General features: G+C 40.5%; 1 protein-coding gene and 1 long non-coding RNA gene across 2 annotated transcripts; one reads left to right on the plus strand and one right to left on the minus strand.

The window, feature by feature from the left end:
* Nucleotides 1–17240: 17240 nt before the first annotated feature.
* LOC117529249 (ephrin-A5b-like) lies at nt 17241–175308 on the minus strand. Its single transcript, XM_034191984.1, has 5 exons — nt 174797–175308; nt 35181–35473; nt 23143–23208; nt 22951–23031; nt 17241–19969 (listed from the first exon to the last, which is right to left on the minus strand). Exons 1-5 carry the CDS (start codon nt 174919–174921, stop codon nt 19845–19847), a joined length of 690 nt encoding a protein of 229 aa, XP_034047875.1. The 5' UTR covers nt 174922–175308; the 3' UTR covers nt 17241–19844.
* On the plus strand, nt 102453–104077 carry LOC117529250. Its single transcript, XR_004565962.1, has 3 exons — nt 102453–102464; nt 102644–102648; nt 103991–104077. It is a non-coding gene; the product is annotated as an uncharacterized LOC117529250 (long non-coding RNA).
* Nucleotides 175309–288358: the final 113050 nt, after the last annotated feature.

A 288358-nucleotide genomic window follows, 5' to 3' on the forward strand; every position in this document is an offset into this window, starting at 1 on the left:
GATGAAGGTCAACCCCCGAATTGTCCTTAAAGGGTTAGCTTTGCAAAGGTCAAGGTAATTGGGAACAAAGGTCAGAAATTTAATTTTCACTGTGATGTCCACCAATCATGGCACACATTTGATGGTGGGTTCTGGAATTGCCCAGGCAAGATCAAATGTACCAAAGGTCAATCATTGGTTGAAGATTATTGGGGTAAAAGGTCAAAATGTAAATTTTTCACTCCAATTCGCACCAAAGTTGTTGCACATATGGAGGTGTTTAACTTCTAGAATTGCTCTAGAAAGTCAAATTTGCCAACAGTCAATCATAGGGGCTGAGGTCATGTTTGCCTGTCTTTTTTTTTCGACTGCTCCTTCCAGGTCCTTTTGCTGATTTCTAAAAATGTGGAATGTCAATGAAGGTTGACTGTGAAGTTGGTCTTAAACAATTCAGTTTGGCTCTAGTCAAAGTCAAAGAATTTGATTTTCAACCTGATTTGGACAAAATGTGACACACACTTGTTAGGCCTGTCCAGGTTGTACCCTAGCACTTGTCCAATGACTGGGTTAGACTCCACACCCCCGTGACCCTTAACAGGAATAAGCAGCTCAGAAAATGAATCAATGACATACAGTTTGGTGGATTCCAGAATTCCCTTGGCAAGGTGGGCCAAAGATCAATCATTTGGATAAAGGTCAAGGTCCCTGGGGTCAGATGTCACATTGCTGTAGCCCTTTACTGTCTTGATGCTCACATGTAGTATTACATAGTATTTATAAATCAGGTTCTGTGGTTGCGTATCGGAACAGAACTGGAACTGGTTTGCATCATGTGTCCTTCAGTTTGAATTCCTGACACAAATGTCATTCTGAAGAAAGCAACAATTCAGTGAAGATTAAATGATAAAAGAACTCTTTTGGCAGATGTAAAAACAGTACAGATGAGAAAAGAAATGACTGGATGACAAACATGCAAAGAAAATATAAAGAATAAGGCAAAGATTTCTACAAAGGGGACATCTGAGCACAAAATATTGTAAAACAAAATGTTACAAAATGGTGTTTTATTTAATTACTTTATTTTGGTTGTTTGTTTCCAATAAAAATGAAGCCACACAACACAAACTTCTTTTTGTTACATGATCTTATTCTACATGTGTATGTTTGTACACAAACACTGTTCAGATTAAAACATTTTTGGATCAGTATTTCATTTTTTTTATTTTAATATCTTTATTTATTTGAGACATTTGGCTCATTTCATTTCACCCTTAGTTTGAGCTAAATTCATGCTTTATTTCACTTTTTAGTTATCAGTATCAGGTTGAGTGGACAGAGACATCTGGACACAAATGCAGAACTCAAACTCGCAGCTTAGGCTCATTTACTGGTTGCTAAAGCAGGGTCCGGTACACAAAAAAGCAGTCGAACATCAACAAAAAATCAATAACATCAGGCGATAAGGCAAGGTCAAAAAACACAACATGGCAAGCAGGACAAGAAAAACACATGAACAGCGCTAGAAGTGATGGCATGGAGCACAACAATCTGGCAGAGAACTAGTGCAACCAGTGAAGCTTATATACACACTGGTGATGAGATACAGATTGGAACCAGGTGTGTGGAAAGCTCCAGAACAGGGTGTGGCCCAGACAGTGTGCACCGCCCACCACCAAACACTAAGAGAGACAGACAAGACAGATTAGGGAAAGACAAAGCCCAAGCAGGAAAAACCAGCAAGAGAAGTAACACACAGAAAAGCCAAATCAAACTAAACTAAGCAGAATAAAACAAAACACAACATGATACAAAAGTTCAGATCATGAAAATCAGTATTACAGTGTCTTAAAAAAAAAAAAAAAACGCTTTCCCCCCAGTCGTCTGAAATGGTCACAAAACCTCAGCCAGAAATCAAACATATTTTAAAAATAAATATATTACAAACTTAAGAATTGCCAAAATTTCACAAAGGTATTTAATTTTTAATTACATTTTTCATTTACAATTTTTAACCTTTTTTACCCATTATTTTAAGATCAACTTACAGCAGAGGTGGGATGAAGTCACTGTCAAGTCATTCTCAATTCATCAATCTCCAAGTCCCAAGTCAAGTCTCAAGTCAGCTTTCAAGCCATTGGTGGTCATTATGACTTGAGACTTGACTTGGGACTTGCTGATTCATGACTTGAGAGTCACTTGATGGTGACTTTGTCCCACTTCTGACTTACAGTATGTGTTGCACTTGTTTCATCATAATATTGTTAGTATATGAAAGACATTATTTCACACTAAACCATTCCCCAAAATCTAAATTTTTCAGCATAACTGCCTCTTATTTATATTTTTACAATACATTTTTCTTTCTGATCAGTTAATGTGTTGCAGAACTGAAATACTTCCTTAAAATCCTCATTTATCATGATATTTTTTCTTTCCCACCTTGACTTTCTTCTTTTCTTTCTGTAACCACATCACTGATTTGTTGTGCCACACTTAAAAATCACTTAGAAATCTCTGTGAGCAACACCTCATCGAGCTGCTTCCTGCTGTTAACCTTTACCAGGTGTTCCGTTTTACCACAGCTGAGCTGATGGAGGAAAGACAAATTCTGCTCTTTTACAAATTTAGAGCAAAGACAGCAGCAGCGGTACAGCTTAGCTAAAAAAATCCATAACAATTGTTCATTTTGTGACTAAATCATCAAATCATCAAATTTGGCACACATATTCTAAATGAACTAATACTTATTTTCAGATGTGGAGGGATCCTGGAGTTGACCTCTCATGACCTACAGGGGTTAATAAAGAATTACACAGGGGTCAAAATATTAAAACGTTCCAGTCATATTGAAAGGTACATCACATTATTTGTCTGATCATAACAATTCCAAAAAGGTATAGTTTAGACTATCCTTGATAAATGTTGTGTAGTTGGTTCTCTCCCTCAGCCCCAACCAGTCCTAGCAGAAGACTGCCCCTCCCTGAGCCTGGTTCTGGTGGAGGTTTCTTCCTGTTAAAAGGGAGTTTTTCCTTCCCACTGTCGCCAAGTGCTTGCTCACAGGGGGTCGTTTTGACCGTTGGGGTTTTTACGTAATTATTGTATGGCCTTGCCTTACAATATAAAGCGCCTTGGGGCAACTGTTTGTTGTGATTTGGCGCTATATAAATAAAATTGATTGAGGGCAAAAACAGCAAAAACGATGACAAAGGTCGATTTCAGTTTCAGTACAAGGGTCAAAAGATAAATGTTGTTCCAAGTTTGGTAAAAAGTGATGCAAATTATTATTTGAGTTAATAGGGTTTTAAAAAGGAATACTTTGCACCATCTGTCATGCTTAGTTATCATATTACAGTGTAACATGTCACATGCCATCAAATCCAGTGGACATCAACCATGTTTGACCTTTACTTTGGAGACCAAACATTCCACACAGACAATTCCATTTATTAATCCTACATTTTAGCTCAACCAATAATTTGCATCACTTTATTGCCAAAATTGGTGCAACTTTAACTTTTGAACCTTGTACAAACTGAAATTGACCTTTGTCATCGTTTTTGCTGTTTTTACGCTGTAACTCCACAACATTTAGTTAAGGATAGTCTAAACCATACCTTTTTGGAATCATTATGATCAGACAAATAATATGATATACCTTTCAATATGATTGGAACAGTTTAAAATTTTGACCCCTGTGTAATTCTTCATTGACCCTTGTAGGGCACGAGAGGTATATTTAGAATATGGGTGGTAAATTTCATGCTTTAGTCACAAAATGCACAATCATTTTGCTTATCTTCTGCACTACAAGGAAGCACAGTCTGAAAATGTCCTCTGATATGAAGACTTTGACCTTGCAGGTTCTGTTATACATTAAAAAAAGTTCTTTCCAGTTGACTGGTTTGTGCACTAAAGTGCTGTGATGAAGCCTAAAGGAAAAAAACCCTGTTGGAGTTCACATGTGTCCATGTGTAGCGTTTGTTTCTTTTTGTTTTGTTTTGAAATTCACGTACTTTCACATGAAAATCGACTTAAATGTCCTTTAAATGTTACATGTTTCGCTGACTCATCGCTGATTGCATTCTCCAGAGACGAAGTAAATAAGATTAATTGCTTGTTTGGTACTTGGAAACTTTATCCAGACGATTTTAGATAACCGTGTAGAACTTAAATCCGAAGTCTCTGCTGGTGCGACGCTGAGTCAGCTTGAAATAAAAGTAATATTTAGAACCCATTTTAGAAATCCTTGGAGAAGACAAGGAAGTGGAAGTGTCTGAGCGACTTCCTTCAAAATCAAATGTGAAGATAAGGAGAGAGCGGTTATCAGTGGGAAGTTCACTTTAAGTCATTCCTACAATCCACCTCTGTCAACACGCAGCAGAAACACGAGGGAGCCAAAATAATGTCGACAGCTCAGGAATGAAGGAGTTTACTCTGAAGCAAAATAATTCCAGTTGCATGACAGAAGGCAGGTTTTTTTTTTCCTTGAATGTCCATCAGAATTAGTCAGTTATAGAAAAATCGCATTTACCTCAACGGTCATATGAGCTCAAAAATAACTCAAACCATGTTTTTCCCAAACACATTCTTGTCTTTTATAGTTTATATTATGATACTTGATGGTTATGATGGTTGTCATCCATATTTGTTGTTCATGGTCAGACTATGAGAAGGGTGACCCTAGAATTCACCCTAAAGGGCTTGGTTTGACAAAGGTCAAGGTCTTTTGGGCACAAAGGTCATAATTTGGATTTTCGTTAACATTTTCGCCAATGTTGACAAACATACATAGGTGAGTTCCAGAGCTGCCCAGGTGAAAAGAAATTTACAAGAGGTCTATCACTGGGTTCAAGGTTTTGATGGTCTCGCAGCCTACTAGATCCCACATCTTTTGGCTGATTGTATCAAATGTGCTATGTGGATAAAGCTGGACCCTGCAATTACCCTAAAAGGGTAGTTTTCTGGCATTTCTATCAAACTTTGCATACATATGTACATGAGTTCTGGAATTACAGAGGTGAGGTCAAGGTTAATCATTGGGGTCAAAAGTCAAACAGGTCAGTTGTCCTACTTCCAAATACTTTGACATGTGGATGAAGGTTGACCCTGGAATCTTTAAAGGGTACATTTTGGCAAAGGTCAACCTCAGTGCATGCACAATGAAGGCGATGGGGGAAATCCATTTGCAGCCTCATCTTTGGAAAAGGCAAAACTGCAGGAGAGCTCAAAAGGGTCTTCTAGTCTTTGGAGGGTGGCGATTGGTGTGGTACTCAAAGGGTCTTTTAGTCTTTGCAAGATGGTGATCGGTGTGGCACTCAAAGGGTCTTCTAGTCTTTGGAGGGTGGCGATTGGTGTGATACTCAAAGGGTTTTGTAGCGTTTGGAGTGTGGCGATTGGTGTGGTACTCAAAGGGTCTTTTAGTCTTTGCAAGATGGTGATCTGTGTGGCACTCAAAGGGTCTTCGAGTCTTTGGAGGGTGGTGATTGGTGTGGTACTCAAAGGGTTTTGTAGCGTTTGGAGTGTGGCGATTGGTGTGGTACTCAAAGGGTCTTTTAGTCTTTGCAAGATGGTGATCGGTGTGGCACTCAAAGGGTCTTCGAGTCTTTAGTGCAGTACTTTATGGAGGTGATGGTTGTGGGACTTGAGACCAGATGATCCTCTGTTCAAACCCCAGACTGACCAGAAAATCACTAAGGACCCTTGGGCAAGATCCTTAATGGCCTTCCATGGCAGCACCCTGACATCAGTGTGTGAGTGTATCTATGTGAATGTGAGGCATCATTGTAAAGCACTTTGAGCTTCTGATTCAGATGGATAAGTGCTATATAAATGCAGTAAATTTACCATACTCAAAGGGTCTTTTATTCTTTGGAGGGTTGGTGGTGTGGTACTGATGGGTCATCCAGTGTTCCATCCACTGATCGCAGAGGTGGGCACCTGGAACATCCTTTCTCATAGCAAGGGTGACCATCATTCTCAAAATTAAAAAAAATCCCATTCTCATTTTCGACCCTTAATGTGACCCTAAGACACCTTTGGATCACTCACTCCTTCCGTGACATTCCTTGCATATAACACTCAGGCTTGATTATGAAAGTTTTTGTTTGTTTGTTTGTTTTGGCTAGGATTGTTCTTTAATACCACGTCCACACAATTTTTGGAAACCACTTACAGTGCATCTGAAAAGTATTCACAGCATTTCATTTTTTTCCACATTTTGTTATGTTACAGCCTTATTCTAAAATGGATGAAATTCCTTTTTTCCTAAAACTTCTACACACAATACCCCATAATGACAATGTAAAAAAGTTCTGCAAATTTATTAAAAATTTTAAAAACTAAGAAATCACGTGTACATAAGTTTTCACAGCTTTTGCCATGAAGCTCAAAATTGATTTCAGGTACATCCTGTTCCCACTGATCATCCTTGAGATGTTTCTCCAGGTTAGTTGGAGTCCACCTGGGGTAAATTCAGTTGATTGGACATGATTTAGAAAGGCACACACCTGTCTACAAATAAGGTCCCACAGTTGACAGTGCATGTCAGAGCACAAACCAAGCATGAAATCAAAGGAATTGTCTGTCGACCTTTCAGGCACAAATCAGAGAAAGGATACAGCAGGGGTGCCCAAGTTCAGTCCTCGATATCTACCTTACTGACACTCTTAGTTCTCTCCCTGTTTCAACACACCTGAATCCAGTGAAAGACTTGTTAGGCAGGTTTTTAATGAGCCTTTCATTGGATTTAGGTGTGTTGGAGCAGGGAGAGAACTAAGAGTGTCAGGAAGGTAGATCCAGAGGACCAAACTTGGGCACCCCTGGGATACAGAAACATTTCTGCTGCTTTGAAAGTCCAAATGTGCACAGTGGCCTCCATCATCCGTAAATGGAAGATGTTGAGGTCTAGGGAGGGTGGGGCGGCTGGTGGACTAGGGAGGAGGGTTGAGTTTATGGGGGGGTCCTTCTGGCTATGTTGAGGGAGTCTCGGGTGGGGGTCTGTTGTGTGTTGCCCGGCTCTGGACGTACTGGCTCAGCAGCAGCCCCTGCCTGGACTCGGGGCTTGGGTGTGCCAGCTCATCTGCCCTTAACACCCCCCCACGTGCCTCGTCTGTGGGACACCGATCCTAAACACAGGGCCAAGTCAACCTGTCATTGGCTACAGCAGAATAAAGTGAAGGTTCTGGAGTGGCCATCTCAGTCTCTTGACCTCAATATCATTGAGCCACTCTGGGGAGATCTCAAACGTGCAGTTCATGCAAGACAGCGCAGGAATTTACAGGAACTGGATGCTTTTTGCAAAGAAGAATGGGCAGCTTTACAATCAGAGAAAATAAAGAACCCAATTGTCACTTAGTCAGAGCTCCAGCATTCCTCTGTGGAGAGAGGAGAACCTTCAAGAAGGACAATCATCTCTACAGCAATCCACCAATCAGGCCTGTATGGTAGAGTGGCCAGACAGAAGCCACTCCTTAGTAAATGGCACATGGCAGCTGACCTGGAGTTTGTCAAAAGACACCTGAAGGACTGTCAGACTATGAGAAACAAAATTCTCTGGTCTGATGAGACAAAGACTGAACTCTATGGTGTGAATGCCAGGCGTCATGTTTGGTGGAAACCAGGCACCATGCCTACAGTGAAGCATGGTGGTGGCAGCATCATGCTGTGGGGATGTTTTACGATGCGATACGATATACTTTATTGTCCCCAAAGGGAAATTTGTCTTGGACTTCAAGTGCTTTGCAAACATTCCTGGCTAAAAATCAATAAATACAACAACAAACAGTATGTTTGTTGTACATACAAACAATATGTTTGTTGTTGTATTTGTTTTCATACGTTGTTGTATATGTTTTTAGCAGCAGGAACTGGGAGACTAGTCAGGATTGAGGGAAAGATGAATGCAGCAATGTACAGAGACATCCTGGATGGAAACCTGCTCCAGAGTGCTCTTGACCTCAGACTGGGGCAACGGTTCATCTTTCAGCAGGACGATGACCCTAAGTACACAGCCATGATATCAAAGGAGTGGCTTCAGGACAACTCTGTGAATGTCCTTGAGTGGCCCAGCCAGAGCCCAGACCTGAATATTATTGAACATCTCGGGAGAGATCTGAAAATGGCTGTGCTCCCCATCTGACCTGATGGAGCTTAAGAGGTGCTGCAAAGTAGAATGGACAAAACTTCCCAAAAATAGGTGCACCAAGTTTGCAACATCATATTCAAGAAGACTTGAGGCTGTAATTGCTGCCAAAGGTGCATCAACAAAGTATTGAGCAAAGGGTGTGAAGACTTATGTACGTGTGATTTCTTAGTTGTTATCTTTTTTAATAAGTTTGCAAAAATAAAAATAAAAATTTCATGTTGTCATTATGGGGTGTTGTGAATTGAATTTTGAGGAAAAGAATGTATTGACTCAATTTTGGAATAAGGCTATTACATAACAAAATGTGGAAAAAGTGAAGTGCTGTGAATACTTTCTGGATGCACTTTCAGTGAACATTCACAGTATTTCTTCAAGCAGTGGGAGTTCATTGGGAACATCCATTGTGAGGAACTCTCCAGAAATCAGCGTTTTGTAACGGTTTGCACACTTTGACTCAAACACTTCACATGTACCTTATTACCGCTGATAACACATGCTCTTTCATTTAGCCGAACAACTGTCGGTTCATGACCTTCTTCTGTTTGGGGACAGCATGGTCTAAGTGCAACGATAGGGTGTCTGAAACAGTCTGCAACAGATTGCTGAGCGTTTTTCAGACAAAAACCAGAGAAATTAAAGCAGACGGCAGAGAAACGAATGAAAAGATCATGTGAGACAGGGTTTTCTTGGCAGAGCTCCCTGCAGCGCTTCACATTCCTGCAAGATTAATTGAAGCCGTTTCTGTTTTTGTTCTTTCAGTCTGTGAATTACCTCCAGATTAGAGAGAAACGGCTGTTTGCACACTTCTCTCAGACTGAGGTGACGTGATTACACAGCCTAGATGACATCCACTGCTTGTTGTCTGGGGGCTCCCCCTTCACAAACTATTGCTCATCACACTGTGATTTGGGTTACATTTGTTTGCTTCCCTACTCCCGCCAGGTTCTTTGGCGGATTCCCACCAAATCTGACATGTGGATGAAGGCTTATTTCCACCAAACATGATACGTGGATGAAGGATGACCCTGGAATTTCTCTTAAAGGGATGGATTTAAAAAAAAAAAAAAAAAATCAGTCATTGGAATCAAAAGTCAAAATTTCAATTTTCCCCCCGATATCCATCAATTGTGGCACACATATATGAGTGGGTTGTGGGAACAAATTTGCCAAAGGACATTCATTAGTGTTAAGGTCATTGTGACAAAGGTCAACATTTAGGTTTTTCACTCCAGTTTGCGTAAACTTTGGCGCATGTATGACAGTGGAGACTGGAATTGACCAGCAATGCCAAATTTGCCAAATGTCAGTCCTTAGGGCCAAGGTCACGTGAGCCTGTTTCTTGATTTCTACCAAACCTTAGTCTGTCATGATCCACTTTCACATGTGTGTTCATGTGGGGTACAGGGACACAATTACACCTGGGTCCTGGTTTTTGTTTCTTTTTGGTTTTATTTCCTTGAGTGTGGTTGTTTTCATTGTTCCTCCGTGTTTTCCCTCCTTCAGGGTCGACTGTTTTGTGACTGTGTCCCTTTTCTCGAAGCATCCTCATGGTTTCTCTTTATGGTTTTGTTGTCATCTTGTCACTCCTGCATCATTCCCCTGTGTTAGTGTTTATTCATCTTCACAATCTCCAGTTATTGCATTGTTCTTTCCACAGTTCACCTCAGGACTCTGGAGTGCTGTGCTGGTGTTTTGTTTTTTTACTTTTGGCTTCATGTGCTCCACCGGCGTCCCGTCTTAGTTTTTATCTTAGTTTTAGATCTTTGTTTTAAAGTAGTTCCTTATTATTTTGGTACTTTGTTATGATCCATTGTTGTGGTTTCCACATGTCGTTACTTCTGGATTTAATTCTTCACTCTCCCGTGTTTTGGTGCTTCCACTGTTGAGCGGCTGTTCCTTTTCACATCCTTGGGCAGATCGTCATGTTTCTATCCTGTGTTCTTATCATTCTTCCTAGCGAGTATTACTCTGTTATTTCCAGTGTGCATATGTCCCAGAATTTCCTCGTTTGTACCGTTCCCAGGACGGTTTTGCTTCTATTGTTCCTGTACGTGTTTCTATGTGAACACTGAAGTGTTCCACTTACTTACATGTTTAGAACTTTGCTGTTGTAAAGACTGTTGCTATGTTTTTGGACTGTCCTTAACCACCTGCTGTGTTTATATAAAAGACAGACAGCCTGGCCAGCACTCTGCAGAGTTTATCCCGGACTTATGTTGGTTCTGATCCCTTGCAAGTCCTGTCCTCACTTTTGAGCTGCTTCTTGTTCAGCAATAAAGTGTTTAACATCATTCAATGTTGTCGTTCACTGCAAAGGGGTTCACCACTTGGTTTCATGACAATGTCAAAGAAGGTTGACCCCAAAATTGTCATTGACAGATTCATTTTAGAAAAGGTCAAAGTCGAGGAATTTGATCTTCAACCTGATCTGGACCAAATGTGACCCACACACTTCTGGAATTGACCTGCCAAGAGCAACTGGAGGTCAGTCATTTGGGTGAAGAGCAAGGTCATTAAGGTCAAATGTCAAATTGCTGGAGCTTTTTGTCTTCATGGGTATTATTACCTAGTTTGCATAAAAATCAATAACACAATTCACACGATTATTACAATGACAAAGAAATATTTATTAAATCATTTTTTTTGTTCTTTTAGTTAGTTATAGCTGCTTCAACATGTGTATTTACAAACAATGGCCTTTTTTTTACTGTTTTATTTAAAAAAAAAATCTAGTGAAGGAGTGAGGGTAAAAAAAAAAGAAAATTAAACAGAGATCAGATTAGCCTAACATGAGATCAGGAGAGGACTCATATAGGCACAAAGTACAATTACTACAATATTTAAACGTAAACAAACGTGGAATTTTGTGGCACATCAGTGTCTAGTTTTGGGGAGAGAAGACGTGTGGCTAAAATAAGAAAAACCTTCTCGATGCACTGTTGAAATGCACACGTCCTGGAGGACAGATGCTGCAAACAAGACACGTGGCGGCATTAGCTTCAGGCTACATACCAGATCAGGAAAAGAAGTCCTTAGAACTGTTCATGTGCCCTCTTAGGGTGACAATTTCTCAGAGAATGACATGTAATATCAACGGCAACAAACAAAGCCACCACATCTGCTAAAGTCAGCTCGTAGAGGTGTGCAGTTTTCTGTTCAGAGACAGTCGGCGGTAAAGACACCACTAAAAACCACAACTCACATTGGATATAAAGATATCAAAAGCAGGATAGAAGCCTGATTTAGTGTTGTGGCTCAAGAACTCCCCCCCCCCCCCCTTTTTTTTTTTTTTTTTTTTTTTTTTTTTTACTGTAATCTGAAAACCAAACCATGTTTGCATACGGTATCTTGGTGTAACAGATAGAGGGCGCAGTCTTCATCCCATTTTTCTCATTTCATACAAAAGAGTGAAATAAAGTAGTTATTTTTGTCGAACCTGCCATTTTTTTTAGCTGCTATTAATGTATGTCAGTCAAATCATCTTTCAAAGGAAGTGTGAGACAGACAGTGGCTAACACTGCTAGCTAAAAGTGTGTGTGGTAACAGGCTAATTGCTGGATATGCACAAAACTCATTGTTATTTTTATTATTCCCCACAGTGGAGCTGCTTGAAGTGATGGATTCATGGATATCAGTGGTAACTTACACCAAGGAGCTTATATGTTTGTCTTATAGCAGGATATTTTTCATACTTGGATTTTAGTGAGATTTGTTGGAGGATTAGGACTTTGGTCAAAAACACTGGAGTATATGTTGCACCTTTTTTCCTGTATGTGAAACTTACTTTTTAACACAGCGTTTCAAGAGGGGTGAGCTTAACAACAGTCAGGAACTTAGTGTAGCACATGTCCACACTTCAGCATGCGCTGTTACTTAACATAAGGACTTGAAATAATAAGCAAGCTGGATAAATAAATGTGTGAAAGACAACATATTGGATGCCATGTGATGCAGTTTGGACAGCAGAACATGTCAGATGGACACAGATGCAGAGGTGAACCATGGATTTTTAAAGGTAGTCCTCAGCTTTTGGTGTGTGCGTATACTACTTTTATATTCCAAAAATAAGCACGATGGACAAATAAATGTGCAATGGATGACATATTGGATGTTATTTGACAGAAGAATAGTGATTGCTGACCCACAGCGTAGGAAACACTACAGTAAAAAGGTGAGACAGTTACTTAAAGATAGATAAACAGAGGACGGGTAGTCCTTGGTGGAAGTATGTGCTTTGCAAAAGCTCTCTACTTTCTAATACAACTTAAATGTACAATGTTTAGCAGTTTCAAAATTAAATTGTTGCAGTCAGATTATTCTTTTCATTATAGTTATTCTCTTTGTTGGCCATTTTGTTGACTCTTACTGTCTAATTAGCTTTGTTTGGGCTCTTGAATCACTTGTGCCTTTTCACCTACATTTTATGGTCCCAAATTAAAGTTTGGTCCATGTATAAAAAGTTACAGTTACTGAGGCTTGTAACTCCTTCAGAATTGTTCTTGGTGGCTTCCCTCACCAGCCTCCTTCACGGACAGCCATTTAGGTCTTCCGTGTGACAGACTTGTAAAATCACAAAACCTTTTCAATGCCCAAATACACATTAACCTAGAAATACCCATTAACATCCAAGTGGAGAACCATTTGACCTTTCTTTTAACGACAACAGGTCAGATCAGTCATCGCATTACTGCACAAAACACTTTAATCCACCCGTTGATCTTATGCTCCCCTCACTCATCAATAAGATCCCAAGATAACAGCAAAACTCCCTCCGAGCTCAAAGGCAACAATCCACCACATTCGGACAGAATGCCACTGTCTTAGATTTGGAGGTGCTGATAGTCGTCCCAATTGCTTTTCTCTCTGTTGCAAACTGTTCAGGAACACCCTAGTCAAATTTTGAAGACTCCATTAGAACTAAATCACCTGCATGAATCAGTGATGTAAACCTGCGATTAAGACACTTTCCATCTGTCAGCTGCACCTTGCTAACTAGTGAGCAGATACAGTCCTGATGGAGTCCAACACTGAGACCGAATAACTCATAACAAAGTCCTGGATGGCCATCAACCATGCAGGCAACTGATCTATCATCTCTCAAAAGTAACCTTCTATCTGCTGCAGTCAGGTGAAACGTGGGCATTCCCTTGGCCTTCTCCAGTTGGTTCATGCACAGAAAAACAAGCCTCAATTCCAAAATCTTGCAGCTGACTCTTCCTCACAATGAAAGTGATAGTCATCTAAGGTTCCTTAAGTCACCAAGTCATTCCAGTGGCACCCAACAATCCTCTGAAGAAACTAGTATGAAACACATCCTGTCATTCTACCTTCTGTGAACACCCCAGGAGCAGTGTCTCCAAGTCAACAGAGTTTACTCCAAAGAATGGCTGGACTCACCCACAGGGACCCAATGAGGAGCTCAGATAACAATACGAAACTCCGGGTAGAACTGCTGCTCCTTCAAGGCATTAGCAGAGGTGGTCCACTAATCTTTGTAGGATGCCCCCTGGGCACATTCCATCAAAGGTTCTCAATCCTGATCATGTGGGAGTCGTGGCTTGTAAACTTTCCATCTGTCTTTGTTTTACCAAGAAATGATTAGTCAAGTTTTTTGACCGCCAGCTCTGGACTGTCTGCACAGTACCATGCTTGCGCAAATTTGCTCTTGGTAGTGTAGAGAGAGATGGATAAATTATGTGTAGATCAGGCTAGATGAAGAACAGGATTGAGAACCAGTGGTCCGTACAAGTCCAACTGGGATGAGACATGGAATAGACCCAGAAAATGTTGGAGGGATACATGGTATACCCCCATCTGGCCTGGTATCCTCTTACGATCTGCCAGAAGGAGATGGAGAATGTGGCTGAGATTCCTTGTTTGGTCTGGCGGAACCACAATGGGCCCCGGATAAATGGTGGAAAATAGAAGGAATTATGAGGAAAACATATAATACCTACATATTAATGATCAGAAAAGAACTGGTTCACCTCCAGTAAAAATCACTGTTAATTCAATTTGAAAAGAATGATGTGAAATCTGAGGGCATAAATTAAGATGGTTTGATTTTTCAACACCTTCAAACCTTACGTATTCACAACGCTTCACTTTTTCCGCATTTTATTTTATAGCCTTATTCCAAAATGGAGTAAATACATTTTCATTAGTTCAAAATTCTACTCACAACACCCGATCATGACAACATGATTTTTTTTTTTAATTTTTGCAAATGTATTAAAAATAAATAATAAAAAAACGACTAAGAAATCCCATGTACGCAAGTATTCACACTCTTTGCTCAATACTTTATTGATGCACCTTTGGCAGCAATTACAGCCTCAAGTCTTCTTGAATATGATGCCACAAGCTTGGTTCACCTATCTTTGGGCAGTTTTGTCCATTCCTCTTTGCAGCACCTCTCAAGCTCCATCAAGTTGGATGGGGAGCGTCGGTGCACAGACATTTTCAGATCTCTCCAGAGATGTTCAATCAGATTTAGGTCTGGGCTCTGGCTGGGCCACTCAAGGACATTACCAGAGTTGTCCTGAAGCCACTCCTTTGATATCTTGGCTGTGTACTTAGGGTCATTGTCCTGCTGAAAGATGTACAGTCATCCCAGTCTGAGGTCAAGAGCGCTCTGGAGCAGGTTTCCATCCAGGATGTCTCTGTACATTGCTGCATTCATCTTTCCCTCAATCCTAACTAGTCTCCCAGTTCCTGCTATTGAAAAACATCCCCACAGCATGATGCTGCCACCATCATGATTAACTGTAGGGATGGTGCCTGGTTTCCTCCAAACATGACGCCTGGCATTCACACCAAAGAGTTGAATCTTTGTCTCATCAGATCAGAGAGTTTTGTTTCTCATGGTCAGAGTCCTTCAGGTGCCTTTTGGCAAACTCCAGGTGGGCTGCCATGTGTCTTTTACTGAGGAGTGGCTTTTGTCTGGCCGCTCTACCATATAGGCCTGATTGGAGGATTGCTGCAGAGACGATTGTCCTTCTGGAAGGTTCTCCTGTCTCTACAGAGGAATGCTGGAGCTCTGACAGAGTGACCATGAGGTTCTTGGCCACCTCCCTGACTAAGGCCCTTCTCCCCCAGTTGCTCAGTTTAGAGGGATGGCCATCTCTAGGAAGAGTCCTGGTGGATCTGAATGTCATCTATTTACAGATGATGGAGGCCACTGTGCTCATTGGGACCTTCAAAGCAGCAGAAATGGTTCTGTACCATTCCCCAGATTTGTGCCTAGAGACAAAATCCTCTCAGAGGTCTACAGACAATTCATTTGACTTCATGCATGGTTTGTGCACTGACATACACTGTCAACTGTGGGACCTTATATGTAGACAAGTGTGTGTCTTTACAAATCATGTCCAATCAACTGAATGTATGCCAGGTGGACACCACTTAAGCTGTAGAAACATCGCGAGTATTATCAGTGAAAACAGGATGCACCCGAGCTAAATTTTGAGCTTCATGGTAAAGGCTGTGAAAACTTATGTAAATGTGATTTCTTCTATTTTTTTTATTAATTATTATTTTTAATAAATTTGCAAAAATCTCAAAAAAAATTGTCACATTGTCATTATGGGGTATTGTGTGTAGAATTTTGAGAAAAGAAAAGAATTTCATCAATTTTGGAATAACACTGTAACATGACAAAATGTTTAAAAAGTGAAGCGCTGTGAAAACTTTCTGGATGCACTGTACCTTTTAAGCAGGTGGTGTTTATCAGTTTAACTCCAGCAGTTTAAGACCAGCATTCTACACAGAATGACAGGTGGAAAGGATGTTCTAAAAAAAAGAAAAAAGAAAGAACATCATGAGCCTTGTTCTCAGCAGGAGCACCACAAAGCTTCACATCATGTTCTTCACTTTCTTTCATCAGGTTTCTTCACCCCAGGAGAACAAGACTCTGTCTCATGAACACCACGTTTTTCCTCCATATTTCTGTATGGCGGTTGATTATTCTTTCCAGAAATAACTGGCTGTTCAACACAGGATCCCCCCGTGTATCCTCTGAAAGAGGGGAACCAAATCACACTCAACACTGCCTCATGCTCTACTACTACTACTACTACTACTACTACTACTACTACCACCACTACCATGGCTACTACGGCCTTCTCTTAGCTGCTGGCTCATTGACACATCTTGGGCCATGCAACAGTGTGCCACCGTATTTGGAGAACAGATCATTGGAGTATATTTAATATTCAGTGACATCATCAGCTGATGTGCACATGCTGAGATCTGCCGTCTTGGAGGACAAAGATGTGTCTTGATAGCACAAAAATGTGTTTGAATCAGTTTTCCCCTCAGTCGGTCGATGCTGAATCCTGAGATGAACCATACCTAAAGCTGTGGACACATTATTGCAAAAAAGACTCATTTAATGCTCAACATTAAGTCTGGATTTGGACGCAGCCTTCTGTCTGCGTTCTGCGTTTACCTTGTCTGTATTTGTGTCCATATGTAGTGAAAGTTCAAGCAAGCACAACCCTATGCAAAATGATATGAAAAGGATCATTTATTAGGGCGGAATATTTTAACAAATTAAATTTTTCATTGTATAATTCGTGAAGTATTTAGTGGGCTCCGTCCACACTGCCGTATACGCTGTTGTGTTCTGCAGTAGAAACATTATGACTTCTGCAGTCATCGTCATGCACTCAAACTGACTAATTGGATTGGATTACCATCTAATAAATATATATAGTCCCAACTAAATTAAATTATCTTGCATGGATGTGCTTTATTTGAGTTGGGGCTACATATATTTATTCGATGGAAACCCTGCTCATAATTAAACTGAGTTCATCCAGTGAGTCATTTTTTTGAGTGTGTTTAATGTCAAAAACTTTCAAGACAGTCTGCAGTGCCCTCTGGTGGACGTTTTCCAAGTTAACGTAAAGGATGTATGATAGTATGTGTGCAGCGACGGTTAGTTAGACTGGTTGAAATGCATGGATAGTTTACGACTGTAAATGGAAGATAAATCAACCTAAAAAGACTTTAGTTTATACGTTGTGTGTTGCAAAGTTAGGGCACAAAAGTACACAATACGATTCATGGAGGTGCCCTACATCTAAAGATCAAATTAGCTGAATTATGCCTGAGGGAAGATTTAGAAGTGTTTATTTCTCGACAGCTTTTACAAAATATCTGAGAAACATTATATTTTTACAGAAGTACAGCTGTTTCAAAGCATTTTCCGCCATCTTGGATTATTTAGTTTGCACGAACAACCAGCTGATGTCATGGTGCCTGTCGCTCAGTATTTGCATAAAATAAACTTCTTGTCTATGGTGGCCCCACTTAGCTGGCAACAGAGCTACCGTTGTCAACGGCAAGTCGTTGTTTTGCCTCTGTCGCTTCCAGCTAATGTGACCGTAGCTTAAGACTGTTAGCTATGTTGATTCTTCCATATAGAGTCTTTCAGAGACCCAGAATTCAGAATATGTAATGTTGAAAACAGTTAACACAACTGTCAATAAAATGTAACAAAGAGAACTATTCCAAAGGGGCGTTGCATTATGGGTCAGTGAAAGACTCAATAAAAGGCAAAGTTTATTACTTGAAGAAAACATCATTGGAAATGATTTTTAATAGAATGTGTATGTAGAAATTGTTCAAAAACATACTGACTCCTATTATCTTCCTCATTCATTACTTATCTAGTCTACCTAGATTTGAAAGTATTTTCCATCAAATTGGAATCGTTGCCTTTGAATTGTATGTCAGAAAGTCGCAATTTGTATGAATTTTTCACTGCAGTTTATGGTTTGCAGTGTGCGATATATCGCTACATGTCTGTGTGCTACGTGGAATAACCAACACCTTTGTGTGTCTTCCAAGGTGACAGATTTGTGACATCACATGAATACAGTCTTTTATGGTCATAATCTGACACTTTAAAAATGGATTTTAAAAAACGGACAATTTTTTTTTTTTTTTTAGAAAAACTGTCATTGTTGGAAAACTTAAAAAAAAGTTGAAATTTCAAGAAAACAGACTACAGGAATAACGTTGTTATGTTTTAAAAAATAGGTTAGAAATACTTTCACTGCATTATTATAGTTTTTCACAGATAAAGAAATCCTGCATCTGCCATATAAACACTGTATATAATATTACAACATTTTTGTTGTAACACTATGGCTTGAAAATTACATCCATTTTTGATCATAAAACTTTTTGAAACAGTCTGATGTATTCACATATTTATGATATTTTCATCATAAAAAAATTTACACTATAACATTACAACTTTATTCACACAGTGTGAATTTTCCAGTAAAATTTCAACTTTTTTATTACAGTAAAATTATTTTTTTAAACTTTCTCCTCAATATTGTAGCTTCAGTTTTGCAACGCTGTATGATTTATCACAAAATATCAATTATTCTTAAAATATCAAAAGTTACTCTTAAAACCCACTTGCAGAACAATAATCCTTTCCTATTATTTAAAAAAAAACTTTTAGGCATGGACACATCCCTGAACTTCGTAGGAAATTCACCTCTATATATACATTAGGTGTAGTTGTGTTGACAGTGATTCACAAAAGCAATCGTGTAACAGTAAAACTACATGTGTGACATTTGCTAATGACAATTTGCAACACAAACATTCTACGATCTCTACATCCCGACAGCGCATCAGTCTTCTTGTTTTGTTTTGTTTTTTTAGTTTTTTTTATAAATCTGGACTTTGAAACCATTCGCTTAATTCAGCGATGGAACCAAACAATTACAAAAACTGCACTCTGTGTATGATTGTATCAAATAAACAGTGTGTCTGTTCTTAACTAACTAAATGTCTTTTAATACTTTTCTACTGTAATTTGAGACTAAATGTTACAGTAACAAGAAAAAAAGCACAAAACCTTCACAATAAATAGGAAAATAAATTTTGCCTGGCAAAATATCAACCATACTGACTTTGACGCTCAGCACAAATATTTTTCTGTACACTCATGTTGGCTGCTACAAATGAAAATATGTGATTCATAAAAAAAGACCAATAAATTGCTCCTGTCTAGACACTAAAGATGAGTGCTTCTTAACATTTTGTTTTGCAGTCTTCAATGACACATCTGAATTTTTCTTTTTTTTTTTTCTTTTTTTCTTTTTTTTTTTTTTGAGACGAAGCAGTCTCCACCCCCTTTTCGCAGAAACAATCTCCTAGTAACAGACATAAATTTACCCCATCTGGAAGATGTGGTGACATGACTGATCCCAGGTCTTCTTCAGATCGATGTGAGATGCGTTTTGTGTTAAACGTGGGGTTTACACGATGCTCCTGAACAGAAAAAGTCTGTAAACGTTGCATGCTCTTGCTGCGATTGAAGCTAAACAGAGTCCTGATTGTGTGTTGTGCACGTGTTTGTGTGCGCTGTATGTTTAAATGCATGTATGTACACGTCTTTAGCGCAAAGAAAGGTTTCTATCTGCATACTGCCGACCAGCAGTGAGACGTAGCTCCGACGTCTCACTCACTGGAAAGTCAAAAATCGCACCGGTTGGCATTTAAAAAAGTCTCAAAACAAAATAAAGGCTTCAGCGTGGAAGTCCTCTTCTCTCTCTTTTTGCCGAGAGACCTCGTCAGTTTTTATTTTTAATTAAAAAAGTGCTCCTTGAGGGAAGGGGTACCAGGTTACAGCGGCGTCCAGCGGTCCGATCGCGACAGTCCTTTCCTGCGGGGGAATTCCTTAGGCTCGATGCTATAAACACAAGGCGGCGACCAGGAGCAGGAGGGCGGAGCTTAGCAGGAGGACCGAAGACTGGCGCCATCCCACGGAGTTCACGTCACCTCGAGAAGGTTCGGCCGACTCGTGGCTGGTGTCGTCTGAAGAGAAAGTGATGAGAATTTAAAATAAATATGATATGAAGTTTACTTTTGTTGGAAAGTAAACATTCAACATGGTCACATTTATGAGCATCTGCATTAATGCTCTCTTGTGTGTCGCTGTTGCAGACCTAACAGTCCCCCCTAAAAATGGGTCTGCCCTGCCTCCACTGCGCTTGCGTCATTTCGGACCACAGCATCTCTTCTGAGACGGACTCTCTACACCCAAAGTGATCAAATGGATTAATGGGATTATTAACCATTAGATAAAGTAAAACCTCTTAAATCATTCTAAAGTCAGTTTTAAGCAGAAGCGAGGCTGTTTTAAGCAAAAACAAAGCGATAATCTGTGACACTTTGAAACGACTGAGGCGCGGTGAACACATCAGCTAGCAGCTCGTGTAGCTGTGGCGCTCTGATCGCTTCCTCTGTCTTATGATGAAATAATGCTGAATTTATATGGAAATGATTGTTGTACGAATGCTTCAGATATCTATTGTTGAGACAGATGATGACTGGAGTGCAGTTTGGAGCAGAAACGAGGTGATAATTATGCATCTGCAGTGAAGGCAGGGCGGACCAATTTTTAGGTGGGACCGTTCAATCGGTGACACCGCCTTGCTCCATGCAGATCCATGATCTGATACTTTCATTTGCGTTACACTTGCCGCTAAACATAGCTACATCATTAGCTTGATGACATTAGCTACTCTTGTTTAGAGGTGGGCAGATCGATCCTAATATCAATAATATAGGTACCAACGCTGGTATTGATATTGAATGATCCTCGTGTAAAAAGATCGATAATCAAGCTTTTTTTCTCTCCCACACTCACCGACTGCTGCGCACGCCGATTCATCAAAGTCTACTCTCTGTCTGTAAGAGCAGCGCTGCGCTGTGTCACACAACACAGCAGCGCACCCTTCCCCCTCTGGTGTTTTGTTGTTGCGTCGTCACGTGACTCAGCAGCGCCAGCCAATTTTGTTGTGGTGTGTTAATTTTGTTGTATTGTGGTTTGTCAGCCCTGTACCTCAGGAGATTTTGTTTTAGTTGTGTTGAGTGATTTTTTTTAAACAAAAATGTTGATTGTGATAATAAAGTATTTTGTTGTCATGTACAATGTTTGGCGAAATTCTATCCTAGGTCTTTTGGATCCTTTGGATCTATGAAGCTTAAATGTGAAAAAGTATCGGTATCAGCGATACTGGGCCTGTATTTACTTGGCATCGGATCAATACCAAAATTCCCGGTATCGCCCACCTCTACTCTTGTTTTGGATGTCAGACTATTTGTAGAATAATGTTGACAGTCGTGTTTGAAAGCTTACACCCCCCTGTGCAGGATGTTGTTTTGTACTTTGGTCTTGTCTGGAAATGAATCGCTGCTGCACACTTGTGGAAATTCTGACATGTTTGTGATTAGCTTTGCTGCGATGCAGAAACAGATGATTGTAATGTCTGTTTGTCTGTCTACAAATTTCTGTCCAATGTGGTGAATACACTCAGTTATTTTATAATAAATGAACTTTTCTATCTGTTTATGTAGTATATGTATCGCTACACTCTGTGTTCATTTTTTAAGAGTTAAAGCAATTCTTTTGATTATCTTCATGATAAATCATTTCAGTGCAATATTTTGAGTTTATTTAAGATACAAATATAATGGAAGGGTTTAACACAATGTCCCTTCCAGTCATCTACACTTGCAGCCATATTGCACTTTGATTATATCATATCGAGCTGTTTGACTACAATTCATACAAACTATTTGCATGTAAAAATCTATTTTTTTTTTTGCCATCTCCGACTTTTCATGTTTTCCATAGCTGAAAAAAGTCTATGGGGCAGAAAAAAACTTTAAATTAAAATAAAAAATAAAATAAAATAGAGTTTGACTCAAAGTTCCATTTCATCAAAATACATGGGCTTCTCATTTTTAAGTTCTCAGTTATAATTCTGAAAAGAGTTTTTAAATTACAGGTAGCCTGGGAGGTGAGTGAAAGACATCTGAACACAGTGTGCTGAGCATTCAGAGGTGTTCAGACCCAAATGAAATAGGAGCTGGCTTGCATCCATACGGTACTGTGCAAAGCTTATAGACATGTTGAAAACCTAAACAAAATATTTCATATTTGTATATGCATTAAGTACAACATGTACATAATTTCACATTTAAAAATATGTCACTTGTTTGAGGTGGATTGCTGAAACTTATAAGAAACTCTAGTTGCATTTAATCTTTTTATTATTCAGTGATCATCAGCAAATGCCTTTATGTCATCATGTACTGAGCAGTACACCAACACTGAAATCAGGTTTTTAATGGAAAATTAACCACTTCACAATTCTAAGTAAATCATTTATAATCATATATATCATTATAAAAGATTTATTTATAATTTTTATATATATATATATATATATATATATATATATATATATATATATATATATATATATATATATATATATATATATATATGAGTCTGTAAATTTAAAAAAAATTATGCTGACTAAAACAAAATTTATTTATTTTTTTAAGATCAGAATGCTTCGGAGCAAAAATCTTTTTCACAGTGCTGTATATTGAGGCCTAATTTGACTGAATTTTATCATTGTTGTCCTGGAATAGTTTTAAATAAGAATCAACTTAATTTAGCATCAGTCGTGCCACATGTCAGCCACAGATTGTTTCTATTTAATGCCGTTTGGTGAAGATAGTTTGGCAGCACTTCATAAAATAAGCCTCAAAAAAGTAATGTTCTTGCTGTCATTTGTCATATAATTTGGCAAGCATGAATGGAACTGAACCCACTCTTCATCAGTGTCACAGTGGACTAGATGTGTCCCTACTTGTCATGTGAAATTTTATCCCTTATTTCCAGACAAATTTAAACAAAACATTACTTTGTTGGCAGTTTGAATGATTATTGATTCAGAACAACGTGAAAATCCAAATACAAACTGAATATTCCCACAAACCTCTGGGTTCTAAGGAGTTGTGCATCCTCTCATCAAAATCGACGCCTTCCTGCGAACTTCCAGAGTTTTTCACACAGTTGTCTTCAAAGAAACAGAGGAAAGAGCAGATGTGAAGATTAAGTCAAACATCAGCGGTGCAGAAGAAAAGACGAGAATGTGGACGGAGCAAAGACACAACAGTCTGCCACTCACTGGGAGGCCTGACGAACACTTTGAGTCGGAGGCAGCTCCTCCTGCCCCGCTCGTCGGTGGTGGAGGCTGTGGAAACATCACGCACAATTAGCGACAAAACACTGCCAACACATGAGCAACATTTTCCTGTTTCTCCGCACCACACCGACCATTCTGGTTTACGACGATAATCAGCTTTTATTTTGCTCAATAATGAGGCTGTGATGATTCGGCTAAACACAGTGGCTTTTACAGCGCTGTTTACTGCTGCGTCAGGAACAAACACGTCCAAAAATCAAATAAACAGCAAACGGGCTTCGTTTTAGGACTTCAACACTTACCTGTGGCGACTGGAACACGTTTGAGCTTCTAAGGTTTTCATCCATTTTTGGAACCGCTTCAGTGCACGGAATAAATCCTGAAGCACTACATGAAATTGGAATTCTGGGAAAAGTACAATAATACTATGGGGAGGTTTTGGGTGCATTTAATGTGCTGAAAGTACAAGTAATAAAATGTTCCTTCAGCATGGTTTTTTTTTTTTTTTTTTTGGTTTCTCCCCTTTTTCACTTGGGGTCACCACAGCAGATCTGACACGGAATTTTGTGCCAGATGTCCTTCCTGAAGCAACACCACATTTCATGGAGAATGCACAATAAAAATCCCTATAATTATAATTAAATTTAAATGAGTAAAATCTTTAACCATTTACCTTAAAAACAAATGCTGTTGAGCTTCATACACACACACACACACACACACACACACACACACACACACACACACACACACACACACACACACACACACTATAAGCAACAAGTTCATTGTCATGTCCCACAGCACCCTGTACTCAAGGTTTTCGAAATGGAGCAATATCTCCACCTGGTGGACATCCAAATTTATTTGTTGTCTTTTTTTTTTCAGAAATTTGGTTTGACATCTACATGTTTAATTCTAATGCTCAAGATTTTTCTGATTGAAGTGGACTCTTCAACAAGGGAGGGACTATGACATACATCTAATTTTAACAACCTCAGAGCGGACGGACACCCCCCCCCCCAAACCCCAAGGGGTCTCAGATCCCAGGTTGGGAACCAGCAGTGTGGATACAAATAATGTAGAGGGGGTAGCTCAGTAGACTTGTGTTCAAATCTTAGTCCTACTCCCTGTATGTGTCTATGGCTACGACACTCCATCTGCAGCCCACCAACCTGTCAACGGGGCCGTCTGTTGATGGGAAAGTAACCTGTTTTGGACCGGCATCCCATCCGGGGGACGTTGTAGCCTCTTACCCACTTCATGTGGCCCTCACAGCCAATACAGGACTTACTTCTCCTTCACCAGTAATGATACACCGCCACTTACCCACCCAAGAAATACACCTGTGGCGCTGTCGCATCTCATCCCCACGCACTAGTGCTTCCACATTTGGTAACAAAACTCATACATCCACGTCTAATTTGGCCACAGGCGGTCTTTTCTGCAGATGTGCAGCATGCTGTCGTGCTCACCTCCAAAATCTCATTTCCTGTGTTTCTTTGATTATGAAAGAGAGAGATTACATTTTTTTTGTGTGTGTGCGTGGGTTGTTTTGAAGAGCCCCCCCCCCCCCCCAAAAAAACAATCTAATTAGTTTTTGAGCACAAAGTGGTGTCCAACTGTGACGAATGATTTCAAATTTTGTCTGTAATTTTTGGTAAGAATATGTTTGTTTAGTTGCTCTTTATCTCTGCACCGAAACAGACTTCCTCCTTGTGCACCTCGGTGATTTCCTGTTGCTCACCACGTTTCACCAACTGCTGACCATTGAGTACATGCACATATGCACCAGTGGTTTCTCAAGTATGTGCATGTGTGTACGGACGTGCCCATAGCTAATGTCCCTCCATGCGGACACGCCAGGATGATAAAAGTAAAGCACGTCAGTGTTTTCACCGTCGCAGACGACTCTTATTTCAAAAGGTACTATTATCAGCCGTAGTCTGAGAGAGAGGAGATATAAAAATCGTCTTGACGACTTTGCCGTGAGAGGAATATCGGAAGTGAAGCAGCAGAAGTGGAATTAATGATTGAGGAAAGGTGTCAGTCACGAAGCTTGTGTCTGTCAGCGAGTATCGAGTAACTCTGTGTCCTACGGTGGCACAAACAGCGGACGAGTCAGGTTCTTCCTCCACGTCTCGCTTTCCCTCTGCTGACTCTCACGCCGGTTATTAGCCGTCATAAAAAGTGAGCTGCTGCACTTAAAAAAAAAAAAAAAAACATGCTTATAAGACAAAGGAAAGAAAAGATCACATGAAGCTCAATACCGGAACATTTCACTACATCATGATGGAGGGTCTTCTACGTCTTTCTCTCCATTAGCAGGAAAATCTTTAAAATTATCTCACTTTGTGAAGATATTGGTTTATTGTAACAGGAATAGTTAATTACATTTTAATGATGATCCCAAATGATACATGAACATTTCCAAGTTATTGAACAAGTCTTCCATGTCAAAGAAAAAACAAACAAACAAAAAAACAAACAATATGGTTCTGTGTGGTAAATCTGTTTGAAGCAGGCTGTTCTCAAAAACTGAGTGGGTATGCAAGAAAGAACCCAGGTGAGGGAAGCCACCAAGACAACTCAGAAGGTGTTATAGGCTTCCATGGCTGCAACTGGACAAACTGGTAGTGCTGGTTTTGTCTGTCACATCACCTGTTACATAGTGTCATAGTGGAATGGCAAAGAGATTGATTTGCTTAAAAATAAAATGCAAAATTTCAGTTACAGTGTGCCAGAAGACACATGGGAGAATCAAGACTTGATTTAATCATCTTTTTTTTCTATGAAAATCCATCTCTGTGCTGCTCCACCATGAACAGACAGTAGTTGCAGTGGGTATAGTTTTCCCTTTCACAGCCATATCAGCCTTCATCCAAAGTTGTCTGCATGTCTTGGTGGCTTCCCTCACCTAGGTTTCTTCTTGCACAGTAACTCAGTTTTTGAGAACTGCCTACTTCATACAGATTTATCCTATAGTGATTGATATCAAACAAGTCCAAGACATATTCAATGACTTGGAAACATTCATGTATCCATCCCGTGAACTGTGTACAGAAAACTGTTGCAAAAGTGATGATTTGTATTGGCACTAATCTTGTTTGTCCAATTACTTCTTCTTGCAGCTATTATTTTGCCAGAGTAAACAGTAACAGCAAACAATGGACGATGTTTTTAACAACATTTGCACAAGATGTTCAACAATATTGCACATAACTTTGAATAACTGAATATCTCTGAATAACTGTTTAATTATGTATTCATCCTGTAGAAGGGAGAGGAGTTATACAGCCTGATTGTCCCATGTAGGAAAGACCTCCAGTGGCATTCTGTGATGCACCTCAGTGGTCTCAGCCTATGGCTGAAGGTGCTCTGACAGGATGCCAGTGTGGCATGCAGGGGGTGGGAGGTGTTGTCTCGGATACTGAGCAGTTTCCTCAACATCCTCCTCTCCGACACCTCCACCACCGACTCTAGCTCAACCCCCAGGACAGAGCCTGCTCTCCTGATGAGCTTGTTGACTCTGTTCATGTCAGCTGCCTTCAGCCTGCTACCCCAGCACGCTACAGCGTAGAAGATGATGCTGGAGACCACCAAGTGATTAAAAACATCTGCAATATATTTTTGCAGACTCTGAAAGATCTGAGTCTCCTGAGGAAGTACAGTTGGCTCTGGCCTTTGTTATACACAGCATGTCCACAATGTCCACCTCAGTTCCACTGATGATAACTGGGTTCGGACGGGTTTTCCATCTTCTGAAGTCCACCTTCAAACTCCTTCAATTAAAGCTGAAAGTCAACATTAGAAAGCACACGTTTCATTTCAGCTCCACTGTGGCAGTGTGAAGAAACCAAATTATTGCTAACAATGTTTTAATATGACTAGGAAACATGCAAAGAGCAAGTGATAGTATGTCTTGAGTGGGACGTCCTCAAAAACTCAGTTATTGTGCATGAAAGAGAGTCGTGAGGGAAGCCATCAAGAGAACTCTGAAGGAGTTACAAGCTTTAGTGGCTGTGACTGAAGAGACTTTGGCTGTTGCTCCTCCAGTAAAGACTTGAAGGTAAAGTGGAAAGCAACAGGACATTTTTAAAAAGAATGCATGAAATCTAGGCTCATGCTTGCTTTAATGTATATGAGGGATGGTGGTAAATGTTGACATGTCAAAGCTGTCAGTTGCCTTTAGACTCTGCCTGTTAATAAAATGTCCTGTAATCCTCTTCAGTTTCTCTCTCATCCTTAATCGCTCTGACAGTCACTCTCTCTCCAAACCATCATCCAACACACAAATTACACAGCAGTCTGTCTCTTTCTCTCGCGTCTGCTGCCGAGGTCAAAGTCTGGGTTTTCTATCCCCGAGTCACGCTTCACCATGACCGTGACGCCCGTGCAACATAAGACCCAGCATTAGTCAGCGCATCAGGCCCACCAACAGAATAACGGAAACCTCGCGGTCTCATGCACCAGACACGCATGACGTGTTGGTTCATGAACTGCGAGGCTGCCCGCGTTCGCAGCGGTAACACACAGACGCCATTGAGGCTTTGGCGGGAGTGTAAGGATGGGATGTGGGGAAGCAGGCGTTCTCACTCACATTCTGTGATGTCACCCGTCGGGTTTCTGAAGAGCGGCTTTGAAGCTTAAACGGCATGGCTCCAAATGTTGTCATCTTGGTAGTGCCTGACTCTGCCCAACTTCCTGGAATCTCATCTCTAAGTTAGCAAACATGCTAAAGCTAACAGGTTAATCTTGCTTTGGGTGTTTGATTAACACATCTTTAAATACTGAGAGGTAGTTTTCAGAACAAGTAGTTTAGATGGGAGAACTAAAAATTATGGCTGCCATATAGCCTCAGTAACTGTGGCACCAGTGGAGCTAATATTACCGAGATAGAGATAGCTACTAAGCACTGCTAACAGTACCAAAATACAAATTAATGCTAAAAATTTACTCAGTGGAAACACTAGAACCTCTTAGATGGTCTGTTAGTACAGTTAACTGAACAACAAGAAATACTATCTCAGAAGTGCTCAGAAAGGACAAACATTGTTGAGTCCACAGCAGCTAGCTGCCTGCTGCTAGTAGCAGCGGCCTCTGCTCACGGGACTCTGGGCTCACCAGCACACTCTAGCTGTCACTACCAAGGCCCTAATTATTCATGACTTAAATGTGCTCATCTCAGCTTAAACTGGTAAGTGAAACTGAAATTCACCCTGTAAACTTGTCACGAACAGGAAAACTAGCTGTTGTGACCAAAACCTTGTTTATTTATTTTACCAGGCTGTAAATATGTTTGTTTTCTGTTTTGGTTTGTTTTTTTTTAGCTGTAAAGTTGGACATTCTAACACAGGCAGTTACACAGAGTGACTCCCTTTTGGAGCCAGCCTCAAGAGGCTATTCACAGAAATGCAATATTCGCTACTTCCGTAATGGCTTCATTTTTCAGCACCTAAAGAAAATTCCAAAACATGCAGATGTCACCTGCTGGGTCTTTACTGTTTCCCTCTACTGAGGAAGGTTTTGCCAGTCAGTTGGACACAGATCCAGTAGTTAAAAACCTGCATTCAAATACAAGATGGGACCTTTTTTGGGGGGGGGAGCAGTAATTCAAACTGTATTGCACACAAGCAATATGTGCTAATAAATGGTGTGATTAGCTTCATACATTTTATAGCTTGACCGACACCAACATGCATAAATCCTACAAATGTGTCCATGGATTAACTAATCACATTTGGCTTTGCTGCCAAATTCAAATACCTTATTTATGTTGCCAATATGAGTGAATTAAGCCGCACATGCAGTCACAGTATCCCTGTACTGAAGTCATTTGTTTTACATGACTGCTAAACAATGACTTAATAGGTAAAAGGAAGTTAAACAAAACACTCTGGCACCAATACGTTCTTGGGTTTAGTGGCGGTAATTGACTCCTGCCAAATGCCCTGTCTCACCATTCACATTGGAGGACATTGATTTCAAAAGGATTTTGCCTTTGATGAATTAGACAGATCCTGATAAAAACCAACACCGGATCTAATGTTTTCTTTGTGATGGTCAGTTTATCTTTGCCTCAGCCGTGAGAACTTGAAGAAACTGGCGGGCACTGTGCCAACGGGGTTCATGTCATTATCGATGTAGATCTGCACTGGCAGTACGGAGCGGGACTTTGGCTTTTGAAGCACGAAGGCTTTACGGGGAGACAGTCATCTCTCTCACACTGGGAGAGCCAGACTCTCAACTGTCTCCTCTGAAAATTGGATTTCTATCCCCTGAGATTAGGATCAAGCTCCCCCTCTCCACTCACAGCTTTATTAGAAAAACATGCCGCCCTCCGAGGCCACGAGAAACTTGCAGCTTAGACCCCGTCGACATCTCTATGACCTTTGACTCTCCAGGACCGTCCCCGCTGCTGATCCCGCAAGGATGCGGCTTTCCTTTGGGAGTCTGTCTGCCTCCAGACAAGCAGGCCCATAGCCAACTGCAGGTGTGATATTTGACGTGCCACCCTACCCGCCTGGGGCGAATGACGATCACCACGCAGGAAGACAAAGGACTTTGTCTACTGTGAGAGACAATGAGATGTGCAGACATGAACCTCCGCCCCTTCAATGTGTCACTATCACAAACATATGCAGGGGAAATTTTACAAAGTAATGTCTGTTTAAGAACTTTTCTTATTTGGAAAGAAACAGTGGGAAAAGGCTCAGAGTGGTGAGAATGGACCCAGCAGTCTTTCTGGGTGGTTTGGTTCACATGGAGGACCCAAAGCAGCTCAAGAGTGTGGTGGATGTGGTGATGTGTGACACCAGCACACGGCCTCAGACCCAACCTAATCAGAATGTCAGTGGAAGTAGAAGAAAGTCCTAAACAGGTGTTGAAGCTCATCGGGCAGGTACTCATTCTGGGATTGTGAGGATATGACCTTTTCTGTTCGTCTTAGGCTGGGTGTGGCTGACCTGTTTTCCACTCACACATCAATCATCTACTCAAGTGCAGTTTAAAAGACCAGCTCATTTTTCCATTCTTCGCTAGTTTATTGACTTGCCTGCTGTGCCAGCTGCGGCCAGACTCTCCACCTGTTCTGCCCATGCCAAGCCTTCAGACCACGCCTGATACAATATGGACTGTTTGGACAGATCCCTAGTTTTTGGACCCTGACTCTTCTCTTTTGGTAAATAAAAACACTTATTTACCTAGTCAGTGTGTGGTTGTCTGCATTTTGAGTTCAATTCGGACATCTGCCTAACAAGGATATCATAGTGTAACGTCAATGGAAGTCTTTAGCTTCCCCAGAATTCCACCAAAATTAGAACACATTGATTCCTGTACAAACTGAAATTTGCAATGTGTCACAATCTTTCATTTTTACTGAACATCAGGGTCTATTGTACATATTAAAAATTACAGTAAAATGGTGGGGGTCTTGGTGGCTTCCCTCACTAGGTTCCTTTCTGCACAGTTACTCTTTTTTTTTTTTTAGAACTGCCTACTCCAGAAAGATTCACCACACAGTGCCATACTGTTTGTATTTCTTAAAGATTGATGTCAATTAAGTTGAGATATTCAGGGATTTGGAAATGTTGATGTATCCATCCCCTGATTTCTTTCAATTCAAATCAATTAATTTATATATATATATAGTGCCAGATCATAAAGTCGCCACAAGGTGCTTCATATGGGTAAGGTCTAACCTTACCAATGCCTTGAGCAAGCACATAGGCAGCACTGTTAAGGAAAAACTCCCTCTTGTGTGTGTGTGTTTTTTTTTTTTTTTTTTTTGAGGAAGAAACCTCAAGCAGACCAGACTCAGAGGGGTGACCCACTGTTTAGTCAATTCTAACAATAACAGAGAAATTGTTAGAACAAAACAAAATAAAAATGCAGAAAAGCCATCATAAAAAAGTGTTCAAAACAGATCCAATTAAAAAAAGAAAAACAAATTTCTTTAAAGATTGTAAAAGTGATGATTTGCATTCATAATAATCCTGAGATTTAGGAGGTATAATTCATAAAAAATGGCCACATTTCAAAGAAAAGAAAAACTGCTTTCATCATTTCACACCTTGAATTAAAGCTGAAAGTCTACACTATGTGCACATCTTCAATGTTTAATTTCAAGTCTTTTGTGGTGGTGCATAGGGGCAAAATTACCAACAAAAAAGTGTCAGTGTCCAAGTATTTATAGACCAAAATGTATAGCTTTTCTGGAATCTGGTGCACTTTTCAACATGATCATAGTGTTTAAAATTTTGATTCCTGTGTAAACCTCAGTTGACCGCAATTCAGCTCGACCTCCCAGCCTCTGTAGGTGGTGGCCATGGTGTGCCGAGTGTCATTTTCCCATCTTTGTTGATATCAATTTAGTTAAAACTGGCTGTGAGCCCATGGACTCAAAGTAAATACAGCTTCTTCTTCTTCTCTCTCTCTTGCATAAAGTGTACCTTTGTGACTTTTTAAAACTCAATCAAACTTCGAGATGGATTTCTACTCGGTTCGCTTGGTCTTCTTATTGGTACTGTCAACTTTACGCCTCTAAATTTTCAACACTGTGTCGTGATCGCATATATTTTCTGAAACTTATGTTCATATCCTTTTTATAGACAGGATGAATGTATGTTAAACACAAAACCAGAAAAATCTAACTACTTCATCACATTGTAACAAACATCTTGCCATAAATAACATTTTCTATAGTTTCACAGTTTATATATAGCCAAATCCCCCGACCCTACTAAATAATGTGTGTGAGGCTTTGGCCTGTTCCCACTGTTGTCTTTAGTCATTTTATCCATCGAGCTCAGATCCTGTGTTCTCTGAGGGGAAAAGAAGGTGTCCTCAGAGAACGAGGATCTGATGGATGAGTCATGAGTCTGAGTCAGTGTGAAAAGGTCCATATGGCTTGGAACTGCTCAAGGCCATATGGGCTCGTTCTCTTGGTGATCTATCATCATAATCTAGAAGAACAACAACTTTATACACTTCCATATCGTGCATATCAAACTGTACACTTCAGAACACAAGACAATGTGATTTTTTTGACTCCAGGTTATTAGATTTAGTTTCACAGCTGACAGCAAGCTGTCATTTTTGTCAAAAAGGAACATTTTACGCATCAATTGGGAAGCACACTGAAGACATCCATTAACAAGTCCATTTAAAGTCAATTTATGGAAACCACTTGCTTGGTTGTGTAGCTGCCAATTTCTAAACCTGACCACAAGAGTTGTAATATAAATGCCGTATGTCTTGATCAAGATTTTAAAACAAAAGGAAGAGGAAGATCATGCGCCAGTTTCCCATTTTTGTTTTAATTACGCAGTTTGAAAGCATTTCTGTGAGAGTAAGACAGGAAAACATCAAAAGTCCCTTTGATGGTTAACAAGCAGAAGAGGTGAGAAAGTGCAGAATTTATTCTATTTTTAAGTGACTTTGAAAATAGCTTTGTGAGACAATGTTTCCAAAAACTCTGGCATCATTCATTGTAAAAAAGGTTGCATGTCCTTATTAAGAATTTTTAATAAATTAATAATAAAAAAAATCCCCCTTTTGACCCCAAATCGTTCCACTTCTCAGATACAAATGCAAACAAGAAACAGCATTATTAGTATTATCATTTTCATTACTTATTTGTATATAAGTTTTACTCTTCTGAAATCATTTATAGCCATACCCTCTCATTAACTACTCTATCAAGTACAAAGGTGTACACATTGTTTACCATTTATGACTTATGGGTGTTTTTGAGCAATTTCTGGCCAACAAAAGTAAAGTATTATTACTCTGAAAAACATGGTGGTCACTTACTGAGCACCAATTGACAAATACCTTTAACAAACTGAACACAAAAGCAACACAAGCCGTGGCATATGCCCCTGACTGTATGTTGCTCAAGGGAACTCCCAGAGACCAACCCTCACAAATGTTTTAGGTTGATAGCTCAAAGATTTCTCAAGTTAGAAAAAAAAAAAAATCGAAAATCAAGATGGCCACCATAGTCACCTTGTTGGATGAGTGGCAATGCCCATTATTGAAAGGAACTGTCCTCTCATAACAGACCAACCCTCACCAACAATTTCAGGTTAGTAACCCAAAACTTTCTGGAGTTATTTGATGGAAATAAAATGTTAAGGGACACCCACGACACAAATGCAAGGTCCACAACATAATGCCCCCAACCTTTGGAGGTGGGAAGCATAAAAATTATTTGGCGTGAAGTTTAGATGTTCTCAGGTTCAACAATTATGATAAAAAAACACTAAAATATTTATGTGAAAAGAAGTTATACATTTTTCAAAATTGATATTTCAGGAATGCAAACCACCTCCTTTCACTGACATTTGTATTTTTTCTAAACATGTAACGCTGTCTCCGGAAAGATTAACAATTACTGAACAAACAAAAAATGTTTCATTTGGCAACATCGTTATTCCTGTTTTGGTACAAAAAGACATGGTGTCTGTTTTGTGCTAAAACAGATTTTTCCACATGCAAGTACACACACCGCACTCAACCAAACAGACATTAAAAAAAAAAACTTCACAGCTCTGGTGCCAGAGTTCTGGTGTCTGATCCACCAGTCAGCCGAGAGGTTGCAAAGGTCGTGTAAAAGCTGTTGGACAGTAAAGCTGTAGAGATCTTTGGTATGTGTGCTGAACTTCTTCAGCCGGTGGTGGTACTGTTCTCAAACAAATTTTACTTCCATTTGGGAGACAACATACTAGAACAAAAAGCTTGTTCACCTCTGGTGTGCCAGGCATTCAGTGCCAGCTGCTTGCTGCTCAGCAACTGGAGTTTTCTAATTTCACACCCAGGAAGTCAAGCATCGATTGCATCTCAGCTCTAAGAGAACTCAATGAATGCAAGCAAGAACATCAACGGTGGGTCTTCACAGCCAATGTTGATTTTTGAAAACAACTTGATTCAACTGACTGGGCTGCTTTATGGGGCATTCTGAGAATTGCAGGATCCCCAAAGCATTGCAGGACATTACAGTTGGCCTTTACACAAGCATCCATGATGAATTAAGATAGTAAGACTAAATAATACCCCTTTAATGCACCATACTTTGCTCCCAGATTATATATTGTGGAAATTGCAAAGTGGAACTGGACAGGAACTGGACAGACACCAACTTTAGAACACTGTTTTATTAGTGCAGCAGATAAATCCATTTTATCAGGAAAATACTTCAGTTAGACAAAGAAGCATGAATGTTTTTGCACATCTTCTCCTCAGGTTAAGTCTACAGATTTACTGGATAGCCACTCAAAATTTCAAGATGGCCACCAATCAAGTTTTTAGTCACACAGGTTATGTGCTTCTGGTCATGTTTATGAATTTTTGTTTATTTTTGGTAAAGATTTGATTTAGCATATATAAACAAAGATGGCAGTCAATATGGCAGCCAAAATCCTTTGTCGTTTCTCATATTTCAGTCGAAACAAAAAATAGGCTTTTTCATAAAAGTTTGTTAAATGTGAGAGTGTTCTATGTAAGTCATTGTAACACATACCTTTGTGGCTATTAATTCATATCTATGTACAATTTAGATGGTGGTGTTTGTGATATATTTAGTTTGAAGGAGTGAATGTCAGTGCATAACCAGGGGACACTGGTGACTTCATGGGGTTCTGTGTCAGCTAATCCTGCTTTACTAATACTTCACCTAGCTTTACTAACTCCAATATGGTAGAATAGTGCTAGTTTTAGTGTAGTTTAGCTTAGTTTAGTGTCCCAAATGCTGTCTAACAGCTCCATATCAGTTAGCTGGTAGAACGTATTTGGCAGATTTAGTTATTGTGTCGAAATTGGTACAATCGGTGGCCATCTTGAAAAATGGCAGCCATATTGGAATTTTGTGTGGCTATCCAAACTTTTCAAAAGAGCAACTGTACCAAATTTTATGATTCTTTGACAAACTGAAGTATTTTTCTGCTTATCTGTTGCACTATATAGATCATCAAGCTTGGGCCCAATATGAGGAAACATCTTTTGTCCTGTTGCATACTCACAGATATAGTAATATTCCCTGCCAGGACGAAACTCAAAGCCCAATGAGAAAGGGGTGAAGAGCTGAAATTTCTCGGAGAACTTCAGAGGTCCATTCGGTGACAGTGGCCTGTTGCATTCCCAGCGTTTGAAGCCCTTGGCGGTGTGGTCGCAAGAACTGTATCCATCATAGTTCACCATGTAGAGGACATAGCGCTCGGCTCGTTCGTCTGACACCGGGCCCACGTAGTGTGGACAGTAGACGTCAAGGTAGTCATTGATGCACACGTCAATGTGGTAATCACCCCGGTAAAACCTGGAAGAAGACAAGAGATACATGAAGATTTAAACAAGAAAAAGGAGAAAACATGGAGTTATTCTTCAAGAAAAATTTCTGCTCAGCATTTCCAACTCAAGAGAAACTACTACCAAATTTCAATGAAGTCATAAAGCCAACCTTTTTCTTTGTAAGTCCATAAATGTGTTTGTCAAAGTCCTGAGATTACAAAAAAATGAAAGGAAAAGCAGAACCACAACCTTTTAAACTCAACATTATGTCATCAGTGTGAATTTTTTTTTTTTTTTTTTTGGTTGGTTGGTTATAAAATGTGCAGTTTGTATGGCACAGATCTGACTTTACTGTGAGATTCATTTCTGAAATCATTCCTGTTTTAGTTTTTTCCACTTCTCCTGGTGGAAATATAAAAAGCAAGCTGTGTAAACATAATTAAAGTAAATGACTGGTTTAATGCAGTGAGCACCAAGAAGCCCTGATTCTCATAATCTGATTAAACCATCTTTATATTCCGCTCTGAGGACAGCTTATTGTGCGCACTCAGCAAAAACGCCATATGATTCATCTGTTTCTGAATAGGTGATTGCTCTGTGTTTATATGCAAGGATGTGGCTCCACACAAGATCATGTTTTTACTGATCTTGACCTTTTAAACGATTGATTTAGCTGATTAAAATATGCTGAGTATGTGTGCTGTCTGTGCCACATTCTGTGTTTATTCATTTGTGGACATTCAACATGTTGACTCTGCTGAAACAATATACGGCGTTGTGGCGAAACAGTGTGATAGTTTGCAACACGGGACTGAAAAAAGGATCACAATACTGAAGAAAAATTTTGAAAAAAAAGTTTGAAAAAGTGCAACTGATTTTTTTGACAATATAATTCTCTTTTACTTGTTACTTATTGACCTCCAATGATTCAGATGTTCAACACTTTCACCACATATAGATGCACTTATAATGGCCAAGTCCAGGAAGTCACTGAAAGCCTACATCTTAGATTTTATCAATGACAAGAACACTCCATTTCCAATGACTAATTATATCTACTACTATAAGCAACAGGTTGGTCATCGTCATTTGCCAAGGTTTTTGAAATGGAGCAATATCTCCACCTGGTGGACATTTACCATTAATGTAGGTACAATAAAATTTCGCCAACAGCTGTAAGCAAGTTACTTAAGCTTCTCCCTTGTTTCACTTGGGGTCGCTACAGCAGAACTGAGGTCTATCTGCATGTTGATTTGGCACAAATTTTATGTTGAATATCCTTCCTGGCATAACTCCATATTACATGGAGAATAGGCAAGTGCGGCCTTGAAATGGAAACCTTGTGCACTGGAAACAAGATCACTTAACTGCTTGGCCACCACCCCTGCCCAATTTTGCCAACATCTATAGTTATTAACAAAATATAAAGCAACCACAATTGACACCCCACACATCAAAATAATCCTTGTATCCGAATGCTAATGCCAGTTAATACATAATCCACTCCTGTTACTGTAGTACATACACAAATTAAGCAAGTGAATAGCAGGGACACAATTTGGATGCACTATGCCACTGCTATGTCCTTTCACCCTGATGTTTACAGATGACGTATGTGTACATACTAAAGAATGTCACGAAAATTTCTATTGGCAGATTTTTTTGAACAATGCCACGGCCCCTTAGACCTCGCCATCATTTTCATACGTTCCCCATTTTCTTTGAGTACTCCTGGGAAGTTCTTCTTCTTTGGTTACCAGGCTCCAGCTGCAACATTGTGGTAGCGTAGTGTAGTCTGTTTGAAGACAAGGGACATACCAGATCACCCAGATACCAATCAATGGCTATTAAATGCCTGCAAAGTACATGGATACCTCATAGATTATGATGTGCTGCATTTTACCTACTATACAGTACACTGGTATGCGTATTTAGATGCCACAGAACACCAAACCCCCACAGCATGCTCACCTACATTACATCATAGGCAACAAACTAGAGCGTGCACCCTCTTGAAAACAGCAAGCATAAATTGAGCTTTACATCTATGCTACTGGCCAAAATGCTCAAGAGCACTTCATGCAGTGTTTTAAGGTAGAAGGAAGTCTTTACTATGCTTGGTGGTCTATTCTTAAAAACAGCATGATTACCTCAAAGCTGGCTGATAATGAAGGAAACTGAAAGAGAGAAAGTGCAAATGAAGAAAATTTTACCACATGTACTCAGAAACTGAGATCCTTCCAGGATTTGGCTCTTCTGACTTTGCTTACAGGATCTCATCACGTCAGTCTCAATCACCCAAAGCCCTTGTGAGATTCAACTGACTCCACAACTCACCCGCCTCAGCAGAAAAACTAGTACGCTGTTCAATTCAAACCATCTATCAATGCACGTCCTGGGTTTTAATGACTTATGCGGGCGTTGAAATTGAAGTCCCCGGGTATTACGGAGCTAATCCCCTGGTTAGCATGTGCCTGTAGAAGCGTTATGGAGATCCCCCTGCAGAATGAGATTTTCTTTAGCCCAGTATGACAGGAGCCTCTCGTGGAATTTCTAAGTCTGGGAAAATGAGGCTGTTCTAAAACCTCGCAATGAAATTGTCTCAGAATTTTTCGGCTGTTGTTTACTGTAAAGTGAGAGGATAAGAAAAGCGGCGAGACATTCCTGAGGAGAGTGAATGGAAGCACATATTCCCACAGGCACCGTATAAGGTTGCATTTCTGAAGCTTCGAGCAGAGACAGATTAGGCCACGACAACCAGTCGGTCGTGTCTCGGTAGCTGCTAATGGCCCGAGGTTCAGTATCACTGACACAGTACGGATGTCTTCAATACTCCACCTCTGTTCATTGACACAGTGTGGGTTGTCAGAGGAGACCGAGCTGGTGCATGCGCCACACCGATGATCTGATACCAATGAACTCTGCAGGGCGCCATGGGGGTTTCGTCCTGACGGCTCGATTCCCCCCAGCTGCGGATCTGATGCGACGTCTGCCCCTGCTTCTCGCCAAGTGAATGGAAGGAACACTGAGCTGACTTGAGGCCAGGGAAACCAGAAAGTGGCTGAGAGAGGCGCAGCTGTTGTGGGACACACGTGCATGTTGGGACTTCAGGAGGTACGCGCTCGCTGCGTCCTGCTGGGGGTATCGGGTTGTTGTTCTACAGATTGTAATTGTGCTGCAGGATTAGTGGCCGTCCTACTGTGTGTGTGTGCGTGGGTGCATCTATGATATTTGGAGAGATATTTGAATCTTCCTTTGGGAAACCAAATTCAGATGTTTATTTTATCTTAGGTTTTCTCACATTTTCCACGATCAAAAATAAATCAGACAGTGTTGAAAATTGTTTTGATTTCTCAATCAGTAAATTAACTCACACTGCAAACAGGCTGCAGACAAACGTGATGACATTTAAATTGACATTTTACTGATATTCTGCTCACCTGAAGAGAAATTGCTTTATTTTTTATTTATTTGTTTTATTGAAATTCAGGTTTCATCCTTATGATTAAATCAAGCAAAATGTGTGCTAGTACACAATATGCAAGTCATAATGTGATATGAACACTGCTGAACTTTCCAGCAGGTGCCAGTGTTCAGTAGGTGGCACACAAGGCCATGGCATTGATTGATCTGGTCAATCAAAGTTAACAAGGGTCTAATCAATTCATCATTATCAGTTATATATATCAGAATCAGAATAAACGTTATTCATCAAGTATCTTCAAAGAATACAAGGAATTTGACTCTGGTTTGAACTGTGCAAGTCAAATGTGCAAGAAAAATCTGCAGGTGAAATGTGCAATAAAAATGTGTGCAAAGGAGAAACAGACCAACAGACTGAAGTTGTACATGAAGTATATGAATTAGTGAGTTTTATGTCAGGTTAAAGTGTTCATCAGTGTGATGGCCCGTGGAAAGAAACTATTCCTGTGTCTTGTTGTTTTGTATGCAGAGGTTGCAACAAGACTGAACCAGGAAACCATAAATAATGCAATTTTTACCTATTTCTTCATTGTTGCTTCAGTGTTTAGAATCAAGACACGACTATCTTAGTTCAGTCCTATATATGAAGTAAGTTCTATATAGGCCTCAAGGCCTGTTGGTGCCCACGCTTATCTCTGGATTCTGTAGCGTGAAGTTCATGAGCGACTCCCCCTGGATGCGACACTAGCCCAACACAACTGAGGTTTTAGTTTTGCATTTTGTTGTATATGAATTTGTTGTAATGTATTTGCCAACATAATGGGCATCATGTTTCTGTCCGTGGCTGCTAGTTTAACATGCTAGCTGACGCTGGCAAAAAGGCAAGTGTTGGGGTGGGGGGGCAGATCAATATATCCCTGTTCAGCAGGTGGTAGACAAACACAACCCTTTCTAGTTAGCCATAATCCATCCCGCATCCGTTAGCTATCCAGCAGGTGGCAGACACATCTATGGAATATTAGATTAGCAACAGAAAGCTACTTTTTCCATTGATCCGAAGCATCAATTGCTTTAAAAAAAACAAAAAAAAAACAAGTGTCACCCCTCCACTGCAAGTACAAAACTGCTGTTTTTAGCACACTAAATAATATATATATTTTTAATAAGTACATCATTATCACAAAAACATTTTTTTTATATTTAAATCAAACTATTATGTTTTTCAGTGAAGTAATACTTTGCTTTACAATCATTTTATTTCTGAAATTTAAATACTAATAATACATGGCCCCCTGTGGCATTATCAGCCATATTCGTATTTCTCCCGTCTGTAATTACAGTCTGGTCAAACAAGAAACCAAAGACTTTGTTTTCACTTGGACTTTTTTGCTCCTCCTGCCCCAGCTGAGCGTTTTGGCTTCAGGCACAGACACAGCATGGCCTCCTTTAGCCCCAGTTCCAGAGCTCCTCGCTGATATTATGACTAACAGGGGTCAACCGGCTCCACAGTATCACATCTTAGAAGCCCTGTGGGACACCCTGTTTTGTCCTCCTGTGCCTTTGTTAAGCCTTAAATTCTTTGCAAGTGTCAATAACTGTCAGTCAAAGATGATCCATGAGTAAGAACCCAGATTAATTTGGATTATCTTCAATTTCTAACTACAACCTTTTAAAGAGACAAGATTGTGAAAGTGTCAGTAAAATCTGGATTATGTTTTGGTTGGGGACAGAACTTCCTCCCGCTATCATTCTCTGGTATCCAATTGAGATTTATTACAACTACAGTTTGAAGAAGTATCTGATTGCGTTTTACTGTTCTCTGACCTTACTTATGTATGAAAATTTAAAGTATCTTTTCTAACTTTTAAATGATATGTATTATTAATGATGACTTTTTGAAGTTTTTATTGTATTTACAAAGTAGCACTATTTTTACATATTTAATATGTCCCTGATTTGTTTAATTACTGGTTTGGTTTTGAATTATGTTTGTACTATTAGCATTTATTATTAGTATTTGAATTTCAGAAAGAAAATTTTATTATAAAGCAAAGTATTACTTCATTTAAAAAACATAGTTTGATTTAAATCTAAAAAATGTTTTGTGGTAATATAAATGGTTGCATATTTATTCAGAAATATATTTTATAAAATGTAAAGCATAATGTGCACATGTAAGGAGGACAACCCTGGTATATACTCATAAATATTCCTCCATCGAATGCATAGTTAAAAAAAAAAAAATCAGCATTTGAAAGTGACATCTTGAATATATTGTATGCATTTTGAATATATTGAATGTATTAAAAAGAAAAAAATGACTTGAAATATAATTAGATTTAGATTACAGCTCAAGATTCTTTTGATTACCTACTAAACTGAAGATTAATCAACTGTTTTAATCATTTAATCATTTACTTGTTTATGGAAATTCAATCAGTCCATTAATGTTCAATTAAGCCTTTGTTGTCATTGTATACGGGATACAATAAAATTTCACGTATCCCTTGGTGCTACAAAAATTAATGTATAACAGTGTAAGGTACTATATACAAATATTTAAATTAAAGTATAGAATAAATAAAATCTCACCATAAAATCTCTAATTGTCATGTTCGTCTTAAAGTATATTTTAACTTGTGTTCATATGCCGGGGAACTGGTAAAAGCATTACTCTACCTGGGTTTAAAGATTGCTAGCCTTGTTTATACACCTGGTATTATTTAGGCTATGCCATTTCTATTTCCTATATTAAAATGGACCCTGGGGTGACAACCACCCCAGGCTATGTTATACCCCAAGGTATATGTTGGTGGTGGTATTAGACCGGCTTTAAATTCCAAGGCTGGACAGGACAGATATGGGCAAAAAATTGCAACGGCACAATGTAAAACACGATGAAAGACAATGAAATGAAATGAAGGTAGCAAACACGCTAACACATGATGTTCCTCCAGATGTTTGCCAGATGGAGGATATAAGGAGTTTTCTGAGGTGACAGAAATGAAATATTGGAAAGCTACAGAACTCTCTGAAAATGCAGATGTTTCAAAATGCCAAATAGATGACATGATCATTGTCTTCTGGATATTTTACTACTGATCTCCATCTCTGCTGCCCTGACTCAAAGCTCCAATGCCCCCCTCTGTGAGCTGGACTGAAGCGTGAGAAACCTTTCTACATTTACTGAGCTATAAACCGTAGGCAGCGTAAGCAGTCTTCAGTATCAGTGTTTCTTCATTTTCATTACTAACAGGATTTATTCATCTGTTTTTCTAAATGGCTTTGTTGTTATAGGCTATTTAGTGAATCATTAAGCTTTCACGGGGCTGATCAAGGCAATTTCGAGGGTTGTGTTTTCCTTCAGCATTGTTTTGAGCAGCAGGAGGCAGTGAAGCCTGAGAAAGGGTTTGGAGTTTTGATCGCAGGCAGCAGAAAGAATGTACAGACACTGTTAGAAATGTGTCATAATGAGCCATTAACAAATAAAAGCACCTGAATCCAAATCCATCTGTCTTTGGAATTAATTATCCCTTGACCGGCTCAATTACTTACAGCCAGTTAGAGTAGCTTATCGATGAATCAGTAACTGGAGCTGTTAACAAAACAAACTCCTATGGATAATCCTTGTTTTCATTGTACTGAAAGAGAAAGGAAGCCTTTCTTTAACCCCCCATTCTTTAGTTTGACATAACCTTTAGCAGTCAGAAAGGGCAAGACTAAAATAGAATTTATGTTATTAATTTAACTTAGGTTCAGTCACTAAGCTCACACTGGATCATAGCCGCAACACAAATATTTTAGCAGAACACATTGTTAAAAATAAAAAGCCTAATATTCATGTCTGATCCAGCTATATGCTAAATACCTAAGCTAACTACAGTGGTGACTCGCTGCATTGACTGTAGTTATGCTAGCTGCTATCTAGCTTAGGTTTAGGTACTACCTGGATGAAAATGTTTAATTGAAGAGAAACATTTTGTCCACTTGTCGTACATATGACTGAAAACTATGTGAAACTGTTTTGTAGCAGCTAACACTGAGGTACGGGAGAGTTTTGTAACATTTAAAGATGCAACATGGAAAGCTAATAGCTGCTTCCATTTTGGACACTGGGCAAGAGAGGAATTTAGAAGAAGGTAGAAAAAGACAAAGTGGAAGAAGGGAGAAGAAAAGGGGAAGATGTTCCAAATAAAGAACAGATCAGGAAAAAGGAAGAACATGAAAACAAGTAACTAAGACATAGAAAACAGAATGGAGGCACTGAAGAAGATGAAGAAGAAGAGAAAGAAGGAAAGAACAATGTTAAAGATAAGAGTGCTTGAGAGTACAATATCCCCTGCTGGCAAATTCTGCTTTGGTACATGTGCATGCTACATTCCAAAAACATTTCAAGGTATCTCATAACATTTCAAGGTATGCGATAGTTGATTTCAGAATGCAGACACCAAGTCATGAAACTGACAGTGTCTGGGTTTGTTAATCAAGGGCCATAACTCTGGTAAAATGGGCCAAACTCAAACAATATGATAATATGCGTATTACCATCCTATAACAAGGAATTATAGCAAGTTTCCCAAAATTCGTACTAAAAATGTGAGTTGATTTCAGAATGCAGGCACCCACTCATGAAACTCAAGTCTACGTTTGTTAATTAAGGGCCATAACTCTGGTACAATGGGCCAAACTCAAACGATATGATAATATGCATATTACCAACCTATAACAAGGACTTCAACCAAGTTTCACGAAATTCCTCCTAAAAATGTGAGAGGAGTTGATTTCAGAAACCTTATACTGTTTTTGGGACGGACGGAGAAGCAGACAGACAGACAGGTGGACAGAAATTGCCACGACATAATCCCCCATCGGGCCTTCGACCAGCAGGGAATAAAATAAGAAAAAAGTTCTAATACAAGATAAAGGCAGAAAATAGTAGTCGTAGGAAATAGGGGAGGACAGGATGGAAGATAGAAAACATATGGGAAGTAGAGAAGAGCAAGAAGAGGAATTATGAGAAAGAGAAAAGAAAGGAAGAGAAAAAAGAATAAAGGGACTGACCAAATAGGACATGAAGAAATAGAAGACAAAATAAGAGAACAAAGAGGAGGAAAGACATGAAAGGAGGAAATAACCAAAAGAAGAGGGAAGAAAGCAACGGAAGGTTGAAATGAGAAAAAAATTCATTAAGGAGTAAAACTGTGTTCACATTATTGCAGTTTACAGCAATCTTTAACATCCCAGAACTGTGTTGGCGGCACTGTACTTTCTTCTGCTTTGCACCCACTGCTAAACACTGTTCGTCGTGGCACTGGCTTAAATAAATTAATACCCTGCTAATTGATAAACTGAACAGCTGTAAAGTATTCAAGGAGGTTTGTGTTTAAATTTGGGTTCAACAGAAATTTAAACCTTTTTGGCACAATTTTGGAACTTCTGGCACGTTATTAGTGTTAACCTATCCCCCTTTGTGAGCGCATTCACCACCCTACTCTTCTCTAATTGATTGAGTGTATACGAAGGTCAGCGGTACAAAAATTTGAACTTTCAAGTTTAAAAAGGGGATAGGGGGCAATAGAGAAGAAGAGGCATGATGAAAAAAGAGAAAATGGAAAAGAGGAGACATATAGAGAAGAGATAAGGAAATAAAGGACACAGAATCAAGAGGAGAAAATGAGGGAAAAAAAAGAAAAAAATAAATAAGAGTAAATCACCATTTCATTGGTAAACATCCAATGAAATGCATGCAGACAATAAAAAAGGAGAAAAAGAATAAGAGGAGAAAAGAAGGGTCGAGTAATATAAGGAGATGATAGCAAGGAGGAAAATGGACAAGAGGATAAAAAGTAAAGGAATGGGAGAAGGGGTCAGAGTTCAACGGCACATTTTCCTAAGCAATTCTTCTGCACGGCTTGTGTGTGTCCCAGAGGGACATCACTGTGTTGCTTGGTACAGTTCTGCACAAGTTGGAAAAGGCCATTTTAACTCATGCAGATTTTAAACTGTCAAACTTTTCAGGAGCTCAGCCGGACTCTCGGCCACATTGTGCTTGTCTCCAGGCAGCGGTGTAACTCCACCTCCATTTTTCACCCTCAGCACAGAAAGACTTAATCTGGGATATTGAGAGTTGAGGACAGAGTGTACGCCAAGCCCATCCGGAGTTATATCGAGCTGCGGCGGGTCTACCCCAAGAATGATGGGCTGAGCGTGTGGGGTGCTGAGGTGGCAGGGAGTCCACAGAGTACCGTAAAAAACAAAACAAAAAAGGACTTAAGCTTGTCTCCCATTATCAATTTATCTGGGCTGTGACAAAGCCAAAAATTTAATCTTAATAATGTTTAGAATGTTTGAAGTTTAAAATGTAATCTGTTAGGGATGTAATCTTTTAAATAATGGTTAAAATTATGAGATAAGTCGGTGGCATGTGACAAAGTCATAGAAATGTAATCTGATAAATTATGTTGATTAATGATGCTTCATACTGCAAGATTGTATTGTAAAAAAGGGGCAGAATATATAAGACTTGTTCTTCCAATCTGCTCCTTTTCATTCAATGGTTTGTAATGTTTTATTTCTGCTTTTCTGTTTTGTTTTTTTTCCTCTTAAATGAATGAAATAAATATTAAATAAATAAATACAATTTTTGATTCTCAATTGGGGAATCAGATACTCAATCTGGTGCTGAAATCCGGTGCAATCGGTCAAACCAGGCTGTAGTACACTGTGAGCAATCAAGGAAAGTTTTAAACAAGCTTAAAATAACTGTTGCATCAGGATGAACAAAAACATGAATAATCTGATTTAACTGACACAGATCTGGGGTCTTCTTCTATAAGTAGGTGAAAGTGGACAGGTGGGTACACTGCGCAGTAATCGGGACCCATTGTTCTCGGAGAACAAGCTTCTTTTTGATCCATGCCTGCAACATAAAACCCACAAAAAGTATATTGTACTCTTCAACGGAGGACATTTTTTAGATTTTAACAGAGACATTTTAGCTACTTGGAAAAGTGTGAAGAAAACGTGGAAAGAATTTTGCACAAGTGCTGGCGCAGGCACTGTAAAAAGACAAATAAATTGCATAATGGGAATCGTGCATTTGGGTTTAATCTGCAATAATATGTTACAATATAATATGTATTGTATTTTCTGGAGTATAAGCCGCACCTATTAAAAAATGTCTCGAAGAGGAAAACCCAAATAAATGCCACACCAGAGTATAAGTTTTTTGTGTTATCGGCTCTTTAATTTGGGACTTTTGTGCATTATTGTACTTCACCTTTTATTATTGGCATTTATTCGGTTATTATTAGACTTTATTTGTTTCACGCTTTGATTGCTAGGAAAGTACTATACAAATAGTCATTATTATTATTAGAATTAATAATGAATGTGATTATTTTTTCTCTATATAAATCGTACCAGAGTACAAGTCGCAGGACCTCCCAAACTAATACAAAAACCACGACATACACTGGAAAGTTGTGTAATCATGTATAAAATAGTGGCAATAGTAGGAACTGTGATTCCATATTAATTCTGGCTAAGATTACATATTAATACAAAACTCAGCCAGGTGTGGGAACTGCTTAAAGAAGAGAAAAATACTCAAAAAACATTCAACAAAATAAGACAGGAAAATAAATAGAGGAGATGAAAATTAAAAAGGGCAGATCAAACAGGAAGGAAGAAAGAGAAATGAGAAGAGGAAACAATAGAACAGTGGGAGAGCAAATAAGAGATGTGAGGAGGCAGATCTCAAAGAAAGAAAAGAGAAACACAAACGCATGACAATCCTCTCTGAACAAATCAACAACCCTCCCACCCTCAGTGGTCATGTCAACACAGTCGCCTCTCTTGTTTTCTTTTAGTAATTCCTGATTACATCCTCTAGGGGGAACTCTTTACGGAACCACAAGACTGATGTGGCTGTGGTCATGTGACATGACCCTCTGAGGCCCTTGGTCCTGATGGCCTCAGGGTTGGGAGGTCCTGATCGCCCTCCCTCCACCTGTCCCATCATTCATAGGATGGCCGCTGGGAAGTTAAAGCCGTTATTACAAAGTTGGCTAATTATACGTACACATCTGACTGTGGAGCTACAAAGGCACACGCGTGTTTTTAAACACATAATGGGTCTGCCGGGGGGCTCGGTCCGACTGGGCGTTGACAGTGGAATGATGGGAAAAATGGAGCCTATAAAATACAGACAGTTCTGCTGTTTTGCCTTTTTTTTCCCTGCTGGGAACAAAACCGAGGGAGGTGAATAATTGGTGTCGGATTGGAAACACATTGCTGCTTGTGGGAAGGCACCTCAAAATAAAATACAGGGCTGCAGAGAGACAGAGAGGAAACAGAAATGGGAAGAATGACTGTGGCCAATCGCTAAGTAGTCGTTCATTACATCAGAAGCTCTACTGTGTGCCAGCCTGCGCCAGTCCACAGACGGTAAAATCTGTGGTCGAAATGCGAACAAATCTCAGATTCCCTTTCTTTTTTACCTGCATATGTTCAGAATTTCAATCAACATATCATCTACATAAAGTGAACACAAAACTAGACGATTTGGGGTGGCCAGGTATTCGTTTCTTTGACGATGATACCTTTATTTTTAGAAATTCTGTTAGCCAGAAGGCAGAGGAATTACAAAATCAGCCTGGATTCAGTTAAAACAATGAACCATAACCCTAAACCCAGCCTGTAACCCGTAGCCGTAACCCTAACTCTATACCACAGCCATAGTCCTGAAGCCTAGCCATAGTAGCCACACCCCTAAGTGCTAACATGGTTAAAAGTTTTAGAAAAAAAGTAGCTGTCATCCATTTTGAGGGGAAAAAAAGTCAATTTTGCCAATGAAAAAGGCTAAAATTGCAAAAAAACAAAACAAAAAAACAACAACAAACAACACCAATGAAATACATTAAAATAAATCAATCAAATTTTAAATGATGTTGATGTTTTTATAGGACACTAAATACTTTCTTTTATTGGGTGAGTGTTTGTGAGACTAGAAAACCTGAATCACTTCGGGCTTTGATAAAGTAAGATTTTAAACATTTTCTGGCATTTAATAGACAATTAATTGAAAATGTAAGTGACAAGAAGAAAACTAGAACAAAATTATAATAATTACAAAATACACTAAGAATAAGCCACAAGTATAACAGTCTTAAAAGCTCATTAAGTTTAAAACCTGTTGTAAGGTTTTTGCAAGTAACAATTATTGTTTTTCTTTCAAAAGCAAGTAATTTCATTTCAGGTCTTGTTGCAGATTGTTACATTACTGTCTGGAAAAAACAAAACAAAATTGGGTTTCTGGCCAATTTTGAATGTTGTCCAAAGTGAGCGTGCACAGTGATTCTTTGGTCTTACAGGGACAACAGTGTGGACAAGCTACACTGCAGGTTAATTACTGACAACACTGTTCTGGTGTCAACAAGGTCAAAGCAGCAGGAGCAGAATGGGGCTAATATCAGTCTGCATGTATGCAAGTGCGCGTGCACACACACACACATACACGGCATGGCGCTACCATTCAGTCAGTGTTAAACCCCATGTGGCCGACAGTCCAGGCCATAAACACCCTTTGCTGCAGAGCATTTTTTTCTAGTTGCCATGACAACAGTTTACACACACGCTCTTGCAACCACAAAATCGACACTTTTGCCAAATGCATCGTGTTCGTGTACACGCAGGCATGTGCACAAAGCCAAACAAGCAGACACAGCACGTCTGCGACTGCTTTTAATGTCACATAACTGCGGGGGGTCCAGACTGCATTCACTTAAAATTACCCAACCAAAAAAATTGGCCCATCAGCACCTGTCTGACAAGTGCACTGAGGTGACCACACAGTCTGCAGGAGCCCAATATTCATTGTTATATAATGGCTGAGTGGATCCTTGTCATTTGATTGGTGCTTTGTATATCATGTGACATCGATTATTAGTTCCATTTACTGTGTAAATTTGGTTACATTCCTTTTGTACCATTGCACGCTGCAAACCCCGCCCACACACACACACACACTGGTGGGTGCGGCATTTAGCTAAACATGGCAGAGTTTCTTTTGCTGATGGACGACGATTTGAACGCGCTAATTAACAGTGCTAATTCTTCTAACACACACACACACACACAAATCCACTACGCCATAAGCAATCTGGAGGCATGAAGAGCTGTTAGGATGAAAAGCTGGACAAATTTCTGACGCAATTTTTCGCAGGACTGAGGAAGTACACAAATTGTTATTTTGCTGCTGTTGTTTTTTGGAAGTATCACTGACTACATTATTAGAATTATTTTTGAACTATCTCACTGTTTTTTTGTGTTGGATTGTTGATTTCAAAGCAGCAGTGATGCACCAAAATGTAAGTCCCTTTTCTGTTATTTATAAATTAATATAATATCAAATGACAAGGATCTATTTTAGCCATTATATAATACAAATAAATGTTTTTACATTCTTTCAATGGTATGGATAGTTCATGAGGTGCAAGACAAATGACAAGGATCTATTTTAGCTGTTATATAAAACAAATAATGAACATTTTACATTCTTTCAATGGTATGGATAGTTCATGAGGTGTAAGACAAATGACAAGGATCTATTTTAGCTGTTATATAAAACAATAAACGTTTTTACATTCTTTCAGTGGTACGAATATTTCATGAGGTGTAAGACAAATGACAAGGATCGATTTTAGCTGTTATATAAAACTAATAATAAATGTTTTTACATTCTTTCATTGGTACAAATATTTCTTGAGGTGTAAGTGAAATGTGAATTGTTTCTGTGAATTGTTCTGTAATTTATGTCTGTAGAATGGCCCAAGCAGAGGGTCACCCCTTTAAGTCTGGTCTGCTTGAGGTTTCTTCCTCAGAGGGAGTTTTTCCTTACCACTGCTGCTCTGGGGGTTAGTAAGGTTAGACCTTACTTGTGTGAAGCGCCTTGAGGCAACTCTTTTGGTGCTATATAAATGAAATAAATTTAAACTGAATTGTAAGATGGAATGTTCCATCTTATACTGCATGAAATATTCGTACAATTGAACTCATAAATATTCATTATTTGTATATTACGTTTGACTACAGTACTGGACTCTCCAACAGAAACACAGCTTAGGGAGTCCATACAAACAGGAAAAGTGCTTCTGCTTTGTGAGACAAGCAGAAAGCAGTTACTTATTACTTTACAATGGTATTACCATATTAAATATTTTTGTGATAACTGAACTTTCAAAATATTTTCACTTCACCAAAGACATCCCGTCATCACCTCCAAGTTTCCATAATAACACACAGCAAGACGGGAAGCACCAGGATCCTAGACACTTGGCTGTTCATTCTCCTACAAAAGTATCGGCATCACCAGACACCTCTGTCCATCATTCTCTTCACTCCATAAGCTCTTTGGAGGTGCCTCTCAACCTCAAAGGCCAAGGACCCAGAGACATGAATGTCAGTGCTGAGATAAGTGAACGGCTTTTTGTGTTTGACACGTTCACCACATACAGATAGACTTCTGGTGGCTGAGTCCTGGACGTCAATGAAAGCCTAGATTGTAGTCTTGATCCAGGACAACTGCAAACTCAGTCAATCAGACTCATCATTTACTTTTATGATAACTGACAAATTGATTAATTAATTAATAATTTGAGGTCATGCAGGTAGTCTATTGTGGTTTTTCTTTCTTTTTTCTTTTTAAATTAGGGCTGGTTTTCGCTTTAAATGGATGTGGTGAACACAGGCACAAATGGGGTTACTAGGGGTGGCCACAGCTACTACGTGTGTGGGCGAATTGCTTCGTAGCATACCAGACAATTTTAACACAGCTGCATGACAAAAATACCCTTCCATCGACACTTGCAAAACAAAAAGGAGCAAATCAGTGTTAATATTCTTTTGTTATTTTCTACAAGAGTTTGAGAGCAAGTTTGTAGTCAATAGAACATTTTAAACATGACGTCAGAGGTGCTGCGTCACTTTCCTGTACATCTCTAATCGAAGAAAAGCACTGTGGCTGAACACAGAGCAGGTTGATGATATCAAATGACCTACTGCAATGATCACAAGAGAAGCTATGTTTGTGACATCTTCTGGAAGCAACAGGAATACGAGGTCTGTCAATAAAGTAACGGTCCTTTTTATTTTTTTCAAAAACTATATGGATTTCATTCATATGTTTTTACGTCAGACATGCTTGAACCCTCGTGCGCATGCGTGAGTTTTTCCACGCCTGTTGGCGACGTCATTCACCTGTGAGCACTCCTTGTGGGAGGAGTCGTCCAGCCCCTCGTCGGAATTCCTTTGTCTGAGAAGTTGCTGAGAGACTGGCGCTTGCTTTGATCAAAATTTTTTCTAAACCTGTGAGACACATCGAAGTGGACATGGTTCGAAAAATTAAGCTGGTTTTCGGTGAAAATTTTAACGGCTGATGAGAGATTTTGAGGTGATGCTGTCGCTTTAAGGACTTCCCACGGTGTGGGACGTCGCGCAGCGGTCCCAGGCGCCATCGTCAGCCTGTTTTAAACTGAAAACCTCCACATTTCAGGCTCTATTGATCCAGGACGTCGTGAGAGAACAGAGAAGTTTTAGAAAAAGTCAGTTTCAGCATTTTATCCGGATATTCCACTGTTAAAGGAGATTTTTTTTAATGAAAGACGTGCGGGCAGATTGCAGCGTCGGCTCGCAGCTGCCGCGACGCTCCGCCACAGGAAAAACACCTCCGTTGGAAGCCTTAAGGACAAGTTGGAACATGTCCAGCTGTTAAACAATTTCTCATATACTCACTCCACTGAAAGCCATCAAAAGCCGCCTGGATTTTACAAATGGTTATCAACACGGAGGTGTTTTTCCTGTGCCGCCGCACCGCGCTGGGTGCGTCCCGACGCGCGGCCCGTCCGCACGTCTTTCATTAAAAAAAATCTCCTTTAACAGTGGAATATCCGGATAAAATGCTGAAACCGACTTCTTCTGAAACTTCTCTGTTCTCTCACGACGTCCTGGATCAATAGAGCCTGAAATGTGGAGGTTTTCAGCTTGAAACAGGCTCACGACGGCGCCTGGGAGTGCTGCACGACTTCTCGCTTTGCATGCGCACGAGGGTTCAAGCATGTCTGACGTAAAAACATATGAATGAAATCCATATAGTTTTTTGAAAAAAATAAAAAGGACCTATACTTTATTGACAGCCCTCGTATATGCTGTAATTTTCTATGGCACATAGGAAATTGACATTTGACATAGGATTTTTTTTTTTTTAATTTGACTGCATTAGCTGATATACAAATAATGAATGTTTATGACTTCAATGGTAGAAATATTTCATGAGGTGAAAGCTGGAACACTCCGGAATGAAATATTTGTTCCATTGAAAGAATCTAAAAATGTTCATTATTTGTTTTATATAACGGCTAAAATAGATCCTTGTCTATTGTCTAAAAGGGACTTACATTTTGGTGTGTATCACTGGTGCTTTGACATCAGCAGTTCAACACGAACTTTAAACAGTAGTCAAAATTGTTGTCAGTCAACTTAGTAAAACAGTTAGAGATAGTTCAAAAATAATTCTGATGATGTAGTCCATGATACTTCCAAAACAAACAAACAAACAAACAAAAAAAGACTGTGTACTTTCTCAGTCCAGCGAAAAATCGCGTCAGAAATTTGTCCAGGTTTTCATCCTAACAGCTCTTCATGCCTCCAGACGGCTTATGATGTAGTGGATTTGTTTGTATGTGTGTGTGAGAAGAATTAACACCGTTAATTACCTCATTCAAATTGTCGTCCGTCAGCAAAACAAACTTTGCCATGTTTAGCTAAACAACGCCCCACTAGTGTGTACATGGGTGGGGTTCGCAGCGTGTAATGGTACAAAACGTATGGAACCAAATTTGCGCGTTAAATGGAACGAATAATCTATGTCATGTGACATACAAAGCACCAATCAAATGACAAGGATCCACTCAGCTGTTATATATTGTCAAATATTAAAGGTCAGAACAGGGCCAAAGGAATATGATCAGGACATCTGTAATAGAAAGTACGCTGCCCGATGCCTTTCCAGTATCAGAATACAGTATTGTTTTTACAGTAATTTTCAAGGACAAATATTCTGTTGTGTCAAGTTACCCATCTCCAAATGTAATAAACTTTAACCTTGACAAGAAAACATATTTTCACATGAAGCCTCACACAGAGCCTGATACAGACAGTGTAACTCCAGAGTGCCTGATCACCGCTGGATGCCTCTCGTCAGACGAGCTGCTCGCTGTTCTCGGCTGATATCGATCTGACACCTAAAACTCTGAGCTGAGGTCAGGGGTTACTGACAGCCCATTATTCAGCCTGAGAGTCAGTGTTTGGTCAGTGCCTGAGCCAGGTGACGGGCCGACCTCGTCGTCTTCCATCTTAGGAGCTGCTGAGGGATGTTAGGCGAAGTTAGAAAAGTGTGTTAAAAAAGACTCAATCTCCCATGAAGGGCTTCATGCTTCATTCACTGACATCGTTTCTTTGTGCAAAATGGATTTGCCCTCTCTGCCTGCACTGCTTGCATCTTATCTCGTGTTTGTTTATTTAAAAACATCACATGCTAAAATTTGCCTCTTCTACTTTCTTCTGCAGTAAAGAAGAAAATTCCAAAGTAAAGTGAGTATGAAACACCGTAAACATGACATGCTTATGACATGTAAATGAAATGTTACATGTCATCGCACCTTTTGCCGACTTACATTTTAAGGTGGAAACATGTTCAATTTAATGGCTCACTGTGCACGTTACTCGCCTACTTTCCAAACTTGTGCATAATTAAGGAATTAAAAAGAACATCAAAAAGGAGCCTGATCAGCTCTGATTCAGCCGTGACCTTCCACCTATGGATTACGAAATCACAGCTGCTATTCTGCACACTTGGAGCCACTTGGTGACATAATAGTGAAAAAAAAAAAAAAAAAAATCAGTCTTCCCCTTGAGACTGTTTGTGATCCCATGCTTTTCTGCTCCTATGTTTGAGGCAGGTATTGCATCTGTGGACTGGAGCATTTATGTAGATGGATCCTTGGCCTTTGAGATCAAGACACACCTGAAAAGAGCTTATTGAGTCATGAGACCCTGTTCAGAAGTGTTTGGTGATGCCAATACCTTTGCTGGACAGCAATGGTCCAAATCCTTTGGATTTTTGTGCTTCTGGTTTTACTGTATGGTTATGAGACTTGGATATTAACCACTGACGTAAGGTGATAACTGGCTGCCTTTGGTACTCTGTTGCTTTGGTGGATCCTTATTGGAATGACCTTGTGTCAAATGAACAGTTACTAATGGAGACTTGGATGAGGCGTACAACTTGCATTCTGAGGGAACATCAGTTGTGACATTTCTGTCATATTGCACATTTCTGTGGGCATGATCCACCACTCAGCATTGAGGACCCCAAAGGCCAATGGGACACCCAAGGATCACCTACTTGCTGCAAACAGGTGACAACTTTCAGCTGGTGGTAATGGACCGGCTGTTGCCATCCAGGAGTTATTGTGATTTCATAGTGTGGTGGATGTGGTGTTGCATGACACCAGTGCATCCTGTCCTGGTCTGAACCCAGAAGGTCTGTGCTTGCTATGTTATGATTTGGTTCTCATAAGTCAGAATTCTGACTGCCTTCCTCTCCGCATTTTAACTAGTGGCGGTCAAGCTCCAACCTCCAGACATAAAAAATAAGGCACACCTGGAAGAAGAAAAGTCATGTTTCTTGACTGACCGCTTGAGGCTGGTTCCAAAAGCGAGAAGAGAGTAAACATAAACATGTTTCCAGCCTGGTGCAAAAACAGATTTCATCTCTTTAGTTAGTCACCTCCCTCCTGACAACTGTAAGGGGGGGGATGGTGAAAATTTCCCTGTAACGCCAAAGTTTAAGACTTTTAAGCCATAACGTTAGGGATAATTAGGGGCATGGTCACTTTGAGTGACACATTCTGTGTGTCACTGACTGAACCAAGCTCAGAGCTTCAGTCGCACAAAGGTTGCTAGCTGCGGCTGCTAGTTGTTGTGGAGGACTGTGCCTGTTCTTTCTGATCATTTCATAACAAATATAGGCAATAATACAGCTTGCTGTGCTGTTAATTGTCCTAATAGATCATCTATGATGCCTTTGGTCCAGTATTTCCATCGAGTGAAATATTCATGTCATTTAATTTTGAAAGCTAACAACGTTGCACCTTTAGCAGCTATTGGTAGCTTAATGAGTTGATGACTGAGGAAATAGTCTGTCAAAATTTTTAAAAACCACACCCAAGCAAACTGTTCTGAAAGCCACTGCCCTGTCTCCAAAAATATGTTTTAATGAACCTTAACCCTCTGGGGTCCAAGGGCATTTTTTGGACAGTTCACTCGCCTGGCATAAATGTTTTATTATTGCTGTTAACAGCTCTCCGTGCATCCCACAATCAAGTTTTATGTCTCTTTTTTCAGGACAAACTGTGCTTTCATAATATATATGCTTTTGATGTGGTTTATAAGTGTAATAAAGGTTTACAATCAGAAATAAGAAAGGAAAAAGTAAAGCGAAAAATAATTTTCCACACATTTATTCAAAACACACAGCAAACTATAACAAACAACTGTTTTGCCACTTTATAAAGGTAATTTGAGGTCTTGTGTGAAAGACTGTACAACAAAAAGGTTCAAACAATAAACACAAATGCACATTTTGAACAATATATACAAAATAGTCTATGTGTTTTGTTTGTCCTCATCTCAAAGCAATTTCTGTTTGCTATTACACAAAGGTTACATCGCAAACTTGTACTTCCACTGTGTTTTGGAGTGTTCTATGCTGCTCCTAAAGCAGCTTTCATTCACACTTTGGCCCACTTTGGCTCCTTACAGTCTGAGGAGCTTTATGCCGAGAAAGCAACAGCGTTATCTAGTAACATTCACATGGAAACTAGTGGAGCAATCCTGATAGTTACACATTCTTTGTTTCAGCACGTGAGATTGTGATCAGAGGCTCTCCGTCTGCTTTCACTGATTGCTGTGCGTAATGGCGCAGGGAGCATTGGAGACAAATAGTATGTACTCATTGGAGCACCCAGGGGGCTATTCAAATGGGCCAGCTAGTAACATATCACTCCTGAAAACGATATTTGGCTTTTCTCGTGAGGTAAATCTGCCCTACGATTGGATTTTGGAAAACCATCCCTTACCAAAAAGTAGTATATGCAAGTATGTTTCAAGTATACTTCTAGTTTACTTTTTATATACTTATCAGTACTATTTTTTGGTAAGGGATGTGACGGTGAACCAATTCCGATTGGACACTCACATTGCGCACGTCATCACACAGCTTCTATGAGGAGTACAAAGATGGCCGATGGCTGGCTCGAAAGTCTGCGGAGTTAACTTTTCAGCAAAAAAAAAAAAAAAAGTAAGTTTCTATCTCATATCATTAAAAAGTTATTTATAATTTAGTAAAGCTTGGGCTTAGCCATCGTATACAACGGTGTTGGCCCCAGAGGGTTAAACCAAGGTTAGCCTGTTAGGTTATCTTGTATGATAACTCTGTGATAGGGTGTGATGGTGTTCATTCGTTCTGCCCAGGTCGTACAAGTTATCGCCCATGCTCCACCTCTTTTTTCCATTTCTGGATTAGCCAGGATGTAGGCTGAGTAACAACTGCCAAAATGGTGACACCCACTATGGCACTTTTTGAGCTTTTGGGTTCTCTTATTAAAAGCTACAGTTGATGCCACGCTGGGATTGCCTGGTATTTACAGAGTCAGTGCTAGCGGTGCTAATGACACGCACCATTATAATTTTGTTGCCGGACGCTGGTGCTCTGATTGCCCTTCTAGCCTGAAATGTGAGAAACAAGACATGAAATTATATCCCTCAAGGGAAACAAAGTGATTGGTGGTTATACATGACCAACTTCCTAACAGGCTTCTGCCTGGCACCAGTCAACAGTCCAAAGCCACATACTGCATTTGTCACTGCTAAATTATTGCTTGTGGCAGCGAGCAGAGTGTTTTGGGTCAGAGGTGTGAGTTTCTATATTAGTGGATGAAAATACGCTGCCGTTTCAGCTTAAGTGGGAGAAATTTATTTAGACTGGCCAAACAACTGTGGTGTGAGAAAACGTGATTCTGTCCAACACTGAATCGCTGTGGTTCTCCACAGACTCCACTCTGGTTAAACCACGCCCACTTTACAACATTAAATCTAATCATTCTTGACCTTATATCCCACACAATTATCCAGCTTCACTCAAAAATGCATTGCATCATGGAAAATAGTCTTCAGTGTCTGAGAGTCTGAGAGGGCTGTTATCTGGTCCTGAAGCCTTCTAAAGAGCGACAATGAAAATAAAAATATTCATCCACGAGTTGAACACATGTGAGCATGTCCCTCCCCTCACTCTTTCACTCACTCAAACAGATGTGAACTCGTCTCAGCAGTGGTGACTTGGACGTGAATGGCCCACCTGAAGTGTGTTTGACTAACGTGGCCCTGATCCCGGCTCGCCAGAGCCGAGGTTCTGACCTCTCACCTCCCTCCCCAGGGGCAATCCGAGCCCCCTGTGCTGCCCTATCGCTTTACTGCACCCCGGGGAGCCTCACGCGGCCCCGCCCACCTACCTCAGGCCCAACACACTCTGAACCCGCAACCAGGGAGGAGGGGACGGCGGTGAGAGAGGAGCCCGCAACGTCTGGACTCAATCACTCGCTCCATGACAAGCCTGCAAAGCGCGCGCTCTCTCTCTCTCACACACGTACACATTAAACACAGCAGCACTTATCCACCAGTGAGGTCTCACACACATCAAAGCTCGGCAGAGCCGACTTGAGTAATAGGCGTTCTGCGGGGAGAATGTAAAATGCTAAAAACTCATGCTCGGAAAATTTGTTGCGTTCAAGGTTCTGAGGAGAGATGGGGGAAAGCAGTGATGTGGCAGAGTGAAAGATGGCGTGGAAGGGAATAGTGAGACAAACGTGAAAGGAGAAAGCAGAATGATGTGAGAAAATTGCAAAGGACGTGAAGCAAAGAGAAGGAGTGTGGGAGCGAGAGAACATCACTGATTTAGATCTCCCATAGGTGCTGTTAAACAACCAGGAGGTCTGCGGCTGATTCGGCGGGCGTGAAGTTTATTTGTGCAGCCCCGGTGTCTCAATAGACTCACAACATCAACATTTCCTAACTGTTTACAAGAAAGCGTCTCCGAAATGTAAATTTTAAAATGATTGTCTGGTCACGATGAGTTGCACTAGTGAGGGCCAAACTTTGAAACAATATGAATGTTAATGGAAACGTGTTCCCGCCGGTTAACGTGCAGCCGTGAGCACGTGCGCCACTTTTCCGTGCAGAGTGCAATGTGAACATTTCAAAGGCTGTATCACAGATCTCGCCCCAGACGCAGATGTCCACTTCATTGCACTGAATTAAGAGATCAATTTTTTTTTTAAGCATGATAATGTTGCATCATTGTGACTCATGAACTATTAAGAATACGGTCAAAAACAACATTACGTTGAGCTTCATTAGCATCGTCATTAAAACGAAGATGCTAAAAAATGGTTGCATTTAAAAGGATGTGTTTCACATTCACACCCACAACTTTAGATCTTCTGAGGGAAGAAATAAGCATCAGTAGGATCAGTTTCAAGTTTTTGAAATGTGCAGTAGACTGTCTGCAAGTTCTGAAAAGCTCTGGTCAGGTCAGGGAGCATGCACCGCTGCATCCACATGATGGAACCACCCAGGGTCCTGGTTGGCAACCATCAAGACCGATGATGGGTCCATCCCCATCTCACGAAAATAGCAATCATTTGCTGCAGCCAGGTTATAGGGTTATAGGTGGGCATCCTCTTGGCCTTTTCCACTTGCTGGGAACCCGATGAGTGAGACCCATGTGCACATGTCTAGGGAAGGGTACCTAAACATCAAGCAGTCACCCTACAGAGACAGGAGCCTTGGTGGGCTTCGGTAGATTCTTCCTTTCTAAGGATGAGAATCCAAACGGCTTTTGACCATCCCCTTCATAACGCACACTGTCCTCCAGTGGACGACAACACAGTTACTCCCACAGAGAGCAAGAGATCTTCTTTTCTGGTGTCAAACTCTGTGGTGGTGCTTTAAACTCACTGGGGGACCTCTCCCACTACAAACTTAAGAGACATGAGGACCTCTTACAGTTCCAGATGTAGGTTAATGCCAAGCCCAAGATGTGATGAACCAAAGCCTCATAGCTTCAATCCATTTTTGTGTGTATGAGACCAGATCTCCTCCAATAATATCCCACATATAAATTTCATGATTGCGTATTGGAAATTTCAACATAAAGAATGAAATTTTAGTTATTAAAAAAAAAAAACAGTAAAAATAAACAGAATCTTCCTTTCATTCTTTGTTTGCTATTACTGATATTAACACTGTAATAAGAGTTACAGCTGAACAACTGTAAAAATAAACAAATATGTTATGACCAGCAAAAATCACATCATCAGGTTTGCCATAAAGCATGTATTTTAAATAGATAAGGATGCCCAGATGTGATCCATGTGCACTCCACAGTAGTTTCAGTTGACAAAATTTGCAGTGTGTGTGTGCGCAGGAGTGACACAAACAGAGCTGCTTTCGTGTCTATTTTAGCCGAGTCTCTTGTGCAGCTGCTCTCAAGCAAAGTGCTGCTGTGGCTGAAAATACTTACATTTCATGGTTTTGTTGCATCAGAGAATGAAGAGGAGCTGCTCTACAGATGTTATACCCAATACTGCACAACACCACACAAAATATTTTAGTAAATGATTCAAAGACGTTATGATGCATCCAATTTTTTAATGTAGTTACTGATCTGCCAAAAGCACAATATCTATAAAGCTTTACTAATTTTACTTTACAAATTGTTGTGACTACTACCAGTAATAATATTATATTAAAAAGCTATGTTAAAAAAAAAAAATCCAACTTTCTGCATGGGTTTGGGCGTGTTGTGCATATTCAAGGCCCCAAATGTCTTGTTTTCCAGTTTTTCTTGTTCTTTTTTATTATTTTCATCATCTCCTGGGGCCAACCCAACCAGACTAAAACATTCAAAATATTCGGAATTCTTGTTGTTTTTTTTATCCTGATTTAAAAAAAAAAAAAAAAAAAAAATCAATGAAAAGATGAACAGCACACTGAAACAAGTAAAACTTTAACAAACAAACAGAAAAACATATTTCTTACAACTACATTGAGTTATCTCAATTTATATTTATAATTTGTTTGAAAACTTCAAGCTGTACAGCCTTTGGATTTTTTTTTAAAGATTTAAGTCATAAAACAATTTTCTTTGCAACACTATAATTTTATTCCTTAGCATTTAAATAAAGGATTCCCAATATGATATTGCAAATATTATCAAAATTTGTGTCATCTAGAAACAATTTGCAATTCTGAGCGTGACATCAGCTGGCTGCTCGCTCAAGCAAAATAAATGGAAAACGCATTCAAAACAGGTAATTTCTGTATAAATCTAATACGGTTTTCATATATTTTGTGAAGGTTAGCGAGAAATAAACAATTCTAAATCTAAAAACACTGTTTTTATAACCAGATAAGACCTCTGTGGTGATTTACAAGACATCTTACGGATGTTAGCGTGCACTTCTCAGGAATACGCACCAAGCAAGTGGGTCAGGTCAAAGGTCATGTCAAAATCTTACGCATGTGCACACGCACTTCCTCCTGCAGTCTGGTTGCACGATGGCGATAGAAGGAAAAGACAATATTCGCTATGGAATTCCCCCAAGATAAATATGTTCTCTTCGTTAAAATGAGCTGTAATTTTGGAACGTTACAAAAATAAACCTACCGTATAATGCCTGGATTTCAGCAGAAACGAAATTTTGTCAGATTTGAGACATAAGAAAGGCTGTACTGCTTTAAGTCATTACTGTGATTTGAGAATAACTCAAATTTAGTTGTCGCAAATTACAGTAATTTTTCCAAAGTTGAGCCATGTTTCATGTTTTTCCAGTGTACCCTCTTTGTTGGGAGATAAAAAAAAAAGAAGCTTGTAAAGACGGACAATGAGAGAACCACTTAGTCTCCGTGGTTCTCCTCTTTACGTCCACGTCAGGCCCAGAAAAAACAGCACATGTAAAATTATGTATGGGCTAAACATAGAATCGCCCTCTGAGGGCCGTGCATGCCAACGCCGAGCCGTACCACCTGGCCTGCTCAATCTTACCCCCCCACCCGCTCTGTCCCCTTGACACAGAAAGTCTGTCAAAGTGTCGTCCATCAACCTGCAAACCGGAGACCATCTCAGATCTGTGCATACCGCCTTAACAGAAGCCCGGCTTGGATTCACACACGCCGCCTTTTGAATTGCCAAGCTCAGATTCTCTGGACTCCTCCTTAAGCGACTGTATTTCAACCTCACACCCGCTGGAACATTCCAGTGTCAGCGCTCACGGAGGCCTCATTCACATACTCAACGCCATGTCAGGCCTACAGTGAGTGAGGTAATAGTCTGTCTTTTGGGATGTCCAGTTGGCAAATTTCAATGCATATAAAATGGTTTCCCACAGCTACGGCACATAAATGAGCCTGTGAGCGGCTGCAACATTTCAAGCATGTTTGAGTACATACCTGCACCCACACATTCTGAGGCAGCAGGTGTGAAAAGTTCAGGACCCAGGTGCTGGTCTGACGTGAGATTTAGAAGAAAGAATGATAAACAGTAAAACTGGAGATTAATGCTGTATTGATACTTGATTTAATCTGTATCCTGATCATATCTGGTTGGAGTTGACTTTCTTCAATTAAATAGCGTAACATAAAACATTGAAAAATTACTGTGAGGAGTTCCTGGAATAATTATATATTGGAGAATAACTATATGAATATTTTGTAAGTTGCTCATTGCTTAAGAAATAATAATAATAAAATCCACAAGCACTGTAACAACTATACAGATATTTTTGGTTTTACGTTGTGAGGTTTTAAGATATACAAGACCACTTCAAAACAAAATTCGATTTGCTCACATTGTAACGGGGTGGAGACAGAAAACTCAAAGACATACTGTCTCTGAAACTCTGGGTGGAGTAAAAGTTTTGTAATAGGGAAAAGTTTTTATTTAAGTGTAACATATCCATATAACCTTTCAAAATTCATACATTTTGAAAGTCTTACAAAGAACCTAGTACATGAAAATGTTTAAATGTGTTAGAAGTTCAAAAATGATGTTATCTTTCATTTTTCCAGATGCATCATGAAGAGGAAAAAAACAAAACAAAAGACATCGCACTGGAGTATAAGTGTAATTTATTTTTGATATATATATTTCACAAAAATTCAAGAAAAAAAACATTTTGTAACAAATTTGAAAAAAACTATTCAGTCACATAACCTAAAGAATAGACTAAATGTCTTCAGTGTTTCTCATTTCTTCTGTAATGAAAACATACTGAACCTTGATTTTTGTGTCCCGTTACGCCCTTATTTTTTGACACAAAAGTGCAATTTATAATCCGGAAATTTATATTCCACCAAAAACAGATTTTTTTTTTCCAGTTTTATAAAAGCAACGAGTCATTTATCAAGTTAGAAAACCCATTTCAAGTCAACCTGATTACTCAAATCTAAAATTATTATACAAAAGATTATATACAACCTGATTTTACTACAAATGGTTATCATTTTAAAGATGAAAAGTACATACAACAGTATATTAATGAACAGCATTTAGCAGTGCGCTTTATTAATTTTCAGTGGTTTTGGAAGAGTAAATGATGTCAAACATTTGCTTGATACTACATACATAAGTGGTATAAAAATATGTGCGATAGCATCAGTGTTACTTTAAGGTATATAAAAATATCTTTAAAAATTCTGATCTTAAAAATGTTAATTCTTACTCAAAATCGAATAAAAAAAAATTGATTGCCATGCTTTTTTTTTTTTTTAAATGAAATATTGTGGAATAAACAGTTAAAAAAAGGCCTTAAAGCAAACCAAATGAAGTCGTCCTTAAGCCCCACCCACCACCACTGGGATTGGCCTCTTCAAATTTGTGATGCAACAAATAAATCTTGTCCGTGTTTGTGAGAAACTCAGCTTTCACACAAGTGTAAATAAACCTGCTCCTTTTTGTATTGTATCGTACCAAACTGTGAACGTACGCGACCGTGGATGTTGACAAAGAAACATCTCTGCCAATAAAACCATAGAAACACATTTTAGTTGTTCTTGAGATTTTCATGAAACGTAACAAATCAAAGTATTTTGAAACTGCATCCAAGTGGTTTGTCAGGATGTGAATCAAACGTGTGCACTTACTGAGCGCGAGACAGTGATGCTGATAACATTCGGAGGGAGACGCAGGGTGTTGCCAAACAAAACTGCCTTGATCAAATATATCAAACCACCTGCCCACTTGTCCGTGCACTTTGCTTGCAGAGCTCTTTTTAATTCCAGAACAACTCCCCAAGATCTCAAAGAACAAAGCGGAGCGGGCAAATAAAATATCGCCATCTGCTATCAAGCACCTGAGTTGTGTTAAACCAACCAAAGAAGGACTCGCTCGCTTTTGAACAAAATCACATCCGCATGAGGAAGCATCATGTGAACGTCTGCGTTTTATGTTTTGCAACACCTGACACGAATCCGGCCTCTATCTCCTGTTCTGTGAACCTCACAGCTGAGACTAGATCAGCTCTCACCCGGGCCGGCCTGCTCATTCTTTACCACGAGGAACATCGCCACGGCTGAATCTGGGCCGGTTGTGAAATGGCCAGATAGGAACCACATGTCAGCAGCTGCACGTCAGTTTGGAGAAGGATTTACTGTGTCTGTGTGATGATGGAGAGGGCCATAAATGAGAGGGAGATGCCCGTGATGGATCGACTCCAGTTCTCAAAAAAACATAAGATGGCTGTTTCTTCACCTCCAGGCAGATCTGTATCTTTTTTTTCTGACAACCTCTTTGTCAAAGTACGATACACCATGTGTAGAGAACTTCCTTTTTCTTCCCCATTTACTCTCATGTATGTGTCTGGGTTAAATTAAGCATTGCGTGGCGGTTGATTCCTCTACTCTGCCTGTCATTATCGGTGTGTTTTAGGTAGCAGACTGCAGTGATTAGCCCCAGCCGGTGAACCATGGACCACCTCATTTAACACACCGCTTGATGTAATTGTTATTGGAGAGGAGACACCAGCACGCTGCTCAGAGAGCAACACCACCTCTCTGTCACAGTCACTGCTTGGCCCCTTGTTTGTGAAATTCAGAAGAAGAAAGGAAGTGAAAATGAGAGAAATTGATGTTAGGCAGAGCGGGCAGAGCTGAAATAAAGAGTAGGTGAGAGAGAGAAAGAGAACAAGAAAGAGAAGAGGAGAGAGAAATGTATGAATGAAAGTTCAAATGACAGATGTTTGCTCCCATATTATATTTTGTATGACCTTGGTGGTCACCCAAGCTGTGGTTTCGAAATTAAAGAAAATCACAAAAAGCTCACGTCAGGTTACATGCAACTTCAGCCACACCTGCTCCTGATTTCCAATATGCGTGTGATAAGACTATTCCCTGCAACAAGCCCACACATGTCCGACAGCTGGAATATAAGCTACATGCAAATTCAGTCAAACCTGCTCCTAATTTCCATCATCCATCCAGCTTCCACCAACCATCCAGCAGGTGGCAGGCAAAATTATGGGACATGACGTGGGCAAAGCAAACTTGCTTTTTGGATTGTTTTGGCTCATCGCACTTAATAATATCTAAACAGTTTATATTCATTATTGGCTCCTAAAATTTTGTGAGTTAGATGATAGTATTTAACGGGGTGGTGATCAAGTGGTTAGTGTGTTTGGGTTCAGTGCAGAAGGTTCGCGGATCAACCCCCATCTTTGCCACATTTCTCCTTGTAATGTGGAGTTTTGTCAGGAAGGGGCATCCGGTGTAAAACTTGTGCCAAATCAACATGCAGATCCACCACTGATCTGCTGTGGTGACCCCAAGTGAAAACAAGGGAGCAGCTGAAGGGACTTACTTTTACCAGATGATAGCATTTATTGGTTTAGAGTTATGTTGTTAACAAACTGGATGGGATGGACTTACTCATTCACTCTCAGCATTTTCCAGGGTATATGCTGAAGGCTTTTCCAAAGCCTAAGAACAACTGAATGGTCAACCAATAAAAACTTGTGCAGTATGTAGACCTGGAGCTTTCAAAGATGGTATCAAGTACACATTTTCCTACTGCAAGCCAGCCATCTATAAGTAATATTTTTGGCAAATGCTGAAGTTTTTATTGATGGGGGGGATCCTAAATCTAGTGTGCCGCCACCTGACTTATGGTGCCATCTTGGGTTCAAAATAGCGTTCACTGTTAATCTATCTGCACGTAAATCCAGCTATTTTATTTATTAATTTGCTGAAAATTACAGGTTGTTGTGCATTTGGAGGCACAAATAGACACAACAAAGGCTTCAAGATGTACAGATTCTCTTCAGATGCGAACAGAAGAAAAAACTGGGAAAATAAAGTCAGCAGTGTTGGATGGAAGCCGACTTCATCATCAAAGTTTTGAGAGGTAAATTTATTGTTCAGTCCCATGTACAGTAAAACTCACCTAAACCATCATCGTATAAACCAGATATTTGCAGTCACTGGACAAAAAAGTCCCAATGTTTTTGTATTGTTTTCCATGTAATAAAAACTGTATATAACAGATTTTGTACAACGAATTCTTCGCTTACATCGGAAAAAAATGTCCTGTCCGATCGCAATGTGTTTCCATTAAAAACCCCAAGCAGTCTGGACGTGCACAGTAACAGAGGTACAAATTAAAGTTCAGCTCTGACACTCGCCGATTTCAGGAAAGTGGGATCAGAGTCATTTCCCCCCCGATCATTTATTTTTTTCCACACTGTGTTCAGACTGTGACCTGAAGCCTGATGTGCACCTGTTAAATCAGACACAGATGGCTGTGATTTGACACTTTTCTGCTTTTACTCCTTTTCTCCCATCATATTTGTGAATTGTGAATTTCTCCTCTGTGAGATCAATAAAGTTTATCTTATGTTATCTTATATTTTAATAGATTTTACAGTGTGCACACTGATTAAATATGGATCAGAAAAGTCCGCAACTTTACAGCACAAAGTCATAAAAGAGGAAAATGTACAGCTTAGCTGTGATTTGGAGGTGAAAATTGTAGAAAGAAAAGCTCGTTGAGGGTCACATTAGTCCAGAATAAAGCATAATCCAGAGACTGAGAACTTCAAAACTGTCACGCACATCATTGGATAACACGGAGTTACAGAGCAGCAGTTGCATAAATCAGGCTTTAAATGAATTAAATAAATCATCATCAATTGTAAATTTATGTACATTTGATAGCTTAACTATTTTTATATTTATTTTGATAGCACCTGTAGCTGGATGTGTTACTGTGTTACTGTGTGTGGTTAAATGATTTGTGCAGTTGTGCAGGATTTTATGAGCTGGATCACTTTACACAACTACAGTGTTTCAATATCATATTTGTATGATAATTTTGCCTTTTGTGCAATGTACGATCAATAATGTCAAATTTTCCATCATGTGCAATTATTTAATCATATATTAGCAATAGCTACTGACAGTTACAAGTATGCATATGGGATCCATATTTTACTGAATTTATTATCATGATGAGCATGATTATGGACTGACTTTTTTTTAACTCATGTCACATGACATCTTTTCAGCCAGTCATGTTTATTGTAGTGAAGCCACAAAAATGACGTTCTCCTCCTGCTTGTAGTCACAGCAATAATAAAAACAGCTCGTTTACTAATGTTGAAATTGATGAAAAAACTTTGTGCAGATACAGTATGTTGAAAGAAAGCTTCAGTTTGAATTCACATATCTCGGCGCATGACACTGAAATTAATAGAAATGAAATTCCATGGCCAAAATGCTGGTAAATCTTGAGGATTTACTTTATCAAGTCATCTTTTTGGTATATAAATCTGCAGTAGGGAAAGGCTGGGATGCTCAGGAAGACTGAGGAATATGTGGAAATGGCAGGAGCAGAAGCACGTTAAAGTGGAAGATTAAGGAAAAAATGTAAATAACATAAAAAAGCAGGACGTAGGGGAAGAAAAGAGACGAAAATGGATTGAAACACAATCACTCGATGTCACAGAGTGCAAGACTGGATAAATATCCTCCCCTCCAGTGAATGACAGGCATTCCTATCTCTCAACGACCCCACGGGGAGAAACGTATCAGTCGGGTCGAACTTTCTTCGTCTCTCCTCGTGCTCTTCCACTCCCACTCTTGACTGCCATCTTAACCCTTCATTGCTAATTGTTTTAAGACTTAACTTTGGTCTCTTTCTTTTTCTACCCTTGGCTGCTATTACTAACCTCACGCTCTCATTCTAAGTGGCATGTGACTGCCATTATCGCCTTGTGGAAAAAGCTGCGTCATCATGGGTGCCATCATTTTCATCCATAACCATTAGGAACGCTGTAAAAAGATACGACCACTCACGCAGTGTCTTCAAATAATGGACTCTAGACACGCTGTTGTACTGTAGCTACTCACAAGCATCAGCTACCATTACTTTTTACGACTTTGAGTACTTTGGCCTTTAATGTACATCCTTCCTGTCCTTCAGTGTTTGAACCCAGAGAGGGAGAGACGATTAGCAGTTGGAGAGGCCATCGCATTATCACAACAGCCACAGGTTCAATCTCAATACCAATTAGACGCGGAAGACACTGAATCAATGTTGACAATATCTGTTCCAGGGAGGGGCAGATATTCAATAATACTGTTTCTATTTTGATGTTCCCTCTTTCAAACCACACACGCCTGTGATGGCACTTAGCAATCAGCTAACTCGTGCTAGCTTGTTTTGCAACACATATCCATCCCCTGGATAATGATTCTAATGAAAACCAACAAAAAGGCATTTTGTTGTCTTTCTGCAAGCTTAATGCTGATGCTCACGTGTCAGATACAGAGTATGCTTTGACTGACAGGTTGGGCTGCCATGCTTGTTTTTTTAATAACTTTTACACAACATCAGAAAAACAATCAATTATCTTAATCATGGATTAATCTCTTTACATAATTTGTGTTCCAGCTAATCAAATATAATGATTCACTCCTTTTTTCTGTTTTCTATTTAATCGGAGTTTCATGACATTTTCCAAGATTAAACGAGCAAACAATCTGCAAAGATATGTGGCACAAGTCAATAATGCAAATATGAGTAATTTGCAGTAAGAACATGAAAAAAGACAGAAGTGCAGTGCAGCATAAGTTCTACTAGAGGGTTCAGAATTTTAGGTCGTCACTCAGAATCTGTTAATTAACATCAGCTTTAATCTCTAAATGAAGCGGGTGTTGCCATTAGTCATCAGCTCTCAACCAATAGAAACCATGCCCATTCCTTAAAACATCAATGCTCCCATCCACTTGTCACTGTTTGCAGATCACTGTCAAGACATCCCCTCCTCCACCCCACAGCCAGCATTTGGCCCCTGTCCTTGCCTAGGGGGAGGCTCTGCCCCTGTCATTTCATTTGCAGGATTTGTGATCATCTCAAGTCTACTCTTTGCCATGATGTGGGGCCAGCAGCAAATCTAATTCACCACTGATGATAACATTCTGTGCACTATCTTGTTAGATTAAAATGATCAACTTTAACTTGCTTTCTGAATCCTGGTAGAAATGACGAACAACTGTGAATGACACTCAGAAGTCAGAGAAAACCATAAAAACCTCAGGTGGTGACAAACGTTAATCTGTCTGTTGACTGATTCACATTCGGCTAAATCATCAAGTCCAATACTAACAACCAAAAGAACCCATGTAAAAGTGAAGGTTTAGGTAAACGGGCCAGAGTTTAAAATCACTCTGACAAAGCATCAGTCAGCGCACACAGAATACACACATGTGTAACACATTTCAGATGGTGTTTTGTTCTTGAATAGTTGGTGATATGGATACAGAGGCTTTCAGCAGCTCACACGGCACTCTTATATTCACATCCAGACAAGTGTTTGGAAATAAAAGGAAGTCGAGCAATCAAAGTGAACACCGAACCTACACACAAAAATGTATACTGTCAGTGACACTTTTTAACTCTGACTTATATGACAGGTCACCATTACACATCCTGGACTGTCACTCATATCATCTGTCTTATCTGATACATAGTCATAGTTTCACACAAACTGTTAGGAAATCTGGTGAAACCTGCTGTAGAGTGCTGACAAAGCAGCACGCAGCTCCCTTGTTCCTTGTGAAGTGTTGACTGTTCGTTCAAGTTGTGTAAAAAAAAAAAAAAAAAAAAAAAAAAAATGGATCAGATGTGATTCAATTTGTTCACAATATCACAGCATGTTTTTAGCATTACATGAGCGATAGCTAAGTCCAAGCATGCAAGCAGCAGTACTGCTCCTCTGCAGACATCAAGATTTCAAGTAACAACTGGAGACTTTCCCGAACCCTGAGCCAAGAATTTTGATCTGGACTATTCGGTCAAATACAGTACTCTGAAACATACTTCATGAGGCTGAGACAATGCATCATATAACACCCTGATCAGGTTAGCGGGGGGGGATCTAGGAACTGCTACCTCCCCAAATGACTAATAGTTCCTTGGTTGTATTATTAACCCACTACTTGAGCATCAACTTCAGTCTTTCTTCGTTTTATGTCATTCTCATGGGAAAACCAGTTCTGCAATGAGAGTAAAGATATCGACCAACACATTCAACCTGTCCAATTGCACCACCGGGTTACCACACTCGAGAAGAGGTCTCACTTTAACGCCTACGGGTCAGAGAGTGCACCTCTCTGCTGTCATTTGCTGCTGGCTGGGCCTAACCCTGAGGGTAACCAAACCCTGTCCCAAAGGCTGCTAATTCACCTCAACAAAGCCTCGATGCTGCTCTGTCAGCCTGAGCGATCATCCGTCAGGCAAAGCAAACCGCTCTGACCTGACCACTATACGTGCAGGTGGCCTTAGTGACTGCTCAGTGTGCATTATGAGGCTCAAGGAAAGCCGTTTGATAAACAGAGTGTCCATGCCCATGTTATTCATCCCTAGTGCGTGACGAGTCCTGACCTGTTACGGCTCGTATAACTCAACACCATCTGACACCATCTGCAGCCATCAGATGAAGACCGACTGATTCGGTCGCCTTTTCTCACAGCAGGTAAAAACTCAAATCCCCATAATCCGTTAAATGATTAGGCTCAGGGCAACAGTGACAGCATTATACACAAGAACAAAAGGCCACAAGGCTCGATGTGCCGTGTATTTAGTAAGAACAGAGGTGGGAACTACTTAGAATGATATTCACATTTATACTGCATCAACTGGATGATACGTCTTGCTGATTGGTAGGTAAATGGCCACAGATCTGCTATTTAAAAAAAAATCACTTATATGTTCATTTATAGCACTCAATAAAGCACACAACAATATATTTTATGACAAAAATACTTTGAAAGTTTCAACTGAAAGCATGAGGATTGACCGGAATGCGTTGGTGGCTCTAGGGCAGGCCTGATGGGGCAACAGCCCCACCCAAAAACAGGCAGTTTCTATTCAAAATTGGATGTTTTCTCAGTGCAATTCCTAAACCCCATCCTCACGTTCACAAATATGGATCCTGGAAACTCACAGTGACGAGTCAGCATGGGAAGATTATAGCTGCCCAGAAATGTGGCCAAGAATTGTGATTCCTAGTGTGGGTTGCAGCCCACCAGAGGACCGTGAATGAACTGCAGGTGGGCCATGAGACGTCATTCAAACAAACAAAAGCTGCTTTGTTTTTCAATATAGTAATAATGTTTAACGATCTGGGGGTCCCTGAACTTGCCCATGAGTTCTGTACCCCTGAGCGTTAAAATGAACTAAAATATTTGATTATTTTTAAAATGTAATCAGAAGTAATGAAACAAGGTCAGGTGGTTAAAGAGGTGGATCATCGGTTCAAATCCCCATCGGACCAGAAAAATCACTCAGGACCATTGGGCAACGTCCATATTCCCCAAGTGGCTCCATGTGTGTCGTGAGCGTCTGAATGGCGGCACAATGACAGTGTGTGCGTGTGTTGATCAAAGTTTTAATTAAAGGTTTGGGTGGGTCCCAGCTTTCTAAAGTTTGGAAATGACTGATTTGAGACAACTGTTTATACTGTGTGATGTGTAAAACCAACTAAAGTATGTCTGTATGACAACATTAAAGGCCCCATGGAAATGCAAGAGATGACCAAAGCCAGTTGGGTTAAAGTGGTTTTAAGGACAACAATTAACTGGTTTTAACCCATTTTTAAAGCTCTATATTCATATAGTGTAATGGTTTAAAAAGGGATTGAAACTGGCTGTTTCATATAAACTTTCATTGGATTCAATGAAATTTTAATAACATCTGAAAAACAAAAAAAAAGTTTGTTTTTGACATTTATTTTCCAAGATTAGTTTTGACAACAAGTTCATTAAATACACCACATTTTCATCCCTAATAAGTAATAATTAAAATAACTCTGGGGACGTGCGTAAGTAACAAAGCGACCACTGTGACATAAACAGGAAGCGATAAACAGGAAGAGATACACAACTTTGCCAAAGGCAAATAAACTGAAAACTAAGAAAGACTGCTTTCAGCTAAATGGTCGGAGCAGCTCTTGCATTTTTAATCCGTGCATGGACAGAAAGAAACATGCACACTGAGTGCTTGTTGCATTCCTGTGTGCCTTCTGGCTCTTGTCCCTCCACGCTCGTCGCCGGGCAGCTCAACGCCGTGCGCTGTGTGCAGGCCGGCCTGAAGAGGCTCTACAGGCCTGTTAGCATGCAGATGGTGTCGAGTGACAAAAGCTGGATCTGCCTGACGCAGATGGAGACCAGTGCCCGCTGCAGCCATGCAACTCAGAGGAGTTTGTTTTACATAATACTGTGCCAACATATCACAGGGAAAAACAAACGATTACCGTTTACCATCCAGGATTCAGATCTGATCTGTAACGGTTGTCTAACAAAGACTGAATCAGTTTGACTTCTAATGAAGAGCAACATGACGTGATTAAATTATGTGATAAAATTTACGTGTGTATTTAAATATAATTTCAAGGTATAGATAAAGCAGCATACACATGCAGGGGTGTTGTTTTCTGTTCTGTTTGCCCACATGTGTATCAAGGAAATAAATCGAAGTGTCTTGATTCAATTTGGTCCAACCCTGTTGGAATAATTGAGGGTTAGCCTAAGAGTTGGAGAAAAATGGGCTTGAAATCAAACTGACTCAGTGCTGATATACGAGGTCTATTAGAAAAGTATCTGACCTTATTATTTTTTTCAAAAACCATATGGATTTGAATCACGTGTGATTACATCAGACATGCTTGAACACTCGTGGGCATGCAAGAGTTTTTTCACGCCTGTCCGTTACATCATTCGCCTGTGGGCAGTCTTTGAGTGTGGAGTCGCCCACCCTCTCGTCGATTTTTTTCATTGTTTAGGAATGGCTCAGAGACTGCTGCTTTGTTTGATCAAATTTTTTTCAAAACTGTAAGGCACAACTGAGTGGACACCATTCGATAAATTCAGCTGGTTTTCGGTAAAAACTTTTAATGGCTGATGAGAGATTTTGGTCTGGTAGTGTCGCCATAGGGACGGCCCACGGCGCCGACGGCGATCTGCGCTTCGAGGTGGCAGCGTCTCACCGTTTCAAGTTGAAAACTTCCACATTTCAGGCTCTGTTGACCCAGTAAGTCGTCAGAGAACAGAGAATTTTCAGAAGAAGTCGGCATGAGGAGTTTATTCGGACATTCCATTGTTAACGGACATTTTGTAATGAAAGAACGTGCGGGCAGAGTCGCATGTCGGGCTGGACCCGACCGCGGGGGGTCGCGACAGGAAAAACACCTCCGTTGGAAACCTTAACGGGCAAGTTGGAACATGCCCAAGCTGTTAAACAATTTCTCAGTTACTCACTTGTTGAAAGCCATCAAAAGCCGCCTGAATTTTACAAATGGTTTTCAACACGGAGGTGATTTTCCTGTCGCGGCGCACACAGATTTGCCGAGTTGTCATGGAAACGACTCGGTGAATTTGCGCGCACGTCTTTCATTACGAAATGTCCTTAAACAGTGGAATGTCCGCATAAAGTCCTCATGCCGGCTTCTTCTGAATCTTCTCTGTTCTCTCACGACGTCCTGGGTGAATTAAGCCTTAAATTAGGATGTTTTCAGGTCGAAACGGGCCGACGACAGCGCCTGGAAGCGCTGCACGACGTCCCGCTGTGTGGGAAGTCCTTACACCGACAGAAACACCCCATAATCTCTCATCAGCCGTTAAACTTTTCACCGAAAACCAGCTAAATTTCTCGAATAGTGTCCACTCGGATATTCCTCACAGGTCCAGAAAAAATTTTGATAAAGCAACGCGCGCCATCTGGAGCAGCGTGTGAAACAAAGGAATTCAGCCGAGAAGGGCGGGACCACATCTCACTCAAGGCCTGCCCACAGGGAAATGACGTCACCGACGCGTGAAAAAACTCACGCATGCGCACGAGGGTTCAAGCATGATTGGTGTATTCGCACGTCATTCAAATCCATATAGTTAAAAAAAAATAAATAAAAGGGTCGGTTTATTATCTAATAGACCTCGTATAGGGGATATTTAGAATGGGTTTTTCAAGGAACTGGTTCATGATGCACTAATATGAAGTCATATAGCACATTTCTATTAATCACATGACCTTTGAGCTTGGGTGACCTTGAAAGCTGAAACTCCAGATCATAATTGATCATCAGTAGGTCATAATTGAGGTCTAGGAGCAGGTTTGAATGCTGTACATCAACCACCTTGGGTCGTGGATGGCAACCTCGGACAACCAGGCCATCCCCAGCACCTGTGAGTAATAATCTATCTGTCGGAGCAAAGCAAAACACAGGCATCACCTTGACCTATCCCAGTTGCAGGGGTCCTCAACAATGAGGCACCTGCATACTAGATCATGTCTAGAAAGGACTGTCACATGAACAAAATGTCATAATTGATGCTCCCTCATAAAGCAGGTGGTATACCTCATCTGAGTCTCCCTATGCAACTGGTCGTTTGACAATGCAGTGGTACCCAAGGATCCTCTGAAGAGACCTACCAAAGACTGTTGCATTAGTCCTACAACTATACAGTAAGACAGGAAGCACAAGGATTCTGAAGACTCAGACATTCATTCACCTGCAAAGTAATCAGTATTGACAAACCCAGGGACATCAGGACTTCATCAGCTCTACTCTTGATCTCCAACCCTGAGGATCCAAATACATGAATGTCACTGCTGAGATAAGTGAATGTCTCTACAAATTTCTTTCGCCTCATACAGATACACGTCTAGTGGCTGAGTAAAAAGTAATCAAAACCCTGGACCTTAGTCTTGACCGTGGTTATTTATAAACTCACATGGTAGACATTAATTCCACAAAGATCACATCATCGTCTGTGAAGTGAAGGTCCGGAAATATTTCATCAGCAAAACAGGTGTATTCTTTGTTTGTTTGTTTGTTTACTTGTTTGGCAAGTCCTGCAACTTACCTTTCAAAGTGACTTTTATGTCAAATAAATACTGCATTATCACCTACGACCACAATATCGCACCATCTACACAACTGTCAAGCTGCTCCTGTATACTGATCTAAATGAAGTACTGTCTGATCCCCACTGTGGAGCAGAAGGTGGTCTCAATGCACCATTAACCTGGATGCCAACCACTGTAAAAACAATAAGAAGTCCTGAATAAAGATGTGCTGGGTCTTAGAGAATGAGGTAAATTAATAAATCATGTTCTCAAAGTGAAAGACCACACTCTTGAATAAAGAGGGAAAACCTTTCATACTCTCTTGAAAAATAAATATGACCTACATTTTGCTTCTTGTTGCATGAAACAGTAAATGCAACTTATAGACCAATGCAACTTTCTTTCTCTTCATGGTGCACAATTAGACAGATACAACTAATACTATGGCGCAACATAACGGTAAGTCCTTTTGGCTGCTCCCTTGTTTTTGTGGTCACCACAGCAGATCTGAGGTGGATCTGCATGCTGATTTGGCACAAGTATTACACCGGATGTCCTTCCTGATGCAACTCCACATTACATGGAGAAATGATTATGGTGCAACATATAGTCCAGACAATAAGCCTTTAAGTCGGCGTTGTTAAGTAGGAAGTTTTTTATGAAGCCAAAATGAACGGATAGCAGGAGATAATGTAAAGGGTGGGAAGTGACTGAGTAATTAACTCATTAAGAAAAAGTAAATATTAAAAAAAAAAAAAATTAGTTGCAGGCCTACTGGAAAATGTGGACAGGAAATGTGTCACAAACCAGCTGTACTCAGCTTTGGAACACAGATAGCAGATAAAAAACAGGCGATTTTTGTTGCAGAGGCAGGAATCAGACAGTTTATGGGGAGACAGGTTTTTCTGTGGTAATTTACATGTGGAGACACAACACTAAAATATTTAGACTGTAATACGTAAAAAATCCACACTGTCACAGAATATTGAACATTTATATATTAGTGGTGCACATATAATAGTGTTTACATTTTGCCATATGTTTTACTCTAAACTGCTGTCAGTAAGTCCCATTAAGACTAATGTGCAGCTGTTTATTGTTCCTGATGATTAATTGTTTCCTGATGATTATTAAATGCTCCAGTGTCATACGGGTCAACTGCGTTTCATTGTTCTCAAATGCAGCAGACATCAAAAGAAATGATGAAAACACAGCAGTTAGAACTCTTCAAAACCTGTTAATGAATCTTTGTGAGCGTGTGTGTGCACGTGTGTAGTTGTAATTTTTTTCTGGAATTGTCTTGCCCTTTATTCCATCTTCATAAAGAGGAATTTCACCCTTTTCGGAGTAAACAGTCACCTCTCGGCTTCCGCTCTTTGCCAAGCTGATCTGACACCGGAGATGAGAGCTTATCCCCATGCACACACACCTTCAGGGCTTGCACTGTTTCTCATTAACATGGCACAGATGTGTGCACACAAAAGCACACACACACACCCACTGAAGTCTGCATGCACTACAAACCAAACTGAGGCTTCCTCTGAGTTGTGTGCATGCAGTATTTGACACTATTCTTTGCGTCCGACGTGCACGTTCCTTACTGGGGCTGCACAAGGGGTGTGATTATTCCTTGTTGGGGGTGACAGAATTTGTAGTAAATGTGCAGAAATGCATTTTGAGGTAAATTTCAGGGGCCTGCTACAGATATGCTGTTAATTCACGAATGCAATACACAAGAGAGAGAGTTTAAATTAATAATAACACTTGTATCGTGACACTTCTGATAGAGCAGCAGAAACACTACACAACTAACACCAAACAATCAGCACAGGCGGAGCTATTCTCCTTCACGCTCTGCATGCTGCACTGGAATTGTGTGACAATGAAATAATCCTGTTTTCTCTGCACTGGTTGGTACCAGTTTAGACAGCAAAGAAAAAAATGTAGATGAGTGGGTGAATGAGTGAGTGAGTGGATTAGTCAGTCTCGAGACAACATATGTTGACAGTAATTCAAAAACAGTTCTGTATTTTTCTGGACTATAAACTGCAATAGATTATTCATTGAATCTGCCCAAATAAGTGTGTTGAGAAGTATGAAAGTTTTATTCCTTCATTTCATTCCAGAGCATGGCCTTTCAGTTTGAGAGCATGATTTCTTAAATTTACTCACAAAGACACAAAGCGTCTCTCCCGTTTAGCTCTTTTTGTTTTGCAGTAGTTAGCATCCGTCTTAATTACGTATTACCACTACATTCGAATCCAGATTGTGAATCACAGTACCTCATTCAGAATACAGAAGCAGCTTGTCATGCATGTAGACACTGCAATTTTGTGGCCATAGATGACAATACACTATTTGCTTTCATGTTCAAGTCTCTTCAGAATATAAGTCTCAAGATCTGCCAAACTAGTTAAAAAAAAAAAGAACCTGTGACTTATAGTCCTGAAAATACATGAAATGCTATTGTGTCTCTCACCAAAATATAAATAGCATAATGAGGATCAACTGATTAGTTTGTGGTGAAATCAATCCCACAAACAACTTTGTTTAGCAAAGGTCTGCCGCCTCCTCGATGGTTAGTGGATGCTGGATAGATTTTGGAAAATTATTAACAGTTGTGGTGGAACTTATATGTACCACATGTTGAAAAATTGTGCATGTTACGTGTTTGTCATGGTGCTCAACTCTATATATAAGCTGACACATTAATCAGTGCCCACATTAAATGTGCAAATATGGGATGAAAAATGCTACAGAATGGGAAAGTAAAACTGGAATTAAAGAACGAGCCCCCTGCCAACCTTAACTGGCCTAAGCGGTTGAAGATAAGTCTGTGTGTGTGTGTGTGAGATTGGGAAATGGTGCCAAAACCTTTGCTGTTATTGCACATTAGTGATGGCTAATTTGAAATGCTGTTTCAGATCATTTAGAAACCTTTAAAACAGCCATGTCTTTGACATTGTGCCACATGAAAAGTAAGATGTCAAAAGCTGTGGGGCTGCCTGGTGAACACTGACATCTGCTGGAAAGTTCATGAATGTGCATCCTGAACATATGAAATAATGAATTTCATATTTAGAGGCTCCAGTCAGTGCAGCTTCTTCATGTAGACAAGCACATTGTATGTGATTCATATTAGCATTAAAAAAAGCAAATAGTTACAAAAACAAAAACTTGTCAGGAAAAAGCTTGCATGTGATGTGACCCTGCTGGGCATAAAATATGTTGTGGCTGCTATGAAAACTTGGGGAACTATACCAAGTGATGTGTGGCAATGGTAAGAACTTGAGATCATAATCCCACAGATGCCAGCTTCGCACCATTGGCTCTTCAGCCAAGCACATACACCAAATCATGAAGAAATTCACGTTTTGTGGATAATTCAGTTTGGAGCTGACTCACATTTTGGGGGTTAACAGGACTATTTCCAAAATATGGCTTAAATTATACTGAACATCGAATGAGGCTGCAGACTCCTACATCCATGGGCACCACCATTTTCAAAGGTTACATGTCCCATGCCATCCATTTCATCCACAATGAGGACTAGGGTTGGGTATCAAGAACCGGTTCTTTTCGGGTATCGTTAAGAAATTATTCGATCCACCGACATCAATAGCCTTTTTGCTTAACAAATCCCTTATTGGTCCTTCTGAGCAGCCGTTGCTTTTGAGGGTGTTTGTTGGGAAAATGATAATTTCTCTACGTTGATTACAGACCCTGCAGTGGATTTATAATCAACTGCTTCTGCAGCACCACTCCGATTTGAAGCTTGAACCAATGAAGCATTGCTTCGATCCGCTGCTTCATTGGTTCTTTGATTTGCTGCTCTTCAGAAGCGGCAACTCCGCTTCTTAACCTCTCTCAAAGCCATTAAAATGTCAATTGTCAGTCACTTTTTTGCAGATTAAAGTGACTAACTGGGACTCTTGTCTTGTTGCAGTCAAGAAACGAGAATAGTCCTCTGTTCCATTGGCACAGCTCCAAATGCTGCCCCGCTCTCTGCTGAGTCGAGTTAGAGTCCAGTCGGAATTAATAACAAAGCAAACCGCCACTTTAAATAAAATGACACCTCTTTCCAAATGTTGTAATACTGACAATAAACTACAACAGACAAAAATGTTTTTTTCCTCCCAACATGAGACGTCCTGCATTCTTTATGAATTACATCCTGACGTACAGCACAGCCAGCTGCAAGAGCTCAGCTCAGATGTATGAAAAGACATTCATGCCAATAATGTCTGAAAGGAAATGCTTTTGACAAAAACTACAGATTTTGTTTATTTTTTTCTATTTATGTCCAGAGTTTAAGGATCCAGTGACCGATTTCATATTTATTTACTTTGACTCAATAAAATGTTGATATAGAAAACCTGTAAAGCCTACTTTTAGTGCACAGAAAATTCACAAGAGTTATTGATAAGGGAATCGATAAGGAAGTGGAATCGATAATGGTATCAATATCAATAAAATCTTATCATTACCTATCCCTAATGAGGACCCAGTCGCAGCAACATCAATTCCGGTTTACTTCCGCATCAGATCGCCGCAGCGTCACTTCCGGTTTACTTCCACGTCGGATCAGTCACCGGTGTCACTACGCACATTGCTAAAACGTCACAGACGGAGTGTCCAGATGTGCGACTGAGTCAATAGACCAAAAATGTGTCTCGGGTTTCAAAGTAACTAGTGGGTGGTGCCTAAACTATTTAAATTTAAGCAAAAAAAAAAAAAAAAAATGAAGCTGGCTTTTAATACCTAGTGGTGCTGTGACATGTTTTGTTTTTATGTACTGTTTTAACTTTATTGTATGTGTTTTGTATGTTTAAAATGGCGGGGGTCAAGAGGGCCCTGGTTTGGGGGTCTGGGGGAGCAAAGCCCCCAGAAGCTGAAGGGTTTTAGCTATGCTAATGCTCCCCAGAAGCATTTTATTGAAAAAAAATGTCTGAAGGGCCAAAATGACATGGTTAGATGGTGAGGAGCTTTGTTTAATGTCGACACATGCATTTATGTCAACATACGTTTGAAGAGTTTCAGTCAGGTTTTAGAATTCATCATAGTACAGAAACAGCATTAGTGAAGGTTACAAATGATCTTCTTATGGCCTCGAACAGTGGACTCATCTCTGTGCTTGTTCTGTTAGACCTCAGTGCTGCTTTTGATACTGTTGACCATAAAATTTTATTACAGAGATTAGAGCATGCCATAGGTATTAAAGGCACTGCGCTGCGGTGGTTTGAATCATATTTGTCTAATAGATTACAATTTGTTCATGTAAATGGGGAATCTTCTTCACAGACTAAAGTTAATTATGGAGTTCCACAAGGTTCTGTGCTAGGACCAATTTTATTCACTTTATACATGCTTCCCTTAGGCAGTATTATTAGACGGTATTGCTTAAATTTTCATTGTTACGCAGATGATACCCAGCTTTATCTATCCATGAAGCCAGAGGACACACACCAATTAGCTAAACTGCAGGATTGTCTTACAGACATAAAGACATGGATGACCTCTAATTTCCTGCTTTTAAACTCAGATAAAACTGAAGTTATTGTACTTGGCCCCACAAATCTTAGAAACATGGTGTCTAACCAGATCCTTACTCTGGATGGCATTACCCTGACCTCTAGTAATACTGTGAGAAATCTTGGAGTAATTTTTGATCAGGATATGTCATTCAAAGCGCATATTAAACAAATATGTAGGACTGCTTTTTTGCATTTACGCAATATCTCTAAAATCCTCTAGGCTGGACTATTGTAATTCATTATTATCAGGTTGTCCTAAAAGTTCCCTAAAAAGCCTTCAGTTAATTCAAAATGCTGCAGCTAGAGTACTGACGGGGACTAGAAGGAGAGAGCATATCTCACCCATATTGGCCTCTCTTCATTGGCTTCCTGTTAATTCTAGAATAGAATTTAAAATTCTTCTTCTTACTTATAAGGTTTTGAATAATCAGGTCCCATCTTATCTTAGGGACCTCGTAGTACCATATCACCCCAATAGAGCGCTTCGCTCTCAGACTGCAGGCTTACTTGTAGTTCCTAGGGTTTGTAAGAGTAGAATGGGAGGCAGAGCCTTCAGCTTTCAGGCTCCTCTCCTGTGGAACCAGCTCCCAATTCAGATCAGGGAGACAGACACCCTCTCTACTTTTAAGATTAGGCTTAAAACTTTCCTTTTTGCTAAAGCTTATAATTAGGGCTGGATCAGGTGACCCTGAACCATCCCTTAGTTATGCTGCTATAGATGTAGACTGCTGGGGGGTTCCCATGATGCACTGTTTCTTTCTCTTTTTGCTCCGTATGCACCACTCTGCATTTAATCATTAGTGATCGATCTCTGCTCCCCTCCACAGCATGTCTTTTTCCTGGTTCTCTCCCTCAGCCCCAACCAGTCCCAGCAGAAGACTGCCCCTCCCTGAGCCTGGTTCTGCTGGAGGTTTCTTCCTGTTAAAAGGGAGTTTTTCCTTCCCACTGTAGCCAAGTGCTTGCTCACAGGGGATCGTTTTGACCGTTGGGGTTTTACATAATTATTGTATGGCCTTGCCTTACAATATAAAGCGCCTTGGGGCAACTGTTTGTTGTGATTTGGCGCTATATAAAAAAATTGATTGATTGATACGTTGATGTTCATAAATTAAGTAAAAATGTAAATATTGAATTTTCTGAAATAAAAAACTTTAGGTTAAGGGGGACTACAGCCCCATCAGGCCCCTTGTAGAGCTGCCAGTGGAGGGCTGCCTTCAGTCACTCACTAAAGTATTATCTCCTCTGGGCCTCTCGGCTGACTGACTGAAGCGCTCTCTACCTCCCTAATTGGATGAGAGCATCGGGGTGGCTCAGCGGTCAGCAGGACTATCCCAGAAAAGACATGTCGCAGATTCGGTGCCAGAGACGGACAACATGCACATCTGTGTCTGAGCTAAGAGGGCGGTGTTGACAGTAAACAGGGCATATATTACACCCGATGAGTTTTTAAATGCCCCCCTAAGTGGATTTCACAGCGCAGAGTGTCAGTGTTTACCCCAAGGTTGCTTTGATACCGTGGACAGTGGGAAGAGAGATCGCACATGTCGACAAAAAAGAAAAAGGATAATTAGAAGGAGTGCTGCTATACAATCCTGGCAGGTGGTGGGGGACCAGAAAACCCCACTGCTCGTATTGCCAAAGCCCATTAAAATAATACATACAAGGAGATAATGTCAACAAACTCTGGGCCTGGGTGCCGTTTACTAAGTTTACTTTAAATTATATCCATAAATTATACATTTTATTGTGTGTTCCAGTGGGTTTTGTACCGTGTTCAATTGTAATACTTTTAATTATAGTATGTGAAATTGTTGATGCTAAAGCACTTTGAATTGTATAATTTTGTACTAAAATTGCTATGTAAATAAAATGATGATTATTATTATTATATTAATGTTGTAGAATGTCATGTTAGACTTTGTTGATGACATTACGCTATTTCAAACAATGAAAACATGCACTGACGACAGGAGACATCTGGACATTTTAGACAGAACTGATGGCGCTGGTGAATTCTGCAGATTTCATGCCGTGCCTTCATTATGGACACACACATTTTACACAGATGTCATTTAATACACTTCACATCAGCTTCACAAAGGCTGAGAAGACAATTTTCTTTACTTTTCCAAAGAGAGATCGATCACCTGAACGCAGGACTGATGAGTTTCATGACGTACGAGCAAAGATGTGACGGTGGATGTTGGAATCTGCAGAAAACACTTGTTTATTTGTTTGGGTGACACTGACGTGTATGTAGAGACCCAATATACAAATGCACCACTGATACTGTGAGAGACATCTGCTTATTAGAAAGCTCAATAAATTAACGTGTGTTTAATTATCAGAATGCACTTGTATAAACCGTGTTTGTCCGAAGAGAAATGCTGCTGTGCTACTTTCAACCAGCGGCATTTCACATCAGGATTCACTGAGACTCAATTTGCACCTGGTATTAAACGGGTTTTTGGGGATCGGACTGCAAACACACAGTGGTTGACCCCACAAAAGTACAGGTGCAAATACACCCAAAACACACTGAGGACAGGTTGTGATCCAATCAACCAAACCACCGTTGGTTGGTGGTCAGGGCTGAACTGTGCCCACAATGAACAGCGATGTGAAAGTAAATCCATTTCCTATCAATGTACAGTAGCAGGTCGAGTGGTAAGAAATGGGGTCAGTGTGACTTTTTTAAAACCGTGAAGCTCTTATCCAGCTGCATCACAATTAGCCAATCCACTCATTCATGGAACGACAGCGTAATATTGTCACAGATACATAAAAAATATATACTAATAGTAAGCAACTCTTTCCATCGTGAAAACTAACATAACTAGAAGGGCACTTGGTAGAGCGCATTCCTCCGCCATGCCACATATCAATACCGAAGGATGTGGATTCACAAAAGGGCAAACTCTTATATTATGCTATATTCCAGAGTTTAATCTGGATCATCACCAAATTTTATTTGATTGATCCTGGACCTACTGTCCATCATTCCACCAAATTTGGTTCAAATGCATTCAAAACTTTTTGAGTTATCCTGTTAACAGACAAACAGACAGACAAACGGCGGTGAAAACATAACCTCCTTGGTGGAGGTAAAAAAGTAAAATCTGCAACATAAAATATTCATTTTAATTGTAAATCATATCTTTGTATGTACAAGACAATAATATACAATGCGGTATTGCTAATTTTTCCAACTGTTAATCAGTCAAGTCAACAGGCATCAAATGTGATCAATTTAAAAAAAAAGTCATTAACATCAAGTCTTAAGAGGGAAACTAGCAAAAGTATAATGGCCAGTGAATGTTTGATAGATTGGCCAGGAAACTCCAAAAACACTTTAATCTACATTAGTATCATGCAGATCATAGAGGTTTATCCTACTTCTATGAACTGATAATACAGTGTAAAAATTAATTAATATTGTTGAACACAGTGAGATACGTACGTTCAGCTTTTTTCAGGTGAAAATAATGACAAGCAAACATTAGATTATCAAACCTAAAAACTTGCTCTTATTTTATTACCTCCGCCAAGGAGGTTATGTTTTCGGTCGCGTTTGTTTGTTTGTCTGTCTGTCAGCAGGATAACTCAAAAGGTTTTGAATGGAGGAACAAGTGATTAAATTTTAGTGGTGATCCGGATCCCGATGCTAACGCGTTAGCATGTCTATGGCATTTTCAATGTTAAAAGTTAGCATTAAGCAGTTGCAGCTGTCATCACGTTCGGGTGCATTTGTTTTCAAATTGTAATATTTCTTAAATTTATTTTTGTTTATATATTAATAATCTAATGATTATTATATACAATTTTAGAGAAAGAGACAAAAAGAAATAGATCACTATGCCAAGGAGGGAATCTCTTTAGGGTCAGTGACCCTATGGCCTTGTTTAGAGAAGTGTTTCATGAATGTTAAAAAATTCATATTTGCAGTTTAGTTGAATAATAAATTGAATTTTGTCTCTTATTTGTTTTTGTCTATAAGCACATTCAATATCAATATCAGTGCTCAGATGACAGTAGCTTCTGGGAAAGGTGCAAGTTGCAATAAACTGTGATGCCAAGCGCTAAGGATACATGCTATCCAGTCACTGCAGATGAAACTTTTTTTTAACTACTGAGCAAACATCATTGTTAGACTTTTTTTAGGTTCAATGATTCCACGGCATGTAGATGTTATGGCGTCAGTGACCCCATGGCCTTGGCGGAGGTTTGCACTCTCTGAGTGCTTCTAGGTTTCTTTATTTATTTTCCCCTTTCTTGTTCATATAGTTTTGTTCTAAGGATCTGTTTTTGTTTTGTTTTGTTTTGGATCCATCCCTGACTACCTGCACTTGAGGATATTCGCAATGTCTTTGAAGTTGTTTGGGTCCTCCCTATATAGTAGGTCCATACAGGTTCTTAGCTATACGGACAGTGTAGCTTGAAGTGGATGACAGTCTATGACCTCCTATAGACACGACACTGGTTCATCACCCGTTACTCCCAGAGCCAAAGCCCAAACCAATTTCCAGCTGGGTGGACTGGGACCATGCAGATTTAGTGTTTTGTCCAAGGATACAGACAAGTGGCATGTCCCAAAATTGAACCCAATACTAGGGGAGCTACAACCACTACCTTTGCAACCCCCCCCGCCAGGACTAAACCAAACCAACTTTTTTAGGTTCCTTAGATGACCCCCAAAACACAATCAGAATGTTCCCAAAAATAAAAACTGGCCTCAAGCCAGTTAGACAAGATGGCGTCCAAAATGGCTGCCAAAATGGGTTTTTTGACAAAAACACCTTTAAAAAACATATAAACAACTTAAATATCACAGCGATTCAATGGGAAGACCATTGCAGGTCACAGCAAACCTAAACTAAATTCATTCACGGGTTTAAGATTCAAAATGGCGTCCAAAGCCACCAATAGACTCTTATCATTAAAATACATAGTAGGAAGTTGTTTAAATGTGTTTTAGTGAAAAAACCCTATTTTAGCGGCCATCTTGGATGCCATCTTGGATAACTGTCTTGAGGCCAGTTTTTATTTTTGGGAACATACTGATTCTGTTTTGGGGTCATCTAAAGGAACCTAAAAAAGTTGGTTTGGTGTCATGGGGCGGGGGGGGTGCAAAGGTAGTGGTCATAGCTCCCCTCATATTGCTGTTTTTTTTTTTTTTTCTTTCTTTCTTTTTTGGTGAGACTTCTTGGTAATTCATGACAGACTAGTTGTTGACAATGAGCTCAAACAAATAAAGTAGCGTGTTTGAAGCACCCATAGAGAACCATTCCAAAGGCAAATACCTCCAACCCAGAATCTGGTCTTAACGTATGTAAGTGGTACAAAGTGTCAGCGCCTGCATTCGCTGGATTTTGGCTTCAGTTTAGAGTGAGTGGGCGTGGCCTCCATCTTTATTTACAGTCTACGGCGTCTGACCCACTTTGTGTGATGGACAGCATAGTAAATATTCTTACTGTTACTGCAAATATGGAAGGACGCCTAAATTCACACAATAAACTTCACAGACACCAAAGCAGTTGTGAGAACTGTAAGATAAACTCGTGTCTTTTCCTCCTTTGTCTTTTTGTCTTCATCGCGGCTCTCACGCAGCTCCGAGCCGTCAGGCACAAATCAGGGGAACAGATGAGGAACAAATGGGTTCTGTCTGGTACACATGAGTCAGGAAGATACGCTTTATCACGGGTTTAATGGTGGGCTTTACCCGGCATCCCTCCACTGCCCTGATCCGGAGCTGTCCCGACACTTTCTAACTGCGTCTCTTCCTGTCTACCTGCCGTTTTATCTGAGGAATGTGGGAATGCAGCGAGTCTATGGATGGATGGATGGAAGCGAGGGATAAGGGAGGGGAAGGAGAGGGATTCTCTGGGCGCTGACAAGCCCGCTCTCCAGCCGGACACCTTCTCCTGAGCTCAGAGGGATTAGAGCCTTTGTGAAGGGCGAGGAATTACCACATAGCTCTCACCCTAAACTAACCACGGTACATCCTTAGAACTTATCACAGCTGTCACACAAACATCAATTGTGCTGAGAAGTTTGCCATTTTTTTCAACAAAGTTTAAACCAAACTGTCAATAAATTAAAAAGTAGTAATGCGGGTTTGAAATGCATGTTTTTAGGGCAATAATGGATCACAGAACTCATGGTTTGGATTGGGTCACGGATTTTAGTCATGGATCGAATCATTTTTAAGATCAGAAAAAAACAAACAGAGCGAGAGAAGCCCATGTAACTTCACTTACAGTTTATTAAAGAACCAATGATTACTTTCATAACTAATTAACGGATCGACTATTTTCTCCATTAATCGATTAGTTGCTAGACCCATAAAATGCCAGAAAATGGTGAAAAATGTTGATCAGTGTTTTCCAGAGGCCATGATAATGCCTTCAAATATTTTGTTTTGTCCATATCCAAAAGATACTCAGTTTTCTGACATATAAAGAAACCAGAACATTTTCACATTTAAGAAACTGAAGAGAATTTGGGTTTATTTATTTTTAGTTTTTTAAAGGAATGACTCAAACAATTGATCAATCATCAAAATAGGTGATTAATGCAGCCTTTGTCCTCAATGAAAACAAGGTGTCCAATGTTGTGCTGGTATTTAAAAAAACACACACACTCTCTTTCACAGTGATTCTTTCCATTCTTTAATCTTGATGTGTGTGTGATGCCTGTACCAGGCTGTTTAGAGCAAAGGCAAGCAGTTAAAAAATAAGTCATGGCGCTCAAAACATTTTTACAAAGTAGGCGCCACTGAACTTGACCTTTGAACTTTTGAACCCAAAATCACTAACCTTCTTGGTGGCACTATAGATACAGAGTTTGGTGAAAGTCAAGCCAGTACAACTAAAGTAATCTCGCTCACAAGTGAAATATGGCGTGACTGCGCGCCTCACTCTCCACAGACCGTTACAGCACGTTTGGGGAACAAGGCAGTGGTTTTCTTAACGGGTAGCCTGGGTGTAGTTATTAAAAATGATGACTATATCATTTCCTGAGTAATCATGAACTAACTGGACCTAACGCCATCAAGCTACCAATAGTTGCTCAAAGTAATTAGTATAAAAAATTAAATAACATGAAAATTTCACTCAAATACTGGAGCACAGACTTCTTACATGATCTATTAGCACAATTAATTGCACAGATTGCAGATATTTGTAAGAAAATGCTCAGAAAGACCAGACAAAAACTAGCTGTGACAGTTACTGACTATTAAACCAGCTGTTACTCAAAGTAACCCCCCCTTAATTATGCATAACTTTATGGATTAAAGCATTTTAAATTCAAAATTCTCCTCCGTACAGAGAGTGGAAAGACCCAAACTGTTTGCTGTACCAGGCAATAAACATGTTTATTTCTGCTCTAAAGTTGAACATTTTAACATGAGCATCTATTTGAACCTGGTCATTCAAGAAACTGCTGCTTCTTCCTTGCAGGTAGGCCTCATTTTTGACAGTCAGAAGTTGGAGCTCGGGTTAAAAAGGCCACTGTATTCAGTGATTTGCCTGGAGAAAATGTTTTTGGTAACTTCGACAAGGTTGAATTTATTGAAACAGTAGAAAAACAGCAGGAAATCTTTGACAAAATCTGTCGCTATCAGCAGATCTGTGTTTTCGTCACACTGCAGCCTTTCATACTCACTATTTGGTGCAAGACATGTGGCGCAACTGCAACCGAAGCAGCTGTCAACAAAGGCGGGATGTTATTCACAGAATGTAAAGAAACTACTGTTCAGGGGAGGCTCGTCCGACAGAGTGTGTACCGCCGCCGCCACGGCTGCAGGGTGAGGACGCTGCATTCCCAGCGGGGTCACCGAAGCTAAAATGTGTCCACTCACAGTACAGAGAGGTACTTCGGATAAAAGCGCTTGCTAAATGGCACAGGAGAACAAAACAAAAAGCGGAGGTAAAGAACTATCCCGCTGTTAGTAAATGGACCCTCTTTCTTTCTCTCTCTCCCTCCCTCTCTTTCTCTCGTTTAGTGTGGATGTAGCCTCTCATCCCTCATAATCCCTTCCTCAAACACCGATGTGTAAGTACTGACAGGCTCGGCCCTGCCTGCTGGGGATTTACTACCTAAATAAACACTTGGCACAAAAAAAGAATAAACTGAAGCGATGAATTTGCACTGTCATCCATTACAGATGACGCAGCCTTCACCAGAAACCCGGCATTCGGCGGCCCACCTCACCAGGAGGAGAAGTCACCCGGCCTGAAAGAATTTAATTAGCATCGGCCTCAGTGTAGATTATCAGCTCGCTGCGTGTCCAGAGGCTGGCATTAATTCTAGGGGCGAGAACTGGAGTCTCAAACAAAGTTAAAACCTCATCTAAGACAATATAAAGTTTTATGTTCCTCTTAATGTGATACACAGAGCCGGGCAGAAGGATGGCTCCCAGGAGGTTTAGGTTTCCCCGCGCAGTATTACTTCCTCATATCCGTCTTTTCTCCTCATCTAACGGCTGCGCTACTTGCTGGCACACAGCTCAGCCGAACTCTAACCTCCCATGTGTTCCGCGAGCCGCACACGCAAGTTTGCATGACAAACCCATGATAAATCTAAAAGGTGCACGTGATGACCATATGAGCACGCATGCCTGCGTTTTTTAATGTTTCCGGCACACCTGCTTCACATCCAGCCAGCTAGCGCACAGCCTGTTAGTTCCTCTCAACACTTTGTATTGTGCTGTTAGCAAGCGTGGCATTGCTAATCTGTAGCGCTGGTGGTTAGCTGGAGGCTACCGCGCTGCCGTCTTTACATTCGTGTGACCGTAGAAGGAATGCAGCGCAGATGTTCGCTGTGTGGATCTGACCAGCAATCTGCAGACGGCGGCAGGCTAACTAACAAATGAGGCGCCACACTGGTCCGAATCAAGAAAGGTTCAAATAGAAGTCGCGACTGTGTTAAATGTGATGGTCAAAATGAGGGCGGTTATTGTGCAGAAACAAGATGATGTATTCAAATGAATTGAGGAAATGCCTTTGCTGCTCATTTTCTGGAATATTGTGAAAATAAAATAATTTGCTGAACTCCCACCAAGTTTTAGGCTCTGAGGAACTTTCATAAAAATGTAGTATTTGAAAAAATCTGAAGCGCAAACAAAATATCTAGGTATTAGAGGTGGGCGGATCGATCCTAATATCGATACCAACGCTGGTATTGATACTGAACGATCCTCATGTAAAAAAGATCGATACTCAAGCTGTTTTTCTCTCCCACACGCAGATTCATCAAAGTCTACTCTCTGTCTGTAAGAGCAGCGCTGCGCTGTGTCACACAACATGGAGCAGCGCACCCTTGTATTGTGATTTGTCAGCCCTCGACCTCAGGAGATTTTGTTTTAAGTTGTGTTGAATGATATTTTTTTAAACAAAAATGTTGATTGTGATAATAAAGTTTTTGTTTTTTTTCATGTACAATGTTTGGCGAAATTCTATCCTAGGTCTTTTGGATCCTTTGGATCTATGAACCTTAAATATGAAAAAGTATTGGTATCAATATCGGCAATACTGGGCCTGTATTTACTTGGTATCAGATCAATACCAAAATTCCTGGTATCGCCCACCTCTACTATGTATGTGTTCTCGCATCAAGCATTGTTGTGTTATGGCTGTAAACATGATTTATGCAAATTAGTATATATTTACTGATATATTTCATCCTATTTGTGTCATCATAATACACACAGAGTCTGGATATAAAGTTGCTTTCATAATGCACTTTTCAGTGATCGCTGATTGAGAAGAATCACTTCATCCTCATTAATATGCAAACTGAAGTGTTAAACAACCTTAGTCAAACAACCGCATTTATTCCCCAGGAGTATTAACAGTGTAAGCATCAAGCATTTATCATGTATAGTTACTGAGGTATAGTCACTTCATCATCATTCATAAGAAATATGTGCACCAAACAAGTCAAAAATTTAATCAGCAGATGTACTCCCCACAGGGTATATATGGTGTCAGTATCAAGTATCTATCATATATTGTGTTTAGCACTTCATTCTGCTTGATAAGCATATATTTGCATCAAACAGCTCTAATTCATTATCTAATCAGCTTGTATATTCCACAGGGTTATTGATGGTGTAAGTATCAAATGTATATCCAACCTGGTCTCACGGAAAGTCGTGATTCAGCAGCACGAAATATACATTAATCTATTGGTTCGTGATATTGTGATGCCTCTAAACCTCTAAAGTGCCTCATTTCTGTCACGGCAGCACAAATTCATTCTACTTCATTGTGTGATGGCTGCATGAGATTAAAAGCGAAGTGGGGGGGGGGGGTGTCTGGGGGGTGGTTATGGTTAGGGTAGGGAGAAGGAGAAAGAGTAAGATTAGGTTATGGTTAAGGTTAGGGTCGGGGGTAGGACTAGGATTAGGAATAGTAAGTTAAAAAACCCAGTCACGAAAATTTGACTCATTTTGTCACGGGAGCACGAAAAAAAAAGTGAGACTGGGCTGGTATAGTTATTATACTCCAAAGACAATTCACTTCATCCTTATTAACAAGAAACATGCACACCTACCCTAATGTCAAATCAGCTGATCTACTCCATGTGGGGTATACATGGTGTAAGTATCAAGTGTTTATCATATGTTGTGTTTGAGTTATCACTTTATTCGGAATATATAAACACGTGTGCCAAATCGAATATCTTACTCCCTCATCTACTCTTCAGGGAGTTCATAGTGTGTGTGTGTGTGTGTGTGTGTGTAATCTTAGTCTCCTAGGATTACACATTGTGTAAATATCAAGTGTCTATTATATATTAGGATTGAATTAATGTGTTCATGGGTTAAATAATTCCATCTGCATGAATATGCAACTACATGCACCATAAAACATGAAAATAATTAACTTGTCCAATCCGCAGGGGTACCTATAGTGTAAGTATCGAGTTACAACAAACAAGATAAACACCACAGTGACGATCAACATGAGCTTTGGGCATTATGGCTTTTGTTCCTCGATCTTTGAAATCAGAAAACACCTGGGAAAACCTTAGAGAATCATGAGGTTGATGGACAGAAGTGCTAACTCGTGTCCTAAGGTGACGACTGGATGACTTTGGCACTAGGTCTCTTTGGAGGATCCTTGAGTACCACTGGAATGACTCTGTGTCAAAGAGGTAGTTACTTAGGGAGACTCAGATGCACTTGTATGGTGAGAGCGGTTGCGGCAGATAGACGGCTACTGCTGAGAATTGTGCATGGACCGGTTGTCTGCCTGGTCGGCGATGTGCCGCCACACTGCTCACCAATCACTGTGGCACAGCTGTGACAGAGCCGGACAATTTTTCATGTGTTGTACACTGGGAATTTCAATGCTTTCCGACATTCTGACAGATGGCCTAAAGAAATGTGCATCTGCCATAAGACTCACTTTCTGTAGAGGGCTGCACAGGTAGCTCCATGGTGACTTTAGGCATCTTCAGCGTCTTCTTCAAGGATGCAAACGGCAAACAAGTGCTACAGTTCAGTCTCTCTGACCCTCCTGACACAAGAACCAAACTTGCAGCTCTCGCTGCTTTCCAAAACCAAAGCAAGTGAAGCAGGAAGACAATGAGCCAATAACTCATCCAGCCTAAAGGACAGTTATTATGACAGGAGGCCCATTAGCTAAATGGAGAAAGAGCATGTGCAGCATGTAGCCGCGGCCATATAAATCTGCAATGCTCACCCTGACCTCTAGCAGTCACTCCCCCGAGGAGTCAACCTGGGATAATTCCAGACACCCTTACGTTGGTCTTCTGAGGTCAGGTCACCATAAATCTCAACATGATCGAGACAAAGTGACATTTGGGCACATCCCTTTTCTCCACACGGCAACAAGGTGTCAACATTCACAAGGTGTGTCAAGGACTTCGTCACGACCATGTTGGGCAGGAAGCGACTGGAGTCACGTGTCATTTGCAGCATATTAATGTGACTCTAAAGCAAAGAGTGTGTGAAATTAAGAGCAGCTAATAGCCATGTTAGCTAACGAGGCACACATGCGTTGGGGTAACAAACTGGCTTCCCCCTCCCTGCTTTAAAACACACGAGGGCTGTGACCACACAGTAACAAGCACATAAATTCATGCTTTCTCCTTCTCTTCTGGTGGAGACATGTTGAAGAGAAAATATCGGCCTTAAATCACATGCTGAAGTGGGCCTGTCCAGCTCCGGAAAAGCTAGGCCTCAAAAATCGCCGAGTCACCGCAGGTGGAAGTTCATGTTCAGAGCATCTCTTCAAAGTGATGAAATAAGAGATGAACGCTGATCACTTTGGAAAGAAAAGAAGATTTTATTTTCCTTGTGTGACATTCTCAAATTACATGAGGAATCTGGGAGTTAAAAGCTACGCTGACAACATGGACTAGGATTTACAACGCAGTACAGCTGATCAATCAATCAATTCAATCAATTTTTTTATATAGCGCCAAATCACAACAAACAGTTGCCCCAAGGCGCTTTATATTGTAAGGCAAGGCCATACAATAATTATGTAAAACCCCAACGGTCAAAACGACCCCCTGTGAGCAAGCACTTGGCTACAGTGGGAAGGAAAAACTCCCTGGATGGATTTAATGAGCCAGAAAACTTGTTTAAAACTTCATATAACAACCAGATATTTGCTGAGTGCTTTAGAGCAGTGGAGTCTCACTGAATGAGCAGATATCATTTGATTTAATGTCTTTAAGCAAACGCTTATTCTATTTAGCTCACAGGCAGTGTGATACAGTTCAATTAGATATCAATTTTGATCTTTCTACAGTTTTTAGTACAAGGTCTGTCCATAAAGTAACGGTCCTTTTTATTTTTTTCAAAAACTATATGGATTTGATTCATATGTTTTTACGTCAGCCAAGCTTGAACCTTCATGCACATGCGTGAGTTTTTCCACGCCTGTCGGTTGCGTCATTCACCTGTGAGCACGCCTTGTGGGAGGAGTGGTCCAGCCCCCTTGTCGGATTTTCACTGTCAGGAAATGGCGGAATGATTTGGGCTTTTTTTTCCATCAGAGTGTTAGAGGACAAGTTGGGACATGTCCAGCTCTCCACAATTTCTCTTATACTCACTCGACTGGTAAGCACTGAAAGCCGAGATAGGCATGACCAACTTGTCCTTTAACACTCCGAAACGGAGGTGTTCCTTTGTCTCGCTCCATCAGCGGCTCCGTCGTGACGTGCGAAGCCTCCGCGCGGCTTTCCATGACAAAATCTCTTGTTAAAAGTGAAATCTGCCGGAAAATGGCTGATGTCCAGCTCTTGTGATAACCAGAGAAATTGCACACGACGGTCCCGGCTCCACAGAGCCATCCGTTTAGAAATGATCTGGTGGTTTCTGCCTCGTTGTCGTAGCTTGGAACGTGGCGCGCTGTGCGCCATTGTGGGCCGTCCTTAAAGCTGTAGTAACAGTCCTTATTCTCTGTGAAGCCCGTAAAATTTTCACCGAAAGCCAGATACATTTTTCGAATGGTTTCCAGCTGCCTGTCTCTAACAGTTTCTGAAAAAATTCTGCTGGAAAAAAGCCCAAATCATTCTGCCATTTCCTGACAATGAAAATCTGACGAGGGGGATGGACCACTCCTCCCACAAGGCGTGCTCACAGTTGAATGACGCAACCAACAGGCGTGGAAAAACTCACGCATGCACACAAAGGTTCAAGCTTGGCTGACATAAAAACATATGAATCAAATCCATATACTTTTTGAAAAAAATAAAAAGGACAGTTACTTTATGGACAGACCTCGTATGCTCCTGTGACCTTGACCTTTGGACCACAAAATCAAAAGGCTTCTTGGAGTCAGGGGTGGAATGTGGAGTTGTGTCAGGAAGGGCATCCGGTGTAAAACTTGTGCCAAATCAACAGGCAGATCCATAGATCTGCTGTGATGACCGCGAGTGAAACAAGGGAGAAGCTGAAGGAAGTAACTAACTTACTTATTTCAATCCTGCACTTTAGCCAATGGTGCAAACTGCACCCGGGCTAAAAGAGCTTAATGAAGAATGCGTTTGAAGAATGCAGACAGAAGTAAAGACCCACGTGTGCGTTCGCTGTCTGCAAATACACCCGCTACTGTCCCAGTCATTTCCGTTTATGGACTGATATTAAGCTTTCACTCTTTCCATATTTGCAGCACGTGTGGACTAAATGACTCTGACTTCATCACCACCAGGGTGGGCCGCCCTCTCTAAGTGGCCGCAGGTCAATGATCGGACCATTCCACCTCTTCCACCATATCGATGGCCGGTGTTTTATCGATATCAGCTGTCTGCACACGTCACCGCACTGGCAGGAATCCCGTCTTTTCAAAGGGTCTCAGTGCTTGGTGTATTGAACGGTTTTAGGAGCATTTCCTCTGATCTGCTTTGTTTGGGTGTGTATATGCACCGGTATTGACGATCTCAAGAGCAGAATGGGAGGCCGGGATGGAGGATGAGGCGCCGTGATAAGGTCAGGCCCCTTTACATCTCTGGGTGCTGATAAAGGATGACTCGCTCACACACCCATACCAAGGCATCAAAGACTGATAGCACACATCAGCTTTATCGCCTACTACAAACACAGAACACGCTTTTTTTCTTGTTTATTTTTTCTTTTTACAAGCCAGCAGGGCTTCTCCAAGTCAAAGTCAGATCAAAGTTATTATGGCAGCTCAAATGCATTCTTTACTTTGATTAAAACAAGATTTTTATCAGTCAAGTATAAAAGAAAATTTGAAATACTTAGTTTTGATGCATGAATTAAACATTTATTTCAGGCTGCCCCCTTCCCCCCACATAAAGTACTTTCTGTGCATGCACCTGTTGAAATATATAAGAAAATTATAATAAATACATGACATGCTACGCTAAATGGTTTACACAGAGAGCATCAATGCTGATGCAGTTATAGCATATCACAAATTGGATAATGAGAAAAATAATGCTCAACTATTATGATCATTAACATTTTTAAACCATTTATTAAAGTGGGAAAAAAGTCAAATTTAGACTTGTTACTGCTTTGCAAATATGAGAGATTTTCTCAGATTTTTGTCACTGTAAATTTCATATCTTTGGGTGTCATGCAGCTGGGAATTTAAGATTTAGAAATGAGAGAATTTGTGGAATTTAAATGAGCATTCTTATATCTTTTTGAAAAATGTCAAATAAGTTAACAGTTCAAAGGAAATTATATATATATTAATCCACATTGAAAATCATCACTAATTGAAGCGTTAGACCTGACAGTAATGGAATTAAAGCCTTTATTCCCCAAGGTGGCAATTTTCTTTACAAGTACTAGGTCCACTAGAGGCACCAGCTATGTTTTGGAAACATAAATGTTTGGACAGATAATAAAAATCTTAACATCCAAAAATTTTAAGAAAAAATTCAAAATGCTGAGGCGTATTGTTTGTTTTGTGGTTTAAAATCAGAAACCAGGCACATCAACCATGCAAAATGAATATTACTGGGCATTCTGAAAAAAAAAAAACTCCATCAATAGACAATAGTCTTATCCCTCATCCTGCACAATGCCCAATCACTGAGCCCTTTCATCCATACAAACACGGCAGAAGGAGAACAGAAGACATTCGATAAAGTCAAAGTTAATCTTCCAACCGTTTGAACTCAGTGAATTTTCTTACAATGGGACCTGCCACTGGGTTTTCCTTGAAGGTCACAAGAAAAGAGTTTCTTTTTCCCAGGTTTTATTTTGCATCCCCGGGTGTTGTTAAAAGCCAAATAATGAAAATATACATATTTTTAAATGCCATATGAGGGAGGAAAAAACTACGTTCACATCAAAATCCTTCCTTTTGTGTATTTCTATAAGACATAACATTTTACAACTGATTTTGGTGCCATCTATCAAACATCACCTTTGAATTTATTTTTATGAGAAAAACGTAAATTAGAAAAACTCATTCCTAAGAAAAACAAGAAACCTCCAGTTCTCACCGATACAGTTTGTTTGCTACACACTGACTCTCCAGCAAAAAACTCAAAAACCAGACGTATAGTTAAACTGTCATTTTTTTTTTTCAGCCAGCGTAAAATTCTTGGAGTTGTACAGTAAGATATTAAGCAAAATTGGAACTCTTAAATATGTTTTTAAGCACATTATAAATCCCATTGTGAAAAAATGGAGGCACTCAGCTCATGCTAAAATTAGCCCATTAGCATTGAGTTGTTCTCAAGGTCGGTCTTCTGGGCATTTAACCTCTAGGGGCGGGTTTTGTTGGTGAAAACATCGCCAAGCTCAATACAAATGTATTTAATTTGGTCACTTTTCAAAGGGGTCAGACTTGTCAATAAAGTCAATTTAATGTACAAGTGTTCATTGCAGGTCAGCCTGGTCTACAAATCTCACTGTTCCAGGCAATGATATAGCTGTCAGCTGGCTGTTAAAAGCAAATTAGAGACAAAAGCAAACCGGCTGATTTCAATCGGACAGCATACAGCTGGAGCGAGTTTTCACCAAGTGGCCAGTCGCAGAAGTATGAATTCTCACCTTCGGATTGGCTACTTTGCCAAAATGACGTAGCGCTGACCTCGGGAATATGATGTTTGCGCGTTTTCTTATTGATGTTAGCCCGTTAGCATTGTGTTATGTGATGCTGGTGAGTTTTCATGCTAACATTAGCCTATTAGAATCGTGTTATGTGATGCTAGTGAGTTTTTATGCTAACATTAGCCCACTAGCATTGTGTTATGTGACGCTATTGACTTTTCAAGAGATGAGAATGATTAAATCTGTCGTGAATCACTGCTTTAAGTCACTCCCCTCACTCAGGTCCTTAACCACTATACGCGTGTATTATTTAAAGCACATTATAAATCTTGTTGATCACAATGGCGGCACTCAGCCCATGCTATATGTCAGCACCATGACATCGCACCTAACACCCAGCTAGCACCAAGCCACATACAGAGCAGATTATATAAAAACAGTAACATTACTAAAATAAGGAAACAGCTGAAACACAATGACAACATTTACCAATTATCAACTGCAACTAGATTAACCCTCTGGGGCTGACGCCGCTGTATATGACAGATAAGACCAAGCTTTACTAAATTATAAATAACTTTTTAATGATATGAGATAGAAACTTACTTTGTTTTTTGCTGAAAAGTTAACTCTGCGGACTTTCAAGCCAGCCATCGGCCATCTTTGTACTCCTCATAGAAGCTGTGTGATGATGTGTGCAATGTGAGCGTCCAATCGGAATTGGTTCACCATCACATGGATTTCCAAAATCCAATCGTAGGGCAGATTCACCTCACGTGAAAAGCCAAAGATGGTTTTCAGGAGTGATATGTTACTAGTTGGCCCATTTGTATAGGCCCCTGGGTGCTCCAGTGAGTACATACTATTGGGCTCCAAATGCACCCTGCGCCATTACACACAGCGATCAGTGAAGCAGACAGAGAGCCTCTGATGACAATCTCACGTGCTCAAACAAAGAGTGTGTAACTATCAGGATTGCTCCACTAGTTTGCATGTGAATGTTACTGGATAACTCTGTTGCTTTTACCATGAAGACAAAAAAATGCATAGACCATTTTGTATATATTGTTCAAAATGTGCATTTGTGTTTATTGTTGGAACCATTTTGTTGTACAGTCTTTCACACAAGACCTCAAATTACCTTTATAAAGTGTCAAAACAGTTTTTTATTATAGTTTGCTGAGTGTTTTGAATAAATGTGTGTGGAAAATTATTTTCCGCTTTACTTTTTTCTTTCTTATTTTTGTTTGTAAACCTTTATTACACTTATAAAACACAACAAAAGCATATATATTCTGAAAGCACAGGTTGTCCTGAAAAAGAGAGACATAAAACTTGATTGTGGGATGCAGGGAGAGCTGTTAACAGCAATAATAAAACATTTATGCCAGGCGAGTGAACTGTCCAAAAAATGCCGTCGGACCCCAGAGGGTTAAATACTTCAGAAGGACCTTGGAAGGTGTTTGTCAGTATTTTCCCAATAACAGCTCTAATTGAAGACTAATGATTCTGCATATTACAGCCAAACTGATTTATTTTTCAACTCATATTTCATAAATACTGTGACAAAAGAAACCTACTCAAATATTTAACTGTTGTTATTTGGAACATTTTTATATACTTTATTAATTTAATGTCATAAATTTACTAAAATGTACATTCAAGTATTTATAGGTTTTGGAAATACTGGTGGAGATGAGAGTGGATTTATCAATGGGGATTGCAGTTGTGTTGAATTAAACTCCGAGACATTAAGGTACCTTTGGGAAATACAAACGTGATCTTAACTATGAAATAAAAACTGGCAGCAGACCAGTTGATTAGAACACAAACGTAGGCCTATAATGTAAACAACCAGAGTGAACTTGACCCCTCGTACCCTCAGTTGGTACAATGGGTAGCAGCGCCACCTGATCCTGGTGCCGAGGGGCTTCACTACCGTAAATCAGGAGGCATCTGAGACACTGATGCCGCCGGTGAGACGATGAAGAAACCGCAGCCAGACAGACACGAACGCTGATAGGTGTCTCTGATAACACGCAGACTTGTATAGGAGACACAAACATGACTCTCAGCGTGTCCTTGTGCGTTCCCACTCGGCTCACAATAGAGCCCCACAAACGGACGAACAAGAGGAGATCACAGGGCAGACGACATCGCTGCATACACACTAATTATCCATATTGGCACGACCACAATGAGCCTTTTCATACTCGGCATGCACGAATCACACACTCACACTTGGGATATGTATCAGAGTTCGGATCTGTGCCATGTTTGCTATGATATCCCCTTTGATGTGGGGTGAGAAGTTTGCTGCCCCTTTAAAAAAAAAAAAAACATTCGGGGAATGAGGAGGTGGCGACGCTTGTTTGAGAGTTGACGCTCACAGTCTGTGAATGGAGGATGCTGAGTTTTGTTCCGCCTTCGACGGGCGTTTTGTTTGCCAGATGACATTTAGACAATGGGATTAGGAGAAGTGGGGGGGGCAGAGTTGTCATATGAGTGACATCTGAGTCCTTTGTGGACGCTTGAAGAACAGAGGGTCGGCGGGTCAAGAACAAGAATGACCTCTGCTCACCTCGAGGCATGAAATTTCATGTCGAGAGAGCAATTAATAATGCTTTGATTGTGTCTTTCCCACCGAATGGCTCAAAATAAAACATTTTGTCATCAACGGCTAGATTTCCTAATGATGCTGTGACCCTTGAAGGCCTCGCTCCTGATCCAATACAACACACAAAACTCAGAAAATGATGCGTCTCTTAAGACACAATTCAAATAAATTCTACCCGTCTGCATTTCTGTTGGTTTTGTTGGATTCAAACGCTCAAATCAAAATGTTCAGGAAAAATAAACTACAGCCAATATCAATACACTACATTATCAATAAAAACACACAAAATGTCTTCCAGATGACAAGTGAAGGTCTCTGCAAGTCCACACGTCAGGTACAATTAGTGTAATTGAGTCCTGGTTGGGTCCCATTCCACAATGTCATTTCTGCACATCAATACTTTTAATTATAAAATGGATCAGAACAGACTTTTTGGCTGTGCAGCGGTCAGAAAGTGTCCAGTGTCAGTGTTTCCTTTTTCTCTTTCTATTTGGGTGATTTTGGATTGGAAGCACACTGGGCATATGTCAGGTCTTATTATCTCCACCAAGGTTTGGTTTCACCTGTATCTGATTGTTTGGTTGTGACCAGGATTACTGCATTTATTTATTTTCATTTAGTGTTGAGAACCCCAGTCACCGGAGAAAGTCAAGAGGATGCCCACATTTCACCTGGATGCCATAGATAGATGGATATATCCATCTATCTGTGGAAAGTCTATAGACTTTCAAGATGGACCAGTTGTTTGCTGGGGTAGTTGCCATCCAGTTCTTGAGGCAGTTCCATGGTGGACGCAGTGATGTGTAGCACCAGCAAAAGCTCCCAGACCTGACCTGACCTGACCAGGTAGAAGAACAGGGTCAAGAAAGAACCCATTACATTTTGGGCCATAACCAGATCAATTGAAAGAAGAATGTTTTCCCACTTTGGTCAACATTGGAAGGAGTTTTTTCTTTTTGACATTTTTGGCAATTTTTCATGAAATATTCAAAAACGACAATGGGAAAATAATATAATTTGCTTGTTGCAAATTGGCAGCATGATATCTAAGAAAGTAATATATATATATATATATATATATATATATATATATATATATACATATATATACATATATACACACACACACACACACACACACACTTGTTTAAAGAAAATTTGACTTAATTTTTGTCAAAATAGAAAAATAATCTTTTTAAGCATTTTTATTTAAGAAGAAATGTCTTATTTTGGGAAAATGTATCTCACTTTTTGTCTTCATATTTTTTTCCAGCTAATATCTCTGCATTCGAGCATTAACAAGGAAAGGCAATAGATTACAAATCATCCAAGTAAAGGAACAAGATTGTTTTCCTTATTTTATAACAGTGGCTAATCTTAAATTAAGAATTCTGTCTAGTTTTAAGGCACATTTTGATTTTTCAGTGTCTAGACATTTTGCTGGTTTTCAGAATTCTAATCAAGTAAATTTTTCTTACCCCACTGGCAGATTTTCTTGCTTAATACAAGATAATTTGGCTAGATTTCAGATTATTTGTCTTATTTTGAGAGGGACAGTTTTGCAGTGTACACAGTCAGCAGAGTGTCCTATGTAGAAATCAATTTGTGTATGTTTGTTCCTGATAGTAGTGCAGGTTGATCAGTGGGATAGGAGCTGGAAGACCAGTTGAGGATCAATGCACAGTAATACCACCTTCCTTGGAAAAAACACTACACCTACAACTGTGCCAGTCAACCCAGCTACAAATATCAGCCAGCTGTTGGCTGGAGAAGTAATGTACGACTGTCAACAAAGGGAAAGTTGTAGAATCTCATCAGTTTCACACCACAGAATCTTGGGATAAACACAGGCACCAATGGGCCTCAAAATTATTACAGGACTGTTTCGGAAGTTCCTGTTAGCAGTGCGACACTGGAGATCATTTTCAGGATGGACAAATGACTGAAGACAACAACTATCTTTGGTGCTAGGAGAATCTTTAAGTACTGCTACAATGACTGTGTGTGAAATGAGCAGTCGACCACATGCATCGTGAGGCAGCATCAGCTGGGACACTACAACCACATGGTGCATTTTTCCACCAAACATGATCAAGTCCCAAACTACAGCTGACAACTACAGCAACTGTGCAACGCCAACAGGATGTGACCATATCACCTGGTGTTGGCCTGTTTTTGGAAGATAAGGCTAGATTACAGGTAGACCTGTGGCATTCTGGACCCAAGGAATGTGGCAAAAATGTAGCACCTGCACATGCTCCCAAACCTGACCATCTTTGCTCACTTCAAATTTTGGACCCATGCAGAATTAGCTGTTGGGGTAGTTTTTAGTCAGATCCACCCAGAATCAAATGGTGCTTCTCCACTTAAATGCAAATTAAAAGCCCACTTAGATTGGGCGGCATATGGTACATATGGTGACTGCTGCATAATTACTGTCCAATTGAGCATAATGACATTTTCTTTCACAACTACATACGGCTGTTGCAGTTTCTCACTTTCTGTCTTGTAAATTGTGCTAAAGGGAAAATAACCAAAATCCCTTCTGTCTAAGTAGAAATACACAAGAAACATTTATATGTTGAGATGACATGCATTTTTTACTTTTTCATCGAAAGACTTTTTACAATATTATTATTGCTGGGACTTAAACCGTCATAATGTGACCTTTTAATCAGTGAGTTACCAATTCCCTGCATGAGTCACAATCTGACATTTTCCGATGTTTGAATCAGTCCAGCAGTTTAATTTCTAGAAGCAGAAAAACTAACTCACAATTTAGTCGTCATGACAGAAAGTGACAGAACTGTCAAAGTGGGTGGTTCTGAAATTGGCTAAACTTGAGTATTTCTCAATTTTAAAAAAGTAGTGATTCCAGTTCTGAGTTGATTTTCACACATTCAAAATATCCAAAACATTCTGCTGGTTGTCAAACCACAAATTAAAAAAACAAAAAAAAAGCTACTTTCGTTTGGGCACCCTGGGAAAGGAACGTTCAAAGTCTCCAAAACTGCTCGATTTCCTACCACCTGATGACATAAACCTCCATAACAGAAGCCCAAATCCTTAATTATACATCAAAAAGGATGCACACACACATGCACACACAGAGATAAGCTACACGGCATACACACAGTTCTGCTTTAACTACTTTTTGGTTGGTGCTTGGTGAAGGATTTTGGCACCTGGCAGTAGATTGGTGTCTGTGTGAAGCTGAAATCTGTGTCTCAGCATTTTACTGTAACCAGCTCAGCATAATAACCAGAATACCGCGCGTATTCCCGCCTGCTGCACCACTTTTGGCCCTCCAGCTTCTTCTTGGACTCCTGTAACTTACACATTTTACCTATTTCCTCTTTTGTCTGCCCACAAGTTTGTTTCTTCCCACTGAGAGCAATTGTCATCCCAAAGATGGAATATATATTTATCACAATTTTGTACACATTTTGGGAGCAATAATACAAATGCAGATCATGGTTGATCTCATATAAACTCTCTTCAATGCAAAAAGTAGACTGAAATACAAAACAATCAAGTAGTACGAGTAGGGTAACCCTCTCACGAGGTGGTACTTGACCAATCACACAAACAAACACTTCTATGAAACCAAAAGTATACAAGATCAAGGTTCTATGTCTGAATTTACTCTTGGAAAGCACAAAACTGTAAATGCATCCAGTTAATCTTTTAACACTTTATGATCTATGAATTTTTGTGCAAATTTCCTTTAAAAGACAAACCAATAGTAAAGGCTAGAGGTGGGCGGATTGATCCTAATATCAATAATATCGATGCCAACGCTGGTATTCGTGTAAAAAGGTCGATACTGAAGCTTTTATTCTCTCCCGCACGCACTGACTGCTGCGCAGGCAGATTCATCAAAGTCTACTCTCTGTCTGTAAGAGCAGCGCACCCTCCCCCCTCTGGTCTTTTGTTGTTGCGCTGTCACGTGACTCAGCTGCGCCGGCCAATTTTGTTGTGGTGTGTTAATTTTGTTGTATTGTGGTTTGTCAGCCCTCTACCTCAGGAGATTTTGTTTTAAGTTGTGTTGATTTTTTTAAACAAAAATGTTGATTGTGATAATAAAGTATTTTGTTGTCACATACAATGTTTGGCAAAATTCTATCCTAGGTCTTTTGGATACTTTGGATCTATGAAGCTTAAATATGAAAAAGTATCGGTATCGGCAATACTGGGCCTGTATTTACTTGGTATTGGATCAATACCAAATTTCCTGGTATCGCCCACCTCTGCATACTACAGTATGCAGAGGTGGGCAATACAAGCATACTACAGTAAAACTCGCATATAATGGATTTAGGTGGACCAGCGAATTTTGTCAGTTATAATTTAAATCTGCTATATGCATAAAAAGGACAAAATCCACTATATGTAGAAAATGGACAAAATTTGTTAGACAAATTCCGTTATATGTCTGTAATGGATTAGTTACAATCAGAAGGTGCCAAACAGTCTACGGGGAATCTCCAGCACCAATTAGGCTTACGTATTTCCTTGATTGTATGCCTGACCTTGAATAGGGACCTGCCTCATTTACAAAACTTCATCTGAAAAAATAAATGCCTGCCTTACATAAGCGCTGGACATTATGTGCATTAAAAAGATTACATTTAGTTGTGTCACTCTTTTTTCTAAGTCCACTGTGCCTGATTTATGTTTCTGCAACTCCGTAACTCTGTGGCCATCCAATGACATCGACGTACGCGTGACCCTTTTAAAGTTCTCCATTGTATTCGTGGGTGTCAATGCAATTTACAGCAGGAACAGTGGCTTTTTCTGCATCAATTTGTCCCTCAACAATCTCCACTTCTTCATACAATTCCTCCATGAATTGTGAGTCATTTGAGCGTCTTTGTAGTTTTTAGACTCAGTGTTGTAAAATTGGTCAAATTTACAGACTTTTCTGCCAAACATATTTGATCCATGATCAAAATGAAATACGCATGTGCACTGCATAATCTTTTAAAATATGAGAGGAGAGGAAGGAGTAAAACCAGAAAAGTGACTAATCACAGCCCTTGTGGTCTCCATCGTTTTGCAGGTGCGCGGGTTCACAGCCATGCAAAGGGCTCTGATGTGAGCGGTTGTCTTTGGCTCGCCACACCCAGGGATATACCTGAAACTTAACACCATATTACAGTGCAGGCAACAAGCAGCATTTTGTATTGCTTGCCTAGTTTAGGTGCCAGGTCTGAGCACGGTTTGAAAAAAATAAACACCTGGACTTTTAATGAAGGAAATACAGTACCCACTTTCCTCAAATGGGCAAGTGGTAGTGCTGAACTTCATTTTGTACCTCTGTTACTGGGCACATCCAGACTGCTCTGTCCGGTATTTGCGAGGGGTTTTTAATGGAAATGCATTGCGATCGGACAGGATGTTTTGTCCGATGTGAGCAAAAATACAGTGTTTATTACATGGAAGAAAAATACAAAAGCATTGGGACTTTTGCTGTTGTCTGGGGAGTGCGAATATCCAGTTGATACAATGACAGTTTAGTTTTACTGTTCTACTGAAAATTAAATAAAGGACCAATATTTTGGATCGAATGATAGAACATAATGAAGGACTTTCAAATTCAAGGCCCTCCCAGAAGTGACATCGTCAGGAATTGAAGGTGCTACGTTTTAGCACAGAGGCTATTTTGTGCTTTTGATGGCCACAGCATCATAAAATGTTACACCTGGGTGCATGTTGGTTTAGAGAAGGCAACCATTCTGTCAATATCAATATGTTGCCATTTTGTTGAGAAATAGCAATTATAAAATGGTGTTTTTAGGTTTTGAAGGATTTGTTGTTGGCATTTAACAATGAATCAACCACATCTTTCTGTTTTTTCTAAATAAGAAGGAGTAAGTCTTCTGTACGCCCCAAGGCCAATTGGTGCGTGTGTTTGTCCTCAGATTCCTTAAGCCTAGTTTACACATAGATGGTTTTGTCGGCAGGCAGTACGTAGACCGAAGTTCGCGGTAGTTCCAGCTGTTTTCGCGGTGGAAAGGGGCGGAGCATTTTGCCAGCGTTTTGGCCGCCGTACTATCCGCAAATACGCGGATAAAACGCCACTAAATCCGCCGAATAAAGCGGCGTTTTCACGCCGTAGCATCTGGCACACGTCAGGCAGCGGGGGTTAATACCCAGTTCTATCCTTTACAATCGCAGGTTAAGACATGCGTGAGAACGGCTGTGTTCTGCTGCCGCCGATAATGCCCTGTGTACCTCTGGATTTATCCAGGCAAATCCTGCATTACTCCAGGAACTTTTGCATATAGGCACCGCCCCCAGAGTATAATAGGCTGAAGCCTCTGTCACTTCAGGGGGAGGGAGATCATCCTCAGCCTTTTCTTCTCCTTCCTTTCCCTCTCCACCACAGGGCTACCCTCTGCTTCTGAACCAGACTTGGTAAGTCCTTGCCGCTGCCAATTTTCTTTTAGGAGGCATACTGGAGCTTCTCTGCAAAAATATCTGGAGCTGGTCGCGAGTGAGAGGCCTGCATGCAGCGCGCTAGTGTTTTACATTGCCCGCCGCCTATCGGCGGTTTGGAACGCCATTAACCGGGAGGTGGCTTTTAGAACGGCGTACTGTCCACTAGCGCCGCCGTTTTGTCTGCCTATGTCGCCCTGTTAAAACGCCCTTGAGGACGCCGATGTGGGCTCTATCGCCATTTTACACGCTGTTGATTAGGGATACAACGCCGGCTGCCAGTTATGGCGGTGTAAGCTGCGGCACTACAGGAAGGGGCAGGATGAAACAACGATTAAAAAGTATAAAACGCCGTTGTTCGCGTTGTCTCCATCGTCTCCGGGAGCGCTCCTGGAATTATTCGACATGTTGAATAATTTTTTCGACGATTCCCGGTAAAGCCGGAACTAAGCCACGCCCCCTAGTGCCGGCGTTAACAACGGCGTGTGATCCTTAAGACGGCCAAAAACTCTTCCGGGACGCTTCCAGGAGCTCTTACGGTCTATGTGTAAACGGGGCTTTAATGTCCAGATGCCTGGATGGGACATCGGTCCATCGCAGGTTGTTTCTGCAGCCTAGGCAGCACCCATTTACAGCTAAGTTTACTGAGACAATACAGATGAAGGGGCTATAATTTGCCCAATGACACAAAGAGGTCATGTGACTGGGGCACGAACCCAGGTTGAGATATTGGTATCCCAACTTCTACTCTGCTGAGCTTCCTGCTCTGCAAAAAAAGGCACAATGTTACATTAATTCTCATCCCATTGTTAACAGGCACCATTGGTAATGGTTACCATATTATCAGATCAGATTGGCTGGACTCATCCAGCAAACAGCAGTTTGTGATTGGTTGAAACAATCACCCAACTGATTAAAAAAAAAAAAATCTAATTATCAGCCAACATATAAAATTGTGTAAAATTTGCAACCCAAAAGAAAACGATAACAATGGCCAGAATTAAGAGTAAATGTTAAGGGACTCCAGTGGCCATACTCCTTTAGTTAGTGTGCTGTATCCGGCCCCTGGACCTTCTGTTTCAGACCTCTCAACTTAGCTAGTCTTTGCAGCAAAAGTGTAGTCGCATGCACAGTCATAACAAACAGGCATCTGCCAGGAAACTGTTCAAAATGAAAAGACATAGATATTCATCAAGAAGCGTGAGCTGAGACACAGACTTAAACAACGCACACGCGAAGGCGTCAGTGTCTGGATGTGTGCCGACCGATGCCCTGCTAATTATCCTTACATCTGTCATCACCGTGACAAACAGATAGTTCAAACATTCAGCTAACTCAGATCGGGCCAGTCCTTTTGTGGTTTTTGCTGCTGATACCATCAAACACCCTTCAAAGTCATGTTATCACACGTGCCAACAGAGGCTGAGCACCATGGGTGGAGTGGTGGCAAGCATGCGATTAGGTTGTGATTTGGTGCACACGACGTGCCACAGTGTCCCGTTGGACATGCTGACACAGTCTGAGGCAGATGAAGATGAGATGGCTTCGATGTAGACTGAATGATTCACTGCAGGTACTGCGTCACAGTGTACTTCTTCAGCGTTACTGTGGGTTTGAACTTTTCATATCCCTCACATGCTCCATAAACAAGCAGACTGGGTTAAGTGAAGACTCTAATGTGCATCTTTAGATGTGTTGAGCAGTGGAATCAACCTACTGCAAACATCTGCACACACAGACTGCTGCCTTTTAAAGTCCGCAACGCATCACCATTACGCTCCGACTGTATTCAACAGGGGACGGGATTGTTTTGTTACTCCCCAATATCCTTCTGTGCAAGGTTAAGTGCTTGGAGGGAGTGAGAAGGTCACACCACTCATTGCTGCACTGAAAACATGCAGCTAAACTTAAAAAAACAAACAAAGCCCAAGCAGAGGGTCACCCCTTTGAGTCTGGTCTGCTTGAGGTTTCTTCCTCAGAGGGAGTTTTTCCTTAACACTGTTGCTCTGGGGATTGGTAAGGTTAGACCTTACTTGTGTGAAGCGTCTTGAGGCAACCTTGTTGTGATTTGGTGATATATAAATGAAAATAAATTGAAATTGAAACAAACAAACAAACAAAACAAAAACACTGATGTGGACCCACTGGTGAATCCATGGATCCCTCAAGGTTAATTATGAGTATTACCAGAGTATACATTTGAAAGCACTTAATTACACTGTGACAGCAGTTTTGTAACTACTCGTGTGTGTATATGTGCAAAATAACTTAGAAGTGGGTGAGCAGATTTACACCAATTTTGGTTGTAATATTCTTTGACTTATTGTAATCAACTACTGTTGAGGACAAACTTTAAAAGCAGATAGGTCTAAGCTCAAGGTTGTCAAAACTTTAGTCTGCAAGAAACATTTTCCAAGGTATCTCCACAACCAGTAAGGCTAGAAAGTTCATATAAAGCTCATATCAATCAGTAAATTATTTTTAACCAAATGGTATGTGGCCAGCACGGTGGCTTAGTGGTTAGCACTGTTGCCTCACAGCAAGAAGGTCATGGGATCGATTCCCACCTGTGGCCTTTCTATGTGGAGTTTGCATGTTCTCCCCATGTTTGTGTGGGTTTTTGTCTGGGTGTTCTGGTTTACTCCCACATTTAAAGACATGCAGGTTAGGTGAATTGGAACCTTTAGAATTGTCCAGGTCTCCCTTGCAAAAGAGGTCTCAATCTCATTGGGACATACCTGGTTAAATAAAGGTTAAATTAAATGTATGCCACAAAGACAATAAGAAATAATGCGAAAATTCTTCCCAAAACAAATTTCCAGGGCACCTCCACAATTAACTGGGCTTGAGAGGTGATTGAGTTTGTCAGTCTGCTAATTATTACATGGTATAAGTGAGATCACATGGACACCATCACTAAAATATGACATTATGCCACTCTATCACAACAAAACATGCATTTTGTGTGTGCACAGGGTATGCATTGCCCCTCAGTTGTCTTGCATGATAAATGCAAGATATATACCTACTTTAGGATTAAATGCTAAATTAATTCGGATTTATGGCTCAAATGTTTGGGTCAAATTTGGTTGTATGCAATAGTTCTAAGTGTGGCTGCACCTCCACCAAATGGAACCGCTTTGGGTAGTGCCTACCAACCCTCTAAGGAGACTTGCAGCCCACCCGTATCCTCCAAATGTAAGCACTGAAGTGCTACAGTCAGGTTTCATACGGTTGTCCACTCGGCCTGATCCAGTCACTGGAATCCTCAGAAAAGGCACTTGTGTCCTGGATTATGCTTTGAAAAATGGTTGTAATGTTGATGGTCCCTTGGGATGCCTGCAATGGACCTCTGGATCTCACTACTCTACTGCTCATTTGAAACCACACCAATCAAGTGATATCAAGGAACTCTTTGGAGAGACCTCTGGTTCCTTTGAATAGAACAGAATAGAATAGAAACCTTATTGCCATTGCACATATATACATACAACAAAACTTCAGCATTTAACCCATCCTAATTACAGTTAGACACAATCTAACCACTAGGAGCAGTGGGCAGCCACAGTCCAACACTCGGGAACCAACTCCAGATGTAGAGACGCTGCCTTGGTGAGGGGCAGAGAACAGAGCAGACCCTAAATAAGCATGTTTTTGATTGTGGGAGGAAACCAGAGTGCCTGGAGGAAACCCACTCAGACATATGCAAACTCCACACAGAAAGGCCAGGAATCAATCCCATGACCTTCTTGCTGTAAGGCACCAGTGCTAACCACTAAACCACCATGCTGCCCACTGCACAAAATATCAGCAGTTCTTCTCTAGATGGCAGTAGAAACATTTCCTATCAGATGGTCTTGCAACACTGTTCATGAAAAATGCTCTTTTCTTCAATCGCTTTGTTTCAGCATCCCTACTGGCATCATGTCTTCTTCGTTGCACTCTTTTGTACCCATACTTGTTCATAAGTGCTTCTTATGACCCTTTAGTCGGTAAAGCCTCTAAAGAATGTTTGACAGTATGTGTCAGGTACTCGTGGAAAGGATTTGTTGCATTTTCCATTCTTGTTGGCACAGTTTGTCTGCTTTTTGTCCATTATTAGATATTAGCTGTAGAACCATATCAAATATCACAGCTGTTGTGTGGCATGTTTTCACTGCAATAATTTTTTCTTCTGCAGGCGTTCTATGAATTGAGACCATGTGTTGTCTCAGTAAGCGTGTCCTTGTTTTGGCCCTATCTAGCCTTGTTGTTATAAATGATTATTAATACGTCCTGATATGCAGACCAGGAAGAAACTGGAAGTAAGCCTGAAAACCAGACCGTTACCCCCTGACCTTAAAAAAAAAAAGCCTTAAACCAGTTCATCACAGGTTCAGTGAAACCATCACTATGCTCTTGAGTTTGGCCTTAGACACGCTGATTTACACAGTTCCTCAAGCCAGCCATACACCTCCCCTCACTTTCCATTGATAGTAAATTAACTAAACATTTGTGCTTGCGTCCAACGCTGCCCAGCCAGCGAGACAAATTCTCAGCTATCAGCTGCTCCGGGGCAGCGGTTAAAGGAAATCACATGTTTGGCCTGACATCAGAAAGGCATGTCAGACAAAGAGAACGGGAGACTGAGTGACTGGTTTCACTGGTTGCCTTCCAGTTCTGCCAGCAATGCGATGTGAAGAGAAACAGATTTTTATGTGAGGTTTTATGGAGTGTAAAATATTGGGTGTTGATAAAGCACCGTGTGGTTGCAAGAAGAGAGCCTCCCTTTTTTATATTTTGGTGGTTAGTTTTATTCACTTGATTCTCTTAAAGATGCATTAAGGCGAGCTGCCTCCAACAGCAAAAGGGAGCAACCAGACATCCATCACGTCTGCAGCTTCTCTGCCACGACAACAATCACGTCCTAAAGAAAAGTTAATGAAAGAAAGTTGCAGAGAATTGGTGCACAAACTAAGTGCTTTTTTTTTTTTGTCTGCAATCCTATCAGTGTCACAGGGGTCACGCTCCCTCAAGATAACCCACCGAGTTTGGGGTGATTTTTTTTTCCCCTTCCTTCTTTTCTTTTTGTAGTTAGTTGTCACCAGAATTTCCTTGGTGCACAGACGATGCCTTTCATGTCGAGTGTTTCTCATGGTTTACTGGCTTGTTGAGCCATTCATGCAAATCCACATGTAAAGCAGCCATTAAGCGCGGAACACAATGTCTGGTTTTTAATCTGTTTGCACTGTTATAAATCCATATTTATCTAAGCACAACAGCGTCAATGTCGCTTTGCAATAAGACAGGTGGGGATGATCTGGTGGTGGAGGTGGGAATTAATTGTAAGATTATAATTTTTGTCTATGAATAAAATATGAAAAAATGCAAAGATATTACTGTGTGGTCTGGGGAGAACAAAAATACAGAATGTTAAAAAGATAAAAATGCATTTTACTCACATGTCCAGTGGTCTAAGAGAGTAAACATAAACGCTGCAGAAGCAACATTTTCACTTAACTTTGTGCAGCGCTCGCAGCTAAGAGAAGCACATCACCCCCGCAGAATTTGAAATATCAACTGCTTACAAGGCATGCTTCAATAATCAACACAAAAAAGTAAGTCCCTTCGGCTGCTCCCTTGTTTGCACTCGGGGTTGCCACAGCAAATCCATGTTGAATTGGCACAGGTTTTACGCCGGATGCCCTTCCTGATGCAACTCCACATTACATGGAGAAATGTGGTAGGGGTGGGATTTGAGCCCGGAACCTTCTGAACTGAAACCAAGGGCATTAACCACTTGGCCACCACCCCTCCTTCAATAATCAACACAAAAAGCTAAAAAAGAAAAAGTTCCAAGAAATGTCATGTTGAATATATCCACATGAAGTTGAATCTCAACTTGGTTGTTATTTTTTTCAAATAGTGGCTTCAAAGCAAACAAGAATTTTCAAGTCACAGCTGCCTATTTGACTACTTTTTGTCATTGATTGCACAAATGTAAGTTGTACTTATTAGGAGAAACTCTGTTCTTCTGCAGGTCCTTCCAGAAAACTTTCATATCTTAAAATCCAAGAATTGTAAAACTCTCAAAATCAACACTTATATACATTAATACTGAGAGGTCAAAGCTCTGCGTGTGGGAAAAAAAAAATTATGTGTTGTTTCAAGTAGGAATGTGCCAGCAGCCCTGAAATGCTCACATTGCCTCCTAGATGGTGACAAAATCTGCTCAAATGTGTGGCACGATCTCAAATGTTTATTTATTTGAGACGTTAACTTTTGGCAAAAAATAAGATGGGCTGACAACCAAAAATCAACTTACTTATGTCCTGTTACTCGCACCTGGTATCTTTGACAGTAAAATGAAACTGAATGTCACACTTCATATTTTATTTTCTGCCAGTTACCATGGCAAAATGTTTTGTGTCTCTAAGGGAAAGACTATGCCATCTTCCAGTGTGGCAGTGCTATCTTGTGTGTGTAAAAAATATAAATAAATACAATCAGAAACTTTTTTTAAAAATAAACGACAGCAAAATACTGCAGGTGGCATAAATGAGTGTACAGAAAGAAAAAAAAAATGATTCATGTAGGTTGGGGGTGAGCTTTGGAAAATAATTTCCTGTAATGAGTGCAACTCTAATTTTCATTATTATTAGTTTCCAAAACAAAATTAAGCTGTAATCCAGATTCAAAATGACATAAGCCAAAACCGCAAATGTTTTTGTCCACGTCACATAATTCAAGAAATCCGAATTTAAAAGTTTAAGAAAATCACGTTGACCATATATACACCACAAGTTTAGCTTGAATGAAGAGGAAATGGACATAATCATAATTTTCCTCCATTACAGTTTAATTTTCTCAAATTTATAGCACATATTTGCATATATTGGGGAGAGGAATTTTTGCCTCATGGCAGTAAAACTTTGAGCAGGCACAGATGTGACGGGACAGACAGAGAACAGTTTCTGGAAAGAAGATTTGTTCCTTTGCCACCACTTGGGTGGACTTGTGGTTTGCTTGGAATGCATTTTCCTCTTTCTTTAAATTACTTGTTTGGAGCAATGGTCGTCTCACAAAGCACAGACATTGCTCCTGGAACTTGGCTTCATATCATTTATGCCAAACTCTAGCCGGCCTGACATTTGCTCTGGTTCAGAGTTGTACAGATACTTTTCTAAGAACCCGATGGCACTGTACGTGGATTGTAATTGCCAGTGCTGTTTCAGCAGAATTTCTGCTATATTTTACCTGAATAACTGTTTTTTGTTACTGCAGCTGAGGCCGGCACCATTGGAGCCCTCTTCGCCTTGTAGTTTATTTTTCCTGACACCATGCATAAGATTTGCATCCTGTAGCATTCAATGTGTTGTAGATGAGGGTTGAAGTGTAAATGTAAATGTAATTTACCATGGGAACTGTGTGGCATTCTTGTTCTGGAAGCCCGTGAATGGAGTCGGACCTGAGCCAGCTGAGATCAGTGAAGCCAAAAAGCAATGGCAGCAAAGCTAATTTAAGAGCACTATATAACTTTTAGAATTTTGGAATTCAACGTCAGTACACAGTTATGCACATAAACACGATTACTGACTTTTTACAAGTAACATCTTAATGCTTGAAGTCATTCTGGCTTCACACCAGCACCAAATTGCACCAGTTCTTAATAGGAAAGTATTTATAGGTTTATAGTTTTTTAAAGTAACATAACAATGCCAAAATAGTCGATTAGTATTAGCTCTACATTTAAAATTTAAATGAACAAAAACATAAAAATGCAAAACAGCATGCTTAAAAATCAAAAGTAACATCTTGCCAGATTATCTCTTTTCTATTAATCAGGGTTAATCGAGTATATATATGTCCTTGATCGTGCTCAGAACAGCACAGAGGAGTGCTGTATTGCTTCAAAGGCATATGTGGGCATTCTAATCAGTGCTCTTTCTGGTTATCTGCAAATATAAGCAACACATTGGTCGTTGTTAACGGTGTCCCACAGCAGCCTATACTCAAGGTTCTTGAAATGGAGCAATATCACCACCTGGTGCACATTTACCATTAATGTAAGTACAACAGAGTATCGCCAAGAGCTTTAGTATTGATTAGACTGCCAGATCATTTATACTTTTGGAAGCAACATTTTACAACACAAAGGTATACATGTCCTATGTTTGTTCCAAATGTTTTATTGTGTGTCTCCTCCCGAATTAATGGAATGCGCTGACTAGTTGTAATACATGTGCCAACATCTGGGGCTGTAGAGGAGCAACATGGTCTGTATGTATTAAATAACTTTACAATGCCACCCCATAGAAGATCCAACAATAAAATGATATCCTGGTGTCAACCAGCAATGACTGCTCTTATCTGTCTGCTGGCAGAGAAAGATTTCAATACTTTAGCTTCACCTCAGCCATAACAACAAATATGTATGCCTGAACAACTTGAACAACTTCCTATAGAGGCTTTTTTACACATCACAGGTTATGTACAGGGGGTGCCACGCACAGCCGAAGGTCGTGTTTAGCCGGTTGCAATACATTTGACTGTGTAAACAAGCCATCTCAACTTGTCTTTCCTCTGTTTTTCAATGTTTTTTCTGCTAATACACCATGCCTGAGACTTGTTGTGCAGTTCACTGTCAGAACAAATGTGGACAAATGGAGAATGTGAGCTTCTACAGGATTCCAGTGGACACAGAGCACTGGCTTTTGCCCCACAATCCCACAAGAGTACACAAAATTCATTGAAGTTAATGAGAAACATTATCACTAAGAGTTGGGTTAGAAATAGAAAAATACAAAAGAATGCGTCACGAAAATGTTACTCATTTCGTTATGGAAGCTGCGATGGGACCACAAAATAAGAGACTTGGCTGGGTTTTGCTCCACAATCTCACAGCAGCGTACACAAAATTCAATGAAGTTAATGATGAACATGATCACTAAATATGTAAGTGTGCAACCTCAATGAACTTAAGTTCTGAATGTACTTACACGTGTGGTGATAAAATGTCACTCCAGGTGCAGTCAACAAAGAAAACTATATGCCCGGTGTTGTGTACCCGAAATGGCAACTAAGTAAAGTGGTTAGATTAGAGTAACGCGTTACTCTAATCTAACCACTTTACTTAGTAACAAGTAATCTAACGCGTTAATCTTTCCAAATCAGTAATCAGATTAAAGTTACTTCTCCAAGTCACTGTGCACTACTATTATTTTTGCATTGTGGGTCAATAGCAGCATTAAACTTGGTCCGTGGACAGGAGGTCTGGGTTCGACTCCACTGCCCGCTTTAAGCGAGCTGTGAGCTTTTCATCCGCGGTTTTCTGCAGCAGCTACGATCGTCCTCACCTCTTAAAGCGCGGTGACAACAGCACACCTGCACTGAGCTTTACAAAGATATTTTTATGCTTTTTTTTTCTCCTTTATTTAGAATTCTGAGCTGAGCCACTCGTATCTGCTCGTTAAAAACAGCTGATCCTCTGCAATGCGTCAACAACGAACACTATTTTCCACTCAAATGCAACACTCTGAGGACCACATGATGTGAAAACAAAATAAAATTTTCTTACCTGTAAATCTGGTCATGTTTTATGCATAAATAAATGTTATCCATTCTTTGTGCTCAAACGCCAAAACAGGGGTGACTCCAGATGGAATGGGGGCGTGGGGCAAGGATGTGCCCCCCCACAACACCCCTAGATTAAAGGTCCAGTTTTGAAGCCGTTTTTTACTACAACTACTAATACTACTTAAAATAATAATAATTTCGACACGTAAAATGTTTAGAGAGAATTTAAATGTTAGAAAAATGATAGAAAGAATTTAATAGTTACATTTATAATGTAGGTTAGAAATTGCAAGTTTTACTGTTACAGTTTTGCTGTCAACAGTTAAATATGAGGTCAAGAAAGAGGTCTTTATTTTACTTTTTATAAAACATATTTATTTTTATTGAAGTCATGAAAGGGTGACTGACTATAAAGTGAGTTTGGCAAAACAGGTATCATTGTCATGTTGAGGTGGCAGAGGGTTGTTGTCGGCAGCTGGGGAAAGTAACTAAAAAGGTAACTAGTAATCTAACTTAGTTACTTTTACAACTAAGTAATCAGTAAAGTAACTAAGTTACTTTTTCAAGGAGTAATCAGTTATCAGTAATTGGATTACTTTTTCAAAGTAACTGTGGCAACACTGCTTATCATCTTCATCAGCTGCTCAATTATCAGAAACTTTTTTGCCTGCCTTTTTTAACATCAGTATATAACAGTAACAAGAATGTTATTATTTTAAGTAGTTGCAGTAGGGAATAAAATTACTTTGTGCCTTACGTGCCTTGCCTTGAACCATGATTTTATCCTCAAATGTTACGTCACTTGCTGAATTCTGATGCTTCATGCGCATGTTTCCATGTACTGCTGTTCCATTCAAGAGCAGGAAGGCTCACTGATTGAAGTGCATATGTGAAGGGAGTCAACAATTAAACCCACCTGACACTTGCACGACTTTGATGCATGCACTTACACGCCCGTCATTGTGACGATCCCGCCAACTGTGTTCCCAGCTGGACACTATGCTTTGTTCCACTGGCTGCCATGTACTGTGCGCTGGATGCTGCGTATGTAAAATAATTATTTTGTAGCGGATAAATCATTTTCTGTCAGAGTTGGCTGTTGAAAACGCCTCTAATCACTTCCGTAATCACAGCAGACCACTCCAGCTACACAGCTTCTCTCTCGCGCGTGCGCACGCTTAATGTGGTGGAGAACGCATTTGGAACCATCTAAAAAGGTAATTATTTGTAACACTTATATTGTAATAGCTTGCATGTTCTTTCCTTCTTGTGAGTAGCTGTAACAGTATGTTTATGATAGATTTAACATCTCGTTATAATTGTTCAGGTGTGCTGCGCTGTGGTCCGGTGTGCTGACGCAACCACTTGCACTCACACTGTGTTTTTAACAACATTTCAAAACATTTTTAAAATTTTCTTTGCGCACATGGACAAAACTGTGCACGGTTTACAATGGGTTTGTGACACGTTTACTCTCGTGCACGGCAGAGTGCGTGCAAGTGCGCGGATCAAAGTCGTAGAAGTGTCAGGGGCCCTTAAGAAACCTTCAGTGAGTATTGTAGAAAAAATATACCACAGTGACAATCTCTTGATACACATCAAAATGTGTACATGGAGAAACATCCATGGAGCTATAACAATAAGGGCCCCTTCACACATAGTGCAAATTTGGTCAAATTGTGCATGAAGTGCGCATGACCCAGGAATCGTATGTAATAAGTGTAAAATTGTAGCTGCCTCTAACACCTCGTACACCTGTTGCTACAACTATTTGCACACGCCAGCGGCTGAAAGACAGAGTGTGCGCTGTGAGAGCCCGTCAAACCCTCTCGCGACAGGTGTCGGCCAAATTCCAGGTGACACACACGAACATCTAACACCACTCGCATGGCACTTAGCAAATGTGTGGCAATTCACACTGTTAACAAGACAACAGTCAGCAGACAGTCACTGTCCAGCTGGATGTGAAATTTGTCTAAGTGCCCCCACGAGTGTGGCTTTGCAAACAGACACAGTGACACGTTGGTGTGTGCACTGACGTGACAAGGGGTGTGTCCGCCAACAGGAGCAGCTGTGGAGATCTGTGGTTCTGGATGTCACGGCTGGGGAACACGTACCATATTTGGACGGACATGAACTAACAACTGTCCACTGTGACGCATAAGTGTCTGCTCGCTGTCCTCATGTTGACATGCATAAAAACATATATCGCTGTTGCAATGGGCTGCAGCAAGCAAGCGCACACTGTGCACATTGACAGGCTACCCCATGTGATCCGAACCATCAGATCATAACACGCAGCGGGTGATCTGAATGTCACGCCACCCACGTGAGCTCTGTTCCACATGATGTGGTGTCAGTCCCGCGGTGCAACGTCCACAAGACACGCGCGGGGCCGACCAGACACACAGGACCAGTGGATGTGGACATGATAAGAGAGCCCTGCTTCTCATTTATGTCATTTCATGACTACGTCTGTGACCATGGGTCATCTACAGAGGAACAGTAGATGTCAAAGGAGTGGCTGCAACTCTGTGAATGTCCTTGAGTGGTCCAGCCAGATCCCAGACCTGATTCTGATTGAACATCTCTGAAGAGATCTGAAAATGGCTGTGCACTGACGCTCCACATCCAACCTGATGGAGCTTGAGAGGTGCTGCAAAGAGGAATGGACAAAACTTTCCAAAGACAGGTGCACCAAGCTTGTGGCATCATATTTAAGAAGACTTGAGGCTGTACTTGCTGCCAAAGGTGCATCAACAAAGTATTGAGAAAAGGGTGTGAATACTTATGTACACGTAATTTCTTAGGTTTTTTATTTTTAATAAATTTGCAAAAATCTAAAAAAACCAAAACAACTTTTTCACATTATTGTGTGTAGAATTTTGAAGAAAAATAAAAAGAATTTTATCCATTTTAGAATAAGGCTGCAACACAACAAAATGTGGAAAAAGTGAAGCACTGTGAATACTTTAAGGATGCACCGTAGGCACTTACGGTATTGCACATGTAGTGTTTTTCATCATTTTTTAAATTAGTTTGCTACTGTCAATGAAGTTAGAAACATTTTCCATGTGAAAGTTGCAGCCATACAGTGTGTTGGTTAATCCAAATCCTTTTAAAGTTGGCATAGAAAAGCTACCACCCATAGCCAATCATGGTTACTAATACGAAGTTAAGAGGGTTTGACAGTTTCACAGTTTTCAAGCACATCAGTTTAAAAAACAAAGTCGATGTATGTGTTTTTGTCCCTGTATATATATTTCTCTTTTTGTTTTTTGTTTTTTTGGAAAATGTGTTAAATTCAGGAAACCAGTTTGAAACTTCTCGGGTTCTATTACAGAGGTATGTTGTACAGTCTTTCTGCCCCACCAAAACAACATTTCAAAGAAACCACTGAAGGCCAAAAGAAAAAAACAAAACAAAACTGAAGAAACCAACGCCAGGCCATGGTGGGCACCTGCTGATGGACTATAAATAAACCAAACTAGTCTAGCACATCAAGGTCAGTTTGGCTCAGCCCATCTGGTTTGGGGCTCATCGATTGGTCTCCTTTTGTCCTTCAGCAATGCCAGAAGACATTTGACAAGGTTTACATAAAGTTTTATTCCCTAAAATGTGAAAATCTTTTGCATTTGCATTACGGCAGCTTAGTAGTTAACACTGTTGTCTCACAGCAAGAAGGTCATGGGATCAATTCCCTCCTGTGGCCTTTCTGTGTGGAGTTTGCATGTTCTCCCCGTGTTTGTGTGGGTTCCCTCCGGGTGCTCCGGTTTCCTCTCACATTTAAAAGCATGCAGGTTAGGTGAATTGGAAACTTTAGAATTGCCCAGGTCTCCCTTGTAAAAGAGATTTTGATCTCAATGGGACTAACCTGGTAGTGCAGCAAATAACAGAATATTTACAGAGGAATCCTGCAAATGGTGATAGAAGCACCAAATTTGACACAAATGAAATGACACAATTGAAGAATTACACAGGGGTCAAAATTAAAAGATGCTCCAAACTTATTGGAAGCTATACCACATTATTTGTATGATCACAAAGATTCCAAAAAGGTGTTGTATGGCTGGGGGGGCCTGGCTGCCTTTTTGTTTCTGTCTTTTGTCCTGTCTTTTGTTTTTCCTTCCAGGTGGCTTGCATTTGGGACTGAGTGGCTGTGTAGCTGAGTTTATCAGGACCTCACCCTGATCACCTGAGGCTGATCACCTGCGGCTCGTCAGGACTCACAGCTGTGGTGCATCTACATGGATTGGAACATGGTGGCATTTAAGACTGGAGTGCACAGTGTGTGTTTGCCAGAGACTCGACCTTGTGACCAGACGGGTGAGATCGTCGTCTCGGGAGCCATCTCATCATCAGTGGATGCAGAGAACGTCCAGGTTTGATGCATGGTCTGTGAAAGAGGAGGGGGTGAGGTCTCACGCTCGTCAGCACACTTCCTGAGGTACGTTAGATTTTGTGACTAACATTTATACAGTCAGTAAATGTGGTGTCCCTCACACCTTATTATATTGAGCTGTATGTTAGTCGTTTAAATCAGCTTCCACTGCAGTGGAGTTTTGTGAACTGGGTGTTCTATGCCTGCAGGGTGGGAAGCTGATTAGTAATTAAGCCAGGAAGTGTTTGCTGTTTGTGCACCTTTGAGCGTTCTCTCTGTGTGTTGAGTGTGGACTCACATAATGATTCCTTCTTTCACAGACTCGGTTTGTCGCGGCCACCTGGGGGGTGTCGGCGGGGTCCTTGGGTCCGAATTGGTTCTGGCTCCGGACCGTTAGCGCTGCTGGGAACGCACCGCAAAACCACCACGCCAGACCGCGCACTTTTTTCACAGCACTGTTATGTTCATTAAACTCTGTTATCCTTTGTACCGTGCTCTGCTTATTTTATACTGGGTCCTTCAAACGCTGGTCGGTTCTCCGGGCTGCGTCCGACACATAACAAAAGGTATAGTTTGGACTATCTGTGACTGAATGTTATGGAGTTATGGGGTAAAAACAGCAAGAATGGTGACAAAGGTCAATTTCAGTTTGTACAGGGGTCAAAAGTTAAAGTTGCTGTAATTTTGGTAAAAAGTGGTGCAAACCTTTCCTTGAGTTAATAGGGTTTAAAAAAGGAATAGTTTGTACCATGTGCCATGCTTAGTTATCATGTTATGGGTTAAGATGTGTCACATGTCATAGAATCCAATGGACGTTGACCTTGTTTGACCTTTACTTTGCAGACCAAACATTCAACACAGTCAAAACTATTCCATTTATTAATTCTATTAACTCAACCAATAATTTGCACCATGTTTTACCAAAATTGGAGCAACTTTAACTTTTGACCCCTGTACAAAATTAAATTGACCTTTGTCATCATTCTTGCTGTTTTTACCCCATAACATTCAGTCACAGATTGTCCAGACTGTACCTTTTTGCAATCTTTATGCTCAGACAAATAATGTGGTGTAGTTTTCTATATGATTGGAGCATCTTTTAATTTTGACCCCTGTGTAATTCTTCAATTGACCCCTACCTGGCTACATATTTAAAATTCAAGTGGCCAATCGTTTTGTTTTTTGTTTTTTTTTTCAAAAGAGTAACGTATTTGTCCTGAATTTGTTGCTTCTATCACCATTTGCGGGTGACGGGTGAGATCGTCGTCTCGGGAGCCATCTCATCATCAGTGGATGCAGAGAACGTCCAGGTTTGATGCATGGTCTGTGAAAGAGGAGGGGGTGAGGTCTCACGCTCGTCAGCACACTTCCTGAGGTACGTTAGATTTTGTGACTAACATTTATACAGTCAGTAAATGTGGTGTCCCTCACACCTTATTATATTGAGCTGTATGTTAGTCGTTTAAATCAGCTTCCACTGCAGTGGAGTTTTGTGAACTGGGTGTTCTATGCCTGCAGGGTGGGAAGCTGATTAGTAATTAAGCCAGGAAGTGTTTGCTGTTTGTGCACCTTTGAGCGTTCTCTCTGTGTGTTGAGTGTGGACTCACATAATGATTCCTTCTTTCACAGACTCGGTTTGTCGCGGCCACCTGGGGGGTGTCGGCGGGGTCCTTGGGTCCGAATTGGTTCTGGCTCCGGACCGTTAGCGCTTCATTAAACTCTGTTATCCTTTGTACCGTGCTCTGCTTATTTTATACTGGGTCCTTCAAACGCTGGTCGGTTCTCCGGGCTGTGTCCGACACATAACAGTAGTCTCTGGCCAAACATCACGGACCCAGCGGTAGCAGAGACGGTAACGCGCCGGGAAGGCGGCAGCAGACGTTCATAAGTTATCCGGATCAGTTGCGGGTGCTCTCCGCCTGGATGGTGCGCGTTGGAGAACCCATTACTGAATACTGATTTGAGCGCTCATGCAGCCGTGTTCCTGTGTTTGTGCCTTATCCGTGGGTCGTGGTGGAGTGTGACTGGCGACGGCTTCGCGTCGCACTTCAACCGGATAAGAGGTTTGAACGGGAGCTGCAGGAGTGGGTCTGTAATGGGTGAACGCGCACGGCGGAGCTCTGTGGCACGGGTCGCGGTGCTTCCTGTGTTACAGTCGTAGCCCCGTTTCCCCGGGTAATGATAGCTACTGCGTCTGTTGTGTCAGCTCCGGTGTTATTTAGTTGAATCACATTTTTGGTTGTGTGTTGCTCACAGCTGCGCACAGAAAAGCAGCTCGTTTGTTTTCTCTGTCACCAAAGAGGGTTTTTCATTTTTAGCACTCTGGCTCCCTCTTGTGGTGACTGAGTCACATTACCGTTAAGCTCTTAAGTTGGAACAGGTGTGTTCGATTTGTTTGAGCTTGACGGTATAAACCACTGATTAGTTTTGTGTTGGTTCGTTTCTTGTGGGTGTTTTTTGAGTTGGTTTTTGTGTGGGATTTTATTTTTTGTTTTCCACTATTAGTGTCTGGGGTTGTGACCCTGCAGCCTGTTTGGAGCAACAAAACAGGACCCAAGCAACTTTATGTTAGTCTGTTAGTCTTTCTTTTTATTTTTTTTAGTTTCACCTCCCCAGGGTTTGATGGGACGGTCCCCTGGGGGGTGATGGGGTGGTACTTGGGTTGTTTTTCTTTTTTTTGTTTGTTTTTTGTTATGCCCTCTCTTCTCCTCTGACTCCAGCCGGGTGTGCCGTACGTGTCGGCGTCGCTGGAGTGGTGCAGTTTGGTTATGCTGGGCGTTTCCCAGGTAACCTCTGCACCCGGGAGGGGGGGGGGGGGGGGTTTGGGGTATTTTCTTTTTGTTCCCTCTCTTCTCCTCTGGCTCCAGCCGTGTGAGCCGTAGTGTCGGCGTTGCTGGAGTGGTGCAGTTTGGTTATGCTGGGTGTTTCCCAGATAACCTCTGCACCTGGGGGGGGTTCGGGGTGTTGTTTTTTTTTTTGTTTGTTGATTCCCTGTTCCACCTCCGGCTTCAGCGCGCCTTTGAGCCGTCTGCCATCAGCGTGGCTGAGGTTTGGGGCAGTGGGATATACCCGCAGCTGGTGGCTGGTTTAGAAGTCGGAGGAGTGGCGCCGTATTGTGCCGTCTGCCATAATCGCTGTTCCACTCCTCCCGGTTGGCTTCTGGGGTATAGTCACGGTTGGTGACACTGGACGTGCTTCCAGTTTCCACTGTGCCAAGGGCGTGGGGTTGGGGTTGTTTTGTTTGTATGTTTTTTTTTTCTCCTTTTGTTTTTCCCCCCAGTTTCCGCCCTCAGGGTTTGACTGTGGTGTCCTCTGGGGGGGAAAGGGCTGTGGGTCCATCTAGCCATAGACGGCCGGGGCTGGGTCCGTTGGTCATGAGGGGAGGCGTCTCCTGGGGTTGATGGAATGGTCCTCTGGGAGCCGCTGGGAGTCCCCGTGGGTGACATTGGATCCCAGAGGGACCTCGGCTGTGGTTATTACTCCTGGAGCTGGCGGGATGTCCTCTGGGGGGTGTTGGTCCCTACATGTCGTTAGGGGGGGGGGGGTGTTAGTGTTTTTGTTTGTTAGCTTAAGTTTGGGTTTTTCTTTTCTCCCCTTCCCGGGGTTTGATGGAACGGTCCTCTGGGGAGGGGGGGGGTGTTAGTGTTTTTATTTGTTAGCTTAAGTTTGGGTTGTTTTTCTTTTCTCCCCTTCCCGGGGTTTGATGGAACGGTCCTCTGGGGAGGGGGAGGGGGTGTTAGCATTTTTATTTGCAAGCTTAAGTTTGGGTTTTTCTTTTCTCCCCTTCCCGGGGTTTGATGGAACGGTCCCCTGGGGAGGGGGGTGGTTTGGTTGTTTATGTTTGTCTTTTTTGTTTTATGACTAATCAGACTGAACATGGTTGGACAAAGGCTGACCGCACAGGTTTAAGAACTCCTGGCCACACCTGTGCTAAGTGACTGACAGAAACAAAGGCAAAGATGCAGCCAGAGGAGAAGACATCAACCATTCTGTTGGAAGATGAAGGCGGATACGGTTTCCAGCCATGGTCCCTGGAGGGGGGTGTTTCTCCTGGGCCAGGTTTGTGTGGTCGCCGGGAGGCTTCCCGTGAGGGTGGGGTACTGTTGTATGGCTGGGGGGGCCTGGCTGCCTTTTTGTTTCTGTCTTTTGTCCTGTCTTTTGTTTTTCCTTCCAGGTGGCTTGCATTTGGGACTGAGTGGCTGTGTAGCTGAGTTTATCAGGACCTCACCCTGATCACCTGAGGCTGATCACCTGCGGCTCGTCAGGACTCACAGCTGTGGTGCATCTACATGGATTGGAACATGGTGGCATTTAAGACTGGAGTGCACAGTGTGTGTTTGCCAGAGACTCGACCTTGTGACCAGACGGGTGAGATCGTCGTCTCGGGAGCCATCTCATCATCAGTGGATGCAGAGAACGTCCAGGTTTGATGCATGGTCTGTGAAAGAGGAGGGGGTGAGGTCTCACGCTCGTCAGCACACTTCCTGAGGTACGTTAGATTTTGTGACTAACATTTATACAGTCAGTAAATGTGGTGTCCCTCACACCTTATTATATTGAGCTGTATGTTAGTCGTTTAAATCAGCTTCCACTGCAGTGGAGTTTTGTGAACTGGGTGTTCTATGCCTGCAGGGTGGGAAGCTGATTAGTAATTAAGCCAGGAAGTGTTTGCTGTTTGTGCACCTTTGAGCGTTCTCTCTGTGTGTTGAGTGTGGACTCACATAATGATTCCTTCTTTCACAGACTCGGTTTGTCGCGGCCACCTGGGGGGTGTCGGCGGGGTCCTTGGGTCCGAATTGGTTCTGGCTCCGGACCGTTAGCGCTGCTGGGAACGCACCGCAAAACCACCACGCCAGACCGCGCACTTTTTTCACAGCACTGTTATGTTCATTAAACTCTGTTATCCTTTGTACCGTGCTCTGCTTATTTTATACTGGGTCCTTCAAACGCTGGTCGGTTCTCCGGGCTGCGTCCGACACATAACAAAAGGTATAGTTTGGACTATCTGTGACTGAATGTTATGGAGTTATGGGGTAAAAACAGCAAGAATGGTGACAAAGGTCAATTTCAGTTTGTACAGGGGTCAAAAGTTAAAGTTGCTGTAATTTTGGTAAAAAGTGGTGCAAACCTTTCCTTGAGTTAATAGGGTTTAAAAAAGGAATAGTTTGTACCATGTGCCATGCTTAGTTATCATGTTATGGGTTAAGATGTGTCACATGTCATAGAATCCAATGGACGTTGACCTTGTTTGACCTTTACTTTGCAGACCAAACATTCAACACAGTCAAAACTATTCCATTTATTAATTCTATTAACTCAACCAATAATTTGCACCATGTTTTACCAAAATTGGAGCAACTTTAACTTTTGACCCCTGTACAAAATTAAATTGACCTTTGTCATCATTCTTGCTGTTTTTACCCCATAACATTCAGTCACAGATTGTCCAGACTGTACCTTTTTGCAATCTTTATGCTCAGACAAATAATGTGGTGTAGTTTTCTATATGATTGGAGCATCTTTTAATTTTGACCCCTGTGTAATTCTTCAATTGACCCCTACCTGGCTACATATTTAAAATTCAAGTGGCCAATCATTTTGTTTTTTGTTTTTTTTTTTCAAAAGAGTAACGTATTTGTCCTGAATTTGTTGCTTCTATCACCATTTGCAGAATTGTTTCAGTTATCTGCTCCACTATGATTAAATAGAGGTTAAAGCATCGCATTTCGTCTGCAGAAGTTCGTTGCACTTTGCATTCAACTGCATCAAATGTGAAAAGCATCTTTATGTTGACATGTTGGTATAAACCAGGCAGGTATCTCCGAATTTGTGGAAAAAATACACTCTACGTCCTGCTTGAACTTACTGAAACTAGAGAAAAAATGGACAAAGTAGAAAATATTATTCATTAAAGTTGAACAAAATGACTGATCATAAAAAGGACTAAATTGAACACTAAATAACTTTGGTAATCACTGTATTGATCGATTGATTGATTTGGTAATCACTGTGTGAGAGAAGGAGAAGTGTAAATGTCAAATCTCAGCAGCCGGCCCGGCACTAATATACACTTTTGGCAGAAATGTCAGCCAGAAAAAAATGGGGAGAACCACTATGAGTGTGTTAAGAGGAAGGAATGTGTGAAAAGAGAGTGAGGTGGAGTGTGAATGCAGGAGCCAGAAAAAGAGACAGAGGTGAAGAGAATTAAGTAGCTGTGGAGCAGGAGACAGCGGCCAGAGTTCAGCTCATCCCGCGGCTGGAAAAAAGCTCAGAGCAGCAGGTGTCGGCAAAGTCAGCGATGTGATGTGTGACTTCAGGAAGGAGGAAGTGGTGAAGTACAAGTAGAGGGGGATTTCCTAAATCTCTGTGTGTGCGTGTGTGTGTGTGTGTGTGTGTGTGTGTGTGTGTGTGTGTGTGTGTGTGTGTGTGTGTGTGTGTGTGTGTGTGTGTGTGTGTGTGTGTGTGTGTGTGTTTGCAGGAGGCCAGAGACCTCATCGACGAAGGTGGCCTGTGGCTCCCCGAGGCTTCTTGACAGAAAATCAGACCAGTGGTCCTGCTGCAGAGTTTCCTCTACACTGAAGAAAAAAAAAAAAGCTCTTGTTTTTACGGTAAAATTCTGGAAGCTGTGGTAGCCTGGGGAATTCTGTAAAAATGACAGTTAATATGTAAATGGTTTTACATAAACAAAATGTAAATTTTACAGTTTAAACCTGTTGTAATTCAGGAAAAAAGAGAACACTTTAAAACTGTAATTTTAATGGTCCTTTCCTGTTGAATTAGCACAGCGATGCTGCTATTAAAACAATTTTGACACATGCGCAGTGAAGGCAGGGCGGATCAATTTTTAGAGGGGGACCGTTCGGTCTGCGATACCGGCTTGCTCTCTATCTGAATAGTGTTCCATTTTTTGTTTTGTTTTTTATCAAATCCAGCTCATCCTACACTCCAAACTCACTCTGGGTGAAGCGAAACGAGATGTGTCTGGACATGAGCGTATGAGAGTATGTGCATGTGGATCTGGACATGACAGCGCAGGTGTGCGATCTGGATGTTTGAGCGCAGGAGTTTGTGATACATGGAAGGATTGGGCAGCACCCAACGGATGTTGTTGGTGAGAAACTGCCCCAGAGGAAAAAAAAAGGTTGTTTGATGTCATCACTTTTATAGCTGCACTGAACGTCGCCACAGTGGAGAGGATGCTCACCTCTCCACTGTGAGGAAGTTTGACATAGTGAGGAAGTTTGACGTCACGATCCCCGAGCTAGCCAAATTGTAGCCACATTTGCATTCAGACCTCAGTGAATCCTGCTCAAATCTGACTGAGCTGGATAGAAAACAAGTCTTATTTGCGCTGTTCAAATTCAGAAAAACCCTATCCTGCTTGAGACAGATTTGGCCCGGATCTCACTCAAGTTGGATTGCCAACTCCAGTCTGAATGGAGCAGAAAAACTAAAACAGAATACGGATGGCACCAACAGATGGACCAACAAGGAAGTACAGCCGTTCTTCACTTTCTTCTTGGCGGTCAAGGATTTGGCGAGTGCATGCTCACTGTAGCCTCAGTTTCCTGTTCCTAACTGATCTGATTGGCACTCAGTGTGCTATTCTGTGTACCTTGGTTATAATGAGTAGTTATTTGAGGTACTGATACCTTTCTATCAGCTCAAATCAGTCTGGCTGTTGTTCTCCAACATCTGTCGTCAATTTGGGCAATCAATCATCTTGCTCAGAGAACCATCACTCCCTGGGTGTTTCTTCTTTTTCAGTAATGTAGACCCTTCAGACGGTTGTGCATGAATATCTCAGTAAATCATCCATTCCTGAAATACTCAAAACTGCCCGTCGGGCACCAACCGTTACATTAAAAGTCCATTTAATTCCCCTTTTCTGCCATTGTGATGCTTGATTTGGATTGTAGGAGGTTCTCATGACCACATTTAGGTGCCTAAAGCCATTTGGCTTCTGCCTTGTGATTGGCTGGTGAGATATCTTCTTTAATGAGCAGTTGAACAGGTCTATCTAATTGGTGACATAAGCAATACAACCCAGAAAGGTCAGGCACTGTCTGACCAGGTTGGAGAAGTCTGTCAGCATAATATCTGATGGCCCACAAATGGGATGAAAAAACCACCTGCTGTCACAGTAAGGAACCCGTTATCTGAGGATACTTGCACTTTGGTTTGACAGCTTTGTCATCATTATGATCTTTTCATTGCTGTTGTTTTGTGCTACCTCTAAATGCTGGTTATTATTTCGATGCTGCTGCACATCTCTATGGCCTCGGGCAGATGCAGTGAATTATGGGAACTCGAACAATGCAGAGACATTTTCATATGTGGAACAGTGCGTCATCTCTGTTGCACAGAGAATCTAACTCGGTGGTGTTCAAACTATTCCAGAAAGGGCCAATAGCTGACTCCAGCAGGTGATTTCACTGATGAACTCATCCCACCTGCTCAAAGTGATGTTAATCAGTGAAATCACCTGCTGGAGTCAGTGCCTGCAAAGAAACCTGCACCCTCTTGGCCTTTTCTGGAATACTTTGGACACCACTGATCTAACTGAACAAAAGTAAGTCTGATGTAGGCTTTGAGGCCCAACGGGCTGGTGCTTATCTCCGGATACCACAATGTAAAATCAATGAGAGTCTATGATCCCCCTGGATGGGACTCCAGCCTGACACTGGTTTCTTTCCCAGACAAGGCCGGTACCTATTTATAGCTGGGTGTACTGGAGTAATGCAGATTAAGTGTCTTATTTCCTGCCAAAGTAGGATCCTGATATTTACTTCAAACAACCTCAACAAATTTCTGCAGCGAGTCTGCTGTCTGAGCCTGATCCTGTCAGATTTTAGAAGCTAAGCAGAGTGAATCCTGGTTAGTACTTAGCTCCTGACCTTCAAAAGAAGTCTCCCATCTGTGTGTGTTTCTCCAGGTAAATATGGAGTTGCTTCAGGAAGGGCATCCAACATAAAACTTGTGCCAAATTCCAATGTGGACCTGTGCTGGGTCCACTGCGGTGACCCTGAACACTTGGGAGCAGCTGACCATCGCCACATACCGAGGTAACTGCTTCCTCTTGTGACATGTTACCTCCCTCTGAAAGATATCATGCTAACAGGGTACACTCCAGGCTGCGAGTATTTTATTCGTAGGATGTTTCTCTGGTATGTAAATTCTCAGCCAATCACAAAGTCAGTACCCACTACGTCATTCACACGATTAGCATATGATTAACATACCAATACGCATGTGCCAAAAGCTCAGGAAGACCTTTCGGGAGAGTCTCGGGAAGACGCACAGTAAACAATAGGTGACACAGTCTTTGCTGTGAACTTTTTACAGCATTTATAATTATCCACCTGTGACATACATGTACTTTTATTCTGGATACTACAGGGTGGGCCAGAAAAAGGATGTCTTGAACAATAGGAAGTCTATTGTTTTTGCCTATTTTTTTGTTTTGTTTTGTTTTCGATTTGTTTGGAAATTGAATTTTTGAATCCTGATGGTTCTGTTTATAGTTTATATTTCTTTTGTTTAATAAAAGATGAATTTGATTACATCAAATTTCATTGTTAACTTAATTTATTATCAGCACATTTTACCTAGAATGCAAGTGGTGGCCAGTGTTTGTTCACCTTTCAGCAAATGTGCATTGGTATGTTAATCATATGCTAATCGCGTGAATGACGTAATACTTACTGACTTTGTGATTGGCTGAGAATTTACAGGAGAAACATCCTACGAATAAAATACTTGCCTCCAGGCTTATTCTACCATATTATCTGGTGCAATATGTAGACACTGCCCCCGGGGGCTACATGGAACTTTAAAGGGAAACAACCTCGCAACTATGTCTAAAACCCCAGGGAGGGGTGCAAGCTGTTAAAGAAGTGGGCTTTTGACCAGCGGATCTTTAGTTCAATTCCCCCTCAGACAAGAAACTCACTAATGCATCCTTTAGCAATATCTTTAATCACCAAGTTACTCGTTATGTGTAGCTGAGTGCCTTGCCATGGCACTGTTGTGTGTGCGCACATGAATGGGTGAATGTGAGGCATCACTGCAGAAGGATTTCAGCATCTGCATCAAAGGAAAAAACACTACAGAAATGCAATTAATTTATTTATTTATCAGTCCAGACAACACTGATGAGCAACAGCACAAGGAACATCTATCCTTTGGAATAAACGTGTACAGGTAAAGAAAAGCCTAGAAAAAAGGTACTTTGCTGATTAACATGACTGCACACCTGTCCGGCTGGTACACAAAACTATTGTGGATGATGAACTGATAGAATTGGAAAGAATTGGTCTCAAAACTCAAGCTTCCAAATTAAAAGTGCATGAAATGGAGATAAACCAATTCAAATATGAGGACGTATGAAGCACCAAATCATTCCAAAAAGCAATGTTTTATTTATGCAATATCCCACAAATCTGCTGAGCACTGCCACCTGTTGGGGGGTTGGTGGATGCTGGGTAATCAGTAGAAATTAGGAGCAAGTGTGGTTGAATTTATATGCTTGTATGTCAGTTTCCTGCATTCCCAAAGCTATATGTCTGGTGGCCGCCAGTATCTGTTGTCCTAAATAAGAAGGAAAATGAGACTGCTCTCTTTGGGAACAGCACTTTGTCAAAAGCACAATTAGCACTGGAGAGCACGTGCAAACCCAATCAGCACTCAATTGGAATCCATCTGGAGGCAGTGAATGAGTTTGTGTGAAACGTCTGGCTCAAGCGAACACACTGCAGTGATTGAAGATCAATACAAGGACGCCTTAGGGGCCACTAGACAATTGTGACATCAAGAGCTTTTTCTTAGAGTCAAAATTCAGCTTTTATCTTAAAAATTTGATTTATGGGACAGTTTTACCCATTCAGACTTCAAACTAAATTTCAAAAACTAAAATCAGTATTTGAATGAAAGCTCAAATGACTATTTCTGCATCTGGAGAGCAATAAGTGTGCATGAAAAGAGCTCAACACAAATAAGACTCCTAATGTGATGTGAGACTTTAAGGTGCACATGAAAAGTGAAGTATTTTAAACCCACATGCAGCCATAACATTTTGTGTATGCAGCTGCTTACTCACTCAAATAGCACATCTTGGTTCAAAATGTCAAATCCTCTACTATAAATCGTTGCTTTATTCTGTATTTTCGGGTCGTCCCTCCGCACCCAGGCTGGGTCAGCACATGTTAACTGCAGGCCAAGGCCAAACACCCGCAGGGACGACCCTGTCCTCACCAATTCTGCCTAAAACATCATGCGGCTTTTCCCTTCATCCCACTTAACCCTCACCGCACACCCAAATATGTTTCCCACTGGCTGAATGCACGAAATATGCCAAAACCAAATAAACATGCCGATGGGTAAAGAAATGCAAATGAACGCCGAGGTGCGGAACAAAACACACACACCGGGTTTGCAACATAGCAGGGTGTCAGACCCCGTTAGAGGCCTTTAGCTGGATGCAGCTCCAGAACAAGCCGGACAAAAGCATTGCCTGTCTCCCCTCATTAAGTGATTTAAGATCCCGTGTTCCCTTGATTCCTTTCATCGCCATCCAAAGTGAACACACTTAAAAAGCCCAACAAGAATGCCAGGTCCTGCTGACATGAATGAGGTGAAGAGGGGCAGCAAAGCCAAGTTCATGGCGGCAGAGGACCAGGGCCTAAAGCTGAGCTACGTCAGCCATGCCTATTAGCCCGCGTGCGGATGGAGGGGCCAGTCTAGCTTGAATAAAACTGGGCTACAAGGCTTGGCCCCCGAGTGGAAAACAGCAGCCACTTAATCCATTAATGGTTCTTCCTCCACTGAATAAGCAACGGTTTCCCATGAAGGTTTGGGTTTAGCAGAGCTGTGCCGTCTCCACATTCCTGGCTAACAAGCCAGGACCATCAGGGGAGGAGGGAGCTGGATGGAACATCGGATCTGCATCCAAAATCAACCCCATGAGAGCGCCGGTTTGGTCGACTCATGTCATAATTATGAGCGATTAAAGCTGACTATCGTATATCACACAGCCACCACTGTTTCTTAGAAAAACTCAATTACTGCCTGTGATTTGCATTTGCATTTGTCTGTATGAAGGCGTGTACTAAGGATTTTAGCAGCTGTTAGAAAATTTTATTAATTTATTAAAGTAACTTTGTCAACTATTGAGCACTGATTTTTTGTTTTTTTTTAATGAAGATAGGTTTTCTGTAACAAAGCTGAAAACAAAAAACAGGAGATAAAAGAGGGTAAAAGATTTAAACACCAGTCAAACTCTTTCAGAAAACAAAATACCATATTTTCTAGAGAATGTCTTTTTTTTTTTTTTTTTTTTTTACTAATTTGGGAGGTCCTGTCACTTATACTTTGGAGTGACTTATATATAAAAAATAATAAATTACACATTTGGTATTATTATTTTTATTATTATTATCATCATTATTATTAAGATCAACAACAGGTTTATACGGGGCTTTAATCAAAGCACAAAACAAAATACACAGCAGTTACAGTGGCTAGCAAAAGTATTCAGCCCCTTGGCATTTCACACATTTAAATTTGTTTATGCCATTTCAAATACAAAGAGTAAATCAAGCTTCTCAATATAAACATGAATATGACTTGTCTGAAGAAAACTGGCAATAAAGCTGATTATTTACAGGTATTATACCAAAGGGCCCATTACTTATGTAACCACCATCTTGGTTTTTATATTTTTTTTTATTAATTTATATCAAGTTGTAGAGATTTGTTTTCAGTTTGAGTTTAAGGAACAAATTTTCAGTTTTATATATATATATATATATATATATATATATATATATATATATATAGAGAGAGAGAGAGAGAGAGAGAGAGAGAGAGAGAGAGAGAGAGAGAGAGAGAGAGAGAGAGAGAGAGAGAGAGAGAGAGAGAGAGAAACCTGATTTCCGTTTTGTATTTGAAATGGCAAAAATAAATTAAAATGCATGAAATACCAAGGGGCTGAATACTTTTGCAAGCCACTGTATAAAAGAATAAATGTAAAAAAAAAAAAGAGTTGAGCACACTACAACAATACACAATTATCCCAAAATAAAAAGCTGAAAATACTCCCATGCAATTTATATATATTTTTCCTCTTTGAGAGGCTTTTTTGTTGTTGTTTTGACAAGTGGGACAAATACTCCAGAAACTGAAATTTTCTAATTTAATAACTGAGAATTTTGATGAACAGCAACTAGATGCATATACTAGTTTGCAACTGTGACAGTGAGAAAGAAAAATGCAAGGTTCTGCTGCTCTGTGGATTCAATTGGGAGAAAATAAAAAATCCAATTGATTAACAGCACTGATTCTGCAAGACTGCAGGAATATCCTGTCACTGAGGGAGGAAATCAGGTCAAGACCGATGCAGCTCCTGAAGAAACTGTAAGAGCCTGTTTATTCACCGCAGAACATCACCAGTTTCTTCTGCAGAGCTGATCTCCAAGTGTAAAGGTGATCGACAAGACCAAAAATGGAAAAGAATCTGAGAGGTTTGCAACATATAAGAACACGTCATCTGCAAATGGTGACATTTTCTGAGCTGTAGTTCCTCCAGCAATACTCATGTAAGGAAATAAACAAAGAAGCAGGTGTGGCGCATTGTGGCAAAATGACGACACCATTTTATCATCATTGGTGCGCTACTTTACACCAAAAACAATGGGAGAGGGTATTTTGTTAGAACTTGTGACAGTTATGTGAAAGGTCAATTTAGACATGAATGCGAAAACCATTTTATAAATTAAAATTTTGCAGTGCATGTTTTCATTGATGAATTTGTGTCATGCAATTCACACCTGGACTGCAGAATTCTTCTCTGTCATTGCATCTGTTCATGCTCAGTTTGGTGCATGGGGTTGTGAGTGCACCACTACTGTGCACGATCGGCACTTTCAACACCCACTCTGCAGAACACATTCATTTGATGCCGAGTCTGTGAGAGACAGGATGGGCCTCTGACTTGAGCTGACGTCACGAAACCTTGAAGTTAGACATGCGCGATACGGCACGTCTGACATCATAGTGCAGAGAAACCCTTAAAGAATGGTTTAAAAGAAGGCCTAATTGGAGCATGAGTGTGATCTGAAGTAGACAGTGCACAGAGAATGCAGAAAATGCACTATTTGGATTCAGAGGAAAGAAAAAAGTTGCTTGAAGCAGCCAAGGTCCGATTAGTGCTGTATATGATGTGGGATCCAAACATTTGTTTACAACACTCTCCCTCTCTGTCTCTCTCTGTCAGGGATGGGGGGAACCTCGTTGGATTCCACGGCGGCTCCACAACAGAGTGGGTGTGGCTACACCGCACAAACCTCGGGGCCTTTTGACATTACACTGCGCAACCATGAGGTCAGAGGAAGGCTCTTTCTTCCTGGGCACAAAGGAGTGATTTTTCACTCGCCCCGTGAGAACAGCAGCGAATAATGAACTCTCAGGCCCCTGGTATCACGTTCGGTTTCACACGCGTCAACTCCATTCTGGAGCGTAACAAAAGGCCAGTAGGAGAAACATTCGTGGGGAGGGAACGGCGTGCCCAAGGCATGCCATGCAGGGTGAGTTTGCATTTGAAGGTGATTTGATGGTGGAAAATGTTGGTTGAGTGTTTACATAACTTACAGTTGATATAGTGTAAACATTAACACCGGAAAGTGAACCCACATGTCCAGTGTTTTTCCCTAGGAGCTTGATATAAAGTCAGAAAAAGCATAAAAAAATGTATTTACAACACTTTAAAAAAAAAACTGTTTTACTACAGGGCGCTCAAGAAAAACTTCACTATTTATTGACTCAATTTCATTTATCGGATTCACAAATAATTGAAAGGTTGCTTTTCTGCTGTTCAAAATAATAATGTTGACAGCATTGTACATTTTTGTGGGTTTTTTGTTTGTTTTTTGGGGGTGAACCTGAGCCATATGTTCCAACTGCACATTCTCAAGTACTGATTTTGTCCTGTATTGGATATATATATATATTGTCTGTCCTTACAAACCCAAAATTTGTTTTCTGTTGTTAACCATAAGTCATGGAACAATGCGTCACACACCCAACCCATAAGAATAATAAACTCTTAAAAATTTAATTTCAAAAAGTTATTTAAAAAATGTTTGTTTTCAAGCTAGATTTCACTGATGTTTATGTATTTTGGGGGGGTGGGTGCAATATTGTAAAAAGAAATATAGCCTGATGTGATGGACAGACATATGGATTGTAAACAACTGTGACATTACTGTCAAACTACAGCAGAATGTTAACAGTGAAGCCAGCGGAGCATATTTTCCACAAACTGAACGGTCACTGCTTTCGATCGCCAACTGCAACTGATCCTTGAGTGTCGAAGTGTCTTTGAGCAAGATACTAAGCCTGCCAAAACTGCTGAACCCCAGGCATCAGTGCATCAAAGTGTGGAAACAAGAAGGAGAGAGAAAAGTAAAAGAAGTAGTGATTATGCTTTAATCACAAGCTAATCATTTTTATTTACAGTGCAACTCCAAAAATGACCATTCAAGCTCAAAACAACACCCACACATGGTCTGCACAAATGTGAAATGCTTCAAAACACCCTTTCAAAAACAAAAGCAGTATCATGAGGTTCAAAACTAGAATTCTAAGGTGTCACTTTTGAATACAGTGCATCCAGAAAGTATTCACAGTGCTTCGCTTTTTCCACATTTTGTTATGTTACAGCCTTTTTCCAAAATGGATGAAATTCATTTTTTTCCTCAAAATTCTACTCACAACTCCCCGTAATGACAACATCAAAAAAAGTTTTTTGAATTTTTTGCAAACGTATTAAAAATTATAAACACCTAAGAAATCACATGTACATAGATATTCAAACCCTTTGCTCAGTACTTTATTGATGCACCTTTGGCAGCAATCACAGCCTCGAATCTTCTTGAATATAATGCCACAAGCTTGGTGCACCTATCTTTGGGTAGTTGTGCCCATTCCTCTTTGCAGCACCTCTCAAGCTCCATCAAGTCAGATGGGGAGCGTCGGTGCACAGCCATTTTCAGATCTCTCCAGAGATGTTCAATCGGATTCAGGTCTCAGCTCTGGCTGGGCCACTCAAGGACATTCACAGAGTTGTCCTAAAGCCACTCCTTTGATATCTTAGCTGTGTGTTTAGGGTCACTGTCCTGTTGAAACATGAACCATCGCCCCAGTCTGAAGTCAAGAGCACTCTGGAGCAGGTTTTCATCCAGGATGTCTCTGTACATTGCTGCATTCATCTTTCCACCCATCCTGACTAGTCTCCCAGTTCCTGCTATTGAAAAACATCCCAACAGCATGATGCTGCCACCACCATGCTTCACTGTAGGGATGGTGCCTGGTTTCCTCCAAACATGACACCTGGCATTCACACCAAAGAGTTCAATCTTTGTCTCATCAGACCAGAGAATTTTTGTTTCTCATGGTCTGAGTGTCCTTCAGGTGCCTTTTGGCAAACTCCAGGTGGGCTGCCGTGTGCTTTTTACTAAGGAGTGGCTTCCATCTGGCCACTCTACCATACAGGCCTTATTGGTGGATTGCTGCAGAGATGGTTGTCCTTCTAGAAGGATCTCCTCTCTCCACAGAGGAATGCTGGAGCTCTGACAGAGTGACCATCAGGTTCTTGGTCACCTCCCTGACTAAGGCCCCTCCCCACCAATCACTCAGTTTAGTCAGGCGGCCAGCTCTAGAAGAGTCCTGATGAATCCGAACTTCTTCCATTTATGGCTGATGGAGGCCACTGTGGTCACTGGGACTGTCAAAGCACCAGGAATATTTCTGTACCCTTCCACAGATTTGTGCCTCGAGACAATTCTGTCTCTGAGGTCTACATCAATTCCTTTAACTTCATACTTGGTTTGTGCTCTGACATGCACTGTCAACTGTGGGACCTTATATGTAGACAGGTGTGTGCCTTTCCAAATCATGTCCAATCAACTGAATTTACCCCAGGTGGACTCCAATTAAGCTGTAGAAACATCTCAAGAATGATCAGAGGAAACAGGATGCACCTGAGCTCAATGAACTTCATGGCAAAGGCTGTGAATACTTATGTAGATGTGATTTCTTACTTTTTTATTTTTAATAAATTGGCAAAAATCTCAAGAAAAAAACTTTTTTCACATTGTCATTATGGGTATTGTGTGTCGAATTTTGAGGACAAAAATTATTTTATCCATTTTGGAATAAAGGTGTAACATAACAAAATGTGAAAAAAGTGAAGCGCCATGAATAATTTTCAGATGCACCGTAATTGTGATGGCTGTGAATAGTGTGCAGTAAACTGCTAGCAGAGGTAGCATATTTCTGAAACAAAATAGGTCTGCTGCTCTGTGTGCTGACAAAATGGCACCTTCATTTAAATCCCTCAATTCATGAATTCAATTTATCCTATCTTTGCAGGACATTTCCAATAAGACTGGCAGGCGTACTGTTTAGTTTTGTGATGTATGTTTACGATATGTCACAGCTAACAGCTAGTGTTCCTGCTCAGTAACCCTAGCTGTGTTAACAGCACAGTAACACTAGTGTTACTGTTTGATTCTGGAATTACAGCAAAATTCCAGAATTATTGATTCCAAAATTCACAATTTTGAACCAAAAACACAGCCATAGCCTTCCGCAATTCTCAGCTCAGTCTAAAACCTCTCAGTTCGCTTTTGATTGTCGAAGGGCATTAAGAAACTGACGGCAAGCTAAATATCTGTGGATACATTTACCTAGACCAACAACCAATCCAAGCAATGAAACGTGACGTAGCCTGAGTGTCGCAAAAGTGTCCATGAACTGTTACCGCCCACTGATTTAGTTTAGATACAGGTTTATGCACCCTTGAGCTTTTACACATTTAAATTTTATAATGGCATCAAATTAAAAAAAAAAAAACGATGCCCTTTAAACTCACAGTGAAATCAAATCTCTACAACATGGCAAAAGTAAAATAAAAAAACAAATAAGTATACTGTACATATCTCTAAGCATAATAACAAGTAAATCATCACTTTTACAGTTTTCTGTAGACAATGTAGGTTATAGATACATGAATATTTCCACATCACTAAATGTCTTGGATTTCATTTACATCAATCATTAAGAAATACAGTTTGGTACTACATGATAAATCTGTCTGAAGGAGGCAGTTTTCTAAAACTGAGTAACCGTGCAAGAAGGAGACTAGACAACCACAACTGTGGCTGTGACTGGAGAGTGGCACATAGAAGGATTTTCTTTTTTTTAATCTATCTTTGTATGTAAAGCCATCTCTGCTCCACTATGAAGCTGTGAGTGGTGAGGCAGCAGGCAACAAAGTTGAATCATTTCTCCAGTCACAGCCAAATTCAATAGCTCCTTCAGAACCGTCATGGATGTCTTGGTGGCGTCCACCACTAGTCTCCTTCATGCACAGTTCAAGACATATTTATTGACTTGGAACTATTTATGTATCTGTCCCTGGAGTTGTCCAAAGAAAACAATCTGCAAAAGTGATGATTTAGCTGTGTTATATTTAAAGGAATGTCTACTTATGCACATCATTGCTTTGGCATTTATATTTTTATTTAATTTCTGTCATGTTGTACAGTTTAGTTTTCACTGAGTTCAAAGGGCAATATTTTTGAAGCTTTATTTTAAAGAAGCCTGACCTTGATTTATGTCATTACAAAATTCAAACATAAAAAAGCTCAAGGGTACATAATGTTTTTGACAGTCCTGTACACAAACGAGCTACTACTAACATCAATAACAAAATGTACTTAATTAAAGTGAGCGTTAGTTAACTGAGTTACCAAATAATAACTGCAGACACAAATCAATTGTGTTTCATGATGCATTGGATTGCACCTCCTATCTATAAAACAGGAAAGTTGGCATGTTTTTTCTTGTTTTCCTTTGTTGAAATAAATACCTTTCTTATTGGTTTTTGTTCACAGGATTTTTAAGAATTAGTTTCAAATTCATAACAATATGAGGCCTATATATCGGCAGATTTTAAAAATTTAATTTAAAAAGCCAAATGATCAAATTGTTCATGCCAAACTCTAATATTCTTCAACATATTCTCACATGCTTTTTAAATAGTTCTACAGCAGCTACTTTTAATAATTACATGATAAGGTTATATGCAACATGCACATATAGACAACTTAATATATCTTTAAAATTTGAAAATCATACCTTACAAATCTGCAGAGGAAATTTAATATATAGTTAAACTCGCCTAAACCGTCATCGTATAAACCGGATACATGCACTCACCAGACAAAAGCTTAAGTCCCAAAGTTTCTGTATAGTTTTGCATGTAATAAACACCGTATATAGAAGATTTTGTATGACAGATTTTCACTCACATTGGACAAAACATCCTGCCCCATCACAATGTATTCCATTAAAAACCCCTCGTATGTCTGGACGTGCCCAGTAACAGAGGTACAAAATGAAGTTCAGCACTGACACGAGCTGATTCGAGGAAAGTGGGTGCCCATTAAAAGCCTGGGCATTTATTTTTTGTCAAACTGTGCTCAGACCTGGCACCTAAACAAGGCAGGCATTTGATTATTAATAAAATGCTGTTTGTTGCCTGCACTGTAATATAGTGTTACATTTCACAAATATCCCTGGATGTGACAAACCAAGGCTATGATTTGTCACTTTTACGTTTTCACTCCTTCTCAGTCATATTTTAATTTTTTTCAGTGCGCCCGCTGATTACATTTAGATCATGGATCAAATACGTTTGGCAGAAAAGTCCGCAAATACAACCAATTTTACAACATGGAGTCATAAAAAGACACTCAAATGACCCATAATTCATGAAGGAAAATTGTACATACCATACCGTTGGTTTGGGTGATTGTATAAAAAAGTGGAGCTTGTTGAAGGACAAACTGATCCAGAAAAAGCCACTTTTCCTGCAGTAAATTGCATAAAGATGCGACAGAAAAGTTTAAAAGGGTCACACACACGTCAATGTCATTGCATGGCCACAGAGTTACAGAGTTGCAGTAGCGTAAATCAGGCTTTAGGATTTTAAGGTAACACTACTCAGCGGACTTAGAAAAAGAGTGACTTTTTAATGCTCAAAATGCTTATTTACGGCAGGTGTTTATTTTTTCAGATGAAGTTTTGACGCAGCAATTAAATGAGGCAGGCTCCATTCAAGGTCAGGCATTTAATCACGGAAATACATAAGCCTAATTGGTGTTGGGGATTCCTCGTAGATTGTTCAGCACTTCCTGACTGTAACTAATCTGTTACATACATATAACTGATTTTGTCTGTTTTATACATATAATGGATTTTGTCCATGTTATACATATTGCGGATTTCGATTATAACGGACAACTGAATCCATTATATGTGAGTTTTATTGTAGCTCAGATTTTATTGAGGTGCTTGAAGTCAAAAATGGTGAAAATTATAGATATTTTTTAATAACAATTTGAATCCTAGTTGATCTTTAGTGGGGCTGAGATTAAAATCTTGCCCCTGTTTTCCGTCTGCCACAGTTCTTTATGCTCCCCCCCACACACACCTCACTGTCTTCTTTTTTAAACTTTCTTCATTATTGATCCAGCAGGTTGAGCAACATTTTTGAGATGTAAAAAAAAATATATGTATGGCTATGCATTTGATCACACTCAGGACCCATCTCGGACTAAAGCCAATGGGTTTTACAGCGTGTGCAGCCGCCGTCGCTGCCTCACTCTGCGTCTGCAGTTTCTCTGACATGAAAAGCTGCAACTTACTTCAAAAGCAGTTGTGGCTAATTAATCACAAGTTCCGATCAAACAGCTGACTTACAGGATAAATATATGACACCCAGCTCACAATGTCTGAAAAAGTGCATTTGCAACTGTGCGTGTGCATTATGTGTGAGATCACAGAACCTGACATCTGTGCACTCGTTTTCCACAGTGGATCACGTGTGTCAGCATCTGCATGGCACACCAAAAAATGTAAGTCGCACAGACTCCTCGCACTCATCTGTGCAACAGCTGAACCTTTTTCTACTTCGAGTGTAGAAACTCCTCAATGACAAACAAAACATCAAAATTCTCAAGGACAACCTCGACTCAAAATATTTTCCATGCAGACTTGATTAAGAAGAAAAGTTAATTATGATAAACTGGCTTTTTTTTTTTAGATAACTGATGCCGTGTTTCCATCAATCTGAATTTCTAAATGTAGCACTGCGTATTTTCACAAGTATTGAATTTCTGGCTGCAACGACTATTTTCAAAGTTGACCTTTGCACTTTTTGATATTCATAATTGATAATGTACGTAAAAAATGTAAACTCCAGTCACAATCCTCTCGAAATCACACACATCTTCAAATGACTTGTTCTGGAAAGTTACATAAATAGATCAATAGGTTTGTGAGGTGAAAGTAGTTTTCTAGGAGTTTTGAATTGTTTAAAGCATGTCTAAAGTCAAAGTCTGGTTTAGAACTCTTACATTATCTGACAAGTACTTTGAACCAGACTGTTCACAGAGAAGACTTTCAAACCAATTAACCCATCTAATCTAGACAGCCTAAAGTCTGTTCAAACCATATTCTAGTTTGTTCAGCCCATTTAATCACAATCACATTTCTGTTTTAAAACTGCTGAACCCAAGAACACTAAGCCTTAGTTAGTACATCATATAATCGCCGTAGCGTGGGTGGAAATCTCCGAGCATCACTTTTCTAGGGTTAAATGACATATGCAGCTGTCTAAAAGCAGTTTAAATGCTTCATGTTAGACAATTTAAAAAGGATAAGATGGTTCATGATGAATAAACCAGCAAGCCACACAATGTTCACAGTTAAGATGATTGAACAAGTCAAAATTTGACATTCTTGGTAATTTACTTAACAATCACTGCCTTTAATAAAGTGTTTTTAATGTGCATGTATTATTATTATTATTATTACTACTAGAACGTTGAGGGTTCTAGATGTGGTCATTATGTACTACATAAGGAGGACAGCTGACTTTTGGAGAAAATCTGTTTACATTTATGCTACATTTTTGTAAGTATTGATACAAAACATCTTGGCTTTTATGAAAGTCTTTATTGAAGGTTTAAACTGTTTAAAATTAATATTTGTCATCAATATGCTTTTGTGAAGCTGCTTAACCAGTACAATATTCTATGTAAAATTACAAATAACTGAAGTTTTATATTTGTGCTGTGACAGTGTTCACATGAGATCAAATTTCTTTCTTTCTTTTTTGGCCTGTGTGAGACACTGTTGAGACACAATTGTGTTGTTTTGTCCGGAGTGTGAACATGTTAATTCTGGGTTTGGGGTCACATGCACACAGAAAATGTCCAGATTTGAATCTCCTATCTGGGATGTTAGAGGACGGACAGACTGATGAATCCTGTCAGGTCTGCAGCAACCTCACAATACAGATTTCTCAAAAAATATTGGTCTGATCACCTTGCTGTTTTCACATCCCAAGTCCTCATTACAATATACATAAGTACGAGGTCTGTCAATAAAGTATAGGTCTTTTTTTTATTTTTTTCAAAAACTATATGGATTTCATTCATATGTTTTTACGTCAGACATGCTTGAACCCTCGTGCGCATCCGTGAGTTTTTCCACGCCTGTCGGTGACGTCATTCGCCTGTGAGCACTCCTTGTGGGAGGAGTCGTCCAGCCCCTCGTCGGAATTCCTTTGTCTGAGAAGTTGCTGAGAGACTGGCGCATTGTTTGATCAAAACTTTTTCTAAACCTGTGAGACACATCGAAGTGGACACGGTTCGAAAAATTAAGCTGGTTTTCAGTGAAAATTTTAACGGCTGATGAGAGATTTTGAGGTGATACTGTCGCTTTAAGGACTTCCCACGGTGCGAGACGTCGTGCAGCGCTCCCAGGCGCCATCGTCAGCCTGTTTCAAGCTGAAAACCTCCACATTTCAGGCTCTATTGATCCAGGACGTCATGAGAGAACAGAGAAGTTTCAGAAGAAGTCGGTTTCAGCATTTTATCCGGATATTCCACTGTTAAAGGAGATTTTTTTAATGAAAGACGTGTGGATGGATTGCAGCGTCGGCTCGCAGCCGCTGTGACGCTCCGCCACAGGAAAAACACCTCTGTTGGAAGCCTTAAGGACAAGTTGGAACATGTCCAGCTGTTAAACAATTTCTCATATACTCACTCCACTGAAAGCCATCAAAAGCCGCCTGGATTTTACAAATGGTTATCAACACGGAGGTGTTTTTCCTGTGCCGCCGCACCGCGTCAGCTGCGTCCCGACGCGTGGACCCGTCCGCACGTCTTTCATTAAAAAAATCTCCTTTAACAGTGGAATATCCGGATAAAATGCTGAAACCGACTTCTTCTGAAACTTCTCTGTTCTCTCACGACGTCCTGGATCAATAGAGCCTGAAATGTGGAGGTTTTCAGCTTGAACAGGCTGACGATGGCGCCTGGGAGCGCTGCACGACGTCTTGCACCGTGGGAAGTCCTTAAAGTGACAGTATCACCTCAAAATCTCTCATCAGCCGTTAAAATTTTCACCGAAAACCAGCTTAATTTTTCGAACCGTGTCCACTTCGATGTGTCTCACAGGTTTAGAAAAAATTTTGATCAAACAAAGCGCCAGTCTCTCAGCAACTTCTCAGACAAAGGAATTCCGACGAGGGGCTGGACGACTCCTCCCACAAGGAGTGCTCACAGGCGAATGACGTCACAGACAGACGTGGAAAAACTCACGCATGCGCACGAGGGTTCAAGCATGTCTGACGTAAAAACATATGAATGAAATCCATATAGTTTTTGAAAAAAATAAAAAGGACCTATACTTTATTGACAGCCCTCGTATGCCAAAGGATGAAAGTCAGCTGTTTCTGGATTTTAATTGATGCTCCAGATACACAAACACACAGATGACACGTCCCTTTAACTATATGGATTATATTGTATCATGTGTTAAACAAATGTGTAACAGATGTTAAATTTGAGCATAAACTGTGCACAAGGAGTTCCACTCACATAAATTCCGATCAACAACATTGACAAAGCAACAGATTATTGAATTTTACATCTTTGCTTGTGTGTTTGTTGGTTGAATAACTCCAAAATGCTTCCAGCCAAAACTGCACAAAAACATTTTGGATCAGTCATTAATATCAGAAGTGAGCAATCTGACAATTTTGGCATTGATCTGAAGCACAATACACAATAAACTGGGGCTTTTCTTTGATTTATTTATTAAGTTTTTTACCAATTACCGCACATTAATTAAAAGCATCATTCAAAACCATGAAGTGTTGTCTTCTTTATCTCATATACTAGAAATATAAGTAAATCCTCACTGGATGCAAAGCTACTTTGAGAAGACGGGCACAAAGACTTTGGTGTGGCTGTAGGACGACGTAACTCCCAGTTTGAAAGTTTCCCACAGCTGTTTGTGTTTTTCGACTTGGATGAATGAGAACAAAATAGACAATATTTGTTCTGCACAAATCACAGATAAGTGAAAGACAAACTACTTGTTAAATTTGTGACACTGCAGTCGTGCGTGCATGTGTCCTTGTCATGGTGCATGGAGCCCACACAGACAGAGATTTATGTGTTCGGATGGTTGTCGCCGTTTGTGTCCAAAAAGCAGCAGGCTGCTGCCATGCAGCATGAATTCAGCCACGCAATAACAGCTTCCATCCCTTCAGGCTACAGGCATTCTGGGTTATTTGTACCCTAGTGTATCTGGCACAGTTTTGGTTATCTGCGTGCAGCGAGCCAATGATAGCACAGCTGCTCCACGGCTCATTGGCTGCCGCCGGGTTATGGGTTACATCTGATTGGTGAGTTTGTGACAATACCCACCCGTCTTTTTTTTCCTGTACGCTCAGAACAAATTTGCATATTTATGCATTTGTACTGTAGCGCAGGTTTGTAACCTACTTTTTGAAGAGTTTTGGCTCCTTTCGACAATGATGTGATGCCACTAAATGTGAAAAGGATCCATCAGCAGGTGCTTTAGCGTCCAAGAAAGCTCTTCAACACCGTAATTCAACACAGAACCGACCATTAAAATCCTGTTAGAAACTGTTCAAAGTTTTAACTTGCGCATGGTGTTGAATATCAATGTTGTAGTCAGAGAAACTCAAATAATATTGTAATTTCTGATGGGAAAAGTAAAAAAATGTGTGACGCATTTTGCAGTAGCACCACTTCTCCCACTGCAGTTCTGGGTTGCTGGGCAAATTTTTACAACAGGTCTGCCTCCGTACAGGAGTGGCTGTTGGATGGTAAATGCATGTGACGTGTTAGCCGGCATGTTTCTCTAACCCCCCTGTGTATCGCGTGTTTAAACCTCGCTAAAGCTACTCCTGGATGGACCACGTGACCAACAGCTGCAGTCACAGGACTTCAGCGTCAACACGCCAATTCCATTTTTTCCCCCTCTTCGATCAATTCTTTATTTCAACAAATAATCAGATGTGTGCAAATAATCTAAACCGATATAAAGTGACATGAGAGGAACCTGGCGGCAGTGACAATTCAAACACAACTCACCTACTACTACAGGATTTAGATTAATTTTAATAAAAACAAGTTACACTATATTACAAATTAAAAAATACACTAAATTATGTAAATACATTTTACAGTTACAAAAATTGTAAATAATATCAATTATTTTACAAGTAGTTGTTAATTATTTAAATAATTTTTACATTTAGTTGTATTTTTATATATATTTATTAAATCTTTCAATTACATTGTTTTAACAATTTAATTTATTCTGTACGATTTAACACCATTTAACATTTAATTCAATTCAAAAAGACAAAAGCATAACTCCAAAAATATATTGCACAAACATAACGATTAATGGAAAATTGCAAATACTGTACATTGTGCATACAGTTGCATTTTTCCAAGTTATATCAACAAAGCCATTTATTGATATAGTGGAGTTAAAATAACTACAGCTGTACAGTCATTTAAATAAGTACTATTTAAAAAAAACAATAAAGCTAAATCAATGCATTATTTACATACATGAATATATTTTCTGAATATTGAAATGTAAAATTGCTATACAAAATATAATATTGTTAAAATGTCAACACCAAATCTAAAATACAGGTTTTACAGATGGTTGTAAAACACTGTATATATTAAGTACGATGATAAAAGAAAATATGTTTTTTCTGATTTGCTGAATGCCACTGATATAAATAAACACTGAAGTTCAAATTTAAATATTTCTGCTTATACTAAAACTTGTTTTTTCATTAGTATCAAAATTAAGAATATCTGCTTTAAAATCAAGATGAAAAACAGATATTCATTACAACACTTCATCTTGCAGTTAAAATAATAAGAATTAGTGAACATCTGATGACCAGGCTTTTGTTGCTTATAAAACTCCACTAAAAGTTCAGTCACCTCCATCCAGAGACAGAAATATGACCACTCGGCCATAAAGACTTGTGATGGAAACCTAAGCAGCCAGCACACTCAGGAAACAAATAAAACATGTTTATGTGAGGCGTTTTATGATCCTAATAGGCACCGTCCTGGTCCAGTGGCCTCTAAGTGCTCCGCTGAACACATCTGAGTTTTAGAGCCGACTTCAGACACCGGCTACTGTTTGCACACAAACCTCTGCACAGCTACTGGATAATTAAACCAACATTTTCTCCGCCTCTGAAATGATAATAAATTCCCATTAGCTGTGTCCAATGCACATTTGGAACATGAAGTGATTCCTGAACAGTGGGCGAAGGAGCCGCGTGGTTTATGAACTGAAGAAAAGTTCTGCAGAGTTTGTTTTAGCTTTTAACGTGGCGCTCTGCTGCAAACAGGAGAAAATAAAATCCAGTTCATTTAGCACCAAAATCACATTTCCTTGACAACATTTTTAAATTACATAATAAACTAAGCTTATGTTGTATCTTTCCACTGTAAATCTTGTTTTTATGCATTTTTTACAATAGTGTTATTTTCCAAGACATTTTTCATCTGTCTCATGTCATCTTTTTCACAGAAAACTGCAAATCCCCACAAAGAAACCAAAAATATATATACAATTATTTCACCATATGCCGATTCTCTCCATTTATTTTAAAAAATGCTTTGAAAGCTTTTAAAGATTAAAGACATGGTCGGTGTTTATGCATTAAAATAGTATGAAAATGTTTTCACATTACAAATTATGTATTAAATTTTTTTAAAGACACCAAATTTCGAAAAAGCTCAGTTTTTACATTACACTCTTTAAACTCAAAATTACATTTGATTGGAATATTATATATGCATTTTTTTAGAATAAATATGCAACCACTTTAATATAACAAATTATCACTTTTACAGCCATTTGGCTTGACATTAGTCTGATGAAGGATACAAGCACATTATTCAGAAATGAAGAGTATGGCACCATATCTCTATTTAATGTCTTTTTTTTTAATTTATTTGTTTTTACTTAACTGCACTATAAAATATTGTACTGATTTGCACAGAGCTGCACAAACCTTTGCTTACACTCAAATAAATGATTATTGGCTTTATTTAAAATTAATTATCAGACAAATTCAACATTTTCAGGGTTATTAATTTCAAAAATATTCCAAGTTACAATTTATTGGTAATTATTAAATTTTATTATTATTGTTATTTTTTTGCTAATGTCAAAAGAAAATATTCCAAATATTTTCATGTCATTATTAATACTGAATTATTTGCATTTTCATTTTCTAGTTATGTACATTTTTTTTATAAAATTGTATTCTTTAATTTTTATAAATTATATATGTGTTTATTTATGAATTCATTTCAAAATATTTCAGAAATTTAACTGTGGTGAAACTGAGCGGTTTGGTGCTTGCTCATCATAGACGAGGCTGATGGGCAAACCTGTCTCTCTGGCTGCCTGGTTCTTATTCGTTTCTGCAGAGCTGGTCGGACTCTTTGAAGTGGGACAGGACAGGTAATCTGTGACCGCTTCTCTTTGTTTAACAGACAATACAGACGTGTTGGGCCATTAATTTCTCTTTGTAGGGGCTCATTTAGGTGTGATATACACCCTGTCACCACTGATACTACAAAGTCAACCTCAGAATGTCACGGAAAGAACAAAGAAGACCTAAAAAACAGGAAAAAACCTTGAGGTCATTCACAGCAGTCCTACCTAAAGTAAGTGAACGCTAAAATGTAAATGATCCCAATTTTATCTTGAAACTATCATCCAGCAAATTAGCCGCCGATTCAGAGAGTGGAAGCCGATTCACGAGGTTGCACTGTAGTACTCCGCTGAAGTGGAGCCATCTCATTGGTGGGCGAGACGGGTGCTGCGATTGGCTGGGCGGTGACATATCCAGCGCTGGGACCTGTTACGCCAGATGCCCTCCTCTCAGCCCCTGCAATGTTTGCAGCTCTACGCACGCGATCCCTCGCTCCGCTTGGCTGCACCCTCTCATCGCATTACTTCTGCTATTCTAACTCCTCCATCAATTATGCACTAGAATAACTCAAAATCCTGATGGAGCCGAGACATAAAGGAGATCATCAGCGGCGCGGGTAGCGTCCGCCGACATGTTCCCACAGTGCTGCCGCTAGCAATAAGAACACTAAAGTATTAGTTCATGGAGGGCATCTACGCCAGCAAACACCACAAACAAACAGACCATCTAGTAATACATAGAAGCCATGTTTGTTGAAAATTCAGTGATCCTGAGAATGACAGTTGGTTAATGAGTCAGTATCAGGATTTATCAAGTTGTAGTGATCGCGGTAATATCATACCCGGTAAACGTTTGCCAAGGAGGTTTTTTTGTCTGGAGGTTTACTAACCAGCAAGATATCTCAAAGAACTTGGCTAAAGGTGCAAAACTTGTACTCTACTGTAAGTAGGAGTGGCTACAGGTATGAGACATTTCTGCACATGCCCTCCGCTCCAACACTCTGAGTGGCTCCGACAGAACCCAGAAGAATTAACAATATATTCACAACATACTGCAGTATTTACTTAATGACCAGAGATGCAACGGAGCTGTAAATGCAGGTAGAAATTAACTTTAACTGCTACATTTGTATTACTGCTACATGTGCTCTGCACATTTCATCTCAGGTGAGTAAAATTAGACTCTCAACAACAAATTTTGTTCAATAAAACCTGTTTTCTGTTAATCAAAATTTTTGTCCCTTAGTCAGTCTTAACGAGTACATCCCAGCCATCAGGGTCACTTTGGTCTAAAATAACCTTTAACATCTTTAACACTCGAGAAAAAATAAATAAATATGACTGGGTTCTGTTGTAGGTGCTCGGAGTGCCACATCTCAAAACTCAACGGATGGATTTTGACCAAATTTAGTGACAAAATGTCATTGGGTTAGGAAAGAGTTTATTAAATCTAGTTTTTTTTATTTTATTTATCAATGTCCTTAACACTGCTAGGAAGAGGATTTTCATGAATAAAGGACTGCAGTTCTATCATACTTTTCCATCTAGCAAATGCTCACATTGCTTTGCAATGACGCCTCACATTTACTTCACAAGTCAGGATCAAGACAATGCAGATTAGGTATTTTGTCTAAGGACACAGACGGGCACACTCAAAAAATTACTCATTCAATGACCTCAATTCAATTATGAACAGGATTTCCATCTAATAAATATATGTAGCTCCAATCCATTGAGTCAGTTTTTTGAGTGTAGCATGAGCGGGATTCAAACCAAGGTCCACATATTAGTGGGCACTTTATGATGCCACAAAAGCTATAGACTACCTAACATTATTGGGTATTATTGGCATCACTGGCTTCATGATGTGCTCTGTCAGTGCCTGCTTGTTGTTTGTTTTTTTGTTGTTTTGTTTTTGTGGAGTTTTTTAGTTTTAGAACATAAAAGTATTTTGATTAGGGATACACCAGTTATCGGCTGGGCCAATAATCGGCCAGTCGTTATTGGTCTATCCCTAAATTTGATATCCATCAATATTATAAAAAAATGCATTAAAATTATGACTGATAGACATACAGATTAATAACAAACTTATGTAGGCATGTTGGTGCATCTCTCCAGATTCTGGTCTGATGTAGGTTTCCCAGCATGGCCGGTTCCCATTTACAGCTGGGTGGAGTGGGGCAATGCAAATTAAGACAGAGACAGGTAATACAGCCAGGTATCAAACCCAGTTCTACACTTTGGAAGTTCAAATCCCGAGCCGCAGAGCTACCTGCTCTGTGAACAGAAGTAGCACAGTTATGATCAGTATTTTAGTCTTGGTAGTATTTGGAATTTCACTACATGTGGAAAAACATTATACATTCTTGTTACACTGCTGTGCCTGTCCAGTAGTTTTCATTAAATATTCTAAAATATGATTAAACTATAACTATGCAGATTACATGTTTAAACTGATTACAGGAATTTTCTTTGATCTGAGTTTGCAAAACTCCTGCAAAGTCTTTTCTTATATCCATAATAAATCATGCTTATTAAAGATGAGCAACAAAAAGTTATGAAATCGATTTCATTGATCACAACACTGATTGTTTAAAAAATTTCACAAGAAAACAAGAAAGCCCCAACTGATTAGCTATTCCTGAAAATGAGATTTTTTTTAAACCACTGAAACTTTGCAAGTGGGAATCTTACTTTGTTTTTATAAATTGCATTGTTTAAAGAATTAAAAAAAAAAAAAAAACTTAGACAAGTTGCTACAGTGGATAAAAAATATTTAATTTGAGTTGATTTTGATTTCAATTTTAGAAATTTAATAAACAGATCGATTTGTATTGCTAAACATTATTACAGCACCGACAGATTGTTGAAGCTGTATTTGGGGGAAAAAACATCTAGGATTCGAGTCTGCACAAAAATCACATCACATGATGAAGGTTGTTCTTCAAGCAAAAACCAGAAAAGATCAGATAATGATCAAAGTCTGAGGATTTGAAGGCCGCTTTTATTCCTCCAAACAAAATGGAGTTGAATTTGGGGAAAATGGCTTCCTCCGCTCTTTGCTCCACCACACACCATAAAGAGGTGGCGGCGAGGTGGAGAAGTCAACCACGTCGACGTAAAACGTCCAAACCCCACAACCGTGAGGTTTCAAATAATGACCCAGAGTTTGTGTGATGATAAAAGTCAAAATATACTTAATCAGATTCATTATTCGACAAACACAAACACCCCACGGAACGGTTCTGTGGTCAGACCTAACATGGACCCTTCTATTAAACTCACGGTGGTCCTGACCTGGATTTCTCCGGGTTGCGTGTGAAGCTTTGTCGAGGCGTGAATGTGAGATCACGAACAGCTTTTCTTAATATTTTATGGCTCCCAGAGCACCAAGCGTGCTGAAATCCAGCAGGCAAAAACACTTTGGGTCTCAGCTTAGCAGTGAGATGCATGAAAAGTCCAGAAAAGTCTGCTTTGTAAGGAAAAACAACAACACTGATCATCTCAAATGTACACGTAAGTGTTATTTTAACACCAAAAGTGCTGCAAACTGCAGATAAAACCTCAAACAACTTCATCAGAAATTTGAAAGAAGAGAAAAGAGTGCACTCAGAACCGCACACGCGGACCTCAATATTCCTCTCAGGTGGGTCATTCCAGCAGGTTTCCTGAAGATCGGTTTAAAAGTCCAACCTCAGTGTGACAGACAAACTTAAATAATTATCAAGAATCAACCTCTGGATGCTGATCTTCACCAATCCTCTTAATCATGATCACCCCACCACATTTCATGCAGAAAACCACCAAACGTCTTGAGAAACTGACAAAAATGTAAAATAAATAAATGAAAGACTGTTTATTTAAATGCAAGTTTAAAAAAAAAAAAAATTACCCAAAATCTGCAACTGATCAACATCAAGTTGTTTTCATTATTCCACTTAATTAGACTGGTTATATCAGCAGGTTTCCTGGTAACCAGCTTTAATCTTTTTGAGAAACTGAGCAAAATGTTTCAAAAAAGCCAATCTCACACCAACAAAGGTCTAAAAAAAGATTCAGAATCTGCATCCAGATCCTGATCAACCCTGGTATTGTTCAGGTTATTCCTCTTGATGAGATCCATCATCCCATCAGGTTTCATGGGGATCAGCTCCAATCTTTTTGAGAACTATAAAAAAAGATTTAAAATGATTAACACTAAAACTGCTTTCATTATTCCTCTCAATTAGACTGATGATTCCAGCTTTTTAGTTACTCAGTTAACTAACACACACATGATGACAAACTCCTCATCATCTGAAGACGTGCAGGTTAGGTGAATTGGAAACTTTAAAAAAAAAATTGTCCTTGTACAAGAGATCTCGATCTCAATGGGACTAACCTGGATAAATAAGGGTTAAATTAAACTAAATCCTCCTTGGTGGAGGAAAATGGTCAGCAGCCATGTTTCACCTGAAACCAGACGTGATTCAGCAGAAGTGCTTTATTTTGCCAGAGTTCAGCGTCCATATGAGCCGCAGACTCTCATCATCATCATCATCATCATCTCCGCGTGAATCACAGATGATTCACAGAAGTCTCCAGGAAAATTAAAGCATGTTCACATCACTTTTACTCTTCCAAGAAACTGCACATACTTTTTGTTTCAGGCCTCAGTCCAAAGCCCAGAGTGACCCAAACGTAGCTCCAGAAATATTTTTCACAAATGTTTCGCTCTGCTTTTTTTATATAAATATATATACATACTGTACATCAGAAGAAGCGGTCAGTCCTACCTGTTAGAAAACACAATAAAGCAGTGAGTATTTGGTTCAAATGCACTTTGATAAGAACTAAAGTGAGACAATCGCCAAGAGAAATCATCGCTGACATCTTAATATTCTCTGCAAGCTTCACTCATCTTTTAGATTTATGCTACGTTAAAAAAGAAAGAAAGACTTCTAATGCTTTTTTTTCTGGTTGCCCTCCAACACTGACAACAAAAACCACACCAAAAAAACACCCTCACAGCTGCAGGGCTCACTGAAAAACTATACTTTTTTTTTATTACTTATTTACACATACATACTCTCACAGCTGCAGGGCTCACTGAAAAACTATACTTTTTTTTTATTACTTATTTACACATACATACTCTCACAGCTGCAGGGCTCACTGAAAAACTATACTTTTTTTTTTATTACTTATTTACACATACATACTCTGTTTCTAACAATCTGCACACTGGAAGTGGGGGTGGGAAGGGGGATCAAGGTCTTATGAGGGCAAATGAGTCTTATTATTCTTATTTTGTTAATAACATTCGATCAACACCGTGCGGTTCTGAGTCTTTTTAAAGAAAAACAAAAAGTTGCTTCACTGATTTAATAGAAATCTCTGAAATCGTCTCCCTCAGAACACTCAGCCGGATCGTCACTTACTGCATGAAACTGGAGTTACAGTTACTTTCTGTCTTTCGATTTATCTCTGTATTCTGTATTGTACTGTATCTCTGTATTCATGCACGGAGCAAACTAAATACAAGTGAAACTATTTAATTCATTGTTTGTCCTACTTTTTTTGCAGTAGGAGTTTTCAGGACAGGAAGAGGACAAGTTTGAGGATAACTCTTTCCCCGAATTTGATACTTTTCTGCAAACTCTATAACTGAATCCCGACACACGTTCTGGGTGGTTTTCTTTATTTTTACATCTTCATAACTGTAAAACATGATGTTTCTGTGAAAGGTGCTCTACAAAGAAACTTTGCTTACACATTGCCCTGTTGGAAGGTAACGTGGCAACTCAAGTTTTCAATATTTAAAACAACACAGTGTTTGAGATTAAACACCAAAGTTAACTCTTATTAAACTTTTTGTTTCGTATTTCTGGAGAAATAAATGACACCCAACTTTTTGTTCACTTTTTTCATAAAACTGTGTAAAAGATTTATATATGTAAGTAATGTATATAAACGTTTTCAACAACAAAATTGAACACAAACATGGGGATCCTCATTTATTTTCTTAGAAATGCAAAATAAATATCCAATGCAACTTTTTCTTAAACATCAATCACTCTCTATAATAAAGTAACAACAACAACATAATTCTATGAAATCAGTTCTTTACAAAGTTTATTTTCAATTTTAAAAAGCTCATTCGAGTGTATTCTATGACTGAGCATCCAGTGAACACTGCATTAAAGCTGAAACCTGAAATACGATGCATGACATTTTACAACATTTGTAATCAATGTTTCAACATTTTTCCAACATAAATCAACTTGTTTCATTTTTTTAATGAATATGGTAGGCCTCTTCACTTATTTTAAGAAAAACTCAACTTCACGCCATGAAATAGCTGAAACAGGTGCACGTATATAAAAATAAATTTCTGGATTTTATTGAAGGCATTCAAAGGCCACATGTTCCTTGATCTATCATATGTTCCAGATCAAATTCAAACTAAAATCCTGCATTTTTGAGGACATTATCCACATTTCCTCATCATCCTCTCGCAACATTTTGAATTAATGTTATGTCCCAAAATTTGAATCACGTATTTCCCGGAAAATTACACTGCTCAAAAAAAAAAAACCCAAACCCCCCCCCCCCCCAAAAAAACCTTTTTTTTTCATGCAGGGACTTTGAGAACTGATTCTGGGTAATTTTAGGGTGCTGAATCTGAATCTGAGCTCAGATTTCCTCTCTCACATCATGTTTTTTTTTTTGTTTTTTTGCAATCTGCATGTTCCCTATTGATGGATTACACAAAGGTTGCTCCTTCACTCCACATTGCCCATTTACACCAATCGTGCACAAAAGCAGCTTCAAAAGCATAATTTTTAAACCAGGTTCGCAAAATGTGAACAAGAGCCGTAATATCATTTACGGCACCAAAGAGGTGTGAGAGACTGCAGCTTTTGCGTCAATACTTGATATGAAAAATATGTTTGCATATCTCAAAAATGTGCTGTGACTGGCAAAAACTAACACCACATTTGGTTTCAGCACCCCCAAAATACCCAAAATCCATTGAAAAAGTCCATGCAAGAAAAATCATGTTGCTCACCAAATTTCACTGAAATCTGTTACTGTTTGAGTTAGACACACAAACAAACAGAGAAAGGCCGGTCAGAGCATTACCACGTTGGTGGAGGTGAAAAAAAACCCAACTTGATGAGATTTTGTTCAAGTTTTCTTATCTTTTGAAGGACATAGAGGGAAGTCCCGAAAGCCGAGGTGGGTATCTTTGATACAGTGTGATGCACTGCAAACAGCAGCAGCTTTGGCCAGTCTGTCAGCAGGCTTAGTGGCTCTTTAGGACCTTTTGGAAGCAGTTTTTAGAAGCTTTACTGCAGTCATTAGGCGCTAAGGCTGATTAATGTGAATGGTCAGGCAGGGCCTGGCTTTCTGAGGGAAGAACAGAGCGGGGTGAAGGGTCCCACAGGAAGTGTTTTGTGTCTCCACACAAAGGGAGGCTGACCTCTTAAGCCCCTTAGAGCCTCTTTGCTAATACCCTCACCGGTGCCTACAAAGACACAGGGGATGCCATTTCACCACTCACATTTAAACAGCGTCAACAAAAAAAAGCAGGAGTAAGATTAAAATGGCATAAAAGTGAACCTCTGTGCAGCAGAGTGAGACTGTGAGATTAGGCCTGAAGAGTCCCCGCGCTAATCCATTGACCGTCGCTCATATCAAACACAAGAGGCCAAAATCGCATCACACCTGGACTTAAACGGAATCTTATCGAGTCCTTTTTGTTGACTACCGCATTCAAAAGGAGTGGAGTTTTTTTTTTTTTTCCTCTGAAGACAATTAGTATTAGAAGTCGGCCTTAGCGGCAGTCAAATTTCAAACCAAATTCCGTGTAATTCACCATGATGCGTGGATTTGCGTTGATTTTCTCAAAGGGGTGATATGTTCACTGAAAAAAATCCACGAGAACAGCTTGCGTTGAGTTTAAATTTACTGAATGCTTACACTGGAACTCAATCACAAGGCACCTTGCTACTGAGGCGCTTACGACGCACAAAACAAGACACTCAGAGAGGACCTATCCTCAGAACATCATGTGAGCGGTGAAGGCTGGTCGTAGATATTGGAATTCCAAATGCTATGAGGGGCGATTGAGAAGTTTTGAACCTGACCCAGAAAAAGTAGAGCATGGACCTCCATCTTTTTCATTCTGAGAAACCAACATTTCGCAAAATTGCACCCAGTGAGCCAAAACTTCACACTTTTCAGAAATGGTGGTTTCTCAGAAAGTAAAAAAATGGAGAACAATGCCCTACATTTTCTGGGTCGGGCTCAAAACTTCTCAACTGCCCCTTGTATCGTATGTTAGTATGTACATGGCTGCCAGTGGTGGTTAGCCGCTGTAGCTAGCACAAACGCATTAATATACATAAGTTACACTTCTCTGGATACCTTTATCACATTTTCACTTGTTTCACAGACATATTGCCATATCAGATAACATAACACAGCCTGTAAACGTAGCTTATGAGCAGACTGTGCTAGCAGACACTGACTGCCATGTTTTAAGACATTTTTAAGACTTACCCTGCGTCCAATACCTAGCATGTACTTGACATTAGCTGCCGCATTCTTTCGTACATACTAGAAGCAAGTGAGTAGTATGGTGGTACCATCATCTCAACAGGCCTTAACACACATACCTAATTATGCTGAAAAAAAAATGTCTATTTTACAAAAGCTGACTTATTTTAAACAGTTCTAAATGTATGCTTGTACAATACTGTGGCACCCTGAACACCTTTACCATTTTCATTTGTCTGCTGTCTGTTGTGACATGCTGCTTTTTGCCTTCTATATCGTATGCTGGTACAAATATTCAAATGAAGGGTTAGAAAAATGTGTAATTCTGATATATCTTGCGAACAAACAAGACATTTATGCAGACTGGTCGTGTGACATTCTGAGGAAGTGTCCTGCAATCTCCCATCCAAAATGACAGGGTCTATCAAATTAGCTACAGCATGTCACGTATTACAATTTTAGAAAATTCTGCTATACAAAATTATAATGTGTGCCAAAGTACATTCTGTACAGTTTACAGTCAGGTGTATGACAAGCTTGGAGAGCATTTTCTTCAAGTAACTGTTAGCCAGCTAACCAATTCACTACATGCTAGCTTCACATGTAGCAAACATTAAACAAGAAAACAAAATCAGTTTGCTGAGCTCTTCTGAGAGTAAATAATATTTTCAGATAACTCATTCTCATCAGGTAATAGTCACCACCTCAATTTTGTGACTTTATTAAGTCATTTAACTGTATATTTGTGGTGTATAATCATTTACGATGATTAGCTACACAAAGGTAGCAGTTCAGCAGAACGTCAAAGTAAAGTTTTCAGCTCCGCCCATTACACAAGACTGCATGGATAAAATATTTACTGCAAATTACTGTGACTCGAGCATTTCTGTCATCTTTTATGACACTCGGTTGGAGAACATACTTCAAAAAAAAAAAACGGTTTGTGAAATTGCTTTGCACTGGCTTATTTTACACAAACAAGACCTCTAGGGCTCAATAATTCCAAAAAATGACTTAATAAGCTGAATATTTGAGTAGTGATTTCAGCATGTTTCTACATCAGATAAAGCGCGGCTAAACACTCATCTTATCAAGTCGTTTGTGCAGATAATTGACTCCCACAGACCATATCACCCGGCCCTAATGAAAAACGATAACAGAAATGCGCTCTCAGTTTAATTTAAGTGACCAAACAAAGACAGTCATTTGTACCAACCAGCAAAGAAAAAAAACAATCAACAACTTATCAAATTAAATCTTTCTGATAATCGAATGAATTAAAACATCAAGCAACACATTATTAGGACATTTCATACATTACGAGTGGTATTTAAGTGATTTTAACAGTTCTGAAAAATGGACTTTGGACTTCATCTTGTTCTTGTTTATTGCATATCTTATTTTTATGATCTGTCAAACTGTCTATCCAATCAGCCTGTTTTTTGTTTTTATTCTGGTTTGGGTCAGCAGTTTTGGCTTCCTTGCTTCACTTTTGGGTTTGGTTCCTTTGGTCGTTTGTTTCTTGGTGGTTAACGCATTTCTGCTTTCAAGTCCAGTCAGATCTGGTGCCATCCACCAACGGATCCATCCCAACACAGAACCATCACATATGCTGGATGGCAACCACCCAGGCAGACAACCCAACCATCTTCACTTGTCAAAAGTAACCTTCTATTCAACCCATTCTCACACCAACGTCATCACATTTTGACGCAAATGGTTCATTTTCCAAACGTCAGTATGTGGTGAGTCAGATCCTCCCGTTGCCACACTAACCCCAACCATAATCTTAACCATGACCATAACCAAACTATATATGAATGTTGCCTGATGATGTGGAAATGAACCAGATAATTCTGGGCACTGGCTGTCAAGCAGAAATGACACAACTGCCAAAAAACACATCTCCCCACCCGTCTCTAAATCACACAATGGGGCTACATAAATTGTCATGTCCTGATGGAAAGAGTCACAGACCAAGTGTCGAGATATAATATGATTTGGAGGTGAGAATGTATAGTTCTATCTGCCACAGCCAAGTTAAAAGCAGGTGTACCCTTGGCCTTCTCCAACTGCTGGTGTCCACAACACAGACACCTGGACCATGCTCAGAGAAATGCACCACGTGGCCAAAGTGTTCAAGCTGATATTCCCCTCAATGTAAGTGATACTCCGCATCTCAGCTTTCCAAAGTAACTGTTCATTTTAAACAAAGTCATTCCAGTGGTACCCAAGGATCCAGCAAGAAGACCTAGTACCAAAGACATCTAGTCATCACCTTAGGTCACTGGTTAGAACCCAAGTCTGACAACCACACAGTAAGACAGGAAGCACCAGGACCCTAAAGACTTGGACCTTTGTTCTCCTGCTAAAATACTGGCATCGACAAACACCTCTGTCCAGCGACCTCATGACTCCATAAGCTCTTCCCACATGCCTCTCTATGTCAAAACCAGACAGCCCAGACACATGACACTGGACATACAACGCAACTGTCTCTACAAGTTGAACACTTTCACCTCATACAGATACATTTCTGAGTCCAGGAAGTAACTGAAAGCCTGGATCTTAGTTTTGATCTAAACAATCACAAACCCTTCTGCTTCTGCTTTATGAAATTAAATAAAAGTTTTTTTTCCTCATGCTTCCACATTATAAGAGTCTCAAATTCAGGCTCATGGCTGCCATTCCAACATAAAGCTTGATTTTAAATTTCTTTAAATTTGCACTGCCAGGTTTTGGTTCCAATAAAACTTTAAGAACCCATTACTTGACCAGAAGGGGAAATGTTCACCGGGAGTTTGGAATCGGCTCCATCTTTTTATAATCAGTGCAATTATAGTGTGAAAAAAAAAATGACCATAATAATAATGTGTCATTGTAACCAGACGACTTTGACGTGCTGGAATGAGGCAGAAAATGCAGCTGTAAATCAATAAAAACATTTAATGTTTGGTCATCACTTTGTGTCAGTAATATTCTGGCAGGCTGACGGGACCTTCCTTATTAATCAGAGTGTAAAATGCAGGGCCGTGCCCGTCTCTCTGCACGCAGGGTCACAAAGAGTGTGAACGCTGACGACCGTCTCCACAGGAGGAAACATACAAAACTGAAATGACCCGCAGCTCCTCACGGACGGGTAAAACTCATCACAATGCACACAGTGGTAAGAAACCGATGTGAAATGAGAAATTACAGAAAAGAGATATCCCATCTGAGACGTGAGGCTTTGCACTTTGTAATAAAATGGAAGGTAAACCTCAGATACGAAAGCTCTCATCCACAGTTTATTGACAGTTTCAAACCAGTTACGATGCAGGAAATCCCACATTCACTTGAAGCTCTCTTTTAATGACATTTTTTTTGTTGTTGTTGGTCATTAAAAATTTTATTAGGACTGCAACTGAAACAATTGGTAATAAACAAATTAAAGAATACTTGAACAATAAAAACAAATTCACAGGCACTTTACTACTTCGAACAAAACAGATACCCCGTGTCGAGCCATTAAAAAGAAAAACAAATTATGCCAAACACAAACATCGAGCATCATTTGCATTAACGTGTCGCATTTTACAAAACAAGTGGTGTACTTCTGTGTTCTCCGCCTGTGTGAAGTATTATTAATACATAACAATATGAAAGGATTTGCATGGCATTAAAATAATTTAATTTAATGCATGTGTATGATTTAAGTCAGCAACAATATTTTGACAGTGACCTAATTTGAACTTGGTCACAAAGGTCACTTCACCAAGATTTTAGTATAGAGAGCATTTTCATCTGATAAGAATGCGTTGACTTATTGCACTGACAAGATTTTGATTGGGACCTACTTTTAATTTTAGCTAGGTCACAAAAGTGAAAGAGGGGTCATACACAAACCTGTCTAAGATTTTGGTCCCAAGAACGTGTATCCGCTATGAAATAAAGCCTGATCAATATATCAGTTGGCCGATACTGTCAGCCAATGTGAAAACTTTTATTTTACCAAATAAACACTTTGGCTCTTGTAAATTTTCTGTATATTCATTTTCTCAATTGTGTTGGTAGCATGGCCCAAGAAGAGCTTCACCCCTTTGAGTCTGGTCTGCTTGAGGTTTCTTCCTCAAATCATCAAAGGGAGTTTTTTCCTTACCACTGTCGCTTGTGTCCTTGCTCTAGGGGTTGGTAAGGTTATGCCGCGTTCACACCGGACGCCATGTGAGCGATGGCGGCGAGAGATTGCCATGTAATCCTTATGGAAGGACAAAAGTCCAAGCCACGCAATGCGACACGATGGACGCAAATAAAGACGCGAATAAAGCAATTTTGAGCAATTGGCGCGTTTGTGGTGCAATATTGCATTGCATCGCGTCACGTCACCCTCTTCTGAATTTTTTCGTCTTATCGCACCGCAATGACCAATCAGGGACTGGATATGTAGTGACATGGAGATGTCTGGAGTTTATACTTGATGTGGACAATCAGCCTGTAAGCAGAACTTATGTCCCTTTTGTCCTTTATTTATTTAACACAATTATGACAGAGGAGAGGACAGCGATGAACTGCAGCAACAGCAACAGCCAGTTTTTTTGTTCACATGTGCGCGCGCGAACGACTCGTCCGTGAAGATAATTTTGTTAACTACACAGATGTATAATAAAACAAATGGTGACTGGTTTATAACACAATTATGACAGAGTTGGCGAGGAGAACGATGAACTGCAGCAGCAGCCAGTTTTTTTTCTTTGTTCACGTGTGCACGCGCGAATGGGACAGGAGGTCCTTAAACTGGTTCCTAGAGGCAGAAGTACCGCTGAAAGCGGCCGTCATCCAGACGCAGCTCCTGCAGCAAATGATGAATCTGTGGCATCGCGTGGCATCCAGTGTGAACGCGGCTCAAGCACAGCGACACACCGGTCAATGGTGGCGCGTCCATCGCCAGGCGAGGGATGTGAATTTGTGACGTCCGGTGTGAACGCAGCATTAGACCTTACTTGTGTGAAGTGCTTTGAGGCAACTTTGTTGTGATTTGGCGCTATATAATTTAAATAAATTGAAATTGTAAATGGTGTCCAGCAGGGGGTGCTCCGATGGCATTGTTTAAAATGCTGTCAAACATGGCTGGGACCCCATCACCACTTAATCACATTAGCTACAAGAGACAGAGGCAAAGCAACTACAACCCCTGGCAAAAATTATGGAATCACCGGCCTCGGAGGATGTTCATTCAGTTGTTTAATTTTGTAGAAAAAAAGCAGATCACAGACATGACACAAAACTAAAGTCATTTCAAATGGCAACTTTCTGGCTTTAAGAAACACTATAAGAAATCAAGAAAAAAGATTGTGGCAGTCAGTAATGGTTACTTTTTTAGACCAAGCAGAGGAAAAAAATATGGAATCACTCAATTCTGAGGAAAAAATTATGGAATCACCCTGTAAATTTTCATCCCCAAAACTAACACCTGCATCATATCAGATCTGCTCATTAGTCTGCATCTAAAAAGGAGTGAACACACCTTGGAGAGCTGTTGCACCAAGTGGACTGACATGAATCATGGCTCCAATACGAGATATGTCAATTGAAACAAAGGAGAGGATTATCAAACTCTTAAAAGAGAGTAAATCATCATGCAATGCTGCAAAAGATGTTGGTTGTTCACAGTCAGCTGTGTCTAAACTCTGGACCAAATACAAACAACATGAGAAGGGTTGTTAAAGGCAAACATACTGGTAGACCAAGGAAGACATCAAAGCGTCAAGACAGAAAACAAAGCAATATGTCTCAAAAATCGAAAAATGCACAACAAAACAAATGAGGAACAAATGGGAGGAAACTGGAGTCAACGTCTGTGACCGAACTGTAAGAAACCGCCTAATGGAAATGGGATTTACATACAGAAAAGCTAAACGAAAGCCATCATTAACACCTAAACAGAAAAAAACAAGGTTACAATGGGCTAAGGAAAAGCAATTGTGCACTGTGGATGACTGGATGAAAGTCATATTCAGTGATGAATCTCGAATCTGCATTGGGCAAGGTGATGATGCTGGAACTTTTGTTTGGTGCCGTTCCAATGAGATTTATAAAGATGACTGCCTGAAGAGAACATGTAAATTTCCACAGTCATTGATGATATGGGGTTGCATGTCAGGTAAAGGCACTGGGGAGATGGCTGTCATTACATCATCGATAAATGCACAAGTTTATGTTGATATTTTGGACAATTGAAAGGATGTTTGGGGATGATGAAATCATTTTTCAGGATGATAATGCATCTTGCCATAGAGCAAAAACTGCGAAAACATTCCTTGCAAGAAGACACGTAGGGTCAATGTCATGGCACAGGGTCAATGTCAACGAGCAGATCTGATTTGATGCAGGTGTTAGTTTTGAGGATGAAAATTTACAGAGTGATTCCATATTTTTTTCCTCTGCTTGGTCTAAAAAAAGTAACCGTTACTGACTGCCATAATATTTTTTCTTGATTTCTTATAGTGTTTCTTAAAGCCAGAAAGTTGCCATTTGAAATGACTTTAGTTTTGTGTCATGTCTGTGATCTGCTTTTTTTCTACAAAATTAAACAACTGAATGAACATCCTCCGAGGCCGGTGATTCCATAATTTTTGCCAGGGGTTGTAGCTGCCACTCATTTTGAGAGAGTAGGTGTTTTACAGTGACAAGAGACAATCAGGTAGGCGGGGCCAAAACAGAAAATGCTGAGCAATGCAATGCGGATAAAGGGTTTCATACAGAAATGTTAGGAACCATTGCCATTTTTTTATGAATATATCAGCAGATATATATTGTATAATTTTTACTCCCCAAAATCAGTATCGGCAAAAAATTCATATCAGACTCAACTTGCAAGCATTGATGATGTAAAGGGTGACAAAAGCATGCATGGACTTATCACCTGGCTGCGAAAGACAGACTACAACCTTCAAGAGGGTTTTGTACTGTGGTGGATATGGCAATGCACTCTGCCAGCACATGCTCCCACCAGTGACCTGACCCTGACATGTGGTGTGTATGTTTTGGATGCATCACCTTAGTGTCTGTGGGGTATTTTTGGCTACAATCTTCAAGTATATATTTCAAAGACAGCTGCAACCTAACTTTTTATGTTTACTGTCATCAAGTGGTGAGCATGCCCTCGTGCTTTAGATCTTGGCATTGGTATGAATCTCCTCGATGGCTTAGCACACGTGTCTAAAGTGGTTACACAGCAGTGGTTGATATAAATGTTGGTAGAAAAACATTGTCTAGACCAGAATTAAGTCAAAACTGTTTTGAAGGTTCAGCTCATGCAACACAAACTGGGTAAACTTTTATATACAATACTTTTGTAATTCTTTAAAGGAAATCTGTGGTGGGAAAACACTTGGATAAGGATTTTCTTTTTTTATTGCATACACGTATCAAGTCTGATTTCACATCTGCTCTGAGCGCCTCAACTGGGCAGGTGTGAGCGACTGTGTACAAAGAAGGATCAGGGTTTTTGCTGCAACCGATCACCTCGGCGAAAGCTTTCACTGATGAGCTCCATCTGTTTGCTCAAAGTGGTGCCCATTAGTGAAATCACCTGCTGAGGTGATCGATTGTAACAAAAAACTGGAACCCTCTTTGCTCCTAATGGTTGACCCTCATCCACCTCTCCAGTGCATGCTACTACATCACGTTCAGTTCTTACAACCAGTCGGGGCCAAAAAAAATGTTCCCAATAAAATTTAGAGTATAAAATGTTATTGTTATGAAGCCTTGAAGTGGCAGTATTCCACTAGTGAACCTCATCTATTACAATGGTCATCCAATAACATCCAAACATGAAAAATCCATCAAAGTGTTGATGAGATATTGAACAAGCTGAACAATTCAGTTTTACATCTGCAATAAAATAATTAGTCACTGATCTAAATTTTGATATATCATCTGATCATCGTTTGGAACGAATATCTTAAATAAATCCTCAAAGGTTGCTATGGTCACTCTTGATCGACGGGGGATACATTGGGTGTAGTTGTTGTGGAATTCATGTGGAATTTCCTTTCAGAGGGTCATTTTGCAAGAGAAAGTCCCCTTTAGCACTGTATTCTCACTGCTGCCATCTGCTGCTTCGAGGAACAGAGGATGCGCCAGTGCTAAAAAGCATTTTTGTCTACTGCAGCCTGGTTTACAGGTGACATGACTGAGAAATATTCTGCAATGATGAGTAAAACCCATGAATTAACCAGGGTAAATACGGTTACACACGATTCAAGGGGTTAACCAGATACCTAAAATCACATTTCAGCAAAGGAAATTGATTAATATGCCCGAGTACGAGAAAAGTGATCACAAATATTTTAACATTTAGAAACATAAATTGACATACAGTAAGAACATGAACATGTGATCACCCCGTATATATACACATACATAAGATGTGTCAAAATGCAAATGATGGTTTTCAGCAACACTGTCTAGAAGAAACGGCTCCTTGATCGGTAAGTGTTGCCTTTTTTGAGTGGCTCTGGATGTTAAGTGTTTCATCACCAACGTCACAAGAATGTGTGATATTAAGAACCCGCCTTATAACATCACAAAGATCAGTCAGCATACTGTCCGCTGGCAGAGGTTTGCACTGTCTGAGTGGCATCAAGTGTTTCCTGATCTTTAACACTTTATGTATGAAGGCAGAAAGAGCCATGTGGTCGAAAAAGTCAAACATCCAAAGCAATTACTCTCCCCATGACTCTCTGATGCCTTTAAGACTGACAGTCAGACTTCCTCGGCTAGATGCAGGGGTGGAAACGTGGGTTCTGACCCCACCCAGGGACTCCTGTTTTCGCCTGTGGCCTCTCATTTTGAAAATTCTCTCACCCCTGCATGTGAGTGTGCTGTCCCTTTTTGTATGATTTCCCTGCCCCACCTCGGATATCAGCACATCCACCTCTCCCTCTGGTTCTCCTCCTTCTTTATGCATAACTAAAAGCTGGCCGAGGAGCAGTCGAACAATAGCGGCCTTTCAGATAGTCTGTGCCGGGGTTGGGAGAAGGCTGCGGTCCTGAGACCCAGTCAATATTTGGATGTAGTTTCTTTTTTGTGTCCATTTTTAATCCAAGCGGAACCGAGCAGCAGGGAGCCGGGAAAAGGCTGAGAGGGGAAAAGTGAGGGTAAACACTGGGAACAATGCAAACGGGGCGACTCACAATGCCACTGGGAAGCTATCACAACACCAGCTCGCCACGGAGGGAAAAATGGAGTATTGTTTTCGTTAAGTGGAGATTAAAGCAAGAGCAATCCCCTAAAAGATAATAACGGAGGTCATTTCGGCAGAAGAGTGCAAAGTCAACTATGTTTTCCCCTTCTGTAAAACTAACAAAGCCAATAACCGCATTTTGCCGAACATAAGAACGGGACCATCGAAGGATTCCTTGCAGAAATGTTGCATCTGCCAATGCACACTTTGGACGGGTCTTATCTGGGATTGAAGGGAAACCCTGGGGTAACAGTGCTCTCGCAGAATGCAGGAATCCCTCTCTCCCCAGCTGTCAGCTCGTTAGTCCCACCCAAAGGGCTTCTTTGATGACGAGGGGTATCAGTTTCCATGGCGTCGCGGACACAAACAGCTTGGGAGATTAAGGACGGAACTCTGCCCTGATTCTCCGTTGATCCCACCTATCAGCAACAAATAAACACCTTGGGCTACGGTAACGCCTGTGCGAACCATATGGGCCCGGGTGGGTTTTAATGAAGCAGCTAAATAGCTGGTGAGCAGGGAATTCACTAATAGCTCCTTGTCAGAGAAGCAGTAAATACCCGACTCGTATACTTTATTCCATCATTTGGTTAGAGACACACATGGCAAAGCTGACACGTAACAACTGTGGCTCATTTTTCTTACGAGGTTTTCCGTTACGAAATGTTACTTTTTTATTTCCCAAGGTTGATTTTTTTTTTTTTTTGCTTTGCCTTCATTGGCATCTTTGGCTTTGAAAGATTCAGTGATGGAAGAATTTTGTTTTAAAGGTATTGTGTATTAATAAGACTGCTAATTATTCATAGGTGATAATAAAATAGTGAGTGGTGGCCAAATGGTTAGTCCCCTTTCTTCTAAAACAGAAGATTCCTGGTCCAAAACCACCTCTGCCTATTTTCCATATAATGTGGAGTTACATCAGGAAGGGCATCTGGTTTAAACCTGGTGCCAAATCAATATGCAAAAAAGGTAGAAGCCAAAATTAGCTATATATATATATATATATATATATATATATATATATATATATATATATATGCGGCCCATCACGAATTATAACTCTAACCATAACCCCAGCGCCCACACCCCCACTCCCATGTCAACCCATATTTCGTGAAACAATCACAAAAATCTGATCTATTTTTGAAGGTATCATGAACTAATAGATTAAATCACTTTTCACTTGGACGCATTCACAATTTGGCATGAGATGGGTTGGGACAAGGCCTCAGTAAACCAGGGTAGTGGGTACAAACAGGTTCGATCAGGTCACCTAATTAGTTATGGGCATGTTGTGGGCATAGCATAACATCAACCAGTCACCCCTTGGTTACAATAGCTGTGAAAGACAGGCAAAGCAACAAGCTGGAATTCATTTTCAATCGGAGTGGCCATTTTACAGTCATAAGAGAGAAGTACTCACTAAGCCGCCAAGTAGAAAGGGGCCAAAATACATAAGAAGCCTATTTTTTGCAACTGCTGAGTGATACAACATGGTGATTACCAATACAAGTGAAGGCCGGGTGACATCAGTGTGACCTACACTGGTTGCTCCCTTGAAAAAAATAATCCAAGATGGTGGAATACACTCTAAGACAGCTGTATTTCTGTATAAATATTTTTGGCATTTTTTTTCTCTTCTATTTTGAAAATGTTAGTAAAAAATAAACACTTCTAAGTCTAAAAACATTGTTGTAACCAATTAACACCTCTGACAGTGTTTACAAGACAACTTACTAATATGTTAGCATGCTGTCTGACAATACATGAGCGTCCCCATAACACTTTACTAAAACAAATCAATGAAATTTTGGTTCCTTCAAGAGGTCAACCACGGAAGAAAATCTCACAGTCACAGTCTCAGACTTCCCCATCCTTTAGAATCTGTCATTAAACATTGTGCACAATAACAGCAAGTAACCATGAGGTGGCCACACCCTGGGAACGTACATCAAGTTCCAAATGCCAACTGCTTCTTGCCCTCATTTGTAGCTAATCTGACCAAAGGGTCAGAATGACACCTGCCACTGCCTTTAAGATCAAGGATGCACAAGGTGCACAACGCGCTGCTATTCTATGGCTGAGGTCAAGTGGAAGTCTCTTCCGGATAACATCGAACAGAGGTTTCTGTAGACAGAATCAGCCTTTACTCATTCCCGTGTCCATGTTGTCTTTGGGACAGTAAGCCATCACTCAAAATTGCTTTGAGTATTTGCATGTAGTCCATTTACCAGCAAGCGGCAATGGCCTTGGTGTCCAGCAGACCTACGCTTGGAAAATGTAAGAAAATGACACACAAACTCAGCTCAAGCTATAAGTAAGTTCAACCATGCCTGCTCCCATCCTCATCCATCCAGCATGCAACCAACTGTCCAGCAAGTGGCAGTTAGCTCTATGGCGTATTATTTATTATCATATGCATCAAAGTTAATTACCGTCTAACCAGGTTGTCCTCATTCTATATCCTTTTAATGTGATGAGTTAGAAGATGTTACCATTTATTGTTTTTGAGTTATTGTGTAAACATTCTGCAGAGGAACAACCTGGACTTGTATATCCATCTGTTGATTCACTCACTGTGTTTTGCAGGGTCTATGTCTAGGCTTTGGAAAGGCCTAGGCATAGACCCTGCTAAACCCAGTTAAGATTATCGTTCATGATTCGTAGTTCCCCTCTCACAGTCTGAAGCCACAAAGTTTGAGATCAAAACTTATTTTTACTCATGCAATAGGTACTACCGCGTAAGTGATTGTATCCCTTTAAGAAGTAACTTTTCAGCCGAAGCTCATATAAATCAGGCCATTAACTGCATGAACTGACTCCGAATAGAAGGAACAATGCAGGATTTTACTATGCAGCCTTGGTGCCAAGCGTGTCAGACTGATAAATTCCAAAATGGGACAATTACCTCGCAATTTTTCGTCTCTTAAGCATTTAGAGTCAAAGAAAAAGAAAAAAAAAACGCTAGGTGTCATGATATCAATAGTTTCTCAGTGGACTCTTTCCAACGTGGCTCCTGATCCTGTAGTTTTATTTCATTAAGCAGCTTATCACAGATACTTGCTGTCACTGAGGAAGCTTTGCGAGCTCCAGTCGAGGCTGAACCGTCCTCAGGGCTCTGAATCACTGCTAAGAGTCCTGCTCGTCTGAGCCTTATCGGCGCTGAGAATCTGCACTGGAAGAGGCTTTCCTGAGATGAAAACGTAGGAAACATTGACGCATGTTTATCTAAATGACAAAAAAGGCTCATTCAGTCTCTTTGAAACAATGGAAAAATCATGAAAATCTTTTTGCATTTCCATTTTTCACGACTCACTTCCCATTTCAATTCCAGAGCTCCTGGAGGGGATTTCATGAATGGCTGAGTATGGACTGCTGCTCTGGATGCCATTTTCCCCACTTTGGTCAAATATGCAGTCGAGGAGGTAGAAGAGGGGGGTAAGAAAGCTCATCTGCTCGTTGGGACTGTACCGCAGCAGGTTCCCAGGTCTCCAGTGCTGACTATGGTTACATTAAACAGCAGGGATCCGGGGCCCGTGAGCTTGTGTGGAATACTGTTGGGTTCTGCTGCAGGTCAGGGGGCCCCAGACTTTTGCACGGCCCTCCCTAACATTATACAGCCCGGGTCAGGTTTAGATTAAAGTCATGAATGAGAAAAGGAGACAGTCATTTAGTGTTACTCATTTATTTAACCCTCCTTTCTGCAGAGACAAAGCCCAGGCGGGGTGCCGTGCCAGGACCGTCACCGGGCCCCATGGCCCGTGGTTCTGCCCCGGTTTTGACCCTGACAACGGTCCCTTCTGTGCTGCTCAAACCCTGGCTTGCCTGGTTACTACCGAGTGTGTGACCTCAGCATGTGTGGATCTCTCACAAGGCCGAGCACCACGCTGTGCCTTGGCCTCTGCTGAAATACCCCTGTGTGCCCCTCATTGTCGGCCCCAGCGTGGGTCTGTGGAGAAGGAGAGAGGAAGGAGGAAGGTGTGAAAGGGGGAGAAGGGGCGGCACTTGGACTGGAAGCATGGCAACCAAGAATCTGAACTGGGAACCTTGGAAGAAGAGGTGTGGAAAAAGGAGATTGAACATGTTGATGCATCATTGTGGTTTGAACACAAACGACATCATTTTTACAGCAAGTGAACACATTAAGAGTCATAAAGTATAACGTGTGAATGACCGGCCATCAATACGATAAAGCGAGTTTGGATGGACAGTAACCCTACGACTAATACAAGGAGTTGGACTACCAATATGTAGACCAGGGTTCAGCTCTGTGTGCGGTTGAGGCTAACTGTCCATCTCCTTGGACAAGACACCTCAACTGCGGCATCCCAGTCCACCCACTGATAAATGGGTACCAGCCTTGGCTGGGGAAGTAACCTGCACTGGTGTCCCATTCAGGGGGAGTCCTAGACTCTTGCCTGTTTCGCGGTATAGTATCTGGAGATAAGTATCAGCCTAATGGTCCTCACGGCCTAGAGAGAACTTCTGACGTAGTGGCTGTCGTGTTTCTGAATCTGTTTAGCTTCCATCCCTCCTACACCAGTAGACTCAAATAGCCAAATTGCTAAATAAATATACCCATGAGAGTATATACACCGTACCTTCTCCACAGACAACAGTCCACTGATGTCCTTTAAAATACTGATGATATCCACTAAACACTTCAACTGCATTGTTCTAGTCCACCCAGTTGTAAACAAACACTGACCTTGAAATAACTTGCGATGGACTAGCGTCCCACTCAGGGGGCCTTCCAGACTCTCATCTGCTTCATGCTAGAAACCGGAGATAAGCAGGAACCCAAAGGACCAGGGGGCCCCGCAAAGAATTTACTCTTATTAAAAACACAAGGGTTTTGTGTTTGTTTTACTTTGTTGGATAAGTTACTCCTGGGTCATCACTGTAGGTGGGTCTAGGGTGGGGCTTGTTAAAAATGTAGCACCCCAAGCCATGTTTGCATGCTATAAATATGATTCTCAGATTCTCTGACTGATCAGGTCCTACAGCCCCCAACATACACCCCCCCCCCCAGATTTCATGGTGCCCCTAAGATATTGCTTAAGTACTCCAGAAGGATCAAGCAAATTCATCCAGCTCACTAGCGATACAGGGGTCAGGGTTTTTTAACACCCACACCCACCTGATCCATCACAAGAATCAATCCACACCACCCCACCTGCAACAATATGCGTTGCTGAATGAACTAAATCCAACCTGACCCACTGAAGACAAAAAAAAAAAGCCAGTTGGTCTATGCTGTGATGGAATATATACATTTAGGCAGAATGTTTTGTTGTATTTAACCCACATTTTTAAAACAAACAGGAATCTGAGTGTAGGTTAGGCTGCTTATGCTGCATTCACATGCTGACTGTAAGCGGCAGATGGGAAACTGGATATTGTTGTATCTTTAATGAGAAGGAAAGATGGTCCGTGAGAGATGGATTATTTAAGTGCAGAATAAACATGAATAATTTGTGTGATATTATAGACAGGAATGAATCTATAACCTCACAAAAAGTTAACTTTTTAAGCTGCCCTGACAGCCAGGGCTTCCTGTTTTAACACAACAGTGTACAAAATGCTTAAACCCTTTCTGTATCTTTCAATTAAGCAAATTATTGAACATGTTAGCGCCTCACATCAAGGATTCTGCTGTGACAACCAGTATGACGGTTTTTCTACCACCAAAGTGAACGCATCATATATGTAGACATCAAGCAGCGCACATGTGTGTTATTAATTATTTTATGGGAAATCTGCTTTTGACCCACCCACACATGCAATATTTCCTGACTAAACTCACCCATACCTGCCCAAACCGCTAGTTAACCCTTGGATGCTCACAGGTTAAAAGTTGTCCCACTATCCCTATGATAGAGTGCTGATATTCAAGATAGTATTCTTGTCAAACAACTTAATAAAATACTATAATACTACACAACAATATTACACCATAAAACTTAATAAAATAGTCCAGCCTCTATATGCACAGTGGCTACGTTTACATGCTGTTAATATTCGGGATAAGGTCAATATTCCAGTTTCTGAATCATTAGAAATAACCCGTTTACATGCTTAAGCAGACAGAGTTACTCCTGTGTACATGGTCATTGGTATCATTTGGAATATCCCCATCTAAACAGCGACGCACGTCTTCCACTGGTGCTTGATTTAGTCTGGCGTTCGTGCAAATCCTGCTTCACGTAACTTTTCCACCACCTTCTTGTAAATGTCGCTATCTTGGTACTTTCTACCGTCAATAAAAGACATTATATTAACGTCTTTCACAATACTAATGAAGTACTCGGTTTCCTCCTCGCTCCAAAAGTGTGGTGCTGTGCTGCCGCGTCTGGATTTCCCCATGTTTTTTTACCTCTGCTTCTGTGGTGTCCAGTGGGTTGCGCGTGCCGCATACAAGTAGTTGCCGTACTCAGAAGACCAAGATTCCTTGCGGCTAGGACATGCGCAGAACACAAAATAATGTTCCTTTCTATGGGGATATTCTGATGCGCGTTTATATGACTTAATATTCGGGGTCATATTCGGGTTTTTAAAAACCGGAATATGAGCATATTCAGGTTTTTGCGGGTGTTTACATGGCGGTGCGCAACCGGGTTACTGCTAATATTCCAGTTATGAAAGGGTTATTGGCTGCATGTAAATGTAGTCATTGTCTCTTATTGTAAGCTGTTATTTCTGCATGATGGATGATTATTTTGATTAATGGTGTTGTTAATTCCATTGATTGTTTGTTATATGTGTGAATGACAGACAAGTATCCAGTTAGTACTTGAAATTTACTTTGAAAATGCTCATTTGCGCATTTACTTTCAATTTTTGTCAACACTAGCATTTAATAATCATCGAGCCCCAACAAGCAAAAAAAAAAAAAAAAACACCTCTGGAGCCGCCACTGATAATTGCCAGTTAAAAGAAAAAAAAGAAAACCTGTGTTCCTGTTCTTGCAGTAATTCTGCCAATAGAAACAAAGTGTAATCTCCTTGCTGGATATTGAGCTGTACTTTTGGAATAATTCAGGTTCAGGTCATATTTATGATACTGATATGGCTTAAATGATCCATGACAAATTGGTTCCTAACTTGCTCAGTGTTTCGCAGAAAAGAACAAGATGAGGAAATATTTACCATCTCTGGTTTGTGGGACTCTCTCTAAGTATGTTATTTCATCGTTTGCAAGAAATCACAACATCCAGTGATCGATATCAATACAATTTCCTGGGATTCTAAAGGGAATCAGATCACCAGCGTAGAGAAATGAACAACTGCATATCATCAGCGTAGGCGTGATCAAATATCAGCAGTTTCTGTGTAATATCACACGTAAAGACTGTAACGTAAATGTTCAAGGACTGACCCAGAGGTACTCTGACATTTTAGTTTCTCTGTGTTTGAAGTATTCATTTAGAATATAGATGCTTCTTTCTGTTAAATAACAGGTTAGATAAGGAATTCCATTACGAACATACACTGATTTATGTCCGCCTGCTTTTACGCTTGTGGCTCTGTTCAGCCTCCAAGCCTGCGGAGCCAACTCCTCTTGACAGAAAACCTTTTCTTTAGTGAAATCTTTAACTAAAGGAGGAATCATGGGAGCACGCTACTGGATCTCTAATGGAGAGATTATTAAATTGTTAAGATAGGAGAGTTTGAAGAAACCTATCTAAAGATATGCTTTTCCCCAAAATGGAATTGTTGTTTGCAATAAAAAAAAAGAATAGATCCACAACAGCTGATTCTGCTGTCCACACAGATGGAGAAACAATCTCCATAAACCAGGCATGATGTACAAACCATCCTTCATTTCTATATGCAAGTTAGTTTTTAAATAAATCTTTTAAGTAAGTCGTCAATCATATTTCCACCGTGTTTCTTAAAACTTGGTCATATCTTTGAACGCCTAATATAACCTCTTTGGCGGAACTGTCCTCGTAAAATTTAACCAAACCGTATCAAACTGAATCCTGAGAAAAGTGTTATGCGACCCATTGAACTATTACAGAAATAATCCAAATCGAACCGAATCATTGAATGAGAGAATTCTAACTCAAGACGGGACAAAGAGCAGTCATGATTACACTCAAACATCTGTTAGCAGAGCAGAATCGCCATCACAATTCTATTTCTATGTCTAACATTCTGTCACTTCAGCTCCTCCATTAACACACTTTGCCTCAGGGTCACCACTGCAAACGTACACAGCAGCCGCGTTGTCGTGCAGGTTTTTTGGCTCCACGTTGAGCCCCAACAAATCATTTTCTCGTCGCTGAGCAAATATTTATACCAAATATCAGATTTGACTCATGTTGAAACATTAGCCTGATTAACTGAGCATCTATCTGGTTCCACTGAAACCAGTTCACTCATATGTGCCCAAGTGCCAAAAAGGAATTAACCCCCTGAGTCAACAGAGGAGAGACCCCAACACACACACACACACAGAAAGAAATTTAAGCAACCTAAAATGTCATTGAAAGGATCCAAACTCAGAGTAGTTTTAAAAACAGATTTATGACATCTGAAAGTTTGAGTGTGTGTGTGTTTGGGGGCGGGGGGGTGGTTCTGGTTTGTAGCCAGTGTAGCCTGCAGTGTGAAAACATAACCACAAATATTTGGGGCAAACAGTATCCAAGCAGTTCTAACTGATGGCAAGAGTTAAGAACTGTGCATCAATTTAGTGCAGTTATTATTGTGTATTTTATTTATTTATTTATTTGCAAAGTTTTATCATGAAAACACACACACCAAAATCTGCACAGCAACCATGTGCACAATTTACACTCGTATCCCTACACTCGTATCCCTGTGGGACCTGACTCTGGATTAAAAAGCACAGCAACATTTCACTATCCACTTAATCTGTGCCAACATATTTTGGAGAGAAATAGAAGAAACAAAATCCCCTCAGCCAGGAATTCAAACAACTTGATCCCATCAAACATGCCTCTGACTCCACAGTTTCATTTCGGAGTCACCATTAACGCAAACTCCGCAGCTTGCAAAGTGAGAAGGATGATGACTAACAATGCACTTAAACTTTACCACCCATAGCTTGAACGACAATTTGGAGAGAGGGGGAAAAACTATTCTGTCATCTGCAATTAAAAGGCAACAAGACACGGCGAAACTCCGTGTAATTTCCACGCAGCGGAGGTGTCCCTCTTTCCTCGCGGAGCTTGGGACATTCTTCACGCTTCAGCTTTTAATTTATCCCCGAGTGTAGCGCAAGAAGGCTGAACATTTGACGCGGAAAAGCGCGTAACGGTGCGTAATAGCGCGTAGCGCGGCCGGTTCGTCACATTTCTGCTGCACGGAGCGCACGCAAAAAAGACTGCGACGTGGATTTGTATGATTCTTGTTATGATTAAACTGTAATCATCGCACTTATGTTTGAAACTTGGACGACAAATGACCAACAGCGAACAAAATGGATCAGCTTTGGAAAGAGGTAATTCTGGATAAAAATGCAAGAGGTGTAAAAATTGCGGGTTCGTTTGGATTTTTTGACCTTTGTGGTGCTCAGCGTGTTGACCTCCGGCAGTGGACCGGTCATGTTGTGCACTTGTCGCTCCTCTGGTCGCTTACTCACCTGGGGTTGGTGCGGTTCCAGAAGACGGCGTAGCGGTCGGACACCACTTTGGAAGCTGGGTCCTGACTGTACACGCACATCCCAATGATGAGGATGACGAAGAGGACCATTTCCACCTGCGGCATCGCTCTGGAAGTCTGGTGCGGGCAAAAGTGGTTCTGGTTCGGGTTTAAGAAAGCGGGATGGTTGCAGCGCGAAGAGGCTGATCACATCTGGGTGTCCGCTGCGCTTTATTCCCCTCACAGCTGCGCTCCAGCACCTTGATCGAAACAAAAATTTAAATAAAAAAAAAGATCGCTTCCTCTTGGAGAAATGTGAACAGATCTACTTGAGGAAATCCACCGGATTAAAGTCTGAGTCAGCGAACAGATTCTAAAACAAGTGAGGAGCAGCAAGAAATGCTTCACGCGGCCCCGGTGCCCTCTCTCCACCTCGGGATCTGTCCTCTTGTTCGGTGTCGTTATTGTCGCGATGAGAACGATCTCATACCGTCAGCAGCAGTTCAGAATCAGCACGCGTGCAGCGAATAAAAGCTCTCTGCCGCGCGTAAATGCACAGTCTCCGGCAGCGGCTCCGCCAGAGCGCACGGACAGCGGTGCGTTCAGTGTGCAGGAGGCAAACCCAACTCAGAGCTCCTCTGCCTTCTGCGGCCATGCTCTCCCGGACCAACCTCCCCCACGTCCCCCCCGACACCCCTCCTCCTCCTCCTCCGTCCGTCTCCTCCTCCTCTTCCACCTCCCCTTACTCCCTCCTACTGTGCCAGCCGCGGCACACTGCAAAAAATATCACTTTCGCCAAATGCAACGTTTAGCCTCAAACAGACCGTTTAATTTTCCAAAGCTCAAAGGAAAGCAGCAGCTAGGAGGGCACTCAGAACGCGCATACCTCCGCCAAAACCAACCAGCACTGAGATGAACAAGATCGTTGACTGAAAACCAGGTTTTGCTCCAAAACAGCACAACACAGTACATTTATTCAGACTGGGTTGATCGGAATGTGCTACTGCACAAAACAAACTATTATGTCCCAGAAGGCAGTTAACATAACCTAACCCTACTCCTTCCCCTAACCCCAACCATAACACCCCCCCGCACTTTTCATTAGGTGCACCCATAATGGAATGAATTAGAATATATTTGTGCTTCCATGACAAAACTTTTGCACTTTTCGTGACAATATGACAAACCAATAGATTAATGTACATTTCGTGCTGCCGAATCACAACAATCCGTGAGACTGGGTTGTAAAATACACGCATCAATTCATCCAATTTCAAATAAGACACAACTTACATCAACCTAGGCAAAAAGAACACATTTAAAAGCACATCATAATTATTCAGTCTTATTTAAAAGGCCTGTATTACGGGTTTATGGGATGAAAGAATTCCTAAACATTTTTGTTGTGCACCTTGGTATTTTGTATCTTCTGCACCTGGAACACTTTGAACAGTGGACGGTTTAAATCTGCCAAACTTTTTCTTACCATCTTCAAAGACCTGACATCAGATCACCTTCATCAGGTCACTTAAGAGTATGTCCATGATTTTGTTGCATACTTTAATGCCAGAACACTGAGGAGAAGGTCAGGACTCAATAAAATGCAAATAAAATACTTCATAAAAACGTTGGCAACATTAAAACTATGAAGCTTACACAAGAAGTGCAATTGCTGATGGGTTTTCTTAAGAACGACATCCACCTGGGCTTCAAAGCTGAGCTTATTATCAAGTATTTATACTTATTATCAAGTATTGACATGGCTGAACCACCTCTACAGCTTCACCATTCACCACCGGGAAGATGGATGATTTATTCTGCCTAAAATGACCGTCTCCTTTGTTTTGGACACATTAATGACCAGTTGTGCAGCAGATAAGTATAAGAATTGGTCAGTTGATGATACAAGCACCAAATGTCGTATAAATATATATTATTACATGACTACTTCTGAAAAGTACTTTTCTTTAAAAAAAAAAAAGAGCTGTTAACCACATGGCATTTTAATTAATTTACTTATTTATTTGGATTTTTTATTTTGGGTGAGGTGGGGTATAATATTGAAGTCATTGTTTCATGTGTTCAACACACTATTGTGGGTATTGTATTCTAGTATTCATGCACTGATATGGTAACAAAGCAAACTCCATCACAGAGAATCTCTCTGTGTGCTACCCTAGTTTAACCTGCAAGCCAATGCGGTTTACTGGAGTGTGGCCATTGCTGTGCACAAGCAACTACTTGCACCATCGGTAAAGGTGCCTTGACACTTGCAGGAATTTGATCCACACACTAGTTCACAGTCTGCTGTGCCAGAGAGTAAACAAAGGAAGGAAAGAAGGAATGAAAATGCAACTGTTTTACCAAGCTATTACAATATAAATATTAGAAATAATTACCTTTGAGATGATTCCAAACACGTTCTAGACATCATGAAGTGCACAACAGCTGTGGAAAATTCTTCTGTGATTCCAGAGCGAGTAGAGGTGGTTTCATCAGCCAAATTCTGAGAGCAAATGATTAATCTGCTACAAAATAATTATTTTATATAATGCAGCATCCAGCGGAACACAGCGGGTTGCATTGGCACGATGAACTGCACAGCAGTGCAGGGGTTAAATGCGTGCAAGTGTCAAGATGCCTTAATAGTTACACTGCTAGTGTTCATCCAAAGGATATGGCTGACTTTAAAAGCACTAGTACTACTACAAAACCTGTACACTCCAAACGCTATTGCACGTTCTGCAGCATACGCGTTCTATGGCATGCATGTACACTTATTAAAAACATATACAGTCCATCTAAAAAGCATGAAATATTGCCTGAAGTTAATTACAAATCCCCCTAGTCTACAGTCTATGACAGATTCTTATGATATATGCATTTATCTTCTGCACTACAGTCTGTGACATGTGCAAAGCTGTTCAAATTTCCACACTTTTTACATATTGCATGAAAATTAAACCTTAATCCAAATCTTCATTGGAACCCTAACATTGTGGTTAGACAGGCTACAAGAGGCAGAGTTATTTCATTTTATGTAAGTGTGTATTTTCAACACTCTGGAGAGCACTTTAACACTGTTTAAAGGTGTAATTATGAGTGTTTATAGGACCACCACAGACAAAAGGCTGAGCTGGAACCCAACCTGCATGCACATGCTATTCTCTTTTCTCACTCAAGAGTTAAAACGACACTTGTAGAGAGTTCAGTTCTACTCATACTGAGCTGAATCAACACTGACGCATGCAAATCAAAGAAACAACTCACTTATCGAGAGACGAATCAATCAACACTGATCCAAACCAATCTAGAACCAACGCCAACACTGCGGTCAAGATTTAACGCCAAGAGTGTTAAAATTCGCCCCGTGACTCAGAGTTTAACACTTCACCTTTTGTTGTAAGCACACAAATGTTTAATATTAACACTCGAAATAGACAAGAAGTCACCACGCATTTGCTTGTTGTTTTGTATCTTTTTGTTGTTTTTTACAGTGTACAGTGTTCATGGTCGTGCACAGGCTGATTGGCTTGGATTTTGAATGACGGACGTTTCACTTACAAAAACAACAAGCCTCCTCCTGGGGGGCATGTGTGCTTCCCAGGCCAGCAGAAAGAGCAGCTCATTTCATAAACACGGTGCACAGCAAGATCCCTCTCACTGGATGAACTTCAGTTTCAATTTGCTGCTCAACTTTCACTGGTTTCCATTACGGAATATTGCTCTAAAAAAGTTTATCTGATTTATTGTTTAATTTCTGTTCAGTATTAAAATGACAACTTTAAATATATATATATATATATATATATATATATATATATATATATATATATATATATATATATATATATATATATATATATATATATATATATATAAACACACGACTTGGAAAAACGGGCCAGACTATGAAGAAAAATTAAATACACAGTATGATGCTATTTTGGCATTTCATGTAGGGGAGACCAGGACAGTTGTAACACCACCCTGGTTGCAATACAGTACACTGCATTCAAAGAACTTTGGAAGATGTAAGTTGAATTCTTGTCATCTTCATACTTAAGAGTTTTCGCTGTGCAAAGTGTGTGTGTCTGTTGGGGGTTTTGCGTTGCTTTTATACATACAAACAATTATCAACACATGAGGTTCAATTAACTGAAGAAACATAAGTAAAAAAAAAAAATCAAAGCCACAAGAAGTGTGTTAACCTGGTTAGTACTTGGATGGGAGACCTCTTTGGAACACAAGCGGTTGTGTGTGTTTCTCCAGGTAAAACTGGAGTTGTGTCAGGAAGGGCATCCGGCATAAAACTTGTGCCAACTACCAGTGCGGATCTGGCTGTATCAGCTGTGGTTACCCAAAAGACAAAGCAGGAGCAGCCGAATGACCAACAACAAGAGGTGTGTTAACATTTCATGGAGGTGATGGTCTAGTGGTTAAGCGTTGGGCTTGTAGCCAGAGGATCCTCAGTTCAAACCCCAGCCTGACCAAAAAAAAAAAAAAAAAAAAATCACTAAGGGCCCTTGGGCGAGGTCCTTAATCCCCAAGTTGCTCCCGGTGCCTAGTGAGCGCCTTGCATGGCAGCACCCTGACATCGGTGTGTGAGTGAGTGAGCAAGTATTCAACCTGCTGTTCACACAACCAGGTAAGTGGTGAAATATGGATCCTTATTTTCAGTCATTGAGGCATATCCAATTTTATTTTTTTTAGAATTTTTTGATTATGTGTAAAAATTAATCCTAAAATAACACCCGACTGTAAGACACTCAATAACGGTGACAGATGAGTAACAGCAATTAACAAAATTCATTCTTAGTAATGCACTCTTCCTTGTCATTTCATAAATTGTATCAAGTTGTGTCAATTTTAATGAATTTTTTTGTGTCTTTCTCTTTGAGACCTATCACTGCGATCGTACGTTTACATACACCCATCATGCATCTGATTGTCATGCCAACATTGGATTTTTAATGATCCGTATGAACTGTTCTTTTTCTGGGGTTGAATGATTGTACAAAACACATCTCTAATAGAAAGAAAAAGAATTTGGGGCACAAATTGTCATTTAGTTTGGGGATTTAAAAATCAACATAGGGTCAAAGATGTACATGCATAACCACAACGGCACTTACACCAACAGATCATGAATATTTCCAGCCACATTAGTGTCAGAGATATTATAGTGAATTTAATTATTTATTTTGGGGATGGGGGGGTACTTGACCTTGACCTGTCCGTTCCAAAACAAACATCTGGAGACTAAAGGTGGGCTGATCAATCCTAATATTGATAATATCGATACCAACGCTGGTATTGATATTGAACGATCCTCATGTAAAAAGATCGATACTCAAGCTTTTTTTTCTCTCCCACACGCACTGACTGCTGCGCACGCAGTTTCATCAAAGTCTACTCTCTGTCTGTAAAAGTATCGCTGCGCTGTGTCACACAACACGGAGCAGCATACCCTTGTATTGTGGTTTGTCAGTCCTCTACCTCAGGAGATTTTAAGTTGTGTTGAGTGATTTTTTTTAAACAAAAATGTTGATTGTGATAAAGTATTTTGTTGTCAGGTACAATGTTTGGCGAAATTTTATCCTAGGTCTTTTGGATCCTTTGGATCTATGAAGCTTAAATATGAAAAAGTATCGGTATCAGTATCGATATCGGCGATACTGGGCCTGTATTTACTTGGTATCGGATCAATACCAAAATTCCTGGTATCGCCCACCTCTACTGGAGACACTAACCGTGGCAGTATTCCCTTAAGATCTGTAAAAACAAAAATGTCCATCCAATTTTTTAAAAAGTTATTTTGTATGTACATACACACAACCGATTACAATACCCTGTCCATTCGGCGGTTTACAGGATTAATATACACTAACAAAGTGTGTGATTATGATATAGAGCATAAAATAATTGCTCTTTTTCAGGAGACTAATTGTATTACTTGTGAAAAAATAGGAACAAAAGCACAAAAACAAAGTAACAGCTGCTGATTGAGACTGCGTTCAAGTGGTCCCCCATCTCCCCTAATAAGTTGCTCAGTTCTATGAAAATTGAAACAGATGCTAATGGTCATAACATAATGTATGTTTTTGGTCAGTTTCCCATCTGTTCATTATAAAGGAGACAATTTATTATTATTATTATTATTATTATTAAGTTTCATCACTGTGTGAAACTAAAATATGCCAGCAACTTTATGACACGTAAGCACCATCCAGTCAGGTTTGGTTATTTGTCCATTCATAGAGTTCAGGCTGGTATTTGGACTTCCTATCCTGCTCAAAACGTCAGTAGGAATCAGGATGACGATCAGCTTTACAGACACTGAACAGTCACAGTTGTGTCTGAAAACATGCTGATTTATTCCATTAGAAAGTGACTCACCACACTTCAGATATCTGCCCGTCTGCAGCACGTACGTCCTGAGAGAAAATAGAAAAAGTGAGAAACATGTATTCAGAGGAAGTTAACCGAACAGTGGCCTGGGGGATATGGTGATGTGCAGCACCTGTGCATGCTCCCACAGCTGATTTGAGCATTCTGAGTCATTAGAACCATTTTTGTTTTAAAAAATGTAAGTTTTTCATGCTGCAACTCATTCTGTGCACACATTTAGGAAGGTATTCACCCTGTCAGGGTCAAACTGTTTTGTGGTGTGTGTGTGTTTTGTTTGTTATTTACCTGTGTGATTCCCCTCTGTGTGTCTCTTGGTTTGTCTGAGTGAGTGGGCGTGGCACTGAGTTCCCTGCACTACCTGCACACCTGTTTGTCATTCAGTTAATCACACACCTGTTGTCAGGTTATTCTAGCAGTATCTTAGTTCCTAAGTTTTCCTGTTCTCAATGACTATGATTACATGACCACAATAATCTGATTACTGGGAATAATCTGATTTGATGCTTTTACATGCACTTTATAAATGCAGTAACTCAAATAAATAAAAACATTGGTCAGCAAGTTGGATATCTGTCCAACTTCCAAGTCAGGTCCGTCTTTCTTGTCTGTCAGTCATTTGCATCTGTGCATTAGTCTGTCTGACCAACACTGTGCCGTGTACCACCACTGGGTGTGCACAGAAATGTCAAATACCTGTAGCTACGACCACTTAGGGTACAATTTTCATACTTGTAGCCACGTCCTTAATCCTATGCGGCTTATCTTGCTAATTGTATGGAATTTTGCAACTGTAAGTTGCTTTTTGGTTGTCAGCCCATCTTATTTTGGTCAAAAGTTAACTTCTCAAATGAATATATATTTGAATATAATATAATATTATATTATACAAATAATGCATGTTTATGAGTTCAATGGTATGAATATTTCATGAGGTGAAAGATGGAATGTTCCATTCAACGAGGCAAAGCCGAGTTAAATGGTACGTTCCATTTTTCACAGAATTAAATATTTGTTTCATTGAAAGAATGAAAAAACATTAATTATTTGTTTTATATAACACCTAAAATAGATCCTTGTCATTTGATATTTTATTAATTTACAAACAAGAGAAAAGGAACTTAGACTTTGCTGTTCCACTGGTGCTTTGACATCAACAGTCCAACATGAACTTTAAAGAGGAGTCCAAAATTGTTGTCAGTCAACTTTGAAAAACAGTTTGTCTGTGATGCCGTGCACTGACTGTGTACTTCCAAAAAAAAAAAAAAACAGACAGTGTAGTTCCTCAGTCCAGCGAAAAATCACTTCAGAATTTTGTCCAGCTTTTCATCCTGACAGCTCTTCATGCCTCCAGATGGCTCAGTGAATTTGTTTTATTGTGTCGGAAGAATTAGCACCATCCATTAGTTCGTTCAAATCGTCATCAACCAGGAAAACAAACTCCGGCATGTTTAGCTAAACGCTGCCCCCGGTAGTGTGCTCATGCGTGGTGGTCAGGGCGTGCAATAGCACATTTCATATAGTACCAAAATTGCACGCTAAAAAGAACTATTGCACGGTAAATGAAACACAATAGCAAATGGTATGAATAATCCATGTCACGTGACATACAACCCACCAATCAAATGACAAGGATCCACTCAGCCGTTATATAATAAAATATAATATTTGAACATAATGAATATATTTGTATTTACATTTTGCAGATTGTTTTTTACTTCTACTTTTGATACTCTGTGTGCTTCTTACCCTGTGTGCTGCTATATAATGCTTCTGGAACCTCAAATTCCCTGAGGGAGTCTTCCCAAGGGTTTAATAAAGTTCTATCAAATCGAATCTAATCTAATAAAAAGTCAAGACTTTGCTGAGCATCTTTTGTTTCCAACTAGTGGATGATGTGAACATTTCAGGGCTTCTGGCACATTTCCTACTGGAAACCGAAAAAGGGCATTTATGAACATCAGAAATGCATGATTTTTTCATTTTTGTTTTTTTTGGCACACAGATCGCTGACCTCCCATTATTAATGCATAAATTTTCAATTTTAAGAGTTTTACCGTTCTTGAATTTTAAGATATGAAAGTTTGCCGGGAGGACAGAATTTTTCCTGACATGTACAATTTACAGTTGTGAATAATTATGTTGACAATCTACAAAGTTCACTACACAATAAAATCATGAATACCAAAATAACCAGTGAGGAAGCTCAACCAGGACGAGTTAACATCTTTGATCTTTTGTTTAAATGGTGTTCTACTGATGGCATATGCGTGTATGTGCACACGTTCTTTACAGATTAACAGATACCAGCAAACAGGTCTGAGTGTTCTGTGGGTGTATGCATGCTTCTTTGTGCACTTTTGTGTGTCTGTGTGCACTTTGGACTGATGATTCACCTCATCCAAGCAGACTAATCCGTGGCTATACTCACCTCATCTCCTCAGCTAAAGTGGCTGTCCGACTTCATTTACACCTGATATACATCTGTGTTCCCCAAGACAATGGAGTCATTTTAAATTAGGGTCAGTGAGGCAGCTAACGCAACGCACAGAAGCACAATTTGATGTTTTGAGTGCCAAGGCACAACTTTTCTCCACAAACATTTTACCACCAGACGTATAATCAGACGGCACGGGTGCAGCATATTGTTCTTTACAATCCTTTGTTTTTTCCTGTGTTATGAATGCATTCTATAATAAAACACTGCCATCAAAGTGCCAGTTAGCGCTCGTGTTGTGACACGGCATTACAGTCCTTCCGTCCTCTTCCATTAGCAGCTTATTTAAAGACTATAATGACATCCTGTACCACAAACAAATCCATCTCACTTTTAGAATTTCTACACTCAGAAATAAACTTCTTGTTCGTTCTGGACACAAATTAAGTGTCTACTGAGATGAGAGAAGTCGGGGTCAATTTAAATGGCTGCATCTTCAAATATGGTGAAATTGAAGTTGCAGTATTTTTACCTTTGCTCTTCCGCCGTACTTCGGAGTAATGTTGGCTTTCAAGCAATATGCAGATCCTGCACTGACTGCAACCTTTAAATGTTAAATTCATAATTTGACATGGATCATAATGCTTTAAAAGCAAAGGTTTGGACCAGTTCATTTAAACATGCAAACAAACAAAGATAAATAGTACAAGAAAATAATAACGAGCAACAGGCAATATAAGATCTGTCCTCTTGGTGACCATTTCACACGTGGTTTGCCACCAACTATTTCAAAGAACATCCTAATGATAAATGCCATGAGTAAGTCATTTATGTTATGGAAATGGTGCTCGTTGACTCATTCAGGTAAAAAAGTCACTCATTTTTGGGGGTTGGCATGTTGGCTTAGTGATTAGCACTGTTGCCTCATACCGAGAAGGTCTCTGATTCGTTTCCCACCATTTATTTAGTTTATATAGCGCCAAATCACAACAAAGCTGCTACAAGGCTCTTCACACAAGTAAGGTCTAACCTTACCAACCCCTAGAGCAGGCACACAGGTGACAGTGGTAAAGAAAAACGCCCTCTGATGATTTGAGGAAGAAACCTCAAGCAGACCAGACTCAAAGCGGTGACCCACTGCTAGGCCATTCAACCAAAAAGGTTTACAATACAGAAGATAATGCAACAACAATTGATGAGAGTCCATGCAGGCATCCAACCACCATCAGGGGTTGGGAGGGGTCATCGAGCCACTGGTTGGATCTGTTCCTACAGCACAGTCCGTCCTGTGTTCGCCACAGAAATCATCCACTCCATCCAGCACGTGGATCCAGACCATTCCTTTGTACATGGAGTTGCATATTCTACCTGTGCTCACATGGGTTCCCTCCTGGTGCACCCGATCCCTCCCACCTCCAAAGACATGCAACGGTGAATGAATTTGTCCATCTGTACGTGTCGGCCCAGCGATACACTAGCAGCTTCTCCGCGATGTATGAGGGGTGATTTAGATATTTTGAGCTTCTATATTTCTATATTCCACCAGCCTGCAAGTCAGTATGTTGGCCGGTACTTCATAATGTTTGGTTTATTTCACTGACTGCACTGTAGGGCTTCGTCATTGTGGCTGGACTGGGTAAAATATCAGGGAGTCAAATGCTTTGGAAGAGTTGAAGTGGCAATGGCTCAAAACGGACTTGAATAAACATAGAGTTGAATAGACTGTTAGATTTAGTGCAGTGGATGTGTGTTAAATCACAGAAATGAAGCAAAGTAAGTCCTGATTGGTACTTGGCTGGGAGACCACTTTGGAAGACAAGGAGCTGTGAGCAGGTTTCTTCAAGTAGAACAGGAGCTGTACCAGGGTGGGCATCTAGTGTAAAATACGTATGTCAATTCCCAACCTGGATCTGTACCGGATCTGCTGTGGAGATCCCAAACAACTGGGGGCAGCCACCAGACCTCACACCCCCAAAAGTACATGGTCAAAAGTAACATATAAACAAACAGGGAATCAGACGGAGATGATGACAAAGAAGGCTCAGATCTTTATTTACTTGAGAGATCTTCAAGAATTGTTTACTGATGAATGAAGCATCGCTAGTGGAAGTGTGGGCGTCATACATAACAGCCCCAGGAGAAAGTATAATCAAGGCCCTAGTTTTGGCTCTGCTTCCTCTCTGGTTGTAACACTAGTTCCAACTCCTCATGGAAAAGTAAATGTTTACCTCTCCCCGAAGCGAGCAGTTTATTTCTCAGTCTCTCCTTTTCAATCGCCGAGTCCAAAACTCCAGCGTGAACTATCCCAGCTGGCCTCAGATGTAGCCCCGTAGATGGGACCAAAGCTGAGGTTAGAAGAAGAATAGCCAGTAATAAAAGATCTGACCACAGAGAAAAATACACAAATTACGGTCAAATGGGATTTGAGATAGCGAGCAAGAGCGAGAGAGAGAGAAGGGTGTGAAGAAGATGCATGATGACAGCCTGACTTGGACCCAGAAAGACGTGGGAGGTCTGAGTTATTCTTATTGTAGGTCTGTGTGTGGCACCTGGTTGAACTTTTTTGTGTATATGACCTCTGCAAACACAAATACACAAACTAACACTTGTACAGAAAGGCCTGCGAGTGCATGTGAGTTCATCGTGAGTCACACACTGCATGTGTTGGTATGGGAAAAAAAGGTTTTTTTCATTCGTGTTTTCATAGTGATGTTTCTCAGCATGAAGGTTAGCAATGTCTGTGACCTGTGGAGACTTTCCTGCTGAAAGTCATTCACAGCGAAGGCTGCTGACATTGGAATGCTAGCTAAGGGGGGGTTCTCACCAGATTTGTGCATTTATACCAGCGCGGTGCACAAAAGTATGCAGGCTGGGTGTGTTTATGCAGCCAGGTCATACCTGCCCTTGTTGGATACTGCAGCGTAACAATGTGGTGTGTTCTTAAAGCCTGTTAAATTCTGTGAAAGGTATAAATGCCACTGATGTTTATTCTTCTGGAACATGGTCAGCACAGCTCTGTTGGGAGAGCACGTTGTCCCAACTAAAAGATCAAGACCTCAACTGCTGGCTACTCATGTCTGTGTCCTTCATGTAAGCTCTTAGCAGAAGTGTGTAAATGTGATTCCAAGTCAGCTTGGACCAAAGTGTGCAAATGTAACACAACGTCTGTTACAAGGGAATTCCTGATGTAGCACGCCAAATTAAACCTCGCCCCCACCAACATATGTATGCATGTAGTCTGGTCTTGTTCAAAATATAGTGTATGCTCTGATGTATTTGATACCCTTGGGGTGCATGTATATATATATATATACACACAATGGCTTGTGTGGTATTTCACGCATTTTAATATATATATATATATATATATAATATATATACACATAGTGGCTTGCAAAAGTGGTATTTCACGCATTTTAATTTGTTTATGGCATTTCAATACAAAAAGTAAATCAGGCTTCTCAATATAAATGTTTTTAAAATTATCTTCCTTAAACTCAAACTAAAAGCAAATCTCTACAACTTGATATAAATTAATTAAAAATATAAAAGCCATGATGACGGGTTGCGTAAGTAATCAGCCCCTTTGGTGTAATACCTGTAAATAATCAGTTTAATTGACAGTTTTCTTCAGACAAGTCAGGGGATGGATACATGAACATTTCCAAGTCACTGAATATGTCTTGAGCTTTATTTACATCAGTTATGAAGAAACACAAACAATATGGCACTCTGTGGTAAATAGGTGTGGAGTAGACAGTTCTCAAAAACTGAGTGACTGTGCAAGAAGAAGAGAGTGAGGAAAGACACCTAGACAACCCAGAAGACATTACAGGCTTCTGTGGCTGTGACTGGAGAAATTGTGCATAGTGCAAGTTTTGCATTTTGTATCCCCAGTTATACAGCCTCACGATGGAGGGTTTTCTTTCACCAAAACATAAAATCTAGGTTTGCATCTCAGATGTACCTTCTGGCAAATTGTAGTAGAACTTTCAGGTCTTCTCTTTAATAAAATCCTCCTCCATCCTGAGTTAAGTTTCAGTTCCATCACGCATGTGCAAGTTGTAGATAAGGGATGAGCTGTCCCTGTTTGTGAGAGACAGTAACATTAGAATTGTGAGTTCTAAACCACACCCACTGTAACGCCCACATTGTATAAAAGTGTCGTGCAAGCTACGTTTGGGGTCCCTTCACAAGATGCTGTCTTTCAAAATGAGGAACATAACATTTTGATTCTTGGAAAGGGGCAGTACATACATACAGAACATACATAAGGAACCGGGAAATAGATAGACAGATATATATATATATATATATATATATATATATATATATATATATATATATATATATATATATATATATATAATACTGTAGATAGATAGATAGATAGAGTCCAAAAGATGTGAAATTTTATCTACAGTTTGCCAGAAGGCACATGGGAGACTCCAGTCTTGATCTGATCTGTTTTCTGGCATTAAAATCCATTGAACCAGGGTTTATGCCCAGATCTCATGACGTTAAATGGATGAGAGTCTACATCTTCCCCTAAATTGGACATCAGTCCATCACAGGTGACTCCTCCAGCCAAGGCCAGTATCCACTTGCACCTGGATGGACTGGAATGATGCAGGTGAAGTGGGCATAGACACACCTGGAACTGAACCTCTGTCTATATCTTGGTGGTCCAACTCCTGTCCCACAGAGCCACCTGATCTATTTACAGTCACAGGTATACTGTGGAGCTGAAAGTCCAGAGCTGTTCTCCTTAGTCATCATCTCTTATTGCTCTTTCAATCACTTCGCTCCCCGCCATTCTCATAATGCAATTTTGTCAGCCTGAAATTATCTTATTTCTGAGACCATGGGAGCCAAAATTAGATTTTGAGAAAGGATTAAAGATGGAATGGAAATTTGCTCGACTGATTTACATATCCTGAGATGTATTTTTCCCTACAATATTGGTCGTATGTCCCTTTTATAAACCGAGTGCAGTAAATAGGACAGGTATTTAGAAGACACTTTTGATCAGTGATATAAAAGTGGTAGATATTATGATGTGTGGCCCTAAATATGGTTTCTGGCAACCATTTTTGTAATCATAGCACTGAAATGGAGATGTTACAATCACTTTCACCAGCCTTTCATGGTGCTGCAGCCTTCGGTTGAATCTTGTAAAATAGTAAAATCAACTGCCTGGTATTTGAAAGTATCTTCACAGTGGTAATCTGTCTTAATAAAAAGCATGACTGATCAGGTTCTTTTCTCAGGAATGCATTTTTAGCTTCCATCTAACACAGAATTCAATTAATTTTATTTATATCACTCCAAATCATAACATACGTTGCCCAGAGGTGCTTCACAGGGGTATGGTCCAACCTTAATCAACTTCCCTGAGCAAGCACGTAGGCAACAGCGGTCAGGAACAACTCCCTCAGGTGTCTTTGAGGAAGAAACCTCAAGCAGACCAGACTCAGAGGGGTGGTGGTCCAGGTACCACATTTAATTTAATTTAACATTTATTTAACCCTGTTAGTCCCATTGAGATCAAGATCTCTTTTACAAGGGAGACCTGGACAATTATAAAGTTTCCAATTCACCTAACCTGCATGTCTTTGGACACCTGCACCAACATGAATGAAAACAACCATCATTCACCATTTTTGGTAAACAAACACCCATTAAAATGATCATGGATAATAAAGTAAAAGTCTTTTTTTTTAATTTGTCCTTTTAAATGTTGAAAAGTCTTGGGGGTCAAATCCAACAACCCTTCTTATAATGGATAACCCAATGTGTCTAAATGGCTGATTACATGTAACTACACCCCAATAACATCCCTATAACCATCTCCAACACTTGCACAAGTCAGAGGATGTCACGGTGACCAAATTAATCTGCAGTAAGTCTGCAAAAACTGTCAAATATTGTTGCTATAGAAGGACCAACCTCAAAAATAGCATTTCTTTATATAAGATTTAACAAACTGCCAGGATAGACTACACATTTAAGCATACTTGCATATAAACTGACAAAACAGGAAGCTCAGTAAGACTGGAGTTGGACTACCAATATGTAGATCTGAGTTCAAGCCCAGTTATGGCACCTTGGACAAAACACATTATCTGCATCCTTCCAGTCCCCTCAGCTTTTAATGGGTACCAACCTGGTGATGCAACTGTCGAAGGGGAGTTGTAGACTCTCACTCGCTTCATGCAGAATTCAGAAATAAGCACAGGCACCAATGAACCTCAGAGCCTCTTATGGGCTCCAAACATTGAAATGGCTGGTGTTGTCCTTTAACCCTTAGAACCCCAATGACTATCTCCTGCATCCTGATCAACATTTCATCATAAATCTATTAATAATGAACATCGAGTGAGACTGAAGCCAAATAAATAAATCCAACTGGGTCATCCACGTCATCTTCCATGAGGACCCCTAGAACCATGGGGGCCGCCATTTTGAATGGTCACATGTGCCATGCCATCCGTTTCATCCACAAGGACGACGTCACTTCGGGTGTTGTTTCCTCATCAGATCAGTGTCTGCCTCATCCACCGTAAGGACCCCTAGAACTGAAGGTCACATGATGTGATCTAAAATAGCATTGGGGAACAACTGATTCTGTCACAGAAAAAAAAAAGAAGGATAAGGTTACGGAACATCACTTTCAGTTTGCCTCTGTGTCAGATCAGTCACTGGTGTTGCTAGGCACATTGCCAAAACCTCACAGATGGAGTGCCCGGATGTGTGACCAAGTCAACAGACAGAAAATGCGTCTCAGACTTCAAAGTAAGTAGTGGGTAGTGCCCAAACTATTTAAATTTAAGCAATAACAAAACAAAACAAAAAAAATAAGCTGGCTTTTAATACCTAGTGGTGCTGTGACATGTTTTGTTTATTGTATGTGTGTTTTGTATGCTTAAAATGGTGGGGGGTCAAGAGGGCCCTGGTTGGGACTGAAGGGTTTTAGCCATGCTAATGCTTCCCAGAACCATTTTACTGAAAAACGTTTGAAGGACCTAAATGACATGGTGATATGGTGAGGGGCTTCCAGGCATGTGGGGGCGTCAAGAGGGCCCTGGTTGGGGGGGAGGGGGGCTGATGAAGGTTTTTAGCCATGCTAATGCTCCCCAGAACCATTTTACTGAAAAAAGTCTGAAGAACCTAAATGACATGGTAAGATGGTGAGGGGCTTCGCTCTTTAATGTCGGTGATGCAAACATATTATTTACTGTTGTTGCAAATTACATTGAACATTCAATAAATCTGTCGATCTCGAGAATAAAGAAGTTTCTATTCTTCATATTCTACTTAATGATATTTTCATGAATACCTTTAATAAATCCATATGTATGTACCATTAAAGCCTACAATGGCTTATCATTAACAAATTGTGTCAATCTATTTATAGTACCTTCATCTCAAGACCTTCATACAGCCAAGCAATTTTGAACTTATGGTCAGTGTTGCCACAGTTACTTTGAAAAAGTAATCCAATTACTGATTACTGATTACTACTTGAAAAAGTAACTTAGTTACTTTACTGATTACTCAATTGTAAAAGTAACTAAGTTAGATTACTAGTTACTTTTTTAGTTACTTTCCCCAGCTGCTGACAACAATCCATGTCAACATGACAATGATACCTGTTTTGCCAAAACTCACTTTATAGTCACCCTTTCTTGACTTCAATGAAAACAAATACTTGTTTTATAAAAGTAAAATAAAGACCTCTTTCTTGACCTCATATTTAACTGTTGACAGCACTGTAACAGTACAACTTGCAATTTCAAACCTACATTGTTTATAAATGTAACTATTAAATTCTAACATTTTTCTAACATTTAAATTCTCTAAACATTTTACTTGTCGAAATTATTATTATTTTAAGCAGTATTAGTAGTTGTAGTACAAAACAGCTTCAAAACTGGACCTTTAATCTAGGGGTGTTGTGGGGGAGGGGGGCACATCCTTGCCCCACACCCCCATTCCATCTGGATTCGCCCCTGCTTTGGCGTTTGAGCACAAAGAATGGATAACATTTATTTATGCAGAAAACAGGACCAGATTTACAGGTAAGAAAGTTTTATTGCGTTTTCACATCATGTGGTCCTCAGAAAGAGAGTTTAGGTGCATTTGAGTGGAAAACAGTGTTAGTTGTTGACGCGTCGCGGAGGATCAGCTGTTTTTAACGAGCAGATACAGAGCGGCTCAGCTCAGAATTCTAAATAAAGGAGGGAAAAAAAGTATAAAAATGTCTTTGTAAAGCTCAGTGCAGGTGTGCTGATCACCGCGCTTTAAGAGGTGAGGACGAGTCGAGCAGCTGCAAAAAAACGCGGATGAAAAGCTCACAGCTCGCTTAAAGTGTGTAGTTCAGTCGAACCCCGACCCCCTGCTCACGGACCAAGTTTAATGCTGCTATCGACCCACAATGAAAAATAATAGTAACGCACAGTGACATGGAGAAGTAACTTTAATCTGATTACTGATTTGGAAAGATTAACGCGTTAGATTACTCGTTACTAAAAAAAGTGGTCAGATTAGAGTAAGTAACGCGTTACTAAGTAACGCGTTACCGGCATCACTGCTTATGGTGTATCACAAACAGTCAACATGACATACTTAGATCAGCCTATGTCGATGTTCGGTCCAAGGCTTTGCCTAAGTTATATTAGATCATGTGTGTACAGTGACCTAGACAAATATATGTCTCACATTCAGAAAGGTGAGTTTGTTCTTAACATTTTGAAATGCAACATATGGGCATTATACTAAAAGAAAGTACCTTAAAAGGGGAATCTCTTGAGGTATGCTAAAATTAAGAAAATGCCCTTCAGGCTCTTAAAATCAAACTGATTACCAGATTTATGCCACAAGCTTCAATACACAGTGCTGATCATCACACTGAGAGCAATTAAGATTCATAACTTGAGCAGAGTCACAATGACAGCAGACAGGGAATCAAACCTTTGATCGTTTAGTTCAGAACAACCTGCTGTATAACCTTGGCCATGACCACCAAAAAATATAAAAAGTAAAAACAGTTAACAACAAATTAAATAAACCAAGCATAGAGCTTAAAATATAGCACTGGGGGGCGCTGTCCTGTGCTTAAAGAGCTATGAAGGTCTGTGACACAAACTGTACTGAAACTGTTCTAATAGTAGGCTCTGTAAGATTTAAGATTAGATATTGTTTATTTTTCAGGTTTTTCAAGCTGGCATAGGGATGTAGTAACAAAATCATTCAGAGAGTGGTCAAATTTAATTTGAAAAACCAGTGACTGGAACAAGTCGTCAGCTCACGTATGGGTGTAGTCGAGGATCACACGTCATTGGGTCATGATCCCAGCCTGACAGGGTGAAGGGGAGGGGCAGGAGGCAATGCTTCGAACAGCTATCTGATCCGCCTGCGGGGAATGTCTGTGAAAATGAAACAGACACTTTTCAATAAAGCTGAGCCGTTGTTAAAGGCCAAAGGTGGCCTTTAAAACTGGTTTGTCGAAACAAAGACCTTGTGGTGCGCCCAGACTGTGGAAATATTTAATAATTAAAGGAGCAGCTCAATGAAAATAACCTTGTATGCAAAGGCCTTCTGGGTCAAATCAATGCAAAAAAATAAGAATTCAATAACACTAGTCTACACAATCTTGGTAAGAAAGATATAGGTATGTGTGCATTTAAATAAAAGCAAAGCCAAGGGGCATCTATCTGTGATAGATGGAGAACTCTACTATTCCTCATTTGGATGTTCGTGACTTCCAAATTTTGGCTGAGCTTCAAGAATTCCCACTAACAATGAAATCACCATACCGCTGTCAAATCGGCAAAATAAACCAGGTGCCAAGTGTAGCTTCGGTAGCGCGTGGTTGATTTGGTAAGACGTGGTTCCACCCGAATGTGGGTGCTACAGACTGTGACATGCCGCAGATTACCGGAAAGAAGTTTACTGACATTTTTCACTAAATAATTAGATTTCTGGCAGCTGATGACGAAGTGCAGCTTGTGCCCACATGCCATACAAAAACACTGCTTCACTTGGATACTGATTTTTTTTTTCTTTTTTTTTTTTCTACTGCGCACACAGTTTGGAGATGAAGAACGTCACAGTCATGAATATTGGAGAATAGAGGTGGCAGATTTTTGGTGAAAAAGCTGAGCCTATTCAGACCTGGTAATCCCACATACCTGTTAGGTCATAAAAGGGCAGAGACAACATGTTTTGGAGATCTGCACTCATAAAAAGCCCGTTTCCACCACAGTAACATACAGGCCATTTTCAGAGGTCTGGCACTGCCCTGAAAAGTAAATTAAATTTTGTTTATTTATTCAGAACCTTTTTTTCAGGGCAATGCAAGTAACTGCTGCAGGATATATACTCCTGAGTAGCCTTGAAATGGCATAAGCAGAGCTCGATGCTGATTGGTCAAACTCACACAGAAAAACACAAACACTATTTATGAAAATGAAAGTAAGAAATTAGTTAAATTAGTGGAATAATTGCAATGGAGATGAACGTAACATGGACTGACAAATTAAATACAAGGCGAAGCAGTGCTGAGTAGAGGTGGGCGATACCGGGAATTTTGCTATTGATCCGATACCAAGTAAATACAGGCCCAGTATTGCCGATATTGATACCGATACCGATACTTTTTCATATTTAAGCGTCATAGATCCATAGGATCCAAAAGACCTAGGATAGAATTTTGCCAAACATTGTACGTGACAACAAAATACTTTATTATCACAATCAACATTTTTGTTTTAAAAAATATCACTCAACACAACTTAAAACAAAATCTCCTGAGGTAGAGGGCTGACTCGAGGAGAGCGCTGAGTGGGCGGGCCAGGCTGAGCCTACCTGCATGGCTGTTGGCTGGTGCCACTGAGCCATGTGACGGCGCAACAACAAAAGACCAGAGGGGGGAGGGTGCGCTGCTCCGTGTTGTGTGACACAGTGCAGTGCTGCTCTCACTGACAGGGAGTAGACTTTGATGAATCTGCGTGCACAGCAGTCAGTGTGTGCGGGAGAGAAAAAAGCTTGAGTATCGATCTTTTTACACGAGGATCGTTCAATATCAATACCAGCATTGGTATCGATATTATCAATATTAGGATTGATCCGCCCACCTCTAGTGCTGAGGTAAAACAGAAAAGCTGAACGAGGACTACAGTCACGTGAACTACCACAACAACAACAAAGTCGATCAATTCGCAAAACTAACAGGCTGTGCTACGGCCATTTGTGCAGCGGGAACACGGGTACAAAAGACTCCCTGCTTTTTTGTTTGATGACGGAATTTGCAGTGGAGAAGTACAGGGTAACAGAAACAATTCACAAAAGATATTTTAAGAGTTTACATAACTGAGCAATCCAGTGAGAAACCAAATTGTAGCGGGATGAAAGTCCCAGGTCCCAATTGAAAAGACGTTCCCGCTAGCTTGGCTAACGGGGAGTTCCCCTTTGGCTGACCTGGTAGAGGAACGGTCTTTTGGTGCGAGCCGCGTGGGTTTGATCCCCCACTGTCGCCCCGGCCACAAAGGTCCTGCTGCTTCAATCTGGCGTCACGAACAGGATGTGGATCACAGAGTATGCTAACATGCACCTGTGACTTCGGGACGAAGTCAAAAATGGTGGGGAGATGTATAGCGGGATGAAAGTCCCGGGTCCCAATTGAAAAGATGTTCCCGCTAGCTTGGCTAACGGGGAGTTCCCCTTTGGCTGACCTGGTAGAGGAACAGTCTTTTGGTGCGAGCCGCGTGGGTTTGATCCCCCACCATCGTCCCGGCCATGAAGGTCCTGCTGCTTCAAAATAAAACAAATTGTAAATTAATGCTGCTTTTGCCTTCTGAATATCACACTAATGTTAGATGCTAACAGGAGTTAGCAAGCAAAGTTGGGGCTTGCTTGCTAGATTTTGTTTGCTAATGACGTTTATTCCTGCTTCAACAGCTGCCTTCACTGTAGCAATGACAAATACATTTGTTTACTTCATGTTTCCAGTGTTTATATCTGTATTTCACCCATCATATATGTTTTTCACTGACTTTTTTCACCTTTCAACCCTTAAGTAATTAAATTTTAGTCCTGTTTAATTCCCTTTGTTACTGTTGTTTCCCATTATCTATTTTTTCTAGTTTCGGGCTTAATCATAAGCATCTTACATTTGGGTTCAACATCCATAAACTGAGAATTAAGCAGGCAAAAAGAAAATTAACAATTTATTGACAATTACGGTGAGGAGAAATGGAGAAACTGCATGTTTGAGGTTTCTTAACTAAGCCTCGAAGTTGGATTAATGACGGTGTCTCCCTTTCATTTGCTGTTAATTTTTTTTTTTTAAATTTCTCACATTTGGCAGAAAATGGGATTTAGGTATTGAAAAGTTAAATCAATGTTCTTTGTTTATTTGTTTGATTTTTTTATTAAGCAAAATTTTCTTAAGTTCAATAACATTTGCCATTACCAAACTTTATAAATATATTACATAAGCCAACATTTAATTTAAAAAACAAAAACATTTATTAAGGGTTAGATGGTCAAAGTAATTTTTACTACAAAAAGTAATTTGAAGTTTTTTTGTTTTTAACTCCCCAAAGTTGCTTTGTTAAATAAGATGCCAGTATCTAGCGGCGGGACAATGGGGTAACCTATTTGCACTGCAATGCTACTTTGAGATTATCTATTTTTCTCTCTCTGTCTCTCTCAGTGGTGTTGAAGTGATAAATCCAGGATATGCATCTGGATAGGCAATTTATGAACATGTTGAGTTTTATTTAATAATAATAATAATAATAATACAACCAGTATTCCACAGAGTAAAAGTGAGTTTGTTTGTTTTTTTGGCCATTAGGATATTCTTTTTGTACATTTTAAATTGTTAATGTGTTTGTGTTTTAATGTTCTGTATTGTAAAGCACTTTGACGTTTCTCATGTGGAAACACTTTATAAATAAATGTATTATTATTATTATTATTATTATTATGATTATTATTCAAAATATTCTTTAGTTTGTTTAATCCTGCTACTGATCAGGCCAGGAAGGGGAGTGCAACATCATTTGTTGCAAAAATGTTTCTTAAGTAATGCTGCTTCAATCTTTAAATGCACACTGTGTATCATGTTTACAACTTTCCACTAAAATGATCTTTGCTGCACTTTTGGTTTAAATTTTGGACTTTTGAGTTGTTTTGTGGTAAAACTTTTGATATAACGACACATTCATACATACTTTCCCTGAGCTAAATCTAAAGTATCCCTGCTCCATGTTGAGCGTGCATGTATAACTTGTAAATGTTATTACACCGCCTCTACTTCACAACTGTGTGCTTCTTCTAATTAGCGGACAGCCTGCGGAGAAGTGAGGGGCTGAGGTGACTGTGCATTGGCTGCATCTGGTAATGATGGATCACAGGCGCCTGGGCCAGCACAGCAGAGCCAGACCTCCAGTCAGAGAGAAAATCTGCATGTTCACTGCTGAATTTTTTCTATTGTCATTCACTGAATCTCTCAAACATATGAGACAAACTTTTATATGAAAGTCACATAAAAATAGAAATATATTGAAAGCATGTGAAAGATTGTGTCTGTGTATTATGACTTGTACTACAATCCAATGGTAAAAGTCAAATATGCAGTATGTTAAAATGAAATACTTACAGCCGAATTTGAAAGTTAAACAGGTATTAAATAACAGAACCGCATGAATAGTGACATCTGCTGGGCACTTCAAGAATGTGCATCCATATGAAATGATGAATATCACATTTAAAGGCTACCGTGAGTGCAGTGTCTGTACGTGCCTCAGCGCGTACTTTGCTTGTGTTATCTGCTAAACTAAAAGATGGTTAAAGTTAGCTAGCTAAGGTCAGAAATCAAAAAGCTGAGAAGCTATTCTGTGACATCAGTGATGCAATGGGCAGGAAAATCCTGAAAACATCTGAAAATAAAGTTTAAAAATCCCAAAGTCAAACAGTATAAATCAATCAAAAAGATGTTTGGCTAACAAGGCTATGCTATCTTGTTCTTATAACAGATAAACTCAAACCTTGAAGACAAGCGTTTAAGCTAATTATGTCTAAAAGTTTAAAAGCTAACAAATGAAACTCATTTATAGCTCAAAGAATGCTGAGAAATAAACAAAATACATAGATTTACATTATTTGTATAAGTATATTTGATGTGTTGACCCTCACATTAGGCTTTGACACTAATGTGATCTTCACTTATCCTGTATTTTTTTTTTTTCCCATAGATCGTCGTCCCATTTTGAAGGACAGATGACAGTATCCTTGCAGCCTTGGTGGGCTGAGGGGTTAAAAAAGTTTTACATATTAATTTTTAAACCCCACCCCCTTCTCACCCTGCCACCCTATATTTAAATTTTAATCCATTCAATTGGGATTTTTTTTTTTTTTTTTTTTTTTTTGCTGAGTCACTGATGTTTCCCATCATGTAACATTTCCCTGTGTTGCTCATGGGTCATAAGTGTGCCTGAATGTCAACTGACATATGGGTCACATTCCAAAAAAACTGTGAATGTGGCTTTATTGTGGTGTCACACTTTCATTTTGGCCATTACTTTCTGAAGTGGCATTCATTATAATTCAATGTAATCTGTTTGATTTGCCAGGATTTTCCCAGTGAGAGCAAAAAACCCGTTTAAATAACCAGCACAAATGGCTTACATCACCTTTAACTTTGATTTTTGAAATACAAATTTACACTAATCCAAAATAAAAGTTTTGAGGTAATAAAAATAAACAGTCCAAAGCTGTGAATTTAACACAATTTTATTAAATTCTGCTGTACAAATGTAGAAACTGCTCCAGAAACAGATCAGTATTATTTATAACCAGTTGTACGTGAAGACCACAGAATTCAAAAGCATGACCTTCACATAATTAACTAATGTGGGCAGCAAAGATGCTAATTAATGTAACACTCTCCTATGCAGAAAGCCAAGTCCCTGTGTGGGCTCACTTGTGGACTTTGCAAAACTGTTCTATGAGCTCCTTCACACTACATGCAAAAACTCACCAAAGCTTCATGCTACAGCTACATCTCACTGGAACTGGGCCTTAAAATGTCCAAGGTAATATGAAGTACCACAAGGGACACATGAAAGAATATGTATACCCAACACATACTTCAGACCATGCATACATGAGCTTTTCAGAAAAAAATTGGAAATGATAAATAAGTGAGACAGACTTCAACATGCAAGCAACAATGGCCTTAGTGGCCAATAGGACCCTCTGGTTAGCAACAAGACTTCACACATCGCATTCAAATAAAGTGGTCTACTTTACATCCACCTGCCCGAACCATGCCAGACATATTCCACTGTGCCAACTTTGTGACAGCAATCGATAAAGGAATAGCTACAAAAGATACTAACATGGCCCAAAATTGACAGGCACTGGATGAAGGGGATGCAGTTTTGGTCAACTGGAAAAGTACTGCAGATGTGGTGAGCGAGACAGCTAGAAAGGTACTGGGTGTGACATCTGGACAGTGGAAGAAAGACAAGGAGACTTGGTGGTGGAGCAATGATGTTCAGGAAATCTTAAGGAGAAACAAGTTGGCGAAAGCAATTGAATAGTCAGAGAGATGAATAAAGTAGACAGGAGTACAAAGAGATGCGACATAAGGTGTAAAGAGAAGTGGTAAAAAGCTAAGAAAAAGTTATATAGCAAGCTGTACAAGACGTTCAATACTAAGGAAGGAGAAAAGGACTTGTACCAATTGGCCAGATAAAGGGATCAAGCTAGAAAGGATGTGCAGCAGGTTAGGGTGGTAATGATGCAGATGGTAATGTGCTGACAAGCGAGTAGAATGTGTTTAGAAGGTGGAGGGAATATTTTGAGGAGCTGATGAATTAAGAAAATGAGAGAGAGAGAGAAGGCTAGATGATGTGGAGAGAGTAAGTCAGGAAGTGCAAACGAGTGCTGCTCTAATTTCCTGTATTTCCTTTTTGTGCACTTTACAAACTAAAATCCTTTTTTATTTGTGTTTTACTCCAGTAAGATGACACTGGTGGAGTAAGAGCAGAAATCTCTGACAGTAAATCATTTTTCTCTTTCTGAGGACACTTGAGCAGTGACTGACACCATGATTGGTGTTAAGATGAAATGTGTAATTTCAAGTCGCAGGATGCCCTCGTAGCTCTCACGTCACCCTGCTGTCACCGGCAGACACTTCTGTCTCACTCCGCGTCTTTATTTCACTGCACCGATGTGCATGCCCCAGAAAGTCTCCTTGAAGACAGATTTAGCCTCCAAAGGTGATTTCTTTGTTTGGTTAATCTTTTTTGCAATCCTGAAAGCCCTCGCTGTTGAATTGTTATCGAGGATTATAGGGTAAATCTGTGAAGTGCTGAACGCAAGGGTCACATGTTTTGGGAGGAAGACAAAAACACATCATCGTTGTAGATTTCATCATTCGTGCTCAAGGTGACAACTTTCAGACAGGAGTTAAAGATGTTCATCTCTGTGTCAAAATGGTGCCATTGTGGGTCTAAAATAATGGCATTTGTTATTCCCAGAGAAACTGGCTTTGACATGGAGTACAAAAAGGAAGCTCTGTTTGTGTCTCACAGTGGACACGGTTAAAGTGATTCACGGAGAGGTTGGACATGAGCTCAAAGTGTTTTGTGATATTGAGGTGCCTGGCAAGTGTAACCTTGTCATAAAACATAAAAGATGCTCACGGTGGACTGAAGTAAGGTGGGTCACACAGGGTAGAACAAACTTTATAAAGGGATAAATTAACACTTAAAGGTTCAGTGGTGTGAGCTGTACCTGTAACAAAACAGGAACATATGACATTGTTGCAAGATTTCTTGCAAATCACACGTGCAAAACAGACATGTTGCAAATACCTGCAACACAACAGAAATTCTAGCAACACAAAAACAGGTTTCTGTTCAGAGAAATGTAGCTTAGTGTAAGTTCTACCGGGAAGAGTCAGTTTTCAAGCTTTCTTCCAGATTAACCGCATCAGTAACAGCTTTATCTCCAACAGGAAGCAGCTTGTACAGATTTTCAAAATCACCTTTCTGCTGTTTGCAGTTGCTGGCCAGAAACATGACCTTCTTCACCCCATCACCACCAGTTGGTCCCTGTCTGATGCTGGGTGTAGGCTCTGCCACTGCCTACTTCCAGTGGCAGGATTTGAGACCAATGCACCCCTTTGCAGTCAAGACCAGCACTGCCACTGAATACTGTCTTAATATTTTGTGCAATATCTTGATGGACTAAATGATTAACTGTTTTTAGTCTGCTGAGTCTTAATGGTAGAACCTTTACTGACAGACTGGTTAGTGTATTGTGGTGCTCTATTATCTTTGATTATCTGCAAAAGTGAAAGAAAATATTTCCCAGATAGTCATGAGACCAGCTATGCTGTTTGGCTCGGAAGCAGCGGCGCTAACAAAAAGACAGGAGGTGGAGGTGGCAGAGCTGAAATTGAGGTGCTTTTCCTCTGGAGTGATGAAGATGGATAGGATTAGGAATGAGTAGATCAAAGGTACAGCACAGCCAGGATGCTTCAGAGACAAATTGAGATGGTTTGGACAAGTACATAAGAGCGAGAAAAATGCTGAGGATGTAGGTACCAGGGAGGAGGAGAAGATGGAGACCGAAGAGATTTATGGACATAGTCAAGTTCGTTATGTAATTTCATTGGAATATAGTGTAGAAACCATATACAATTTTGGAAAGTGCATGCAATAGCCAATCAGAAAATGGACTATTCTATTTTCTAATGGTAGCCATCTTGGATTTGTAAAAATGGGACCTTAAAATGGGAGTTTTTTAAATACCTTGGCTTCTAGATGACCTAGGCTGTTGCAGCTAAATACATGTTTTCAGTGCCAAAGAATTCAACAGTGCTAATTATAACAATTTAGATGTGGGCAAAGTCATTAGAAAATCCAAGATGGCCATCCATAAGTGTACTTTGTAGACATATATTTTTTTTATGATTAGCATGTTTGTTTCCTTGGATGGGTGTCATGAATGTTAGTGGTTGGCACTGTTGCCTCACAGCAAGAAGGTTGTGCGATCACTTCCCATCAGGGCCTTTCTGTGTTGAGTTTGCATGTTCCCCACGTATTCATGTGTGTTACCTCCGGGTGCTCAGGCTTCCTCCCTCTTCCAAAGAAATGCATTTTTGTTATGTGCAGACGCGAGTTGAGGAGCGCGACCAGCGTCTGACTGAACCCAGCGCTACAATAACCAGAAAACGGTTCCAAAAACAAAACAAATTTATTTCCCTTTTGTGCAATAATTGTGTACAACATAAATGTGCTTTTGTCTGGCGAGGTGAAGGACGGCGCGCTCTCCAGCGCCCAAATGGATCGAAGCCCGACGCTTCTGGACCCAGACTCACCGCCGAACACCCCCCAGGTGGACACGACAAACTGACTCTGTGAAGGATGGAAAAGGTGAGGTAAGTCAACAGCTACAACAAATAGCCTTCAAAGGCACACACTATCAGCAACACATTCAGGTCTGAATTTAAGCTTTATGTAAATGAGCAGCTTCTCACAACAGGTGGAGGATCATCATTCCGTACCCCACGGCAGTGAGAAGCGAGCTGCACAATTCTCATCAATGTTCAAATATACTGCGTAACAAAATACCAAATTACTGTTAACACTTATTCAGACAATCATCACCTCTGATGTGTGCTGACAGCATGTGTCCCTCACCCGTCCTCCTTCACAGGCACGATGTGTCAAACCCAGGCGCGGTCCTCAGCGTCTCACAAACGAACGTCACAAGGTCAAGTCCCCGGCAATTCTGCTCGAATCACTCATGGCTTAAATGCAGAACGCCATCTCATTATCTGCTTCAGCTGAAAGTCTTTAAGTTTGCACGTGAGCATCATCCACAGGTGCTGCAAGTCATTAGGCCTGCACGTGAACATCCTCCACTAGTGCAGCCAATAATGCTGATGAGGGTGAAGGACTCTTCTGCCAGCACCTTCTCCACAGACAAAAAACCAGTTTGCATACCACCTGGAGAGCAAAGAAAAGAAAACAACACCAAAATGTCCAGCCAAACCCCCCAACACACAACACATTTTAGTGAATTGGTGCCTTTAAATTGGCCATAGGTGTGCATTTGAGTGTGAATGAGTTTGTCTGTCTATATGTGGCTGTGCAATAGACTGGCGTTCTGTCCAGGATGTAACCTGCCAATCGCACTATTTCTGCTGTGATAGGCTCCAGCCCCCTGTGAACCTTGACTGGACTAAGCAGGTAAAAAATAAATGAATTATTCCCTGGGCCTGAAAATGTGTATTTAGCCACTAGAATGAAGATCCTGGGTCATCTAGAAGGCAAGATATTTGGAAAATTCCTATTTTGAGTGGCCATTTTTACAAATGACCATGACCATGACCATTTTATGCACTTTTAAAGATCTAGAGTTCCCAAATATCCACAGAATTCCAACAAAAGCTAATACTTGAACATAGTGAACCTGACTAATGGGGTGGGGGAGGATATGTGGGTATTTGGTGTGCCAGAAGACCATGCAGGGGACAGGGTGAGATGATGACGGATGGTCCAGCCGAGGCAGCCAAAACAAGACATCTGATAGTATTATGTATAGACTAGCATGTTGCCCGTGGGGATCCATGGGCTCTAGATTGGGCTGTGTTGATAAAATAGATTGCTGACATTTTTCAAGGGTGGTAAGAAATTATGCAGTTTCTATAATGAATTGGAATGGTGTGTGAGTTGAGAATGTTTTTAGAACCTTTGACCTCAACAATTTTGAGAAGACGAACTCAACCCTTTTTTCCCTGATAATTGCGTGTTTTTTTGTAATGTTATTATTATATTATTTATTATTATTTCTATTTTGTCATTTGATTTTCACTTTCTTGTGTCATCCATGTATTTTTTAGCATATTTACAATTATAGTATGTACTTACATTGAGCTTACTAAAAATCATGCATGCATACACTTACGCCTTTAAAATAAAGATGATTTACCGCCCCCTGCTCGACTGGCATGTGAGTCCAGAATGTAAATAGCAATGTCCATTGTTCAGTGCCATTAGCCAATATCTGTAGTTTCTCCAAAAATATTAGTCCTATCAATACTGTATTTCGAAATGGCGGCATTCATCCTTGACCCAAAATAGATTAGCATACCAACGACAAATGTCAGCTGTCCCCAGTTTGTCCGTGATCAAAGTTGCACGCACACACGTACACACACAGAGCTTTTTGTCTTTTCTGCATTTTGTCGCAAGCAGGTGCTTTTATTTTTACAAACCCACAAGCAGAGATGATGGTGGAAGATATTAAACACAGTACAGTTTTCACGCATGGTAATGGCAATATAACACTTAACTAAACTGACTAAACCAACTGAACTACAGAAAGTCAATAAATCAATAACACTAACAACACAGTTAAACTAACATGAATCACAATAACATTTAAATCCATAAAACCTCAGACTCCCATGGTGCATTGCAGTACAATGTCCATTGTTCACGGTTGTTAGCTAATATCGTGAATTTCTCCAAAAATATTAGTCCTATCAACTTTCCGTTTTTTGCAGTGTTCATCCATGACCCAAAATACATAAGCATACCAAACGGCAAATGTCAGCTCTCCCCAGTTTCTCCATGATCGAAGCCATGTACACACATGCATTCATGCACACAGAGGCCATTTGGGTATTCTAATATAGATTACAAACTTGCATACAAGTACTGATGACAATTTGCCATACATCAACAGACAGCATAGCAATTTACAAAACAACTCGAATGAATAAGGATGTATTTTTAATTTTTGTTTTGTGGTTGCACATCTTAGAATAAGTCAATATGTTTTCAGTAATGGAAAGAAAACTGTCTTCCAACCAGCCTAGGCTTTAATTTAACAACAACAAAAATAATTAATTAAAATTGCTCACGTGAGTCAACCTTTTTTCTGTTGTTATTCCTCGGCAGAGTGCAGAGGTTTTTATAATATCACCGTCTCCACAACCACGACCCCGTGTAAGAGGCAGCAGATAAGAGAGCAGCAGATGAAAGATGATGATGATTAAAATAATACGCCTCTTATCGTGGCACAGAAAGCCTCTCTGTGCCCGCTGAAGAGCCGGTTTCAGATGGTCGATATAGCCTCTGTGTTAAAAATGAAAAGTATTGATCTTTTTTTACCTCAAGCCGCTCAGCTGATTGGGCCTGAGAAAATCTGTATCAGCTGCCAAGCTCACAAGCAGACCTGAGAATGATAAACAAGAGTTCATCCGAGGGGACTGCATTTCCTGACAATATGAGTGAGAGCCGAGTCGCTTGTCGCATCCTGTATATAAGTCACACTGATAAATGGTTTTATCTGAGATTCCTCTGTCCCGCATCACACCTGGATATCCTCCAGGTTCAAGATTGTCTCACAACATGTTTGGCAGTAGAGGTCTCCACAGGTCTGCGCAAACAGAACTTACCGAACGGACCGAACGGTCCGCCCCTAAAAATCGGTCTGCCTTTTGCATCTGCGCATGCGTCATTTCGGACAACAGCAGTACGTCTGAGACAGAGTCTCTTCACCCAAAGCAATGAAATGGATTAATGGGATTATTAACCATCAGATGATAAAGGTAAATCCTCTTAACCCTCTGCGTCTGACGCCGTCATATACGACGGCTAAGACCAAGCTTTACTAAATTATAAATAACTTTTTAATTATATGAGATAGAAACATACTTTTTTTTGCTGAAAAGTTAACTCCGCAGACTTTCAAGCCTGCCATTGGCCATCTTTGTACTCCTCATAGAAGCTGTGTGATGACGTGCGCAATATGAGTGTCCAATCGGAATTGGTTCACCGTCACATGGTTTTCCAAAATCCAATTGTAGGGCAGATTTACCTCACGTGAAAAGCCGTGAGATAGATGATGACTGGAGTGCAGTTTGAAGCAGAAATGAGGTTTTAATCCGTGAACTGCGGCTAATGACGCATATACAGATGCAAAAGGCGGACCAATTTTTAGGGACAGACCGTTCGGTCTGCAACACTGGTAGTCCAGGTTGTATCCATTTCTAATGTGGTGGGTCTCTTGTTCGTTCTCAGTATGAGCCATCCAAACAGACTCCAACCAGGCACGTGCCATATTATTCTCACTGCAGGAAAGTCATGGGCCTGCTTCTCTGGGCAACAAGCAAAAGTCAAATGGACGCCCAAGTGTCACCTGGCTGCCACAGACAAATGTCTACATGTAATTAGTGCAGGCATGTGAGAATTGCACATTTTTGCATATTTACACTTTTTAAAATTTCTGCCTAAGTGTTTTGTGTGAGATATAAATCAGTCTGTTTTGAAAGTGCAGGTTAGATGTTGTAAAAAGCAATTTACGACAATCATATACTAATACAGTGCTACCACAAATGGGCATGTGGGCCAAGCCAAACAAAATAAGTCACAATCTGTGGCAAGACAATAGAAAGTAAGAAAACTGGTGATTTGGATGCTAGAAACATTGTCACAAAAGCGGGCATCAGGTAGCCGTGGGACTGGACTCTGTGTGTGATTCAGGTGAGTTGTTGTGCTTCTTTTTCAGTAAGTTAGTGTTTAAAGGACATGTCGCACATTATTTAACATCCTGGTTAGCAAGTATTCATGATTATAAGTCTATCTGTGCACATGCAATAATAATTACTGGTTGCTGATGCATTTTATTGCTAATTATTAGTAGCGGAGAAACCAAAACATTTTGAACCACTGAATCAATATGAAGCAATTGTGTTGAAATTGTTCAGTGTTTTGAAGTATTTGATTCAATTAAATGTGGCGACATCTGCTGTCCAATCTTTAACACAGCACTTGCATGGAACAATGAAACTGTCAGGCACTGTTATATTAAATAATAAAGGTTCTATGTGCATCTTGCAATTTTTTACTATATTTTTGTTTAAAGACATTATATACTTGTGTTATAATGTGATTATGACCATAGTTGTACAAAATCAAGGGGATTTGGGGGCTTCAAAATTTTATTTAATAACAAGAACATTTCAGTGGTGTTAGGTTTGAGTCTGATCCTCTTCTCTCCAGTTTTTGGAGAAGACCCTCCTACACAGAACAGACATTGCTGGCATATGAAGATAGATTTTGTCCAGCTTGAAAAGCATTGAATAAACAGCTGCCTCCATCCTCCCTGTCTCTCTTTGCAAATTCACTGCAGAAAATGGTTCTGGGGAGCATTAGCATGGCTAAAACCCTTCAGCTTCTGGAGAGCTTCACCCCCAAACCAGGACCCTCTTGACTAGAGGTGGGCAATACCGGGAATTTTGGTATTGATCCAATACCAAGTAAATACAGGCCCAGTATTGCAGATATCGATACTGATACCGATACTTTTTCATATTTAAGCTTCATAAAAATGAGGTGGGCTTTATAGATAATTGGCAAAGCTTCTAGGGAAAACCTGGTCTTGTTAGGAGAGACGGCATCCATCCCACTTTGGATGGAGCAGCTCTCATTTCTAGAAATCTGGCCAATTTTCTTAAATCCTCCAAACCGTGACTATCCAGGGTTGGGACCAGGAAGCAGAGTTGTAGTCTTACACACCTCTCTGCAGCTTCTCTCCCCCTGCCATCCCCTCATTACCCCATCCCCGTAGAGACGGTGCCTGCTCCCAGACCACCAATAACCAGCAAAAATCTATTTAAGCATAAAAATTCAAAAAGAAAAAATAATATAGCACCTTCAACTGCACCACAGACTAAAACAGTTAAATGTGGTCTATTAAACATTAGGTCTCTCTCTTCTAAGTCCCTGTTAGTAAATGATATAATAATTGATCAACATATTGATTTATTCTGCCTAACAGAAACCTGGTTACAGCAGGATGAATATGTTAGTTTAAATGAGTCAACACCCCCGAGTCAGACTAACTGCCAGAACGCTCGTAGCATGGGCCGAGGCGGAGGATTAGCAGCAATCTTCCATTCCAGCTTATTAATTAATCAAAAACCCAGACAGAGCTTTAATTCATTTGAAAGCTTGACTCTTAGTCTTGTCCATCCAAATTGGAAGTCCCAAAAACCAGTTTTATTTGTTGTTATCTATCGTCCTCCTGGTCGTTACTGTGAGTTTCTCTGTGAATTTTCAGACCGTTTGTCTGACTTAGTGCTTAGCTCAGATAAGATAATTATAGTGGGCCATTTTAACATCCACACAGATGCTGAGAATGACAGCCTCAACACTGCATTTAATCTATTATTAGACTCAATTGGCTTTGCTCAAAATGTAAATGAGTCCACCCACCACTTTAATCATATCTTAGATCTTGTTCTGACTTATGGTATGGAAATTGAAGACTTAACAGTATTCCCTGAAAACTCCCTTCTGTCTGATCATTTCTTAATAACATTTACATTTACTCTGATGGACTACCCAGCAGTGGGGAATAAGTTTCATTACACTAGAAGTCTTTCAGAAAGCGCTGTAACTAGGTTTAAGGATATGATTCCTTCTTTATGTTCTCTAATGCCAAATACCAACACAGTGCAGAGTAGCTACCTAAACTCTATAAGTGAGATAGAGTATCTCGTCAATAGTTTTACATCCTCATTGAAGACAACTTTGGATGCTGTAGCTCCTCTGAAAAAGAGAGCTTTAAATCAGAAGTGCCTGACTCCGTGGTATAACTCACAAACTCGCAGCTTAAAGCAGATAACCCGTAAGTTGGAGAGGAAATGGTGTCTCACTAATTTAGAAGATCTTCACTTAGCCTGGAAAAAGAGTCTGTTGCTCTATAAAAAGCCCTCCGTAAAGCTAGGACATCTTACTACTCATCACTAATTGAAGAAAATAAGAACAACCCCAGGTTTCTTTTCAGCACTGTAGCCAGGCTGACAAAGAGTCAGAGCTCTATTGAGCCGAGTATTCCTTTAACTTTAACTAGTAATGACTTCATGACTTTCTTTGCTAATAAAATTTTAACTATTAGAGAAAAATTACTCATAACCATCCCAAAGACGTATCGTTATCTTTGGCTGCTTTCAGTGATGCCGGTATTTGGTTAGACTCTTTCTCTCAGATTGTTCTGTCTGAGTTATTTTCATTAGTTACTTCATCCAAACCATCAACATGTCTATTAGACCCCATTCCTACCAGGCTGCTCAAGGAAGCCCTACCATTATTTAATGCTTCGATCTTAAATATGATCAATCTATCTTTATTAGTTGGTTATGTACCACAGGCTTTTAAGGTGGCAGTAATTAAACCATTACTTAAAAAGCCATCACTTGACGCAGCTATCTTAGCTAATTATAGGCCAATCTCCAACCTTCCTTTTCTCTCAAAAATTCTTGAAAGGGTAGTTGTAAAACAGCTAACTGATCATCTGCAGAGGAATGGTCTATTTGAAGAGTTTCAGTCAGGTTTTAGAATTCATCATAGTACAGAAACAGCATTAGTGAAGGTTACAAATGATCTTCTTATGGCCTCAGACAGTGGACTCATCTCTGTGCTTGTTCTGTTAGACCTCAGTGCTGCTTTTGATACTGTTGACCATAAAATTTTATTACAGAGATTAGAGCATGCCATAGGTAGCCTTCAGCTTTCAGGCTCCTCTCCTGTGGAACCAGCTCCCAATTCGGATCAGGGAGACAGACACCCTCTCTACTTTTAAGATTAGGCTTAAAACTTTCCTTTTTGCTAAAGCTTATAGTTAGGGCTGGATCAGGTGACCCTGAACCATCCCTTAGTTATGCTGCTATAGACTTAGACTGCTGGGGGATTCCCATGATGCACTGAGTGTTTCTTTCTCTTTTTGCTCTGTATGCACCACTCTGCATTTAATCATTAGTGATTGATCTCTGCTCCCCTCCACAGCATGTCTTTTTCCTGGTTCTCTCCCTCAGCCCCAACCAGTCCCAGCAGAAGACTGCCCCTCCCTGAGCCTGGTTCTGCTGGAGGTTTCTTCCTGTTAAAAGGGAGTTTTTCCTTCCCACTGTCGCCAAGTGCTTGCTCACAGGGGGTCGTTTTGACCGTTGGGTTTTTTACGTAATTATTGTATGGCCTTGCCTTACAATATAAAGCGCCTTGGGGCAACTGTTTGTTGTGATTTGGCGCTATATAAATAAAATTGATTGAAATTGATTGATTGATAGAGTGATAGGATCCAAAAGACCTAGGATAGAATTTCGCCAAACACTGTACGTGACAACAAAATACTTTATCACAATCAATATTTAAAAAAAATATATATATCATTCAACACAACTTAAAACAAAATCTCCTGAGGTAGAGCACTGACAAACCACAATACAAGGGTGTGCTGCTCTATGTTGTGTGACACAGCGCAGCGCTGCTCTTACAGACAGAGAGTAGACTTTCATGAAGCTGCATGTGCAGCAGTCAGTGCGTGCAGAAGAGAAAAAAAGCTTGAGTATCAATCTTTTTACATGAGGATTATTCAATATCAGTACCAGCGTTGGTATCGATATTATCGATATTAGGATCGATCTGCCCACCTCTACTCTTGACCCCCAGCCAATTTAAGTATTTTTCTTTGTGTCTCACATGCCTGTTAGTGGGTATGTACTATAACTGTTGAGCTATGGCCCCCAATGCAGAGAACCACAACAGAAGGCAAGTAAAAACTTTTAGGGGGTCCAAAAAATGCAGTCAAAAATAACTAGCAGGCTTCTAGCAGAGAGTTATTAAATGTTCACAAATAGTTTTCATATCATGCAGTTAGTCCAAAACAGCGGGCAAAAATGACAATTCCACTAAGGTAGCAAAAGGTCTATAACAAAGAAAAAACACTGGAAATAATCACTATGACACCAACACTAGAGAGCAGGATGAACCTATTACAATCTGGCAAAGACTGACTGCTTTAAACGCAGTTATATATGTGAGTAAACAAACATATCTGGAAGCACGAAAACACATGAAACTGGAAGGACAGAAATTGAAAGTTAAGCTACATGAAACAAACAGAGAAAACACCAAAGTAAAAGCACCAGAAAATATTTACAATGAGGAATAATTAGCCAGATCACACAGAGAATAACAAGTAACTCATGGAAAATAATACAAGGGGCAGAGTAATACAGAGAAAAACACCAGAAAACACAGCACAAAGATCAAAACAAAACATCAAAATGCAAACCATGACATCAGACCAGGTTGCTATCCAGGATCCGGGGCAGTGTGGTGGATCAACACATCTCTCGAGACATGACCTGATCCTTATCAGCTGCAGGCTTTTTAACTCAAAGATGGTAGATCATTTGTGTTTGTGCAACAACTCAATTTTTGGTTAGTAAATAGATTTGTGAGATTTATGCATCAGGCAGAAAGCTGCCTCACTGTTAAACTCATGCACGAGTGTAGCTCAGGTAGCAGAGCATGTTGTCCAGGATCACTGATTTGATTCCTGATTACGCCCGTCTCTGTTTCAAAGTTTTCCTGGGCAAGATTCTAAATTGCTTCCTTGCATGACAGTTCCTGGCTTGTGTATGTGGGTGAACGTGAGGCATCTGTTCTCACATATAAAGATGCCATAGCAATGCAATTCATTTAAAACACTACTGCTCTCTAACATGTGATTTCTTTGGATTGGCCAAAAACTCTATGCACAAGTCCTTGGTGGTCTATGGTGCAATCACATTCTTCAGCCTCACGATAGAAATGCATTGTGCCCAACTACACCTCACTGTGGCACCAAGACACCCATGAGTGCACAGGTGAGCACGTGCACACTTTTCTGCTTACACAACAGGGACACTGGCATGAAAATGACAACCGTGTCATTTAGAAACTGGCAACGACATCTGTGGCAGGACCGTGTGCTCCTTTGTTTTGGGTATAAGGTAAGGTCCCTTTGTTTTGTGTGTTTATCTGTGTTGTTTGCGCACATCCGGGATTTTTTTTTAACTTTCTTTAACATTGTGAGGCAGGGTGTTTTTCAACCCTTTTTCTGAATTTCTCAAACGCTAATGCACAGATTTACAGAGGGTGTCCTGTATAGGAACTATTTTATGTGGGGACTAATATGTTCAAGCCACTGGGTGATCCTAGGTGTTATTAGGCACCCCACTGTTGTGAAAGTGTAGTGACACGGACCCACAACAGGGGGCGCAAATGAACGGCCAATAGATGAGCCAAAAGGTAACTGTTGGGAAAGTGTAGGAACACGGACCCACAACAGGGGGTGCAAATGAACGGACAATGGAGGAAGTCAAATAACAACACTTTACTGTTGTGAATAAGCACAACAAACACAACAGATTACAACAATAGACAAAGAAGTCAATTCACAAAATGTGTCACGTGGGCAGGCTCGAAGATAAGAGACGTCTGTCCAAAGCAGAACCGGAACCACACGATTTCCTCCGCCACCGAACCCCGGGAATACTGGAGCCGCCAAGTCCCGAACTCCCAGGTGGCCACTGCCTCCGCGTGTCGGATCTGGTACTGCTGGCGAGGAACAAAAACAGTTAAATGTGGGTGCGTTTGCACCCAGCAACCCGTATGGCGGGAAAACCACCTCCACCTCTCGTCGGAAGAATGTCTGCTATTTAACGCACAAAAGTAACAAAGTGTTAATGTCAAAAAGACAACACAGTCGGCTGAGTACTGTACCTCCTAGGTAGAGCGATATCTCGGCAAAGAGGTGGAGATGTCGTCTTGCTGATATACCACTGCTGATCAGATGATTGGTGACAGCTGTCGTAGGCGATAAGTGACAGCTGTCACCCCGGCTGCTCCTGTGAGGCGGCAGTGCCCTCTGGTGCCTGGAGCCCGCACTCCAGACAGGGCGCCCTCTGGTGGTGGTGGGCCAGCAGTACCTCCTCTTCAGCGGCCCACACAACAGTAACAATTTAATGTTGTGAAAGGTGCACAACGAACATACAGACAATCTCAGAATATAATTACAGTCAATCCACAGAGGTGACGTGTGGGCAGGCTCGAGGATAGAAGACGTCTGTCCTGAGAAGAGCCGGAACCACACGATTTCCGCCGCCACAGAACCTGGTGAATACTGGAGCCGCCAAGTCCCGAATTCCCAGGTGATCACCGTCCCCGACTGTCGGATCTGGTACTGCTGGCGAGAACAAAGACAGTCAAGTGTGGGTGTGTGTACACCCAGTAACAACAGCGGTGGGAATGCCACCTCCACCTCTCACTCAATAACTGCAGAGTACTGTAGATTCCTCAGGGGAAAAGAGTGCCTTCAACGCTCTCTCAGCTTTCACCGACGGAGGTACCAGTACCCCTGCAAACACTCACAATATACAAATATTGCAATCACAAATGGCTGAGGATATTACCTCCAATGAAGTATGATATCTCGGCAACGAGGTGGAGATGACGTCTGGTCTTTATGGAGTGAGAGGACGTTGAGTAGATGGGTGACAGCTGTCAAGAGGTAATGAGTGACAGCTGTCACCCCCGGCTGTGTCCATGGCAGCAGCGCCCTCTCGTGCCTGAAGCCCGCACTTCAGGCAGGGCGCCCTCTGATGGTGGGCCAGCAGTACCTCCTCTTCTGGCGGCCCACACAACACCCACATTGATATAGTATGCATGTATGTTCAGGCATATGTTGAGTGCTAATATCTATATCTGATTAACTGATTTCATCTGCTCAAAGTGATGTTAATCTGTGGCTACGTTTACATGCCGTTAATATTCGGGATAAGGTCAATATTCCGGTTTCTGAATCATTAGGAATTGTGTACATGGTCATTGGTATCATGTGGAATATCCCCATCTAAACAGCGACACACGTCTTCCACTGGTGCTTGATTTGGTCTGGTATTTGTGCAAATCCTGCTTCACGTAACTTTTCCACCACCTTCTTGTAAATGTCGCTATCTCTATACTTTCTACCGTCAACAAAAGACATTATTTTCATGTCTTTCACGATACTAATAAAGTACTCGGTTTCCTCCTCGCTCCAAAAGTGTGGTGCTGTGCTGCCGCGTCTGGATTTCCCCATGTTTTTTTACCTCTGCTTCTGTGGTGTCCGGTGGGTTGCACGCGCCGCATATAAGTAGATGCCGCACTCAAAAGACCAAGATTCCTTGCGGATAGGACATGCGCAGAACACAAAATAATGTTCCTTTCTATGGGGATATTCTGATGCACGTTTATATGACCTGATATTCGGGTTAGAAAAGGAGTAACCCAGGGGTCATATTTGGGTTTTTAAAAACCAGAATATGAGCATATTCGGGTTTTTGCAGGTGTTTACATGGCCGTGCGCAACCGGGTTATTGCTAATATTCCGGTTATGAAAGGGTTATTAAAGGGTTATTGGCTGCATGTAAACGTAGTCAGTAATCACCTGGTGGAGTCAGTGGCTGCAAAGAAAACCTGAACCCTCTTGGCCCTCTCTGGAACAAGTTGCCCACCCCTGATCTATATTATTGCCCTATCCTGCAATGTTAAAGAAAGTGGGGAAAAAAAATTCCTGGATCCGCCCTCGTAATTAAAGCTGTATGACTTTTCAGATTTCACCAAACTGACAAAATTTACTTTCTACCATATTATTCTTGTAAGATTATGCAAAACTACAGCTCCTTTTAATGAAGTGAACATATATATATATATATATATATATATATATATATATATATATATATATATATATATATATATATATATATATATATATATATATATATATAGTGATTTGGGCCCTATGCTGTGATTTAATCAGCATAGGGAAACCTTTCTGTTTTTTTTTTTTTCTTTTCTTTTAGCAACACAAAGTGGCCTTCAAAATGCAGTAAATAGTGTTTCAAAGGGTTATAAATTCCAAAGTTTTCTAGGGGGATGCCCCATACCCTCTTACAATACTGGTGCGTTTAATGCTCGTCGTCTGGGAACCTTGTCTCATGGCAAGTCGTGATTCAGCAGCATGAAATATACACTAATCTATTGGGTCGTGATATTGTGACAAAAAGTGCCTCATTTTCATCGTGGCAGCACGAATTCATTGTAATTCATTCCGTGATGGCTGCATGAAATTAAAAGTGAAGCGGGGGGGGTCGGGTGGTTATGGTTAGGGTGGGGGGAAAGAGTAAAATTAGGTTATGGTTAAGGTTAGGGTCGGGGGTAGGAGTAGGGTTAGGAATAGTGAGTTAAAAATTTTTTGACTCATTTCGTCATGGGAGCACGAAAAAAATGTGAGACTGGGCTGCGTGTGGCTATGCCACGCTAAGTTACCCCTATTGCTGTGAAAAAAAATCCTGATGAGAACCCTGATATTATCTGAGGGGAATTCCATGGCAAATATGACAAATATTGTCTTTTCCTTCTAATGTTGTTGTGCAGATAGACTGCAGGAGGAAGCACTTGTGCACATGCGTGAGGTTTCGAGATGACCGTGTTATCTGACCCACTTGCTTGAGGCATGTTCCTGGGACATGCATGCTAAAATCAGTAAGATGTCTTGTAAATCATCTCAAAGGTATTATCTGGTTTTAAAAAAAGTGTTTTTAGATTTAGAAGTGTTTCGTTCCTGCTAACTTTTATAAAATATATGACAAACAGATTTATATGGAATTTATACAGACTTATACAGAAATAAGATGTTTTGGAGTGATTCCACCATCTTGGTTTATTTTGTTTAAGCTAACAGCCAGCTGACATCATGCTGCCTTTCATTACTCCAATTGACTGTCACCGTGTGCTTCCCAGCATGCTTGCACAGCTCCCCATGTGATCTATGACATCACTAGGTCATGCCGTCTGATCGCTTGAATTTCTACCCATCAGGGGTGGAAATTTTAAATTGCTTCCAGAGAGCGCAAATTTTGATGACACTGACAATATAATATTATGAATCCCTTATTTAAACCCTAAGAAATAAAATGTTAGTGGGGTCAAAAAAAATTTATTTTTATGACTTAAATCCTAAACTCAAAGACCATACAGCTTTAAATCCACTCCAGAAAACACAATCCATCCCTCCACCAAGTTTCAAGAAAATTGGTTTAGTTCTTTTTCCCTAATTCTGTTACAAATGAATCTCTAATAACTACAGAGATATGTGTGAAGTGTTGGCAGAGGTATGCGCGCTCGGATCACTCTCTAGTTGGTTCTGTTTGACTTCACATGTTACATTCTTCAGATCCTGTTTTGATTTACGGACCTAATTTTTGAGTAGTTGTTCCATGAGCCTGTGTCATATCTGTCTATAAAATCTGTGAAGAACTGTTCTGGGATTCTCAATATGACCTGCTGTTTATACTTGTCTAACCACTGAGATGCTGGAGCTGGCATAGTGTCTAAATCGAGGCAAAGGTGGCTCATTCTCACAGTAATCATTTTGGGGGAATAGCCGTGGCTATCAGAGTCAGTCCAGACAGCGCTTGTCATTGAGAAAAGGTAACGTGGTGACAGACTATAAGGTCTGTGTTGCTCAGGACTAGAGTCCAGCTCGCTGAGCTCACAACCAGATGATTAGATTAGTGTGACCTGTAATCGAATGATAGGGTCGGGACACACACACATTCCACACTCAGTGATTCTTGCCTTCAAATCACGGCAGAACAGGTCAACAAACTCAGACGTTTCTCCAGTAGGAACGCAAATATCTGCATAACTACTGTATCTGTGAAGTGAGTTCTTCTCAGCATCATGGTTTTACAATGCGTGCTCTTGAGAAAACTGGAAAAAGGGGTGGAGATCATCTTCTCCATACTGATGAGGGATATCGATCACACAAGGCTGTTAGTGTCTGACCGGCTGGGACTGAACAGGTTGTGAGGCAGCCTGGATTCCTTAATTAGGTTCATATTGGGCAAATCTGTAAGACTGAATTTACATCCAGCACTGTAAATGTCGCTCGCAATCCAGAGGGTAGTGTTGCTTTGTCCTTTATGAGCAAGTACTTGTCAAAGCCACCTGAGAAAAACAGTTTTAGGCGTACAGCAAAATGACGTATATGAACATTAAATCATTTGGCAGCCTGTAAGTGAGGTTACATTTATGTTATTCAATTCAAATCAGTTTATTTATACACGGCCAAATCACATTGTACGGTGCGATACAAGTGTAAGGTTTAACCCTCATCATACACCTCAATCTTACCATCTGGGGTCCCGTTGGATCCCAGACTGACAATATTCTCTAAACTGAATGATGCAAACCTCCTTATTAACCCCCACAGCATGCATTAGAACAATTTATTCATTCATTTTCTGCTGCTTATCCTGGTCTGGGTCATGGAAGCAGTAGACTAGGAAGTTCATTCCACATTTCTCTGTGCTCGGCCAAGTCCTCTAACTCTTACTGGGCAATCTCAAGGTGTTCCAAAGACAGCAGGGTGATATAGTCTGTCCTGGGTCTTCCCGTGAGCATCCTCCCAGTGGGATGTGCCTGTAAAACCTACCGAGGGCAGATAACCAGGGGGCATCCTCAGAATGTGTCTGAACCACCTCCAATGCCTCAAATTCACCCCGATGTCAGGGTGCTGCCATACAAGGCGCTCACTACACACCGGGAGCAATAGGGGATTAAAGACGTTGCCCAAAGGCCCTTAGTGATTTTCCAGTCAGGCGGGGATTTGAACCCAGGATCTTCTGGTCTCAAGCCCAACACCTTAACCACTAGACCATCACCTCCCCTTTTGATGCGGGGAAGCATCTACTCTGAGTTCCTCCCAGGTATTTGAGCTTCTCACCCTGTCCCGGAGTTGCCAGATACCCAAAGGAGGAATCTCATTTTCGATTCTTGCATCCGCATCCCTGTTCTTTCAGTCATTACCCGGAGTTCATGACCAGAGGTGAGCATAAATCGATTGGTAAATTGAAAGTCTTGCCTTAGAACATTAGAACAAGCAACAGCAGTTTTGCAAGGATAGGTACATTAAAGGTTAAAATTGAAGTTTCACTCCAATTTGTACCAACTTTGGCACACGCATGAGGTGGGTTCTGGAATTGCCCAGATAAGGTCAGTTTTGCCGAAGGTCAGTTATTGGGGTGAAGGTCAGGTCTACTTCAAGTCTATTTGTTGGTTTCCTCCTCCCTGGTCCTTTTGCTGATTTGTCCAGAAATTGGCATGTTAAACCCTGAAACATCTGTAAAATTGAATTTTGGCAAATGGTAAAAATGTGATTTTCAAAATTGCCCTGACAAGGTCAACCAGAGGTAAATCATTTGAGTGAAGGTCAAGGTCACTGGAATCAAATGTGGGACTGATATAGCCATTATGCCCACAGGTCCCATTACCTATTCCTCTAAACTGCACTACATCTGGTCTTATCCAAGACATTCATAGTCTTTCCCAAGTGTTGTTGGGATATTCTTATTATTATTTATTCATTCTAGTGTTTTTGTCCCTTGTTTTTAATTATGTCCACACAGAAGAATGGTGATAATGTGGGTGATAAGGACTATTAGATAGACATTAATCCCCATGCAGGCTCATTGGCAGCCCTACCTACAGGTCATGGAGACCACAGCTGAATACACAGATGTGCACTCCTGTCAAGAGAGTCCCATGGTGACTTCCTGTCTAAAAGAGGAGGCAATACATCAATGTGTCCATGAAAAAGCATTACTGACCTCCCATGCACATCCTAACTGTTTACTCTACCGTCCATTTATTCGTTATGTGGCCACTGTCAGCTCTAACAGCTGCAGATACCCTGCTCTGACATGTTCCGACTGTGGAGATAGACCGATTCATGTGCTGAGCACTTTGAAAAGATAAAGCAGTTGTTGAAATCAACATTTCAACTTGTGGTGATTATTAATTTCCATGAAGAGGAAGGGCTATTCCTAGGCTTTGGCTAAAGCCTAGCCACATTACATCCTCTATGCCATACACACCATTAAACACAATGAAAATAGAATGTCATAGTTTGATTAAGGTGTTACATGCCCACAATGCACCTCAACAATCTGACTACAATCAGAATACTCCACAAATCATGTTTACATGATTGTGTCTTATTCCAAGTGTTAATCTGGTTAATATCAGAATATTGTGTACATTTAAACTTAGTCACTGACAGAAAGCCAACACGACGTTGACCAGCAAAAACCTGCTAGTCGAAAGTTGAGTTTTTCTGCTACTTAGTGCAGTAATCAGATACACCTCACATATGCAGGTTCACATTGCAAATACATAGTAGTAGTACACACAGGGATGCACATGAGTGTGGGTTCTATGCCTGGTGGGATATAGAGATTATTTTCTTGAAAGGGATGATGGCAGAGGTGTTATGGAAAGAGTCGCACAAATGCTCCACCTAGGGGTCTGTTAGGTGCATGCTTTGACATTCAAATTTATTAATTTATATAGCGCCAAATTGTGAGGAGGTCACCTTGAGGTGCTTCACAAACATCATTTAAAAAAGCAGAACAAAATGAATTAAAAGATTAAAAACACAATAACAAATTAATACACAAATAAGTAAAAAGAATAAAAGAAGGCATGCAGTAACATAAAATACTAGTGATAAAACAAGGAAAAAAATGTGTCTTCAGTCGCGACTTAAAAGTCTCCAGAGTCCGATTTACAGATCTGCACAGGCAGCTGGGGCACGGTGAGAAAATGCTCTGTAATCCACCGACTTTTTTTTAACCCATGGGAAACTTAGTAGACCAGCAATGTCACAGTAGACATTGCACAAAGAATCCATGAGCCTTTCCTCACCAGAAAACCTCTCACTTCTGAGTTCCATCAGGTACACAGCAATGCACTAGATGGAATGGAATGACAAATGACACCCTGATTGGATGAATCCATATTTTGACAAAAACATACCCAGGACTAATTTAGTGATGAAGTAGAACCCAACTTTGTGCTCAGATTATGCACTGTGCAAATACCAATGTAGAGTTGGACACACCCCATATGCTCTTGCACAATGCGCTTCAGATTGAGCATCATACATTGTTAATATAAGGTATTTATTGTTGGTCAGACATAGGACCGTGAATAACCTCTTGCAAATTTCTTTGAAATGTAAGCAAGGATAATTTCCCCTGCACTATCAAGAGGTGGGAGAAGACTACAGAGAGGAGAGTCCAGCCACAGGAGAGGGTGCACCCAACCGGTCCGCAAACAGGAGCAAAGTCACACCAGGAGAATGGGATATAGGATAAAGGCCTCCAGTTTGATTGTCAGGCAGGATACAAAACCCAACAGAGTGTGAAGGTCAGTGCCCCACCTGGACTGCCCACCTAGAACTGGAAGGGGGCTGGGGTCCCTGCATCGGAGCCAATGGTGAAGCCCCTGGGCTAGCCCAACAACTGGCCCGGCTATGAATTGGGCCAGATACTGGCCTCCATCTTGGAGTGAGATTTCCCACTCCTAAATCACTCCTAAATCAGGTCCCATCTTATCTTAGGGACCTCATAGTACCATATCACCCCAATAGAGCGCTTCGCTCTCAGACTGAAGGCTTACTTGTAGTTCCTAGGGTTTGTAAGAGTAGAATGGGAGGCAGAGCTTTCAGCTTTCAGGCTCCTCTCCTGTGGAACCAGCTCCCAATTCGGATCAGGGAGACAGACACCCTCTCTACTTTTAAGATTAGGCTTAAAACTTTCCTTTTTGCTAAAGCTTATAGTTAGGGCTGGATCAGGTGACCCTGAACCATCTCTTAGTTATGCTGCTATAGACTTAGACTGCTGGGGGGTTCCCATGATGCACTGAGTGTTTTTCTCTTTTTGCTCTGTATGCACCACTCTGCATTTAATCATTAGTGATTGATCTCTGCTCCCCTTCACAGCATGTCTTTTTCCTGGTTCTCTCCCTCAGCTCCAACCAGTCCCAGCAGAAGACTGCCCCTCCCTGAGCCTGGTTCTGCTGGAGGTTTCTTCCTGTTAAAAGGGAGTTTTTCCTTGCCACTGTCGCCAAGTGCTTGCTCACAGGGGGTCGTTTTGACCGTTGGGGTTTTTCTGTAATTATTGTATGGCTTTTGCCTTACAATATAAAGCGCCTTGGGGCAACTGTTTGTTGTGATTTGGCGCTATATAAATAAAATTGAATTGATGTGATTTGATTTAAATGACCAATAGGACAGCAGCGCTCGCGCAACACCAAACTGAGGCTGACGTCAGCCGTCGGCCGCCAAACAATCACAGGCTACGAGAGAGAGGCCAATATCTGGCCCAATTCAGGGCCAGTTGTTGGGCTACCCCTAGGCATTCACAACTCCAGCTGCACAGGAAGGGACCCCCGCCACCCCCAAATACAGCTGCCCCCAAGTTGACACAAGCCCACTAAATGACACCTATTGAGAACCCACATCTACATCAGATGTAGCACTGAAGAAAACCTAAACATGTTGTTGGTCATGATTGTTGTTTGTGCATTGGTCTAGTGCAGTGATGTCCAAAGTATTCCAGAAAGGGCCAAGAGGGTGCAGGTTTTCTTTGCTGCCACTGACTCCAACAGGTGATTTCACTTTGAGCAGATGGGATGAATTAATCAGTGAAATCATCTGCTGGAGTCAGTGGCAGCAAAGAAAACCTGCACCCTCTTGGCCCTTTCTGGAATACTTTGGACACCACTAGTCTAGTGCCTCCGAGTTTTTCATGCATCCAGTTTTTATAGACAGAAAGCAAGGTGAGACAAGCCATTCAACTATGTCACTTCATGGCAGAAAATGACCAAACATAAGATGAATGAAGCCAAACTAACAGTGATCCTGCTTGCACCTTCAGGTAAGTGTTTGAAACAAGCACAGCACAAAAAGGCATTGAGCCAAATGGAAAATATACATTTGCTTAGTAGTGTGTTGTTTTACAGTGTGAGTCAATCCACAGGAAGACACCAGCCTTCAGCATAAAACCCAAACAAGGCTTTCCTCAGTGTTCATTTAGACAAGCAAACTACACACACTTGGACTAATCATCGCTAATTATCTAAAATCTGGAGAGCGTAAAGAGTCGCATATCTCGTGGTTTCGGGAGGCTGGTTTACTTTCAGTTCATGCCTTTGTGCGTCTGCTGTCATCAGTAAACACTTTTTGCCTTTTCTGCAATGAAACAATGACAATGCTGGTATTCACAAATGGATCCCTCGAGGATTAAGGGCAGATTAAGATTCATTTATTGATTGCATTCCATCAATTCACTGTAGTTCTTTTAAAAAGCTGCAATTGAAATTGGAGTCCTCAATCACACAAACAAACCATATTTGTTATCGTGGTTAGTATAAAAACATTTTTTAAATTATTCCACAGTGACATTTTTTAGGGTCACCTATCAGACAGCACTGCCCCATTAATAGTTTGCAGTTTAAAAGTGCGGGATGTGGGGGGGATCAGATTTTTCTCTGGGCTCCAGAAAGTCTTGATTGAATCTAATCTGCCCCCAAATGTAACACCAGAAAGTACAGTAATCTTATGTCACGGGTGAGTATTTTGGATATCATTTACTAGTGAAGCCTATAAGGTGATATGTGTGACTTTGAAATCCATCTCCATGTCAAACACTGCTGCAAAGATGGATCACGCCGCTTTTCATGGCACTTAGTAGAAACTGTAGAAGCCCTTTACTCATTTGACTTTGCTGTTTTTGGTATGTAGTTTGGTCGCAAATTGTATGTGTGCACCTATGTCCATGGGATTTCCTGAAACAAAACGTAATAAATCTTAGGACCTGCTTTTATGATTTTACTGCAATCAGACAAAATATTATCAAAAAAGTTAGCATGAATATGGCTTGAAATTCTGTTTGCACTCACTTGGTGCAGCACTTTTGTTGTGATGATTAGTGATCGGCAGGACTGGCCTATCAAATATAGCAAACCCATATGGAAAAATCATTGCGAGTGCAGTGTAATAATAACTGTTACAATAGCGGAAGCAAATGCACGGCTAACTCAACCGTTATTATAATAAATGTTGGTAAGGTCACTAATGCCTCAGTCCACAAATACAAGACTGTCCACAGATTGTTTGTCAGATAACAACCACTTTCCTAATAATGGCCTCTCAGATTGCAGGCCTGCTGTGTATGTTGAAGGTAAAGTCGACATCCATCTGCCACAGGGCTTTTTTTTAACTGCACCATTTCTATGGAATAGCTGACTCTTAACATAATTCAGCCTGGTACTGTTGAGGCCAGACTAAAGGCAGAACTTGAGTAATATATTCCTGTCTTATATGTATACTTGTTGGTGATTGTTTAACAATTGTGCTATATGTTATGGCCATGTATCAAGTTTTATTGTGCTATAAAAGTTTTTTTTTGTCTTGTGCTATGCTTGTGTTTAGTTGTATAACTGGGTTCTAGGGCATTTCACCCATTGATTTCTATTTACTCACTTAATGGAGGACCACGGCGATCCGTTCATTCGTTAACTGTTACCAGAGTGCCGCCATCTTGGTTAGCGTTTAACAACCAGACATCAAAAGAAATCATTGTGGACATGATCAATGTGTTCAAGAGAGTTTCAGGATAAATCTGCATTTTCTGTGCTATTACCGTGCTGTTACATTGATTAAAACTCAGTCCCACGTTTGTAAAGCCACTATTTGTCAAAACAAATACAGAAGAGGATCAGACTAGTTATATAATAGACTTGAATAAATGTGTTCGTCCCAGTCCAAATACAAAATAATACCATCAGTTTGTCAAACACACTACGTCTGCCACGACACCAGATACTGGTCTGATCCTTAATTAATGTCATTATGAAGCTAAAGATGGGAAATAATCAGGGGTGAAAGTAAGAGCTTCATACGCTCACATCATATTAACGATATTAATATTAAAGACTGCTCTTAACACACCTGCAGCGCCGCTTTTATGGAGCGATTCTCCACGAAAATATGAAATAATATAAATAAAATGAAACAGCCACACCAGCCAGGGTGAAAGTAAAATTATTCAATAATTTCTGGATCAAGTTAAAAGAAATCTGAAGACACTACACTGGAATATGGAGCATGTCAGAGAAATTAATCTCATTTGTGTATATTCTTATATTAGTAGAATATACAATGTCAAAGCGACTGTCATGTGACTCACCAAATTGAGAAAAAAAAAACATTTCCATTCTATGAATTTGCTCTTACAGTATATCTCAGGAAGGAAAACCTGATGTGGAGAAAAAAACCTGAGGCTAATTCTAAAGGGATAAATTGAGACTTATGAAAGTGAGACTTCTAATTGAATCACTAAATGAATGGTGTGATATTTATCACGACAAAGAATTCAGGCAAACTGAAGTCACTACTTTACAGAATACAGATCAACAAAAAATAAATAATTTTCTAACCTTTTTTTCAGAAATTTTACTCATTTCCCCACATTATTAATATTACATATAATTTATGAACATTCACTCCGCAATTTATTATTATTTTTTAATTTATTTAACCTTTAGTTAACTAGCTGATACAACGACAAGCTAAGAGCTTGTCGTTGTATCAATATATATATACGAGGTCTGTAAGAAAAGTATCCGACCTTTTTATTTTATTCAAAAAATATATGGATTTGATATAAATATATGGATTTGCCCAGCTCTCCACAATTTCTCTTATACTCACTCGACTGGTAAGCCACTGAAAGCCGAGATAGGCACTGACACTCCAAAACGGAGGTGTTCTTTGTCTCGCTCCATCAGCGAATCCGTCGTGACGCGCGAAGCCTCCGTGCAGCTTTCCATGACAAAATCTCTTGTTAAAAGTGAAATCTGCCAGAAAATGGCTGATGTCCAGCTCTTGTGATAACCAGAGAAATTGCACACGACGGTCCCGGATCGACACAGCCATCCGTTTAGAAATTAAATGGTGGTTTCTGCCTGTCGATCGCAGCTCGGAGCGCGGCGCGCCGTGCGCCATTGTGGGCCGTCCTTAAAGCGGTAGTAACACTTCTTAATCTCTGTGAAGCCCATAAAATTTTCACCGAAAGCCATGTGAATTTTCCGAATGGTTTCCAGCTGCCTGTCTCTAACAGTTTCTGAAAAAATTCTGATGGAACAAAGCCCAAATCATTCCGCCATTTCCTCGCAATGAAAAAACGACGAAGGTTCAAGCTTGGCTGACGTAAAAACATATGAATCAAATCCATATATTTTTTGCATAAAAATAAAAAGGTCAGATACTTTTCTCACAGACCTTGTATATGTATATGTATATATATATACATTGTTTATAGCTGCAAATTGTGGGTAATACCACGGAGGACGTCCAAGAGATCTCTCTCTTCGTAGTCGACCACAATGGTTTGAATTCTGCAGGTGATGTCCTGGTGCACTTGGGCAGGCTTGCCGGCTCCCAACACACCGACCACGGGATGGAGCTCCTCAGGCAGTCCTTCCTGAACCAGCTCAAATGAAGCAACCACATCTTCTGGCGGCACAAAGGCCAGAGCAGGCAACATCCTGGTTGCAAGGGAGAGTACGGCATCAGCAGCAAATCTCTCCTGGAGCCCTTCCTCCTGCACCCGACGGTGCACACACTGGGCCAGATCTGTTTATCACATTTACTGTTATGCTTTAGTCACCGAATTTCGTTATTATTGGTCTTCAAGTGTTTCTTATCTGATTATACAACCCCTGGCAAAAATGATGGAATCATCGGCCTCGAAGGATGTTCATTCAGTTGTTTAATTTTGTAGAAAAAAAGCAGATCACAGACATGACACAAAACTAAAGTCATTTCAAATGGCAACTTTCTGGCTTTAAGAAACACTATAAGAAATCAAGAAAAAAAATATTATGGCAGTCAGTAACGGTTACCTTTTTAGACCAAGCAGAGGAAAAAAATATGGAATCATTCAATTCTGAGGAAAAAATTATGGAATCACCCTGTAAATTTTCATCCCCAAAACTAACACCTGCATCAAATCAGATCTGCTCGTTGACATTGACCCTATGCCATGACATTGACCCTATGTGTCTTTTTGCAAGGAATGTTTTCGCAGTTTTTGCTCTATGGCAAGATGCATTATCATCTGGAAAAATGATTTCATCATCCCCAAACATCCTTTCAATTGTCCAAAATATCAATGTAAACTTGTGCATTTATTGATGATGTAATGACAGCCATCTCCCCAGTGCCTTTACCTGACATGCAGCCCCATATCATCAATGACTGTGGAAATTTACATGTTTCTCTTCAGGCAGTCATCTTTATAAATCTCATTGGAACGGCACCAAACAAAAGTTCCAGCATCATCACTTTGCCCAATGCAGATTCGAGATTCATCACTGAATATGACTTTCATCCAGTCATCCACAGTCCACGATTGCTTTTCCTTAGCCCATTGTAACCTTGTTTTTTTCTGTTTAGGTGTTAATGATGGCTTTTGTTTAGCTTTTCTGTATGTAAATCCCATTTCCTTTAGGCGGTTTCTTACAGTTCGGTCACAGACATTGACTCCAGTTTCCTCCCATTCGTTCCTCATTTGTTTTGTTGTGCATTTTTCGATTTTTGAGACATATTGCTTTAAGTTTTCTGTCTTGACGCTTTGATGTCTTCCTTGGTCTACCAGTATGTTTGCCTTTAACAACCTTCTCATGTTGTTTGTATTTGGTCCAGAGTTTAGACACAGCTGACTGTGAACAACCAACATCTTTTGCAACATTGCGTGATGATTTACTCTCTTTTAAGAGTTTGATAATCCTCTCCTTTGTTTCAATTGACATCTCTCGTGTTGGAGCCATGATTCATGTCAGTCCACTTGGTGCAACAGCTCTCCAAGGTGTGATCACTCCTTTTTAGATGCAGACTAACGAGCAGATTTGATTTGATGCAGGTGTTAGTTTTGGGGATGAAAATTTACAGGGTCATTCCATAATTTTTTCCTCAGAATTGAGTGATTCCATATTTTTTTCCTCTGCTTGGTCTAAAAAAGTAACCGTTACTGACTGCCACAATCTTTTTTTCTTGATTTCTTATAGTGTTTCTTAAATCCAGAAAGTTGCCATTTGAAATGACTTTAGTTTTGTGTCATGTCTGTGATCTGCTTTTTTTCTACAAAATTAAACAACTGAATGAACATCCTCCGAGGCCGGTGATTCCATAATTTTTGCCAGGGGTTGTATTCCATTTGTCACTTATTACTTATCAGTTAATTCCTTTTATGTATTGCCGTATTCTGTAGTCTCTGGTTTTGTCGTTCTGTTCATTTGTTTTCAGTGTAGTCTGTCAGAGTTATGTTGTCACCTCATTATCAGTTATTGCATTTACTTTTATATTTAATCAGTTTCAGTTCTGTTCTAGTTTTGATTATAATCACTGATATTCTTGTTCCCCACGTTTTAATTGAGTCACATTATTTCCTAGTTTTCCTCTTTTCTTTTGTTCACGTTAATTATTGTTTGTTGAGCACCTCATATTTTTGCACCTTTGGTTTTTCAGCCACTTAGTTATCTTGCCCCAGTTCACTTTGCTTTTACGTCACTGCACTCTCTTGCACTTACCTTTGTCTTCCCTGGTCACACCCACTTCCAGCACCTTCTGCACACGTGCTCCTCATTTCTCACCCTGATTATTCCGCTGGTATTTAAACCCTCACAGTCTCACATTCCCTCGCCAGATTCTTGATTTTGTGTCTCTTTCCAACCTCCGTTCTGTGTTTAGTTTTGTCCTGTTTTGCTTGTCGGTATTTTGACTTTGCCTGTTTTTGAATTCAAGTTTGTCTTGCCTCTGATAGCCCAAACACTGTGTACTTTGACCTGTGCCTGTTTATTGACTACGCCTCTTGTCTGTCTGCTACCTCTGCCATGCTGCTGGATCACACGTGTACCAACCACCTGCCTGTTGTACCCATTAAACCTCTTTTGAACTCTATCAGTTGGGTGAGTTTGCAGTTGTGTCCATACCGTTTGTGCCACGCCCGACATTTACTCTCTTCTTCAAAAATGACACACAGTAGCTGTAATCCAGTGAAGCAGGCAGTTTTTTTTCTGTCATCCTGACAGTTTTGTTCTTTTTTATTATTGTTTGAGTGGGATTGCATTACTTTTTCTTTTTAAACAATATAACACCTAATTGCCTTGTAGATTTGTCAAACTTGTTCTTTTAAATGAAAAACTTAGTGAATCAATTTTTCACCTCTTTCACTGATGCTGTGCCCCTCCTCCTCTCCACCCAACTCCTCTCTTCTCCTCTCCACCCCTCCTGCCCCACTCTCTCACTCTTTCTCTCTCCCTCTCTCTCTATTAGGCCATGGAAGACTCCAGTAAAATTTGGAGGTGATCTGGATGCAGATTCGCATTCTGGATCAAGACTTCACTTTATATAGGATTTGAAGGATTATGTTAAAATTATTTCACGGATTCTCACCAAATTTGCACCCCAGATAGATATTAGGAAGACTCCACTGAATTTTGGAGGTGATCTGGATGTGGATTCTGGATCAAGTGTTGTGGGCTGCTTTTGTCTGCCTGCCTTTCCTGTCTGTTTTTAACCTTGTGTGTATTTTGTTAGTTTTCCCCCAGGTGGCGCACCCTGAGATTCTGAGCCAAGGAACACCTGCTGCTCATCATCGACACACACCTGAACTTCATGAGTGGCTCATCAGCAGTGGGTTACTTAAACCCAGGCTTTCAGCTCATTCTCACTGCCAGATTCTTGCATTACATCCTGATCGTGAGGCTTCCATGACCTTGACCTTGTTTTTCATGCTGTTTCCATGTGCTCTGATGTCTGAGCTCTCTGCAGCTCATTCCAAGGTAACCTGGCCAACTCTAATTTCCGTATTAGAGCTTGATGATGTTTTGGTGTTTCCAGACACTCTCCTGCACTGCTTCCTTGTCCCACATTTGCTAGCTCTGACGCCACATTCTGCAAGATGTCACTTTGGACCTCCCCAGCTCTCAGCTACAGAGCGCGTTGCTCTGCCATGCTTCAGTTAAGTTCCTTCATGTTCTGTGAGATCCCGTTCTCACCCTGCCCCTGTTTGTGACTATGCATGACTAAGAACTGTTTCCAAGAACTACTACCAAGAGCTATTTCCAAGAACTGTTTTCCCAAAATTGTGTGAACACTGATATTGAACTACTAAGAAATTTCCAACTCGTTTTTAAAGTCAAGTCCTGCTTAATCGGAACTGCGTCACAATACTCGCAGCACCTGACCTTTGAAGATATTCATGAACTGTGAACAATTCCTGAACAGCAAACCCTATTTCCTAGACTGAATAAGTGCAATTACTTGCCTCCGTTCTCCTAGTTCCTGTTCTCTTCTCTGTTTGTCCCACCTGGCCCGGACTCCAGTACCATATACTCCAGGATTTCAGTTTGTTCTCTTACAAGACTGGCTCAGGAACCTGCAGCTCCCTAATTTCCACCGCTATGCGCGGGATGACTCTCCACTCTGCAGGCACCCCCAGCACAGCATTATTATCCCGTTATTGTAAATAAATATCTTTCGTTCACAACCTGTTCTGTTCCTTGCTCCCAGCATTTGAGTTCATCATCTGTAAAGGTCTGGTCCTGTCCGGACCTCTAACCATAACATCAAGATTCACTTTATATACATGTTGAAGGATTACGTGAAAACTACTTTATGGATTCTCACCAAATTTTCACCACAGATAGATAATAGGGTATGGAAAACTCTGGAGATGTGGATCTGGATCCGGATTCTGGATCAATATTTCCCTTCATATAGGCTTTGAAGAATTACTTAAAAATGACTTCACAGATTCTCACCAAATTTGCACAACAGATAGATATTGGGACAGGGAAGACTCCATTGAATTTTGGAGGTGATCTGGATGTGGTTTGGCAAATGTCAGAAATCTCTGTTTGCTCTTACTTTTGTTGAATAGCAAACCAATGCTAAACTAATTACTACATGTCAACCCCAATGGATACTCACTACTATCACTTCCTGGAAAAAAATCAATAAAATACTTTAAAAATGCTTATTAATTATTGGCTCATAATTAATACTGTTGTTGAAGTTTCTGGTTCTTGATAATTGTGGAAAAGGCTCTTACAAATGGCTGTTTCCCTGCTGGCCTTCATTGCCGTTCTGTGTCGTCTTTTTGTCGTTTGGTATTTTTGGGCTTTCTCACATTACTGTTCCTACTTTGCTCTTTATGCACCATTAAGCGAGGCGAAGATAAATGAGCAACACAACGCTACACAGAGTGTGCGCTCGTTTAAAGGCACCGATTGTGTTTGAGCTGCTTTCAGTGGCACTATACCTCCTTCAAAAAACTATGAGGTATAAATCGAAGATTTCTTGATGTGATGATGCTCATGCAGGAAAGCGATCCCTCGCAGTGCTGCGCCTCAGAAATGGCTCCACTGATGACGTGTTATGACTTAATAACAGCTGTCAGTTGGCGATAGGGTTTTTGGCTTGGTAATCCCCTCTAGAACAGCAGTGTGGGTTCTCACATGACATTACCAGGTCCACTGAATTGAACAGAGAAGACATGATCATTATATTAATCACACCCTAAGGACGTGCAGCGCCTCCTAGTGCTGCCGGTGAGTTTGACAGGTGGCACAAGTTCACAGGATAATGACGTGTAATCAAATCATCGCAGCGAGATAAAAATCCACTTAGTAGATATCAGAGCTGACAGTGGCCACATTCAGATGGAGAAAATTAAATCAGGAGGTCTGGCAAAGCACACGTGGGTGCATTTATGCATATCCACGCGCTCACGCAAATTGACAGGGGAAAAAAAAATAAATCACAGCACCCCCGGTTTGCACTTATTAAACGCATGCATCAAATTCTTGATGGGGATCAACATTTCCTCACCAAGATGGAAGGGACAGGAAGGAAAAGATGCATTCACGTCTTTAATTCTCCATATTTAGTGCAAACATGAGTCCATAGCTACACAAGTGGGGCCTTACACGCCGCCATGTACATAATTTGTCTCCAAGATATGATTGTAAGCATATTTGGTTCCTCTGATCCTAATCTGATGGCAGTGCATTCCTGAAATCCGGCGTAATGAGTAATTTAAGGTCACAAGAGTTCGCTGGTTAACTTCTCCCACTGAGCAAAAGATGTTCGCATTCCACAGAACGCGCTTTCCTCGGCTGTCCACTCAGGGGTCCTCATTAGCCATGACCTCGCTGTTAATAGCTCTTAATTGCACATGAGCGTGGTGACCTTAAATACACCGAGGTCAGAGGTCGCGGCCTGACTCTCGTTAGCTCTGTGAGAGGACACTAAGCTACATTTTATATCCTGGTGATTGAACCTAAACCTGTGAATCATCCCATTTCAAAAGGTTCTTTTCAGCCACTGAGTTTATCCAACCTTAACACTCAGATGGCTTTAGAGCCACAGAGGTTTCACAGAGAGCAACGTGACCCCGTGTCCAAGCCTTCCAGAGATGACTGAAGACGGGGAGACAAAAAGCTTCACTTCAGTGTATGATCATCAGTTGATCTGCAGAAAAAAGAATAATTAAAATGGTTTAAGATGGTTTAAGATTAGAATGGAATAAAAATTATCTTTAAAATCTTACAAGTTAAAATAACTAAAATATTATTTTAATAAAAATTTTAAAAAATCACATAAAATGTTGCATGAACACAGAAAATCTGACATTACAATTTGTTTCATGATATATTGTCATAATAAATGTAAATATAAGTACATGTTAATGTGTATTAACTTTGCAAATGTTTTTAAAGTAAACAGCAAGAGAGAAAAGCAACAAAATAAAAAAGTATATATCTCCAAAAATTAGAAACCTTGTGAATGCAGAAGAAAACCACAGTTTAGCTGCTTGGACTCAATGTGGCTTTGCCCTCTTTTTTTAAGTAATTTTTTTTTCCATAAGTCCTGCACAGGTCCACTGACACTGGTGTTTATTCTGGGCTTCTGGAACATGAAGCAAATGAGAGTCTACGGACTCCCGCTGGAGTCCATTGCTGGTTACATCATGAGCCAAGGCTGGTACCCATTTAACAGCTGGGTGGACTGAGACAGTGCAGATGAAGTGTCTTGTCCAAGGTCAAAGACAGACAACGTGACTTGGAATCAAACCCAGGTCTAAATATTGATAGCCCAACTGCTATCACACTCAGCATCCTGCTCTATCCTTGATCTTGGCCTTACACAAAATAGGTCAGTTATGACTTATGATCAAGAAGTGTATTTTGCCCAGATCTGGTCCTGCAGGCCTGCAGGCCTGCTGTCCTGCGTGATTCTGTTTCTGCTGCACTTACTCATTAACGCATTCATTTGTGCGCAACCAATCAAGAGCTGAGAAGCATCAGCTAAATTTACTGATTGGACATGAACTGGAATGGCACATACCTGTCTACAAATAAGGCACCACAGTTGACAGTGCATGTCAGACCAAACACAAACCAAACCAAGCATGAAGTCTGAGGAACTGCCTGTAGATGTCTCAGACAGGATTGTCTCAAGGCACAAATCTGGGAAAGGGTACAGAAACATTTCTAGAACTGGCTGCACGTCTAAACTGACCAATTGGAGGAGAAGGGCCTTAGTCAGGGAGGTGAACAAGAACCCGATGGCCACTCTGTCAGAGCTCCAGCATTCCTTTGTGGAGAGAGGAGAACCTTCCAGATGGACAATCAGGTTTGTATGGTCGAGTGGCACAGACGGAAGCCACTCCTTAGTAAAAGGCACATGGCAGCCTGCCTGGAGTTTGCCAAAAGGCACCTGAAGGACTGGTGTGATGACACAAAGATTGAACTCTTTGGCGTGAACGTCAGGCAAAGTGGTTGGAGGAAGCCAGGCACCATCCCTATAGTGAAGCATGGTGGTGGCAGCATCATTCTGTTGAAAGGTTTTCAGTGGCAGGAACTGTGAGACTAGTCAGGATTGAGGGAAGATGAATGCAGCAATGTACAGAGCCATCCTGGATGAAAAACCTGCGCCAGAGCGCTCTTGACCTCAGACTGGGGTGACGGTTCATCTTTCAGCAGGACAATGACCCTAAGCACACAGCCAAGATATCAAAGGAGTGGCTTCAGGTCACCTCTGTGAAAGTCCTTGAGTGGCCCAGCCAGAGTCCAGACCTGAATCTGATTGAACATCTCTGGAGGGATCTGAAAATGTCTGTGCACAGACACTCCCCATCCAACCTGATGGAGCTTGAGAGGTGCTGCAAAGAGGAATGGGCAAAACTGCCCAAAGATAGGTGCACCAAGCTTGTTCCCTGGCATCATATTCAAGAAGACATCAGACTGTAATTGCTGCCAAAGGTGCATCAACAAAGTATTCAGAAAAGGGTGTGAATACTTAATACTTGTAAATGTGATTTCATAGATTTTTTATTATTATTATTTTTTAAATAAATTTTAATAAAAAAAATAAAACAACTTTGCCCATATTTTCATTACGGAGTGTTGTGAGTAGAATTTTGAGGCAAAAATAAATTTACTCCATTTTGGAATAAGGCTGTAACATAACAAAATGTGGAAAAAGTGAAGCACTGTGAATACCTTCCAAGCTTGTGGCATCATATTCAAGAAAACTTGAGGCTGTAATTGCTGCCGACGGTGCATCAACAAAGTATTGAGCAAAGGGTGTGAATACTTATGTACACGTTTTTTCTTAGTTATTTTTAAAATAAATTTGCAAAAAAAAAAAAAAAAAAACTTTTTCCGTGTTGTCATTATGGGGTGTTGTGAGTAGAATTTTGAGGGACAAAATGTATTTACTCCTGCTCTGCAAAATATGGTAATTGTTAAAAAGGTCAAAACTCCTCTTTGCCCAACTTTTCCATATGTTATCTGCTTTGTGTATTAATGTGTAGCCACTGATCATTGAGTTTGTTAACATTAGTATACTTCATGCAGGTATTTAATATGCCCAAAGACTTTTTTAAAGATTATATATTATGTAATTTTTCCTAAAGAACGACCTCAAAAGATCTCATGAAATGGTTTGAAGGGACCAAAGCAACATCAGCTACCTCTTAATTCACCACAAACAAGTCAGGATAAATGTACTTAGCCCTGAAGAACATTTTCTCACCAAGAGTGAAGCAAGTAAGACTTAGAAGCTATCAAGCCTTCACATTCCCATGCACATGGAACCACAACTTGAGAGGACATTTATTGGATGATACGGCTATTTGGGAAGCTAGTCGGGGGTTTTCCACATGATGTGATCAAAAGGCTCTTGGGTGTATACTGCAGAACCTGTCGAGACTGGAACTGTATAAGCCAAACACAGCATTTCACGTCCAAATAGCACAAAGAATGTAAATGCAAAGATAGAGTTACTGAAAGCAAGCCATCAGCAGGGAACAAGGTTTTAGAAAATAAACTTGACTTTGGAATTTAATAATGTTCCTGCCTTGATTTGATCAAATAAATGGCAGATTAAGCTCAGCAAGAAAAGAGCAGCTGGAATGAAGTACAGTCAAAATGAATTTTAAGGCTTCTTTAGCAGAGCAAGTTTGTGTTACAACAAAGGCATGAATATCAAAACTAATATACGTATTACCAATGTTGAGACATAACTCAGTATCTTTCATTCCATTTCATGCTGCACTTCTGTGTCGATTACAAGAATGAAGCTCATTTTATTAATTACACAGCGCATTCACAAGACAAGGCGTTTGCAGACGCCTTTCACATAATGTCCTCTAGAAAGTCATCCAGAATGTGCAGGAAGAGGATGATTATGATGATGATGATGGTGACGATGACAGCAGCAACAAAGTGCAACATCAAAGAAATATGGAGTCAGTCTCGGAAACGGGGAGGCAGGAAAGAAGGAATGACAACATAAGCCCTGGATAACAACTGAGACTTGAGAAAAGAGACAAAAGATCAACAGAAGTTACAGGAGAGCAGCAAAAACTCTGGACCAGCAACTGCAGTCACAGGCACATAAAGATGTTCTAAGGTAGATAAGACAGAACAAACAAGGGTATAACGACTTGATAAACAGGCATGAGAGGCAACTACGCAAAGAAATATGCCACAACTAAAAACTTGGGCTGGAAAATACAGACATCGAGAAAAGTGTGAAACAAGGAAAGTACTGGCAAGAAGAAAAATCAACTGTAAAGATTTTAATCAGTGGCGGCGCCAAGGGGGGGCTTAAGCCCACCCAATAATGAGCCAAGCCCCCCCCCCAGCTCCCCCAATAATTCTGCCAATAATGCGAATAGCGACTGACATATTTGTGGATCTCAACTGCAGTTTTGTGCTGAGAATGTCTCAATATTGTGTAACTGAGCAAAATGATGAATGTGTGTGTTCGGTGATCCACCAACGCTGAATCACCCTTCACAAACAGAATTTTCAGTTTTGCAAATAAACATTTATTTGTAAAAACCCACAGAAAAGTTACAAATCAGAAATTTGTGTTTGTGGATCACAAAGCACGTGTACAAATCAAAGGATATTTGTAAATCACCCTCTGTGCATTTGCTACTCCAAAAATTTAGGTTTCCTAAATATTTATTACGGCCACTCTTAAAACTTCACTTATCTTTATTTATACCTATATGCAAGTTTACTGAACTTGCAATCATTCTAAGTGATGTATGTGTGCATTGATACCACATTTTAGAGGAGCACGGATGACTAAAACATATACCTTGGTATTTATAAAGCAATTTACTATATATTGTTCATTTTGACGACACTTTGTGGAGCTCCTCCAACTTTTATCCCAGCTCCCCCTCAGCCCCCCCAACAAAAATTTCCTGGCACCACCACTGATTTTAATGCAATACTTCACAGAACATAGCTAACAATACAAGAGTCGGATTCCTTTTAAGCCCAGTGGCGTTCCAGCATTGAGCATCTGTGACAAAATCCCACAGTGCCATGCAGTGGTTAACAATGTACTGCAGGACTACTACATTACAAAAGGTTTTGTTAAAACATAAAATAAACAACTCAAACTTTTTTATGGAATTTGTTGGTATTTTGAATTTTGTTAAGGAAATGCCGCAAGATTTTCTGTGTCTTAGTCACAGAAAATAAAAACATGGGTTACAATATGGTTAATCATGACACAGTGCGACTAGGGTAGCAGTAGTAGAGATGGTAGTGCAAGACATTCTTCATGCATTGTTAATACTACTGAGCTCTGTCCAAGCTACTCAGAGTGTTGGTGCACCACTGTTGAGAAATACAGTTGTATGCAAATTTTGGGCACCCCTGATAATTTTCATTATTTTCCTTTATAAATCATTGGTTGTCTGAATCAGAAATTTCAATTAAATATATCATATAGCAGACGAACACACTGATATTTGAGAAGTGAAATGAAGTTTCTAGTATTTACAGAAAGTGTGCAATAATTATTTTTAAAAATTGGGCAGTTGCATAAATTTTGGCACCCTTGTCATTTTATTGATTTGAATACATTTAGCACTAATTATTGGAACACAAAATTGGTTTGGTAAGCTCACTGACCTTTGACCTCCTTACACAGGTGAATCCAATCATGAGAAAGGGTATTTAAGGTGGCCATTTGCAAATGTTTCCCCTCTTTGCATCTCTTCTAATGAGTGGCAACATGGGAGCCTCTAAACAACTCTTAAATGACCTGAAAACAAAGATTGTTCAACATCATGGTTGAGGTGAAGGATACAAAAAGCTATCTCAGAGATTTCAGCTGTCAGTTTCCACTGTGAGGAACATAGTGAGGAAATGGAAGGCCACAGGCACAGTACTAGTTAAGACCCGAAGTGGCAGGGCAACAAAAATCTCAAATAAGCTGAAGCGAAGGATGGTGAGAACAGTCATAGTCAACCCACAGACCTGCTCCAAGGACCTACAACATGATCTTGCTGCAGATAGTGTCTCTGTGCATCGTTCAACTATACAGCACACTTTGCACAAGGAGATGCTGTATGATGCTGTAATGCAGAGGAAGCTTTTTCTGCATACACACCCCAAACAGAGTCACTTGAGGCATGCTAAAGCACGTTTGGACAAGCTGGCTTCATTTTGGAATAAGGTGCTGTGGACTGATGAAACTAAAATTGAGTTATTTGGACATAACAAGGGATGGTATGCATGGCTGAAAAAGAACACAGCATTCCAAGAAAAACACTTGCTACCTACAGTAAAATTTGGAGGTGGTTTTATCATGCTGTGTGGCTATGTGGCCAGTGCAGGTACTGGGAATCTTGATAAAGCTGATGGTCACATGGATTCCAGTCAATATCAGCAGATTCTTGAGAACAATGTTCATGAATCAGTGACAAAGTTGAAGTTGCACCTGGTCTGGATCTTTCAACAAGACAACGACTATAAACACTGCTCAAAATCTACTAAGGCATTCATGCAGAGGAACAAGTACAATGTTCTGGAATGGTCATCTCAGTCCCCAGACCTGAATATTATTGAAAATCTGTGGTGTGATTTTAAGCGGGCTGTCCATGCTGGGAAACCAACAAACCTGAGATGTTTTGTAAAGAAGAATGGTCCAAAATACCTTCAATCAGAATCCAGACTCTCACTGGGAGCTATAGGAAGCATTTAGAGGCTGTTATTTCTGCAAAAAGGGGATATACTAAATATTTTTTTTGGGGGGGGGGGGGGGGGGGGGCAAATTTATGCACCTGCCTAATTTTTTAAGAATTATTGCACATTTTCTGTAAATCCTATAAACTTTATTTCAGTTCTCAAATATCACTGTGTTTGTGTGCTATATGATATATTTAACTGAAATTTCTGATCCAGACAACCAATAATTTATAAAGGAAAATCATAAAAATTATCAGGGGTGCCCAAACTTTTGCATACAGCTGTACCTTGTACCTACAGTCACTACCACTTGGGATAGGACTCTCATACCTGTGGCCACGTCCTACATAACAGACTTGATCCTAGTGGCATGGCAGGTATACATCCAATATAAACGGCTCTTTCTGTTCAGTGTAATGCACCAACCAGTTATATCAGCATTAATAAATGGGCCAAATGAAATCCCATCAGATAAAAAAGTGGCAGCCTTAAAAGTAACCCGCTGGACATCACATCAGCGGACATGTTGTGGAAGCTCCTCAAAAGAGCTTCAGAAGAACAGGTTGTACTAGAAGACTGGAAGGAAAGTTTAGTAGACAAATACCAAAGGAAAGTGATAAAGGTTAATGTAACAGCAACAGAGGAATTATGCTTCTTTCACTGCCTGGGAAAGTTTTCAGTAGAAAAATGTTGGAAAGACTGAAAACCGCAGTTGATAATAAACTGAGAGATCAAGAAGACGACTTGAGACAAGAAAGGTCATGTTAAGATCAAACTGCAACACTGACCATCATAAGTGAGTAATCAGACTGGATTTTATCTTCAAACATAACATTTACTGACTTCAAAATGGAATTTCCCCGGGGCCTCCTCCCAATGGGACGTGCCCGGAACACCTCTCCAGCAAGGCGTCCAGGGGGCATCCGGAAAAGATGCACGAGCCACCTCAACTGACTCCTTAAGCATTGATCAAAAATGTGTCAGAAGAATCATGAGACTTTGGTAACAAAACCATGCAGGAACATAGATCAAAGGAGGTTCACGGGCAAAAAAACGAGAAAAGTGTCTTATTAGTTGAATAAAGGTACATGAATTGACAACACTTAATGAACGCTGAAGGACAATGTCACCAAACAGGTACCAGCATGGAATCCATCAGAAAAATGTTGTTGTGGAGGAGCAAGACATATATGGATAGAGTGGTAGAAGCAGAAATTATGGCAAAAGGACACAACTGAGGCAGCAGCCTGGAGAAGACAGCATAAAGATTTTACACAATACAAACACACAATTGATGTCCTACTGTATTTTCTACAGTACAATACAACACACTTAACTCCAACTCAAGCTACAAAATACAGGCCACATTCTCAAATAGACTGGACTTCTTTGGGAGTGGGTTTTGGCCTTTTTTTGGCTGTTAGAGGACAACAGAGACCGTGTTTTGTCTCAAATGTCTATCTGCTTGTGACTGCTAAAACGTAAACAGTGGTTACTTTATTTTCATCAGAAATTATTTGGCAACATTTTAGACGGACCATTTTCTCCATTGATTTCCTTTTGTTTTCTTCAGCTTGCTGAAGGCTTGGAGGCTCAAAATTTAGTTATTACCTCTGCCAACTGACAGAGGAGAGTGGAGGTTATGCGGCAATGATGTCATTGAATTGTCAAAAATCAGAAAATGGGTTATAGTGTCATTTTAGGAAGAGAAGGATTCTCCCTTTATATAGCACCCCTTGGGCACATGTTGCAATATTCTGGGATTACCTTTCATTGCTATGCTGATGATATTCAGTTGTACATGCTGATAGTTGCTGGTAATCTCATACAGGTAAAATCCTTAGAAGATTGTCTTGCATCAGTGCAAAGCTGGATGTCAAGCAACTTCCTACTTTTAAACTCGGACAAGACTGAAATAATGGCATCAATTTGACCAGCTAACGCTCAGCCTAGGCTTGTGTGTCATACATCACACTGACAAGGTGAGGAACTTTGGGGTAATTTTTGATCCTACGTTGTCCTTTGACCTCCACATTAGATATATTACGGGGACTGCTTTTTTCACCTAGTCCCATCCTGTCTAAGGCTGATACAGAGACCTTGATTCATGCATTTGTTTTTCTATATTGGACTACTGCAGTGTTCTATTTGTTGGTTTACCGCAGTCAAGCATTGGTTCAAAACACTGCTGCCAGACTCGTGGCAGGAAGCAGAAGGTTTGACCACATTACACCCGTCTTTTCACTGTCTTCCTGTCTCTGTGACCTTAAAATCTGTGATCAGATTTTAAGGTTCTGCTATTAACCTATGAAATTATTCACGGACTAGCACCTAACCCTATATAGCTGACCTAGTCAAGCCCTATGTACCGGCCCGGGCTCTGGGTTCTCAGAACACAGTACTACATTGTGTCCCTACAGTGAATAACATCTGCGGGCCACAAAAACGTCTTTTGTCATGCCCCTGTTCTGTGGAATGATCTCCCTACATCAATAAAACAGTCAGATTCTGGAGAGACTTTCAAGTCCAGAATTAAGACACATTTATTCTCCATCTCATATGGCTAGCATACTGGCATAGTATGCAACTATGCTTCCTACCCTTTTAAATAATTTTTTTTAGTAAACAGGGCTGGTCTTGGCCTCAACTTTGTCTAAAGTCTGGGTCTGTCAGTGAAGCTTAGGGCGAGTGGCTGGCGAGCACTTTGGTATTTCTTCTGCTTTCCTGTTGCTTAATGCTGATGAATTGTACCTTAAGTGTAGTTTTTCTGGCAGACTGATTGTTTTCTTTTTCTCTCTGGTTGAGATGCGGCTGGATCCACATGCTGGATTGGATGATTTCTGTGGCACACACAGAACAGACTCCACTGTAGGAACAGAGCCAATGAGTGGCTCAATGACCCCCCCCCCAACCTCCTCCCCCTCTGATGGTGGACTGGACGACTCTCGTCAATTGTTGTGTTGTGATCTGTACTGTAAACCTTTTTGGTAGAATGGCCTAAGCAGTCGCTCGGTCACTCGGGAGGAGTCAGTTGAGGTGGCTCGTGCATCTTCTCTGGATGCCCCCTGGACGCCTCGCTGGAGAGGTGCATGTCCCATTGGGAGGAGGCCCCGGGGAAGACCCAGGACACTCTGGAGGGACTACATCTCTCAGCTGGCTTGGGAACGCCTTGGGGTTCCCCCGGAGGAGCCGGGGGAGGTGTGTGTGGATCGAGAGGTCTGGGCGGCTTTGCTTGAGCTGCTGCCCCCGCGACCCGACTCCAGATAAAGCGGAAGAAAATGGATGGATGGATGGATGGATGGGCCTAAGCAGTGGGTCACCCCTTTGAGTCTGGTCTGCTTGAGGTTTCTTCCTCAACATCATCAGAGGGAGTTTTTCCTTACCACTGTCACCTGTGTGGTTGCTCTGGGGGTTGGTAAAATTAGACCTTACTTGTGTGAAGCGTCTTGAGGCAGCTTTGTTGTGATACGGCGCTATATAAAATAAATAAACTAATTATATGTAGTATATCGATCTGGCTGATTACCAGTCAACCTCGACTCTAATGTCGAACGTATGTACAGGTAAGCAGTGAGATCAGGGGCTTTTGCCACAAAACATGCACCTGTATCGACTGCATCTGTCAAAATTTGTGGTTGGGTTTGGATTTCTTTAGTATTTTGCTTTTTAAAAAAATATTTATTTTGTGGGCAGGATGGTATATTAGTGGTTAGCACTGTTGCCTCAGAGGAAGAAGGTCATGGGATTGATTCCCAGCTGTGGCCTTTCTGTGTGGAGTTTGCATGTTCTCCTCATGTTTGCGTGGGTTCCCTCCAGCTGCTCCGGCTTCCTCTCACATCCAAAGAGATGCAGGTTAGGTGAATTGAAAACATTTAATTGTCCATAGATGTGCGTGCAGGTGTGAATGTGTTTGTTTGTCTATATGTGACCCTGCGACAGACTGGCCTTGTGCCCAGGGTGTACACCACCTAACGCCCTGTGACTGCTGGGATAGGCTCCAGCCTCCCGTGACCCGATCTTGGATAAGCGGTTTAAGATGAGTGTGTGTGAGTTGTTTTTTTTTTTTTGTTTCCGTTGTGAAAGTAACAAGTGACAAAATACGCATAATAAAGAACTGTGTCTATTCTGATTGGTGTAAGACATCAAATGCAATCACTGAAAGCTGCACAGCGTCTAATTAGTTTGAAGCACTGCAAAAGGTTCTCAAGAGTGTAAAGAATGATGATGATGATGGAATGAACTGAAAAATTAACAACAAAAACAAGGTCAATTTTCAGCAAAGAGGCCAGTCAGTGATTATTAACAGCAAAGATCTATAAAATATTCCAATGGTCTCCTCGGGGCCCTTCAACAAAGACGTCAGATGGAACATTGTAAGTGTTTTATTTAATGACAAACACAGGCACCCAGAGACATCGTCAAACTATGAACTGATGCTGTCAGTGGCCGAGTATCTCAGCTGGTGGCGTGAAGAAAGATGACACACTGTTGGAAGAGTGATGGAGGACATGGCTTTGCATACTCGCTGCTGATATTAGTTGACGCTTGCTAACACCTCCGCACAGCAAGCAAATAACACCGCTAATGATTTTTGCAAATGCAAGCAGCAAAATCATTAAATATTGTGACAAATAATGTTCATTCTCTTTAATGTGTGCGCATCATATTGTGTTTTTTTTTAAGAATTGTTTTTGCCACAAACTGAGCAAGATAATAGGATCCAATGATTTCTAATTAATGAGATGGCAGCATCAGTTTATAAGCATACTAGGTTGTTTATCAGGGAGATGGTGATGATTGAAATGTAACATAAACCGCATGGGGCAGGTGCAGACTGCAAAACACAGAGAATCCTTTATAGGCCTCAGCCTGTAAAGGCTGCAGGGGTTTTATTGTCACGGTTGCTGGATGTCTGTCTGTCCCGCTGTCCCTCATTTTCAGGACATTTGCTGGAAAAGACGTTGAGTGATCACGTCATAATTGTCAGGATATTTTTGGCCCAGGCGAACATCAATTTTATTTATTTATTTATTTATATGGATTTCAGGGAAGAAAGTCAAAGGATAAAGATCACGCACGCATTTTTACTCAAGGCCAAAATATGGTCAACGGTTACCGCAAAGACTTTGCATCTGTCCATCCGTCTGTCTTTGCTCAACATAAGTCCAGTCCTATTACTGCCAGAGTCTTCAAATTCACAGGGAACATTTCTGGGACACAGACCTTGGACAAGTTCAAAGATGGCTAACGACCTATTTTAAGGAGTCAAAAGGTCACATTATTTCTATATACTCTTTCATTGATTACATGCTCATACGGCCGAGGGAATTTTAGCATTGTGTTGTATTTTAATTTAAAAAAGATTTTCGATGCTATAACTTCATGGTCCTGGCTGGTTGGTTGCCATGCACAACCCAAGGTGGTTCCATGGTGTGTCACACAACCCCAGTGCATGCTCCTGACCTGACCTAACTTCATGTATTTGTTGTCAAACTTCATGTGTTTGTTTGATGATTATTTATTTAATTTGCAATATATCAGTTATCATCATTTGCCAAGCTTCACCCCACTCTTTTCATAGGCTTTTTCAAAAGCCTAGGCACATGCCTGTGGATTGCTTTCAGCTAATACAAAGATAAATAAATGAGTCCATGCCCTCCAGAATGTGAACACCATAACTTAGAACCAATAACTGCGATTGTCTTGTAAGTCTCAATATTAAAAAGTCATATAATGAGGATGGTTTGGTTAAACATTCTTCAACTTTGTTGCACCAGAAAAAAAGAAAACAAGAGCATTGAGAGATTTATGACATCTGCCAATCCGAATCTGCATGGAGCACCTCCTAAATTCAGAGGAGTCTTTCATGCTCTATGTATCTGGGGTGCAAATTTGATGAGAATCCATGAAGTAGTTTTGAAGTAATCCTTCATAGTCTATATAAAGTGAAACTTGATCCAGAATCTGGACCCGGATCTGGATAACTTCCAAAATTTAATGGAGTCTTCCATGGCCTAATTTGTATCCATGGTCAAAATTTGGTCAGAATCTGTGAAGTAGTTTTGACATAATCCTTCCCATTGTCTATATAAAGTAAAACTTAATCCAGTATCCGAATGTAGGTCCAGATCACCTCCAAAATTTAATGGAGTCTTCCATGGCCTAATATGTATCTATGGTGAAAATTTGGTTTGAACCTGTGTAGTAGTTTTGACGTAATCCTGTTAACAGACAGACAAATCAATAAATAAACGCCGATGATTTTATGTAATTAGCAGCAGGTGTGATTAAGTTGCATGTAGCTTAAATGAGTGGGTTTGTCTGCTTCTATCAGTAGAGGTGGGCGATACCGGGAATTTTGGTATTGATCCGATACTAAGTAAATACAGGCCCAGTATCGCCGATATCGATACCGATACTTTTTCCTATTTAAGTTTCATAGATCCAAAGGATCCAAAAGACCTAGGATAGAATTTCTCCAAGCATTGTACGTGACAACAAAATACTTTATTATCACAATCAACATTTTTGTTTAAAAAAAAATATCACTCAACACAACTTAAAATCTCCTGAGATAGAGGGCTAACAAACCACAATACAAGGGTGCGCACAAAATTAACACACCACAACAAAATTGGCTGGCGCAGCTGAGTCACGTGATGGCGCAACAACAAAAGACCAGAGGGAGGAGGGTGCACTGCTCCGTGTTGTGTGACACAGCGCAGCGCTGCTGTTACAGACAGACAGTAGACTTTGATGAATCGGCGTGCACAGCAGTCAGTGCATGCGGGAGAGAAAAAAGCTTGAATATTGATCTTTTTACAAGAGGATCGTTCAATATCAATACCAGCGTTGGTATCGATATTATCGATATTAGGATCGATCTACCCACCTCTATCTATCAGTTCCCAACCCTATAGGTTTGGTGCCCACCTAAACCACTGCTGCTTCTCCAGTATCTGCCATGTTAAACGTGCATCGCCATCCCAAAACGTAAACTCAGCATTTGACATGAAATGGGGTTGACAGAGTGCATGAATGGTAGTAACAGAAAACAAGTAAGGCAGAAGGAGAAAGTGTGCTAGTGCATGTGAAAGTGGTTTATTTTGCACTTGTGCACACATATCTGCATTGGTGCATGTTTGCTCTCATGCATTATGAAGCACCAGCGTAGGATCGGATCACATGATGTGTTTTGCAGCCACAGGATCATGTGTCAAGATAATTAATGCACGGTTGCATGCACGCTACATGTGAAACTAATGAGCAAAAGCTGCTAGAAGCATGAGTATATTTCCAGGACTGTACGTTGTGGTCAGTATGTGCATGTTCTTATGTTTATGCGTGCACAGATGTAATGAATGTCCTCCATTTCATGACCGTCAGCATATTTTTCTTATTGATAATCCTGCTGTTTCTCTGTGTGCAGGTGCGCTGGGGATTGGCTGGAAGTTTGTTAAGTGTGTTTCAGTGTTGCTCACATGCCTTACGAGTGTCCTCAGGCGAGTTAACATGTAAATCAAGCGCTCATGTGTTTATACCCTGGAATCCCGACAGCACACACACGCCTGTGTTGCACGTTTTGCACATTTTTCTTTTAGGAATGTACGTTTTAAATGTTTATTATTTGTTAAAGGCTCGATTTATCACGTTTTATATGAACCATCAGTCAAGTAACCACTTAAAATTGTGAAATTAGACGCGGGCGGTGACAGAATTATCACCCACCTGTGATCTTGCATGAGTGGGAATAATGGGAAATTTTCCCAGTTGTCCCTTTCTGCCAGATGTATGAGTTTACCTCAGTTCATTGGATTTTGAGGCAATCTGAAAACGCTTTCTTTGTCTGGATTTCAGGCAACTTTATCAAAATGCTGATTCTTATCCCAATAAACATCTGCAAAATAAGCAAAAAAATCCTTATTTCTTTCCACTTTGTTGTTGTTAGCACTAAACATTTGCATTCATATGGCACATGCAGAGGAATATGTCTTCCACTTTGGCAGAAATACTTGTCCAATTTTTGTGAATGTTGCCAAAACAAACCCTAACCCTCACAGTAAATGTGACATGAAGCTAAAAGCACATCATTAATTCAGGAAGGCTATTTCTGAACATGGTGCCAATCACACTGACAAACCGTCACCATTCTACCAACACTTTGGAATATGAAAATTTGCTACAAGCTCTCACCAAAATTTCTTCACCAACTGCAAATGTGTGACATCCCAACCAGTGCATTGGTAGGTTGGTATACTGGGACTCCTCTCCTTTTGAGAACAAATTGATGCTTTCAAAAAGTAGTCAGTTCAGAACTCATAAACAGAAACTCTTTATTCCATTTAGAGTTCTTTATATATATATATATATATATATATATATATATATATATATATATATATATATATATATATATATATATATATATATATATACATAAGTGATGAGTACTTACACGCTAGAGTGAGTATATATTGCACATTTTACCTTCATGATGTTTGAAAACTTTAAAGGTGTTGTCCCTTTTTGTTTTATTTTATTTTATGTATTTAAATCAGTTAAGGCCAAAAAAGGGGTTTTCTTCTGCACCACTACAATTTTGTTCCTTAGTATTCATTTGAAAGATTCACAATCCAGTATCACCAATATGATCCAAATTCTCCTTATCTGCTAAAAATTTACAATTTTGACCCACATGGTAGAGGTGGGCGATACCAGGAATTTTGGTATTGATCCGATACCAAGTAAATACAGGCCCAGTATCGCCGATATCGATACCGATACTCTTTCATATTTAAGCTTCATAGATCCAAAGGATCCAAAAGACCTAGGACAGAATTTCACCAAACATTGTACGTGACAACAAAATAATAATAATAATAATAATAATAATAATACATTTTATTTGTAATGCACTTTACATTCATGGAATCTCAAAGTGCTACAGAGCAGAGACTAAAAACAAACAATGTACAGGGTCAAAAACAATAACATATATTCATAAAACATAACCAGACAGATAAAATCAAACATTTTAAACATTTTAACATTTTTAACATTTTAAAAGGCCCTTTTAAATAAAAGTGTCTTGAGGCCTTTTTTAAATGCCTCCACACTCTGTGGGGCCCTCAGGGTCTCTGGAAGGGCATTCCAGAGCTGTGGGGCGACTACCTGGAAGGCCCTGTCTCCCATGGTGGAGAGCTTGGATCTGGGCTGGTGCAAGCGGTAGGTGGACGTGGTGGATCGGAGGGTTCTTGGGGCGGTGTGTGGCGTGAGGAGTTCACTAAGGTAGGTAGGGGCAGTTCCATGTATGCATTGGTGTGTAAGGAGACAGAGTTTGTACTGAATTCTTTGTAGAATGGGCAGCCAATGAAGGGATCTGAGGACTGGAGTGATGTGGTCATATTTGCGCCTCCTCGTCAGGACCCGGGCAGCACAGTTCTGAATGTGCTGCAGCTTTTGTAGACTTTTGCCGGGGATCCCGACGAGGAGGGCGTTGCAGTAGTCCAATCTGGAGGAGACAAAGGCATGGACCAACTTCTCTGCGTCAGATTGGGAGAGGGAGGGGCAGAGTTTTGCGATATTTTTAAGGTGGAGGAAAGAGACCTTGCAGAGGTGACGGATGTGAGAGTCGAATGTGAGATGTGAATCAAATCTGACACCAAGGTTTGTAACGGATGAGGACAGGGAAATGTTATGGTCAAAGATCGAGATACTGTTTAGGTTTGAGAAGGACTGGGTTTGGTGAGGGGTACCAATAAGGATAGCTTCTGTTTTGCTACTGTTCAGTTGAAGAAAGTTGTCAGCCATCCATGCCCTTATCTCCTCCAGGCAACAGTGAAGTGCAGATGGCAGAACTGTGGTGGGAGTGGGGTCCATTTTTATATACAGCTGTGTGTCGTCTGCATAACAATGAAAAGAAACCTTGTGTTTATTGATTATCTGACCGAGTGGGAGCATGTAGATAGTGGCCCGAGGACCGACCCTTGAGGCACTCCGCAGCTAACTGTATGAGGTGATGATATGGACTGTCCTAGGGTCACAAACTCTGTCCTGCCCGTGAGGTATGACATGAACCAGTTGAGTGTGGTCCCAGTAAGTCCAACTATAGACTGGAGGCAATGAAGTAGGATGGTGTGGTCCACGGTGTCAAAAGCAGATGATAAATCCAGTAGTAAGCAGAGGTGTCAAGTAACGAAGTACAAATACTTCGTTACTGTACTTAAGTACACTTTTTAGGTATCTATACTTTACTCCATTACTTATTTTTCTGCCTACTTCCGACTTCTACTTATTACATTTTCACACAAGTATCTGTACTTTCTATTCCTTACATTTTTAAAACAAACAGCCTCGTTACTCTTGGCTTCAGCGAGGTGCCAGCGCGGATTTATCTGACCATGGGTCCGAAGAAGGCACTGACGGCGGAGGAGGGAGACGATATCAAGAAGTCCCTGGACTTTTTGTCTGAGGAAATCTCTGTTGTTAAAATGCAGCAGAAATCCATTATGGAGCTGGTGGAAGAAGTGAAGGCTCTCCGGATCCAGAATGCCGAGAAAGACCGGCGTCTGGTGCACCTGGAGAACCGTGTTGCAGAGTTGGAACAGTACACAAGGATGAACGACGTTATTATTACAGGAATTCATATTAAACCTCGATCCTACGCACGGGCGGTGTCAGAAGACAGCGGAGGGGAGGCCAGTGAGCAGGAGGCCAGCTCAGTGGAACAACAGGTGGCTGACTTCCTGCAATCTAAAGGTATTCAAATGGACTGTAATAACATTGAAGCGTGCCACCCCCTGCCCAGGAGAGAGGATGGAGACAAGCGAGCAGTTATAATGAGGTTTGTCAACAGAAAACATAAAATGGCATTGTTAAAACAGGGACGGAAACTCAAAGGAACAAACGTATTCATCAATGAACATCTGACCAAAAGAAACGCAGACATCGCCAGGAAAGCTCGTCTCTTAAAAAAGCAGGGAAAAATTCAACAGACATGGACATCCAACTGCAAAACATTCATCAAACTGAACGGAACACCAGAACAAGCGAAGGTTATGGTAATCAGGAACATCAAGGAACTGGACAAATACGACCAATAAGGTATGAGGACACAAACACATCACAACACCATGACACAGACCAGAGGAACCTATTCATCTACTACATCATCTACATCTGGAGACAAGAAGGATATAACTCACAGGATTGCTGATCATGGAAAACTAGAACTGAGAACATTTAAATACACAGACCACAATGTACTGGACTTGGAGCACGATATAGACCCGGACAATAATTTCTTCTCAAATATTAATGACAGTTGTTGCTATTATACAGATGAACAGTTTAATCGGATCATTAAAACGGATAACAAATTATCAATAATCCATTTCAACAGCAGAAGTCTGTATGCAAACTTTAACAACATTAAAGAATATTTAAGTCAATTTAAAAAAAAAATTAACATAATTGCTATATCAGAAACATGGATCAATGAAGATAAAGGAATGGATTTTGAACCAGTCGAAGCAGTGGTTTGCAGATTGAAGCAATGCTTCAACCTATTGTTTCGTTTATTCTTTCTTTCTTTCGCTTAATTTTCCCCCGCTAAAACCCTAAAGAGCATACTTCTGTGAGTATTATTTACCTTTTCTATGTTAAACCGACCTGTTATGGTCTTCTGAAACAGTTGATAGATGTATTTTATAACTTAAAAATGGGAGCGACGCTAACACGTTAGCATGTCTATGGCATTTTCAATGTTAAAAGTTAGCATGAAGCAGTTCCAGCTGTCTTCACGTTCGGTTGCATTTGTTTTCAAATTGTAATATTTCTTAAATTTATTTTTGTTTATATATTAATAATCTAATGATAATTATTATATACAATTTCAGAGAAAGAGACAAAAAGAACCTGAATAGAAACACAACAGAAAATAAAATATAAAAGCAACTAACAATGAACATACATACATACATACAGAAATAAATAAGTGTTTCCTGTGAACACCTAGTGACTCTTACACCTCCATTTCATCCCTGTTTTATTTAAGTTTAATGACAGTTTGTTTCGGTCAAACCATATTGTCAATGTGTTAATTTCTTCAGTGATTTCCTCCAGAACTATCTGCCAAACTAGAAAACTGCTGCATCCTAGTAAGAGCAGAATACTACTGGAATGAATCTGAATAAGGAAAGTTTTTTTTCTCACTAAATGGATGCTGCACTCACTGCAGTTTATTGTCTGGAATAGTCCCAGATTGCATTTCAGAGCTTCTAGAATTGAAACATTTTCATGCAGGTGGTGTTGGGGGTAATTTTGGGTTTTGGGTCTTGGGCCACATGTAGAACGAATCAGTTTTTAAATTAAGCTTTCAATTCATATAGTGGCATCTACCTTTTTTTTTTTTTTTAAGGTTACTTTATACTTTAAGTAGGTTTTGGAGCACATACTTTTTCACTTTTACTTGAGTAAAGAGGTCAAGTTGATACTTCAACTTTTACCAGTTTTTAAACTGCAGTATCTATACTTCTACTTAAGTAACAAATGTGTGTACTTTTGACACCACTGGTAGTAAGAGGAGTGATGGTGAGCCCTGGTCCGCAGTCATAAGCAAGTCGTTCATGACGCGGACCGGGGCTGTCTCTGTACTGTGAGCTGATTGAAAACTGGACTGAAATTTTTCATACACGTTATGGATGTGAAGATGACTGTGGAGTTGGGCTGCTACAACTTTTTCCAGGACTTTGGAAAGAAACGGCAGGTTTGAAATGGGTCTGTAGTGGGCCAGGATTTCGGGGTCGAGTGAGGGCTTTTTCAGATGGGGGCGAATGACAGCAGTTTTGAGAGCTGGAGGAACCTGACCGGCGTGTAATGACTGGTTAATTATTGCTGTGATTAATGGACTGATGGCTGTAATGTGAGATTTTAATAATGCTGTGGGGAGAGGATCCAGCAAACAGGTGGATGGCCTCATGCTTTTTATGATCCTCTCCACCTCTGTCTGAGTGACGCCTGAAAAGACAGAAAAACTGTTGAGTGGAGTTGAGAGAGTGATGTCAGAGGGGGATGGGGCTGTAACAGGGAGGGCTGACCGGATTGATGCCACCTTATTTGTGAAGAAGTCCATAAACCTATTGCATTGATCTGTACTGCTGTCGGCATGTGTGTGTGTGGGAGATTTGAGCAGAGAATTTATTGCTGAAAATTTTTGCTGAAAAATATTGCTTGGAGTTTCCAGTGCTGTTTGAGATTTTTAGTGAGAAATATTGGGACCTGGCTATGGCGAGTGCTCTGGTGTATGATTTTTGATGATCGCGGTAGGCCTGTTTGAATACTTGTAAGCCACTGGAGGTGTATTTCCGCTCCAGGGCACGGCCAGTGGTTTTCATTTTGCGGAGCTCTGTGGTGTACCAGGGGGCTGACTTGGAAAATGTAACTGTTCTTGTTCCGATTGGTGCATGAGACTCAAGGATATTGTACAGGCTAGAATTGTAATAGTCAACAGATCCATTAACTGATGTGAACTGTGTGACTAGTGAGATGTCTTGTATATCCTGGTTAAAAAGGTTGCTGTCTATTGCTTTTATGTTTCTAAAATGGATTTGGCATTTTGTTTTATTGTATGGGCCTGCTAAAGGCAGTTCCATGGAGATGCACTTATGGTCTGACATGCCTAAGTCATTTACTTGCAGGTTGGTAATGGAAGCACTGTCTGTAATAACCACATCCAAGGTGTGACCTTTAGTGTGAGTGGGTACTGTGATGTGTTGTGTGAGATGCAAACAATCCAGGAGTTCAAGGAATTCTGCAGCAGGGCGGTTTGTGGGGGGGTCTATGTGCAAATTGAAGTCTCCCAGTATAAGTGTGTTATAGGTTATTGCACAGAGTGATGTAAGAAAATCCTGCAATTCATTAATGAATCCACGGTGTGGTTTTGGAGGACGATAAATGAGAAGTATTGATATTGTTTCTGTATGTGGTTTGCATTTGAAATGAAGACATTTGAATGTTGTCAGCTCTGGCAGTGGGAGGGAAGTTACAGTTAGATCCTTGTGGTAGATGACAGTGAGACCTCCACTCCGGCCGGTGGTCCGAGCCCTCTCCAGGTAGGTGTATCCTGGAGGACAGGCTTCATTTAAAGCCAAATACAACCCTGGTTTGTGCCAAGTTTCTGTAAGGCACATAATATCAACTTTTTTGTCCAGTATATGATCAAAGATTAGACTGCTTTTATTTGTTAGTGATTGGGTGTTGAAGAGTTCTATATTTATTTTGGAGATTGACTTGGATTTTGGAAAAGTGCGGAGAAGTCCACCCCGCGTTTTCCAGACCTCCGGTGTTGTGGTTTAGTGATCCTTGTGTTGGTCGTGCTCTGATGACGCAGCCGGTGACGTGTTGAGTGAGCGCCGCGGAGATGCAGCCGGTGGAGACGGTGGGGTCCCGGTGGAGACGAGCTGGTGGAATAATCTCCGAATTTGTGGAATATGGGCGATCTGCATGCGTGTGGGGGTTGATGGTGGTGCGGTCTGCATTCCCCATCGCTGACTGGAGCCGCCAGGGGATGATGTGCCGGCCCGGGATGTAGCTGCAGCGAAGCTAGCGTGTGTGGTCTGTCCCAGATAGACATGCCGCTCCTGGGCTTCGATGGCTCCATCCCGCTGATCGCCTCACCTCAGCGCTCTCAGGGAGGACACAAGGATGGAGGTGAGTTTGATGCAGTGGGGTGTAGGATGAACAAAGTGAGAATACCTGTAAGTTCCAGATGTTGCTCCTGTTAGCGGTAGTGTTGACATGATGGCTCTCCTTTGCTGGGCAGCTCAGCGGGCCTGGACACTGGTGGATGTCCCCAGATAGCAGCAAACAGATGGCGATAACAAATGCAATGGTATGTTGAGGTTTTAGGGCAGCTTTAGTATATGTTGACGAACGACCGAAGAGGAACGGATGAATGAAAGTGGCAGCCAGGACATATTTACCATATCCAAAGTGTTTGTAAGACCGGTTTATTGTCAGCTTATTTGAAGATGGTGATTTAGTTCCATAAGAGTAATAGTCGTGTCAAAAAGGGCAAGATTACTCAGCAGTGCATGCATCAAAAGAGCTGTAGCTGCTCCTGCCATACCTGGCACCGCCATCTTCCTTCCTGCCGCCATCTCTAGTCTCTAACAGTGGTGTCAAAAGTACACACATTTGTTACTTAAGTAGAAGTACAGATACTGCAGTTTAAAAACACTCTGGTAAAAGTTGAAGTATCAACTTGACCTCTTTACTCAAGTAAAAGTGAAAAAGTATGTGCTCCAAAACCTACTTAAAGTATAAAAGTATAAAGTAACCTTAAAAAAAAAAAAAAAAAAAAAAAGGTAGATGCCACTATATGAATTGAAAGCTTAATTTAAAAACTGATTCGTTCTACATGTGGCCCAAGACCCAAAACCCAAAATTACCCCCAACACCACCTGCACGAAAATGTTTCAATTCTAGAAGCTCTGAAATGCAATCTGGGACTATTCCAGACAATAAACTGCAGTGAGTGCTGAATCCATTTAGTGAGGGGAAAAAAAAACAAAAAACAAACACAACTTTCCTTATTCAGATTCATTCCAGTAGTATTCTGCTCTTACTAGGATGCAGCAGTTTTCTAGTTTGGCAGATAGTTCTGGAGGAAATCACTGAAGAAATTAACAAATTGAAAATATGGTTTGACCGAAACAAATTGTCATTAAACTTAAATAAGACACGGACGAAATGGAGGTGTAAGAGTCACTAGGTGTCCACAGGAAACAATTATTTATTTCTATATGTATGTATTTATTTATGTATGTTCATTGTTAGTTGCTTTTATATTTTCTGTTGTGTTTCTATTCAGGTTCTTTTTGCCTCTTTCTCTAAAATTGTATATAATAATCATTAGATTATTAATATATAAACAAAAATAAATGTAAGAAATATTACAATTTGAAAATAAATGCACCCGAACGTGATGACAGCTGCAACTGCTTAATGCTAAGTTTTAACATTGAAAATGCCATAGACATGCTAACGTGTTAGCGTCGCTCCCGTTTTTAAGTTATAAAATACATCTATCAACTGTTTCAGAAGACCATAACAGGTCGGTTTAACATAGAAAAGGTAAATGATACTCACAGAAGTATGCTCTTTAGGGTTTTAGCGAGGGAAAATTAAGCGAAAGAAAGAATAAACGAAGCAATAGGTCGAAGCATTGCTTCAATCTGCGAACCACTGCTTCGATTGGTTCAAGGTTCAAAGCAAAGCCGCGCTGCAGAAAAGTTGATTACAGGCGCACATGACGTGAAATATATATATGTATATAACTACTATATATATATAAACATTAAACTGAAGCCAAGAGTAACGAGGCTGTTTGTTTTAAAAATGTAAGGAATAGAAAGTACAGATACTTGTGTGAAAATGTAATGAGTAGAAGTCAGAAGTAGGCAGAAAAATAAGTAATGGAGTAAAGTATAGATACCTAAAAAGTGTACTTAAGTACAGTAACGAAGTATTTGTACTTCGTTACTTGACACCTCTGGTCTCTAAAATACTTTATTATCACAAGAAACATTTTTGTTTAAAAAAAAATCACTCAACACAACTTAAAATCTGCTGAGGTAGAGGGCTGACAAACCACAATACAACAAAATTAACACACCACAACAAAATTGGCTGGTGCCGCTGAGTCACGTGATGGCGCAACAACAGCGAGTTACACGCTGCTTGTAACTCAGAAATTCTGAGTTCCTAGTTTCCACTGAATGCAGCATGAACTTCAAACCTTGCACATATGTGCATGGGTTGCTTCCTTCCTTTCATCTGTAAAAACTCATGGAGTCAACTCAATGTATTTGCCATGGAATCGACCCAAAATAAATACTTTCTCAGCAACAATATTATTTTGTGATATACCACAGAAGGTAGTCTGTAACAACTACATTTTAACACGAAGTGTTTTAGTCAATTTTGTGAGAAATTAAAAGAGTTTATACCTTTAAGTTGTCTTTAACATGTGCTTTGATTAATTTCATGTTAATAAAATGAAGGAAAGTTGGTGCAACAAAGAGTAAAGGGAGGATCAGTATCTCTGAGCCCAACTTTCACAAACACAGATACTATAAATGTAGATGTCAGTATTCACAGACCGGTTCATATGTATCCTGCACTGTCCTTTTGCACCATATGATCCTGTTGTTCATTGATTCTGTACTGAGAAACCGTGTTAGGTTTCAGATCTCTGCCAATACAAACTCTTAAACAGTTACTGCCGGCTGAAGTGCTGCTGATTATTCCAATATCAGACTCTCAGAGGGGCAGCAAAGGAAATATGATATTTTATTTTGTTTGTATTTTGGGGGGGGGGGGTCATTTTTAGAAGCACTGACCATTTAAGCACAAACTGTAAGGGATCCAGTGAGGAAGTCTGATGTTTGTCCTACTTCCTTAGAAGACTGCTCCAAGTACTGAAAAACATTTTAAATACCTGATCTACGTTCGTTATACCACTTTATTCAGTTGAATATGATAATTTCCCACGGCATAATGTCCAATAACTGCAATACTTTTGGCCGCTTTTGTTACTTACTGTCGAGTACAACTTGCACCTGCCAAGAAAAAAAAAATCTCTTGAAGAGGGGAAGAAACACCATGCAATCTTGTATGAATATGTCACACCTTTTTTTCTGTATGTGGAGCTCACCTTTTAACACAGTGTTTCCCTGGGTGTGAGTTTAACAACGGACAATAATGGAACTCAGTGTAGCACATGTGCACACCACAGCCTGTGCTGTTACTTGATATCAGGACTTTTAAATTTCAAAAATGAGCAAGATGGATGAATAAGCATACCATGGACAACATACTGGATGTTATTTGATCCACAAAAGAAATCATCAGATGGACACAGATTTCTGGCCCAAAGCAACATGGAGAAGGGAACACTAGATTTATGCAGGAAACCCTCAGCTTGTGGTGTGTACCACTGACAGGCTGGTTAGGTAGGACACAAATATGAAGCTCACACAAACAGCTCTGGTTGCAAAAAGGCTTTAATGGTGCAGTAAGCAGTGGTTGGTACACGGGTAGGCAGTCCAAAAAATACAGCAGCAGTACAATGATCATCAGGCTAGGCAAAGTCAGAACAAACGGGCAGGATGTCGAAAACACAAGGAAGCAGGCAGGACTATGAAACACGAAACCAAGAGCTGTAATGAAGGCACAGGGCACATCAAACTGGTGAGGAACAAACGCCACCAAGGAGCTTATAAATCCCCAGGTGTCAATCAGCAGATCACGAACAGGTGTGCATGGAAGGGACCAGAAACAGGGCGTGGCCAGAGAGAGAGAGAGAGAGAGAGAGTGGCAGATGGACCCAGGCAGTAAAATCCCAACAAGAAAAGCAATACATGAGAAAAAGGGGTAAAGACACAAACAGACTAAAAGCAAGATGGACAAATAAATGTTGTGGCTGGCGTGCCTGGCTGGCTTTTGTTTGTCTTTTGTTTCTGTCTTTTGGTTTTCCTTCCAGGTGGTGCGCATTTGGGACTGAGTGGCTGTGTGGCTGAGTTACCAGGACCTCACCCTGATCACCTGAGGCTGATCAGGTGCGGCTCGTCAGGACTCACAGCTGTGGTGCATCTACACGGATTGGAACATGGTGGCATTTAAGTCTGGAGTACACAGTGTGTATTTGCCAGAGACTCGACCTTGTGACCAGACGGGTGAGATCGTCGTCTCGAGAGCCATCTCATCATCAGTGGATGCAGAGAACGTCCAGGTTTGATGCATGGTCTGTGAAAGAGGAGAGGGTGAGGTCTCACGCTCTTCAGCACACTTCCTGAGGTACGTTAGGTTTTGTGACTAACATTTGTACAGTCAGTAAATGTGGTGTCCCTCACACCTTAATATATTGAGCTGTTATGTTAGTCGTTTTAATCAGCTTCCACTGCAGTGAGTTTGTGAACAGGGTGTTCCATGCCTGCAGGGTGGGAAGCTGATTAGTAATTAAGCCAGGAAGTGTTTGCTGTTTGTACACCTTTGAGCGGTCTCTCTGTGTGTGGAGTGTGAACTCACATGATGATTTCTTCATTCACAGACTCGGTTTGTCGCGGCCACCTGGGGGGTGTCGGCGGGGTCCTTGGGTCCGAACTGGTTCTGGCTCCGGACCGTTAGGGCTGCTGGGAGCGCACCGCAATCCACCACGCCAGACCGCGCACTCTTATATTTATCACATCACTGTTATGTTTATTAAACTCTGTTATCCTTTGTACCGTGCTCTGCTTATTTTATACTGGGTCCTTCAAACGCTGGTCGGTTCTCCGGGCTGCGTCCGACACATAACAATAAACATGCAATGGACAAGACATAAGGTGTTATTTGATGTAGTTTGGACAAAAGACATCAGACAAGGATTTGCTGGCCGCAGCATTGGAAATATACTGCAACAAAAATGTTAAACTAAATTAAATTCCTAATGAATCCGAAAGTGTTGCCTAATCGATTTTTTTCAGCTAGGTCAAAGACCTCTGATCTTTGTGAATTGCAAATCACATCTAATCACGAGTGAAATCAAATTGTGTAACAATTTTTAGGAAAAAAAATGTTATTTTCAGTGTTGAATTTCTACTGAGTCATGATAATTTGTGACAAACTAACTATAAATTGAACAGTGAAGTACTCTGGTTGTTCTCCTCAGTCACAGTACAGGAAAGGTTTAGTATTTTGCTCTAAAGCACTTTTAACACTATGATTCTGGAAGCCAGTACATTTTTTTTTACACTTTTCCTCTGTTGCAGTTATACATTTCGGCAAACTCCTGGTTTTCTCCTTAGTTCTGGACTCCACTCTTTCACCATGATCCAGTCTGTTTTGTCTTCGTTACTGACTTCATACAGCTGCAGCGTCCTTCAGATAATTCTCTGACTCTGTGTCTTCCCTTTCCCCTGAACAGTGACTGCGTCCCATAAGCCCCTGCAAAGAAAGCAATCCAAGCCTGCACAGGAAACCAGTCAGTCTGTTATTGCTGGCAGCTCGTGGAGCGGCCGTGTTTTAATATTTATCCGCCAAATCCCATATACCACGTACATCGGGGATGCTGAGGGGCAATACTCAACCTTTATCCAATGTTACAGAAACCACAAACCTCTTTGGAAAAGAAGAAATAGTAAATAGTTGGCAGTAAGGACAGGATCGGCGGTGCCAACATCGAAACTGAGCTGGTACATCAATAAATAAATGAAGAGAAATTTAGGGAGCAAAGTTCCACAGCAAGGGAGCTGTGAAGAAAGATGTTCTGTTCCTGATTTACATGAGTCAAAATCAAATTAACTTTAGCCTGTAGCCCTTTGGAGATGTACACATTCACCACCCAAGAAGAATCATCTGTATTTTAAGCTTCAAACTTGACTGTTAATACATGACAGGACCTTTGGAAGTGATAGTCCACTCATCAGAGCTCTTGTGCTCTGCGTGGATGACAGCAGGATTTTTTTTGTGTGTACGCTTGAAGGAAAGTTGTCTATTTTGGCTAGGTTAGGAGTACTTTTTGGCATTTACAAAAACTCGACAGCCATTTCCCAGTTGCATACAGATGCAGAAGGATATCTTCGTTGTTGCAACTCCGGCACTAAGGGATCGGACTAAATGTTCAATTTGACAATGATGAGATGAGACAAGGCTGGATATGACTGGAGACAGTTCATAATACATCGCTAGCACTCAAAATGTACAATAATATTTTGTCAAAATGTGCATATCAACTAAGTCAGGCTAACTTTTTTTTAATAGCCCCTGCAAATAAAGATGATGGAATTCATTGAAACGTCACACAGTGGTAGCACCATCATATGAAGATGTGCATCAAGTAAATTCTGGTCTGATATCTTCAAGGTGTTTATTTTAACATCATATTTTGTTAATTTCATGCATAAACACACCTGTTAACTCTTCAATACAAAGGGTGACCACTTTCTTAAAGCATCATTTCCACATGCATGATTTTGACCATGACACACCATGACTGTCAAATTGCTGCAGGTCCTGGGGAAAGTCTTGGTGGTGTCTTGGAGGGTCTGGAGGTGCTGCAGGTTCCATTACTGTACTCCAGGCAGGAACAGAAGAGCTGCACAGGTGCTCGTCAGGAGTGGGGGTCTGTTGTTCGCACCTCTGAAGGATCAAAGATCCATCCAGGACTGGGACATGTGGGGTGTACAAGGTTGTTTCAGATCTGGAGTGTGCCACTTGGTTGGGTTGCAAAAAATTGGATTGGGGTGAAATCTTGGGATTGTCCAATTCAATGACAGATCCAGCATCAGTTGCCAGTTGCCTTTTCACTTCTTGGTTGTCTTTTGAGCCATCAGGCATTGTGATAGTTTATGCATGTGGTTGCTTATCTGCAGCATTTCTCTCTACATATTTGACAGTTCCTTGTTTTGGTTTTGTTTCATTTCATTGTTTTGTTTTTGTTAGTATGGCTAAAGCAGATGGTCACCCTACTAAGTCCGGTCTGCTTGATGTTTTTTTCCTTTAATCAAAAAATGTGTGAGGGAGTTTTTTCTTACCACTGACACCAATGGGCTTGCTCAGGGGGTGGGTAAGGTTTTAAACATCACCTGTGTGCAGCGACTTGGTTTGTGATTTGGTACTGTATAAATAAATTGAAACTGAATTGAATATTGACACTTGGAGATCTTGATAAACTGTGATGGTGCAAAATACCATCACAACAATTTTAAACAGTTTATAACTACTAAAACACTTACACATTCTCTTGCCATGCCACCACCATTTTGACAATGGTCCTGGGCAGTCATGGATATTCATGTCAAGTCAGGGTTCTTGATCACTTGTCATCCTACTTTTATACCAAATCACGTGGCATCAAGGACCTTCTTGTTTCATCATAGCTTGAGCTTATGCAATAAGAAATGTAGTAATAAATTTATTTATGAAAAACTTTAAATGAGCAAAAATCAACAAAGAGCTGAACACAGTTCTAGAACAATATTTAACAAAGATCTCCATATCACAAATTAAAAATTAAAATAACAAAACATTTAAAATGCACAATATGCAAAAATAGGGGACAATGGAGCATGAGATTGGCCGATGAATTGGCACAGCAAGGACGATATTGCATTCGCTCGACCGTACTGTTGTGACACAAAGGGAGCTGAGCCAAAAGGCGACGCTCTCGATCTACTGGTCAATCTTCATTCCTACTCTCACCTATGGTCATGAGGGTTGGGTCATGACTGAAAGAACTAGATCGCGGGTACAGTGGGGAAATATGTTTCCTCAGCAGGGTGACTGGTGTCTTCCTTGGAGATAGGTTGAGAAGCTCGGTCATCCATGAGGAGCTTGGAGTAGAGCTGGTGCTCCTTCACATTGAAAGGAGCCAGTTGTGGTGGTTCGGCCATCTGGTAAGGATGCTCCCTGGACATCTTCTGAGGAAGGTGTTCCATGTATGTTCATCTGGGACAAGACCTTGGGGAAGAACCAGGACTGGGTGGAGAGATTATATCTCCACACTGGCCTGGGAACACCTCGGTGCAACTGCATCAAATCAGATCTGCTCGTTAGTCTGCATCTAAAAGGAGTGATCACACCTTGGAGAGCTGTTGCACCAAGTGGACTGACATGAATCATGGCTCCAACACGAGAGATGTCAGTTGAAACAAAGGAGAGGATTATCAAACTCTTAAAAGAGGGTAAATCATCACGCAATGTTGCAAAAGATGTTGGTTGTTCACAGTCAGCTGTGTCTAAACTCTGGACCAAATACAAACAACATGGGAAGGTTGTTAAAGGCAAACATACTGGTAGACCAAGGAAGACATCAAAGCGTCAAGACAGAAAACTTAAAGCAATATGTCTCAAAAATCGAAAATGCACAACAAAACAAAGGAGGAACGAATGGGAGGAAACTGGAGTCAACGTCTGTGACCGAACTGTAAGAAACCGCCTAAAGGAAATGGGAATTACATACAGAAAAGCTAAACAAAAGCTATCATTAACACCTAAACAGAAAAAAACAAGGTTACAATGGGCTAAGGAAAAGCAATCGTGGACTGTGGATGACTGGATGAAAGTCATATTCAGTGATGAATCTCGAATCTGCATTGGGCAAGGTGATGATGCTGGAACTTTTGTTTGATGCCGTTCCAATGAGATTTATAAAGATGAGTGCCTGAAGAGAACATATATATTTCCACAGTCATTGATGATATGGGGCTGCATGTCAGGTAAAGGCACTGGGGAGATGGCTGTCATTACATCATCAATAAATGCACAAGTTTACATTGATATTTTGGACACTTTTCTTATCCCATCAATTGAAAGGATGTTTGGGAGATGATAATGCATCTTGCCATAGAGCAAAAAACTGTGAAAACATTCCTTGCATAAAGACACATAGGGTCAATGTCATGGCCTGCAAATAGTCCGGATCTTAATCCAATTGAAAATCTTTGGTGGAAGTTGAAGAAAATAGTCCATGACAAGGCTCCAACCTGCAAAGCTGATCTGGCAACAGCAATCAGAGAAAGTTGGAGCCAGATTGATGAAGAGTACTATTTGTCACTCATTAAGTCCATGCCTCAGAGACTGCAAGCTGTTATAAAAGCCAGAGGTGGTGCAACAAAATACTAGTGATGTGTTGGAGCGTTCTTTTGTTTTTCATGATTCCATAATTTTTTCCTCAAAATTGAGTGATTCCATATTTTTTCCCTCTGCTTGGTCTAAAAAAGTAACCGTTACTGACTGCCACAATTTTTTTTTTCTTGATTTCTTATAGTGTTTCTTAAAGCCAGAAAGTTGCCATTTGAAATGACTTTAGTTTTGTGTCATGTCTGTGATCTGCTTTTTTTCTACAAAATTAAACAACTTAATGAACATCCTCCGAGGCCAGTGATTCCATAATTTTTGCCAGGGGTTTTGTATATATATATATATATATATATATATATATATATATATATATATATATATATATATATAGTGTGTGTGTGTGTGTGTGTGTGTGTTTGTGTGTGTGTGTGTGTGTATGTAGGATGTCATCAAGTCAATGTAACAGGCTTTACATGGTGTATTTGATGATTAACAAGTCATTAGTCTTTATTACATCTGCCAAGGCCATAATAAAATCATTTGGGTTTATTTATTTATTTATTTTTTTCTGTTTGTTAGCAGGATTTCGTCGAAACAACTACACAGATTTTGACAAAACTTTCACCAAAGATAGATATTTTGGAGGTGATCCAGATTCTGGCTCAAGATTTCACGTTATATAGGCTTTTCAGGATTACGTTCTCGTTCACATAAAATCCTTAGAAGATTGCCTTGCAGCAGTGAGTCCTTTGGCCTCCACATTAGAAATATTACTAGGACTGCTTTCTTCCACCTGTGAAATATAGCAAAGATTCGTCCCATTCTGTCTTTGGTTGATGCTGAGACCCTGATCCATGCATTTATCTCTTCTAGATTGGACTACTGCAATGTTCTATTTTCTGGTTTACCACAGTCCAGCATTAGGGGTCTTCAATTGGTTCAAAATGCTGCAGCCAGACGTTTGACATGAAGCAGAAAGTTCAACCACATTACACCCATTTTGGCATCCCTTCACTGGCTTCCTGTCCCAGTGAGATCAGATTTTAAGGTTCTGCTACTAACCTATAAAATTATTCATGGACTGGCACCTCCCTACCTAGCTGACCTAATTAAACCTTACGTACCGGCCCGGGCTTTACGTTCTGAGGGTGCAGGACTACTTTATGTCCCTAAGGTGAATAAGAAGTCTGCGGGTCACAGAGCTTTCTCTTATTGTGCCCCTGTTCTGTGGAATGATCTCCCTGCATCAATAAAACAGTCAGATTCTGTGGAGATTTTCAAGTCCAGACTTAAGACGCACTTATTTTCCCTTTCATATGGCTAGCATACTGGTACAGTTTTGTTTTACGCTTTTTACTCTTTTAATTCATTTATTAGTAATTGGAGCGGGCCACAGCCTCAACTTTACCTAAATTCTGGGTCTTTTAGTGAAGTTTAGGGCTAGTGGCTGGCAATCACCTTAGTATTTCTCTGTTTTTCTTGTTGTTAAATGCTGGCAAATTATACAGTATTTTTTGTCTTCCTGATGCCTGATTCTGTTTTTTCTCTCTGTTTAAGGTGCAGCTCCATCCAGAGATGGAGTTGTAATCATGTTGACGATCCTCCTGTCCTGTGCGCCAATAGCTTTTCTTGTATATTCATCCGTGAATTGTTCTGTAATTTATGTTTGTAGCATGGCCCAAGCAGAGGATCACCCCTTTGAGTCTGGTCTGCTTGAGGTTTCTTCCTCAGAGGGAGTTTTTCCTTACCACTGTTGCTCTGGGCTCTGTGTAAGGTTAGACCTTACCTGTGTGAAGCGCTTTGAGGCAACTCTGTTGTGGTTTGGCGCTATATCAATGAAAATAAATTGAAAATTGAAATTGAAAATTACGTCAAAACTACTTCATGGAATCTCACCAAATTTGCATGACAGATACATATCAGGGCATGAAAGACTCCACTGAATTTTGAAGGTGATCCAGATCCGCATTGGTGGACATCAGAAATCTTGGATTGCTCTTGTTTGTGATGGATCCACGCTCAACGCCACCGACTGCACAGAAACTGACAGGTGCACTCCATGTGTCATTCACAAGTCCAAAATCCCAGAGTCGGGTTCTAACTAATCTTCCTGGGCTAACAAACTGGCTCTTATCTGTCCTCTGAGGAATCAACTTGTCAGATTGTGCAAACTGTGCTTGTGCAATGAAATGCTTCAGTGCAGTGTTTAAACACATAAAGCCATTAGCGTGTCATGTTGGAACTTTGCAGGTCCCTGGGTCCTATAAACCTAGTTTCAGCCTGTTGTAAGAATCAGCACCTTTGAACGTATGAACCGCTGCCCCGACATGGATCTTGTCATCAGATAATAAGTCAGTCACCATTTTTTTAAACCCTGCACTTAACACAAGGGAAAACACTCAATCGTATTGCTTGTGACCGACTCCTGGGGATTGATTTTGGACGTCAAGCTCACTACAGCGACTTCCCATCAGAGAATCCCCGGGCACATATAAATGCTGCATTCTAAAGAGCATGGATTTTATACATTTCAGCTTTTCTCACACAGATGTCATAATTTTTGGTTAGGAACAGGGGCAAAGTATTGCGGAAACACAGTGCAGATTTCCTCATAAACCCTCAGATCGGTTAACGTGGGACACATATGTATGTCTGCAACCAATGGAAAAGTGAGAAAGTGCTTCTAGGTGTCACAGGGAGTATCAGGTGTCCAGTACGCCGCACATGTTCAACCCTCCACCCTTTTATAGAAATCCCAGATGTTTATTAGGAGATTTATAAGCTGAGCTGCGGTCTGGAGCCAATGCTGTGTAGCTGCCCGTAGCTTTTAGCCGCGTGCCGTGGTACTGCGGGTTGCTAATTCTTTCAGGTGTGTGCAGTCTGAAGAGGAGTTATGTGGAGCTGAGGAAAGCCACAACACTCACAGGGGTTATAACATCAAAAGCAGCCTTAATCAAACCTGCACCAAGACACAGACACAAGTTTTCATTTTTTTTTTTTTTTTTTTTTTTTTTGGCGCATTATTCTGAAGTAGGTCCACAAGGTTTTAAATCTGCATGTGGTTGACGATTTTGCGTGGGTGTTGCCGTGTGAACAAACACCCTCCCAAACTTGTATCTTTGTAATTCAGAAAAGCTGACAGGAAAAGAAAAGAAAGCTCAGAGGTTAAGAGTCTGCATGATAGACAGCGGAGAATATATATATATATATATATATATATATATATATATATATTATGAAATATTCAAATGCATTGCCATGAATTTATGGATGCTCATACCCCTAATTGACAGTGGCGGTTCTCAGGTGGGGCCACTGCCCTGTAAAAACAAGCTTGGTCCTCCCTGTGAGCCCACTAAATGCACAGGCTCTCAAAACAAAACACAGTTGTTATAACAAGAACTGAAAGTTCTAAAAGCTCACGTACGCAACATGATTTTAACGATGTAACCGAGATGCTAAATCATTGTGTATTTAAACCTTGAAGGCAGTGAACACAATCATGTGCGATGAAGGTCAGAGAGGGTAACAAACGCTTTCAGACCACGACTGTAATGATTCCATAATGAAGAGTCGTACTAGTTACACATGTAAGGACAAAACCAAAAATTTTAAGATGTAGTCGTTTTAATGAAATAAAGTTAGTTTTATGAGAAAGGTTTATCTGAGGAAATAAAAGGCATGATAACAGGAGGGCGAAAGTCTCTACAACATGAGTGATGTTCAAATCACAGCAATGTACATAAAGTTGGTGCAATCAGAGATAGGATAGTCATGGAAGTGTAAGTGGGAATAAAGTTGCAACAACATGAGGTGAGAGGTCATAAAGTCACTGTAATGTGGAGAAGGACAAAGTTGTGGCAATGTAAGTTGGGATAAAGACACTGTGACTGCCCTGAGTGGGGGAATAAGTTGTGGCAACATGAGAGGGGACAAAGTTGCAAAGGAACAAGTGGGGATAAAGTCACTGAGAAAAGAAAAGGGCTTAAGGTTATTGTACCATGTGAGGGTATTAGTATGTATCACGTAAGATGGGATAAAATAATATAAGTGGAATTGGAGAAAAAGTCTTGGCAGTGTGTGTGGATAAGGAGTTAATCTACTTGTATGCAGAGTAGGGCTCGATTCCTGGTTATATTACCTGCTTGATCTGCATCGTCTCAGTCCATTCAGCTGCAAATGGGCCTTGACTGAGGAAGTAACCTGTGGTGGGAGAGTCAGAGACTCTCATCCACTCCATGCTACAGAATCCGAAGATAGGCACCAGCACCAATGGGCCTCAGAGCCTAATATGACACATATAAAGAAGTGTGGGTGAGAAAAAAGCTGAAACAAAGTGACATAAGAAGGTATTAAGTCATTGCAATGTCGGGGGGGTTGAAGTTATGGTCACTGCAGTCAAAGTAAGTGGGGATAAAGTCATTACAACAGACCTAACTGGGGATGAAGTCACAGCAAGGTGAGGGGAGATAAAGTTATGACTACATGACTCTCTTGCACATTACTTATATTGTATTTTTCTCTCTCTCTTTCTCTCTCTTTTGTTGTTTTATGTACATACATTATTTTGTATGAGTTTTATTTTGTGCTAAATAAATCAAATCAAATCAAATCAAATCAAATCATGAGGGACTATGAAGCCACTGCAACATAAGAAGGGGATAAAGTTCCATTGATGTAAGTGGATATAAATTTACTGCACCTATCCTGAAACACTGCAGCAGAGTGGGTGTGAGGACACTGCAACCATCCTAAATGGGGATAAAGTTCCAGCAATGTGAAGTGAGGTGGTATAAAGTCACTGCAACATGGAGAGGGATAAAGTTGTGGTGATGTAAGTGGTTACAAAGCCACTGCGACCATCCTAAGTGGAGACAAAGTCACTGCAACCATCCTAAGTGGGGACAAAGTGACTGCAACCACTCCTAGGAGGAGGCAAAGCCACTGCGACCATCCTAACTGGGGACAATGTCACTGCAACCATCCTAAGTGGAGACAAAGTCACTGCAACCATCCTAACTGGGGACAATGTCACTGCAACCATCCTAAGTGGGGACAATAAAGTCACTGCGACCACTCCTAGGAGGAGGCAAAGTCACTGCAACGATCCTTACTGGGGACAATGTCACTGCAACCATCCTAAGTGGGGACTATAAAGTCGCTGCGACCACTCCTAGGAGGAGACAAAGTCACTGCAACCATCCTAAGTGGGGACAAAGTCACTGAGACCATCATAAGTGGAGACAAAGTCACTGCAACCATTCTCAATGGAAACAAAGCCACTGCGACCATGCTAAGTGGAGACAAAGTCACTGCGACCATCCTAAGTGTGGACAAAGTCACTGCAACCATCCTAAGTAGAGACAAAAAGTCACTGCAACCATTCTAAGTAGAGACAAACAGACACTATTGACACCACTTTTTTCGACAAGGTAATCAGGCTTGGGAGACCCTGCGTGCCATGATGGAACCTACCCAGCAGGCTATGCTCTCGACGCCTGAGAGAGATGGAGTGTGACATGCTGGCTCCACTCTCTATGGAAGATGTTGAGGATTTATTTCTATTCGCTTTTATGGTGGGAGGTTTGGTGCTGATTGGTTTGTGCACTGCCCTAACCCACAGGAATATTAGCAAGATGGCTGCTTCCAGAATCTCGTCCCCTCATCTGTCCATCATGATTAATGAGTTGGGCAATGCTGTGTAATCTCAGACTGCGTGAACTCTTGAACTCAAACGCAAAATGGATACCATCTTGGAGCATATACACTGCATTGCAAAGGAATGTGCTGCTGAGGACCGGAGAATATTCTTCATATATTTGGACTCTAGATGGTCAGAGGTGCAGTAAATGGAATTCTGTTTCTCTCCGCCTAACATCAACATGGCAGCCTCATCGGCTCCTGAAGGCCAAATACCCTGCTCTTCACCCAGATTTACGGCCTTGCTGAAGGAATTCAGCTCCCCTTCTCATCTATCTACCCCCCCAACCTGCTGTTGCCTAGCAACATCAGACTTTACACACACAGACAGAAACTGACAGAAACTTATCTCATTTGCACATGACCCATGTCTCCCTCCCTCCATCCCTATTACCCCCCCTGTGTCTCTCTGCTCCCCTCACCCTGGCTTCCTCCCTGCCACCTCAAAGGCAGCGTGTTTTTTTTTTACTGCTGCAGCCTTCAACTCCCCAAGCTGAGCGGCGCGGGCCCCTCCTGCTGCAGCCTTCACCCACTTGCCTCAATTCAGATGATGGACTGCTTCAAGTTTTGTGTACATAAACAATGTCAAATGTACGAGGTCTGTTAGAAAAGTATCCGACCTTTTTATTTTTTTCAAAAATGTGATGATTTGAATCACGTGTGCTTGCATGAGCCAACCTTGAACCCTCGTGCGCATGCATGATTTTTTTTACGCCTGTCGGTTGCGTCATTTCCTTGTAAGCACTCTTTGTGTGAGGATGGGTGGAGTCTCTCGTCGTTTTTTCTTTGCAAGGAAATGGCGGAACGACTGGAGCAGCACGACTGCATCAAATGTTGCCACAAACTGGGCGACAGCTAGGTGGAAACCATTCGGATTATTCAGATGGCTTTCAGTGATGGTCCTCTGGACATCACACAGATTAAGGAGCGGTACAACCGGTTTAAAGATGGCTGCACAACGGTGGAGAGCGCGCCGCGCTCCAGTCGGCCATCAACACGCTGAAACGACCAGATCATTTCCAAAGTGAACGCTGTGGTGATGTGAGACCGTCGTGTGACTATCCGAGAAATTGCGGAAGAGGTGGACATCAGCACTTTTTCGGCACATTCCACTGTGAAAGAAGATTTTGCCATGAAAAGAGTGGCGGCGAAATTCATCGGCACGAAGCTGATGGCGCAGCAAAAGCACCTCCGTGATGAAGCCTCACAGGACATGTTGTGGCATGCCCAGCTCGTAATTTCGTTGTTGTGCACTTGTATAATGATAATGACAATAAATCTCATCTAATCTAAGTGGAGAAAAAGTCACTGCAACCGTCCTCGTGGAGACAAAGTCACTGTGACCATCCTAAGTGGAGCAAAAGTCACTGCAACCGTCAACAGTGGGGTCAAAGTCACTGCGACCATCCACAATGGAAACAAAGCCACTGCAACCATCCAAAGTGAAGACAAAGCCACTGCGACCATCCTGTGTGCAGATGCAGTGCATCCAGAAAGTATTCACAATGCTTCACTTCTTCCACATTATTCAAAAATAGATGAAATTATTTTTATCCCCTCAAAATTCTACACACAAGACCCCATAATGACAACATGAAAAAAGTTTGGGTTTTTTATAGTTTTTTGCAATTTTATTAAAAATAAAAAACAAAGCAAGAGATCTGAAAATGGCTGTGCACTGACGCTCCCCATCCAACCTGATGGAGCTTGACACATGCTGCAAAGCGGAATGGGCAAAACTGCCCAAAGATAGGTGCACCAAGCTTGTGGCATCATATTCAAGAAGACGAGGCTGTAATTTCTGCCAAAGGTGCATTAACAAAGTTTTGAGCAAAGGGTGTGAATACCTGTGATTTCTTAGTTTTTATTTTTAATAAATTTGTAAGAATTTCAAAATAACATTTTATGCTGTCATTGTGGGGTGTTGTGTGTAGAATTTTGAGGGAAAAATTAATTTACTACATTTTGGACTGAGGCTGTAACATAAAATGTGGAAAAGTTTCCGGATGCACTGTAAAATCGCGATGATGTGAAATTGAGGGGGATTAAGTTGTAACGATGTGAGAGGATATAAAGTCACTGCAACAGATGTAAGTCAGGATAAATTGTTCAGAACCTAAATCCTTGTGGTTTGCCCTCATGAGATATTGTTCAGATATTAGTCCCCAGAGTCAGAACTGAACTTGGCAAAAAAGCCTTTAAATACGCTGCTCCCTTCTCCTGGAAAAATATACAGAGGGAGCTAAAAATGTCAGAGTTGATCACGATGGGAGAATTTAAATCAGTTTTAAAAGACAGAGAAGACGACACCATTGGTCTGTGTAAATGTTTTTAAAATTTTATATCTTGACTTTTAATTTTGATTTTATTGTATATTAATTTTATATTTGTGTTTTATTATTGTGCTGGTCGTATAATTAGAATATCATGAAAAAGTTTATTTATTTCAGTAATTCCATTCAAAAAGTGAAACTTGTATATTATATTCATTCATGACACACAGACTAATATATTTCAAATGTTTCTTTTAATTTTGATGATTATAACCAGAGCCGGCCCAAGGCATACGCCAACTACGCGGTCGCTTAGGGCCTCCACGCCACCAGGGGGCCCCGAGAGCACCGAGACGTTGTGATAAAAAAGTAAATATATACATGAAATTAAAATAATATTTAATAAGTTAAACGAAATTGTATTACACCCGAAAAAAAATAAATAAATTCATTTTGACAAAATACCAATACTAGGTTAATTGATGACTCCTGTTGGCTGCTGCCACCGTTGGGCAAATTTAGATGCACCGCTTGGGTCAGGTGGTCGATGACTAATCGTGAGGAAGAAGTGAGTGTAAGTCAGGTCTCAGAAAAGAAATTATCCCTCTGGAGCGGAGAAAGGAAAAAAGAAGTAGTTGGAAGATGAAAAAAGCAACAAGACAAAGGTAGATTTCATGTCCAATAGTACAATTTTTGTTGTCATTATTTGCGAAATGCTCCGTTCGTTTAGTGTAAAGTGCTTTAGGTGTCTTAAAGTCAGAGGCGATTGCTCTTAAGACTGCAGGGGAAGCTCAGCTTCCCCTAAAATGTCAAAAAATAAGTGATCAAATATATACTGTTGTGTGTACATGTCATTGACTAAATATGCGCTACAACGCGTTCAACTTTTGTTCAGAATCAGCTCATCACTGGTAACGACGCGGCTTCCCTCTCACTCAAACCCGCAGCTTCACAGTGTTAAAAACAGTGTGGACGCTGAGCGACACAAAGCATGCAACGAAACGAGAGGAGTCATTGGATAAATGCTGGGCTTTGTCCCGCCCATCGGACGCTCAGCGTGTCTGGGGGTCTATGGGGCAGTGGGCTGGCCTCGTCTGGCCTGGACGCTCAGCTTCTGCATGATGATTGGATGATCTGTCTTGAGGCTGAATCCCTTTTTGATTGACAGCGAAATGAGCGAATCAGCGATCTTTTGGTGTAAACATCCGTGGGAGCATTTTCATTGTGTTCTGAGTTGAACCGGAGACTTTCCTAATCTTCTTAGCGGCATTTTCTTTGTTAAAAACGACTAGCGACAAATCGAGCTTCTATTTCTGGTGGGGTTTTTTTTTTTTGTAGCTGCTTGTGTTTGGAGACTGACTTCTATCACTCTTTCTGACTTATATCGCAGTTTCTGTTCCTACCGAGCAGCGGGTGCTGCTGATGTAAGTGGGGATAAAATCACTGCATCAGATGTAAGTGGGGATAAAATCACTGCATCAGATGTAAGTGGGGATAAAATCACTGCATCAGATGTAAGTGGGGATAAAATCACTGCATCAGATGTAATTGGGGTTAAAATCACTGCATCAGATGTAAGTGGGGTTAAAATCACTGCATCAGATGTAAGTGGGGATAAAATCACTGCATCAGATGTAAGTGGGGATAAAATCACTGCATCAGATGTAAGTGGGGTTAAAATCACTGCATCAGATGTAAGTGGGGTTAAAGTCACTGCATCAGATGTAAGTGGGGTTAAAGTCACTGCATCTGACGTAAGTGAGGATAAAGTTACTGCATCTAATGTAAGTGGAGTCAAAGTCATTGCAACTGATATCAGTGGAGATAAAGTCACTGCAACAGATATAAGTGAGGATAAAGTCACTGCAAGTGACATAAGTGGGGTTAAAGTCACTGCAACTGACGTAAGTGGGGATAAAGTCACTGCAACTGACGTAAGTGGGGATAAAGTCACTGCAACTGACGTAAGTGGGGATAAAGTCACTGCAACTGACGTAAGTGGGGATAAAGTCACTGCAACTGACGTAAATGGGGATAAAGGCACTGCAACGGATGTAAGTGGGGATAAAGCCACTGCAATGGGCATAAGTGGAGATAAAGTCACTGCAACTGAGGTAAGAGGATAAAGTCACCGCAACTGAAGTAAGTGGCGATAAAGTCACTGCAACTGACATAAATTGGGATAAACTCACTGTAACCGACAAAAGTGGGGATAAAATCATTGCAACATGTAATTTGGGATAAAGTCACTGCAACTGATATACGTGGGGATAAAGCCACTGTAACTGACGTAAGTGGGGATAACGTCACTGTAACAGATGTAAGTGGCGATAAACTCACTGCAACTGACGTAGTGGGGATAAAGTGACTGCATTGATGTAAGTGGGGATAAAGTGACTGCATTGATGTAAGTGGGGCTAAAGTCACTGCAACTGATGTAAGTGTGGATAAAGTCACTGCAACTGGTGTAAGCGGGGATAACATCACTGCATCAATGTAAGTGAGGATAAAGTCACTGCATTGATATAAGTGGGGATAAAGTCACTGCAACTAACGTAAGCGTGGACAAAGTCACTGCAGCTGACGTAGTGGGAATAAAGTCACTGCATTGATGTAAGTGGGGATAAAGTCACTGCAACTGATGTAAGTGGGGATAAAGTCACTGCAACTGATGTAAGTGGGGATAAAGCCACTGTAACTGACGTAAGTGGGGATAACGTCACTGTAACAGATGTAAGTGGCGATAAAGTCACTGCAACTGACGTAGTGGGGATAAAGTGACTGCATTGATGTAAGTGGGGATAAAGTGACTGCATTGATGTAAGTGGGGATAAAGTCACTGCAACTGATGTAAGTGTGGATAAAGTCACTGCAACTGGTGTAAGCGGGGATAACATCACTGCATCAATGTAAGTGAGGATAAAGTCACTGCATTGATATAAGTGGGGATAAAGTCACTGCAACTAACGTAAGCGTGGACAAAGTCACTGCAGCTGACGTAGTGGGAATAAAGTCACTGCATTGATGTAAGTGGGGATAAAGTCACTGCATCAGATGTAAGTGGGGATAAAGTCACTACAAAGAATGTAAGTGGGATAATGTCCTTGTTAAGGATGCAAGTGGGGATAAAGTCACTGTGACTGTCCTGAGTGGGGATAACGTTGCAGCAAAGTATGGACTGGGGTATAAAGTTCCAATAAATTATGATCTTGCCTGCACATCGCCAAGAAAATGGAGATCATACACAGGAGATAAAGGTGTGGGAAAAGAGCAACTGCAGGAAGGAGGAAGAAAGGGGTGTCATTCTGGCCTCAGGCATATCTGTCCAGTTAATGACTCGGTGACAAGAATCAATGTCGCTGTGTGTGTGGCTGGCACGACCGCACGGTCAGCCATAACAGGACGATAAACATGCAGATATTTAATTCCATTATTGGTAATACTGAACATATTTCACCGGGGATGTCGTGTTATATTTGTTTCAAGAGAATCCTAACAGAGATAAATCTGTGTTATTTGTGACAGTGTCCAATAAATCAAATTAAACAAGTCATGATGCACAGACCATCAACATCTGATTCCTCAAGACGGTGACGTGAGGAAATTGTCACCTAAAAGTGACAGAAAAACAGACGGGCAGACTGATTGATGATGGCTTACTCTGTACAATCCCTCAGTTAATGTCAGTTATAGGAGAAAACTGGGCAGGATGAATGTGACTATTATTTTTATCCATGATAGGATGTAATCTCATCTCCTCATAGCCAGGGGTAAAAGAAGAGCTTGAGACATGTGACGTAATACAGCTCACGCTAAACCACCTCCATAGATGTTGAAGTGAACATGGAGTGACAAGTGATCTTAAAATTTTCTGTCAGCCACTTGATGTGTACGCAGAAGTGCTTAAAAGAATCTAAAAGCAGAAGAAATACACAGAACACTTTCTACAAGGGTTGTTGTTCACAAAATTACAGTGCATCCGGAGAGTATTCACGGCGCTTCACTTTTTTCACATTTTATTATATATGTTACAACCTTATTCCAAAATGGAGTCAATTCATTTTTTCCCTCAAAATTCTACTTACAACACCCCATATCACTGCAAATTTATTAAAATAAAAAACTAAGAAATCACATGTATTCACACACTTTGCTCAGTACTTTGTTGATGCCCCATTAGTAGCAATTACAGCTTCAAGTCTTCTTGAATACACTGCCACAAGCTTGGTGCACCTGTCTTTGGGCAGTTTTGGCCATTCCTCTTTGCAGCACCTCTCAAGCTCCATCAGGTTGGATGGGGAGCACAGACATTTTCAGATCTCTCCAGAGATGTTCAGTTGGATTCAGTCAGAGTTGTCCTGAAGCCACTCCTTTGATATCTTGGCTGTGTGCTTAGAGTCATTGGCCTGCTGAAAGATGAAGCATTGCCTCAGTCTGAGGTCAAGAGCACTCTGGAGCAGGTTTTCATCCAGGATGTCTCTGTACATTGCTGCATTCATCTTTCTCTCAACCCTGACTAGTCTCCCAGTTCCTGCTGCTGAAAAACATCCCCACAGCATGATGCTGCCACCACCATGCTTCACTGTGTGGTGGCGGGTTTCCTCTAAACATGACACCTGGCATTCAAGCCAAAGAGCTCAATCTTTGTCCAATCAGACCAGTGAATTTTGTTTCTCATGGTCTGAGAGTCCTTCAGGTGCCTTTTGGCAAACTTCAGGTGGGCTTCCATGTCCCTTTTACTAAGGAGCGGCTTCCATCTGTGCCACTTGACCATACAGGCCTGATAGGTGGATTTCTGCAGAGATGGTTGTCCTTCTAGAAGGTTCTCCTCTCTCCACAGAGGAATGCTGGAGCTCTGACAGAGTGACCATCGGGTCCTTAGTCACCTCCCTGACTAAGACCCTTCTCCCCCCAGTTTAGACAAGAGGCCAGTTCTAGTAAGAGTCCTGGTGGATCCACACTTCTTTATTTACAGATGATGGAGTCTACTGTGCTCATTGGGACCTTCAAAGCAGCAGAAATGTTTCTGTACCCTTCCCCAAATTTGGGCCTCGAGACAGTCCTGTCTCAGAGGTCTACACACAATTCCTTTGACTTCATGCTTGGTTTGTGCTCTGACGTGTACTGTCAACTGCAGCATCAAGAACCACGGCCCCTCGCTTGTCCGTCATGATTAATGAGGTTGGCAAGGCTGTGCATTCTCAGACTGCAGTGACTCTTGAACTCAGACGCAAATTGGATCACATCTTGGATCAAGATGAAGGTTTCAGAGGCCAGGGAATATTCTTAATTCATAATTGGGACTTGGTTGTTCAAGTGAAGCTGTAAGAAGTGTTTTTCACTGCTCAAACCACAACATGGCAGGCTTATCAGCCTGAAGGACAAATTGCCCTACTGTTTTCCTCCAGAGGAATGTCTTTGGCCTTGGGAACATTCGGCTGTTTTCTTATCTCAACTCACAAAGACAATAAACTGTTTCACAGGACTGAAGCATGCTCCATTCCCTCTCCCCACCTTCCTCCTACACCCATCACACACCACCCTACTTCGGCTCTGCTCACGTCATCCCTTCCCTTCTGCGGGGGCAGCGTGGTTTTAGCTGCTGCTGGTCCCCCCCCTACCCCCACGAAGCTGACGGTGGCGCAACTCAGGCTTGCTGCGTGACCTTCACCCACTTGCCTCAATTTGTATAATGGACTTCTTCAAATTTTGTGCACATAAACAATGTCAAATGTGTATGTTCTGTCTTTAAATCTGATGTGTGCCATTATTACTGTAAAGAAGTAACAATTGTGGACTAATTGCTGTCTGGGGTAACTGGAGTGTAAACATAATTTCTCCACTGTGAGATCAATAAATTATATCTCATCTCATCTCACATACATGATGGAAATTAGGTGCAGGTGTGGTTGAAGTTACATTTGGCTTAAAATTAGCTTGTTGGTCAGTCTCTTTCAATTTCCAAAGTTTCTGCTTGGTGGACAACAAGGTCTCTGCTGTTCATCATCAATTTACAGCCTTTGAAATAGGCTGCAGAATGGTGCAATATGTATAGTAGATCTTTTAATAATCAACTATCAAAACACTAAAACCATGTGAGCTACCTAACCTACTCGTCTTTGCAGACGTCTGTCTTTAGTCTAAAAAACACTGGGTATTTCAATGCCAAGTGGCCATTACTTCTGCTTCCGTCTCCAGTACATTACACTGAATCCTTGTCATTGTAGAAACTGGAACCTTTGAAGGTTCAAGTTGTACTAATCTCTGTGCTCCGTCTCCCTTTTGACACTAAATGATCGCTCTTCAAAGGCTTTTTTCGCCTTCCTTTTAACTTCGCCTCATTCAGATCATTTCGTCCAACCCTCTGCTCTCTATTCATATTCTACTTTCACCTCCTCTGGTTTTTCTCAAAAGTCACCATTATCATGACCATTTTTACGATGCCAAAACAGCTTGCTGGTTCCTCCCTGAGCATACCTTTCACAGGAAAGAAAAAAATATATAAATAGCCTCGGCTACATGCAGCTCTAACGGCAGTCTCACAAATGGAAATGTTTTGTAGGAAGGTGTGCATCTCACATTTCTCCCAGAAGGATTCAGAGGAGTAAGTGCCACACCACTGGCACTGTTATTATTATTTTTTTTCAGGCTATGGCTGAATTATTGATCGTGTGAGTCTCAAAGAGTGGCAGCTCACTGATCAATAGCAGCCCCTAAAGGTTCCATTAAATCTGTTGTTCAATAATGATGGCTTCTTTTGCAATGCATCTAACTGGCAGTAATGTCTCTTCATCTGCCATATTCCCTGTTAGCTCTGCACAACCTCTGTGGAACCCTGTCCTGATAGAGGTTTGACATATGACTGACTCCGGTGCCAGTGGCTTCTAATAATTTTATTACCTCTGCGAAAGAGATAATGATGTCAGCTCCATTTGTTTGTCTGTTTGATATCTCAAAAACAAATGAAGACATTTCAGTGACATTTGGTGGCGAGGTAAGCTTTGAATCAACAAATAGCTGATTAGAATTTGAGCCCACACGTAAACCAGGATCATTTTAAATATTGATTTTCATATTATGTTCCATGCAGTTTCACCGTATCTTGTAGTTTTAGCTTTACTGAAAGTGTAAATGTTTTACGCTGTTGCCACCACCATCCCACAGAGGAAGTGCAAACATTGTTCACGGGTAAGAAATCCCGGTTGATGGATTTGAAGGAAGTTTTGTGACAAATTCTGAATTGGGTGCGTTTGGAGGTGCAATCAAAAAACTGATGCATTGGATGAACTCAATTCAATAATGAAAAGGATTTCTAGCTAATAAAAAAAATACACATAATTGAATTGAGTTCATCCAATGAGTCATTTGTTTGTGTCACTCAAAAAACTGACTCATTTGATTGGATTCCCATCTAATAAATATATGTATTACCAACTAAATTAAATTATCTTGCGTGAATGTGCTTTGAGTTGGGGCTACATATATTTATTAGATGAAAATCCTGCCCATAATTGAATTGAGTTCATCCAGTGAGCCATTTGTTTGTGTCACTCAAAAAACTGACTCATTTGATTGGCTTTCCATCTAATAAATATATGTTCTTCCAACTAAATTAATGTGCTTTGAGTTGGGGCTACATATATTTATTAGATGGAAATCCTGCACATAATTGAGTTAAGTTCATCCAATGAGCCATTTTTGAGTTTGATGAGGATGTTTCTAACTATTGCTTTACCTCTGTCTTTAATGTTCCTTTGTTATGTCATCGCAGATATCCCATGTTCTTTTCATTACCTCTACCATCCACCAGAGGAGAGTAGAGCTTATGTGATTGCCCAGTCTGTGTGCATCTGGATGGAAAAACTCAAAAAGTGGTTCACAGATTGCAATGACATTTGGTGGAGCGATGGTTCATTGGATGTGTTTATTAATGATTATGTGGCTATCATGGGACAGGATTTTGCAAAATACCACTACACTAGCTTATAGTTAAATTTCTGTTTATATGCAGTTGAGCACACAAATATGGCCGCATTAAAAATCATCCTAAATTATCCGGACAATTGCACAACAAACTTAAATGGTAAACAGACAGCTTTTCTATAGCAGCTTTTCATCTATGTGCAGATGCACAAAACACTTTATCATGATCACTCACATTCACCAATTCACACAGTGACAATTAAAATTAGAGCATGAATGCACTGAATAGCAGACTTTATATAAATCACTTTTGATTTTGCTTTGGGTTCCAGATTCGGCAGATTAGACTGTTTTGGACAGACATGGAGTGATGTGCAAAAGTTTAAGCAAATGTATTTTTGTATTTTGTTGTTGTATGCCCATAAAAGATTAAGGTTCAATATTTTAAATACCAACTTTGAAAGAATTAAATAATTAAAAACAGTGTCTCTTTTATTAAAGAAAGTGGTACATTAGAGGGAGAAACAGAAAGAAAAAAATATTACAAGTTTTAAGCCAAATGCATAATTCTACAAAGACAACAAATGGTGATAATAATCAATGAATAATGAATTAATAAACACAATGTTCTTGTAAAATCATATGATAGTGCACTTTAAAAAAGTGTAGTTATATAATTTAGTTTATTTGCAATGTTTGATTTTAAGAAGATTTTCAAATGGAGTTTTTAAAATCATGTCTAAGATTTTTGCACAGCACTCTATGAGGTCATAGAGGAGTAGACTCAGTAATCCTCTACAGTGTCACCTGATATAAGTATTCCTAGTGCTTTGTGTGTGTGTGTGTGTGTGTGTGTGTGTGTGTGTGTGTGTGTGTGTGTGTGTGTGTGTGTGTGTGTGTTTCTGCACTAAACACGTCAAATGTGAGAAGTTGCAGCTGTAAATAAAGGAGGCAAAACCTGTAGGACTGAAAGAGAGATGGAAAGAAGGAAAGCACTGAATGAAGGTTGTTCCACAGGAGTTGTAGAGGAGAGTCTGTTCAAACAAAGACTGGGGTTTGAGAGAGCTCCCAGCCAGATAGCAGGTGCTGGTTTGGTTCCCGCTCCAGTGAACTGTGTCTGGGTGTTTGGGCGGCTCTACGCTCAGCTGAGGGACAGCGACACTTTCTGCAGTGTGTGTCTGAGTGTGTGGTGTCTGCGCACACTTAGAGTGAATGCGGGTGAGCAGCCATGTGAATGAGGTGATTAGATTTGGAGCACCTGAGGCCTGGATGTTTGAGCCGGCTACGTGTCGGGGGGGTCAGGGTTCGTCTCTCACTGTACATCCAGAAGGTCTGCTGACATGCAAAAGCAGCCAAAGTGTGTGCCAAAGCCAGCTTTTCCGGAAACAAGTTGACTGTGCTTTGCATTTGCCAACAAATGTGTTGGCTAAATGAAAATGAATGACTTTGCAGCTGAGGAGCTCTTGGTGGTTGCGAATGTACAGGTGGTCGAATCTCAAAGGACTTTTCAGACTTTTTGTTTTCACAACACATCATTGCTACTAAAAAGTCACTTTCCGCTGAGCGTTGTGCTGGCTGATGCAAACTTGTCATACACTTCTACACTCAACAAAAATATAAACGCAACACTTTTGGTTTTGCTCCCATTTTGTATGAGATGAACTCAAAGATCTAAAACTTTTTCCACATACACAATATCACCATTTCCCTCAAATATTGTTCACAAACCAGTCTAAATCTGTGATAGTGAGCACTTCTCCTTTGCGGAGATAATCCATCCCACCTCACAGGTGTGCCATATCAAGATGCTGATTAGACACCATGATTAGTGCACAGGTGTGCCTTAGACTGCCCACAATAAAAGGCCACTCTGAAAGGTGCAGTTTTATCACACAGCACAATGCCACAGATGTCGCAAGATTTGAGGGAGCGTGCAATTGGCATGCTGACAGCAGGAATGTCAACCAGAGCTGTTGCTCATGTATTGAATGTTCATTTCTCTACCATAAGCCATCTCCAAAGGCGTTTCAGAGAAACCGCAGACCACGTGTAACCACACCAGCCCAGGACCTCCACATCCAGCATGTTCACCTCCAAGATCGTCTGAGACCAGCCACTCGGACAGCTGCTGAAACAATCGGTTTGCATAACCAAAGAATTTCTGCACAAACTGTCAGAAACCGTCTCAGGGAAGCTCATCTGCATGCTCGTCGTCCTCATCAGGCTCTCGACCTGACTCCAGTTCGTCGTCGTAACCGACTTGAATGGGCAAATGCTCACATTTACTGGCATTTGGCACGTTGGAGAGGTGTTCTCTTCACGGATGAATCCCGGTTCACACTGTTCAGGGCAGATGGCAGACAGCGTGTGTGGCGTCGTGTGGGTGAGCGGTTTTCTGATGTCAATGTTGTGGATCGAGTGGCCCATGGTGGCGGTGGGGTTATGGTATGGGCAGGCGTCTGTTATGGACAAAGAACACAGGTGCATTTTATTGATGGCATTTTGAATGCACAGAGATACCGTGACGAGATCCTGAGGCCCATTGTTGTGCCATACATCCAAGAACATCACCTCATGTTGCAGCAGGATAATGCACAGCCACATGTTTCAAGGATCTGTACACAATTCTTGGAAGCTGAAAATGTCCCAGTTCTTGCATGGCCGGCATACTCACCGGACATGTCACCCATTGAGCATGTTTGGGATGCTCTGGACCGGCGTATACGACAGCGTGTACCAGTTCCTGCCAGTATCCAGCAACTTCGCACAGCCATTGAAGAGGAATGGACCAACATTCCACAGGCCACAATTGACAACCTGATCAACTCTATGCGAAGGAGATGTGTTGCACTGCATGAGGCAAATGGTGGTCACACCAGATACTGACTGGTATCCCCCCCCCAATAAAACAAAACTGCACCTTTCAGAGTGGCCTTTTATTGTGGACAGTCTAAGGCACACCTGTGCACTAATCATGGTGTCTAATCACCATCTTGGTATGGCACACCTGTGAGGTGGGATGGATTATCTCAGCAAAGGAGAAGTGCTCACTATCACAGATTTAGACTGGTTTGTGAACAATATTTGAGGGAAATGGTGATATTGTGTATGTGGAAAAAGTTTTAGATCTTTGAGTTCATCTCAAACAAAATGGGAGCAAAACCAAAAGTGTTGTGTTTATATTTTTGTTGAGTGTAATTTATATGGGAAGGGTTTGGTGAAGAATTTAATTCAGGCATTAATCTGACATAGATGCAAGTTCTCCATAGGTCCTTGGGCATGTTGGTGTTGGTATCGCAGACCGAACGGTCCCCCCTGATGACGCTGTCCCCCCTGTTCACGGATTAACACCTCATTTCTGCTTCAAACTGCACTCCAGTCATCATGTATCTCAGCGATAGATATCTGAAGCTTTTGTACAATCATTTCCACATAATGTGGAAATGATTGTTGTACAAAAGCTTCATTATTTCCTTATAAAAGGCAGCAAAAGCGATCAGAATGCCGCGGCTAAACGAGCTGCTAGCTGATGCGTTCACCGCGCGTTGGTAATTTCAAAGCGTCACGGAATTTCGAGTTTCTGCTTAAAACTGACTTTAGAATGATTTAAGAGGTTTTACCTTCATCATCTGATGGTTAATAATCCCATTAATCCATTACTCTGTCTCAGACGTGCTGCTGTGGTCCGAAATGACGCATGCGCAGATGCAAAAGGTGGACCAATTTTTAGGGGGGGACCATTCGGTCTGCAACACCTGTGCTTATTTCTGGATTCTGCATCAAGTAGATGAGAGTGTCTGACTCCCCCTGGAGGTTACTTCCCCAGCTGAGGCAAGTCCCCAATTTATAGTTGGGTGGACTGAGACAATGCAGATTAAATGTCTTGTCCAAAGACACAAACAGATAGCATGAGTGGGATTCGAACCCAGGTCTACATGCTGGCATACCAACTTCTTATCCACTCAGCTACCTGCTCCACAATCTGACAAAAACAAAGATTATAACTATATTAACACTTCCATATTCTTATTTACATTAATTCACAGAGTTTCAAAGATTAAAGTATTGTGTCTTTGTCTTTTAACATTAAGCAAAGGCAACCCCAGACTCCCACATGTCCAATACGCCAAGTCAACAAAAACAGTAGTCGCCAAAAGTCCATGGTTAACAAAAGGTCTACAAAATGCTTGTAATAAGAAGAATACATTATACAAACAATTTGTTAGACTAAGGACAAAAGAATCTGAACATAGATATAAATTATATAAAAACAAACTAACTAATATAATCAGAGCCAGCAAGAAATTATATTATACCAATCTATTAAATAATAATAAAAATGACACCAAGAGAATCTGGGAAATTCTTAACACTATAATCAAAAATAAGGTAAGAGGTAATTCTTATCCAAATTATTTTATTGATAAGAACAAGGACATCTATAATATGTATAACATAGTTAATGGTTTTAATAACTTCTTTGTTATTATTGGACCTGACTTGGCAGCAAAAATTCCCGATGGTTGTAACAAGGAGCAGGAATCACTCATAAAAATCAATCCAAACACAATGTTTCTCTCCAGTGTTAGTGAAGCCGAAATAATAGCTATTGTTAATAAATGTAAAAATAAAAAATCAACTGACTGTTATGACATAGATATGAAGCTAGTAAAAACAATAATCAAAAGCATATCAAAACCCCTGACTCATATATGTAACTTGTCATTTCAAACTGGGACATTCCCGATCAAAATGAAGATGGCAAAAGTTATTCCACTATACAAAAATGGAAATAAACATATCTTCACAAACTACAGACCGGTCTCTCTACTTCCACAATTTTCCAAAATTTTAGAAAAGCTTTTTAACAACAGGTTAGGATCCTTTATAGAAAAATATAACATAATTAACGAATGTCAATATGGGTTTAGGTCTGGTAGGTCAACTTCACTTGCAATAGTTGAAGCAATAGAAGAGATTACAAACACCTTAGATAGTAAAAACTATATAGTTGGAATATTCGTTGATTTAAAGAAAGCGTTTGACACACTTAATCACTCAATTCTACTCAATAAATTGGAAAGATATGGTATCAGGGGAGTGGCTTGGAACTGGATTCAAAGCTATTTAACGGAGAGACATCAGTTTGTGCAGATGGGTGCATTTAAATCTGGGTGTTTGGGCATCCCTTGTGGGGTCCCACAGGGATCCATACTGGGTCCACATTTTTTTTAATCTTTATATAAATGACATATTTAATGTGTCACAATTATTAAAATTATTATTTGCAGATGATACCAATATATTCTATTCCAGTGATAACTATAGCAAACTTATTAATGTGGTAAATAGTGAATTAATTAAGCTGAAAACTTGGTTGAATATTAATAAATTATCCCTAAATATAAAAAAGACTAAAGTCATGTTTTTTGGAAATCATAATGTCAATTCTAATTTACCAATAAATATAGACGGTGTCGAAATAGATAAAGTGTCAGAAGTCAAATTTTTAGGGATAACCATCGATAGTAAATTAAGCTGGAAGTCTCATATCAGCCACATACATAAAAAAGTTTCCAAGAATGTCTCTGTTATGTACAAAGCAAAATATTTTCTGGATCATAATGCATTATATTTATTGTATTGTGCTTTAATCTCTCCTTACTTAACATATTGTATAGAAATCTGGGGTAACAATTACAAAAGTTTGCTACATCCCCTCTGTATAATCCAAAAGCGGGCAATAAGAATCATCTATAAGGTAGGATATCTTGATCACACAAATAGTCTATTTTTGCAATCCAAATTGTTGAAAATGCCAGATCTGGTTAATTTTCACACTGCACAATTATTATATAAAGCCAGTAAAAACTCATTACCCAGTAATATTCTGAGTCTCTTCACCCAGAGAGAAGGAAGCTATAACTTGAGGGGATGTGGTAACTTTAAAGTCAAGGCAGTGAGAACTACCCGGAAAAGTTTCTGTGTGTCCGTGTGTGGCATTAAGCTGTGGAATAGTTTGGCACCTCAGCTCAAGCGATGTCCTAACATCCATCAATTCAAAAAAAGATACAAAGAAATGGTTCTGTTGAAATACATGAATGAGGAGAGAGGTGCGTGATCGTCACGTCTTTTTAATTTATTTCTAGTTAATTTACCTTTGCTTTTTTGCCTTGTCAGCAATAGAAGGGGTCTCGCTAGGACACAAACTTTCATAAAATACCTGGAATTATCCTGTACATCAATTTAATTATATATATCATAGCCATAATTGTAAACTATATTATAAAAAAAATGATAATAATGATGATAAAATCTTACTATATGTTTGTTAATATAATAGATGTTAACATATTTGCATAATACCTGTTATTGCCGGTGTCGTAACCATGGTCAAAAGTATTATTTTTATACATCATGATCCTGTAGTTGAAATGCTAGTCAAATAGAAGTATGGTGATGATGGTAATAACTTAGAGAGAGGGGGAAACATGTATGTGTATGTATGTATATATGTGTATGCGTGTGTGTATGTATGTATGTATATATATATATATATATATATATATATATATATGTGTGTGTGTATGTATATGTTGGTGTGTATGTATGTATATATACATGTATGTATATTTATGTTTACATTTATAGAAATATGTACATATGTAAGTATTGATACATAAAAAGACTTTTCCTTTTCTTTCCTCCTTGTTTCCCCCTCTTACATCACTTACATCATTATCACCAGATCAGGGTCGGCAAGTGGGGGTCTGTAGCTCAAGGGTCTCCCCCTTCTGCCAGCAGACTCCAAAACGTTGTCTTTTAATGCAGAGCTTAGGACATTCAGCAAAGGGTGGACCTGTGTCAGGGGGCGACCCCTCTCTGGCAGCAGGTTTACAAAATACTTTGCATCTTTTAATGCACCACACACATGACAAATGGGGAAGGAGGGGAAGGGGGAAAAAAAAAGAAAATAATAATAATAATAATGATAATGATAAATTAATAAAAAAGTTAAGGTAATTAAATTAATAAAATAAAATGAATGTAGCATAATTGTATATATGTATATGTATTATGTGTATACATGTGTGTATAGGTGATGTATGTGTGTATTTTGTGTATGTATGTTCGCATGTATGATGTGTGTGTGTGTGTGTGTGTGTATGTATATATATATATGTATATATATATATATATATTGAGACAGAATTACCATCGACACACACAAGAATAGTCCTTTTAAATAGTCATTTTCTGAGTAAATGTTGGGAATTTATTGACATATGAAAATGGCTTAAGGAATGACACCAGCAATATCAATAGCAATTAAAAAAAATGGTAGTAATAATAATAATAGAAATAAAAAAAAAATTTGATTGACAATAATTATTGTCATTATTACTGTCTATTATGGTGGGAACTGTTTTTATCATCATTATTATTATTATTATTATAGATACTCATCACTAATATATGATATCAATTACATGGTAATAAAAAAGGAATATTGGTCACACTCGGTAGTTGTAATAACATATGGGTATTTGGGGGTGGGATTAAATAAGTTCGTCTTCATCCCACCCCTTTTCGGGTTAAGTGCGCGGGTATGTATGCGTGTATGTTTGTATCTCCTGTTCTTTTCAACCCAATGTGGGTAAATGTAGATGTCAAAGAAATGCTTATTTTGTAAAACTCAAAATAAATGATCAATCAGTCAATATGTATGTATATGTACGTGTATATGTGTGTGTATATATGTATATGCATATATGTAGTATGTATGTGTATATATGTATACATGTGTGTGTATGTATGTATATGTGCGCGTGTATATATATGTGTATATGTGTAGGGGTATGTATGTGTAGGTATAAATGTATGTGTAGGTATAAATGTATGTATGTGTATATATATGTAGTGTATATTTATTTATGTGTTAGTGGGTATGTATATAGGTATATATGTGAGTGTGTATATGTGTGTATAAGTGTATACATGTATATAATGTGTGTGTATGTATGTACATATACAGGTATATATGCACGGCCCAAGCAGAGGGTCACCCCCTAGAGCCTGGTCTGCTTGAGGTTTCTTCCTAAGAGGGAGTTTTTCCTCACCACAGTTGCCTAGTGCTTGCTCTGGGGGTCGGCAGGGTTAATATGGAGTGACTTGGGCCAAGTTTGCTGTGATTTGGCGCTTTATACATAACATACTTATACATGAATTGAAATGTAATTGAATATTGAAGTGTATGTCTGTGTTGATATGTAGTGTGTTGTGAATTTGTGTATATGTTGTTATGACTGTTATAATTGTTGGACTCATTCTAGCAGGGGTGGGCGTTGATAAGCTTTGCTTCTGCCCACACCCTTTCGGACTCACAGGCTTGTTTATATAACATTCATATTATTGGTATGTTTCTGTTCTTTCGGATTTGTGTGTGTGCTGAATAAATCCATTCATTCATTCATTCATTCATTCATTCAACTCAAAATGAAGAACTGAAGTGAAATCTAAGAGTCATTCTCAGTTCACTTCTTAATTTATATTTGGAGCTTGATTCCCCTTTACATGACCCGTGTGTGTCCTCACTCAAGAGACTTCACCCGCATTGTCCCCACCCCCACCCCCCCTCCAAAAAAAGCTGGAAATGGGTAACAGTCTTGTCTGGGGAAGCAACATGGGATGGTCTGGAGTCTGTCCAGGAGGTTCTCGTCCACGTCACACTATGGTATCATTGGATAAGCTATTGAGTCTCAGAATCTATACAGGACACATTTCTTCTTCCGGGGATAATAACCAGCTGGATTCAGGTGTGCTCAGTAAATTAAGTACTAAAGGACACCTGGATAAGATAATCAGACAGACAGGTTACCACTCAATTTCAATTCAATTTTCAATTTATTTTCATTTATATAGCGCCAAATCACAACAGAGTTGCCTCAAAGCGCTTCACAGTCTAACCTTACCAACCCCCAGAGCAACAGTGGTAAGGAAAAACTCTCTCTGAGGAAGAAACCTCAAGCAGACCAGACCACAGACCACAAATGGATTTTGGCCATTTCCAGTTAGCAGTTTCTTTGATATGAAATCATCTGGAAGTTCCTGAAAAACTTCAATCTCTGCAAGTTTTGACTGTTGTGTTAGACATGTTTGCTCAGTATAAGATAAGAAACTAGAAGCACTCGGAGAGCGCAAACCTCCGCCAAGGCCATAGGGTCACTGACATCACATGGAATACCCTTTGGCAAAGAGAATTATTTCACATCGTTTCACGCATCTACCGTCATGTTTCAGATTCAGTAGTTAACCCTCTGGGGTCCGAGGGCATTTTTTTGGACAGTTTACTCGCCTGGCATAAAGGTTTTATTATTGCTGTTAACAGTTCTCCCTGCATCCCATAATCAAGTTTTATGTGTCTTTTTTTCAGGACAACCTGTACTTTCAAAATATATATGCTATAGTTGTGTTTTATAAGTGTAATAAAGGTTTACATCAGAAATAAGAAAGGAAAAAGTAAAGCAGAAAATAATTTTCCACACACATTTATTCAAAACACACAGCAACCTATAATAAACTAGTAACACATGCCTTTGCTTAATGTTAAAAGACAAAGACACAATACTTTAATCTTTGAAACTCTGTGAATTAATGTAAATAAGAATATGGAAGTGTTAATATAGTTATAGTCTTTGTTTTTGTCAGATTGTGGAGCAGGTAGCTGAGTGGATAAGAAGTTGGTATGCCAGCATGTAGACCTGGGTTCGAATCCCACTCATGCTATCTGTTTGTGTCTTTGGACAAGACATTTAATCTGCATTGTCTCAGTCCACCCAACTATAAATAAAAACAATCTTTGGTGTGTCACGTGAGGTGAATCTGCCCTACGATTAGATTTTGGAAAACCATGTGACGGTGAACCAATTCTGATTGGACACTCACATTGCTCACGTCATCACGCAGCTTCTATGAGGAGTACAAAGATGGTGGACGGTGGCTCAAAAGTCCACAGAGTTAACGTTTCAGCCAAAAAAAAGTAAGTTTCTATCTCATATCATTAAAAGTTTTTTTTATAATTTAGTAAAGCTTGGTCTCAGCCGTCTTATACAATGGCATCGGCCCCAGAGGGTTAAACCCTTAGATCTTCAGCAAATGTATTTATAAAGCGAAACTGCATGAACTAAACAAGTTTTTTTTATTTTCTAATAACAACTTTATTCATTGAGGAGAAACAAATGCTAAATTATTGTTGTGTCGTAACTTAATTTTTGTTCAGCCTTTGCGACCCGTCTTCATGAAGTTAGAAGCAAAAATGTTGAAATTTGCACTATCCTGCAATGATAAAGAATCCTTAAAAAAATTACTGGATCCGGATCGTGTTCCAGATCATTACCAAAATTTAATGACTTCTAAGTTAGGCCAAGATACACCCCTGGTAAAAATTTCATTGAAATCCGTTGAGGATTTTTTGAGTAATCCTGCTAACAAACCAACCAACCAACCAACCAACAAACAAACGGACACGACCGAAAACATAACCTCCTTGGCGGAGGTAACTAAGACTCTTTGAACAAATTGACACCCAAGTCAAACCTCTGCAGCCTGGTCTGATGACACATTTAAAATTGAACTGATAGGTGACAGCAGAATGTAATCAACATCTGTATAGAGGTACACTGTATGTCGCATTTCTAGACATGGATTAGAAGAAATGTAGGTGAACAGATGCATGTCGGGATTGGCAGGTCACAAATGGTATTGATCCATAATGTGTTTTTTCTACATCAGTGGAGTCGGTCATGAGTGTCATTGAAATCACGGTAACAGAAAAAGACAATCGCTGCCTTGTCAATGCTTTGGGATGGGAATATGTTGACCCTTAATGCTAATCCACAGGATTAATGTTTAGTGTACCTGGCTACATTCACCAAACACAAAGAGGAGATTTAACTTTGTTTGTTTTAATCCCACACTAAAAGTATAACTTTTTGACCAAATTCTGTCTTTGTCCTTTAGAACTCTACATGTTTCACCTTCAAATCAGCCCCTCATTGGTTCATTTTACAGTCTTCTTAAGTCTGACTATTGCACATCCATATTCAACACTTTCCTCCCATCGTGAATAATCTCCCATTGAATCTCAGCCTCTCTGTCTGAGTGATGCTTGTCTCTTTCTCCTCCGTGCTCGGTTTCGCTGGTGTGGCTGGCAGTCGAGGTACCCAGGTGTGTTGCCGGAGGTACCCAGCTGTGAGGCCACCAGCCCAGGCATGACTCATAACCGCCATGCCTGTCACCCCGTCAGTCACGGCTGACAGAGGCCTCAGCAGGACACACGGCGTGCACGTGTGACAGGGTGTCTGATGGCAAGTTTGAAATGTGTGCATGCAGGAAGAGGCCATGTGATCGCTGACTGCACCTCGTGTGGCCTTTGTGCACAAAGTGTAAAGAAACAGCTGCGAACCGGAGGGCGCACGCGGGATGCCGAGTGCGTGACTCAGTGAAGAAGTGCAGCATCATCGCCGAGAGCCGTCCGCCTCCAAAGTTACAGTGCAATACGGCTGTGAAATACACTATTGATGCGTGACAATGGACAGAGATAAATTACAGCGTGAATAATTTTCCTCCACCTCACCTGACCCCATCTTGGTGGTTTCTCTGGACATCAGAGCTCAGATCTGCTTGGTCCTGTTGATGATCATATTCAGGTCATAGGTATGTTTGTTTTTCTGCTGCACTATGCTTCTCAGAACCAATCCAATATTTGAAGCAGTTTAGGATAAAAGCCAATTCACCCAGAACAGAAGCTGGTTAAT

The sequence above is a fragment of the Thalassophryne amazonica genome, chromosome 17 (assembly GCF_902500255.1).
Source record: "Thalassophryne amazonica chromosome 17, fThaAma1.1, whole genome shotgun sequence".
Lineage (NCBI taxonomy): Eukaryota > Metazoa > Chordata > Actinopteri > Batrachoidiformes > Batrachoididae > Thalassophryne > Thalassophryne amazonica.

What these genes read in the sequence shown, in the direction of transcription:
- LOC117529249 (XM_034191984.1), bottom strand. Translation starts at nt 174,921, where the DNA reads ATGCCGCAGGTGGAAATGGTCCTCTTCGTCATCCTCATCATTGGGATG. An exon ending in AGTGTTCGTCAGGCCTCCCA is followed by an intron (nt 23,032 to 23,142) that starts GTGAGTGGCAGA and finishes GTTTCTTTGAAG; the next exon opens with ACAACTGTGTGAAAAACTCT. An exon ending in CAACTCCTTAGAACCCAGAG is followed by an intron (nt 19,970 to 22,950) that starts GTTTGTGGGAAT and finishes CTTTCTCTTCAG; the next exon opens with ACGACACCAGCCACGAGTCG.